Source organism: Myotis myotis, unplaced genomic scaffold (genome assembly GCF_014108235.1).
Source record: "Myotis myotis isolate mMyoMyo1 unplaced genomic scaffold, mMyoMyo1.p scaffold_m19_p_7, whole genome shotgun sequence".
NCBI classification, from domain to species: domain Eukaryota; kingdom Metazoa; phylum Chordata; class Mammalia; order Chiroptera; family Vespertilionidae; genus Myotis; species Myotis myotis.
Window position 1 is genome coordinate 28432249 of NW_023416379.1, and position 288358 is coordinate 28720606.

General features: G+C 38.0%; 1 protein-coding gene across 6 annotated transcripts; it reads left to right on the top strand.

The window, feature by feature from the left end:
• Window positions 1-35371: 35371 nt before the first annotated feature.
• Window positions 35372-169969, top strand: ADGRG6 (adhesion G protein-coupled receptor G6). Of its 6 annotated transcripts, none has more exons than XM_036317445.1 (26): window positions 35372-35714; window positions 43185-43285; window positions 101206-101547; window positions 103755-104378; window positions 112795-112863; window positions 115421-115507; window positions 121102-121187; window positions 123867-123919; window positions 125114-125176; window positions 128585-128727; window positions 131615-131726; window positions 132780-132844; window positions 133412-133622; window positions 134664-134835; window positions 136378-136518; window positions 138630-138749; window positions 140606-140651; window positions 142472-142578; window positions 146286-146413; window positions 147100-147368; window positions 148517-148613; window positions 151088-151371; window positions 161218-161319; window positions 161937-162089; window positions 164295-164340; window positions 167061-167161. In XM_036317445.1, coding segments are annotated over exons 1-25 (3591 nt in total). In that variant the 5' UTR covers window positions 35372-35712; the 3' UTR covers window positions 164309-164340; window positions 167061-167161. The 6 variants fall into 6 exon arrangements, with proteins under 6 accessions (XP_036173338.1, XP_036173339.1, XP_036173335.1 ...); XM_036317446.1 differs by having other exon boundaries at window positions 115424-115507; XM_036317442.1 differs by lacking the exon at window positions 164295-164340 and having other exon boundaries at window positions 35373-35714; window positions 167061-169969.
• Window positions 169970-288358: the final 118389 nt, after the last annotated feature.

A 288358-nucleotide genomic window follows, 5' to 3' on the forward strand; every position in this document is an offset into this window, starting at 1 on the left:
AGAGGAAACCCTGAGGATACAAAGATGGAAGAGAATGTAGTTAGGGATCACTGTGAAAACTCATTCCCTAGGAAGAGCTGGAGGAGATTCTACAGCAAAATGTGTCACTCTCTATGCCATATTCAAACAATGCTGAGAGGAATTTCTCAGGAAGTGACTGGCTATCAGGTATCCCGCCTCTCTTCTACAGACAGCACCCATGAGATTAGGAAAGCTCACAAAAGCCCTTGCATGTGTCTGTTACTAGGAAGGCAGCAAAGGGTAGTGGAAAGAATAAAGCCCCTGGAACTAGGTAACCTGGCTCTGCATCTCAGCTCTGCACTTACAAGCTAAAAAAGGCACCTGTCACCTGGGTCTCTGAGTTGTTGTTGTTGTTTGTGTGTGTGTTTTCATTTATATAGGATGAGTGATAATGCACAAGGACCTACTTGACATCATTTAATGTATCTGATATTATCAAATTAAATCAGCAACTGTAAATGAAGGTCTTTTGGACCTAAAAGAACCATTGGAATTTATTTCAGTGTGATGATCTAATCCCACTTAAATGCCAATCCTCCAAAGGTATTTCATAAAGAACTTCCAAAGACACAAAGGGCATGATGCTAATGACATCAAGACCAAAAGAAATATTCAAAGCATAAAGTTAGTGTCTACAGCAGGCCAGTCAACCATACCCCATAGATGGTTACTCTATTAACTCTTTTTTCCTGTCTTACTCTAATCAGTTTATTAAGACAAGTTTCATATACAAGTCCAGGGCAGGAGGGATGAGGCTTATAAATGGGAATCTAGAAGAGGGCACAGGGTAGAACCCAAAAAAGAGAGTGAAAGAAATAGAGGAAGGGACTGCAGGTTCAGGAGAGGAAACTGATGGGCTATCACTCAATGATCATGTCATTAGGAATAGGACTCCATTAAAATCCCATATATTTAAACAGATACACAAGGAGTTAGAGGGGACCTGGGGGCTTCACTCCACTCTCCATGCCCCAGAGAAGGGCAAGAGAAAGCCATCTCTCTCCATGGGTGAGCCCACTGGGGGCTGTAAAAGGGGCTGCCCTTAGAGGGGTGTTGGAGGAAGGTAGGGTTAAATGCCCCCCTTTTATTAATTCTTGAGAATTACTCTTTGCCTTCATTCCTGAACTGGGGAGTTGACCCCATATGTCACAAAACAATAATGTTTTTACAGTTGACAGTGTGCATTGAAAATGAGTTCATCTAGTTAGGTAATTTTGAGTTAAATAACTAGGTAGGGATATTTAGGTCTTATATCTATCCTCAAATCGATTTTATGTGTTTAATCATAGCATTAAAAAAATAGGCAAATAGAATATCTGTATGTTTTACTTGGATAATGGTCCCAGAGAACTTTGGCATACATTTTGATAGAATGAAAGAGGTTCAGGAAAAAAGAAAAAGAAAAACAGAGAGAAAGGTGAAGGTAGCAGTAAGACTTGAATAGAAGTGACAGTGTGACCATCTGCAACACCAGTGTATATCTGGCTGCCCTAGACAATACATCATAAAGCATTGTTAACACATCTTGGACTGTGGCTTGACTTCTAATGTATTCCTTCTGATCATGTCTGCATAGTAATCCTTCTCTGCTTAGTCTCACCAGCCTCGTCTTGCATGTGTAAGCTCTCGACCCAGGTGTATGAATTCCCCATAGAAATTTCTAGAGTCTTCCTTGTGGGCAGCACCTTTCCCAATTGTTCCTTCTGACTCCAGCCTTTTTGGCAGCCCAGAATTTTCATCTCTGCATCCTCAGCTCAGTGGGGCCAGACAGAGTATTCCTCTTGTTTACATTCTACCTCCTCATGCCTTGGTCAGGAAGTTTTCTCAGGCACAGAGCCAAGATGAAATAGGGCTTATTTTGTGATTCCCTTTTCTTAGTGATCACATGCTTGGACTACCCTTGCCTCATATATTTTTTCCAATTTTTTACTTTTTTTTTTTTGTGGGTGGAAGTAGAAGCCAACTCTGTTTTATGGGATTTTTAACAACATTTCAATGGGGAGCCGGCCTAAGCCGCCAGTCAGACATCCTCCGAGGGCTCCCAGACTGCAAGAGGGCACAGGCCAGGCTGAGGGACACCCCCACCCCCCACCCCAGTGCATTAATTTCATGCACCGGGCCTCTAGTTTAATTATAATTTCAAAATTATATTCAATAGCCTTAACAAAAATCCCTCCACACATGTTTTCAAGTGAGGTACTTCTAAATTTTAAAGCAATGACTTCAATTTAGAATTCACTTTGACCTTTCAAAAAGTCTGGAAACACAGGAAAAATCATGTGCCTATTCTGCTTTTTTCAGATTAACAATTGAGACTTAGAGATGATATATAAAAAGAATAATTTTGTAAAACATAGGGTAGAAAATTTTAATAATGAAAATTCAGTATTGTCTAACAATTTTAAAATTATAATTTTATAAAGCTATAAACTAGCAAAATATTACAAATAAAATCAGGAGATAATAACAAAGATGGGAAAATATTTGTAATGTAGATATTAAAGAATCAATATGTGTGCTAAAGAATCAATATGTGTGCTATACAAAGAGCTATTAAACATTCATGAGAAGATGACAGACAACCCAATAGAATATCCAATAGCATAGCTAGGAGTAAATAAATCACTGAGTTAATCCAAATGGGAAGGATATACTTGAAAGAAATGCTCATTTGACAAAAGAGTGCTTAAAAAAAAGAGGAAGATAACACTTTGTACCCATCAGGTTAGTAAGATTTAACAAGAGCTATAAAACCTATTGTTGGCAGAATGATGGGAAAGACTACTTTCATATATTTTCAGTGGAAATATGTTGTGTTAAACACATTTGGAAGGCAATCTGGCAAAATACACTAAAATTAAAAATAAATACATCCTTTGACCTAGCCATCCCTCTTCTGGGACTCTCTCCCAATGAAATAGAAGTATCAGGATGTAGGAACAGATGTGTAAAGCTATTTGTTGCAATCATGTTTAAGTGGCAATAGGAGAGTAAATGAATAAATTATGGAACACTTTTTTTGTTCATAAACACTTATTCATAATGTATTATTCAGCCATTAAAAATTATTGTTAACTGAGTTTACTGGAGATATTCCCATGAGATACTGCTGAACAGGAAAAAAACAAAAAACAAAATATAAACACATATAATATGGTCTCATTCATATAAAACAATGATTTTTTAAAACCCTCTGCATATGTGTGTTTATATTATACTAGAGGCCCGGTGCATGGAATTCCTGCACTAGTGTGGTCCCTCGGCCTGGCCTGCAGGGATCAGCCTGAAACCAGCTCTCTGACATCCCTGAGGGGTCCCAGATTGCGAGAGGACTCAGGCCAGGTTGAGGGACCCCACCAGTGCACAATCAGGGCTGGGGAGGGACTGTGGGAGGGCTCCAGGGCATGTCTGGCCCATCTCGCCCAGTCCCAATTGGCTGGACCCCAGCAGCAAGCTAACCTACCAGTCAAAGCATCTGCCCCCTGGTGGTCAGCGCATCATAGTGACTGGTCAAATGGTTGACCAGTCAGAGGGACAATTAGCATATTAAGCTTTTATATATATAGACTAGAGGCCTGGTGCACAAAATTGTACATGGGAGGGTCCCTCAGCCTGGCCTGCATCCTCTCACAATCTGGGACCCCTCAGGGGATGTCCCACTGCCAGTTTAGGTCTCATCCGGTAGTCGGACATCCACCCTGCAATCCGGGACCACTGGCTCCTAACCACTTACCTGCCTGCCTGCCTCATTGCCCCTAACCATTTTCCTGCCTGCGTCATCACCCCTAACCACTCTGCCTGCCTGCCTCATTGCCCCTAACCCCTCTGCCTATCTCCCTGATCACCCCTAACCGCTTGCCTGCCTGTCTGATCACCCCTAACTGCCTCTGCCTTGGCTCCCGCCACAGTGGCTTCGTCCAGAAGGACGTCTGGAATGATGTCTGGAAGGTCATTTGGCTGTCCAGGCTAATTAGCATGTTACGCTTTTATTATTATAAATAGAAAGAGGAAAGAAAAGTTCAGTTTCTCAGTTCAATAACATTCAGGGACCACAATCCAGGCTCTAGGAGTACTATTGCTACTGCTAACCATTTCTAGGCCTTTTCAGTGGACAGATCTACAAAATATAAATTAATTCCTATACTTCCAATACAAATTTAGAACATTATGGTTTTTACTTACATCTCCTCAACTATCTTAAATTTCTGTCTCTTTTCTTCAATGCCAAGAATTCTGTTTTTTTAAGAATACCAGGGATACTAAAATTTGAATATTGTATAATTTCTTATTTGATTTAATACATATAACTCACAGAACACTCCCAGAATCATAGCATTATTACCACTAACACTATAATTACTGAAAGAACTAAACATCTTAGAAGTTCTTCTATCCTTTGATACCCACTAAAACTACATGAATTCCTGTGATTTAAAGTAATTTGAAGTAACTGTACTTGGTGTAGTTGTGGTACAATGGGTACAAAGTAGATTCATTGATTTTTCTAATTATTTGGGATATTTAGAAATTCTTTTCTAAATTTAGTAACATCCTATACACACTTAACTTTGCTTTTTCTACTTAAATCTTAGAGATTATTCCATAAAAGTATGTATGAATATTCTTCATTCTTTTTTTACATATGGATAATATTCCATTGTGTTTGATGCTTTTCCAACCAATCTCTTTTGGTGGAAATTTGAAGTGTTTCTAGACTTTTGCTATAACAACAACCTGGAAAAAATTGTCTTGAACATAGAGTCTTTTTACATTTTTGACAGTGTAGCTGTTGTATAAGTGCTTAGAAGTAGAGTTACGGATATAAATGATCTCTGCATATATAAGCTTGTTAGACATTGCCAAATTCTCCTGCATTGCAATTGTGCTGTTTTGCACTCCTATCAGAAGTTAGGAGAATTCCTGTTTCCCCACAGCCCCTTTAATCTAGATTGCCAAACATTTGGAATTTCTTTTTAGCATAATAGATGATAATTTATAATTCAGTGATTTTAACTTGTCTCTTTTTAAAATTTATTTTTTATTGTTGATAGTATTACAGATATCTTCCATTGCTTTCTCTTAATATGAATAAGATCGTGTGTCTGTTTATATAGTTAAGAACCATCTCCATTTCTTTTTGTGTAAACAATTCATTTTATGATCCCATTTTTCTATAACACCAGTCTTTACTTCTCTATTTTTAGAAACTCTTTACATATTGGTAAACCTCTCTCTTTCATATAAGTAGAGCAAGAATGGGATTGAGAGATATGAAGAAATATGAACCCATTTATAATTTGACTGTGAATGATGAATAAAGCTCAGAACAATTTTCAATGTGGCTACGGCCTCCCATCAGAACACCTTCCAATCTAGTTATGTGTACAAAGTAGATTCATTGTTGTTTTTTATTATTTTGGGTATTTAGAAATTATTTTTTAAATGTAAAGTTTGTTTTCTAATTATGTTAAATACATATATGCTTCAAAATGCAAATCTACAAAGAAAATACATATTGTAAAAAATCTAGTTCCTATCCCTTCTATCCTATTCTCTCTCATTATTTATTGGGAACCAATAAATAAATACTGAATTCTTACCATGTGTCTTTTCTCAGTCCTAGTGAGGTCACTGATGCTTAAGCACATGAGCCAAGCTATAAAATACTTACCATTTTATTCTTGCACTTTTCTGTATTCCACGAGGCATTGCTTTCAAACCTTTTCTAACCATGGGTCAAATAGACAATTATAACATTTACATACCATATTGAGGTAAGCTACAGGTATTTTGGAAATGTTCATATGGAGCTTGCTAAAATTATCTTTGTATTACTTAATTACTATAAAAGCCACATTATTAGAGATGATATTAACTGTTGAGTTGAAATGATAAAAATATTTTGATCTCTTGCTCTACTCAGCAAAAAATGTACAGAAGTAGAATTTTTTAAAAATATATTTTTATTGATTTCAGAGAGGAAGGAAGAGGGACAGAGAGAGAAAAATATCAATGACGAGAATCACTAATCATTGATCGATTGCATCCTGCACGTCCCCTACTGAGGATTGAGCCCACAACCTGGGTATGTGCTCTGACCTGAAATTGAACCATGATCTCCTAGTTCAGAGGCTGATGCTCAACGACTGAGCCACATTGGCTGAGCCAGAAGTAGAATTTTATTAGAGAAACTAACTCCTCTTTTTCTTCTTTCATTGATAAATGTAATATAAATTTGTTATGTTTAGTGAACACAGAGGTTTGGAGCTGACAACTGGTGCTGTTCTTGCCCATGGACATAGCCAAGCTTCCTTGAACAAGCCAACCTTGGTCTACAGGCCTTTTCCTGGGGCATCTGGAGCATGAGCTCCTGTGACGGCTTTCTAGTGGAAGAACACAATGGGCAGTGACATTCTCTGAGTCCAGGTGCTAAAGAAGTTGCCCAGGTGGCAGATCACCTCCTTGATGATCTTGGCTCACCAGTCAAATCTGTGAGGAAAGGTGAATGCTACATGTGGCTCATGATGCTTGTCACCTGCAGGGTTAGCAAGAAGCACCATTGGACCCTGTGCCACTAGTTATGATCCCAAGCTCCAGACAAGCCTGCTTTTGAGGGCTGAAAGGATCAATATCCTCTGAGACACAGGTAATCCACACCATTGAGAAGAGCTACTATCATGCACTATGAGTAAAACACATCGCCCTGGCCGGTTTGGCTCAGTGGATAGAGCGTCGGCCTGCGGACTCAAGGGTCCCAGGTTCGATTCCGGTCAAGGGCATGTACCTTGGTTGTGGGCACATCCCCAGTGGGAAGTGTGCAGGAAGTGGCTGATCGATGTTTCTCTCTCATCGATGTTTCTGACTCTCTGTCCCTCTCCCTTCTTCTCTGTAAAAAATCAATAAAATATATTAAAAAAAACCAACACACATCTGAAATGCCCTTTCTAAAACCTTTCCTTATCTCTCCATGGTAGGTAGCATAAGTTAAACATAGGTTCAAATAGCTGTTTTTATGTGGAATGTTTGTGAAAATTTTTAAAAATTGAAAGGCAATCCCACTGCATATTTTATCTTATTCATTTTGGTGGAAAAGAGAGTTTTTAAGTGGAAAAAAACACACATGTAAGAATTGTATTTCTTGGATTACTTCTCACATCATCAACCAACTGCACCTACGGGGTAATGGCCATCCCAGTTGTCACCCTCAGATTGTGAAACTCATTTGTCCTTGCCTAACATTCCATTCACTATACCTAAATCAATGAAATATAAAAATGATAGAGGAAGAACATTACCTACAATGTTATAATCTTTGAGGAAGATATCCTATAAAATCATCAATTACATGTGCGTATAGTCATCCAAATTCTATCAATTGGTTAAGGATTGGATGACATTTATTTTTTGCTTCTCTAGGCAGATCTAAAGAATAATGTGGAATAATACAATAATAATTGTGTGTGTGTGTGCGTGTGTGTGTGTGTGTGTGTGTGTGTGTGCGTGTGTTATGTATGCATGCATGCACTAGATGGAAAGTAGGTAATAAAATGAGGTGGTGATGGGAGGAGAAGGGAAGGAAAGACAGAGAGGGAAGGGTGGAGGGGGTAACAATTAGATCATAATGATAGAGGAATTGAGAAAGCTATGTGATTAGAGCTAGAGATTGTTATTACAGGCACAGAAGTACCCATATTATGTCATTATTAGTTAATTCCACAAATATTTATTAAATGCCAATGGTACTGGGAACTGGGATACAACACTGGACAAAACCGGATAAAACCCCTGCCATTCACAGTTTACATTCTAGCAGGTTCTGTGCTACTGCCAAACTAAGTGAACAATCATTTTGTAGTACATTCAGGAAAAGTTCCTATTAATAGGGTTGCTTGAGGAAAAGACCTACATTCAATTTGATTTCTAATCTTGAGAAACATCATAGAAGATAATATATTATGCACCTGTCTTCATTTTGGGAAATATGGTGATTTATTTAGTGTTTAAAAAAACACACCAATGTTTGGTGGAAAGTTATAAAAGCAAAGTTGTACAATTCATTATTACTAAGTATTCCCTTTCTATATTTTAGCAAGAGTTTTGTGAAGACTGAGTTTTCATGGAATTCCTTTATAGATTGCTCATTGATTCCAGTATGTGAAATCCTTCATAAATTATAATGTTGTATGCAAAGGGGGCAGGACAAATTTTATTCCCCACTAGTCATAGTTCAAGGTGCTTCCTACTGTCCTCCTGGGGCCCTGACTCACACCAAGGTAAGTAAAGAGAGCTGTCTGTCTTATCACACAATAGGAAGTGGAGCATTAGAGCCAGAGGGCATGTAGGTTGAGTGAAATACCAGAGAAGCTGTGTGGGTCAAGGGAGAAGTTTGTGTGATGCTAAGTATTTCAGGAAGGATCCATTTTTTATCGCTCTTTTCAGATACACCCAAGACCTGAAAACATCTATGGCACACTCCTACAGCTCCATCAAAGGGAAAACCAGATGGAACGCCACAATGGTTAGCTCAAACGTAGAGGAAAAAGAAGTGTGCTGGGGAGGAGAAAGAAAAGAAAGTGCAGCAGCCCTGGCCAGGTAGCTCAGTTGGTTAGAGCACTGACCCCATAAGACAAGGTTGTGGGTTTGATACCCATTCAGAGCACATACAAGAAACAACCAATGGATGCATAAATAAGTGGAACAACAAGTCTCTCTCTCTTACTCTCTCTCTCTCTCTCTCTCTCTCTTTCTTTCTCTCTCTCTCTCTTTCTCTCTCTCTCTTTTAAATTATTTAAAAATTTTTTTTTAAAAGAGAGTGCAGCCAGAGAAAGATGAGGGCACTCTGATACCCACACAAATTTACCAATTTGCACCAAGCTCTGGATTCCAAAAATAAGATTTTCTTCCTGTCTTTCAGCCAAAAAGGACACAGTTAAGGAGTTTCACAAATAATAATAGTTGTTGTTGTTGCTATGGAGACAGACTGTAAACGTGCCTCCCTCTCAAATCTCTCATGCTATCAGTGCCTACCCCCCACATTCAGATAGTAGAGGTCAGACTGGACATTACACAGCAGCAGTCCATGCCCACGGCATCATGCCCAGCCATGGGACTGAGAGGGACACAGCGAAGCTGTGCATGTCCAAGGACCCAACCCTTGTCTTCCTCATTCCCTTTGGATTCTCAGCCTGTCCCTTTGCTTAGTCCCCCTTTCAGATTAGAATGAAACTGTAGAAAATAAGAACTACTGAAGGGAGAAACACAGGCATTGATAAAGTACTCTATGCCAGAAATTTTACTTTTTTTCATTGAATCCTAACAATAATCTTGTATATTATTTTTATTTACCATTATATTACAGGTGAACAAGTGAAGGCTCAGAAAAGTTAATAAGTGGTAAAAACAGAATCTAGCCCTAAATCTATCCAATGCCACAGACTATGCTTATATTTTGCACTGACTATCTTTGTCCTGTTACTTTAAGGGGCTCTGTGAATATCCTCTGTGTCCAGAGCTGCACTGAGTGCTGTGAGGGCCACAAATGAGTCACTGTTTTGTGTGCTTGGTGAACAGCTCTGACCTGTGGACTCACAGGCTAGCCATGTGAATTCCACTCAGAGCAGGCATTGAACCTGCTGAGCTGGGGCATTCTCAGGCTCACTTCCTTGGATGCTCTGAACATTGTTTCCCAGAAATGCATTTTTTTGATACCTTCTTTTCCGGAACCTGCTGTTGTTTCTTTGGGTATAGTAGTGAAGTGTATGGATCAAACTATGCCCTTTGGAGTCAGACAAGATCTGGTTCAAAAGCTGGTTTCACCACATTTCAATGTTGTGATTTTAGCCTTAATTTTCTCATCTGTACAATGGGGATGATAACAATATCTACACATGGAATCAATGGAATAATGTGCCTAAAATCATGGCACTGTGTGGTATATAGTAATCAAGGTATTTGGGTAAGTTTACTTGGAATTGCATATGTGTTGGTGAAAGATTCCTTTAAGTTTCATTGCCAAGGACAGTCATTCTGATTTGTTTAAAAAAACCCAAAACTTTTCTACTCATCCCTCTGTTTAAAGAGTCATAATTTCCTTGTTATACACACACATACACACATATGTACAGACACACACGTACAGACACATGTACACACACAGCCTATTTGCAGACAGTGATAATAAGTCTCCGTCTCAGTTTTCCATTGTAAAGTTTTGTTCTTTTTTTTCTTCAGCCAGGCCACCAAAACAAAAGCTCCCGGCTATATGTGTGGATCAAACATGTGTCAGACATCCCTATAATGTATACTTGTCTAAAAATCACAGCCCCCTCCTGAATGCCAAGGCAGGGGAAGAACTTAATTTTTAATCAGGAAAGTGTTTTTAACCAGCCACATTCTTCTCTAAACATGTTGGTAAGCATGAGTGGATTCGTATGCAATTCCACCTAATTAATAGATTTTTCACGTATAAATTGCAAAGTTCAGTTCTACATGGGCCCCTCTGGGGTGGGGACGGAGCCCCAGACACCGGCCGTTCATGTGGCATGCAGGCATCGGGGGAAGTAAGGAGGTGGCTGCCAGGTGTTTAGAAAGTCTGCCCAGTGTGGGAGGAAAATAGGTCACAGGGCCGCCTGCTCCCCTCTGGCTCTGAAGAGCCAGCGGAGCCCCTTTAAGAAGTTTGGGTCATATGTATTGAATTCTAATGAGCATATCCTTCTTCAGCTCTTTCAGTGGCAGAAAGAAGTCCATAATGTACACTGACATTGTATGGTTTGTCCTAGTGTTCCCAGCAGCCTGTAAGGTGATTGGGAGGCCACCCAGAGAGAGAAGAGGAAGGCATGGGCCTTTATTTCTTTTGGTGAGGAGCTTCCAAGGTAGGGCAAGTCAGAGCTCTGATAGGACTTTAAACCAGCAGTGAACACAAGATAACCACAGCAGAACCAAATGTCAGTGGAAGTCATGGGTTTCATGTCTTTGTATCCAGGTAGAACTATCTTTAGATGATGGTCTATCCCCAGATCATCATTCTTTTTTTAAATCCCCACCTGAGGATATTTTTTCCATTGATTTTTCTAGAGAGAGTGGAAGGGAAGAAGGGGTAGGTGAGAGAGACACATCTACAGGCTGCCTCCCACACGTGCCCCCATTGAGGCTGGGGACCTGCAACAGAGGTACATGCACTTGACTGGGAATCAAACCCATGACCCTTGGGTCCAAGGGCCAACCCTCTAACCACTAAGCAACCAGCCAGGACCATCATTCTTGTTTTAAAAGTAAGTACATTATTTTCTTTTTATCAGTAATTCATTCATTTTACTGACATACAAAATTTGCTCAATGACATTTTATGCTTTCTTCTATCACCTTTTGTTGTTATTGTTTATATTTTAAGCCAAACCACTAACATCTGTGTTCTAAGAATACATTAAATTAACTTTATTTTTGCTGTGGAAGCTCACTGCTTATCAGGGGACTTTACATATTTTTATCTCTAAACATATACATACATAGTGTTTACCACAAGGAGCTTTTCAGGTTGCTCTGGTTCCCATTGTGGCCACTGCATTGTACTCACCACCCACCACTTCCTTGTTTTTCATGCATAGTAAATTTTAAAACCCCGTTTCAGCCAACATTTCTGGTAGAAACTCCTACTTCGAGGGAGGAAAATTAGGTACTGTTTTGATTTATTAATTGGCCGTTAAGCATAGGCATTTAAATGCATGCAGAGAAACAAGGGCTGCGATGAAGTCCAGGTGGCTAAAGAATAAAGTTTTTTGTTAACAAAATAAAATGGAACAAAAAGATGCCCACTGTAACCATATTTAGGGTATCTCTTCATTAGCCTCAGGTACAGAGATGGTACACAAATTTCTCATGAACTTCTGGGAGCTTATCAAAATATTCCCCTCACTTGTCATAAGCTACTTATGCATCCACTGATATTCTGTGCCATTTGTTGGAGAATCTTACATGCATTGAAATTTTACAGACAATAAGAGTTGTAAAATACCAGCCAAATGAAAAGCTAGAGTATGTGATAGCATAGAGTGTTTACTAGTTTTAGCACAATGAAGAATTATATTACGTGGTAGCAGAAGTAGGCATTTTCATGTGTTACTTATATTTTACCTCAAATTAAAATATAGACATAAGACAATAAATAAAAATCCATCCATGCCTTTAAAAACACAAATATTCCCCTCACCTAAACAATGGAATATTGTAAGAGGAATTTAATAGTGACTTGGCAATGACAACTGTGTTGAACAGCTGCTATTTTAATATTCAGCTTTCTCAACAGTTCAAGTATCCAGTATCCATGACTTATATTTCTATACACTTGAGGGGTAGATAAATGATATTTTACTTTGACCAAGTGTTCCGTCCAGACACAACCCAAAGGAAACCACCTCGAGTAGTTTTTTCACAACTTCTTACAAAGTATTGGGATCTGTGTTGACATTGGCAACTTGCACAATAATAAGGTGCTGCTCTCTTTTGATCTTTTTAAAGATGACCTCCAAAAAGTAACATTCTAATGGCCATTCTGATTTTTTCTGAGTCACCCTGCTTAAATGTAGCTGCAGATTATGGCCTGTTAAAATTGGTGGCAGAGCTGATTTCCCGGTTGCTGGCAAAGGCCCTCTCCTATAAATTACCTTTGCTAATATTGTAAATTCCTGAAATTCTACCATCAGATAGTTATTAAAATTTTCTCTACATATAAAACTAGAAATACCCAGGGGAAAGGTAACTGTTGAGGAATAGAGAGAATATATCAAATGGAGTCAATTTAACTAAGCTACTAAAATGAATATTATGAAGGTTGAGGCATAAGGAACTTATTCTATTCTTGCTCTGACTAGCCTAGGAACTTAATCTTTTGAACTTTCCAGTCTTGCGTCAATGCCTAGATGTCTATCAGTTCGTTGTGTCTCACTACCTGGACATACACCAGGCCTCTAGATAAGCCTCTGATTATTCCCTGGATGGTTTACATATGCAGACCACCTGACATCCATTATCAGACTACTGGACGTCACCAGACCTACAGGTGTCCACCTTTCAAACCACCTGGCACCCATCACCCAGATACCTGACATGTGACTGATAGTCCCAACTCTAGGGCTAAGAATACAGGACCGGTCACTCTAAAATGCACTTTTTACTGTAAGAACTCTTAACTTTTGTTTCTTCTTTGGAACACATGGGTTTTTGCCTCGCTATGTTTCCAGGTTGTAAACTCTAAGACACTTGAATAAATCGTTATCATTTATTACTAGCCAAAGTCCCCAGGCTCTATTTGAGTTCATTAAACATTGTAATACTTCTCATTCTAACACTTATTTGCAGATTTCTCAACTTTTTAGTTGTTGACAGCAGATTTTTATGGGGTAGAGAACAAACGGAAAGACCATGAAGGAGCCTGTACCGGAGGGAGGCGGGAGATTAGCTGTAAGAGAAGGGAGAGAGAGATAAGAAAAAAAAAAGGAGGGTGCTTTATGGGGGAGTAAGGCCTGAAGGTTCACATTTTCAAAAACCAATATAATGTCACTTTGTTCCTAAAGTCTTCCCCATGTGTCCCAGTCAGAAGCAAAATGCTGCCTCTCTCCTATCAGATCTGAACGGATTCCACAGCATGTCATGACATTCCCACATATTCCCTTGCACTGCGGTAGTTTTTTTACAAATGTTTAATCTCCTGTTTTGTGTACAGATATATTTATAAATTTCTGATCCTTTTTTTAAAATTTATAATTCATAAGTGGGGTTGCCTAAGTCTGGAACAAGTCTTTTTAAATAGTATTAATTCTGGAGAGAGGAGATGAGGAAGAACAAAGACTGTCTTCTTTCATGAGAACAAATGATGGTCCCCTGAACTATATGAGCTCAGAGCACCCTGCAGACATATAGAGGTTGACTTTGACTCTAGGAAAAGCATGCTCTGAGTCAGATAAAGCCTAGCTTAAGCAAATACTTGATGTGATTAGATTACAGTCTGTGTGAATAACAACAATAAATTCGTTATTTGCATAGGTCTTTATTTCACTACTGGTAATCATATCAGGCATTTGCTAACTTCCCCTTTTCTGTTTCAAATAGAGATGAGTCATCTGCCACTAACAGAAGTTAAATGACTTACCCTAAGAGCAGAAAGTTCCAGTGGGTGCAGAGCACCCTACATCCAGAAGGGAGAGTTGGATCATTTTAACAACATAAATGCCTGCTGATCCTTATCTAGAGAAGAATGCCTACACTTTTTTTTATCTTATTTTGGAATTACCATCCTTCTGTTTATCTAGTTACAGGCCTCAGAACCTTTTCATCTTCTCCTTTATTCCCAGATTCCAAGATTCCTCCATTCTACTTTGGCAATCTTCAAAACATTCATTTTCTTTGAAAATACCTTAATGCCAGTTTCACTGCCTATACTGTTGCAACAAAGACATATTTTAAATAAATATCCAACCCATTTTCTACACTGCCCCAATACTCTTCTTAAAGTTTTGAATATTTTACTATCTGGTTCAACTATCAATTGATGGGTGTGCAAAGAAAGCTACCTTTTATTTAGCATGACCTTCACATGTGCATCTGGATAGTTGATTCCCTTATTTCACATTTAATTACTCAGGCAAAGAAAAATCTTGTTTTTCCCAAAACATGTCTGTGCTTTTTTAATCCTGTGTTTTTTCTTGTTCTTTTCTCAGCATGATATCTCTATCTAAAAATTTATTGATCTTGCCCTAACTGGTTTGGCTCAGTGGATAGAGCGACTGAAGGGTCCCAGGTTTGATTCTGGTCAAGGGCATGTACCTTGGTTGCGGGCACATCCTCAGTAGGGGTCTGCAGGAGGCAGCTGATCGATGTTTCTCTCTCATTGATGTTTCTAACTCTATCCTTCTCCCTTTCTTTCTGTAAAAAAAAATCAATAAAATATATTTTTGAAAAATAAAAATAAATAAATTTATTGATCTTTTCCCATGCTCAGGGTTCTGTTTTAAGCAATGTGAATACTTTATTTTACTTATTCCTCACAATAACCCCATAAGGTGAGTTTTCTTTTTCCCCATTTTTTAGTTGGCACTCAGATTTTAAAACCTTTCAGAGTTATAAAGCAAGTGAAAGCAGAATGTGAATCCACATCTGACTTTAAAGGGGTACTCTTCCCCTTTCCTCTTTAACAGACTTCCATCTCAAATGCAAATATTTTGTTCCTCTTCTTATGTTCTTTGTGTCATAGTATATTTAATTTACTAATAGCATCAAGAATTTTTGCAACTGAGCTTATGAGGAATATTTGTCTATAGTTTTTGGCCTTGTGCCCTGGTGGATTAGCTCAGTTGGTTAGAGCATTGCCCCATACTCTAAGCTTATGGGTTCATCCTGTCAGGGCACATACAAGAATCAACCAATGAATGCATAAATAAATGGAACAGCAAACCAGTGTTTCTCTCTTTCTCTCTTTCTCTAAAATAAATAACTTTTTAAAAAAGTAATAAAAATAATACAGTGTTTTTCTTTCAAATTTTTATATCAAAGGAATAATGGCCTCATAAAATGAATTGGAAAATGTTCCCTTTTCTTCTATTTTATGATAGAATTTGTATAGAATTGACATTTTTTCCCTAAAAGTTTGATAGGATTTACTGATCAAGCCACCTGGGCCTGGAATTTTCTTTGTAGAAAGCACTTTAATTATAAATTCAATTTACATTTTGTTTCTTCTTGAGTCATAATTTTATGGTTTCTTTTAAGGAACTTTTCAATTTAATATATGTATTAAATTTATTAGCATAAAGGTTTTCGTGATATCCTTTCAATATCTATAGAACTCTCTCATTTTGTTATTTCTGGTATGGATAATTTGTATGTTTTCTTTTATCAATGTTATTGAACTTTTTAAAAAGCCATCTTCTTGTTGTACTTATTTTCTCTGCTGCTTTACTCCTTGCTATTTCATTGATTTCCACTCTGTAAGCTTTTCTTTTTAGTTTATTAAGTTGAAAGCTTATAGCATTGATTTTAGATCTTTCTTCTTTTCTATGTAAGCACCAAATGCTATAAATTTCACTTTAAACACTCCTTAACATTCATTGAACAAATTTTGGTATATCATGTGCTCATTCTCATTCATCTCAAAATATTTTCTGATTCTCCTTTTGATTTCTTCTTGGTTAATGGGTTAATTTAGTTTCCAAATATTTGTTTAACCACTTTCAAATTTTTTAATTTTTTCTATATATTTGGGAAATTTTCCAGATACATTTTTGCTTGAATTCTAGTTTAATTTTGTTGTTAGAGGGAACACTTGGGATCATTTCAATTCTTTCAATATATTGAGAATTGCTATATGGCCTATGGTCTACATCCGTAAATACTACATGCATGCTTGAAAAGATTTTGTATCATGTTTTTGTTTGGTATCTTCTATACACACCTATTAGTTGATTGATAGTGTTGTTCAAGTTTACTATGTTATCCCTAATTTTCTATCTGCCTTTTCTATCAAATACTGACAGAGGAGCATTGAAATCTACTCTGGTTTTAAATTTACCTATTTCTCCTTTTAGTTCTGTCAATTTGGAAGCTTGTTATTAGGTGCATATGCATTTTTTATTGTTGTATTTTCTTGTATAGACTCTTTGAACTTCAAGAAATGTTTCACTTTTCCTGCAGTAATATTCCTTGGTTAGAAGTTTATTTTTGTCTTATATTAATTTAGCAATTCGTTGTCTCATGCTTATTGTTTACATGTACAGACAGTCTTTGCGTTATGACGGACTCCACGTATCTCATTTCGTGATTATGTCGCCATCTCCCATTTATTTATAAAAAGATAAAACAGTTGCGTCATTTCGATGTCTGTACATATGTGCTTTATGTTTTTATTATTTATTTACCACAAGTAAAGGTCAAGAATTGTCATCTTTCTTTTAAATTTTTTTATTGTTTCACTTCATTACTGCTGTGTATGTGCTCCATGTGAGTGACGTAGGTGCTTATGTAGGTGGGTTCCGACTTACGGCGAAAATCGTGTTACGTGGCGCCGAAGGAATGGATCTCCTATGTAACCCGAGGACCTACTGTACACTGTTTTCTATCCTTTTACTATCAAGCTATTTGTGATTTGTATTTAAATATGTCTGTTGCCCTGGCCACTGTGGAGTCTTCTGGGAACCAAAATGTTGCCAGTTCGATTCCTAGTCAGGACACATGCCTAGTTTGCGGGTTTGATCCCTGATGGGGGCAACTGATCTATGTTTCTCTCATACATCAATGTCTCAGTGAGGATTAAAAAAAAAAAAAGTAAAATAAAGTAAAGTATGTCTTTTTAGACAACACAGATTAGATTCTTGCTTTTTTTTTTTTAAATATATTTTATTGATTTTTCACAGAGAGGAAGGGAGAGAGAGATAGAAAGTTAGAAACATCAATGAGAGAGAAACATCGATCAGCTGCCTCCTGCACATCTCCCACTGGGGATGTGCCCGCAACCCAGGTACATGCCCTTGACCGGAATCGAACCTGGGACCTTTCAGTCCGCAGGCCGACACTCTAGCCACTGAGCCAAACCGGTCTCGGCAGATTCTTGCTTTTTTAATGCAGTTTCAGATTCTCTGCCTTTTATTTTGTGTTTAGTCAATTTACATTTAATAAAATTATTTATACTGTGGATTTAAAGTCTGCCATTTTGCTGTTATTTTTGTTTTATTTCTGTTTTTTTCCTTATACCCCCATTCCCTGTTTTCTTTTGTATTAAGCAAATATGTTGCAACCTATTATTGTAAATCCTATATTGACTTTTTAATAGATTTGTTTATAATTTATTAGGATCGCTCTAGGGATTATAGCATGAAACTTTAATTTATCAGAACTTACCTAATTGGTATTGAATGACTTCCCATTGAATATAGGTCACTCTCAAAAGCATGGCTCATTTATCCATCCCTTCTTTGTATTGCTTTCATTTATATATATATAATGACTATAATATAGTAGTATAAATTGGACTTTAATATTCATATATTTTTTCAAGAAACCAATAAAAACATACATTTTTATCTTAACTCACATATTATATATTAATTTTTAGGTGTTCTCTATTACTTCTGATATATCTGAGTTACCATCTGGTGCAATATTCCTTCAGTCTGAAGAAATTTCTATATCATTTTAAATAGCGCTATTCTGATAGCATTAATTTATCTCAATTATTTTAATATAACAATGTCTTTAATTTATACTATTATATTATAGAAATTATATATATGTAATTATGACATAATTATATACAATTCCTATAAACATATGAAAACAATATTATGAAGGGATGGATAAATGAACTATGCTGTTGAGAGTGAACTGTATTCAATTGGAAGTCATTCAATACCAACAAAGGAAAAATCAAAAAGTGGTACTACGTCAAACTAAAAAGCTTCTGTACAGCAAAAGAAACCACTAGCAAAATGAAAAAGGAACCCACTGTATGAGAAAACATATTCATCAATGAATTATCTGGTAAAGGATTAATTTCTGAAATACATAAAGAACTTATGCAACTCAACACCAGAAGAGAATAATTTAATTAAAAAATAAAATAAAATAAAAAATGGGCAAAGGACTTGAATAGACTCTTCTTCAATGTTACTAATCATCAGAGAAATGAAAATTAAAACCACAATGAGATATCACCTCACACCTGCCAGAATGGCTACCATCAATAACTCAATAAATAACAAGTACTGGCAAATATGTGGAGAAAAGGGAACTCTAGTGCACTATTGGTGGAAATGCAGATTGGTGCACCACTGTGGAAAACAGTATGGAGTTTCTTCAAAAAATTAAAAATAGAACTGCCTTATGACCCAGCTATTCCACTTCTGGGGATATATCCTAAGAATTCCAAATCAAAATAATATATGCACCCCCACATTCATTGGAGCACTATTTACAATAGCCAAGATCTGGAAATGGCCCATCAGTAGATAAAAAGCAGTGGTACATTTATACAATGGAATACTACTTGGCTATAACAAGAAGGCAATCTTACCTTTTGTGACATTATAGATAGACCTATATGCTAAGTCAAGTAAGCCAGTCAGAGAAAAACAAGTACCATATGATTTCACTTATATGTCAATCTAAAGAACAGAATAAAAACTAACAAACAAAATAGGAACAGACACATAGATACAAAGAACAGGCTGAAAGTTATTAGAGGAGAAGAGTTTGGGGGACTGGGTGAAAAAGGTGAAGGGAGTAAGCAAAGAAAAAGAAACAAAAAAAAATGAAAATAAATTTATGAAGGCCAATTCTTTATTTTAATGACAGACAGTAGAAACTGTTTTGATGACAAATGAATACTGCAAAAATAAAACAATGCTTTCATTAACAATAATAATTACTGTAATGTATTGAATACATACTCTGTAACAGGCTGCATAATTAGTAGATGTTTTATGTTTATTACCCCACTCAGAGTAAGAAAGAAACTTTACAACTGATCAAAATGTGATCAATTCATTTGAAAATTAGCTATAAATATGAGCACATACATAAAAACTAGTCTTATAGTCTGGAATAATTATTCTACTTTCTATAAAATATCAAATAATATCTCTTATTGAGTTCTGAATACATTAGGAACTTAGCAAATGTTGATTTGGTAATAATTAAATGTGAGAAATTCCCAAATATCTTCATTAGTCTTTCTCTGAGAGTTAAAAACAAAGACTTACAGCAAATAATTTATATTATATTATTTACATTTATAATGGTTCACTGAAATGGGTAAATTCTCCTTTAAGAAACAGTGCCACTTAAAGTATGTTTGAAGAGCAAATCTAGCCATCTTAGTACATGAGTCTGTAAATTTCATCTGTGTTAAAATGATGAAAAAGTCTGAAGAACAAACAATGTCCAACAGGAATAGATTAATAGTTCTCTTGAGCTCCATTGGAATCAGTTCCTACCCAAAGCAATGACCTATGCCTTAATTATAAGAGTAAAAGTTTGTTGAGTCTAGCTGAACTGGGAAAGCAAAATCCATGATTTAGGTTCATTTGGGGAAATCATAAAAATGAGCATGTGCTCACGGACATGACTCATTAATTTTGGCAAAGTTTCCACTTAAATCAATGCCCATGTATAAAAATAGAAATATATAAGCTAGTAGTGCAACTCCATAGATCATAGTGGTATTTGGCATTTAAAAAGTGGCTATATTAAATTTAACATACTCATATGGGGATGCTGATAAAGTAAAAGAAGAAAAAACTTATGATATGAATGATAATTTCTTTGATAGCAGCCATAATTTTTAAATGGGGTAAGGAGAAATTGATTATAAACTTATTAATATAGTAGATAAATGATTAAGAAAAAACATTATAGGTACGGCTGAATATAGTCATTAAAATATTTTTAATGAAATTCATTTTTAAAAATATTTCATTGGTTGAATCAGTTTGGATTCTAGACATAGTTGCCCATGCCCAAATGCACTAGCATTTTCCATGTCAAAATATTTTTTTTCCTGAAACTACCTAACTATTAGCAGCTGTCTATGTGAGAATAGAGGGAGAATTGTTTTCGCTTTACTCAAAGATTAATGATATTTTACAGCTTCAAAAGAAGCCTTAAATTCTGGCTTTATGACAGGCACCTCCTTCTTGTCTCCTTTAATTTTATTGACACTTTTTCAACATAATTATTCATTCTGTGGCATATCAAACTGGTCTACAAAGCAAAAGTTTTTATTGGAAACAAGATTTCGCTTACTGCTAAATCTGCAGAAGTATACTGCTCTCTTTCTCTCACTTACTAGGCAGCATTATAATAATTCCAATAATTTTTTTGTTTTTGCTTAAATATGTAATGCTGGTTAATGAAGACTTGGAAAGGGGGTGAAAGAGGGGAAATGAAGTTGTCCTATTTCTCCCCAGGTTGTACAATTTTTGGTTTTCAGAGAGAGAGAGAGAGAGAGAGAGAGAGAGAGAGAGAGAGAGAGAGAGAGAGAACAAAATTTCAATGATATAAAATAAGTTGTGGAATTATTATCCACATCCACCATTCTCTGACCTGTTACCAGAGCTGGAACTAGGATAGCATGAACACCTATATGGGAAATCAGCATGACTTAATCATGCCTGCCCTATTTCTGATCACCTACTTTCACTCCAGTTCAAAATCCTTGTGTTAACTGGTCACTTTTTAACCTTGTGTGCAGGAAACCCTCCAAACTTTGATAATTAAACATTAAATAAATATATGTAAGTCCCAATTAAAATCCCAGCAAGTTATTTTGTGAAGATTGACAAACCCATTCTAAAATTATATATGGAGAGGCAGAAGACCCAATCTAGTCAACATACCGTTGAAGGAGAAGATGTCAGAGGTCTGACACTATTCAACTTCAAGACTTACTTTAAAGCTCCAGTAATGAAGACAGTGTGGTATTAGTAAAAGAATAGACAAAAGATCACTGGGCTCTAGCTGGTTTGCCTTGGATAGAGCATCAGCCTGCGGAGTGAAGGGTCCGGGTTTAATTCTGGTCAAGGGCACATGCTAGGGTTGCAGGCTTGATCCCCAGTAGGGGGCATGCAGGAGGCAGCCGATCAATGATTCTCTCTCATCATTAATGTTTCTATCTCTTTATTCCTTTCCCTTCCTCTCTGAAATAAATATATATATGAAAAAATTACTGGAACAGTATAGAGGGCCCCAAAATAAACTTACATAAGTATAGTAACTGAACTTTAATAAAGTAGCAAAGGCAATACAAGGGAAAGGATACTCTTTTCAATGAATGGTGCTGAAACAACTGGACATCCATATGAAAAAAAAGAATCTAGACACAGATGTTACATCCTTCACAAAAATTAAGTCAAAATGGATTATAAATCTAAATGTAAAGTAAGACATTAAACTCCTAGAAGATAACAGAGGAGAACCTAAGTGACCTTGAGTATGGTGATGACATTTTAGATACAACACCAAAGGCATAATCCTTAGAATAACTAATTGATAAGATGGAGTTTCCTAAAATTAAAAATTTTACTCTACAAAAGATAATACCAAGATAATGAGAAGAAAAACCACAGACTGAAAGAAAATATTTTCCAAAGATAGATTGATAAAGGACTGTTATGAAAAATATGCAAAGAAATCTTAAAATTCAGCAATAAGAAAACAAAATTTAAAAATGGGCCAAAGTCACCTCACCAAAGATATATAGAAGGCAAATAAGTACATGAAGAGATGCTTCATATCATATATCATTAGGGAAATGGAAATCAAGATGATGATATACCACTACACAACTAACTAGAATGACCAAAACATGGAACACTGATAACACCAAAATGCTGGCAAGGATGTAGAACAACAGGAACTCGCATTCATTGCTGGTACAAGTACAAAATGGTACAGCCACTATGGAAGACAGTTGGCTGGTTTCTTACAAAGAAACTCTTACTATGCAATTCAGTAATTGTGTCCTTTTGTATTTTACAAAAGAAGTTGAAAATTTCTGTCTACCAAAACCCTGCACACAGATGTTTACAGTCATTTTATTTATAATTTGCCAAAACCTGGAAGCAACCGGGATGCCTTTCAGTAGGTGAATGAGTAAATAAAATGTGGTGCATCCAGACATTGAATATTATTCAGTGCTAGAAAGAAAGGACCTACCAAGTCATGAAAAAAATGGATGAACTTTTATGCATATTACTGTGTGAAAGAAGGCAAGATGAAAAAGTCATATACTTTATGATTCCAACTCTGGATACCAGCCTCCAAGGCCAGAGGAGGGCAGGGTGATGAAAACAATAGAATATCAGAAAGTCTGCATTATGGTTTAGGCCACTTCCTCTACCTCCTAGTTCCTTGAAGCCCAATCTAGAGTTACTAAAAACTTCAGGAGAAAAATAATTATTCAGATAGTTAGTGTATTTGATATTCATAGCAAAGTAAGTGAATACTTGGTGGAGTTCCTGTTTGGTCCTCAACATAAAAAGAACCTGAGAAAGTCTAACCTGAATGAAAGTTCTCCTAACGAGTCATCAGTGAAGAATTTTTGTGAAGACATTAATCATCCTGGGATGACTGATGTTGGTGATCCATCAATATAATCACTATCTTGCCAGTTCAATTCTTGAATAGTGTGGTAGGACCTATTAAAGGCCAAGTCCTCCATATGTATTCTGGATTTCTCCACCATTCCCTCCAGCTTCTCAAGGATATGACTCCTGCAATTACCCTCCATGCTTATGGCCATCAGTTTATTCTTTCTTGAATCATTTATATTAACATACAAAGATACTTTTGCATCTATATTTAGAGGGGAAAACATATCTGCTACACTCTTTTTCAAGAACATCATGTTCCATTGTTCTGCTCCACTTCAGAGCTAAATTTCTTGAAAAATTGAATAGTGTCAATGGCTCACCTTCTATTCTTCTCTCAGATTCTTCCATAATGGTTTCTGGTTTTACCACTCCTCTAATACTACTCCTGTGAGTGACTGGGGAGTTCTACATTGCCACATTCAAGCTTCTCATCTTAAATCAATGTTCATGTCCCTGAGCCCTTCTTCCTTCTTGGAACATGTTCTTCTTTTGGTTTCTTTGACAACACATTTTCCTGCCTTTGTTCTAACTTACTAGTCACTCCTTCTTTGCCTTCTTGGTTGACCCCTCTTTCTCTCTAAACTGTGGTGTGTCTCACATGGTCTCGGGTCCCTTTTCATCTCTGTATGTCTCCCTAGATAGTATTCTGACTCATTCTATGAGCATTAAATGGCACTGGTTTGTTGATGACTCTCAAATCTGCCCCTTAAACTATATCTATCTATCTATCTATCTATCTATCTATCTATCTATCTATCTATCTCTCTCTCTCTCTCTCTCTCTATATATATATATATATATATATATATATCTATATATATATCTATATATATAGATATATATATAGATATATATATATATATAGATATATATATATATATAAATTTGATATCTCTACTAGATGTCTACAGGCATCTCAAACTCTACCTGTCCCCTTTCCTCCAAAACTACTTCTACAGAGTTAACCTTCATCCACTACCATCTATGCAACTGTTCAAGCCTAAACCCCAGGTGTCCCTCTTCATCCTCAGCTTCTTGTATCCAAACCATGATAAATCATGGCACTTCAACCTCCAAAATTTGTTCTAAAGCTCCCTATTTCTCTACCTATCTTTATTACCAACACTTCAATCTAAGCTACCATTACCTCTCACTGCAGACTACAGCAATACTCATTTAAGTGGTTACCAAGCTTCTATTATTGTCCTCTTTAACCTCTTCTCAAACCAGCATCCAATTGTCAAACCCCTTAACAGCATGCCATAGTACTTAAAGAAAATTCCCACTCTGTACCCTGAGTTACACGACTGTATTATCTGGCTCATGATTATATCTCTGTCCTGTTTTCTCCACCTTACCACCAACTTCACCCTTATTCTTCTCCTTTAAACATGTTGAATATGTTCCTTCCTTAGATTTTTATAGTAGCTCTATCCCTCTGCTGTGAACACCCATCCCCCAATTTTAACATTGCTGGATCTATTTTGTCAAGTGGGTCTTATTCTAATGTCACCTTCTCTAAGGTGCTTTCTACAGGTACCCAGTTTAAATTGGAACATCTTGTTCCCAGAATTATTTTCACATTTTTTTTTTAAGTAGCAGCTGCTTAGATTATACCTCTATGAGTTTCCATTGCCTTTCCTTTTAAAGAAAATAATTGAAATATGTTCTGTCAAAAACAAAACAAAGCCGAAACCGGTTTGGCTCAGTGGATAGGGCGTCGGCCTGCGGACTGAAAGGTCCTAGGTTCGATTCCGGTCAAGAGCATGTACCTGAGTTGCGGGCACATCCCCAGTAGGAGGTGTGCAGGAGGCAGCTGATCGATGTTTCTAACTCTCTATCTCTCTCCCTTCCTCTCTGTAAAAAATCAATAAAATATATTTGAAAAAAAAACACACAAACAAACAAACAAAAACAAAACAAAACAAAACAAAAACAGAGCTGGGTGGTACTTAAAGTGGTAAAAGGAGATTTTAATTAGGATTAGTACAATAGTGGGAAAGAGACCTCAGTATAGATCCGGGCTCAATTCCTATTGCAGCAAGAAAATGTGGGGATTTATAAGCAAGAGTCAGGTTTGGTGGGGGAGAGGTACATGACAAATCACTAAGAGGTTAAAGAGGGATTTCTGATTAAACCAACTTGACAGGATTCTTGCTGAAGGTATGCCAGGATGGTGAGATATCACCTAGGGGGGTGGTGGGGATGAGAAATGTGTTCATCTATCAAGGGTAGGGATTCTGGCTAAACTGACTTAGCAGGATTCTTGCTAAAGCTGGGATCTTGATAATATGAGGATGGGGCTTAGCCTGGCTCAGAGGAGCCTGGTATAGAGTTTAGCCAAGGAGAGAGTCTTTGTCCATCATAATACAGTTGACCCTTGAACAATGTGGAGGTTATGAGCATTGACCATATCCCTCACCCAGCTCAGTTACAAATCTGCACCCAACTCCCCAAAAAGCTAAGTATAATCATTCCTCAGTACCCATGAGAGACTGGTTCCAGGATCTTTGCAAATACCAAAATCTGTAGATGTTCATGCCCCTTATATAAAATGGCATAGAACAATGCATACAGTCAGCCCTCTGCATGCACAGATTACCAAACACAGATTGAATAGACTACTTGATGTGAGACGCAGAGATATGGAAGGCTCATGGTATATTTATTGAAAAAAAAGCTGCCTATAAGTGGGCCTATATAGTTCAAGCCCATGTTGTCCAATGGTCAATTGTATATCTAGAATGGAAAGTTGTTTGTTGATCTCTATAATTTTTTTGGCTGCAGAGTTCTAAATAAAATTGCATGATGTCCTTTATGTTAAGGAACGTGTTCATTCTTTTTAATTAATTAGCTTTTAAAATTAATAAGTTTTTTCTTTAATTGTAGAACAACATTTTAGATATTAAATTCTGACCAATAAAGGATGTTAGTATTGGTTTCACAAAATGTTTGTCCTTCTCTCATGGGGAATGCAATATTTTTCCTTTTCATGCATACAACACACACACACACACACACACACACACACACACACACACACACACCTTCCACTTTGTACCAAAATCCTGGAAAACTATTTACAAAGCTTTTTAAAAAACAGATAACAGAAAACTTGTATAGAGTCAACTCAGAAAAGCAAGTACATAAGAAAAACTAATTACTTCCTGTTGATGCTTATTTCTTTTTTGGCCAGACTTGTGAATATCATTATACTTCCAGTGATGTATCCCTTGTTCAATACTTTGCAAGTGGAAAAATAAGATTTCCCACATAAAATTGGTCCCTTTTAATTATTTAAGTATCTCTGGCATTTGACTGTATATTGCTTTATCAATCCTTTAGATAACAGTGTTTGTATCAGCCAGAAATAGCTAAATTGTACCCTAGTAACAAATAACCCCAACTTTTAGTGACATGAAAGAGCAAAGCTTATTTGTCCTCCCACTCAATCCTGCAGGGTAGCTAGCATGGCTGCTCCACATCACCCTCACTCTGGAACCCAGGCTTGTGGAATTTCCATCATCTGATAATATTATCAGTTGCTTTGTCAGGAGGAAGAGGCAGGGACTAGTTGCACTCTACTCTTTAAAAACTTCTGTCTCAAAGGGACACATAGTTATACTCACATCCCATTTCCCAAAGCAAGTATTATTATGTTGCCTAACATCCGAAAGGACAGGAAAGAGCACATCTACCATGCGCTGAGGAGAACCACCACCGTGGTAAACAGCCATAAAGACCCTCACAGCAAAAGTATGCAAAATTAGCAAAGGATCATGTGAAGTTAATTGTATAAATTAATAAGAATCCAGCCAGCCATACTTTGCCTGCATGATGTCAAGCATCAAAGAGCATAGATATCTGTCATATAGGTTTGGACTAGATGAGAATCATGTCTCTTTGACTTATGTCTCTTTGAATCATGTCTCTTGAACCCGCTATTTCCTTTCCATTTTTATTGTTCCCACAGTACTTATTTTCTCACCCAGGGCTATTGTGGTCCTCTGTTTGCATAAATCTTCTCTACCATATTCCATCTTGATTAGTTCTCTACAAACATTGCTTTCAGCATGTGACTCCCTTGCCAACAAGCTGAACAAAAACAGAAGACAGTTAAAAATAAGTCAAATGCCTTACCCTGATCCTACAAGGTTTCCGCAATCTACCATCAATTAGCCTTTTACTCCTTGTCACCTCTAGATCTATAATTGCAGCCAGAACATTTGCTTACGTGCTCTCAAATATTTTCCTACATTGTTGCAATAGTTTCAAGGCTTCAAATTCTCACTCTTTTGCTGAGAATTTAATCTATTCTTCAAGATGTAACTAAACTTCCTTTGCAACTGTTTACAGAATACACTTTCATACAAGAATTAGAAGTTCAGTTACATCTTGAAGACTAGGTTAATGTTTGCTTGCTTAATTCATTTTATTGAGTCCCTAATGTATTTCAGGCAGTGTGGTAGTTGCATGTGTTAGATTTTCTAATAGACATCTCAGACTTACCATGTCTAAAACTGAACTCTTGATTTTCCCTTCCAAACCTGCTTATCCCTCACTCTTCTCCAATTCAGTTATTAGTAACTCCACTTACCCCATTCCATAGATGAAAATCCCAGAGTACTTCTTTTTTTTTAAATATATTTTATTGATTTTTTACAGAGAGGAAGGGAGAGAGATAGAGAGTTAGAAACATCGATGAGAGAGAAACATCGATCAGCTGCCTCCAGCACATCTTCTACTGGGGATGTGCCCGCAACCCAGGTACATGCCCTTGACCGGAATCGAACCCGGGACCTTTCAGTCCGCAGGCCGACGCTCTATCCACTGAGCCAAACCGGTTTTGGCCCAGAGTACTTCTTGTGGCTGCTTTTTCTCATATCCCATATCCAGTTATTAGAAAATCACCTTGAAAATATTCCAAGTCCAATAACTTCTCACCACTTCCATTTCTATTACCCTAGTTCAAACCATCATTGTCACTGGCTTTGTGCAGCCTGATAAATATTCTTTGTGCTCTCCCTTTTTATTCTATTTTTTTAAATATATTTTTATTGACTTCAGAGAGGAAGGGAGAGGGAGAGAGAGATAGAAACATCAATGAATAGAGAGACTCATTGGTTGGCAGCCTCCTGCACATCCCACACTGGGGATTGAGCCCCCAATCCAAGCATGAGCCCTGACCAGGAATCAAACCGTGACTTTCTGGTTCATAGGTAGATGCTCAACCACTGAGCCATGCCAGCTGGGCTGTGCTCCTACTTTTTAAATCCTTAGTCTATTCTTCAATATGTCAGACCATGCTCTTGTCTATACAAAATTACTCCAATAACTACTTATCTTACAGTAAAATCCAAAGCCTGTTCTATTATCCATAAGGCAAAAAAGTTGGTCTTTTGCTATCTCTCAGACTTCATTCCCCCTTTCTCCCTTAAGTCCAGCCTTTCTGTTCCACTAGCTCTGGTAAGTAGGCCACGCCCGCCCACACTGCCCCAGGGCATGCGTGCTTGCTTTTCCTTCTTGTTCGGAACACCCTTCCCATAACTGCCTGGGTCTATTCTCCCTTTAATTCACGTCTCTTCCGGTGACATCTTGTCAGAGAGGATTTCTCTGATCACTCTACAACACAGCAGCTGTCATCCCTATCTTCTTTAATCTCATCTTGCTTTACTTTTCATAGAACTTACCACCATTGGTAGTCTCCATATCCAATTATTTTATTTTTATTGATTTCAGAGAGGAAGGGAGAGGGAGAGAGAGATAGAAACATCAATGATGAGAGATAATCATTGATTGGCTGCCTCTTGCATGCCACGCACTGGGGATCAAGCCCGCAACTCGGGCATGTGCCCCTGACTAGAATCAAACCTGGACCCTTCATTCCACAGGCTGACTCTCTATCCACTGAGCCAAACCTGCTAGGGCCATATTTAATTTTTATTACTTTACTATCTACCTCTCCTTCCACCCCAAGGAATTCAAGCTTGATGCAAGTAGGGACTTTGTTTATTGTTATAATGACAGTGCTTAGGACAATAAGTGATAAATAGTTTTAATGAATGAATGAATAGGGAAATTAATAATTACTTAGATGAATGTAGCTCCCATTATTGCATTTTTGTCTATATTTGATTTTCTCACATAATTCAGGAGTGTTTTCCAGTTTTTGAAACTCAGAGGTTTACAAAAGCAACACACACACACACACACACACACACACACACACAGACATATATGTTCTCATAAACATTAACTGACATCCATCCAGCTAGCAAAAGCCAGTTTTGGAGTCCTTTTGAAAACAGCATAATACAATACCAGAAAAACCAGTATGCTGGTATTTCCTAGATACATGTCTTTTTTCCTTGCATTTCTTCTGACCAGACTGTACACTGGAACCTTTACATCAATATTTCAGGCAATTATAGCTGGATCTTCATTGGTTGGCCAGGAATACAGATGTTGCAATAAGAAAAAAATCCTCTATTCCTAACTTCTTGTAGGCCAAGTTTCTGTATCTGTAGGGTTGTTATGAAGATTAAAAGAGATATTACATGTAACTATCTTAAAAACTGCTTTATATATATTAATTTCCCTATTCATTCATTAAAAAATATTATTTTTTTATTATTTGTGGAAGAGCTTTTAGTATACAGAAATCAAAGCAGTGTATGTTTATCACCAAACTATAAGAATCAGGTTCACATGTATGTTATGTTAGCTTTAAAACAATACATAATTTTATTTATTTATTTATTTATTTATTTATTTATTTATTTATTTATTTATACAAAAGGAGGATTTGTGGGAAGCAAAAGCTAATGATCTTGATGTTTCTCCTAGATAATGTAATGAATGAGTTATGCAAAAGATGACTTTTGAGATAAGATCTGAAAACAGCCCAAGCGCTGTTTTTATCCACTCATCAAGAAGTGGTACATTTACACAAGGGAATACTAAGCAGCTGTAAAAAGAAGGATCTCTTACCCTTTGAGAAGGACCTGGAGAGTATTATGCTACATGAAATAAGCCAGTCAAAAAAAGACAGGTATCACATAATCTCACTCCTATGTAGAGTCTAATGAACAAAATAAACTGATGAACAAAATAGATCCAGAGACATTAATTCATGGAACAGACTGACCGATCTCAGAAGGAAGAGGGAAGGGGGCACTGGAAGAGATTAACAAAATAAGTTATATGCATAACCCATAGACACAGACATAATGCAGTAAGGGCCTGGGGCGGGAGGCAGAGTAGGTGGGAGTCAATGGGGAAAAAAGGGGACATCTGCAATACTTTCAACAATAAAACTAAATTAAAAACAAGAAGAAAAGAGTGAGATATTACTAAGAACCAGTAAGAGCTCACCAAGAAGAAGTCCTATCCTCAGATTCAGGATCAGGATTGATAACTAGGATGTCTGGATTAGTAGATCAGGAGAATATAAAAGCTATGTGAATTTCCTGATATATTTTCTTCTGTGATCATTTGGGGGCTCCAGTTGGAGAAAGTGTACCTGATGAAAGTAAGGCAACGTAGACTAACAACTGGTTAAAAAGGTGTGCTTCCAATGGTGATTATCGAAAGATCAGCATTGCTAGGAAACAGCCCCACATGAATTTCCACAGGGATTTTGTTTGGGTGAATATATAATAATAATAATAATAATAATAATAATAATAATATATATATATATATATATATATTCCAAATATAGGAAATGGAATTATTAAATGTGCATGTGACAAACTCTTGAAAAACATTGTTGACAAGATTAATGAAGATGCCAATTTTCAAATTTTACAAAGTTATATACTGTACTGAATGCATCAGAATAAAATGGGCTCCCTGACCATGAAGTCAGGATGGGCAGGACGGCTGTCTGACTTGGTGACAGCTCATGTGAAAAGACTTGGGGCCCCTGCAGGCAAAGCTTAATCTCAGAAGTCACTCAGACTTTAGTGTGGGCTCAGCTGCCTCTTACTACTCGTTGCAGGATGTTGAGCAAGTTGCTTAACCATTTTGAACTTCAATTTCCTCTCTTTAAATGTGAATACTAATCAATAGCAAACAAATTGAATTTAGGGAAGCATGATAGTTTTGTGACATTAACTTTTTGTTGAAAATATTACAGATGTCCCCCTTTTCCCACATTGACTCCCCACCCCCTGGCCCCTCCCCCACCTGGCCTTCACCACACTATTGTCTGTATCCATGGGTTATGAGTATATGCATACAATTTCTTTGGTTAATCTCTCCCCGTCCCCCGCCCCACCCCCACCTTCCCTCTGAGACTCGTTAGTCTGTTCCATGCTTCTATATCTCTGGATCTATTTTGTTTATCAGTTTATTTTGTTCTTTAGATATTCCTTTTCTCCTGGGGAGAGTATAGGAATTGGATTAAGACAGAATGAGAGGTTGAAACAGAGATTGGGTTGAATTATTTACAAATTAAGATGTATGTCTTGAGCAACTTGATTTGTAGAATAAAATTTATACACTCCTGGCACATAGTAGAAGATCAATATAACAAAAGCTACATCTATTCCTACTGTAAATATTTTATGTGGCTATTTGAAAGGTCAGTATTAACTTTTATTTACACAAGAGTAATATCCAGTTTAAGAAAGGTAAGGATCCCACTGTTACCAAGGTGTGGAATCCACTTTGAGGATGTTGTCAAGAGGGCTGGTATTGGGTCATGGGTGGATAGGGAAGGGTGAATCACATGTGTGGGGAGGAGCCAGGCACTGAACAGTTAAAATAACTAGGGCTGTGAAAACTGAAAGAGGAACGGCTGAGAAGAGAGATGATTGCTGTCTTCAGATATTTGAAAGGCTTTTTTGTGGAAGATAGAATGTCCTTGTTCTGAATGGAAGTTGAGGACATGAATGTCTGATTCAATCAACAGAAAGGAAGTTTCTCATAGTTGAGTGTTCATCAATGTTAAGGATTCAAACAGATGATGTTCAATATTCACTTTGTCCGGAATGCTGTCAGGGGATTCCTGTAGGCAGAGGAATGTGGTCCTGGCTCTTTCAGTTTTAGAATGATATGCGGGGCAGGAGAAGGCAAACAATATTGCCAAGTTCCAGGAAACATGCTGGGTGCTCTGTACCATTAGCTCATTGAATCTGCCTGTTGGCCTATGAGTTGAACTTTATAATATTTTTATAAATTAGATTACATAGTTGACATAGTAAAATGCCAGAGTTCACAGTGCTGGTTAATTTTTGAATACAGGATGTTGCATTAAAGGACCATGTAGTTTTCTTTACATGTTCCACTTCCCTAACATACTACGTCAAAGAAAAAAACAAAAGTATCAAAGTACATAGAGATTACTAATGTACTGACCAATGACAGCAATGACCCTTTGAACGATTTAGCTATGATTCATGGAATTGTATAGAAATATCAGTACATAAATTCATGAACATTTAACATATAATAGCACAGGTAAGTATACTATTCATCTTTTAGATAGACATATTACGGTGATGGCTAATTTTATGTGTCCACTTGGCTGGGCCAGTGTCCAAATATTTGGTCAAACATTATTTTGGATGTCGCCAAAGAAGTGTTTCTGAATGAGATTAACATTTAAATTGGTGGACTTTGAATGAAGCAGATTGCTTCCCATTATGTGGCTTAGCCTCATTCAATCAATTGAAGGCCAAAATAGAGCAAAGATTGACTGCCTGCAAGCAAGAAGGAATTCTGCCAGCAGACTGCCTTTGGACTTGGCCTTCAACTCTTCCCTGAGTCTCCAGACTGCTGGCCTCCTCTGCAGATTTTGGATTTGCATCTCCGCAATCATGTGAGCTGATTCCTCAAAGGTTTCTCTCTACATACATATACACATCCTGTTGGCTCTATTTCTTTGGTGAACCCTGAGTAATACAGTATTTATATTTCTTTGCTTGTCCTTATGTGTCCTGGTTTCTTCTAACCTTAAAATTCTGTGTGGATCAACTACATGAATGAACTTGGAAGCAGATGACTCCCCAGTCAAGCTTTCAGATAAGACCTCAGCATTAGCTAATACCTTCTTTGCAGTCTTGTGAGAGACAGTGCACTAAACTGTGCTCAGATCCCTAAACCTAAGAACTGTGAAATAATGTTTTTGCTTTAAAAAAAAAGTCTATGTGTGGAACTTAAAGCTCCTTGAGACAATCTGGTGTAATAGACACCGGTGTGAAGTGCAAGTGTGTAGGTGATTTGTGCAGATCTCACATCTCTGAGTCTCATTTCCCTATCTGTAATATGAGAGGACCTTCAGCTTCCCTTAAGTGCTACAATTCAATGTCTCTATTAATCATACTGTTTATTTGTCAAAATAAATACTGATAAAAGTCACAAGAAGAACACACCCTGGATCTTCAAGCCTCTGGATGTGGTGGCAGTGCTCCAGCTTCCTTTCTGCACAGAGCTGTGCTCAAGTGCCGCTCTACCTCTTTTGTTCCACCCAACAGTTCTCTATCACTAGCCTATCAACGTTAAGTATTTTTGGGCACTTTTGTGTGTGGCCTGTGCATGTATGTGTGTACCTGTGCGCATGTTCACCATTCAAGCTGGGCTGCTCTGGCTCTGAACATACATACATTTCTGGTTCATAGTTATGTCTCTAGCATTTTGTGGATTAACTCTGCCAGTACACAAGGGGAAGGGAACATCTTCCCGAGTGTGACAAGTGTGAATCCTTTTTCTCTCTTCTCATCTTCAGGAAGGTCCAGGTCCCTTTGCCAAGCAGATGGCTTTAGGGGAGCACTAGAGTCCAGACAGTGGACTTTTCCCAATGAGTAACTAGATTTGCATTTGCAAATCAATGGTCCTGGAAAAAATGTTATATAAACATCTTCCCAGCCCCTTGTTAATACCCCTTCTCCTTCTCCTTCCCCTTCCCCTTCCTGATTTTCAAAGAAAGCATGACTTATTCAGCCTTATCCCCAACCCCCAGTAAAACAGCTGTGTGTGCACTCAGGCAGCAGGGTTCCAGGCCAAATTGTGGACCAGGCAGTTTGTCACTAGTCCTGCCAAGTTTGGCTTTCCCACTCTCAGACCCTTGAGGCTGTTTCCACATGACAGCAATACGCCCCCCCCCCCCCCCAAGTTCTTTCTACAAGGGATTTGAATAATTCAAATCAAGGGCAATGGCAAAGGTTTAAAGCTTTACCATTCCCTAAGGGTATTCAGATGGATTTAAACAGAAGACAAAATTCTAAGCTAAAAGTATGAATCCTCTGTTTGAGCCACTACATAGAGGCGTCAACAAATCAGTGGGCCTATTTCTGTGGTGTGCAGTGGTGGCGGCGGGCACAGGTACACTGAAATGGCTGCCTGCTAAGCCACTTCTTAAAGCTGGTCTTCATTCTTGGTTGGAGAGGGGTGTGCTGGGGTACTCAACCCCTCTGTCCCCCTATCCCCTCAGAGACCAAGAGATGTGATGATGGTCTAGTGTGGCTGAGTGTGCTCTGAAGACAGATGGACTCTCCACTTCTGAAAGAGAGGGGAGAGAGAGGAAAGGCCAGTGGAGAGAGGAGAGGAGAGGAGGGGAAGGAGAGGAGAGAAAAAGGAAGGGGAAGAGCAGAAAAGGAAGGGTCAAAACAATAAAAGAGAAGCTGGGCAGTGGCCTGGGGCTAGGCGGAGAGGTCCCCAGGGCTGACTTGGGTGGGCTGGGCGCAGCACCCCCAGGCAGGGAGGAGATGCCCGCATCGCCGCCTGCACTCCGAGCTTCTCAGTTCTTGCAAGGAGGGTCTCCTGGATTCAGGGCTCCCGGCTTTCGGGTGACCACCGGTCCGTCCCCTCCCGCGCCAGGCGGCCGAGCCTGGCCTGGAGCCACTCTCTCCCCCCCATTCAGCCCCCGCAGCGCTCTCCTCGCCGCCCGCCTCGCTTTCTGGCGATCCTGGGTGGGGCAGCTGCCCTCGGGACGGCCCGCCGCCCAGCGCCCGGCCCGGGGCCGCCCCGGCCGCGGAGGCTCAGCCAGACGCCGCGCGCCGCCGGGGCAGCCGCACCTGAGACCCCGGCGCGGCCAAGCCCGGGCGCCGGAAGCGCGGGCGGAGGGACCGGCCCCTGAGCCCGCGGGGGGGAGGGGGGGACGCGAGCCGCAAAGGGCGACCACGTGCTGCTCCGGCCGCGGGGGCGAGGACTGCCCCGTCGGACCCTCCACCCACGCTCTCCCCCCGCCTACCCGGCCCGGCCCCGGACGCACAGCACCCGCTGCCTCCACCTCCTCGCGCGAACTTTCCTTCAACTTCTCTGCAAAGAGGAACCTGCCGCTCCGCCCGCCCCCTGGACGCCGCGAGCCGCACTTGGACGCCGCGAGCCGCACTTGAACTCGGCCGCGCTGCCTCCCACCTGGCGCCGCCCCGAGCGCGGCGAGGAGGCTGCGGGGGCCCCGGCTGGTCCCTCCTGAAAGAGCGTGAACCCGGGTCCGCCCGCCGCGCTGCGCCCCGGCGCCGGGGGTCTCCTTTGGGGAGCGGGGAGCAGAGCCGGCGGAAGACCCGGAGGATGACCGCGCGGCCCTCGGCGACACCAGCGCAGTAATGCCAACATGTAAGTCTCCCCCGTCGTCTCAGATTCCGTCACACCTTTACCTGTGCGCCCCCCTCCCCCGCCCCCTCCACGAAGTGATTTGGTGAGACTTCCACTGTATGGACCAAATAAACCGGTTTGTCTTCCGTGTGCCCCCAGGCCCTGAGGCATGAGCTGTGACATGTGTGAGTGTGTGAGTGTGTGTGTGGCTTGCTTTTTTTCCAGGGAGAGGTAAACCTCATATTTGGGCGGCGTAAAGCATAATAAAAAAAGGGCAGGGCTTCAAGAATGGGGAAAGCGTGTTTTCGATTCAAATTGAACAAGGAGTAACAGGCCGGGCGCCTGCGTCCAGGGGTCCTGCTCTGCCAAGAAAGCGCTCTCCTGGATCAACACCTGGGGCTTGGAAGGTACCGGTATGCTGAGAAAATGTTGACTTTACACATTGTCACCCTGGACTGGAGGAGTTATTCTTGGATCTTTGGGTTATTCAAATGGTTTTTAAAAAGCGGGCCGAAAAGGTTCTGGGTTGTACTTGGTAGATTTAAAAAGTCATTAAGGAATATGTCATTTATGTGATGGGCTTTGCGGGGGGACTTGTATAGAATTAGAAGTGTGGGGGAGGGTATAGGGCAAAGAGAAGGTTATAATAATAGGTTTTGTTTCTATGGAATTATCATCTAAGTGGTGAGGTGCCTCAGAGCAACCCTGCAGAAGGGCCACCGCGCACCGCCTGGCCTTCCAGAGAGGAAAAAAAAAGGAAGGTTGTTCTCAAAAGAGCCAGGCTTATTTTTGTGGCCAACTCAGAAGTTACTTTTTCTTGTAATATGTAATTTTACCCCTGGTGTTTTATTTAACCTTGGGCAGACACCCTGATAGACTTTTTCTCCCTCCTACTGACTAAGATACTGGAGTTTCTAGAAATTGATAGTCACCCTGCCTCCCCCAACTACTGGATCCTTGTTTATTTCCATTTAAATTCCCTCTTTCATTTACTACCTGCAAAAAGACATACCGCTCAGGCCCTGTCTTTCCCTTCCTTGCACCTTCACCTCCCAGTCTCCCTAGTACACATTTTTAAAATAGGAGCAAGAGCAGTGACCGCAAGCCTAGTAGTCTGTAGCTCTGTTCCTGGTAGTGGCCATTACAGTTAGAAGGGAACTACTTATTTTTATTAAAATTGCATGTGAAGTCATTCTTCACCTGTGAGCTTTAAAGTTTCATTTATGCCAGTGGAATCGTTAAGGTATAGACTGAATTTATTTTGGGATACAGCCAACAGTCTCATATAAGAGTTGTTCTCATACAAAGGTGACGCATTTTTAATGAATGTGAGTTTGTTCTAAACCTTAGTTTTTCCTGAAAGTATAGTAGGTTTTTTAACAGCAGATATTTGTCTAGCTTACTTTCAGCTTTCCTAGGTTATGTACATCTTGGGGGGAGGGGCGGGGGGGGGGAGCATGTTATACGTAAAAATAAAATATGAGTACCAATTTTTGAAATAAAAGATGTGAAAATGATCAACAGGTAATGGACAAATGTCCTGATTATGAAATGAAGTTATGTAGTCCATTTGAATTTGCACATGATTAAAAAATCTTATGTCATTATAGAGTGAAAGCATGAATATTTAATCACGTAAAATATAGAATTTAGTACGTTGATTGAGTTCTTTATTGAGCTGTTTTGGCTGGAAGTTTTCCTATTTCTTGACAGATAACTGTTTCTTTTTTCCATTTTGCTGTTTATAATTCACATGGAATGGTTTAAGATGCTCTGATTCTTTTTAGATATTAGTATGTTAGAACATATGGAAATAACACCAACCTTTCCAATGTAAATATTTCTACTGTCTTCTTGAAAAAAAGTTAAAATGAGAAACAAACTATGTTACCTTTTAAATTGTAATAGATTCAAGTATACAAACTAATTATATTTTCTGCCTACTACTTGTGGAGAAAGAATATTTATATATCATTACACTCAAGTTCTGAAATTGTGGACTTTTATAAATATATTTTGGAGTTGTAGGGACTGCATGTTTTTCATACCCTAGGGAATTTAGTAGGTTTAACAAGACTTGCATTAATGGGTCTCAAGCTGCATGAAGCTACTGTTCCATTTATGGCTTATATAAATTACATGACATTGTGCTTTTCCAAAGTGAATGGTGAATGAGGCTATTGTCTCTTGGCTTATGGGAAATATTAGAAGCTTGTAGTTTTACTGCCTAACTGGACACGTCACTCTGATTTCTGGAAATAATGATTTGAAAGAGAATCAGTTTATATATTAAAAATAAACTTACAGATGCTTCCTTAAATCTGACCATTTTTTTAACTGCCCATATCTTCCAGAGTTTATATTTATGATGGGTTGATTAGAAATTTCTAAATACAATTTAGATTTTAGACTAAATAGAAAAAGACTTTGTTCAATGTGTGTGGCATGCTTGGGCAAAAACTGTATCTTTCCATGTTCATTTCCAATTGGATGACTATTACATTATCTACATTGGATGCATACTGAGGAGATAGCATTTAAGGGACATTTCAGTTGTAACTGAAAATGCCAATAAACCAAGTGTGGCTACCTGAGTATTAGCCTACTTTACTTTATAGGCATTACTCAGGATGGAAGTATTCCGTTTTCTTCAAGTTTACTGTATTTAAAACATTAGTAGCAAACATGACAAAGGTTTAACATGGTTAGTATAGAATTGGTAAAAAAAATTTACAAATCAGTAAGAAAACCATTTATATGTAACAGAACACTATACAAATAACTTCAACATGCCAATCCAAATAAAGGAAATTCAGATGAGACACTTCTTCTATCAAACTAGCAATGATTTACTCAATAGCAATGAATGTGTCATAAGATAAACATTGATACACTTCAGTGTAAACGCATAGGTGTGTATTTAACTGTACTTAGAAATAATTTTAAACCTACAGAAAAGTTGCAAGAATAGTACAGAGAACACCTGTGTGCTTTTACACAGAATCACTTGTTATAAATATTTACATCATTTATTTTATCACTTTCCTTCCTTTCTTCTTCCCTCCACCCTGTACACACACACACACACACAATTTTCTTTGCAAAACATCTGAGAGTAAGTTACATACATCAGGGATTTAGGGTGACTTCTTAATTGAAAATTTTGTATTTGTAGATTCACATGCAGCTGTAAGAAATAATACTGATAGATCCTGGGTACCCTTTACCCAGTTTCTCCCAATGGTAACATTTTGCTCTAGTATAGTGTCACAACTGCATCTACTCTGTGTGTGTGTGTGTGTGTGTATGTATGTATGTGTGTGTGTGTGTGTATTTCTCAAGGGTGCCTTTTAATTTCACCTATGATACAAGCCAGTTATGCATGTTATAGCTCAAGTAAGAGTCAAGATTTGTACAGGATTTGCAGAATAAACCCTCCCTCCTTTTTGAAGCAGGATGATCCCAACTTAATAAACAATCTTGAGTAATATAATAGCATCTCCCTTTTCATTCATTGCTTAGACTCAGGAACATGCTCTTTAACCAGAAGAAAAAGTACAATTAGAAGCAGACTTGAATAAACCAAATTTCCATTGTTTTCACTCTGGAAGAATTAAGGCATGCTCTATGCTACTCCTCACACCCCTTTATGAAAGGGTTTGCCAGGGAAATTCATTTGGGACATGGAAAATGAAGTTAATTCTAATTATTGCTGATATTAATAGACCTAGTAGCATATCAAATTCTCTACTAATTTCAGTATTTATTCGCTAATTTCTCTTTAAACTGTGATGTTTAAAGGAGCTGGTAGGAGCAAATAGATGAAAGATGGTTGGTTTTGTAGATTATTTCAGCAATGAATTTGGATTAAATCATGCCCACAAAGGGTTGTACCCACCTTTAAAACAGTTCGTATGAAAGAGTTAAGTTTTCAAGCTTCCCGAGATAGGACTCGGGCATATTGTATTTTGTAGCCTTTACAGATAGAAAAGGAGAAGCGAGTTTGCAATCGAGGTAGTTTGGTTTTCAAAATGACAGGTGAGTTGGAAGCCAGGTGACATGGGGGCAGGGAGGTCTTTTGGCTCCGTAACCACTGATTTTTTTTTTTTTGGCAAGTGGTTTATCATTATATAGTGCTTTCACCTGTGAAATGATAGGTTTTATTGTGTGATTTTTAGATTCTTTTCAGATTATAAAGTCTGTGACTCTCTTCTACTGAAAAATCGCCTTGCTTTCTTCAATAGAACTTGGAGGTCACAACCCAAGTGACACAGATTGTACTATGTTTTTTGTAGTTTTTACTTAGAACCCTAGTAACCCTGTTTGGGATTTTCCATTCTTGTGAGAAAATGGTTTAAATCTCAGGGATGTGTCTTTGCTAAATGATCCCCTGAGAAGACACACAGTGTTTTCCTTCCTCTGTTCTATTCTTAATTTATTTGTTTCTGTTCTTTAGTAAACAGTAAAGTGGACGAAAGTTGGCGTGTCATATGGTTTATGTTTGGTTACAAGTACTTGCCCTGTCCTGCGTGCGTTTTCTGTGCAGAATGGTGGAGTCTTCAGAACTGGAATGCATCAAGCCCTGGGTTGTCTGACAGGGCTGCAGGCAGCTTTTGTAAAACAACTTCAGGTTTGGATATGGAATCCATAAATGTCACAACCTTTTATAGTTGAAGAAAGTTGTGTGAGCACGCGAAATAAACAGGATTGAGGGTTGCCAAGCTAATGAATGTAATTCACTGAATCCTGTTCAGAGAGCATTTGAACTGAAAAGGGACCATAAGTCACATGTCAATAGGAAATTGTCACATGGGACTGAGATTAAGAAGCTGGGCCTTCTCCTGGGTATTCTCTTGGGCATTCCCCCTTCTGTTAATATCTGTAAGGCTGACAAGCCAACTTTGATTGGTCTGCTCTGGGCTTCAGTTTCCTCCTCTGTGAAATGAGGAGGTTATACTTCATCTTTGGTCCTTTCAGATCAAAACTTCTTTGGATATAGAATTGTGCTTTTGTCTTAGAAGCACAGTCATTCATCTTCAGCATGAATGGGAAATACCTCATTCATCCAGCATCAATGGGAAATGGACACATTCATCCAAATGAGTAAATTTTCTATGTGACAGAAGTTTATCATTTACCCTTTTTAAAGTCCTTACTAAGTGCCAAGTCATGCTATCACTAGTTCTTTTTGGTGGATAATTGGAAGAAAAATAGGCTCAGAGTTTTGCCTCACAAACCACACAGTAAATAGAAGCTCCAAGATGTAACTCTGTGATAGTCCACAGTTCACATCCATTAATATGATGATGACTTACTCTACTAGATTGCTTCTCATAAGCAGTTGCACTGCTCTTAATTTCAAATATTTTGGGTGGATGTACTTGAAAACATACCTTTCATACAAAAAAAATCTTTAGACCTTAACCCTTCCCTAGTTTAGAATTTCCATTAGGGGCTGTATGATGCTGGTAATTCTAGTTTGGTGAATATAAAATCATGGCATGAATATGAGACACTACTTGAAATTTTTGTATTCAAGGCCCAATGAATCATTTATTTTATTTCTGATCCCAGAAGTAGCCATGAAGTCAGTTCATTGGTGTTGGCTTATGGCATTAATCCTGTTGTCCATTCTTATTTTAAGTCTTTTCTTTTTATTTCACTGTGCAGAATGGTGGAGTCTTGGTTGACGGAATAACCACACTTATATTAGTATGCCTGGTATGATGGTTATAATAATGACTAATACTTATAGACTGCTTACTGAGCATCAGTCACTGTCCTTAAAAGACATGGTCTGATTTAATCATCCAACAATTCTATGGATTAAATTCCATTGCTGTTCCTAACTTGCTGATGAAAAATAGTAGATACAAGGTGGTCAGGTAAATTCCCCCAGGGGGCTACATAGTTTATAAGTAATAAAGCCAGGTCCATCTGAGTCTAGGGTATGTTCCTTTTGCTACTTAGATGGTCTCTAACCAAAAAATACAGATTGAAAATGCATGCTTGAGACAAGTGCAAGAATCATTTGATGTCTGTTTTTGCTTGAGTATTTATTTCTCTTTCCACTTTTCTGGTATCCTGTTTAGTATTATATATTTTACTCCAGATGAGCTACCTTCAGGTAAAGAAAGTATCACAGTTGACCTTTAAACAGTATGGGTTGGAACTGCTTGGGTCCACTTATATGCCAATTTTTAAAAAATAAATATATATATACAATCGGCCCTTCATATCTCTGGTTTCCCATCTGAGGATTCAACCAACTTAGATAGAAAACAGTATTTTTGATCTGAGGTTGGGAATCTGAAGGTGCATAAGGCCGACTAGATGCATTGTCCCACACCAGTTTATATAAGGAACTTGAGCATCTGTGGATTTTGGTATCGTTCCAGGGTCCTGGAACGAATCCTCCGAGGATACTAAGAGACAACTGTGGTTAAGATTTTGGGGAGTCATAAGTTATGCACGTATTTTTGACTGCACAGTCAGCAGCACCCCTACCCTCCTGGGTTGTCTAAGGCTCAACTGTACTGTGACCCCTAGGTTTCTTATTAGTTGCCCCTCTTTTGGAAGTAAAATGACTCAATTACCACTTACAATCAAAGTAACTAACTCTTTTGGGGGAGTTAAGATCTTGAGATTTCTTATTACTACTCATGTATCCTCCTGCTTTGTGACTCTCTTGTCACTAGTTCATTTATGGTCCCCTTTGGTGACTGACTTTTATACTTGCTGCTCCTTCACTGACTTGCCTCTTTTGATGGGGTTGAGTCAATGAAAAATATCAAACCACTATTTTGAGCAAAGATAATATGGCTGTTCTTGTCTAAATCATTATTAAGTATAACTTTGAGTTTAAAGACAAGACCATTAGATATACAGAGAATTATTTGAGAGCTTTCAAAGCACCACCCCTCCATGTAATGTCATTTACTAGTTTCTGTAATACATTAATAACTAGATAAAGACATTAATTAATCTTGTTGGATGTTAATGATTCAATGCTTTGTTCTAGGGGCAATTTAATTTAATTTTAATTGTCTCCATTTGTGAAGGAGCAGATGTTATACAGTGAAAATATTTTCTTAAAGTCTGAATTTCTGGAAGATTATAGGGGATGTTGATATAATTGTCTTCTTGCCACCAACATGGTCATGTGATGCTAAACTCTGAATCTGAAATTGCTTTATTTTTTAATATTATTTTTAAATTATATGAATATTTCCCCGTGTTCATGCAGAGATCACCTATTATATATTCTCTGAAAAAGAAGGTGCCACCAGATGGCAAGTAAAATAAATGGATTTTTTTTTCTTTTGGTTAATTAGCATAAAGGAGGTGATTGGTTCATCACCATTATTTAGAAGCAAGACTGAAAAAGGTTTTTATTTGGTGGTTCCTGCTGGAAACCTATACATTTACTGTTATTGTCCTAATGTTTTATTGAATTCTAAGTGTCCTGATTGTTGCTTTCTTCCATCGCAGGATGTTTCGCTCAGGTCGAATGTGGAGCTGTCCCTGGAAGTGGAAGCCAAGTTCCCTTTTGTTGTTATTTGCTTTATCTATTGTCTGTGTTCCTCACTCAGGTGAGTAAGACTTTTTCTTTTTGAAGCCCCCACTTTAATACTTGTCTTCAGTTTCAGAGTACTATCTGTTTAAGTAACCTCAATTTTATTTGTTGTCTTTTTTTTTTCCATTTCTATCCTTAAGGCTTTTTTTTTTCCCATTGCCTCTCATTCCTCTGTGAATTTTATGTGGATAGTATCACTTTGATCATTGTTTTATTTTCTAATGAGTATATTTCTTTAATTATCGTTGCATTTCTTCTAGCTTTATTTATTTATCTAGCTTGTGTTGAGTGATGAGATAGCTACATATCTGACATTAAAAAATGTACTAGCTGTTCTTCTACTATTGAATAAATATACAGGACTTAGTTTTTCTCTTTTTAAGTTTTTATATACTTATTTATAGAAAGTATAGACTTTGCTATTTTTATTTGTCCTGATTTTATTGCCATGTATGAGACAGGGATTTGAAATTAAGTTTTTAGACCATGAAGTTTATTTAGTTGAGTTAAAATGATATTAAAAAGTTATTTGCAGTATTTTTGGAATTAAAATGTCTAATTTTTCCAATTACCATTTTTTTTTCTGAAATTTGAAGCAAGATTCTTTTAGCTGTTGTTGAAAGCTAAATTTTCCATAAACATCTAATTATATAAATGAGCCAGTCAGAACCCAAGGAATGTGAATGATGTTTTTAAAAGTAAACTGCTTCTTCATTATCTGGTTTTGTTACTGAGAAAACTACACTTCTGTTAATTCATTTTATTTTATTCATCTTTTACTGCTTTATTCAGTTTATATTTTTCTTTTGAATAAAATCATTATTCATGAAGTTTATGTACTTATTGCTTGGATTTAACCAAGATTGTATACATTCAATAATTACAATATATCTGTATGTTATTATAAATAATACATTTAATAAATCACATAAGTAGATTATTTGTTAAAATTGCTTACTTATAGATCAAGAAACTCAACTTGCGTTGAATATGTAAGTACTGTTTTATAGTCATCAGGTATCTAAGAGTCTCAGCTGCTTGCTTGGAAAACACCTGGCACTTGTTTAATGGCTTCAAAACAAAACTTATTGTTGAGTGAATTTTTTTGCTTTTTTGTTTCAATTTCATTACAAAGTCATTCTTTCTGTTATGTTTATTGCCAGAAAGAGGAAACAAACTTGTAAAGGCATCTGAAAATTACATGTATATTGGACTTTTCTGATGTACATAGTGTTAAACAATTTTTTAACTTTCAAAAGTGATACTCCAAGAACCAATTCCACGATGTACGATAAATTAAGAAATTAAAATTAGTTGTAGTCTGTTTAGTTTCATTTGCTTTTTTATTGTTTAAAGTATTATAAATAGTAGTGCATATGTCTCTTTTTCCCCCTATTGACCTCCCCACCCCCTGGCACATGCCCTCAACCTCCCCCCCCCCCCCACCCCAGTGTCTTTGTCCATTGGTTATGCTTATATGCATACATACAGATCCTTTGGTTGATCTCTTACCTCCTCTCCCAACCCTTCCCTGCCTTCCTGCTGAAGTTTGACAGTCTGTTCAATGCTTCTTTGTCTCTGTACCTATTTTTGTTCATTAGTTTATGATGTTCTTTATATTCCACAAATAAGTGAGGTCATGTGATATTTATCTCTCTCTGACTGGCTTATTTCACTTAGCATAATGCTCTCCAGGTCCATCCTGTTGTAAATGGTAAGAATTCCTTCTTTTTTACAGCAGCATAGTATTCCATTGTGTAGATGTACCACAGTTTTCTAATCCACTTATTTGCTGATGAGCACTTAGGCTGTTTCCAAATCTTAGCTATGGTAAATTGTGCTGCTATCAACATAGGGGTGCATATATCCTTTCTGACTGGTGTTTCTGTTTTTGGGGGGATATATTCCTGGAAGTGGTATTACTGGGTCAAATGGCAGTTCCATTTTTAATTTTTTGAGGAAACACCATACTGTCTTCTACAGTGGCTGCACCAGTCTGCACTTGCATCAGCAGTGCAAGAGGGTTCTTTTTTCTCTGCATCCTCACCAGCACTTGTCGTTTGTTGATTTGTTGATAGACATTCTGATAGGTGTGAGATGGCACTTCATTGTTGTTTTGATTTGCATCTTTCGGATGACTAGTGACTTTGAGGATGTTTTCATATGTCTCTTGGCCTTCTGTATGTCCTCTTTCGAAAAGTATCTATTTAGATCCTTTGCCCATTTTTTGGATTGTTTATCTTCCTTTTGTTAAGTTGTATGAGTTCCCTGTAAATTTTGGAAATTAAACCCTTATAGGAGATAACACTGGCAAATATGTTCTCCCATGCAGTGGGCTTTCTTGTTGTTTTGTTGATGGTTTCTTTTGCTGTGCAGAAGCTTTTTATTTTGATGTAGTCCTATTTATTTATTTTCTCCTTAGCTTCCATTGCTCTAGGAGCTGTATCGGTAAAGATATTGCTACGACAAATGCCTCCTATTTTGCTGCCTATGGATTCGTCTAAGGTTTTTTATGGTTTCCACTCTTAATATAGCTACGATCAAAATGCTATGGAAGGTTTCAACAGTAAACTAGAAGTGGAGGACTGAATTAGTTTCATTTTTGTTAGGTCATGGCATTTGTAAATTTCCAAGCCCTCTTTAAACTTTATATTGGGATTTTTATTTTAGATGTCAACTTTTTAATTGATATATGCACATTCATTATTTTAGTCACTTGAATAAATGAAATAAAACATATTTTAGACTAATTCAAAGGAATCAACTATGCTGAGAGAGGAGAGAGGGAAGGGAAAGCACCAAGGGTACAAAATTTAAAGAGGCATTCGTTCGCAATGTCATAGGAATCAAAGTACTTAAATATGTTTTTAATTTACTGTTTCACACAATAAACCCCCTTTAACAATTTCTTTAAGTAGCCAACACTTTACATGTACCAGGTAATAATACTTTGTGACAGATAGTTAATGTGTTTACTCATAAATCAGTATAGTTAAAAAATTGCATATTAAAGCTTTAGATAGATCTAATTTTCCAAGTCCTATCTTTAAATCAGAGTGTACCACCACTATATTTTCAAGAACATGTAGTGCTTCACTGTGATGGTATTTCTCTATATATCCACCCTTTGACTTTTTTCATTTTTCTGGATGACCCTTAGGCGATTTTATTGTGTCTAGTAGCTTTAAATAGCATCTTGACGTCAATGTCTGCTAAATTCATATCTTTAACCCTGGCCTCTTCCTGGACCCTGGAGTCACCTCTTGGGTTGCTTAACACTAGAAAGACTGAAACTTAGTATATACCTATATTGCCCAAAAGCAGTCAAAATGACTGCATTGTGAAAGAATAATATCGGAGCACTCTTCACTTATGTTCCTTAGCTTTTCCAATAACTCACTTCTATTCGACATTTCTTTCATGAATTTAGGGCGCAAAAGAAATACAATAAACAACTTATTAGAACAAGTATCACTGCATAAAGATTCGAATAACAAATACTAGTTTAGCTTATTGAGCAACTGCAACTTATCAAGTATCGACAATTTATCATGTACTTGTATGTTATCATGTGACGATAATCGGAAAAAAAAAAGAAAACTGTTATTTCAATACAGAGCCGACCTGGTCATATAAGAAATTTACTCAATTCAATAATAAGAGCCATAATTTCCCCCAAGCAGTCAAAATGACTGCTTTTGGGCAATATAGGTATAACACATATATATATACCGGAAATGAAGGAGGGGGAGGTAACTATAATTATTAATAAACGCATTCATATGTTGTAAAAAAAGTCACAAAATTCTAAGACATTGTGTCCTTATATACATAATTGTTTTTCTAATTGAAATTAAAAAACAGTCAAAATGACTCCCTTGGTCAATCTAGTGTTAACCTCATGTGCACTTGAATATATAATGGTCTTCAAACTTCACATGTGCAAACAAGATTCCTGATTCCTATCTCTTATTTGCTCCACTCTCAGTCATTACAGTCCAATCTACGATCCTGCCGTCACTATTTTCTAGACCCATTGGCCTTTCTGTTCCTTGACCATGCCTTCTGGGCCTTCTTCTTCCTTATCTACACACACTTGGTTCTTTTTTGATACCTAGGTCTTAATTATTATCACCTCAGATAAGCCTTCCTGTTCCTCAATTCAAAGGAGCCCCATTATCACTACCATACTAAGCTTTAGTGACAGTCTGCAGATTTTGTTTGCCTTCTTGGTTGTTAATGCTTCGTTAAATTGACTTTGACAGCCAGGTTGGAGAGTTGGCAAAACCTTTTTGATGGTTAAGATTGACATGTAGTTCAGATGATTAAAAATTAGAATCCTGTTGCGTAATTTGGATAATATCCATAGTTGAATTCATATAACAGAATTGCGGCATTAACTCTCCTGGTAGGTAAGTTAAGATTTTTATTTTCACAGGGCATTTACAAAGCAAATAGTATATAAGGTTTGTGTCCTTTGGGGTTTTAAAAGGAATGTAGAAAAAGAATGTGGTGTCTCTTGACAAATGATGAATATAGCTTTTAATACGAGCTACAATAAAATAACAGCTGAATATTTCAGCTGATCTTGTGAAAGTGCAAATTACAAAACCTGATTTTTTTTACCCCCAGCTTGACAATGTTTAAAAGGTTGATAACATATAGTAGTATCAAAGTTGCTGGAAAAGGGCACACACTAACACTGTTGGTTCTGTCTTTTGGGAAAGTAATTGGCAGAATTTTTTAAAAAGTAAGAATGTATACTCTCTTTGACATCACTCCCGCATATAGGCATCTATCCTATAGAAGTAAAAAACATAATAAATTTGTAGACAAACATGTGCCAGTATTTTAACTGTAACATTGTAATAGCAAGCTGTTGGTAAATACTCTAATTGTTCGTCAACAAGGAAATGCTTATATAATTTGTTTTACATTAATAGCGTGACATACTGTGCAGCCATTCAAAACAGTGTGGTCAAATTGTGTATATTGGCTTGGAAAAATGTTTATGATAATCTTAAAAAGCAAATTGCAGAACAACATGAGATTATCCCAGATTCGTAATAGGTTGTATTACAAAACTGGGGTATGTTATGCAAATGTATGTGTGAATAAGACTGTGTCAACATATTAATAAAACATGGAATGATACACAATAGGCTTTAAAGTGGGTTATCTCAGGGGTTAAAATAAAATCTCAGGGGCATAAGATGGGTTATCTCAATGTTGGAGTGAGAAAGAGGAAGGCAATGGAACTTTATACAACTGACTTATTTGCCTTGTTACAATGAGCATCTATTACTTTAATACTTTGGAAATCCCAAAAATTTTTATCTAATTCTTTTGTTTAAAAAAAGAAGCTACATTAAAAAGAATGGCCAGAGAGACTGTGAGAGTGTATGAATATTATACTTTTCTGTTAGTCACCGGACTGTTACTCTGGCTCTTTCTTCATTTGATAAGAATGTCTGAAAGGTGTTTCAAATAATAACTTCTTTTTATGTAGCATGACACTCCATGACTGTGAAGATGAATGATGATATCGCAAGCAGACAGAGGTTATGATTTCAAGTAGAGTGGGAAACAACCAGTCAAGAGCCAAGGAATTCCTAGGCAACCAGGGGCCTGTTTCCACACAGATAACCTTAGTCATGAGCACTGCGGGAGGACCCTCCCTCCTCTCCTGAAGAGTGATGACATCAGCAGATTATTTCAAAGCTCAGTGTTGTTCTGATGTTTATGATACATAACTAAAAGGGGAAACATTTCTGAAAGTACAATGTGACTTGAACTTTGAGCTTTCTAGCCCAGAGCACAGAACAGTTCTGAAAGGTGAGTGACTGGGCAAAAGGAACCTTGTGTCTCTTTTTGTTTGTGTCTTCATTTTTCTCTTGTAGAATGAGCAGTTATTCTGTAGTGTCGATTACATGACATTTGGTATTTAAGTGTTAGACCTAATTTTGTACATATGTTTATATTTGACTGAAAGGCTTTCAAATGCATACATAGAAAAATTATCCTTTTATAAATCTGCAAGTTTTTTAGCCATTTTAGCCTTAAAGTGTGCTCAAAATTACTAATCAAATGTATCTGAAAGGTTAAAATAAGATATAATTATACAAACTATTCTTATCAAGTGAAAAAAGAGCCAGAATAATGATTGGCTAACAGAAAATCATAATAGTTAATCATTTTTGGGGTCTAAGTGCTCCAAATTACCCTGTCTGAAGCTTTCAGCTGATGGCCGTTGTCCCATTCTGCATGTCAGATTAGATGAGCCAACGTGATTGAATAAGGAAGTACTAGAAAGCTGTGTACACAGGTTTCTTTGGGGAATCTTCCCTGATAATTTTATTCATATACCTTTGAGATGACCTGAATTTGATGTAGGTAAAAATGAGATCTTACACTAGGGTCATCAACTCCATGACATACAAGTGGATTAGGGACGACAACACCACAGTGACAATTTCAAATGACTAAGCAGTATGATGGGGGTTATAGGTGAAGCTGATACACAGGAGGGGTTGGGAAGAGAGGGTGTCAGCCAAGAGTCCTGCTTTTCACCGGTCAGGGCACACTTATCTCCAGCGTGATTGTCAAGCTGTAGAGAGTTCCTAACAGCTGATCTGGGCAGGTGGATCTGCATGGGGATACAGGCCTCGAGCAATCTGAGGAATGTTTCAGGGCTTCTCAGTTGACACTGTGTTACGTGAAGCCACTGGGGGTGGGTGGACTGCAGCTGTGGACACATGTCCTTTGTGTCAGCCACACCTTGTTGCTTTTGCGTAAAAATCTTGTTTTTTAAGAGTAAATACTGCCGAATAAAAAAATTAGAGAAACAGCATATTTACTTTGGAGTAGCAAAGTCAGTAGGAATAAGCTATAGATATTTGAACAGTGGTCATTTAGTAACAGACTTATTCTGAGTACCTCAGAGAGCAGAGAGAGGGCGATTGAGTCAGTGCTTCAAGTTCCAAATGACTCTCTTAGTAATTGGTTGCCCCAAAATAAAACCAGCTGTCCTTCAAATTCCTCCTCATCGCTGGATTCAGGACATGAAAAAGGAATCTTAATAATGAAGAGGAATTTGTACTAAAATCCTTGAAGGCTTTCTCAGCCTACAGTTAAATCAGAGAGTGAGTGTGTATGTTATATAGTCTGTTTTGTATATACACAGAATGCCATAGTGTGTATATTTTACCTCAGAAGTTTTACCTTAAAAGTTTCTTCTTTGTGAATTTCCTTTCACTTTAGCAGGTAACTTTTATACTGAATTAGTGATCGGGCAGGTAACTTTCTTAGAAAAGATAAAACTGAGGACTCTAGACTGTGAAAGGTACAAAATTTTCTGCCAATTCCAAATAATTCTTTAAGAAATTTTCCTTTTCTTTTCAGCAAGTAGAATATGTGCGCTTTGGCACCATTCTTACTAAGATTGCAAAAGCATAGTATTCAGTAAGTAAAGAATGTGGGAAAGAACCCCCCAAAGAAGGAAAAGCTAATTTATTTCAGTTTTGATGAATAAGTATATTTTACAGGGTGGGGCAGCAGGGAGGAACGTATGGAGGTTAGGTGAGAAAATATATTAATCCCACAATGAGCATGAAGCCACAACATTAAAACCTTCCTTTTTCCTCTACTAAACTAAGATGATTACACACCTGAAAAGAATATAAGGTCATTTGTCAACATATGGATGGTGGCTACCATCAGTTCAGATTAACCTTTTTATCCATTTTCTGAAAACAAAACAAATTTTTAGAAAAGAAAGAAAGTAGTCCAACAGGAACTATGTTGCCACGATATTTTTATGGTAAAAACTAATTATCTTGATTTTTAAAAAGTCATTAAATATTTAGAGCCAAGTAATACTTTTAGATAAGCTTCTTTTTCATAAAAATAGTGAATTATGATACATTGTATGTCAAAATATCTTGGGGTACAGACCTGGCTGGTGTGGCTCAGTTGGTTGGGCATCATCCCGTGCACTGAAGGGTTGCAGGCTCCATCCCCAGCAGCATGCAGGAGGCAGCTGATCGAATGTTCTGCTCGCACCGAGATAGTTCTCACTCTCTCTCCTTCTCCTTTCTTCTCTCTCTAAATACCAATTAAAAAACTTAAAAAAATATTGGGGTACAGCCATTTCTAAACCGCTTCATCCTAAACTTATGGTTTAGAAACGATACACTTTTTAAAAAATTACAAAATTTTCTTTAATAAATCAACTGTTATGAGTCAGAAAAGAGGCCTTCTACTAATATATTATGCTCTAAGCTTGGTGTTGCTAGTTTAGATAAAGAAAGTGTTTGCACTAGGGCCCAGGGAATGGATTGTGCCAACCCACTTAAAATTCAGATTTTTTGCTCTTTATTTTAAAAATCACACTAATTACTATTATTGATCTGGGCAAAGCTACAAGAATGAGCTAACGCTCACAATTTTTGCAAATCCCCAAACAGAAGGATCTTTTTAGAAGGTTCTTTACCTGGTCAAAGATTTCAAGAATATTGTTAAAGTAAAATGAAAAAAAAGAAAAAAAAGAACATACTCTGAATGAGAATATTAATCACTGCTTTTACACACATGCACAGTTCCTTCCTTTACTTATTTTTTCCTTAAATATATGCACAGAAATATGGCATTGCAGCAGTTGATACTGGCTCCTAATGAGTACATGTAACAGTTTTGATGGACTTTTGGCTTTATTGAACATAATTTTAAAGCAGAGGATGAGAGTTTCCCACTTATAGTGATTTCAGTGGCTTCAGTAGCAGTACTGTAGGGGCAAAAAGCTGGATTTTTGGATATATTTTGCCTCCATGTTGGCTTTTTTTTTTTTTTTTAAATATATTTTATTGATTTTTTACAGAGAGGAAGGGAGAGAGATAGAGAGTTAGAAACATCGATGAGAGAGAAACATCGATCAGCCGCCTCCTGCACATCTCCTACTGGGGATATGCCCGCAACCCAGGTACATGCCCTTGACCGGAATCGAACCTGGGACCTTTCAGTCCGCAGGCCGACGCTCTATCCACTGAGCCAAACCGGTTTCGGCCCATGTTGGCTTTTTAAAGAGAGAATGAGCTCCAAGTATACCCACTAAGGCGTGGTGGAATGTATTGGCCACCCCTTCCTGAACTCTCTTATGCAGACTGTGTATACCAATTGTGTCCTGGCTGGCTCATCAGAGGTCAATATTACCCTTGTACTTAGACTGTGAATCACATCTCTCTTTAGAATTGTAACCTGAAAATATGTTATTTGTAGGAAGTTCATGACCACAAATACTGTTGCAATACTGATGAGGTACAAATATTTCAATAAGCAATAGGTTTGTGGTTCTTCTCTCAGAGCCTTTGCTATCTTGACATAGGATTTATTCCTTCCTGTTCATCAAGCCCCAAGACTTTCCTTGGTGTTTGGTTAGTGCTCTCATTATTTCTCATTATCCAACTTGCTTGCGTGACACACACACACACACACACACACACACACACACACACACACTTTACAGAGGTCTGCCTCTTTTAGTAATTATCTATCTATCTATATAAAAGCCTAAGCGACCATTCGACCAGTAGCTATGGCATGCACTGACCACCAGAAGACAGATGCTCAATGCACAGGCATGGAAACATGGAACAGACTGATGAATGTCAGAGGGAAGGGGGGAGGGGGAAGGCAGGAAGAGATTAAACAAAGATCTTATATGCATACTAGAGGCCCGGTGCATGGATTCATGCACCAGTGGGTTCCCTTGGCCTGGCCTGCGGGGATTGGGCTGAAACTGGCTCTCCAACATCCCCTGAGGGGTCCCGGATTGCAAGAGGGCACAGGCCAGGCTGAGGGACCCCATCAGTGCACGAATGTGTGCACTGGGCCTCTAGTTTCAGAATAAAGCTATCTCTAAATGTGCATCCATTTATTTTTAAAAATTCAGATATAATTGACATATAACATTAAAGTATGTAACCATATTTTATATTCAAATTGCTGCCTGTTTACAAACACGATGCTATCGAGGATTGTGCTAACACAGAAGAGATTTTCAGTAAATGATCAGTGTCTGAATCAACTTGCTTTCCCAGCTTTCCTTCTGTGACTTTGGGCTTTCTTTAGCAGGATAAGTCCAGCAGATCTGAGGGTTAGGTATTCTTAATCAAAGCCCCCCCCCCCCCCCCCTGATTATTAAAGCAAGTTAAACATTTGTGAGAGCATTATAGTACCTAAAGGAGTTACATGGAGATCAACAGTTAGTATTGTTATTCTTACTCTTAGACACATTTAAAAGCTAAGGCTACATCATTAATATCATAATAATATTTGAGAATTATGTGTGTGTATCAGGTTTTTTTACATGTATATCAGCCTCTTTTAAAAGTCCTCCCTATGCAGAGCAAAGTCATGGATCTTAGTGTCTAGGAGACCAACATAAGACAAATAGGAAGCATTGTGATACATGGTCAGATAGAATTGCAAAGTTTATCAAGGGGTAATAAGAGCTCTCAGAAAAGTTTTCATGGAGGAGGTAATGTCTAAACTGGTTTTTAATGTTTTCAAAACCAATGAGTCAATCCTTCTATCTTTGTGAAAGACCAGCTATTTGAGAGGACACTTCATAAAATTTTACAATAACTATTTGTGCCAAAAGAAGAAAGTGGTCACTCTAAATGAGTAAATAACCAGAATAGTATATTTATTTTTACTCCATTCCAAGGGCTGAGCTTCTCATGGAAACACAGTTTTTCTAAGTGCCAAACTAATCTCATCACTATTAAAATGTACAGTTAAAAAAATAAGTATTTTGTTGGAAATATAAAACGTGATTACCTTGTGAATTTTTTTCAGCTATTTCCTACTTTTCCCTTGGGAGAGCTTCCCCACATTTATCCCCATTATCACCAGTCTCTTAAACTTTTTATCTTGGTTTATACCTTCTCCAGCTAAGTCTACAAACATATTCAGAACAAACAAATTTCTTTTCAAAACCAAAAATTCCCACCCCCCCATCAATTGCTTTTCATCTTCTAGAAAAAAGTTTACTTGTCTTTCCCTTCATTTCTGAATATCTTAAAAAATGGATTATTCTATTTGGGAGATGCATTAGGTATATCAACTTTGTGTGTGTGTGTTTGTTTGTGTGTGTGTGTGTGTGTGCAATGATATTATGGTTTTCTAAAGATCTCTTGAGTAGTTTGTGCTTCTCCAAAGGTTTTTATTTTAAAAAATTAATGGACAGAACATATTTGCTTTAATATTTGTTATTAAGGGGACAAGAAAACATGTTCTTCATAGACAGTTTTAGGATAAAATTGGGTCACAAAATAAGATGACTAATGATTTAGAATTCAGTCTGTTTACCTTTTTAAGCCCACTTTTAGACTACCCCTTTTTGCAGCAAGGTTTTCATATTCTTCAAAATGACTTTTTGGCTGTCTCTGACTTCTTAGCAGCTTCTATTACTTCTTTGCTTTTTATTTCTCATTTAAATCAGATTTGCATCCTGGTTTGCCTGGTGGGATCTGTTTCCCATTCTTATTTCTTTCCTGTGGAAGACTTTTCAATATTCCTATCATATCTTAAAAACTTCTATATGATAGTTGTTAGGATATTTAATTCAAAATGGTTGGCTGAAGCGAAACTGAAAGATTTATCTTTATTGTCTGTTCACTGTGTGTGCCTGACTTTACTGTACTTTATATTTGTTATAATTATGTTTGAAATCGCCTTGCACTGGGGATTTTTGGCAGATTCACATTTAAAACTCCCATTTGTGGGAAGCAGAGATACATAAGATAAAAATTTAGTGCTGTAAGCGCAAATTATCATTGTTTGGGTCAGAACATACAGTTTAACAGGCTTTGTTAAAATAGATGTCTTTTAGCTCTTAGGGCAGAATATATATACAAAAACAATTTTGTTATTCATATGGTTAGATTTGAAATCTAATAAAATTGATCATGTGGAATTTTGTTTCCCCTATTATGAAAGAACTTTCTATTTTTTTCAAAAGTAAGACCATAGTTACTTCAAAGTATTTTAAATTTTAGTAACCCTAGTTAAAAATGAAATCAGAAAATATGTTATGGCATACTTCAGATTAAAAATACAAATGAATCCCGTATTGTTTGAGAGGAAAATGTGGCTTTTGAAAAATATTTAAAATAATTAAAATCTGTGTTGGATTTTATTTAAACTTGAACTGCACATACCAGGGCATCAAGGAATTTTTTGATGCATCTGAACTAATGGTGAAAAAGTTGGTTCGATATCAATGCCGCTGCTAACTTGACTGTGAGTAACCTGATCCATCAGTAACGTAAGTTAAATGCTGACTCCGAAACAAAATTTCGCAAGATAGTCTTTTACAGTCAGAAATACCTACTCAGTGGGTCCTGGGGCTTTGTTCCTTGTGGGCTCCAGTAGGAGGGGACAGTTAATACACCTGGTTTGAACTATCTGCAGGATCTTTTAGGTTCTATTTCTGGCAAAGTCAGGCAGAGAGGATGGTTAGAAGTGGTCAGACTGGAGAGATGATTTCTGTTTTTCTGACTGCATATCCCCAATGTCATTTGATCAAACAATAACTTCAGTTCTCATTTATTCAGTAGATGAATGTGGCACGGCTCGAAATTCTTCATAAGTTGGGAAAGGATCCTATGAATTTGGTTTGTTATGCTGAATTCTCTTTCTGTAATTTTAACATACACTGAGTGGCCAGATTATTATGACCACCTGATGTTTGTAGACAAATTAGCTATAATTTCGCCCTGAAGTTGCTGGAGGGCCAGACCATTATAAATACGGAAGCAGGTTGTTTACCATGACAGTAGAAGTGATTTTTTTCTGAAGATATGGGTAAACAACGTGATTTAACAGCCTTTGAATGTGGGATATATATATATATATATATATATTATGAGTAGTAGGTTTTCAAAGCTAATAAATTTTATAATATCTATCAAGCTTTTTAAAGTTCTTTGGCCAGGAGGAGCCTGTGGGTAGCAGCACAAAGGAATTTCATTGCAGAAATGGTTATAATATGTAAATATTAAAGACAACCTAAATCTCTAACATCAGGGGATTTGATAAATTATGGTATATTTACATAGTGAAATGGTACATGTCTTCCTAACTTTATTTTTTTCAAATGTTTAGTGAAATGGGCTAAAGATTAAAATGTAATTGAAAAGAGCAGGACATCACACTATGAGCAGTATGGTTTTTTTAAACATTTGAGTTTAAAAAACAACAGAATAGAAAGAAATACAGTGAGATAGCAATCTCTGTGTTCATAAGATTCAGATATCCTGCTTTTTTAGCATATCTTTTTTCCCAATAATAAGTACTCATAGATTTCACAGTAATGTAAGATTAATGCATACTCATTTTTTGCAGTTTTATATAAGGATATGATTATAATACTCCTTGGTTACATACTATATATGTGTGTATATGTGCAAATATAATATAAACATACAATGCACATTGGTTATATATGTTTATAAAATCCCTAATCTTAATTCTAGTAGTTAAGGTTTTTGCATAAGAAAACAGGTTTCAATAGTGGTAATCTCACCCTGAAAACAGGAAATTACCACTTCATCTCTGTTAGGTTGCCTAGAATTAAAAAGGCTGAAAAATACTAGTTTTGGTGAAGATGTGAACAACTGGAACTTTCAGACATTGCTGGAGCAAGTGAAAAATGATACAACCACCTTGGAAAATAGTTCAGTAGTTTTTTAAAAGTAGATGTTTCTTAAAAGTTTATGATTTAATAATTATATCATTGGTTATTTATTAGAAGGAAATGAAAACAATTGTCCACAAAAAGACGTCTATAAAAATTCCATAATATTATTCACAATAGCCCCAAACTTGCAAAAATCCAAATGTTTGTCAGGAGACAACTGGATAAACAGACTTCAGTGTACTGATAAAATAGAACGCTACTCTGCAACAACAAAAGGAATGAACTTCTGATACATGCAGCAATGTGAATGGCGATCTCTCTAGCATGTATAGCAAAGAAAAGAGATAGAGCACATAGTCTATGATTTTATTCAGATTGAATTCTAGAATAGGCAAAACTAAGCTATATTGATAGGGATCAGAATAGTTGTCGCCTCCAGGGAGCAACTGAGTGGAAGGAGGCACAGTAAGATACACTGGGTTGATGGAAATGTTCCAAAATTTGGTTGGGATATAGTTACATGCGAGTATACATCCATCAAAACCCATTGAACAGCACACTTAAAATATGTACATTTTACTGTATGCCAATTATGCCTCCAAAAAAAATCCACTAATTGGAAAAGTACTGTTATTAGTTCTAGAATACAGTAAATAGAATTACAGCGTCCCCAGAGCAATCAGGACTTTACTAGCTATATCAAGTATTAAATAAGAGCTTCTAAAACACACCTTCTTTGTTGTATTTTCTAGGTTTTGCTTTTGTTTTGGCCAGCTTTATATGGTTTAGTTATGCTTATTGAAATATTTTCAGTACTTAAGCATATTCTTTTATGTGTGGGGGAGAGGGATGTGGAAGAGATTTCTGCAAATGATATGTTTCTCTGAGCTCAAGTGTAAGCTTCCATTTCACCCTTCTTTAGCCTCTACACACATTCAAAAGTTCAAGTTATTAAACCTTTGCCTGGCAGCTTTGTTTCCTTGAGAGCTCATTTCCTCCATTTAATAAAAATGCATGCAATGATCATTGTATCATTTTTTCCTATTAGTCATATTTTTCATATATGTATTGGATTTTGCTTTTTAATTATGATCTTACTGGAGACTTATTAATATTGTTGGCTTGTTACCATTAATAAAAATGAAAGATAAAAAGGGTGGCCCAGGAAAACTTACTCCATTTGCTGTAAGCATGTGCTGTGTGTTCATTGTGTTTTATCTTCACAGAGCTGTTTATCATTTACTGTAAAGCGATTTGTGCTCTTTTCACAAACATGTGATGCCTGTGAAAAACGCCACAAACCTTTTTGGTACATTTGATGCTCAGCAATATAGAGCATGAACCAAAAAGTACATTTCAATCAAACACTTGAAAATTCCGACCTCGAGCAGATTCAGCATCTGGTGAGTGGTTTCTGAGGGGTTGTTTGTTCTGCCCTGGTCATGGACTTGAGAGGTTTACTTGGATAAATGGTGGGTTGAAAGCATCCGTCAAGACAGTCTCATTTCTGAAGAAGCACCTGCTCTGACTGCATCCCTGGATAAAGGTCACTGTTTGCCTAACAAGGTTATAATGAGAATGTGGCCATTGATGGGAGCAGAGTAATGGGAGCCATAATCATCAACTGTTAATATTAAGGCCCCAGATGATGCACAAATTATACAAAAACATCTTGTGGAAGTGAGAAGGTATTCTTATTGGATAGATAGTTTGAGGAAGTACTATGTATAATTCAGTAAATTTAATAAAAAATAGCATAAGTTCAGAATTTAATAAATGTTACAAAAGGGTGGCATCCAACTTTTACCTTAAAGTCTGATCTCATTTCTGAGTTTTGGACAAGCTGATTTAAGCAGATGTTTTGCTGCAGGACCTATGCTACTAGTTATAATATTATTGGCTCTAGCCATTGAATAGGACAGCATTCTATTTTCCTAAAAATTTTCATATACTATAGAGATACTTTGAAACCAAAAGCCTATCTGATAATGGGATGGGGAACATTTTATGGATGTTCTACCTTGTGAAGCCAGTCACCTGCACAATGGCTTAGAAAGTTCCGTCAGACAGAAATGGGGTTACCTCATGTATTTCTTTTCTCTCAAGGAGTAGAAAATAGTTGCTTCATATATTTTGTCCACTTATATTTTTGTTTATGCTGGAAGTGGAATGATACAATAATTGTTATTTTCTCCAGGCTGGAGCCAGGAGACTACCATTTTATTTGAACTTTAAGTAGGCTTACATTTATATACCAATCTTTTGACATAGAGTTAAGATCTTTTCTTTGAGGATAGATCTGCTCATTGGAGCTCAGTGTTGTCTCTCTTGCATCAGTTATGCCCAGAATGTGTCATCAGTGATTTTTAATTTTGATTTTTTTTTTTACAGTGGAAGGAGATTGCTTATGAAGTGTTATGAACATAGATTCCTATTTTTAGGACTTTTACCATCAATCAGCTATTTTTTCCTTACCTTTATGAAAACTTTCCTAACTATTCAACCAAGGTTTCTTAAGCCCATATATTTTTTTTATGTTCATTATTTTATTGGTTTATGTAATATGCAATCACATTTGCAATGGAATATGAAGTACAACTAGCAAAATATGGTCTGGGAACAAACAATCTAATAAGAACAACTCAACTTGTGGGAGCGGCTGTTCACAGAACTGTTAGTTTAGAATATTTGGCTTGTTGTATCATTCAGTATGTTTTAAGGAGAGGGTCATGCGAGTAGGTCAACTGGGGAAAAAATTCAGTGCAGGTTGGTTAGGGGAGCTTCTCATGAACCTCTGTGCAGCAGCCAAAGCTCTTTCTCCTGGCTTCAGTGTGTCCCTGGTATTATTATTTTTCTTCTTTTCAGAATAAAAACTCCAGAGGCGTCTTTGACTCTTCCTTAGCAACACTTCCCTGAGATCTAACCCATTGCTAAATCTTGGAGCATCTCGTGCATCTTTCTGTTTTTTGTTTTGTTTTGTTTTTTGAATGCGCTTCATTTTAATGCAGACCCTTATTGCTTCTTGCCTCAACCTTTGTAACCTGGTGCTGTTGCCTCCTGTCTTTCTTTGTAATCTACTAATAAACCACTTTCATGTAAACATTTCTTAAAGTGTCATTTGCTCTGGAACCTTGAAGAGATTTCAGTTACTGATTTAAGTACTGCCTACATGGATTGACAGTCAAAGTCTTTCCCTATGTCTCCTCAACCAATGTTTTCTAAGCTACATCTAAGTTTTCTTACTTAGGATCTAAAAAATAAACAAATTGGAAACATTTTTTTCTGATATTTGATGTGCTTCCCTGCCTCTAAGTCTTTCTTTACACCATTTCCTCAACCGAAATATCCTTTCTCTTTTTTTTACTACCTACTAAAGTGCTCTCCATCTCAAGATCTAAAGTAGGAAGCATTTCAGATGAGGGTGGTAAGATGAGTAGTTTTTTTTTCCTTAACTTTTATGCATGTATGTACTCACATAACCACCTGTTGGATAGCATTTTATAGGTAGAAATAGGGACAAAGTATTTTCTAAGTCTTCAATCCTTCTCCATCTCTTCTTTAGGATTCTATAACAATTTGTACTTATTCAATATTTTGTTGCCATAATTGTATTTTATGATTATTAAAGTTTGTATTTTCTTCCTTATTATTTTTGTATTCTGTCCAAAACTGAGAGAGTGTAGGTACTGCAATACAAATGAATTAAAGCACATTATTTAAAAAGAAACATCTGAGATTAGGGTTACCCATCCATTCTCCAGTTTTGATGTGAAAGGCATAAAAGCTATGGTGTCACAGAATAGAGAAGGTAGATCCATGCTTTTTAGTTATCATAATGGAGCAGACTTACTTGAATTATTCAGCGTGCTGCAAACCCTGGTGGTTCATTCTGCATCTCACTCATTTGGACTCTGTTGATGTATGCACAAAATTGCATGCTACCTAAAAAGAAGTTGGGAACATAGGAACACTGGACTTAACAGAACAACAAGGCTTAAAGGCTAGTTTCATGAAGTTGATCTCTTCCTGTCTTTGCATGACTGAAGTATCCCTGTGGTGGGTGGATGCTCCCAGCACATCCTCCACTGTAAACTGCCTCCCTCCCCTCTTCCTTAAGGAGAGGAGGAGAGGGACTATGCTTCGTGAAGTTCTACCTTCTTACTCTTTACATCTCCCCCGAGGGTCAGAGTTTAGAAGAATCTTGGATTGAGGCTCTAGGGTATTAAGTGGATTTGGCACTCTGAACTGCTCTTAATTTTGTTTTAGCTCTGTTATGAATTGGCCTGGAATTTTAACTGAATTTTATAATGTTATTTCCATGGGAAAAATAATTCTAAAATCAAAATAACCAACTAGAAACTGAGTTTTTGCAATATAAGGAGTTAATACATTTTGGACTTGATATTTTTGACTTCTTAAGGCCAGATATTTCAAAACTCATTATATTTTTGGCATATTCTTGTAAATCAAATGGAAATATCCTTATTATGAATTATTTAGAAACATAATCATTGATTTAAATGTTTATCAATATATATAATATGCTTAATATGATTCTCATTTGATTTATAGATTTTAAAAAGGATTTAATCTCTCTTATAATTGGATTTATTATGCTGAAATTAAATGTAGATTTTTTTTCCCCTCCTAATCCTCACCTGAGGATATGTTTTTATTGATTTTAGAGAGAGTGGATGGGAGAGGGAGGGAGGAACATCGATGGGAGAGAGAAACATCCATTGTCCTGCTTCTGAACACATCCTAACTGGGGATTGAACCGGCTACCTGGGTATGTGCCTGACAGGGAATGGAGCCTGCAGCCTTTTGGTGTACAGGATGACGCTCCAACCAACTGAGCCATACAGGCCAGGGCTAGATGTTTGATTTTTAAAAATAATCCATACTAGATTGATGTCAGAGATAATATTTACCTTCTGAGTAATTACTAGGAGATTTACCAAACAGAATAATTTAATGGAAATAAAAGCTTCACACATGAAGATGCTCATTTATATTATCTGTAGGAAAAAATACCAAAAAAAACCCCAAAAACAAAAAGCAAAGAGCCACCTAAACTTCTATTAATACAAAGTGACTTTATGAATCACTTAAAAATGACTATAATTACAATGTAGAAATGCAAATAGGATTTAGAACAATAAAATATCAGTATTAAATATTAGCTGTGCCATAGTTGCAATATATGCATGCAAGTAGATGACTGAGAGGTGGCATGCAAGTATTAAAATAGGAGAAAGTTAAGAATAATATTTTTTTTTCAAAACGTGTCATAAAAGTAATTCTATTTGTTTTTAAAAAAGTTACTTCTGGGGACAGTAATGCAAGCTGATTTAAAGCAGTATGCATCAAGACAAATTTCTAGCTATGATTTTTGTTTCTCTGCACACTCCCTTCTAATAAGAAAGTTACAAGTGATTCTCACTTGTGATATCATTTCCCTGCATTGCTACAAAATTTGTGAATTTTCAGAACTCCCATACAAAAATAAATGGGAATGAAAAATTAACTAGACGTTTAGATAGATAATTGGCATATCTTATTAAGCCCAGTTATTTCTTATATGCAGTATAATGATTTTTCATACTCTCGGCTTCTTTTCTTTTGTTCTTTTTGTCTTGAATTGTGTTTCAAGAAGAGTGTCACTCTGAATGCTAACTCCTTATCCAGAACAGAGATGTTTTGTTCTTCTGTACCCCTTGACTCTCCTCTGTCCTTTTAAATTAATGATGCAGGGACAAACTCATTCTATGAGACTGAGGTCATCTGTTATCAAAATTCAGTTAGTAGGTGGAGACAGAGACCTCATGGCTGAAGTGATCGCAGAAGCATCTGTGGAAAGGCCCTTTCAATCAGGTTGTGTGAGGGTTAAGGGAGTGTGTGTGTGGTGGGGCGTCCACCGTTACTTGGCTGTGAATCTCTTTTGTAGCCTTATGGAATTTGTATTTGCATGCATTTTTTAAATGAAAAATCATTTTACTTCAAGAATCCTTTTTAGATAAGTTGACAGGTCATTCTTTCAGAAACTGATAGCATACAGAAAACTCTTAGTATGTTATTTAATGATTCAGTACCAAATCATGAGTATTGTGAAAGTATAATTTCTCATCTTGGTCTGGTTATGAAAGACTAGCATCCCATCTTGTTCTAATACTTTGTTCCAGTGTTTATCCTTAATTAATTAAGTTGTTTTCAGATGTAATGCAATCATCAATGGGATATTATTTTTTGAATATTTTAATTTTTAAAGCTCATAAAATAAAGGATGAGGCAAATGAAGTACAGCTTCACTTAAAATAGTAATAGTCAAGACAAAAAAAGGGGAATTTAGTGTGCTTTTTAAAAAAATAAATCTTTAAGGGACTAGGAGGAACTGGAAATTCCCTAACAGCAACTTTTGGTATTAACTGAAAAATTCCCTAATTCAAATTTAAAGCTCAAATCCACTTTTCATATCAGGAAGTGTTGTTTCTGAACACTGTATGAAAATCAATGATAATAAGAAACAGATATTATCAGTAGAGGCATAGAATAAACATCTGTGGCTGAACACTGTGACTCAATTGAGTTTAAAAGTAAACTATTAGATATTTGTAGGAAATATATATTATATTTTTTTGGTGATTGCATAATACCAGAACTCTGACATGAGCCTGGTGGTAAAAACTTCTTACCCATCACCTTTCCCTCTGTTTCTGTTCTTTCTCCTCAAGAGGAATGAGGAACTAATCTCTGTTCATTTTATTGTTCAAAAGTCAGTTATTTTTATAAAGGATAAACTCTCTCTATTTTCCCACTGGATTCTCTTTCATTGCCTAACTCTTTAGACAATTTTTTAGTTAAAATATGCTCTAATCATGACTCATTATAATGATCAACAGTCATAAACTGGTATAAAATTTAATTATCTCTAAAGAAAACAAAAGTCCTAGATTTTGAGATGAAATCAAATTTAATCAGAATTACAGTAATGCTACTTCATTATGTGTATTGTTCCTTGGTGTATAAAGTATTTTTATTCAATTACTTCATCAGAGTCTTACAGTGTTCCAAGAAAAAAGCAAGGGAATTATTATTTCTGTATAACAGAAGAGGAAACTGATTTTAAGAATAGTTCAGTGCAACTATGTAGAGTAAGAACCAGAAAGTAGTTGTTCTGGCTCTTAGTCCAAGTTCTTTTCATTTTGTTAGAGGAAAGTCGCCTAAGGGCTTACAAATAATGAGCAAGCAACCCTGAAGATTCACACATGTTCACATGCTTACTCTTCTCCAGTTAAACTTACTTCATCTCTATAACCAGGAGTCAGGGTATATATTTTATGCCTGATTTATTTTAGTACTCAACAAAATTTTCCCACTGTTTTAGTTATAATTATCACCAGAGTGATGGTTTGTACGAGTGATTTTCAAAGTTTGGTCTGATCCTGGGACCAATAGTTTCAGTGTTGCCTGGGAACTTGGTAGAAATGCAAATTCTTGGGCCCATTACAACCCTACTGACTCAAAAACTCTGGGGATGGGGACCAATAGTTTGTATTTTAATAAGACCTCAAGTGAATTTGGTGTAAGGTAAATTTTGAGAACCACTTGGAATTCAGGTTAAGTTTATTTTTAATCTCCTGAGATATCTAAGGATCCTATCCAACATTTATAATACTTTTTAAAATTTGTCTGCATCCCCTACATTAGCTCTTTGAGGTTAGAAAGTATAGTGGTTCAGCACATGGGCTCTGAAGACAAACTATGAGTTGAAATACAGGTACTATTGCTTACAGGTGAGGTGGCCCCAGGAGAAGGTACTTCTTTGTGAAATGAGATCATAATGCTTCCTATTTCCTAGGGTTGTTGTGACAATTAAGTAAGGGGATCCATGTAATGTATTTAGCACAATGTGACCCTTTGGGAAGCACCAGTGCAATAAATGTTAGCTATAATTGTTATTATTATCTAGCCCAGTAATTTGCATGGTGAAGAATTATTCACCAAGTAAACATTATTTTGAAAGTAATATTTTGTTTCAATCAAAGATCTTAAAAATGAGCTTTTGAAGAAAAGAACAATTTAGAAGACTTTCCAGGGGTAGCACAATTATTTGCATGTATCATTAGCTGTTCTTTTTCTTTCTAAAAGTTGTTTTGGTTTCTCCTTAAACAATTTATTAATAACTAAAAATAGGTATAAGGGAAATGTTTATGCCAAAAAATCACTTGAAGGTAATATTACTCACTTTTTTCCTCTAATATTTTTACTTTTGAAAGGGAAATAAAGAATTACGTAAGCATCCGGCTTCTGGGCATCAGCCCTCTGCTTCAACCTCTCATATTTACTTTTGTTAATCCATGAGATTTTCATGATCCTTACTAAAAGAAGCTTCTAACACAGTGAATGTAATCTGCAACTTCTAGCATTCCCTCCTTCTTTCAACCAAAGGGTGAATGGAAGGACCTGTGAGTGATGGAAAGGCGTTCTTACACCGAAGGTTTCTTTCCATTAAACACTGGGGCTTAAATACTTAGGTGGCTAAAGCATTCCACGTTTACTCCTTAAGATTTCTTGTTCTTCCCATAAGTTGGCCATAATCATGCATCTGCCAAGGATCTGCCACCTATAACAAGAAGAGGGTAGAGAAGATGGGAAGAAGAAAGGCTGCTGTGTAGAGGTTAGATATGTGAGTGCTACTTTTGAACTTCACTCTTCACTGCGGCCCATAGCCAGCATCTCTTTGCTCCTTTATTTTTGTCTTTAATAGCTTCTGGCCAGGAGGGAGAAAAAAAAAGCATGTTCTGTTGGAAGAAATTTTTTTATTTGCCACTGCAAGGTTTTTAAAAGCAGAAAAACAGGGCAAGGAAGAGGTTAGGAATTAAATGGTGAAACATTTTTTCTTCCTGGTATTCTCAAGCCAGAAGGGGCTTATGCAACCCGGAAAGATGTGGGAGTAAATATGGTAATGCCATTCATTAATCATGAAAACCATATTAAGAAAAGGGCTTCCCTAACCCCTAGTGTCACCAGATCCATTCAGGGACTTGGAGTTTTCTGTACTTTGTTCAGAATCAAGAAACAGATGATGTTTGACACCTTGCCTTCCCCTCAGGAAAAGAAAGAAAATATACCCAGTACAAGACAGATTTGATTTACTATAACCTTGTACTATTGAATGCGTTCAGTGGGCAGAAAGTTGGAAATAATTTATATGCCTTTTTCCCTAATGGTCATGAATTTGGGGTTTTGAAGAGGAGGAATTTACAACTTACCCTTTCCATTTTCATTACTAGAACATAAAAACATGCTCTTGCTATCTTGAGAAATCAATCTTCAGTTTATTATACATCAGAGGAACTGCAGCACAGTATTTTTAAAGCATAGAGTTCCTGCCCATGTAAAACAGTTCAGAATTGTTTTGAAAAGGGGTTTTTAAGCTTCATTTCTATAGCTGGGCTTTGTCAACAGTTTTGTTTGTGGGAGCTCAGAAACACAACCTGCATTTACCTGGAAGTCTGAGGCAGGGAAGGGGGTGGTCTGGGGAGGCACAGTTGCCTTTGGAGTTAAGGGCAGAAATGCCTCTGAATGACGTGGATATTCTAGAGAATCGAGCAGAAAGAGAATGAAAGAAATAACTATTAAACTAGTGTTTTCCAGTTGTCCTGGATTTTTTTTGTTTTGTTTCCCTGTGCCTCTAGTTCTGAGAAGAAACACTGCCTCTTGTTTTTCTTCCCTTGCCGGCCCCTCCCCGACCTTGAATCCTATGGTTCCTTCAAGTGTGTGTAGTTCAAAGCAAAGCCTCAGAGAAAAGGGCTGTGTCTTATTGGGACCACTGACACATGTCCTGCAGCCCATGGGCTTTGTGTGAGGTTTTCTGTGATCTCATCTTGCAGGGTCAGATATGAAAAGGGATTCTTCTGTTTGCTGGTAGAACCATCAAGCTGTATGACGAAAATGCAGTGGGAACCCAACAATGACATGACCCTCTGAAAAGGGTACTAAAAGAAAACTTGTTAGAAATGCCCTTAACGTGACCTCGTTTTAGTTTCTTGGATAAAAATAATCCTGAAATGCACTGGTATTCACAGACTACAGATCTAAATTGGTGTATTAAAAACATTTTTAAAAAGCAATATTTATTGATCACTATTGGTAAGGTTAATGGAACAGATTAAATAGTTGATGAAAACTATTGCCCTCTGCTCTATTTTTTTTGAAGTTGCTCTCTTTTTTAGTGTACTGTACTTATGACTAAGTAGGAAAATATGTGTCATTACTCCCCCCACAATCTCCCCATTAACTAATCAACTTAATTCATAGCTTGTGGAATTTGGCATGTTTTCAATGTTAGTTTTTTTTGTCTAGTATGTTAGGTCATCTTTTTATCTTTTAATATGTTTTTATTGTTTTGGAGAGGAAGGGAGAGAGGAGGAGAGTTAGAAACATCAGTGATGAGAGGGAATCATTGCTTGGCTGCCTCCTACATGCCCCACACTGGGCGTCCAGCCCGCAACACGGGCATGTGCCCCTGACTAGAATTGAACCATGTCTTCCTGGTTCACAGGTTGATGCTCAACCACTGAGCCATGCCAGCCGGACTTAGGTCATCTTTTAAAGAGATGTGAAGAAATATAGTTATCTCAAAAAAGGTAACTGCATTTTTACAGTTCAGGACTGTATCAACATCTTGTGTTAATAAGTGCTTTATGACGGGAAAATGAAAGATTTTTAGATTTTTAGAATCTAAAAAAACACATTTTTGGCATTTCAGAACAAAAGAAAGCATATAAAAATCCAGGTATGGTACAGAATTATTCTTAAAATAGATGTAACAGAGTTTAATATCAAAATGTGGGTGGGTTACCCCTTGTTGATTGCTTTAAAATGGCTAAATATCCATGATATCTAGCAGGTTCCCAACCTTTCTTGCAGAAGATTTGGATACAGAACTCTTGCAACAGAGAGGTTGTTCTTGCTAGCATAGTGATGAGTAGGTAGCATGTCCTAGAATATTAATGAAAATTTCTTCTAATTCGATTCACAAAGATATTTAAACATCTGTATTAAGTGACATACATAGAAATGGAAAGTTGTTTTTTCCTTTTTAATAAAAGTAAATTGTGTAAATATTGGCTTGGTGACCTTTCTCTGTTCTTTACTGAACTAGAATGTCTTTAACCAGGATGTTTTTTGCCTCATTTGTGAAGGAAGTCTGAGTTAAGCAGAGTTGACAGTCTGCTGGCTTAGATAATGAGCCACCTCATTCCAAGGCAGTTTCTCTAGGAAATGATTTCCTTTCCTTATAAATCTTGCAGGGAGGCGTAGATATTGTGTGGACAGAAAACATTATTATTTACCAAGCCAAGAAATGATAGCTTTTGCAAGAGAGATAAAGATAGACTATTTTATATACATCTGTTTTATTTATCTTTGGGGTTTTATCAAGATCTACCTCCTCGGTAAATTACTCTATGTAAATTAGTGAGAAAACCCTTGAGTCCCTTTCTCACCCACAACAGAGACATAAGTAAAGAACCATAATATGAGCTGAAGGATCATGAGCGAATAGGTCACTGGGAGATTTTGAACCTCTTAGAAAAGTGCTTCTGTCCAGATGCCTGGAAAGTTGAGCATATGGCAGCACCAGTGTGCTGTCTAGTTATCATCCTAGCCCAGCTAGCTGCATTAGGAAGTCTCCTGACATAAAAATAGCCTGGCACCTTACTGACTCAGAAGTGTTTGACCTGTTTCAAAAGCTAGAGTGGAGATGGTTACAGCTTCCATTATCCAAATGTTGATAATAGTGGAAAAGAATGATCCTGTCATTTACCTGGAATTTTACAGCAAAGATAATATGATACATGACTTGAGATTAAATTCAATTATTTTCCTGCTTGATTTTGTCAATTAATCAGTGTCTCAGTGATCAAATCCACCTAGGAAACAATTTTTGGACAGAATGGGAGGCTCAGATGGTTAGAAAAGGAGCTGTGTATGTTGACTCATTTAATTCATCATTAAACATATTGAATGTTTTTTCAGGGTTATATCCTATATGAACTATTTTTACTATTTCCCAATTGTTTGCGTATGTCATTAGAATCATACACTTGATCAGACCTTGACTCGCAGTGAATTCTTCATCATATTAGTGTGTGGTGTACTCAAGAGTGGGTGTTAGAGTCAAACCAACTGGAGTGATTAATTAACCTTCAAAACCTTTAAAACTCAGGTTCTGGAACTTAGAAATAGTACTTAATGTTCTGATTCTTTGAGAACGGGGTTAAAAATACCTATGTTATTCTGCAGTGAGGTTTTTCAATGAACAGGATGTAGGCAAGCTAGTGGTGTTTGCTGAAGGAGAGCTGATATCAGTTATCACCAATTAATGATATCAGGTTGTTGACTAGGGGAGAAAAGCAGGTTTTTCAGTAACTCCCAATGAATTGGGTATAGCAGTCTGTTCTGTGGTTGTTTCAGGCTGTTTCTAAGATGACCCCTAAAGAATGACACTCCAACTTAAAATTCTAGAAATAAAATATGGTCATTAGAGGAAATACAAGATTACTGGGCAAAAAATGGAAGAACTGATCCAATGAGGAAGCTAGAAAGAACATTTCATATAAGAAACAGGGAATCAAAGCAGTGAATTTGGCCAAAGGAGGAAAGTGATAAAAAAGGAAAGAAAACTAGTCAGTATTACCGGATATGGTAGATATTTAGTATACTGATTAGCAGCTAGGGGATCCACATTGTCCGTGCCATTCTGTTCCCCTTAAAATAATACGGTACATTTGCAAACATTAACAGATTGTGGGAGTCCTATTACCTAACTCTCCAGAAATAACAGAAACCCAAGTGTTTGTAGCACTAGACCTGGGAGTAATGAAGAAAAGTTACCAGGAAGTGTGTCTTGGCGCAGAGCAAGGAAGAACTTTCTATCAATAAGAACTGCCAACAATGGAATGTCCTATTCCCCACAGGAATGAGCTTCCTCTCACTGGAGATGAGGCAGCAGCCAGAACATTGTCAGGCAGGGGTGCCTCGGGGGTACCAGGATTGGGTTACAGTTTGCATTAGATGAACCCAAAGGTCCCTTGCCAAGATTCTGTGATTCTATGACTGTTTTGGTTACACCTTATTTCTCTTTCATACTCAAAGTTTTACTGTTTTTCACAAATATCCTGTAATATACACAGAGAGAGATTTGGGCTTATGCAATGAGATTAGCTGTGATGATCCTTTAAAAAGAAGTAATCAAATGAAGTGCAAAATAATGTATGTTAGAGGAACGTAACCAGAATACTAGTATGAGAACGTTTTGAAAGTCATATTGGATAAAGCCCATGGGAAATATGATAAACCTCAACAGAATGAATAAAGGTGATTTGCCATGGACAAGACACACAGGAAAGAGCCTACCAGTTGCATTGAGTATTATTCTGACAGAGGAAAGAACTTACACAGAATAAGCATAAAACATGTAAAAAGAGCTCCAGTCAAACACTTTCAGGCCACGAGTTTGACATGCTTGAGGGCAGTATTAAGTAAAAAACAGTCAGAAATAGTATCAGGTATTTCAGGCTCAGATGTTCGACCTTTCATGGGCACCTGATTTCTATTGGTTTGTTTTTTTTTTGTTTGTTTGTTTGTTTTTTAAAATAGAGGTGGACATGGTGAGTTTTGTTTCACAGATACTAATTTTGGTAGTGGTAGGGAAGAAGGTTTAGAAAGGAGAAGAATTGGAAGGGAAGGATAGACCATCTAGTTGAGACAAATTGCAGGCTAGAGCAGAAGTAGGCTAGGGTTCAGCTCCTGGGAGGACAGAGTGGCCTTTCATTGAAATGGGGAAGCCATGAGGAGAAAAGTTTTACAGGATATCAGTGTGAAGACAGGCTGTCTTGTCCAACTGATGGCCACAGTTGCACAATTGGTACATGGGACAGAGGTCAGGAATTGAGACACAGATTTAGGAGTTATTTACATAGAGAATGGAACCGAAATGATCAAATTTGATGAAACTCCAAAGGGAGAAACTATCAGGGGAAAAGATGAGTGACCACTGACCTGAACTTTGGGGAATAGCAAAATATAGAGAATAAGAAGGAAAATCATCTGATCTTAAAGAATAAAAAGCTAAAAGAATAGTTAATGAACAAAGAGAAAAACCTAAAGTAATTTTTTTGGAACCTGAGAAAGAAGAGAATTTCAAGAAAATGTGGTTGGGGGCCCTCTGAGAGACTGTAAAGGGGGGGAAGTAAGGAAGGATTCTAACCACCCTTCACGAGAGCTTGGGAACTGGGTTAACCATATAATTTTGTAAACGGTAAGGAACAAAAAGCAGCCAAATTATGAAATTAGTCAGTTTGGTTTGCTACTTCAAGCTGCTTTTCATGGTGTCTCCCCGCCACCACTCTCCTACCCCCTCCCCCCCACCTGGTGGGTTGTAGCAATGTCCCTCTATGCCCACGTGAGCAGTTTTCTCTTTTCCCAGACTTCAGCTCGGATTTCTCTCAAGTCAAACTTCATTTGTAATTTTGGGCCAAGCTCCATTGGAGGATGATGTTGCTCCTGCCTTTTTGTTTCTTCCCCTTGGGGGGAAGTGGACAGTTGGAGCATACTAGTGTGGAATTTCCAGTTATGTCTGAAATGTTGTCCTGCTTGTGATAGCCTCAGTGTAAGACTGACTTTGGTCTAAATCAGTGGTTCTCAGCCTGTGGGTTGTGACCCCTTTGGCGGTCTAACGACCCTTTCACAGGGGTCGCCTAAGACCATCCTGCATATCAGATATTTACATTATGATTCATAACAGTAGCAACATTACAGTTATGAAGTAGCAATTAAAATAATTTTATGGTTGGGTCAAAACATGAGGAACTGTATTTAGAGGGCCAGAAGGTTGAGAACCACTGGTCTAAATAGTACTTTGGAAAGGGCCAGTCTCTCCTCACAACTAATTTCAATATAAATACAGATAAGACTGTCAGTGGGGAGTACTTAAAGGTTTGCTTTTTTTTTTTTGGTTTTCCTATCTGATATGGTAAATATAAATAACTGCTTTAGTTGAAACTTTAGTCCCTTTTTTAAAAAAAGAATATAATTTTTATTGATTTCAGAGAAGAAGGGAGAGGGAGAGAGGGAGAGAGACATCAATGATGAGAGAGAATCCCCCTGCATGCCCCACACTAGGGACCAAGCCTATAAGCTGGGCATGTGTCCTGACGGATTCAAAGTGAACGGAGACCTCCTGGTTCCTAGGTTCACACTCAACCACTAAGCCGCACTGGCTGTTCAATCCTTGGTTCAAATAGCTACCTGTTACATTGTATCAACTATAGAATATGCTGCTGTAGCCAAATACACTAATTCTAATATAAATACACACATGCATCTACACTATCTTATTTTATGACAACCACCTTTGAGGGGTGATATTATTGTCATTATACAGATGAGTTTGTGAGAGATTTTGAACTGCCCCACCTCAGATGGAAGTAAGAATTGAGCTGAGAAATGGCTCTGGGTCAGTCTGTTTTCTAATCTCAGATTCTCAATCCCTGTGTCAGGCTGCACTTCCTAGAACTGGAGACCACCCCAAAATTTCACCTTCCAGGTGTGCGAGTGAGGGACCTGAAGTGCGGAGAGGCTCAGGACCAGCTGGATGGCAGTGTCTACCAGCCCAGTGTCCCTGTCACTACAGGGTACCTCTTAGGGGCATGTTTTTTCTCTTTTTGAGTAAATTTCAGAGAGCATTCTATCCAATTTTTAATCTTCAAAATTTCTTGCCACTTAGCATTCTTTAAGTTAATATGCCTTTATTTTATTGTAATATTATGTACCTTTGAGACTTTTACCTGATCTGGTATTCTTTGTGATTTTGGGACTACGTGTTACCAAAAAGAGCCCAGCACTCTTGGGGTGAACAAAATTTGTACCTACAAGAAGTATTCAAATGGCATCAGAATTTAAGAAGAATTTTGTACTTTGTCTTTTGACAGTTTAATTAAAATAGATTGTGCTACTGTTTTAATCTTACATAAACTGTTTTAGTGAATGCTGCAATATGACTCAAGCAATAAACCAAAACAAACCAGAAAAATGGCAACATTGCATTTTAGGGAGAAACATATCCATTCTTTTGATGGTTCCTCCCTATGAAGGGAGCTCCAGGTTGACCATTCCTGGAGGGACATAAATGATTGGGAATTTGTAGAAGGCATCACTGGGCGTGCTCAGCCTGAATCGACTCTCATATATGGAGGTAGCTTCCTACCTGAGGGAGGTGGCATTCTAGAGTATCTCCACAGGGGCCCCTATGGATATAGCTGAAATAAATATTACTAGTGAATAGTTAATATCTAACCATTTATTTACATGTATGACATAATTCAAATACAGGGTGGGGCAAAGTAGGTTTATAGTTCATATGGAAACTAATACAATCTATATATATATAAGAGTAATATGCAAATCGGCAGAACAGTGGAACAACCAGAGCAACCAGTCGACCAGTCGCTATGCGGTGCACTGACCACCTCTTGGTCCCCCCCCAGCCGGCAGGCTCCGATTCCTCAATGGCAAATGGGGAACTGGGGGTGGGTGGCAGCAGCTGCCGGAAGCCAGGGAAGATGGCCCTGATCACAGGCCAGGCCTAGGGACTGTACCCGTGCACGAGTTTCATGCGACGGGCCTCTAGTAATTTATAAATAGTAATACAAGAATAAACACTGTTTCCCATACTCACAGCTGTGAACTTACTTTTGTCCCACCATGTATATGTCTTATGTTGAAGATGAACAAATATTCTGACAATAAATTTTTAATGCCTTGTGTCTTTGACACTATATTGAAGTCATGGAAATAAATGTTTGATTTTAAAGTTATTGAGAATGTACAATTTTCTTTGGGTGTAGCTCAATAATTCTTTTTTTTAAAATATATTTTATTGATTTTTTACAGAGAGGAAGGGAGAGAGATAGTCAGAAACATCGATGAGAGAGAAACATTGACCAGCCGCCTCCTGCACATCCCCCACCGGGGATGTGCCCGCAACCCAGGTACATGCCCTTGACCGGAATCGAACCTGGGACCTTTCAGTCCGCAGGCTGACACTCTATCCACTGAGCCAAACCGGTTTCAGCTCAATAATTCTTAATGTAGGTTCTAAATAAGTTTATTATATTCCATAAATTTAAAAATTTAAAACAAATACTTGGTGTTTAAATAATGGCTAATAACTTGACATTGATATATCATCAAAGTCATCTTAGCCATAAAACTTTAAAATATCCAAATTAATTTTCTTTGATATTATTTAATACAGTGTCCTCAGCAAAATATTTCTAAGGTAATTACCATTTTATAAATAGTTATGATATAGTTAACATTATTAGATTTATATACATAATCCTATAAATAATCTAAAAGAAGTTAAGTAAAATTTATAATTTTATCTGATATATAATTAAATCATTTTAATTGTGTTTTTTCTACTTCAAATAGCAACACCTATCATCCATCCTTCCATCCAACCATCCACTTACACAACCACATGTACAGACTTACAAACTTGGAAGCAACCCAAATATAAAGCAACCCATTCTTTCGATGGCTAAGTAATTGTTCCAGAAATTTGTCAAATTTCCCCCCTGCAGACACAAACATATCCACATCCCCACTGGATGTGACTAACATTATATTATCTCATAAACTGATGTAAGAATTTTATCTCTATAATCCAAAATCTTCACATCCAGGACAGTTATTGATCTGTAACCTGTTTTAACCAGCTAGTGTATGAATCTCAGATATTAATTTAAATATTTATATTCGTTAATAGTGTTCTTCACACTTTTGAGACAGGAATCCTGTTGAGAATCTGATACTAGCTGTGCACAAGCTTTCATGATCACTTTCAGGAGGCTAATAGACTACTTAGAGCTTGTGCAAGGACCAGCCAGGTAGAGACTTTCTTTTATATTGTAAACTACCCACTGGCATTGAAGGTGTGACAACAGTGCGAATGCCTCCAGAGAAGCTGCAGACCAGCAGACAGTAAAAATTATTATGAGGCACTGAAACTGGGGGTTTGATTTAGGAACCATGGAGCACGATTATATCAGAGCTGATTCAGAGCTTTCTAGAAACCACACTAAAATGAGAACCACTCCTTTTCCTCTCCAGTGCCAAGAATGAGTTCTGATACAAACTTTGTCCCTTTCTTTTTCTCCATTTCTGCTTTGTTAGCCCAGATTTGTCATTCTTTGTTGTTACTGATGCTGTCTTATGTTTTAAAACCTAATCCTTTTGTGATATCAGGGGCTGAGCAGGCCTTTCTTAAGACTATCCATGTTCCTGGAATGTTTTGACTTTAAGGATAATTATGTACCTCACTAGAAGAATAAAAACCACTATGAAATGACCTATTTCATCTTTTCATTACAACTCTCTGTATTTAATGTCAAATAATTGTTTCTGGATTGGCTTACATCACTGAAACTTTAGAAACCAGGTGATTTCCGCCCCCCCCCCTTTTATTCCAGAGTAATACTCTTCAACCTAATGCAGTAAGCTAAGCATTCCCATCTTGTTGCATTATTATTTATGCATGTGTTTTGCAGGTGTGGTTGGCATAAAAAATTCTGACTTTTGATCTTCAGACAAATTTAGCTGCAACATTAGGTGGTGCTAAGCCACTCTTGTTTAATAACGTTAACCTCTTATTTTGTCTTGTTAATAATAAGTACTGCATTAAGGTAGTTTATATGCACAGTGTGGCCAGGCTGCCTTTCCTGTATGTAACTGCACAGCTGTGGAAAGAGGAACATTAGAAGTGGGCATCAGATTAACAAGTGCTGTTATGCTGAATGTACTAACTATTGCTGCATGTTATTTTTCAAGGAAGACAATGTGCAGTGCAGGTGTATTCCTAAGAATAAATGTCTGTCTGTGGCTATTTATACATACCAAGTATTTATTGATTATCTGCTATGTACAAGTTTCCCTGTTCATAAATAACCCTGTATTTATTCAACTCACCTCGTGTGTGTGTTCTGCTCACTATAGAAGGTTTTATGATAGGAAGGTCACTTGTAAGAATTTAGAAGTATATGGTTAAGAGTGTGTGTGTGTGTGTGTGTGTGTGTGTGTGTGTGTGTATAATGCTAAATGTCCCTCCAACATTCTGACCGGTTGCTGTGACATGCACTGACCACCAGGAGACAGATGCTCAATGCAGGAGCTGCCCTGATGCGCACAGGCCATTTACAAAGAAATGGCACCATGGACCTGGCACCAACATAGCAATACTTGGCTTCCCCCAGTTGGGACACAGGCCCTGCCACCACCCTGGAGCCACAGCCCACCAAATCGCAGCCTTCACTGCGGAGACCCCATGGCACAAAATGCAGCCCACAGCCCAGCCCAGCCCAGCCTGGAAACGGTCACTGTGGGCGCCAGGTAATGACGTCATGTAGCAATGCCCAACTTCCTTCCCTAGAGACGAGCCTCCTTTGAGTTTTTTCAGCAGAGGGACACGACTTGCTTTATACCCAGGTGCAAACATTTTATACTTTAACCAAATGTCTTTGAAGCATTTTCCCATGCCTCATCTCATTTGATCCTCACAGAAGGCCTGGAGTAGGTAGATAGGAGACTTGGTCAAATCCTATTTTCTTTTCATTAGCCGGAAAACAGAGATTTAGAAAGTTTGGAAACTTGACCCAACTGAAAAGAAGTAAGAAATGGTGGACCTTGAAAATGACTTCAGGTTTTCTCACTGCGCAGAATATAATCAAACACTGCTCCGTTAAATATTTTACCCTTTGTTCTCCCTGCGTGATCTACAATAATAATCTGCTTCATGTTGATATTTACTGCTGTGTTGCTGACAATTACCTGAAAGACAAGTTGGGGTGCTTCACTGGGCTGGAAAAAGTTTAGTTGCATCAGAAAGCAGGTCTAATTAAGCAAGTTTAGTCTTTATATATAAAAGACTAAGTTGACTCATGCATGTGTGATACATATAAAGCTCTCACTGGTGCCAACCACATGTGTGTATTTTGATCTGTCATTGTCGATTGTGAATTTGGTTGACATTTCTATTATAGAGAAAGGGCGAATAGTGATATTAAACTATTTCTTCTAATTAATTTCCTTTCAATGTGCACGAATCTGTGCACCAGGCCACTAGTATAGTCATAAGTGCTTTTATGTACATCATGTAGAACAATACTTGGATGTGCTAAGAAAAATATTCAGAAGAATATATCCGTACTCTTGAGGGTTTAGGAAGTCATTGTGAAAGATGTCTTAAATAAAAATGAAAAGGAATGTGATCAGAAAATCAGAGATATTTTAGAATGAAAGGTCTTTAAAAAAGAAAATGACAACATAGGACTGACTTCTCTATTTGAAGATAATTAATAGGACTGCTCCTAGGGTGACTGGAGCCAAATCCTTGAGTTTGAATCTTGATTCAAACTTCCAAGCTTTGTGATTCAGCAGGTACTTAGTTCTCTCTTTAAGCCTTAGTTTTATTAACTATTCAGTAGGGTTATCAGTAGTATTTGCCTCAGTGGGCTGCCTAACATATTGTAATATAAGAACTTAACATTTTTTAATGGAAAATCAAAATCTTGGTTTATTGTTTGCTTGGAAATATGAATGGAAAACTTATTTGAGAGGAAGATTCTAATCATAGTTACACCACTAAGTAACCTTGAATAGATTGCACTCTCCTCTTTCTCTCCTCCTCCTCAACCTGCTCTTGTTCCTCTCCCTCTCTTTTCTCCTTCTCCTTCTAAATTATAAAATGAAACAATAGACTATATGTGTTCTAATTCTACTCCAATTAGAAGTCTATAATTGTGTGAGTATTTTACAAATGAATACCAAATTTAAAAAAAAAAAGACTTGATCACTGGAACTTGACTAATTGAAATGCTTCTAAAACTGTTTTGTAAATGTGAAAAGTGGACTCCTTTGTTAGACCCAGTGCTTAGAAGGCTTGCCACTTAGGGTCAATCTAGAAAACACTTTTTGACTGAAGCTCATCTCTTAAGATGCTCCTAGTTCCAGCGTTTGGTGACTCAAGTAATTAAAAGAGCCTGCTGCTCTAAGAAACTGTGTGCAAAGAGAGGATCACATAGAGGGGAAGCCAAGCAGGGCAGTGGGAGTTTTGGAGAGATGTAGCAAGTGGTAATGTAAAACTGAGTGGAAAAAAATTCTCCAGAGGCCAGAGAAAATTGTTGAAAGGAAAAACATTAGGAAACTAAGTTTATCTCAGGGATTTATTCCAAAAATGAAATTCCAGAGGAGATCCATTCCACAATGCTTTCTCAGTCCATATTTATGTTGTAGTGTGGTGATCATTACTACTCAAAATGAGAAATTATAAATATCCTTTATAATCAGGGGAAAATAGCATGAATTTATTGTTCCATGACGCACATTATATTTTTTTTTAAAAAAAGAATTTTAGGAGAAATGATCCATCTCATTAACTTGAAAATATTCATTATGAAACTTCTAATTTCCTGAACATTCTTATTGAAGTTTATCATCTAAATAAAACATACAGAAATTTTCATAATTAACTAGCCATTTTGATTGGTTTTTTTTTAAGCAGGATCAAAATTAGTAAGCTATAAAACTGAGTGTTTTTTCCATCATCCTCTTGAGTTTTTTTAAAGTTTACTAATCTTATAAGTAATTTTTAAAAATTATTAAAATTCCTTAAAACTTATCAAACAGAAAAATGAATGAAATTAGGTTTATTCATACACATCTGACATAAATTATCATCTCCCCACAGGAAATGCACACTTAGCTATATAGAGGAAGAAAAATAATAGATAAGATCCAATTTTTTTATTTATTTAAAAATATATTTAAGTAAGTAAAATTTCTGCTGAGATAAAAGGTGAAATTGTAACTTCTGATTTACTCATGAACTGTTACTTTTATATGCATCCCAACATGACTTCTATATACACATGAGTGGATTTATTATATTAAACTAGGTAAAAATTTAAATATCTGTTTATGATATTTGTTTCTTATATTTTTTACAAAATGAAATGTTTTTGACAATTATATAAAATTTTATTTTCTATGTTGTTATCTAACAATTTTAGTAATACCTAAATAAATGCCATATTCATGAAGAGCTTAACTAAATCCTGGTTATTTGGAACAAAGAGTGCACTTGGAACTAAAAAATAACATACTTTTAAAAAATTTAATAACAGAGATAGTGAAATATCTTTAAGCAAATATAAATTCTACTTTTAATAACTTTTATAAAAACAAATTATATTTGTTACTTTTAATACAAATGAGGGGTATCAGCATCTTTGACTAATGATATTTATTTACTGTTTATTTTAAATTGCTGTTTCCCCCTCATAATCTCACTAGTGAAATTTTTCTATGAAAGAGACAAAGGTAAAGTTTTTAGAGGTACATATTTTTATTATATACAAGTTAAGGTTTTATCTGAGATTGTGAAAGAATAGATTTTAAATTATGAATTTTTATATTTGAACAATATAGTTTTAATATTTTAAGTACCATTGAAGAAGAGGGCAAGAGTCACCCAATTTGGGAAATACATTTAGTTTTCAAGCATGATAATTAATCATCTGTAACTTTTAGAAACCAAGTCCAAAGACATGAAAGTTTACAGTTCAGTTATGTTTTTATTTTAAATAAGTACAAAAATTCAAGACATTTTATGTAAGTTATCTGGCAAAGGAAACAAAATTCAAAAAAACCGGAAGTTCTCAATATGTGTTTGCCTGGAATGAAACCCCAGTCCTAAGCATAGTGTGGTATTTGATAAACCTCATTAGTACTTGAAATTTATGGCACCGAATTCCTGTTTCTAAAGTTTATCTAAATGCTAACTGAAATGTATGAAAGATACCTCTGTGAACAATAGCTACAGTTTCTACTGGATTTTTCTTTTCATTGGAAGACTGAAGTTCAGAGAAAAGTCAGAAAGATCTAGCTTACATTCTAACACATGATTTATTATTCTGGATTTATTACTCTGTGAAATATGTGTGTCGGAGGAGGAGACTTCTCTAGATGGTGTCACTGATTGTTTTGTTTCCAAAGTATTAGTGATAAGAAAAAGATTACATTAACTCAAATTTCTAAAAGAAAAACATATTTGAAAAGAAACTATCTAACAAGTTTTTCTTTATACTATAACTTTATAGTAAAAGGGTATTTGAAATGCTTTGTTAATACATTATGAATATTTCACATGAGCTTTAGCACAACACACAGAGCTATCCTAGGTCATGTCTATAGTACATTAAAAAATATAATCTTAAAAGGCATGACAGTTATCTTTTAGATGTGTTCAATATTAACTTGGCATCTACAAATACATTTTAAAGAAAATAGTGAAGAAGGATATTTTAAAAGTTCTCACAGGAAGGAAATTTCTGAGGCTAAATAGTCTAATAACTTTTACTATTAACTGGCTAAACTGATGTTTTCTTTGAACATTTGATACTCTGAGATATATTAGGAGATATTGCCTCCTCCAAAACCTTTTGTTAAAGTAGCTGAGTGCGTTAAAACTATATTTTAAAAGAAAGCTTTTGCTTTCATTCTATATTAGGCAATAATTGGTAGGTAAGATTTAATGGAAAAGATGCAAGAGGAGCTACACACACAGGCACACATGCTACTTTTAACAAATCTAATATATTCAATATGAGTCTAGAATTATAATTATCAAGTTGTCTTGTAATAAAATAGATTGATGACTACAGGATATTTGAAACTCCCTTTAGATGATGGGGATACTAGGAAACAAACCGATTCTATTCCCACTTTAGTAATTCCTGGTATATGAGTCCAGAGCATAGGAGAACTAAGAGTCAAACCAGCTCAAATAAATGTTAGAATTATGGGGCATTCAATAATTGGATTGTAAAATATTATCAATTATGAAGTCAGAAGAGATTTGAGAAATATTCATTTTAAAAGCTTTTCATGCATGAAAGATTTTCTACAGAATAGCAAAGGAGGAAAAAATATGTGCTACAGTTTTTGGTGGAAAAATGAAATTGTCCCTAGTTTTGCTTTAGTTTTCAGTTAAGAACTAGGCTAGGGGGAAATGTACATAACTTGAAAAAATACCTTAGTATTTGTTGGCAGCAACACTGAATGAATGAAGGCTGTTCTGCTTATACTTGTTGGCTGTTCACTATAAACATCATATACATAATGAAAATCTGAGCAAAAGTTTTGTTTGTAAATATAAAATTAAACACTGTATTAAACCTCTGCTCTTTTGGTGAGAAATCTTTTTCACATCATGATCAACTGTGTCTAAATTCAAAAATAGTCTTTCTGGTTTACATGTCAGTTGAATACATGGATTTTTAGTGGGTGTTTTTGACATGAAAAAGGGAAGGAAAGAGAATATCACAAATATTATCCCCCCAGTATGTTCTGAATATAACCCTCTAAGATGATGTATCTCATGTTTCATGTGAATTTATGATCAAATAATTCCATCAACTAGAAATGCATTTTTCCCAGAGGCAATATGGCTAATAGTTTGAGGCTAAAGCATAACGAATCGAAAAGGGAAGTTATGCTATTACATGATTCAAGTTACTGTTTTAAAAATCAAACTTGTAACTACTGGTCAGACTAAAAATTGTGGCATAATTGGCTTATCATCTTAATCCATTAAATTAGTTTGTTGTTTGTCTTAGATTTATGTTGAGATGACAAAGATTGTAAAGTTGTTTCCTTATATTGCTAATCTCCCTGTAGGTTCTGTGGGGAAAGTACCATGATGTCTCCAGGGCTGGGTCAGGCTAGTGGGCTGCCTGTAGGAAGGCTGCTAAAACTGTTTCCCATGAAACGCAATGGAGGCTACTCCTTGCCTTTGTGAATTGGTGTAACCCTCCACCTTGAAGGCTCAGAAGTTTGACTTGAACCCATTGTAAAAATGTATCCATCTTTTAAAGATAGATTTATACAAGCTAATATTGGTTAGTTTATTTATTCACTTGCTCATTCATTCATTCTCAGGGCCAAGGCCGGGAATTATATTAGGTTTTGGAGATACAGTGGTAAATAAGATAGTCCCCATGCTCATAGATGTCCCAGTATAAGAGGGATGAAAAAGTGTTAAATAAGGAATTGAAAGTTTACTTCCAGGTAAAGGGAAGTACAGAAACCTCACAGTTAGAACTCATATTCAGCTCTTTTTAATGGCCAGCATCTACTCTGATTGGTCAGGTCCAGGTCCTAGTTGTTATGGGTTATTAAATATTTTAAATATTACCCCTGTTTCCATCATGTTATGGCAATATTGCTCTACTTGAGAAACCCACTTTTAATGAGCCAATTTGTTGATATATAATGAGTAATATATGTCAGAGGAACTAGAAGAGTAGATGAGTAGATGGTCCATCTACTTAGGAAACTAAACAATGATCTGAGCATGAATTAGAAGATTGGAATGAATCCAGTTTTAACCCTATCAATCCAAATGAGCTTTGTGTACTGGTTTCATGAGATGCTTGATCTTATTGGTGGCAGGAGAACACTGGCTATTTTCTAGAATTTTTTTTTTTTTTTTGACCCAGTACAGCCCTTAGATAGGTACTACCATTGAGTTCTTAGATTTTTATTTTATCATATTCAGTGTATTTCTGAGTAATGGTCAAGTCTCACTCAGAAATAGTGTCTTTTTCTAAGATGACTATGTCTGTTGGTATCAAGGCAAAATAGTTAGAATTTAACACTTTAAGGAACAACTTGATTTCTAAATTCCCAGGAAACACTTCCTCATAAGTCCCAAGTACTGACAAGAGTTTGTATTTAAATAAAGTAGCTAAATATTCTCCCAGAATCTTATGTTAGTTTTTTTTTTTATTATTATTCTGGACCAAACTACCGTGTTTTTTCTGGCCAACAGGTTTAAAATCTAAACATAAAGGTTTATTTTTCATAAATATGTTTTGAATTTGACCTTCACAGGGAACATTTTAAGTGTCGTAATCAACAAGGTTTCAGGTACCTCTTTACAGAGAACTACTGTGATTATGTTTTTGTGGTTGGATTTTTCTGAGCCCATTAGCTACATGGTAATGGAGTGGTGGAATTAAGGTTTTGAGAACCATCACGCCACCCGCTTACCAGAAATTCAATAAAAAACAAAGATGACTGATAGGTTTATGTTCTAGTACAGTATATTTTTAAAATGGTGTTTGTTAAACCCTCTAGAGGATACATCAAAGGGAATATGAAACTTCAGCTTTCATCAGCCAAGCCTTCTTATAATTAGACTCTACATCAAATGTTATAAGATCAAATGGAAGAAGCAAATTTAGATATAGGCATGAGATAGGTTATTTTTCCAGCAAACAATGTGTATCTTTGACTTGGGAAAAATAGGATAGTATTTCTAATTCCTTATTTAAAAGTACCCCTCCTCTGTTTATTCCTAACATCATTTGATAGCATCTGCTACTTGAGTGTGAATACAAAAATACACTTTAGTAACTATCTTTCTTTCTATGCTTCAATAAATTCATAAGACATGAGCAAAAAAATACTTAATCATGAAGTTTTCTTGTGAGATATTCAGAGTTCATAGACACAAAATAACTGGTTACCTAAAATTTACTTTCAGTCTTATTGGTAATATAGGTAATTTTACTTATCAAAAATATGCTTTAATTAGTACTCTACAATGAATTATTTAATTAATTTTCACTTGGTTAGAATAGTCTGGAAAGTTCTGCATTCCACATTTGCTAAGAAAAACATAATCTTTAAATTAGTCATCTTGGGTCTGTGAATTGATTAGGAGTTGATGAAATAAAATTATTGATCTTTTTTAATACAGGTAATTTTTTTCTTGGTCTAAAGAGAGAACTAAAATAGGGAACTTAAAGCTGAGATATTAAATAGTGACCCAATATACCTAGCTTGTGACTTAAGTATTTTTCTACTCTATCACTTCAGTTTGAATGGAGTATTCTTTACTGAACATCTTCAGTGTATATTGTTTCATCAAGCATAAGACAATGAAATGACCAAATGTTGCAGGTAGAGTTCCTGTGACTCAAATTCTAAGACCGCGATTAGCATGTAGGAGGTTTCTCAGGGAGTTTTCCTTACTCAACACTTGTGGGAAAGTGAAGGAAGAATAGAGTAGAGAGAGAAGTTGGACTTCGACACAGTCACTATAATCACCTTAGCAGATACCACAGGCAGCTGTGGAGCTGGGATGCTTTTCAGAATTCTAGGTTAGGGAGAGGGAGTTGGGCACTATACCCCTATTTTGGTCAGCCACTAAATGGGGACTACCCCAGGAAGTGAGGATGACTTTGAGTGAGGTGTCTCCAAATCAGCTGATAGCCATCTCCTGAGGGAGACTCAACTGTGAGCTGTCAGTACCTAACCTCAGCTGAGAGAATGAGTACAGTGCTGAAGGGGCATCTAGCCAGTGAGGTCCACCATGTCCTGTCTCAGCAGCTCTGCTCAGCTCCTATAGACTCATGCTAATGGCTTCTTTTTTTTTATTTTATTGATTTTTTACAGAGAGGAAGGGAGAGAGATAGAGAGTTAGAAACATCGATGAGAGAGAAACATCGATCAGCTGCCTCCAGCACATCTCCTACTGGGGATATGCCCGCAACCCAGGTACATGCCCTTGACCGGAATCGAACCTGGGACCTTTCAGTCCGCAGGCCGACGCTCTATCCACTGAGCCAAACCGGTTTCGGCAATGGCTTCTTTTATGGAGTCAATCCATCTCATACTTGGTCTTTCTCTTTTACTGCAGCCTTCTATTTTTTTCCCCCAGCATTATAGTGTTTTACAAAGAACCCTTCCTTCTCATAATGTGCCCATAGTTAGGACAACATCAGTTTTGTTATTTTGGCCTCCAGTGATGTTTCAGGCTATATTTGTCTAGGGCCCACTTGACCATCTTTCTGGTGGTCCAGGCTATCCATACAGCTCTCCTCCAACACCATATTTCAAATGAATCCATTTTTTTCCTACCAGCCTTCTTCACTATATAACTTTCATATCCATATATAGTAATTTTGGAATACAAGAGTGTAGATGATCTTAGCCTTGGTCTGTAATAACATTTTTGCTCCTGGTGATCTTTCCTAGTTCTTCCATTACTCTCCTTTTGAGTCTCAGCCTTCTCTTGATTTCATGGCTGCAGTCTTTGTTTGAATTGATGACTGACCCAAATTAGACCACCAATAACCAAATGACTATACTCTTGTCAGCATTGTATAAGGCACTTCATATAGTGTTTTCTTACTCCATGTAGTACCCACACAAAAAAGGAGGTGATGTCTTTCCTTTTCTAAGAAGGAACAGAGGTTTAAAGAAATTGAATACTTGCCCAAGATCATACACAAATGGCAAGTATCCCTGCCTCTAAAGCTCATGATTTTTTCATGTTGCTTCTTCTTACAGTAAGAAAGATGGTGGAGTGGACTATATAAACTCTAAGATTCCTTAAAATACTTTGATTATAGAGAAAATGTGAAGATTAAATTAATTGTCATAATTAATGCTGTGACCATCTGTATTTACTCTTACCACCATTAGAAATAGATTTAGCTTGTAATTATTGAATAAACCAAGTTATATGTAATCCCTGACTATCAGAAGTATATAGACTAGATGACACAAGCAAAGTAATGCATTAAAATTATATATGGAAATCTTAGTTTTCTCATCAATAAAGTAGTGGTAGCACTATGTTTTTGTGACGTTGTTATAAGAATTTAATTTAATTATATATGACTTGAGACACCTTAGGCTCTCTAAAATTTATTTGCTATGCTTAAATTTAGTATAAACATGCACATTGAGAAAATTTGCATTTGTTGGAAAACAGAAACGATTCTCATTTTTATTTTAATTCATAGTGTTCTCTGGGGCACATCATTTGGTATCTCAGGCATATTAGTTGGTATCCCTGGGCTTTAGCTCCAACATCTGCAAAAGATGAGGGGCATGAAGTGGGTGAATTACAAAGTTTCTATAAGCAGTAATATCCTATTTAATGTTATTTATGACAGATATCCAGGTGCTTCAAGATGAAACAATGCATAAGTCAAAGACTGGCCTTAGGTATAAGGACCCTTCTATGTCAGGAAGTTTATGGCACCTCTGCTGTGGCTTCTTATTTCTCCCGAAGCTAAATCATTTTCTCTTTAGTACTTATTATGTGTGCCTTATACATAGTATGTTCTGAGTGAGTAGAGATTGACTAGAGTGATGCAAACATATTATATGAAATCAAACATAATCTCAGCTTAGAATGGAATTCAGTTCAACTTTTATCATGACTAGGAAGAAACAAACAACTTGATGTTCTTCTACCATGTAAAAATCCTGATTACTTAAAAAGATTATCATGAAATATATATATATATATATATATATATATATATATATTTATACACACATAAATATATGTAAGATTATATATGTCAATGTTATATACATTTTGAAGTTCATTCGTGTGTCCTTTTTCCTCAATTTCTTGGTATTTGAGTGATGAATCTTTGCCATGTGTAACACTGGACATTTAGGGACATTGTCTACATATATATGATATGCATCCAGAAAGTATACATGTTATGTATATACATATGGAACTCAACCCTTTTTTATTCTTTACTTTTTTTTTTTTAGCCTGGCCCATCTTATAAATTTTTGGTTTTAATTGAGAAAAAGTATCTGGCAAGGAAATAAAACTAGGTGAAGAGTGCCAAGGAAAATAGTCTTAAACTTCAGAGGGTGTACCCAAGATTTTCGGGTCTCCACCCCCAACACCACCAAAATAAAGAAAAAAAGGAACAAAACACCACCCAAACCTTTTTCTATGTGGGAAGAAGGAAGTCTGTAACTTTGTGTACTGACATTACACAATGTCAAAATATGAACTCAAGATAAATGGGTCATCTTAGAGATATCTATATTTTTTTCCCTCTCTACTTCCATTTTTATTGGATATAACCCAAAGAATCAAAGAGGAAGCAGACAGCAAAGGGCTCCCACCCAAGCTATGTCTAAAATGTATTTTATTTTACTCTTCTGAGTGTCTTATCATCAGTTATCAAAAGAGGCCAAGAGGAGAATGAGATAGTTTAATCTGCCATCATGCTATTGCAATTATATCTAACAGTAATTTAATCACATTCATATCAAAGATTCTTAGTGAAGAATGTTTTCTTCCAGCCTTCCCCTAAAATCCTGGGTCAAATCAACTGAACATTGGCATCATCTTTTCTTTAAAAAAATATTTAATTCACTAAAGACAGCAAAAGAATCAGCACATTAGTATTACTTGGATTTATACCAAGGTGGAGAATAATTTGATATATATATATTTTTTTTATCTAGATTTTTTTTAAACATGTTTTATTGATTTTTTTTACAGAGAGGTAGAGGGATAGAGAGTTAGAAACATCGATGAGAGAGACATCGATCAGCTGCCTCCTGCGTACCCCGCATTGGGGATGTGCCCGCAACCAAGGTACATGCCCTTGACCGAAATCGAACCCAGGACCCTTTAGATCACAGGCCGATGCTCTATCCACTGAGCCAAACCGGGCAGGGCTTGATATACTTTTTTCATTAAAATTTCACTAATATTAAAATTTGCCTTTATTAATGGTTTTGATATACTAACATGAGATTTTCTAACGAAAGCCTTTTTTTAATATTTATGAAAAGAGTGTACCCCAGGAGGTAGATACACATCATTATGCATGGCTTCTATATCACTTGAAGTCATGTAAAAAGAAAAAATCAAACTTTGAATTGAAAGGCCGTACCTAAAAATGATGTCATGAGGCAAGTTGATAGAACTAGCGAGTGTATAGTGCTGCCTTTGTCTCCTGCTTCAGCAGCCCCAATCTAATTGTTGAATAATGTGCTTGAGAGGACAGTAGTGTCTTTCACTGAAGTGCTGTGCAGAAAGTTCCAGCCAGGCAATGTGCTATTTCCAGTCAAGTGTATGGGGGGTTTACATGCTGAGAGCAGCTGTAAAGATGTTGGCGTTGGAGCAGCTCCGAAGCCAGTTCAATTGGAAACTTAGATTTGTGTCCAAAAGAGCTTCTGTGAACTATAGGTGTTTAATTTTCAGCTCTCCTGTGAACCAGTGTTTAAGTATAGTAAACAGAAGTAACAAGAGAGGGTCTCCTTTAAGGTTCTGCTTTTCGCGACTTTTGTGAAAGGGGGCCTTCGCTGTGTCCGAGTTGGTAATGACCAGACAAGGTCCTCACTTTGTCAGCTATACGTCAAGTCTCACAGCCACTTAGAACATTCTCTTTTATGTTTTGGCCAAGAGCTTTGGACTGTGTTTTAAGTTCAATGTTATACATATATTTCTGTTTGTTGTCTTTTTTGGTCATAAATATATTTCTTACTATGTTTGTTGTAAGACAGATAAGAGAGCAAGGAATTTCATCTGCATTGCCTGCTTTGGAATCATGACTTCGTTTCATAGAAATTTGTAAAACATCATAAACTAATATCCATAAAATGATGTATTAGAGAAAAAATATTTTGGTAACTTAAAAGAAACTATTCCTTTCAGGCAAAATTATACACATATATTAACTATTAACATCATTTTATAAGCAAATACTAACTTCTATTAAAATTTGATTAACATTTTTTGCCTATTTGGCATAGGGAGGCTAGCAGCAGTCCTTTCAGCCGGGACAGTGCCGCTTTGGCCGGGTCCTTCAGAACAATGCCTAAGGTCTTCCTCATCCTAAAAACTGAAAGGCAGCTGGTTATATTGGAGGGAGAAGAAAACCATTTTGATTTCCCTGAGTAGTGATGCAGTTCAAATTATCTTAGCAAATAGCTTTCAAAGAACCCAAAAGCCTAAAGTTTCTCATCTTTTCTTACTTGAGATTTGATGCCAAAATATTATGTAGTCTTATCATAAACCCTTCCCTGGAAAAATGACATATGTGTGTCTAAAGCTCTGTATTCATATTGGATCCCAAATTGCCATTGTTTGAAAATTCTCTTTCAGTTTCCCTGTAAGATGGATCTCCTTATGTGATTTCAGTATGCCTATTCATTAGTGTTATTTTGATGAAGATTAGGGTGACTAAACTATGTGTTCTGTAGCTTGTATTGGGCCAGAATGGATTGATACCTATTATTATTTCAAAATAACTTCTTAGGTAGCACCCTACAAAACTTCCCTACGTCATGTTCTCACCGGGATCATGAAAGGAATCTGTATGTTAAAATAACACTTCTCTTTCTCCCAGAGCATAGAAACTAATTTATAGAAATTTCTAATGATCATCCAGCTCCCCAACAGTGAGGAAGCAGATGCAGGCAGCCTCCAGCGACAGCGAGGTTTGACCCAGCTCAGACCTCTGGGACACTGACAAACTTCTGTTCCCAGGTCTGCGCTTTCAGCAGGAAACAAGCTGCATGGTTTGTTCTGTAGACCACCCAGCCCACCTCCTTTCGGTGGCTTGGCCTTCTTGCAGGCTTGCCTGCAGGTGTGACCTTAGGCACCCACCTATAACAAGTCACTCTCCCATTTTGTGAACTTTAAAAATAGAACTGGCTGAAAGAAGACAGTAAGCCAGGCGATTTTTATACTATCCTGGAAACTTGTAATTATAAAGTTTGGTGAACTTTATGAACTTTTTAAAGTGTGTTTTTGCTGCAGACTTGTGATTGATGTGGAGGATCCTGGGGCAGAGGTGAGGCAGGTTAAATGTGGAGATGCCGATTGAGCTGCCCGGATGTGCACAGCCTGCCAGCGGCTCTACCTACATCACCTCATTCCCCGACCCAGTGCGATTTGAAATTAGATAAACATTTTGGCCATGGTGTGCCAAGCCAGAATTCAGCTTTGCTTCTCAATAGGTGTGTTAACTTTATAGAAGCCAACTTTTTTTTTTGTAAAGTAAGCTGGTAGGCATCAAGAACACTAAAGCAGCTCCATTAGGTGGAAAGGAGGTGATTTTTTTTTTCTGATGTAACCACACACTAAATCTTCACAATCTGTCACAGCTTGCTCTATAATTCTAAGCCAGCAGTATTCAAAATAGCACAATCAGGACTGTTAGCAAGATGTGGAAATTTTCTTGAGGAGTCGGAATATATCCCAGAAGCCAGGATGTTTGCTGACCATTAGCTCTAATTTCATTCAATCTGTATTGGCTGACTGGTGGCCCCAAAGTGGACAAATGAACACAAACAGGCTGAGGTTCATGACTACTCAGAAAGACCCTCTTGTCTCATGATCTTGCGAGCTATACATCTGCACACTCTTTTCCTTAGGGAAGCATCAGATATCTTTATGACTCTCCTGGAAGCTTCTTCCTAGAAAAGGGAACAATTAAAGCTCCTGTGTGTAAGGACCTGAGTCTATCACCCACACTAGGGTTTTACAACCAAAACAGACTTTTCTTTCAGATGCGGAAACCAAGGCCTCAATGCCTTGGGACAAGCTCAGAGTCATATGATTGGTTGATGGAAGAGCCAAGACCGGAGCCCACTGGGATCCACCTGTAATGCAGCCAGATGGTCACAAAAACAGGGCTCTCCTAAGAGGAAGGCAATTGACTCTGCTCTCATCTGGTACAAAGGAATTACTACATGCTACTCAGAATTACTGTTGTTGTTATTTTTATTTCACTCCCTCTCTTCATATTGTGAACAATATATTTTATACGTTTATATGGCTTATATTCAAATTTTAAAGGAAATACCAGAAAGGCGTACTTTTAGATTTGGAAAAGATCTTGAGAGGGTGTCTGGTTCAGCATTATAAGCACACTGTCCTTGCCACAATGACTCTTTTTGCAATAATAACAAAAATATTCTTTACAAACTAGGTTATGTGACTTAGATAGAAAAGCGTTAATATAGAATAAATCTTTTTAAATTTCAGTTTTAGAGTTTGCTGAAAAAAACTCGACAATCTCTCTCGCTTACATACAGTAATATCAGTAATATATTATACTTGAGATCTATGTGCAAACATGTACATATTTTAACATTATATGATTTTTAACATTATGCAAATATTTTGAAAAGTAAAGTAATTCCAGCAATGAATAAACTTAAGGCAACTGGACAACATATTTTAACAAGCTGTTTATATTATGGAAAGTTTTACTGAGAAAATATATTTTTTTAAACCTATATTATGGAAATTTTACATCAGTCCTTTCTTATTACTGTGATGTTAACATAAAAAAAGCATTCCTTAAAGGGACAAAATTATGCCAGTTGCATCTATAATTTGCTGTACTCCAAACTTTGACTATTTAAACTGCTTCCATTTCTGTGTACAAACCTGAGTGGGTTTTTATTACCCTCAAATTAAAGGCTTATTTGGAAAATTTGAGCTAAGATGCACACTTATCCTGCTACTGCCATCTTCTTCCCAATATATTCTCCCAACCTATTGGGAGGGCAAGTTTTTAAAACCAAAACTTGTTCTAGCTATTAATTTCAGGTTCTTCACCTGTACCACATAACATGGAATAAATTGGAAGCAATAGCCTTGACTGACTTTTCAAATTTGTTTTACTCATACATCCCCTCCTCACCCTCTGGTAACCATAGGTGAAGACAACTAAAAGAAAACTGAAAATGAATGGAAGTAGGGGCCCAGAAAATTGAATGAATAAATGAATGGATGAGTGAATGAACAAACTGAAATATGACTAACATGCTCTGCTATTAAATAATCATAATCACAACACTAAGAACTAATGTTTTTAAATATATTTTTATTGTTGATAGTATTATAGATACCTCCGATTTTCCCCCTAAAAACTAGTATTTTTTAGCATCTTACCATAAGACAAGTACAGCCTAGTACTTTATATGAATAGCTCATGTGCTCAAAAAGTTAGTAATGCACTATTTAGTCAGTAATTACATCATTACCTTCATGGGTATTAGAACTATAATTAGCTTTTACTAGGCTAAGACAATCTTTTCTTATGTTGGTAATATTTAACAATATTTTCCTAGTTAATGCCAACAAAAACAAATTTTATTCTGCAATGTTGCCTAGATGATCCATATAGAAAGATTTTCTGTGAGATTCTCAAGTGGCATGAACACTAGGTGAGTGTTTTTTATAGTTCCCTCATTTTTTTCAGGGTAATAAAATATGTAAGATCAAAGTAAGATAGATCTTCGATCAACTCTAGGTTGGTCACTTTGCTGCTTTTATGTTTTACCATCAACAGTTAGGCTTTGCTTCAGTGAGTGCTTGTAGATTAATCTTCCCACCCCTGACAGCTGTTTGCTTTCCACAAACAAGCTGTCATGGTGGCTTGCTGTCTTTTGTCTTCTTTTGTCATCTTTAAAGTCCTTTGAGTTAGGCTGCAAGGGCCTCTGTTCACTGGTAGTTTTGTGTTTATGTGTAAAAGGGTGAGAGTTATAAAAATATCTGTGCTAAACACAAATTTGATTATTTTGCTTTCCCATAATTAAAACCTTTTACTTTCACTATTGCGCTTAATATGTTTTTGTTTTCTTTAGCATGGTTTGCAAAATTCTGCAAGGACCTAATTTTTATCTCTTATTTTTCCTCACTTTGCACACTATGCTTCAACTAAATTGAACTCTTAAGTTGTTTAAACAATCTGTGATCTCTCTCACCTGCATCTGCTGACGCTACTGCCCAGAACACTCTTATATTTTTCTCCTCTGCCTTCCCTTTTTATTGGCCCACTTTTATGCTGCATTTTCATGTTCCAGTTTTTTTCTCATCTGTTAGAAATGGTACCATTTCTATGGAATCTAAACCTATATTATCATACTCATCTATCTGTTCTATCTAGCAATTTTCACATTATATTATCACTACTTTTGTATCTGTATTTGCACTAACCTATACATTCCTTAAAGTCGGAGATTATATCTTGTCCATGACTATATTCCCAACACCCATTACAGTATCAGGCACATAGATGCTTAATAAGTATTTATTTAGTGAATGGATGTGGGGATGGTAAGAGATGAGTTAGAGAGTGTGAAGAGACAGATATGGAGTACTGTATGTGTTATTCAAGGAGCTTGTCTTTTTGGATCCCAGAGCAGATTTTGAGTTACAGAAAACATACCTGTAGATTTTCATTTTCATTTTCATAGATGTTTCTTATAGTGATGTGGAGGTTGGGTTGGAGGTAATAAGACTACTGACAGGGAGACTAGTTACTGAGCTTTTTGTCCAAGAGAGAAAAGATGAGAACCTTAAACTAAGTGGTCATGGGAATGAGATGAGGAAATAAATTACATAACCATGAAGAAAATAAGTATCATAACCCTTGAGAAACTGTTTGAAATGTTGTTGGAGAAGGAAGAGAGAAAGGCTATTCAGAGTTCTAGCTTGGATGATTCTCATACTACTAACAACTGTGAAGTGTATAAAAACAAATTACTTGAGGACTGATATTTGAATTGTGGATCTATGGGATATCCAAGTGGAGATGTCGAGTTGACATTCACAAGTGTGGGTGTGGTGCTCAGTAGAACATGTATGTCATCAGTATTTGGACATAATGAAGGCCTGGGTTTATATGAAATCACCCACAGAGAGTGAGTGTAGAGAGAGCACTAAAGAGTGAGTAGAGCCCCCAAAATTATGAGCTTGAAGCATACCTGGTTGTAAGGAACAGAAACTCACTAAAGCTGGATCAAGTCAAGAAGTGGCATGGCAGGTGTAGTAAGAGTTCTGGTCATAGATTCCCAAGACAAGCTACAAAGAACAGCTCCTCCTGTTGATTACTGGTCGTGAAATGTCTAGAATTGAAGTCTGCATTTCCCAAAGTTCTGTTTCTTCTCATCTCTCTGTCTTGTACATTTTTCTCTTGCTCTTTCCGCTTTTGTTGTCTGCCCATCCATGCCCTTTGCAAGTAGCCAAGGCATCTGTCCCCTCTGAATTTATGTAATTTCACCATCCCATTGTTCACCATTCTCTGAGTAAATTATCTGTGTTTCTGACTTCAAATTCTCAAAGAGAGCCTTAGCTAGTTTTGCTCAGTGGATAGAGCGTCAGCCTGCAGACCTGAGGGTCTCGGGTTTGATTCTGGTCAAGGGCATGTACCTCTGTTGCAGGCTCCTCCCCAGCCCAGGCCCTGGTCGGGGTGCGTGCAGGAGACAACCAATTGATGTGTTTCTCTCACATCAATATTTCTCTCTGTCTTTCCCTCTCTCTTCCACTCTCTCTAAAAATCAATGGAAAAATATCCTCGGGTGAAAATTACTGGTAAACACACACACAAAAGCAACAAATTCTCAAAGAGAGAATCTGACTGGGTAGCCAGAGGTCATGATATAAATATGACTGCAGGAGATGTGGGAAGAGCACATCTGCTTGGGAAAAGGTGTATGCATGGAGACTGTGAATAGCTTCTGTTGTATGTTGTTATTTAAAGGAGCATTTCTCAGATTTTAATGTGCTCATGAATCACCAGAGAATCTTGTTAAAATACGGATTTTGAATAGTAGGTCTGGGTGATTTTTGCATGCTGACCATGCTCCCAACAGGTGATGCTGCTGCTGCTGCTGTTGATCTAATGGCCAGACTTGGAATAGCAAGGATTTAAGGACAAGTGGAGTAGTGGGGATTCTCAAAGAGGGCAGAGTGAGGGCAGGAGGAGAAAAAGGAGGAGGTAGGAACTATGGGTAGAGAGTAAAGAATCACGGGAAGTTCAGAAGCATTGAATGCTGCCGAGGGTGAGTGAGATAAAATTGGAAGCCTTTTAAGTATAATAATACCCAATACTTTGTGAATTCTTTAGTATAAATAATGTCCAATATTTTTTTAATTCTTTTCAGTAGTGCTCAAAAGCCTATGCATGAGACAGCAAGAAGATCCGTGGCTGGGTTAACACAGAGTGTGTTTTTTTGGAGGGGGTGGGAGTGGTTACGGTATAGTAATGTGGAAGGGGATAAGAGACTTGAATATATTAACCAGAAGGTAGAGTAAGTGATAGACCAGGCAGATTAGGTTGTTTTAAATTATGCATTGCCTTTAGATTTTCTCTTCTATAAATACTGGAGAAAGACTCAACTGCTTACTGCTTAAGAAGGAAGTTTCCCATGAAAATGTGTGTGGGTGTGGGTGCATATGCCCACACATGTGCTTGTGTTTTTAATCCCCTTGCAATGGGTATATATCAATGTAATAAGCTGACTCTAGATGGATTTACAACAGTTAACTTGTTTGGATCTTCCAAAAGTATTACCTTTGCCCTTACGTATGGAGTGTTCTCATGCTAAGCTGATTATGGAAAGACAGGACTCAAAGTTTAAACATTAACAATCTTATGAAGATAGAAATGTGTTTGAGGGTGTGGTGCATGTGAATTTCTTTGGAGATTCAAAAAAGTGTCAAGCTTAAAGGTGCCTCATCAAGGAAACTTTAATTCAGCTTCTTGTTAATTTTCTAGCTATATCAAGCTTTATTGAAGTGATTAAAGTAAGTGGTAGCCTTATATTCATGGTGCTTCCAAAGAATATTTTGAGCTGGAAACATTACAGAGGGAAATCAAACAATTTTCTGGTTAACTCTGGGGAAACCAGTTTTGGGAATAAACTGATATCCTTGCTTGACTGCTGAAAGTCATAGCCGAAGATTGGAATGACCGATGAAGCCCTGGTCTAGGAGCAACCCTCCCAACATGGAGATGCTACTTTTGAGTGCAAAGCTTGAGGAAGAGAGGTAAGGGAGGGTGGGATACTTGCCAAGTCTGTCACATTAGCAGAATCACAGATTTGTTGTGAATTGCAAATTCACAGCCAGATTGCCTCCAGATTCCTTGCCATCTTGAAATAATCTGCATGTAGGCCAGAAATCACTTAAGTTTAAATTTACTTTGATGAAGTTGTTCAGTACTGTATATTATCAGTCATTTAATACATTCCAGTATCTAAAGTTTTATTTTTATTTTACATTTTAACGAAGTTATATCTGGCAGCATTTTACTTGATCTGGAGAGTTGGTGTGTGGTTGTCCTGATTTTGTAATGATTTAGGCATTAGAATTGGCCCTAGAATTATCAGCTGCTGGCCAGTAGGTTTAATCTTCAGAAACCATCAAAGCTGCTAAATATTTTAAACTGTTTTAAGCAACTAACAGACTTTTCATTCATTGGAATTAAATATAGTCATACTGATCATTCAAAAAAGGACTTCAAATAGATGCAAGCTGAGCCTGCAACTTAAGCTAAATTTTCTGAAAATGATTTTCACTGGCTAGTTTGTCCAACAAATTCATTAGTAAAAATTTCACAGAAATTCAACCAAAGAACAAAATTTAATTTGAATGCATTCATCTTGTTCAGCATTTAACACAGTATAGGAAAAACAATTATTCCATCTACAGATCTGTGTTGAAAGTAGCTAAAATTGATCTCTAGATTTAGCTCCTGGGTTCTGAAACTCCTGTTTTTGTAAAATTTTAAAGTGCTTCATATTTTATTTACCGAGAAGTACTTGGATCAAGAGTGGAGTAGAAATTCAAATCTCTGAGATTAAAAAAAAAAACCCATAAGATAATGGTTATAGAATCTATATTTAAATGTTTATAAGTTAAGATAGGCTTTGGCTTGACTGGGAGATTTTCCATTTTAGGTTTGAGTTCCTTTGAAAAATAAAATTTTGTAAAAGTATGTATGAGTAGATTATTGTCAAACATCCACAAGCATAGGCAAGCACTGAAGGTAGAATTTGTTTTGTTTAAATTACCTGAAAACTTTGCTTTTATAAATTATAAATATGTTACTATGTCTGTTGTTTAGAACATCTGGAACCAGATGTTTTGAGTTGGGTAGCTCTTTAAAAATATTTTTTATTGATTTTTAGACAGAGAAGAAGGGCAGGGGAGAGAGAGAGAGAGAGAGAGAGAGAGAGAGAGAGAGAGAGAGAGAGAGAGAGAGAGAGACAGAGAGAGACAGACAGACATGGATGTAACAGTGAAACATCAATTGGTTGCCTCCTGCACACCCCCAACCGGGGATCGAGCCTACAATTCAGTCATGTGCCCTGACCTGGAATTGAACCTGCAACCTTTTGGTGCACAGGACAACCCCAACCAACTGAACCAAATGAAGCAGGACTTGAGTTGGGTAGTTTTTAGAAAATATATTAACTCTGGTCACCCACAGCTTCATTCAATGCATACTTCAGTAGCCATCTTTTAGGAGATATAGTAGCCCTGCCTTTAAGAGAGAACAAATTAATTTCTTAGTTAGCTCATAGTATAGGAATCAATTAGTAGTGACAGTAGTGATTTCTCCAAATGGGAAAATCCTAAGCACTATGTTTTAGATTGTCTAACATTCTTTACTAAAAAATATTTCAAAATTAGGCTCTTAAAACATATTAATTTGGGTGTGATTGTACTATGTTTACGAAATTGTCCATTGAAAAATATTGTCTCTTGAAAGGGTACTTGGGCTTACCCCTTTACCCCTTTACTACGTCTTTTGTGTGTTTTTAAAGTGGCACCTTTTATTCCCTCCTAGAAAGACAATAGACTTAGTTTCAGAAGAGCTGGTTTGACTCTTGGTCCTGCTATGAATTTGATATGTAACTTTGGGCAAATTATGTAATCTATATTAGCTTTATTTGTTTCATTTGAAGATGGAGGAGGAACTATTTCTCAGGGTTATTATGATATCAAATGAGGTAATGTATGTGAGAGCCCCTTAATGTGAATTGATCTGTAAAGATAATGAACATGACTACTGTGTTTACTTTAATTGACATTTAACCCAATTAAGATAATCACTATTTAGTAGCACTATCTCTAAATTCTGTCTAGCTACTGGAGATGAGAATCACGGAAACGAATGCTTTAACTGTTGTTTTTTTAAATGGACATTATGGGTGTTTCTTCTTTCTCTTTTTTATCCCACTGAGTGCCTCAGAGAAAAAGATGTTAGCAAGGTGGAGTGCTATTTCCTCTCTTAAGTTATTGATGCACATATTGTGTGTTGTAGTAATGATGAATAATAGCCAACACTGATGTAGTGCTAACTATTCCTGTACAGCTCCCAGAACTTCACAAGATTAACCCTTCTAGTCCTCCCAATAACCCTAGGAGACAGGTGCTGTTACTACCACCTGTATAAAGTTGGTGAAACTGAGGCACAGAAAGGTGAACTTGTTCAAAATTATATAGTCAGTGTTTTTAGTCAAATTGAATTTTCTTGTATCTTTCATTCAATTCTGAGGGAAGAATTTGGCAAGAATCATATGTCATGATAAAGGATATCATGAATATTACTTGGGTCTTGGATGCATGGAATGGCATCTCTTTTTGGATAAATGATACTGCCTGCATACATGCTGGGATGACACAAAGAGAATAACTTATTTTCCTTTCTGGTTTTTTAAAAATACATTTTTATTGATTCCAGAAAGGAAGGGAGAGGGAGAGAGAGAGATAGAAACATCAATGATGAGAGGGAACCATTGATCTTCTGCCTCCTGAATGCTCCCCACTGGGCAGCCTGCAACCTAGGCCTGTGCCCTGACTGGGAATCGAACCGTGATCTCCTGGGTCATAGGTTGACACTCACCACTGAGCCATGCTGGCAGGGCTGCTTTTCTTTTTAATCTTCAGTGCATATTACTGGATATATTAGTGTTAAATTATTTCTTTCTCCTGAGCCTAAGGTACAGTAACAGGAAGCTAGCCTTATCAGAAAAGTCCAGTCATCTGGGTCCCGTGCTGGAGGTGAAATAATTGAACCCCAAGCCCCATCTAAAGCGATACTCTAGAGCTCACACACCCTTTATCATTTTTTTAGACTTAGACTTTGTTTGAATTAGGTTCACATATTAAGTCATTTTTAATTTAGGCATTTTCCCATTCATTTAAACTATTTTTCTCATAAGTTTTATCAGTTTCATCAAAGGTCTTCCATGTGTCAGGGATGCTATAAGGAGTAAGATGGTGAATCTGACAGTACATACTTTCTGCTTGTTGAATTTAGAGACTAGCAGGAGAAGACAGACAGTAGGCAAACAATCTCACGCTGCTCTGAATAGTGCTACAAGGGAGAGGAGCTCTGTGGTCCAGGGATGGATGAGAGAAGGCATTTGGAGATCACTTGATGATCATAAATTGCTTTCTCCTGGCTGTCTTTGGGCCTGTACAAGATGTTGGAGATTTAGGGAGGCAGAGCTAAGAGAGGGCAAGTTAGCAAGAATAGATGGGGAGCAGAGTTGGCAAGGCAGTGCATGGTACAAAAAACAGTGCATGACACAAGGTGGCTACCGGGAAAAGAAAAAAGCAAAGGTAATTCGAGCAGCATAACATATACATCCTTGAATATATCACTATATAGGGAATAATATTTGTATGACTATCATTTTCAAGAAAAGCTAATGCATCTTCATTCTACTCAATTCTGTGAAAAAGGGAGGGATGTCATTTAGAGTGATTTCCATTATCATAGTGGAAAGTACTTTATTGTTTGAAAATTTCTGTGTCAGTTTTATGGCAATTACTTTATCCAGAATGTTGGATAAATGGAATTATGGCCTACATTTATGCAAATATTTAAAATTAGTATGAATATTAATTGCAAAGGTATTGGGATAACAGTAGACCTTGGTTTCTGGTTCTACCTGGAAACCAGAGCCTGGATAAATCATAATTGAGAAATAATTGATTGCTTTACATTTACCTCTTACTACCATGTGTCATTATAGTATTTGTTTGCCTTTGGATCCAAAATGGATATGATATGTAATAATCCTTCAGAGACTTCCTCTTTCCTGTTCATTGGTATATACTATTTACAATAGTGCCTGGTATATAACAGGCACTCAATAAATATTTACTGAATGTATGCATAAATAAGATAATCACACAAGTATATAATTACAAACTATGGTAAATGAAACTATTTTTAAAACTATAAATATTTCACACAAGTGATGCTATTTATTTGAATTCTAGAAAAAAATACAGTCTGCCAGAAGATAACCTGTTTATTTTTTGTATTGGATGTTTTCTCTCTCTTTTTTCTTTTTTTTCAATTACAGTTGACATTCAGTATTATATTAGTTTTAGGTGTACAGCATAGTGGGTAGAGATACAATTTAGGAAGTGATACTCCCAGTAATTCTAGTGCTCACCTTTTACCATACATAGTTATTACAATATCATTAACTATATTCCCTATGCTGTATCTTACACCCCTGTAACTACCGATTTGTACTTCTTAATCCCTTCACACCTTTTACACTGAGCCCTATTATCCCCTCCCATCTGGCAACCCTTAGTTTATTCTCTATATCAGTGAGTTTGCTTCTGTATTGTTTATTTTTCTCTTTAGATTCCACATATAAGTGAAATCATGTGGTATTTATGTTTCTCTGTCTAACTTATTTCACTTAGCATAATACCCTCTAAGTCCATTCATGTTGTTGCAAATGGAAAGATTATGTTCTTTCTTATGGCTGAGTAATATTCCACTGCATGTGTGCACTGCATTTTCTTTATACAACCGTCTATTGATGGGAACCAGAGTGCCCTACCTGCCTTTTGGTTGAAATACAAATTGGTACAGCCACTATGGGAAATAGTATGGAGGATCCTCAAAAAATTAAAAATAGAACTACCTTATGACCTAGCAATTCCACCTCTGGTTGCTTTCTTTTTAAACATTTACTTCCTAAGTGTTTCTCTTCCTTTATATCCATGGTTTATAATATTGAGTTCTACCTTTCTGGTTCTGTAGCCCCTTCGAACCCAGTTCAATTACTCTCTAGAATAGAGATTCTTACCTACGCTCAGTGAAGCTTTGTGAAGTCTGTTGTTGCCTCCTGAGGCCTCATGCAGTCCTAAAAATGTAGGCCAAAGGTGCATTTTACTAGAAACATTTCCCATAGCTTTCATCAGATTCTCAGAGTACATGCCCCCACCCCCCCCCACACACACACATACCAGTTTAAGAATAATTGCTCTAGAATATGTATTTTTCTTTTCACTTTTTGATGTTTATTGGTTTATTTTTGTTGCTTCTTTTCCCCTGAGATGGTTTTATTTCCCTTTTAATATTCATGATTATGTTTTGGTATTTTAAAGTGTTTACTGTTTGTCCCCAGCATGTGGTATTCTTGGATTATTGTACGGCCTCTGATCCTAGCCCTTCTCTCTTGTCTCTTTTTTGTCTGGCCAACAGTGTGGGGATGTGCCAACTGCAGGCTTGTGCTATCCAACCCTTCTGGGACCTTTACTTCTCCATGCTACCCTAACGACTACCCTAACGCCCAGTATTGCATGTGGACCCTCCGAGCCCCCGCTGGCTATATCATTCAGATAACGTTTAATGACTTCGACATTGAAGAAGCGCCCAATTGCATTTATGACTCATTATCCCTTGATAATGGAGAGAGCCAGAAGAAATTTTGTGGAGCAACTGCCAAAGGCCTATCGTTCAACTCAAGTGCAAATGAGATGCTTGTGTCCTTTTCAAGTGACTTTAGCATCCAGAAGAAAGGTTTCAATGCCAGCTACATCAGAGGTATGTAAACCAAAGACAGTGCCAACCTTCTGCTTTCATTTAACATGTTCTACAATAAACACGGAACCAGAAGCCAGACTTACGCTCTTTTATGTGAATGTGAATGATTAGGATTAGAATGTAAGGCCAGGAAGTTGTTAATATTCTCTGAGAATTCTCATTAGCAATAGATAGCTAGCATATCCAAAAAGATCTGCTTGTAGTAGAGCTGAATTCCTTTATATTGTTTACATGTAGAACATATAAAGGCTGCTTGGAAGACAGTAGATTTTCCACAGCTAATAATTAAAATCTGTAATTTTAACATCTCTCTACTGAATGCTTAAAACATTCCTATTTATAAATAATTTTCTTTTAGGCTTTTAAGATGTTGCCTTTTAAGGAACTATGCTAGAGGATAAATATAAAAATTAGCATAGAATTTAAAATTTTTAAGAGAGCTATTTATTACTTACTGCTAATAAACAACATAAACTGAGGAAAGCCTCTTGAAAAATGGCAATTGAAGAAAAGAAAATACATTTTTATCGAATACATTTCCCAGATTCTGACATGTCTTAATATTTAAATAATTCTGTTCTTTCTAAAACCCATCATTGCTTAAGAAGAATGCAAGCTTCAAAACTGTGAGATGTAGTTATACTATTTTTTATCTTGAGCTTCTTAAGTAGATATCATGTATCGAGGAAAGAAACAAAAAAGAAAGGCACTACAATAAAAATCAGTCATCATTATAAATTGTGTTTTTGGTGACAAGGTTATTTGCTGTTTGTAATTGACAGATATGTAGTTAATTGAAACACATGCCTTAATTCTTCAAATAATGTTTTTAAAATGATAAAATATTATAGGAAATTTGAAAATAGAAAGGAGCAAATTAAAAATACCTATTGATATACCCCCTCAGCCATAACCACTAATAAAATATTGATGGACAATGCTTGCTTCTAGCCTTTTGATTTTAACAACATATGTAGAATACTGGGTTCATATTGCATAAGATCCCATTGGGTAAATAGACCTGTGAACTGTTTTATATTTAAAAAGTAGACTAAAATCTACAATTCTATTAAATTCCATCATGGATTTTTAACTAAAATATTTATATAAAATGATGTTTCTTACCATCAACCTATTCTTGGTGTATATTAAAGTATATTCAAAGTAGTGTTCATTTGAAACTAGTATTAAGCAGTATTTTTGAGGAGAGCTGCTTCTCTCTCAAATCAGTTGAAGATGTTTCACAGTGTCTATTATATTAGCATTGGGCTAAATACATTGTATTATTTCATCATTTCACATATGTCACAGGAAGACGAGGCTAATTTATGTTATTTTGAATTTATTATGCATATCATAAAAGTAATCTATATTAGTAATCAGTACTAGCTATAGATTGATATGGCACAGGCACTGCCCTAGTGCTTTGCAGGCATTAACTTAATTAATTCCTATTGACCACCTGTGTAATAGGCGCCATGGTCCTTCATTTTGCAGATAAAAAGACAAGGGTAGAACAATGTGAATAACTTGTCCAAGGGCACACAGCACAGTGGAAGGGTTGGGATAGGGAGCTCCATCGTCTGCCCTTTGAACCACTGCCCCTTATTTTTCCTCACAAACTAGCTCAAATGTAAAGGAAATAGTGCTTCAAATTACAGTTTTGCTTGTTGTGTTACTAGACTCCCTCTCCTCAATGGAAGTGTCTTTTCCTTCATTCTGAAATCCCCTTGTGATGGGGGACATGAGTAGGATATGGGGTGTCTGAAGAGGAGAAAGGCAATTGTAAATGAAAAAAAAAACTATTAGTTATCATATTTAGAAATTATTTGAAAACTAACATTTTTTAAAAAGTCTTACATATAAATAGAGCTTTCTTGAAACCAGTAGTTTTTTAATTATTATTTTTTTCTTTCAGTTCAGGGATGAAGAAATATACTTGTTATTAACTTGGCTGGTTGTACCTCAAAGATTTAAGTGTGATATCCAACCATGATTAGAGTCTAAGTGGGTGGGATTTTTTATTGCTATTACTAATATTGGTATAAGGTAATGGGTTGGTGATAGAGGGTAGATGAACAGCAAAAGAGGAGAGCCATAGGCAAAAAAGTCAATTAATGGTGTGGTTGGGTGTATCAGACATTTTATCTCTCATTAGTCCGTATCTGAAGTTAACATCTCTTATCTGTTATTATGTTTTGTCCTAGTCGCTGTGTCCTTAAGGAATCAAAAGGTCATTTTACCCCTGAAACCAGATGTGTACCAGGTGTCTGTTGCAAAAAGTGTCTCTATTCCGGAGCTCAGCGCTTTCACACTCTGTTTTGAAGCAACCAGAATTGGCAAGGAAGACAGTGAATGGATGGCTTTCTCCTACTCAAATGCATCCTTCACACAATTACTCAGTTTTGGAAAGGACAAGAGTGGCTACTTTCTAGCTATAGCTGGCTCAAAATGTTCACTAAACAGTGTGTTACCTATGAAGGATAAAGAAGACGTTTTCCCAGAAAGCTTTGAGCAGTTCTGCGTTGTTTGGAATAATTCTTTTGGTTATATTGGTATAAATTTCAAAAGATGGCACAATATAATTCCATGCAATGCTAGCATTAATAAAGTTATTTCTGGGAATGGGAAATTGTTGTTGGGCTCCAATCAAAATGGAATTGCCTCTCTAAAAGCGGACATTTATAACTTTCGACTTTGGAATTTTTCCATGAGTTCCAAAATCCTCTTCAACCTCAGCTGTAATGTGAAAGGGAATGTGGTCGACTGGCAAAATGACTTTTGGAATATCCCAACCCTTGCTCTGAAAGCTGAAAGTAACCTAAGCTGTGGTAAGTCTGTGGCCTATTAACTCTTTTTCTAAAGCATTGCTCTATGAATATGTTTGGCAACAAAAAATTGCATATACATATATGTATATAAAATTATATATGTACACATATATAATTACATTATGCATATATTTATGTGGAATAAGTACATGTATGTATATACATTTACATATATATCTATACTTAGCATTAATTAGCTCTTTTAATTTTTATAATGTTACCTGCTCAGTTATTCATTGTAAACGTTTTATTATAAGCCATATTTTTCAATCAAAGCCTTTGATTATACCATTTTTAAGTTTTCTTTATGTCATAAAATATTACACAGTTTATCACTAACAAACAATAGTTATAATTATCATGTATCAAATAGAAATATTAACACCAGACCTGAAACAAAAGAAACTAATAAGTTGTTGTTTTTAATTACATAGATGATACAGCAACATGCTGATTTTTATTATGTTATTTAAGTAAACCACCACCACCTAAAAGCATGGTATTTACTCAATCAGTATTAAACATCACAACTGTCCATTTAAGGAAAAACTTTGATAATCAGAAATTATCATTGTTTTATTTGAACTTTTATTCTATTTATTTGAAAAATGAGCTTTGTCGTTTGTTTCAAATACTCTTCTCTTTAATTGCTTTTTGAGAGACTTTAAATGTGATAATATTAGATGTAGCTAAATGCAAAATGCTCAGAGAAAATAATTCTGTGTAACATAATTATATTAAAACTAGAAGCCCGCTGCATGAAAATTCATGCACTCGGGTGGGTCCCTCAGCCCAGCCTGCAGCCTCTCACAGTCCAGGAGCCCTCAGGGGCTATCTGACTGACAGCTTAGGCCTGCTCTTGGGAGAGCCTAAGCTGCAGTCTGGCCTCCCTCAGTGGGAGGCGACCAGCGTGCCAATCAGGGGACATCACAGTGAGCAGCCGGCCCACCCCCATCGTCCCCCCCCCCCCCCCGATTGCCCCTCTGCTGCTGCTGGTCACTGCTTAGCCCTGCCTGCAGGCATGCACCTCGGCTGGCCTGGCGCCACCCCCCGCCAACTGGTCGTACTGCCATTCAGTTGATTTGCATATTATGCTTTTATTATATAGGATAGACCTCTATCAAATATTCTTTAGGGTACCTAAGTTAATTTTGGAAGTCCTTATTTTACTACAGGACTAATAAAATACAAAATGTGAAAGTTTCATTATCATATTGAATGTTATATGACTAAAGCTAAGGTATTGGTAAATATAATTTGTAGTTGCAGAAATAATTCTCATTAAAGGAGAGACGTGGCCTAATATTAAAAAGTAATTTGTATGTGACCTTGGAAGGGATTCTTTCAGAAATTTGTTACCAATATTTTTAAGAAAGCAGGCCCCATTGTGAAGACCTGAGGCCACCTCCCCAGTTTCCCTGACCTGTGTTTGCCCTGTTGGCCTGGGGAACTCCTGTCACCTTCCCATCTTTGTGGGTAACCCACCTCTCCGTGTGGTCATGGTGCTGCTGCAGATGTTGGGAGGCTATTAAGTGATGTCATTTGGCAGTTATTTCCTTGTGGGTTGTTGGAAAGAGGGTAAACCACGACCCTGTTCCAGAAGAAGACTGTGGGACTTTGTAAGAGCTAAAGGTGTTCCCCAGCTGCTCTCGGTCTGATTAGCAGCAGAGCACCTTCAGGGATCCCTAAGAAGTCTTCTACTCAGTGAGGAAATCGAGAAGGTCCAGAGTGTGTGTTTGGTGTGGGATGGTGGACCGGAGGGGAGGGCAGTGGGACTCTTCCTGCATCCTTAGTAGAGGGGCCTGTTTTCACCATGTCCTGGGTCATTACTAAAAGTCATAATGAAGACCGTTTAGCATTTGTCTTTTTGTGGGGCAGAATTTGAGGACTCCGGCAACCAAAACAAAAAAAGAAAGAAAGAAAGAAAGAATTAGCTAGGTATATTAGTAATTGCTAACAGTTAATTTATACTTAATTGAATACATATATTATTTTCTAGGTACTGTTTTAAGCACTTTACTAGTACACATATTAACTCATTTTTACAACATAGATCTCATGATGTGGGTTTTATTATTAACCTCATTTTGCAGAAGAGAAATCTGAGACCCAAAGAGGTTAAGGAATTTAACCAATGTCACTTCAAAAATGTGGCCAATTCAGAAACTGGTTTTAGAGCAATGCTTTCTTAACCAGATAAATAAGACTGTCCTTCACAATAAGCAGGACTAGAAAACGGGACGTAGTGCTAGAGCAGGTGAGCTAATCCTTACCCAGGTGAAAACTACAAGATCCAGGAGCTGTCTCTTCTGGCCAGAGTGCCTTCTGCGGGAAAATGCTAGCTTTCCAGGAGGTTAACATGTCTTTGTGTTTTTTTAAAAAATTAATAAGGTTTCTTTTCTGCAGTGCTTCTTGAGTGCCTTAATATAATAAAATGTGAGGGATATAGTGTACAAGAATTCCTAAATTTCTCTGAGAAATCATGTAGACCAGGGATTGACAAAATAAGAGGGCCTATGGCAGGTCATCTATTTCCTTCAAGTTTTATTGAAACACAGCCATGCCCATGAGTTGTTTTGTTTTGTTGTTTTGTTTTTAACAGCGTATTTAAAACTCCTTTCCCAAGTCTCAAGACTACAAGAATACATCAGATTCATGCTCAGGTATCACAGTCATCTATAAATTTTCAAAATGATTTTATTCAAAGGAGTGATACTAGTTTACCTAATCAGTGATGTGAGTTACTTTAATTTTTATAGTGGTCTTCTTGACATTCCAAGATGACACTAAACATCCACATTTCATAGATTCAGATATCTTGGACTGAGTTTCAGGAACCATAACAGGGAGAGGGAGTTTCCTGCCGTTTAATCATCAGCTTTGGGAGTTGAAGAACCAAGTCACTTATTAACTGACAGGAAATACCTGTAACACAGATTATATCGTAGTTTATTAGTTCAGCAAAACTTCAAGAATTGGAAAAAAGTATGCTCTATTAACATTTTAACCTTTCCTTTCCCCCAGAATGTAGTGGCCTGCTGTTTATGGTATTAATAATTTCCCCAAACTAATGATCAGTACAATAACCAATGGGAAAGTAGAACTTCATGCCTAACATTCCATTGGCCTGCTGATGTCTGTTAAATGTGAACTTTTATTTCAGAATCAACTTGTGATGGACAGTGGACAGATTTTTTTTCTAAAGGTGTATTGCTAAGTAAAGTTTTCATATGAAAATAAGATAGAATTATCTACATTTAAATATCCTGTCATTTTTTTCAAATATGAAATATTCTAGCCTTAATAAAATAAAAAAGTGTTTCAACAGTTTCAGAATTGGACTTTTTTTTGTTTGTTTGTTTTCCTAAACTATTCTAAGCATAGTTGGGAAATATACCTTAATTAAGAAATTTTCATCAGAGTTTCTTAAAAGCATGGCTAATCTTGTCAGTCTTTTTCAGAAAGAAATACTTTATTTAGCAGCACTTCTTGTTATTTTATAGCATCATTCTTTTTCTTAGAACAATTTTCATTAAACATATTCAGTTTTATGACCTCCATAGATAGTTTTCTTGGCTGGCTCTTTAATTATAGGTGCAAGTATTTGCCTGTGTTATGATTCAAGTTTAGATACTGGCTAGTGTCCACCACTTTTCACAAAGAACAGACAGTGCCTTCTCTACCAGTTTTATTTATTTTACCGCTGACTGCTCTTTCCTGAGGTGTCATACAGTATAACTCAATGAATAGCCTAAGTTCAAACAAATTACATTTATTTAACTAGCATTAACAAGCACTTCCATTTATTAGCCACTGTGGTTATAGAGATAAGATACAATTCATAAGTACCCAACTTTGTTGTTATTCTTTTCTAGAAATGTTTGGATTTGTACCAACTTTTGTTTTCATTGTAAAATTTAGCCCTTAATTACTAAGGCATCATCAACTCTTGGATCCCTATCCTTTCATTTTCAGTTATTATAGTTCTGTTCTTCATGCCCTAAAACTGATTCACTATAAACTTCTTTCTACCATCCCTAACAAATTTTTGACTAGCATTTTTATATATACACTGGAGGCCCAGTGCATAAAATTTGTACAGTGGGTGGGAGGTCCCTCAGCTCAGCCTGCACCCTCTCACAGTCCGGGACCCCTCAGTGGATGTCCACCTGCTGGCTTAGGCCTGTTTCCGGCAGACATCCCTCTCGCAGTCCAAGACCCCTCGCCCCTTACCACCCAACCTGCTGCGGAAGCAGGAGAGGCTCCTGCCACTGCTGCTGTGCTTGCCAGCTGGGTTCTCTGCTCCTTAGAGCTGCCCTCCCCCACCTACTGGTGGAGGGGGGGTGATCAGGGCCGGGACGGCCAGGGGAGGGGCTACGAGAGGTTGAGGTGCCGTGGTCATGCCCCGTCCTGCTTCTGCAGAAGGGGTGGCGCTGGGACCGCCATGGCTGTCCTGGCAGCACAGGATCGCTGGCCCCGCCCCCTGCCCACTGGTCATTCAGGAAGGTTGTTCTGTCTGGTCTAATTAGCATATTAACTCTTTATTATATAGGATAATGTATACGTACATTATATTCACATAATGAAGATAAAATCACTTTATCTTTACAAAGGACTTTATTGTTTGGAGATGTTTAAACTCTTTATGAGCATAAATGATTCTTGGAGATAATTCTATTTGAGATATATTTATTTATGGAAAAATTGTAAAATTTAGCGTAGTACAGCTGCAAAGAAAGAATTGAAAAGAAATTATTTTTCCCCATTGTTACTCATGCTAAGGGTTCATTGCTGTCTACTATTATTTGGATTGTAATTAAATAGGTTATGAGATGTGTTGACTACACATCCATCTTTTTTACCATAACCCCTGTAAATAGTGATTCCTTTCAGTAGTATAATTTTGCAAGAACAACAGATAGAAAAGAAAGATATTCAGCTTCTCATCAACTGCCCATTTTCAGTGATTAGATTTTTATCCAAAGAAATTTGACTCTAAATTTTGCATTTAATACTAACTAAATACTTTTAAACACCTTTGTGGTATCTAGAAAAATCAGTGAACATACATAGGTTACATTCTAAAAACAATTCCTTGATGAAAAAGATATTATCTTTACCCAAGAGGGAGAATTGTCTCGCTTGCCTAATGATATCCTGGTTTGTAAATCTGTTGGCCTAGGAAAACCGATAGCATTAGTGACTTTTTATGCAGATATGCTGAGCATGGAACTAGTTAGAAATTTAAAAAAAATTTTTTTTGCATCTACTTTTTATGTTTCATGTAATTATATAATTTGCTGTTTTTATAATGCAATATTTTATCAATATAATTTCTCTCTAATAATACTCATCACTTGTATTTATACTATCCCCCCAAAATTATCAAACTTAACATCTATTCCTATATTGAATCTCCATAAGGTAGTGTTTATTGAGTATTTATAAAGCAATGTTCATTTGCTAGGCTTTAAGGAACAACTGACAACTTAAATATTGAGACGTAAATGTTACAATTTCCCATGAAGAGGTTGTCACATATTGAAATGTATACTTGTTATGATACAATGACACTGATAAAATGTTAAATAAAATTGTCAAATGTCTTACTGTAAATCGTAACTCTTCGGGTTTTCTTTCCCATCCCCACCTCTAAGCTCTGTACTATACTGCAGTGGGAAAGCAGTTAGCCATAAAACTTCTTTCCCACAACAATGTCCCCTTATCTCCCTTTGTCGTCCAGAGATACTGTATCAGGGCCAGGAGTGGCCAGGGAGCCTTTGACTGCCAACATTGTGTGTAATTTGAGAAGCACAGGAACTCCATCCAAGGGTCTCCTCTGTCGCCTGTTACAGTGGCTGAGATTTCCTCACTCATTTTGAGTTTTTAGTTTTTAGAAGTTCCTTACTAACATGTAAGTACCTAAAGGAGAAATAAGGTCTGGCAAGAAAGGGGCATTAGTTAAGAATAATGGACAGAAAACTTTCAAGATAGTATTCTACCTCAGTCCTGCCTGCGGCTGACCTCAACTTCTGTCTCCTCAAATGTTCTTTTTCCATGGTATACTTGTCCAAGCTTTCAGTCTTTAAAACCTCTCCTTCCTATCTCTGCTTCCTTTCAAAGCCACGCTTCCTCTTTTTGCATTCACCCCTCAATCAAACGTTGGCATCTAGAGTCCTTCGTTCCCACGCTCCTGAAGCTAAGTTCTGTAGAACTGCTACCAAAATTCCAGTGCAGAGCTAAAGGTCTTCTCAGTCTTTATCATTCTTGACCTTTCTTGTGCACTTGGTATTGCCACACCCTCCATGAAACTTTCTTCACTTTAATTCTGAAAAACCACCTTCTACAGAAGCTCTTTTTACCTTCTCAAACCTGATCCTTAAGTAAGAGAATATCTATGGTTATATCCTTCTCAAATCTTCACTTTAGCTCCTGTGATCCCAGACCCGGCTATCGCTTCTGTTGAGTATTGCCTGGCTAGACCTCTTACAAACCCATGTGCACCTGCTGTGTGTCTAGGTGTCTCTCAGGCACCTCAGTTTTCATTACCGGATTTACTGGTGAGCCCCCGTCACCTAAGTTCGTTCTTCCAGTATTGCCTATCTCCTTTTATGAGATTATTATGTACCGATTTCTCAAGCTAGAAACCAAAAGAAAATGTCTTCATCTCTTTTGTCCCTCTTCCAAAAAGTCTCTGAATCCTAGACATTCTACTTGCAAATGCCTTGTAGCTATCTCTTTCTGTCCATTGTCATTTTAGTCGTGATGCCAACTTGAATCAATAGGGTTATTCATGCTTCTTGTACCTCCCCTCTTCTAATTGGTTATGGGCTTCAAAGGTGTTTTCAAACATAAATAGAAATTTCTCACCTAGTTCCCTTTCACTTTTTTCCCATTTCCTTTAAGAAAGAGTTCAAAATGTGAGCAGTTGTTCATCATGCATTTAGTAATTTGTTCAGTATCTAAGATGTGGATGGGGTAAACCATCCTTGGAAAAACGCTCGTGGTGCCTACATTCTACAAGGCCCTTAATCCATTACCTATATATCTGACCATTCCTACCAATTTTCTATAGATACCCAGTGATGCCATGTCACTTGGGTACCCATATCTTTTCACAGCCTTCTTGGTATATGTTTCAGTAATTCTGTCTGCTAGAAATACCCATCTCTAGTCTCTTATCCCGAGATCAGTATAGTGACTCCTCATCTTCTTCGCAGCTCTTCTTTGTAATGGAATGCACCCTTCTCCCTTCTCACCAAACTGCTGGTCACATCCTGCTTTGGGCTACTAAATACTTATATCATTCAGAGAACTATGAAGCCATTTCCCATGTATGCCTCTCTGAGAGTAGGGACATTATCTCATGTATTACTCTAGTCTCTGAGCCTCGTACACTATAAACAGTCAGTAAATTTTTACTGAATGAACACGTAAAGGCCTGTAATGAGAGCTTTGTACCAGTTAACATTACAGACTTGCCTGTAGGGTTGGGCCCTTCTGAGGTAACATGATTTCCTTCCTTGGACCAGGTGCCTGAAGCAATCAAGAATGAAGATGCTATTAAACTGGGGATGCTTTCTGTTCATGCACACCATTTACCTAGACATCTTTTGTTAGCTCGTCTTTTTGTGCCTGCTCTACCTGCAGGTACTATTCCCACAGGAAAGTTTGGAAAATGTTTAAACATTTGAATGGAATCACATGTCCTTTTAAAATTGAATATATGTATTTATGTGTGTGTGTTTGTATTTATCCTCTGTCTTTATTCATAGTGCAATATGCTTTGTGAGAAGTTTAACCCAGCTTCCCTCACCTCAGCCTGTTTATAAAAGTCTGTTAATTGTCAGAGAAAGATGTAATGCAACAGAAAACCCACTACTCCTACTAGACAATCAGCTAAAACTTGTTTCCTACTGAGGATGACTCAGTAAAATCTTGAAAAAGAAAGACACAGAGACCACCTTGAAATCATAGAAATGTATTTCTGGAATTGTCAATAGCATCTGTTAGTGGCTAGCAACAAAATGCATATTATGCGTATTAATAGCCAAGTTTAGTTTTGAAACTTATCTTGATGTGTATATTATTTCATCTGTACAGATTTCCACCAGAGCTGTATAATTTATTATGTGAAAAGGCCCTGGATTTTTTACACAAACTTTTCCGTTCATATGTGGATGGCCAATAAGTTGAGTTAAAGATTTTAAGGGATATTTCAATAACCTGGTTTTACATGTGCAGAAATTAAGACACACAGACTTTAAGAGACTCTCTTAATGTTGGAGTATTATTAGAGGATGCTTTTAGGGCTGCTCCTGTTATACCAAACATATGACTCATGTTTGTTTTTTTTCTGGATAATATTAAATCTTGTACACAAGTCAAACTTATATAACCTTCTGTGTTGATCAAGGTTCCTACCTGGTCCCGCTCCCAGCAGCAGAACTAGCCAACTGTGCCGATTTGGGGACCCTCTGCCAAGGTAGGGAGCCAGCGTTGTCCTCTGGAGTCTCTCTGTTTTCTTCTTGCTATTTAGGATAATGGCATTTTTATTGTTTTGATTTGTATCTTAATTTTCTCTTGGGAAGTCAGAAACCAGCAAAACAGAAGAATTTCTGGATGTGTTTTAGTTGCGTGGGTGCACAGTACGTACAGTGTGGAGAAAGAATGCATTCACAGACTGGATGGCCACATTCCCATAAAGCACTGAGTTTTTTAAATGTGAATGATTATATGCTATTAACCAAGGGTTTTCATTTTTCCCCTCTATGTCTCCTCAAGAATATTGCAAAGGTCCAGTATAAATACAGTCATACAATGTCTTGAAAAAGTATTCATGTTTAAAAAGCAAGAGGAAAAATTAAGTTGAATATTCAGTTACATTTAAGACAAGGCTATGGGGCAATTTATGAGGTGCAATGTAACTTAAATATTGAAATAAAATTAGTCATACTAAACTAATATTAATATAATTTTATTAGTTATTATAATGCATGGTGACTACATTATGCCAGCATTCTAATGATATATTATGGACTAAACAGTTGCATGCTAAATAATACATAATTAAAGTCCTGAATGTTTTAAACATATATTTGCTTTAATTTTATTATCGCTGTTCCTAATTTACATGACCCATTTTCATTCATTTAATCTATTAAATACTTCTTTGTTCGATATACCGCATTAAGAATCATGATCATGCCATTTGTAAAAGCTGGATCTCTTATTAGGAGGAACATAGCATGAAAGTGACTTGGGTTAGACTAAATGAATAGAAACTAAAGGTGTCTTCTGTGGTTCCAATGTGGAAGTGGGGTTTTAATTCATTATTATTTTGTTTCCTTTCTGAGGGATTATTCCTGATATTATTATCAATGAGTACCTTATGAAAATAAAAGTATTAAGTGGTTTCCATAAACTCAGTGTAGTTTAAAAGTAATTATCTGACACAGAAAAAAATAATTTTGCCTAGTTCAAGATCTAAAGGTTTTTAAATTTACTTATTTTTTCTTTTAATCTGAGATACCTATAGTACTGATTCCTTGGGTCACAGGGCCAGATGCCCAGCTATCCACCCCCCTGTGTCCTAAATGACAAGAAACAAAACAAAACATTTTCCTGTTTATTAATGCCATTTGCATTAAGATAAATATAACTGACTTCATCATTTTTTTAAAAAGAATTCAGAAAGAATCCCCATTCTTAAATATTACATATCACTTGGAAATGGAAAATTTTTTAGTTAAGAAAGAATATTTTGAAACAAGAAGTTTGGTATTTTCTACAGATCCCTTAGAAGGTAATTACTTAAATTTAGGTAATTTTAAAAAATGAAACACATAACAAATGTTTATTGTCCATATGAATGTACATTAATACAAATGTTTTAATTTATCCCTAAGATAAACTAAAGGAAAATTATATGTTTAGTGTTTCTACTACTTATACAGGGTAGGGCAAAAGTAGGTTTAGCATTGTTTGAATGGAAAAAGACATGAAGGTAATGATTATTACAGTAGCTTTATTAACTCTATGTTTCATGTATTCACAACTGTAAGCCTACTTTTGCCCAACCCTGTATATCTCCTTCAGAATTCCATAGAAAAATAGTTTCAAAGCATTACATAAGGATTTCATCTTTGAGTTTTAGTAATATCAGAAGCATATCTATGACATAATGCTTTGAAAATGTTTCCTCCTAGGCTTGTCCTTATGAAATCCATTTTGTCCATCACTGTTCAGTAAAGTTATTGGGATCTATAAATGATTGATTCAGTCTATACATTTTATTCTTTTTTTAAAAAATATCTTTTTTTTTAAATATATTTTATTGATTTTTTACAGAGAGGAAGGGAGTGAGAGATAGAGAGCCAGAAACATCGATGGGAGAGAAACATCGATCAGCTGCCTCCTGCACATCTCCCACCGGGGATGTGCCCGCAACCCAGGCACATGCCCTTGACCGGAATCGAACCCGGGACCCTTCAGTCCGCAGGCCGACGCTCCATCCACTGAGCCAAACCGGTTTCGGCTACATTTTATTCTTTCATTTTTTTTTTATTTCATCTTCTCAAGGAGAAATATGTTTTTCTCTGAGATTTCATTTCTCTGTTCTTAGTGAATCAGGAAGACTGACTTAGTTTAGATCATTTTCTAGCTGATTGGTGCGATAGAGACTGTCTCCTCTAACCTTTTACTTTTACAAACTTAGGAAACTGAGTTCTGTAAAGGTTTCCTTATTCACAGTGTGGTCATCCACCTGTTAATCGCAGACATAGGTCTAGAATCTAAATGCCCTTTCTCCATTTCCTCTGTGCCAGATCCAGACTATTGCAATGTGATGCCAAAGGCCATGTGAACTGATTCTTACTGTGCCATAGAAAGCATTGCTTTACAACCTCAGAGTCTGTTGTAGTTAATGGGAAGACATAGTTTCCATTCCTTCTCCAGTAGTGTCATGAATTAATTATAGGTTGCTCATCCATATTAACTGCCATGTGCTCCTTGCAAAATTACATTTTTCTCATCTTTGTTAGCAGCTACTGTAAGCTCTCCTAGTACTACACCACCTACTGTCACCACTAACATGCCTGTTACTAATAGAATCGATAAACAAAGGAATGGTAAGAAACTACCTTTTATATTTGTAATATGTCTGATGTATTAAAAATTGTATTCTCAGGGTGGAAATACCTAATGTTTCAACAAAGTTTCTATTATTGGAATCAACTGGTACATTTGCAAGACTAGTAAAATAAATATAATCCCTTGGTTCTCTTGAGTTCCTCATTCTAGTAACCAGTGGAATGAGTTCACTTCCAGTACCACTCATTTGTACTTTTAGCTAAAATTTCTTTCAAAGGAAATTTTATGAGAAATTCATTTGATGAAAAAGGAATGAATTTATATTATGCTAGAGACAGCAGAAAAAAACATTTTTTTCATGGTCTTTTGTTAGATTACTCTCTTCAGGAAACTACTTTCTAAAGGGTTTTATAATTTTAAAAATCTACTTTTAATAATTTAACTTTTCACTAAAGCCAACTTTATGTTTAAATATTTGTGACATTTAAATTACTTTACATGGTAATAATTGGCTCTATGTTTTTATTTGTTGACCAATAATGATGAGAATATGATCGTCTATCAACTAAATCATAAATCAAACAGTTTCCTATATGGACCATATACATAGCTTTTTGGTAATTCAGAGTAAATGATTTTAGTTTCTTCTGAAAAAGAGAAATTCCAATCAGGTGACTACACCATAGCCTCAAATACAGTAATATTTTCAATCATGAGGTATTAGAAACAAAGAGATTTTCTCACTCCAATAATTTAAGTTGTGAGGCCAAGACATCTGTTAATGTATCACCAGGGACCAAAACCCAGAGAAAAGAAACATACATAGTTAATTTTTTCTTTTGGCTTTGGGGTTACATCAACTTCCTCTGTAAGAACGTTTAAATTGGAAGTATGGAATATTTTACATGAAATGTAAAGGGTTATAAAGACATCGATTCAGGGAAGTGTTTATGGTTATTCTGGTAGTTACACCAAGGAGATTTATGATGGGGCAAAAATTCCAGCAACCCCCAAGAAAGCAACAGCAGCTGAAGTTTCCAGTGCATATTTCATATGGACGCCAGCCAGTAGATGGGAATATTATAATTCTAACGAAGTACTTCGTTCTTTGTATGAACATACAAAGAGCCTCTGTGGCATTCTCCCTCCAGGACTGGCACATCCTCTACTGCCCAAGAACATTTATATGATGTTTCAGAGTCCTTGACTTGGTGGAGTAGAGCTGTATTCACCCAGTCGTGTCATTTCTGACATTCTTGAAGAGAGCCTTGTTTACTCCATATCTCTCTGCGTCATAGCCTTTATTGGAGTTTCAACAAAGCAAGCAGATGTTAAAGTCAATTGAAATGGTTTGGTGACCACATTTAAGAAAAATATTCTAATTCAGATGATTCTTGATAAAAATGTAATCTTAGCATTTTAAAATATTTAAAAATATTCATAGGTTATCATGTAGTAGAAATATTTTCAAAATTGTGTACTCAAATTTGTATACCATCTTTTAATCGCATCCTTGAACCATCTCTATTATCCATTTCATAGGTTTTTTCTAAATTGGCTCACTTTTTTTTGCTTAAACATTTTTATTTGGATGGAAAAATTGATATCACTGTTGTAGAATTAAAGCATAACCACTGGTTTTAAAAAAGAAGTGAAAATAAATATAATGAAAACAATGTAATTGGATTCTTCCTATATCCTATTGCTTTCTCACATCTCAGCCCCCAAAGCCTTTCTTGTCTTTTTTTAAAAGGGAGAGTAACAGTTAGAGATAGATGATAATCTAAGTAAGATTTTTTCTTTGATGTAGTCAAATTTGCAATAATTGAAGAGAATTACTTGTTCACCTTGTGAATAAGTGGGATTTGATGTCATGTCCTGGACTATCTAAGATCATTCACATACTGCCAACAATTTCCGATGCACTTTTTTTATTCCTTGAGAATCTGACATAGTGAACATTCTCAGGCCTATGATCTGATATAAGAGTGGAGCAAAAGTAGTTTAAAGTTGTTCGTATGGAAAATAATAGAGTAATTAATAAATAATAATGATACATGAATAAACTCAGTGTTTCATGTACTCACAATTGTAAACCTACTTTTGCCCACCCTGTATTAGAGAATTTATTTTGTTCACTGTAAGAAAGATCAGCAAACTGTCAAATCTATTTTCTACCTTACCTGCTTTCTTAAACTCTGGACTACCAAAGAGTTTTACTATGTTCATCAACAGAGAGGGGAGAGGGGTTGAAATTGGTTAACAATCAGACATATTTCTTCAATATATCAATTAAATGTTCTTTTCCCACTTTTGTGAAATGTTCCTGTTTTTCTGTGTCAAGAATTTTTTTTGGTTTTTTCAATAGGACTTTGATATGATACCTCAGATTATATACTAAGAAAATCTTATCTTTTAAGCTACTTTTCACAGATATTTCAGGAACTACTGGATAACCTAGTTATTTTCACATATAACTTTTAGCCTTTTCTATTATATTCCCAAAAAAGCTCTTTGATTAATTTTTTTTTCCATTCAAAATTACATTTTCTATTCTTGCAGCATCACTCCAGTGCTACTATGTGTTAAACTTTTGTGAGGTCAGCAACCCAAGTAAGGAAATACCTTTGTTAGTCTTTACGGTTCTAAAAACCTAGCTTACAAGTGATATAGTAACACTGCTTCTAGTTTCTCACATGCATTTAAGTACTCAAATAAAAAATATCCTCTCATGATATTTGTATGGATCCAACAATCAATCTAGCTGTATTTAAAGAAATTGTGTGTGTAGGATGAGCAGGGCTCCAGTCATGTTACAAATACCACTGTCATATCGTAATTGTCTCATCACTAGTTCAAAGAAATAAACTTGAATCTAAAATAACATTTGCTTTATAAATGAACATCTATCTTTTCAAATATATATTTTAAAATCTACCTTTCAGCCCTGGTGGGTTTGATTCCTGGTCAGAACACATACCTAGGTTGTATGTATTTGATCCCTGGTTGGGGTGCCTGTGAGAGGTAACTGATGTTTATCTCTCGCCTCTCTCTCTCTCTCTCTCTCTCTCTCTCTCTCTCTCTCTCTCTCTCTCTCTCTCCCCTTTTCTTCTCTCTCTAAAATATTTTTTTTTAAAAATATCCTCGGTGAGGATTTTTTTAAAAAATCTACTTTTCAAATCTATTTCACAACCTTGACTATAGAGTAAAGTATGTCATTTCTGTATCTTCCAAGAAACTCCAAAAAGTGTGTTAAGAAAGACAAAAAGGAAAAATTAAATTGGAGAAAGATCTCCAGACAAGAATAAGATTTTTTAGTATCATGTGTAATGGCAAAAAATAATTTGTAGTTTGATATTCTTCATGGCTAGAAGTGTTATCTAATTGAAAAATGGATATATTCTTACACACTTTTTTCCCCAAAGAAATGTCTCTCATGAATTTTTCTGGCCTGGGTGCCATTACTAGGAAAAAGCATTCATCTTTTGATGTCTCTGGAACAAATGAAGATTTGTGAATAGCTTTTCTATTGAGTCACTGTGGGAGTTGTAACGTTTATAGGGAAGACTGCGAGGATGACATGGAAAAGCCTGCATCAGTGTCTTCATTGTGCATTTTCTGCACTGGCTGTGCTTAACCAGTTATTTTGCTGCAACTCAAAACCCCTTTCACCAACCCTTTGGTGGACATTTTATTTTGTTTTGACAATTCACTCTTGGACATTCCTCAGGACTAATTGTTAACTACATTATTCAGATTTTTTTAAATAAGTATAACACGTAGCCTCTGCTGAGTAGCTTTCAGCTAACTATAAAAATACCACATTCTGAGGCTTCCGAGAGAGAATACTTGATAATGATCCACAGCACAAGAGAATCTGTAACACAAGATGCTAGGTTTTTTGGCATATTCACTTATTTTATTTGCTTTCAGCAATGTAACTCTAAGGAGAGTACTATATTTATAAATTGATTTAGTCTGCCTCAGATGTCTTTCTCATTTATAAAAACAGTGAACTGAAAAAAAGTGAGGTAGAAAATATTTAAAATTTAAAGAAAAGTATCTTAACTATTTGGATGCTTCTATAAAATTTCAGAAATGTCAGTGATATAAAACACTGATGATTAGTATTTTGTAATATTTTCCTGAGAGGGAAAGATTGCTAACTACTGTGGAACAAACACATGCTTTAGATCTCCATCTAGTGGCAGCTTTTCAGTTGCTCTACTGGCATCAGGGAACATTCACAGAAGATCCCTAGGAATCTGAACTAAATATAGAATCCTGGACCTCTGCAATTTGAATTTCCTCTCAATCACTTGGAAAGTCCATGTTTTGATATGATAAGATCTAGAGTATAAAGGGCTTTTTGTCCGAATTATTATTTATTTTAAATATCTTTCTCAATATTTCCATTCAGAATATTTTTAAGAGAATACAAATTCAAGATCATTCAAATAACTGAAGACTTTTAGAAGCTAAAATAACATAATCTTTATAAATTAATCTCACTTGGACCTGTATCAATTTCATATATTTATATGACATCTGGAGTGGTGATTTTTTTTTTTTTTTTTGCATAAGATTCTGACCTATAGATTGGAAAAACATTCCTTTAGTAATTGGATAGCAATTTACATTTTGGTAGATTCGAGAGGAATACTTTTTGTAATTTTTTGGTACTGCTCCCCAAAATCTTTATTAAATCCATTTCTTACCATTGTTTTAATTACATATTTCTACATTTTCTATGTATATTTTACTCAAGACATACCAAAACATAAACATGAAGAAAGATGATTGACTATAGAGGAGATTCAAAATTTTTTCTCTCTCAGTAACCTATTATATTTTAGCATGGTGCCCTGTAACCAGCATCTAGAGAGATTTAGCAGGTCCTGGCTGGTGAGTTTGGTGTGTGTGTGTATGTGTGTAGTGTGTGTGTGTATTATACTGCTTTAAAGATTGCCCCCCCCCCAAAAAAAAAAGAAGAACTTTCTCTGACATTGTTTTATTTTTAAATCAAGGTAGTACAATTGAAATTCTTTCTGAAAATATTATTTTTTCCCCCTCTACTTTGGTACAAATGACTACATTCTTGAAATTTTGATGAAAAAAAAAATAAGTGAAATCCAAACCAATATCTTAGTAGAAGTAAAGCTTTGTTGGGGAGGAGAAAGAAAGGAAAGGGAGAATAAGGGGCCGAAGTAGTAAATATGTGTAAGCCTGTTCTTTTTCAAGTTACTGCCTGCCCATCATCCCACTCACGTTCACATGCCCAACTCTTTATAATGTACAAGAAAAGGATAAGTTCTTATTACAAGAAACCAAAGTGTACATGAAGGGTCACTACTTTACAGATCATAGATATCAGAAATTTATACAATTTAAAAATAGGAAGAAATGTGCAGGTGATGATTTAGGAGCAATGAATGAATTATCTATATGTATAATCAGTAACTCTAAGAAGTTGCAAAGGTCAATGAACATAAAGTAAAAAAATCTCAATTTTTCTGTACCTGTGTAGATGTTTCTTTTAAATTGTATGAAATTATATGATTGTAAATTTACCTTAATAATTATATGGCTCTGAAATATAATTAATGGGCTAAATCCTATTTCTAATGGACAGATGGAATTATCTATAGAATTTCCATAGTGATTCAAAACATCCTTCATCACCCTGAGGTCAAAGTACAGAACAAGGTGGCAGAATGGGTAAGTGAACTTGTAAAATTTCTTTTTTGTTTTTATACTGTTAACCTCTGGAAATCTGGAAAAGACCCTGCTATTTGGCTAACTCAATCCACAGATGATGCTGGTACATAGGTGTTGTTCATTATAAATGTATAAATTGATAAGTACGTGAGGTATTATGCTTATGCATAGAAAGAGAAGTGCATTTGAAAAAAAGGACAAGAAACTGAGCCTAATAGATTATTCATGTCCAAACGAGAAATGCCACACAAATGGAAATGTGTGTTGGTAGGTATCTTTATTTGCTATAATGTGCATGCATTTTCAGCACTATTTTTAAAAGTATATTTCAAATTTTATTATTTTTTGAGAATTTTTGTATCAAAAACAAGTTATAAAAAGATATATAGTAGGTCCTCGAATATGCCATTTCATTCATGTCATTTTGTTCTAACACTGATGAGATGCCATAGATACTTAATTCTTATTTACATCAATTAGCCTATGGTAAAATGAGTTTCATTATACATAATTTTGCTTAAAGTCACAGAAGCTATTGATGACTTTAAGCAAGGACTTACTGTATCATGAAAGTCTTCCACCTATCCTTGTAGCTTACATGGAGATGAACCTGGAAATCACTTTTTTTTTCCTTGGGTTTTTCCAGAATTTGTGCATATAAAAGAAAGTAGGATTGTTTTATCCCTTTTACACTAAAAGTAACATATTTTATACACCATTCTTATTTTTGTTATTACCAGATTTATAACATTAGTACACACCGACCTCCTTTTATCTTTTTTTTTTAAGCACTGCATAGGGTTCCATGATGTGGCTGTCATTTATTTGCATCAGTTGATGCATATTTACAGTATAATTTATTTAACCTGTATTATATTGATGAAAATTTTTGTAATTTTAAATTTAAAAACTTTAATATGTTTTTTTTTTCGTCCTTATACAGTATAAAAAATTTCTTTCACAGATTTTCGTTATTTTTTCATTATTTTTTTTAATTTTTCCTATCTATGGTAAACTATGGTACTTTGAACTACTTTTTATGTATAATCCTATTACAGTTAAACAGCTGTTGTGAATAAAGTCACTTGGATATACATTCTGAAGTAAGAAAAATAGTTTTTTATAGGTGCCTAATAAATGTGTCCTTGGTGGCAAAAGAGAGTTAAACCATTCTTTGAGACGTAGTGGTGACAATATATTATATGCATGTAACATATTTGAGTGATAGGAAAACATAGTCTTATTTTTAAAGGTTACACCCTTTAAAACAAGTTGATCACAGGAAATAATAGTATGTAATTAACAACTCTATTACAAAACTGGGGGTAAAAGTGAAATTCTTGAATAGAAGTTGAAGAAAATGCTACTGTTGACTTTTTGGAATGACACATTAACTTTAGTGATTAATTTAAACACTGGAAGATATTTCATTTCTAAACAGAGAGCGGTCTTGCCAGAAAGAGTATATTATTGCATCCCATTTTTTTTTTCTAGCATGGTTCTTTTTTTAAAGCCAGAGTGTTTTCAAAAGATAAAACTCTTTATTTTCATTCCCAAATAAACCACATCTAATGTTATGAATCTCAAAAATTAGTTTTCACGGAGAATCTGCTTTAGAGAGGTATCATTTTACATTTATACTTATTTCAGGAATGCTTTTCAACATAGGCTCATTCTCATCTGAAGCTAAGCTTTGCTGGACACTATCAGCTTAAGATGCATGATACCAAAGCAGATACTTGATAACAGAGGAAATATAAGTGGTGTCCCTGATTCATATTATTACTATTACAATATAAAAAGTTAGCTTTTATTGCCAGAGTTTCATAAAATTTACATTTAATTTTAGAATGTTTGCAAGTAATGCTAAATGTGTATGTGAGAAGTGACCTAAAAAAGAAACCCTTTGGGAGTGGTATATAAATAAGAGAATTTCACATCAGTGAGGAAATCCTGTTTTGAGATTGTATTGGACAATGCATAATGAAAATTGATTATTTATAATGAGAAGAATCATTGCTTCATTAAAAAGTCTGGTGCTGAGACCTAAAAAGACTGTTAAATAACCAAATAATAATTAACATAGCTCCCAAAATGTTGAATATACTTCTTGTTTATTTAAAGGTTTATACGGTTGACATAATTTTTCTTAGTACTAATATTTTTATGAGATTGTAATTACTAGGAAAGCATGTCATTGCCCCTTGGTGTCTGTTGAATGAAGACTATGGAAGTATTTATCATTTCCATCTTCCCTCTTACAGCTTAGTTCTCAGTGTTAGGACTAACTTGGCAGCCCATTATAATATGAGCTGGAGGGGAAAGCATAGTGTTTCCAGACAGACTTGAGTTCCAATCTGGAATCTACTCATTCTTAGTTGGGTAACTTTGGGCAAGCTATTCCATCTCTGTTAAGCTCAGTTTCTTCATTGAAAAGGCAGCAGGTGCAGATAATACCTATCTCATTCGTTGTTTTGGGTCAAAAGAGCATTTGTAAAGTTCTTAGCATACAGTGATGTAGTAACTGTTATCTTTACCTTTCTTTCACTCCTTTTGCTCTCTGGGATTTTCCCAGGGTCTTATTCCAATAACAACTTATCTTTTGGGAGGAAAGAAACTTGATTCAGATTTTTTTAAAAAGTTTTACCAAAACTCACCCTTTTCCGTTGTATTTTTCAGCTTAATTCAACCTTCCAGAATTGGAACTATACTGTTTACGTGGTTAATATCAGGTAAGTGACAGGATGAATTATTTGAGAAATAAAAAGTAGTATCTAATTTTATATTACTCTATCTTTCTCTGATTATACCCACACACACAAGCACACAATACACACATGTTCCATATTCATAATCTTTCTACAACAATTCTATATTATGTTGTTTCTTTACACAAAAGCTTCAGTGTTGCAGCAGTAATTTAAAAAAAATTATTGATTTTGGATCCTAATCATTTTATTTTTAAATTTGGCCTGTACTCCCAAAATATATTTGTGATTTTAAAAGAAATTATATATACATTAGAGGTCTGGTGCACGAAATTTTTGCATGGGTAGGGTCCCTAGGCCTGGCCGGCGATCAGGGCCAATCAGGGCCTTCTGGCTGCTGGCCGGGGCCTTCCTTCATTCTGTGCCACCTCTGGTGGTCAGTGCTTGTCATAGCGAACTCCTGAGGAGACACTTTGCATATTAGGCTTTGTGTGTGTGTGTGTGTGTGTGTGTGTGTGTGTGTGTGTGTATGTATTACTTGATGAATATATTATATGTTATAATGTACCACAATTGAAAAGACGATAATTAAATATTAGTTTCTTCTCAGAACCCAGGAAGCCATCTAGAGCATCCCCTGGGTTGCATGCACCCTAGTTTGGAGACCATTTTTTATAAGATAAGGCATCTACAGTCTGATTGTAACCTAACTTTTCAAAATTATCTCTCACTCTTCTATTTAAATACTTCACTAAAGCTCAAGCAAATAGTTGCACCCATATATGCTCCTCTGACCTTGTTTTCACAGTTTTATACTAAAATTAGCTTTTCTAAAATGTATTTTGTGAACCCTAAGCATATATTCTATGTACCCAAGAGACACAATAACACAGAGAAAGGGATCAATTGGTCAAATGAGTTCAGGAAGTACATTAGTAAATAATCTGAAGCCACTCTGTATATCTCAGATGCTTTAGTATTATACTAACATGCATGTGTACCTTGAAAAGAAAGCAAGGGAACATAGTTGCTTAGCTTATTTGGCTGTGCAGCTAGTTTTTGTCATGTGCATATGAAAAAAACTAGAACTACTCAGAACACACATTTGGAAATACTGCCTTAGAATGTACATTCTGCTTTTTTCTTTCATCTCCTCAAATTTTGTGGTGTAGTAATAGCATATAGGATGATAATGAATCTACGTATTTTTATTTATAGTTTACACCTGACCTCAGGAGAAGACAAGATTAAAGTCAAGCGAAGCATTGGGACTGATCAAAGGTAACACTGAGAAAGTCTTACAGAACGTATAACACCCTGCCTCTTGCCCTCTGTTTAACTCTCTGGTAGAGAAATTAAAACAGTAAGATAAGAGAGAAACATTTTAATCACATAGCACGTTTAGAATATTTCTTTATCATTAATGCACACTACTATCTTTCTTATAGCTGAAACTTTAATATAGCAGAATGGATACAAGTATACATCTGATGAAAAATAATTCAGAAGTAGGATATTTAAAATGGATGAATTATTAGTTTATTATTTCCAGTTTTATTTTTACAGTAACCATTTACATCTCATTTCAAAGATACCTTCAAAGAAAAATAAAATTGTTTTAGCTTTTTTAAAATAAGGCATTTATGTATGATAGCATCATATAATAATATGGGCAATAGGTGCCAAAATATGTCTTTCATTTGAAACCATCAGTTAATTTTCTGAAGTCTCCATTTTAAACTTATATAAAGATCATGACTTAAACAGGCAGATAATTTAATGGATAATTCACCGTATATAATCAGTTGGCATATAAAAAAGCCAGCAATTCAGAATGACATATACTGAAAAACAACCTAACCTCCTAAATGGAATAAATTTAATTATGTTTATGTACTATTTTGCATCTCCATAGAATTAAAAGTAATTACTAGAAGAGCAAAAGTTTATATAAGTCTTGCTCTGTTTCAATCGACTGAATTTAAATTATGGATTTACAACCATAATGATGGAATAAAATTTCTTTTCAGGTGACATATTATTATTATAAGAAGATAAAAATGAAATTTCATATGAGAGTTAACCAGCAAGTTTTCTTGTTCTTTTTCTGTTCAACACTAAAAAAAAAAAAATTTCTTTAACGTTATATTTGAAGCTTATCATTTCTGTATATATTCAACAGACTAGATTGAACCATCTGATTAGGGAAAGTTTTTATTTTGTCAAATTCATTTTCCTTTATGATCTGAGGGCTAGAGTAATGTATTTTAATACTATATTCTTAATGGATGTTTCTCCTCTATTTAGCCAATTAACTTCTCCTCTAATCCTTATTGCTAGATCATATTGAGCCTTCACTAGCGAATCCAGCAGTGATCAGGATCCCTTGCTGGTTACTCTCTAGCACTTAGGGTCACCCTAGTTTTGGGTATCACCAATAGTAGACTCTGTTAGGGGGTCAGCCTTGCCCTCTTTAGTTCATTTACTGTAATTCTTCCACTACCTGACAGTACTACAGTCAGCCAACAATAGTATATGTCAACACCTCAGAAACTCTTGCTTGAAAGAAATTTAAAATCACCGAGTCTCGGTTTCCTGCCTGTCAAACCACTGGGTAACTTCACAGGAAATTATAGGGAGAGTGAACTATGACAGTGTATCTAGGAAAATCCACACATTTAGTTTTTCTTTGGTATGAACTTTTGACGTTGTTTGAAAATTTATTCTCATACTTTTTCCCACCCCCTCTTTTTTCCTACTTTCTAATGCTCTTAATAAACCTTTATAGTCTCTCATAGTTTTCTTAAAACCATAGTCTACTAGTTTTACACATACCCTTTTTTCCCCCCAAACTTTCCTTTCAATTTGATTGTAACACTTAACACAGACAGAGCTTCAGATAACACCATCACACTCCCATTGCCTAGACAGACAGGAAGCCAAAGCCAAAGAGACTGGTTTATTCAAATAAAGAATGATTGATGCTAACAACAGATAGAACTTGACTTTGTAGAGCTACAAAATGGTTTTAGTTTTCAGGATAAGAGAGGAAAACAATCCAGATAAGACCTGTAACAATATGTGCTCATTCTTGAATTGCTGAATTGGGTATTCAACAATACATTGTGCTAATTATGTTCTCAATATTCAAGGGAAGTATAAGGTCACAATCCCAACTTGAAGTTCTCAGTAACTGGAGTGGCAAAACTTATTTTTCAATGATAATTTAATCAATGGTTACTTTTTTTTAATAAGCCATGTTAAAAACTATTATGCCAGTTCACTCAAATCTGTGTTTGAATCATCTTGAAATGTGTCTTATACAGGAACATTAAGCAGTACATCATTTTGGAGATAAATAGCCCTTCAAAGTGAATTATGAAAACAGTAGAGCATTTTGTCCTTGAGATTAGTACAGGTATTTAGGGGGAAAATAGAACTCTTCTTTAATTTCCCCTAACCTTCAATAGCAAAGATTTTACTTTTTCTTTTTAGCACCACAAATATATTAATACTCTGATTTTTTCATTTTTATTGGTACCCCCAGAATTTTATAAATAAAATCTACAGTGTTGCTCTATTGAGTGCTTCATAGTTATTTTGAAATCAGTGACTTTGGCATGTGGACAGTCACTGATATTGATAATATAGTGACTTATGTCATATTATTCATTTCTCCTCAGAATACAAAGATTAAAGTTCTGTTGTAAACCCAGAGTTTTCACATATAAGGGAAAATATTTCTCTTCTACCTGACAAAATAATGTCATTTAATTTTCCCTCAATGTTAAATTAATAGTTTTTATTTCTGCTGTTGACTATGGCTGTGACTATAGTTCAGCCAAAAATTATATTACTTCAAATTATAGAGCCAAAAGTTTGGATAGGACTTTTAGGATACATCTCTGTTTCCCATAGAAGTATATATATATTTTAAAACATTCAAAGTCTATAAACTTCTTAATATACTGGTCAATCACTGACTCTATTTTGTAACTTTTCACCATGCAAAGTATTTGCAAATATTCCATTGTGATGGAAAATCAGTTATCACAATTCTGGAGAAATTGTAACACACGAATAATTTCAAAAGTCAAATGATCAGTGTAGTCAGATTGTTGAAATTCAATTTTTCTGACAAACTTTATTTTTGGCTATAAAGAAACTAAAATTAACCATATGTTCCTTTCTTGCATGTTTCTATAAAGTATTACTAAGAGTGTTTTGCAAAAGAAACGGGTTATTAAAAATCATTTTTTAAAAAATCAGAGATTAACCAAAGAAATATGCATATATGCATGACCCATGGACATAGACAATAGTGAAGTGAAGGCATGGGATGGTGTGGCAGGTGCTGCGTGGAGGGGGGTCAGTGGGAATAAAAGGGGGGATATCTGTAAGACTTTCAACAATAAAGATACACTTTAAAAAGTCAGTTTAAATGATAAAAAAAGAAATGGAGTGATGTGATATATGAGCATTATAAAGTAATATCCTGTAAAATCCATTTACATTGAGATATTTTTGACATTATCATTTATACAGCAATAGAAGTCTCTGTGTGCCTTGGAATATCTTTTTAGTGTCAGCACTTTATGGTCATCCCTGTTACTGCCATATCCAAATGTTCTGTTTTTCTACATAAAAACAGCCAACCCAACAACAGTTCTATTTACAATGTTTCCCTAGGTTGGCGATTTGGGCCCTTCTGGTTTACAATGCTACCAACAATCTGAATTTAGAAGGAAAAGTCATTCAGCAGAAGCTCTTAAAAAATAATGAGTCCCTGGATGAGGGCTTGAGACTATATACAGTGAGCGTGAGGCAAGTGGGTAAGTGCCTTTAATTTTTTTATTATATGTATTTTACATGATTATATGTTCAGGTTTAATTGAAACAACAGAAATATTCTTCCTATGTGTGTTGTTTCCTTATTTAAAGCTATTTTTTTCTGATGATGAAACTTATCATAGTGGTGATATTGTAACAAATGGATGACATGGTTAGCGTAAAAGAAATCAACTCGATGCCTATGAATCTAAAGAAATGAAAGAGGCAGGGGAGAGTTTATACTCTCTTTTAGGGATGTATTATGAAAATACTAAGGGTATGAGCACAATGCCAGGAGAGTCTTGAGCAGAATTGGCTTCAACTTTAGGAATAAAGAGTGTGTCTATATATGCATGTGGGAGCACGAATGAGGTAAATCTTAAAAAAGGTAATTTCTTATCATAAAACACTTCCTTCTTTTATGTTTTCTGTCTTTATTAACGACACTACTTTGCAGGAATAGGCCAGAAATCTGGGAGTTATCCAGGGCTTAGATTCAATTCTTATCTAGACACCATACACAGCCTAAGCTTCAACCACACACGTGGTACTGCTTGAAATTCCCCAGCATGCTGTGCCTCCTTCCTTTGTCTTTACTCATGCTGCTCTTCTCTACTCTCACCATCCACCTGCTCATCACCTACCTAGTTTTAAGGAGAACCCAGAGTCACCTCTTCTATAAAGCCTTTTCTGTCATCATCCATGTATAAATAGATGTTACCGCCGTTGAGCCACCACTCTATGTATGGTCTTCTAATGTCTGCAGTACTCTAGGTATCTTGATAGTAATATTATGAAAAGCAAATGATCAAAAATGTGGACAGTAGAAAGTACTAGTAAACTTAGAAAGGGAGAGAGAGAGAGAGAGAGAGAGAAACAGCGATTTGTTATTCCATTTATTTATGCATTCATTGATTGCTTCTTATATGTACCCTGAGCAGAGATTGAACCCACAATGTTGGCCTATCAGAACAAGGCTCTAATAACTGAGCTACCCAGCTAAGGCTTATTCGAATGTTATTCTGTGATAACTATATTATGATTAGGTACATTAGTAGAGATCAAAAAAAAAAAAAAACTTTGACACTTGGCCTTATACACACACAGGAGGTTGAAGTGGGGGAAGCTAGTATTCCTCAGTCTCTGGGACCATGGTTATAACTGAGGCCAGACACAGTGTAATAAAGAAGCAAGCATCTTCCCTTCTACCAGGAACCTCCCATCTCTAATGCGTCAACTTACACAGTTATAGAGAACTCACAAAAATGGAAGAACACAAATCGTCATTGTCATCATCATCAACAGTTTCTGAGCCTCTTTGGGAAAATGCTTGCTTATTTACAAACGGGGCTTCTTGGGGGTGGGGTGGGTACAGATGCTGCCCTTTCACACAAAGATGTCTCCACAAAGAAGTAGCTTGACGAATGGTAGTTTATATATGATGAAGGATCCCTGTGAGGACAGGCCTTACTCTGTCTTCCAAGGCTGAGGAACCCCAGAACAACTCTCTCTGGAGACCTTGACATGTAATTTATACCACTTATTTTAAATCCTATACTTTATTGTTTTACTGCAAGTGGATCTGTTAAGAAAAGTTTCTACTAATTGAAAAAAAAATAGGCTAACCCTTGACAATTTTAAGGTTCCAAATATAGGTGGGAAAGTCATTTTAAATGTTCAATCGGTGACTGCAGTACTGGTTCCCAGCAGTATGGTATAACTTTCCACTTTTTTTCAGTAATGAAATACAAGATTTTGTTGTTGTCATTGTTATCAATATATTGGTTTTCTTTTGGTGTTTTAAAAATATATTGTTATTGATTTCAGAGAGGAAGGGAAAGGGAGAGTTAGAAACATCAATGATGACAGAGAATCATTGATCAGCTGCCTCCTGCATGCCCTCCACTGGGGATTAAGCCCGCAATGCAACCCGGGCATGTGCTCTGACTGGGAATCAAACCATGACCTCCTGGTTCACAGGTCGATGCTCAACCACTGAGCAACACCAGTGGGACTCTTTTGATATTTTTTAAGTTGTAGAATTTGAATCATTTATAGTGTGGCACTTATTGAGAGATTTTTCAAACAACAGGTGGGATGATTTGAGGATGGAGGCATGTGTGTAAGATGTGTGGCGGTGGACACAGGTGTCTTCTTTTTTAAAAATATATATATTTCTTTATTGATTTCAGAGAGGAAGGGAGAGGGAGAGAGAGATAGAGACACCAATGATGAGAGAGAATCATTGATCGGCTGCCTCCCGCACACCCCTCACTGGGGATCAAGCCCGCAACCCAGGCATGTGCCCTTGGCCAGAATCGAACCTGAGACCCTTCAGTCTGCAGGCTAACGTTCTATCCACTGAGCCAAGCCGGCTAGGGCACACAGGTTCTTCTTGCCATTCCACCAGCAAACTAATAGGCAGAAGATGCTTTCAAAGCAGCTAGAGACATATCCAGAAAATATCCCACAACTCAATGATGACATTATTTTATAGGCTTTCCCCTTTGAAAAAAGATCAGAGGAGAATTTACATTTCAAAGTTTTCAGGACTGTTTTCATTTTATATAGTGTTTTTTTAATAGACCTTTATTGTACTCATTTTACCTGCTAATGATTTCCTTTAGAGTGATATATTTTCTTAAGTGTATGGTTTTATTTGGTGGTTGTGTAATCTGTAATAATTTTTGCATCTGAAATGGAGTAAATGGTTATTTTTCCAAATTTCTAATTTCAGATTTTTACAAATTCAGAACACAAAAATCTAGTAATTTGGTGGTACATGAAATAAATACCTAATTAGCAGCATTGTTATCTTGCTGTCATCTTGCACCTCTAACTTCAAAGAATAGATTAATGTTTCTCATGTTGGTTCTTATTTTCACATAGGCACATGTCCTGCGGAGGAGAAACCCAAAGGCTTTTACTGGCCAGTCATCCTGCCTTCTGAATACAGGCACCGTTGTCCAGGGAAGCCAGGCTTTTATGCTTCACGGACCTGGTAATACCTTCATTGACTTTTGCCAGCAAAGTTCACATCATCATACCTTCCCAGGGTTCCACATGTTGCACCAAAGTTCCCAGGCATTGTTTATTGTTTAGAAAGAAGGGCAAGAATCTCTATGTGTGCCAAAATGATAACCTCCATGAGAGGTAAGGATGAGGCAGGTTACCGATAAAAGCGTTTTTACTCCAGGCAACGTTTGAATTTAGCCTTCTCCAAAGAAAGATGGAGGCATTTGGAAACCAGAGGGTATCTCTAGAGCAAAGCACCTTATATATGGATGAACCAAGCTAGCTGACAGCCTTTGGCCATGCATGTGAAATTCCAAGACTTTTTTAACGACCTGGGATAGCTATTGTTGGAGAGGGAAGAGGCAGCCAAAGAGGGAATGAAGATAGGATCTGGGTCAGGGCAGTTTGCTAATGGGGGCTGTCAGGGTAGAGATTTTCCCTGAATGTTTAACAGAAACCACAGGTCAACTACAAATCAAATCCAGTTCTTCACCCTCAACCGCACTCCAGATTAGGGTTTTGTTGGTGGGGGGCTTCGGAAACAGAAACTTTGCTCCTACTACTGTCTTTCACACATGGTAGGAGGACAAGGGGTCTGCAGACATTGACCTGAGTGTGAAGCATGGCTCTGCCTCTTCCTGGTTGAGACCTTGGAAATCCCTTGACTTATTTTAGTCTGTGTTCTCATCTATAAAATGTGGACTGCTTTACAGAGTTATGTGAAATCAATGTCAGATTTACCTGGAAAGTTCTTAAAGCAGTACTTGACCCATATTAGCAAATATGGCTTTAGCCTTAGTAACCTGATGTACCTAGATTAGCCTACAGGCTCTTGCTAGTGTTTTGTTTCCATGAGTCATGCACTTGATTTTTTTCCCAATAAGAATTTAATTTGAGGAGTTTAATTTCAGTATATTATACTTTTATTTTCAAATGAAACACATAGATATCAAGGCAAATTCTAAAACTTTTCATTACCTAATTTTGTCAGTTATGTCATTTATGCCAAATATTTGAAATACTTTTTTTTGGTTCATAGTTATCGTGACCTTTCCAACACATCTTTAATCTACTGGGGGGATCCTGATATTTCCAATTGTTCAAGTAAGTGAATGATTTTCTTCGGTTCTCAAAGACAAATGGAAATGACCTCATATTTCATGGTTTTCATCCTCTTCAGGCATGTCTTCTCCCAGTGATACTATTGTAATATTAAAAGCTAGCAAATGATAAATTTCACTTACTTAAGGTAAAAAATACTTTTTTTCTCATTTTGATTTCCTGTTGTAGTCATTCTAAAAACTGCTTAACATTTTTAGAGAAAACAAAAATAATATACACATTGATATTCATATCAATGTTTTATAGTTTTGTATTATTTTAAATAGCAAATAATCATTTATTCTGGGTCCATTTCTATTAGAACTATATGTGAATATTGGTCTCGCCAATATGTGCTTAAGGGCACAATTTGTGTATTACTAAAGAAAGAAGTTAGTTTGTGTGTGAAGAAATATTATTGCTCTGTAGAGAATGTTAGAAGGGGGTATACACATAAAACTTGATATGCTGCTTAAACTATGAAGTTAAATATCATACTTTTTTTTTATCCTGGAAATGATTTTAAAAAATAGGTAAAACTTGATATGTTGTTTTTTCTGTCTTTTTTAGGGGAAGCAAATGAAGTTGCCAATCAGATTTTAAATTTAACTGGTGATGGACAGACCTTAAACTCGGCCAATATTACCAACATTGTAGAACAGGTCAAAAAACTTGTGAATAAAGAAGAAAATATTGATATAACTCTTGGCTCAACTATAATGAATATATTTTCTAATATCTTAACCAATTCAGACAGTGACTTGATTGAGTCATCTTATGAGTAAGTTTTTTCTGGAGAGTAAATTTTTTTTGGGTGCATGTGTTGTTATATAATTTCTCACATATCTGAAAGCTTTTTGCCCAGATCTCATCATTTAAATCTCTAGAAGATCCATTGATATTTCCCAAGATCATTCACAAAGTGAACTTCGAAGTTTCTTATTTTTTTTTTTAGTTATATAATTTACAAAAATATTAGGATTATCATCTGGCAAAATATTAAATAATCCCAGAAAAGCATAATCAGTATGTCATTTGCATCTGAAAAATGTTAACTGGGTTTACTTCAATAGATTAATAAATTATCTCAAATATTCATTTATAGCACCCCCCCCTCTCTTTTTTTTGCTTGTAATGGAGACACTTAAGAAACACTCAACTCACAACTTTAAGGTATAACTTGGTTAGTGTGAGTCACTCTCCTATGAACTGTGGTACAGAATTACCACAGACATGTTATTGTACTTCTGAAATGAAAAAGTCTAAGGGAGAAAATGCACCTATTTTTATATAATTTATTTTTTTTCTAATTATTTTACTTAAGATATTGCTATTAAGATACTTAATTTCACCTATTTCCTTCCTTTCAATGAAATTTCTTTGATCAAAATTATATATTTGTTAAAATGAATTATTATGTAGATAACTTACCTTAGCTACATAATAATTACAAACTATTTTTTACAGTTTTTTGTAATTCAAAAAATACTTTTACACATTATTTTCTTTGATTCTTACTCAGTTGTGAATAGGACACATATTCTTTAAATGAGGAAAGAAAGACTAAAATAGGTAAAAATCAGACTTTGTTTAGTATGATTTAATTGTTGATTTTTCCTTAAAGCCTATATTTTTCTCTTGAGGATGTATTTATCACTATGATTCTGTGTATTAAGTGCTATTATTGTGGTTTGGGTAATTTTGTGAGATCAGACATAAATACACAATTATTTTTTGGCTTGTATCTTGTCTGGCAACAAATCATGTGTGCAGGTACCTAAAACATGTCACTTAATGGTGGTATTATTTGTCATTTCTTTAGAGCGTTAAAAACAATTGATGAATTGGCTTTCAAGATAGACCTAAACAGCACACCACATGTGAATATTACAACTCGGAATTTGGCTCTTGGAATATCATCCCTATCTCCAGAGACTAGTGAAGTTTTAAATTTTAGCATCAGTCTTCCAAAAAATAATGAGTCATATTTTCAGGTATGAGCTAGTAGTTTCTTTAACTAATTAGATAGATTAAAACTTTATGATCACCTACAAGTTGCTCTTCAAGGAGACGCTGGTCTGAGGGATGGCAGGCAAGTTGGAATGCCAACTACGGTATGTGGCCACATAGAGGGAATATACTTTCAGAACCTGGATGATAGAGGCAGGCAGTTTACCTTCAGGTGATAGCAGAACTAAGTATGAAAGCACTAGTGGGGTCCACCCTGTTGGGAAAGGGGATTGGGAATAAGTTCATCAAGAAGAAAGAACTTTATTACGGGCCCAAAAGTGGGAAGAAGCATGGTGTATTCTCTGCCAGTGGCGTTCCCAGGTGAGGGTTATAATTAGAAACCTGAAGAACTTGTCAAAACAGAGGGTGGGATCCCATTCCCAGGGATTCTAATTTAATTGTCCCAAGGTGGATCTCAAAAACTTGCAGTTTTAATGCGTCCCCAGGTATGGCCGATACCGTTGGTCTGAGGATCGTGCTTTGAGAACCAATGATGTGGAAGGTTGGGAAGGCAGGTGATAGTGAGGTTGGACAGGAAAGCTAGGGCCAGAATAATGAAACCTATCTGACCTGCTCAAGTGACACTTGGGCAAATAATGTTTAAGTGTCTACGGTGTGCTAGACAGTGTTAGACACGTGGGCAAATGCAAGAATTGAAACAGTGCCCTTAACATGGGAAGACACACGGTGGCATGGCATACTTCTTAACTGTGGAGAAAAGCCAAGATAAAATATTTACAAATCTGGATGTGAGGCAGAATTTATTCTGCTTTAGACTCGGGGCTCTTCAGGGTAACCCTATTTGACATTTTAAGAGTGAAAACTCGGTCAGCCTCAGTCTCATTCCAAGTCTATTTGCTCGCAAACACTCTTTGGCCTGATCTGTGGGCTCAGGAAAAATGGCATCCAAGTGTTCATAAAATTTCAACTGCTTCTCTATGCGGTGATACTCATTCTTAACAATCAAACAAATCAACTCTTTTTTTTTTTTGGTAATTGTTTTTCACTGCATGTTTTGAGAAAGCTCAAAATTTATTGTCACCCTGGCTGCAGTGCCTCAGTAGGTTGTGCCTCATCCTGTGCACCAAAAAGTGCACAGTTAGATTCCCATTAGGGCATATCCTTGGGTTGTGAGTTTGATACTGGTCAGGGCACGTGCATGAGGCAACTGATCTATGTTTCTGTCTCCCCCTCCCTCTCCCCCTTTCCCTCCTTTCCTCTCTCTCTTAAATCTATAAAATATATTTTAAAAATATATATTAATGTAAATCTAACTCTTATATTTGGAAATGTTAACTGATTTTTAAATTTCTCAGTTGCCTTAGTTAAAATCCATGCATTTCCTGTTTTGCTACATATGGGAAAACCAGTGAGATGCATGCCTTTGTCCATAGGGGATTCACCAGGAGGGCAGTGACAGGTGGAGGGCAAGGGCAGCCCTGATCCTAGCCAAGGTGATACTTGCAATAAATTATCATTGTGATTTCATGGTGATTACTCTACCAATTTATCCCTGTGTGTGACAGATGGATTTTGAGAGCAGACATATGGATCCATTGGCTTCTGTAATTTTGCCTCTAAACTTACTTGAGAACTTAAGTCAAGAAAATTCTGTATTAGTTAAAAGAGCACAGTTTACTTTCTTCAATAAAACTGGACTTTTTCAGGTAAGTATTCATTAAACTGTTATTTTTTCCGTTGCAAATTGAGTTCCTTTGCTCTAAAGGGAAATAAAAGTTTAGCTTCCATGGAACTGTATCATGACGTAGAAAAATTAACCTACTATATTTTGAAAAAGGAAACATGTTAAGTTTTTTATTTGATTACAGATAATTGCATGCTTATGAATAGATGTGTTCATTAAATATTTTTAATAAATCAGATATTAGATTAAGACTTGCATGATGCAAGTATAAATGGAATTTATGGAGAAGTTACTCTTTACCATTCCTTTTGTTAAATATTTTATTTAAAAACTCCCCAACAGTTTAGATCTTCAGAGTTAAAGAAATCATGTGCCAAAGGAAAGGTTTTGTTTTGTTTTGTTTTGTTTTAATTCAACAGGAAGCACTGTTTACATAATGAGCAGCATTCTTGGCTTTAATCAGTTTTCCCATTAGTATTTCCAATGAACTTTGGCCTTCACACATTCCCAGATTGGGGTGGCATTGTGCTAAGCACATATTATCATTTTTATTGGCATCATTTCTAGATACTAGGAAGTCCACTGCCAGCAAACACTGGTGACCTCTGATTGCCTTTGAAAGCACAACCCCATCTAGGGCAATTTTACTCAGCCCTTAAAAAAAAAACTTATCTATTATATTGAAGATACCAGTGTCTATCAAACAGAGAGACCTATGTAAGAGAAAGTGGCCAGTCTCAAGGAGACTTGACTGGTTTCTAACAGGTCTGCCCTGCATGTCATGTGTGGAGCAACGGCAAAGTAGACCACCAGTAAGTAAAAGGAATAACATGGAATAATGTACAGTAATTCATCACCAAACTTTAAAAATTTATCAGTAAATGTGTTAGGAGCAAGCTTTATAAAATTTTTGAGTAGATTAAAATGTAATTACCCGTCATTACTCGGAAGGATTTAATAGCTATGAATACAAAAAAAACCAAAAAAACCTGCATTTGTGAAAATTATTTGAGGCTTACAGTAATGTCACCTTTAAAACAAAACATAAAATGCAGTAGGTATCACAAAATGTGAATGGTGGTTCGGCCAGGGGGTTGTCGATTTAGAGGGCAGGTTGAGCCCAGCAGGAAAGATTTAGGACTTACCTTCTCCATACCATCTATTCCTTCTCCTTTGGCATTTCCCTGTCACTGTTTTTGTTAGGAAATATATGTTTGTTTTTTAAAGGGAATGCATAGCAGAGTAAAGCAAATTTAAGGGTTCTATGCTTCTCTCTTCACATAGTGAACAAAATTTGAGGTTTGTTTTTTTTAAAGGAAAGGTCGAGTATCCCCAAACAATAGCCGACCTATTGAGAGTGACCACACAAAAGTAATAAAAAGTTATATTCTAGATGCTGAGATTCATTTGGCATAGAGGAAATCCTATAATTATTCCAAAACAACCGTGTTTATAAACTGCAATAGGGAATTTCAGGAGGTTTGACAAGAAACACAAGGGGAAGAAGAAAGTTGAGGTATCTCGCTGGAGAGTCTGTGGTCCCAATCGTTTTGCTCAGATTCGCTAATTGGGTTCCTGGCAACCTTGTCTCTGAAGTGGAAGCCGCAGCAAGTATGGAGTCAGAGAAGGTGGACGGTCTGAATGGAGCTTTACCCCATTACATGTAGGGCACATCAGTAAACCCGTCCAGCTTTCAGCCCGGGTGTGAAAGATGAATTGGTTTTTATTTTCCACAACATCTTTTCTTCATGCTTCTCCAAAGGAAAACGACTTCATCTGTTTTCTAGGTTAGGGAAGTGACCTAATTGTTTCACAGCTTTTTATGAGTTTATATTATTTATGGCGGTGCATTGTTTCAGATGGTAACTGGCTGGCGTCTGTCACAGCCGTCAAGATGAAGTTTTATGGCCGTCGCCTGCTGCGCTGGCTGAGAATGTTCTCTCAAATGTATTTATTATAATAAGGGAAATAGCAAAGCCCTTTCAGGAAAGGCAGCGATTCGAACTTATAAACAGGATGTTCTATAATTCAAGATCTTAAGTGTAAAAAGTGCTGACAGCTTGCTTATTTTGGAACAGCGGAATGAAAGTGTGTACTTTTGACTAATACACATTTTTTTTTTTTCTTTACAAGGATGTAGAGACCAAGAAAGGCACCTTAGTGAGTTATGTGATGGCATGCAGTATTGGAAACATTACCGTCCAGAACCTGAAGGATCCAGTTCAAATTAAAATCAAACACACACAAAACCAGGTAAGAAAACACTGCAAATAGTGATGGAGTCGAAGCAGACTATTTCAGGGAAAGATGGGGATGTTTCTTTTACATGAAAACAAGTAACTGACACTTTTTTGGAAGGGAACAATTTTCCCGAAAGGGGGAATGGATAAACACGTAGAGCTCTAATATCACAGGAAATGGTGGCAATCAGGGGAAATCTGTCTTATCTAGGACTCAATAATCGGAAGGAGAATGGGAGTGAAGAAAAGGGCACCTGTTGCTAAGAAATGATGTATATCACTTGAGATAAATTAGATGTAGATGCAGTTGTACTCTCCTGCCATTAAAAGTTTTGTTTTTTAAATTTTAATATATTTTTCAATCACAGTTGATGTACAATATTATATTAGTTTCAGGTGTACAACCCAGTGATTAGATAACCCTGAAAAACTTAGAACCCCCATCCCCCCGGCACCATACATAGTTATTACAATATTCTTGACTGAGTTTCCTGTACTGTACTTTACGTCCCCGTGACTATTCTGTAACTACCAATTTGTACTTCTTAATCCCTCCCCCTTCCCCCCCCCCCACCTGGCATTTGGTTGTTTTTTAAGGTCAAGATCATTGCTACAGAGGGCACAGCGGGGTAACAGGGTTGACTTAAGTTTTGAGAGGTTAACCGTTGCCTAAAATCTTGGCAAATGCTTTCTTAATTGCTCTATTACCCTGGCAATCATCTGTTTATACGAAAAAATTACATGGGGGTTTATGTTGTCGCAGGTGGTCCAGGCACGGGTTAGTCCCCTTTTTATGGAGGGTCCCAGTCACGATTCCAGCATTTATTAGGCAGGCAGGAAGGTGGGCGGAAGTGAGCTGGCTGATAAGGACTGAGGCTTGGAAGTTAAGTCATCTACTCACTAGTTCTGCTTTGTCACGAAACCCTCAACCTCCTTGTTTTACCTTCTGGCCTCCTTTGTTTCAGCCCCCAGCTCCTTTATCCATAACAATTTATTTTTTATTGTGGTAAAATATACAAAACAAATTTTACTATTTTTAAGGACGCAGTTTGGTGACTTTGAGTATATTCACATTATTCTGAAACCATCACCACGTGCATCTTCAAAACTATTTCATATTCTCACTGAAACTGCACCCATAGAATAACTCCCCTTGCCCCTCCCCAGCCCCAGGTAACCACCATTCTTCTCTCTGTCTCTGAATGTAACTGCTCTAGATTTCTCATGTAAGTGGAATCATATAGTGTGTGTCCTTTTATTACTGGCTTATTTCACCTAACATAATATTTTCAAGATTCACCCATATTATAGCATGTGTCAGAATTTCCTCCCTCTTTAAGTCTGAATAATATTCCATTGGAGATATACATACATACATACATACATACATACATATCTCCCTCATTTTGTTTATGCATTTCTCCATCCATGGACACTTTGATTTCTTCTACCTGTGGCTATTGTGAATAATATTGCTGTGAACATAGGTGTGCAAATACCTGTTTGAGTCCCTAATTTCAATTCTTTGGGGTTATACTAGACATAAAGGAGAAGTTTAAAGAGGAAGTAAAATTACAGTGTAAAGAGTTTTGCTAAATGCACAGCATTTTATGATGGGGCATATATAGTAAACTTTAGGTAAATGAGTAACACGATTCCTCATGCGGTTATAGTTGATTTCCACCTGAAGTCTGTGTGAGAGGAGGTTACCCCTGGATCGCCTGTCATTCGTAGGTGCTGTTAGTACGACTAATGCTGACCCATTTCTTTGTGCAAGCCTTAGCATTTTACTCTTTCCATTTCCACACCATAGGATTTTTCCATTTATTTTAAACACAACTTCATATTTTTATTCTTATGTTAATATAGGCAGTGCCTAATCCCATCTGTGCCTTCTGGGATCTGAACAAAAATGGTAAGTTTTCAAATATATTGGCTATCTTAATAACAACTGACTTTTAAACTTGTTAGACACCCCCGTATCCTTTCATTCCACCCCAAACCAGAGTGAGTCACAATATAAGTGTGATAGCAACTGAGCTGAAAATTTTAGTTTGGGCAGCTTGGGAACTAAATTCTAATTTCTAAAACTTTTTATTCATTGCAAGAGGAAGTAGAAAGGCATGGTTCTTTAAAAATTCAAACCTCTTTATTTCAGTTATTTATAAAATAGAGTAACATTTATATTGCCGTTGTAGGTGAACATCGATGTACACTTGGTCTCACGCTTCTAGGACACTTCTGAGAAGGTTTTGTGATCTGCATAAGGCATATCACTGGAAATCCAGCTTGTGGCCCTCGGAGTATGGGAGAAAGCCCACTGCAGGGCTGAAAGATAGGGATGGTTATAATAGCTGTGTACCACTGGGAGCAAGTGAGCTGCCTCCTGAATGACGTTTGACAATCAGGAGACAAAGGCAAAAATTCAGAGTTCGAACATGAGGTGTAAGGTGTGGAGATCTCTTTGAAGGGAAGGACCAGAGATGAAACCTCCCACTTCTACCCCCTAAGGGTCATCTTCCCTTAGGGTCCCCATTGGGATTATCCTGCTTCTTGCAGAGATGTGGCCTGTAGATGTCCAGACCTCTTTCCTCGATACTCTATCACAGCTGGAAGGTTTTTTTTTGTTTGTTTTGTTTTTTTAAATATATTTTATTGATTTCCCACAGAGAGGAAGGGAGAGAGATAGTTAGAAACATCGATGAGAGAGAAACATCGATCAGCTGCCTCCTGCACATCTCCCACTGGGGATGTGCTCGCAACCCAGGTACATGCCCTTGACCGGAATCCAACCTGGGACCTTTCAGTCTGCAGGCCGATGCTCTATCCACTGAGCCAAACCGGTTTCGGCTGGAAGATTTTTTTTGTTTTTGTTTTTTTTTGTTTAATTTTTAGTTGCACAGTTTTGAAAAGTTCCTGATTTACTAGATACATAATTTAAAATGATATTATCTTCCATTCTTAAAACATTCTTCAAATGCATGAGTTGCTCATATTCCACAGCATAGTATAAAAGTCAGGACAGATGTATTAAAGGCACTCACCGGAAGTTGCCACTATGCACCACTGCCATGTCCATGCTAGCATGTTCCAAGAAAGGCCTTCCTGGTCTCATGTCTTCACGAAAACATAGACTGACTGACCCGAGGGGGAAAAAAGTTGATTTCTAGAGATTTCATCCATATATAACATGTTTGAAAAGAAATATTCCCTTTTAGGAAAGTCTGTCTTATCATATACTAGAAATTAAACTTGAATCAAAGTTTGGCAGAACCCTGAAGCACTTTAGTGGTACACACTTGAAAACCACTGGCGAGATCATCTCTAGCTGCCCACCCAGCACTAACACTCTGTGATTCCAGGAATCTGAAGGCTGGGGAGGTTGGAGGGTGTGGGGGGTAAGAGATCAACTGAAGGACTTGTATGCATGCATATAAGTATAACCAATGTACGCAAGACACTGGGGGCAGGGGTGGGGGGATGAGGTATGTGCCGGGGGAGTAGGGGAGGCTGGGGGAAGATCAATGGGGGGGAAAAGGAGACATATGTACTACTATTTATAATACTTTAAAAAATAATTTTTTAAAAAAAATATTCAGCTTTAAATAGTATGCATGTTACAGATAAACTGTAGGCAGGAGACATGGAGGCATTTTCTCTAAAGAAGATACCATCCATTATAGAGGAGGAACTGACCTGCCATTGTTTTTATTGTTTGCTGACTTCCCCCTGCAGAAGGGTCTGGATTTTGGAACACGTCGGGATGTGTTGCTCACACAGATTCAGACGCCAGTGAGACGGTCTGCCTGTGTAACCACCTCACACACTTTGGAGTTCTGATGGTAGGGGAGGATTTTGAAACTCATTTTGAAATAATGTAATTTTGGAAGGCATACTTTTTTGTGTGTCAGCCTTTTGAGCTTATGTGTTTGGGGAATTATTTCCTGATAATTTTCATCTGTACCATGAATCTTGATTCTTAATGAAGAATCTAAGTAACAGAGGTCATATATTAAAAATATACAAAAGTGCCCAGCCGGCATGGCTCAGTGGTTGAGCACCGACCTATGAACCAGGAGGTCAGGTTTTGATTCCTGGTCAGGGCACATTCCCAGGTTGTGGGGCTCAATCCCAGTGTGGGGTGCAGCCAATCAACAATTCTCTCTCATCATTGATATTAATATTTCTCTATCCCTATTCCTTTCTCTCTGAAATCAATAAAAATATTTTTTAAATAGAAAAGTAATTGCAGAAAAGGAACCTACTTTTTTCCCCATAGCATTAACAGTGTTGATAAATAATTCTAGAAACAAGAATATCACCATGAAACTTTTGAATTCATCCACAGACTTGTACCTTTACTTATATCTGATATACTTGAGTTTTTGCAGACACTTATATATGTGTGTGTGTGTGTGTGTGTTTTATTGATTTCAGAGAGGAAGGGAGAGGGAGAAAGAGAGAGAGAAACATCAATGATGAGAGAGAATCATTGATTGGCTGCCTCCTGCACATCCCCCACTGGGGACCGAGCCCGCAACCCAGGCATGTGCCCTTGGCTGGAATCTAACCCAGGACCCTTCAATCCACAGACCAATGCTCTGTCCACTGAGCCAAACCAGCTAGGGCAGCGGACACTTTTCTTGTAGTGTGCCCTTCAGATCCTAGCAGAGCCATTGTTTCTGTATAGTTTCCATAAAGGGATCAGAGCACATATGTTTTTTAATGGAAGATGGGGGAAATGTGTGCTGAGGCAATAAAGCTGTAGGCATTGGAATCACAGACATCAGATTACATTTATCCCCTCCCTTAAGTCTTACGCCCACTTCCTTTGGGACTGGGAGGAAGCTGTGAGGACCCTGTGATGTAGTATTTGGCTCATGTATCCACTTGGCCGATGTAAATGTCTATTGGCCTATGGTAATCCTGCGAGTTGTAATTTTTGTGACAACCCAGTACATAAAAGCTCTGAAGGATAAGAACAAGTCATTTAAGAGGGTGACCATCACAGAAAATAACTTCTTAACTTTCTTAAAATATATTTTTTTCCTTTACCGCCAGAGCATGAAAATGAACAATTAAACTGTAGTGTGTTTTCACTAAGTGATTTTAAAATAATACTGTTTTCTTCCATTTTCTCTTTTCTTCAAAAATGAGAACATTCTTTCAGAAAACAACTATGCATTATTACTCATTATACACAAAATGTGCTATTACTCATTCAGGTATATAAGCTTTAGCTTAATTGATTTAACTACTTCAGCTATATTTGTGTGCAGGTGTGTGTGTGTGTTTGAGCATGATTGTGTTGTAAGTCTAATATTAGATAATAGATAACAGTAACACAATTTGCTGTTCAGAAACGATTTATATGTAACAAAGTTTAGCGTCACATTACTTTGAATAATCAGTAGTTTCTTCAAAATTGTTTAAATTTATTATGAGTTTGTGATTAGGTATGACTTTTTCTATTGTAGACTGATTAAATAATTAGCTTTATATGCAGATGGCTCTATGCATATTTTTAGTGCTATACTTCCGCTTTCCACCTTGGCTAGTTTTGTGAGTTTAGAAACTGCTGGAAGAAAAATTTTCCAGAATTTATCCTTTCTGGCAATGTGCCCACATCCTTTCAGCTTTCCAGACCACCAAGACTTTCTTCAGAGTCTGTCTTGATTTACAAACTATTTACTCACTCATACAAGAAATCCCCAGTCTACATTGCTCCATGACACATTTGCCATATGAGAAGTTTAAAAAAATGTACCTCCGACCCCATAATTATATCTTCTAATACACAATGTATGAAGAATTTAATGGTTCTGCTATATTTCTTTGTAGTAAAACTAATTTTTATATTTTTAGCAATCAGAGGAATTGTTGGGTAGTTCAGAGGAATAAATGTTTGTGTACTTTTCATTCTCTAAAAATACAAAACAGTATGAGGATGGGGTGTAAATTGGTATCATCAGTAAATAGCATTATTTTACTTACTTCACACTCTAAATTGTGGCTTTAATTGTGGTTTGCAGGTCAACTGTCTGGCCTAGTTTTTTCAAGCAGTAATGGCATAGGTTTTTCAAGCAGTAATGGCAAGTCACTTGGAGATTCCTCAAGACCATTTCACTGACCTAACGAAACCTTGGAGTCACTGAAATATTGGTTGAAGTCACCTATCTGTGAGCCAAGTGGCACTGACTCGAGTACCATCCATGTGACACAGGATCCCCCTGCTTGCAGTGTTTTGAGGGATTCCTAGAGGATGAAGAACCCCCCCCCCCTCAACCCTGAGCCCATGCACCTGCTGAATTCTGTCACTTTGTGCCTTTCTTGGTGTCACAGAGGTGCTGTCCCTGCTACTTACTACATCAGCCAAACCTGGAACTAAGTCTGTGTCTTCATTTCACACACATGTACATACAACAAACACCCCTTACTGGAGGCCTTAGTGTGACTAGCAGGTTTTATTGACCTTTTGGTGAAAAGTAATAGAATGAAAAACTTATAAAACAAATATCTTTTCATAATTTAACACCTAAAAGTTTAAATCAGATATTCTTTTTGGAGGATGTCCCTTCTTCAAGAAAGCTCTGTTTTAGAACATCTGCATAATGGAGGTTTCTTTCTCCTCCAACCGGGATTGAGTGGTTGGTCTCAAGATTTATCCCTATCCCAATTCCCCAATTAAGGAAGAAAAGAACAGTTTTTCTACCAAGCCCAGACTTTGCAAGTCTGCCTCAACACAGTGAAGTGAATATTTCTTATTAATATGCTAGAAAGCGTTTACTTCTTTCTACTCAACATGCACCCCCTAACATTTTACATGGTACCTTTAACAAAGTTTGGCTTCCCATTACTTTGAATAATCAGTAGTTTCTTCAAAATTGTTTAAATCTTATTATGAGCTTATAATTATGTATTACTTTTCAGGTCTATAAAGATAAAAATTATGACCCCAAAAGTCTTAATGGATTCTCATTTATGAAAAAAAGATAAAGACCACCCCACCCCATACCTACCAAGCTTTGGGATAACACAGTTAGGAGCCTCAGCACCACTCTCAGAGCCTGACAACCACAGTGCAGCACCAGCCTCTGGTCGTCCGCTGGCTGAGTTCCTCCCTACTGGGCAAAGGACTCACCCAAGGGCTTGGCCATGAGGGCCACAAGGGCTTCCATTTGAACTTGTGCCCCCAATCCTGCAAATGTTAAGAATGGGCTTGATAACTATTGTGCAAAGCAAGGATCTCCTCTCCAGTTTCTATTGGGGAACCCAGTGGTTTTGCTCTTCAAGATATACTACTGTGAAAAGAGCTTGGGTAACAAGGTAATAAATAAAAACCATCTGTAACTCCCTCAATACTGCTATATTTTATTTCATGGACTGATCCACAAGAGTATAATAAATGGAAATTTCAATACTGATTTACACTGTTTTTTATTCCTAAGGTTGAGCTGAGATTCTAAGTCCTAGCAAGGGACTTCTTAATAAAACAAAAGCATCCTTAGAAAAGAAAGATTCTCACAGCTGCTTTCCATGTTTTGTATAGGACCTTCAAGGAACTGCCTCACAGATGGATGCAAGAAACACTAGAATTCTCACCTTCATCACCTATATTGGATGTGGAATATCTGCTATTTTTTCAGCAGCAACTCTCCTGACATATGTTGCTTTTGAGTAAGTATTTTCTATTGTCCAAACCCAGTGCTAACTATTCTAAAATGTGAATAAGAAATTGCCTCAGCTTTTAAAAACTTTCATGCACTTTGCAAATCTGTGTGGGGTAGTTCAGTTTTAATGTTCAGGTTTCTTTTGTCCAGCTGTAGAGTCTTAATTTATAATTAGTGTATGTCTATTGATAAAATGCATTTAAACCTGTTAGAGATGATTAACATATAAGTAAATAAACATTGCATTCATTGTTTTTTTGCATGGTACAAGATGAAAACATTTGCTTCACAAATATTATAACATTAGACCTAAAACAGAATTTTTTTTTTAAAAAAAATAATCACCTCATTAAAAATCAAGAAACTTAAAAAAAAATTAAGGAAATTATTTTTAACAAAAATACCATTTTTATGACTATAGTTTTTCTAGATTAAAAAATACCAAGCAGTTGAAACCAGTTGGCAATTATTTAAACAATTAGAGACCATTTTGAAATAAAATTAATATTTACAAAATCTTTCTAAGTTTCCAAATGCTTGCAAATATCATTAGCCCTTCCCTCGTGGAACCAGATCCTGGAGATGGTGCAAGCTAACCCATTGCATTGCTGTGTGAGATATGAATTTACTGCCTATACTTAAAAATTTTATTTACACTATTCGTTCTCCATATCTTCCTTTTTTCCGTTTTAGAAAATTGCGAAGAGATTATCCCTCCAAGATCTTGATGAACCTGAGCACAGCGCTGCTGCTGCTGAACCTCAGCTTCCTCCTGGACGGCTGGATCACCTCCTTCCACGTGGGGGGTCTCTGCACCGCCATCGCTGCACTGCTGCACTTCTTCCTGCTCGCAACCTTCACCTGGATGGGGCTGGAAGCAATCCACATGTACATTGCTCTGGTGAAAGTATTTAACACTTACATTCGCCGATACATCCTGAAATTCTGCATCATTGGCTGGGGTGAGCGTCCTCAAAACGTCTGGCTTTGTTTTCAATTTCCTGAGAATTGCCACATTCTCATAGGAAAATGCTGTCTTGAAAGAATAGCATCGCTCAAAGAAACTTCAAATTAGCAAAGGATGTGGATGCGATACCTTAAGGAAGTATAATATTTGTAAAAACTGTTCAACAGACCTCACTAAATGCAGGAGTAAAGGCAAAACCTCTGGCCCCTGAGTCACCACAAACTTATTTCCTGTGCCCTGAGCCAGCCCACCCAAGTCTGAAGAGGCAGCTGGCAGACAGTGGTGCATTTCCATTATGTTTCAAAATATAAAGGCCGGCTCAGACTCCTAGCTACACTCATCCCTAGACACATGCCCATGTCTTAGAAACCAGAGAGAGAATGTTGGTTTTGTGTGTGCGCAACCAGAATACTGACAGAATTCTTTCCTTGAATGTCTAGTGATTCCTCAGCCAGACATGGATGATTGTATTAGTCTCTTTGGGATCTTCTAAATGGGCTCCTTTCTTTATCTGGGTTTTATATCAAACCAGGCATTTTAGAGCTTTCTCACAAATCTCTTTTTCAGATTGCAATGTAGAAATACGAGCCATTTCCAAGATGTTCACAATTTTAGGAGGCATCTTTAAGGGAATTGGGACAGTGTAATTTTTCTCAATGAAATATACATGGAATTGCTTTACTTGTTGACTCTCTTGAGAGAAAAAGGAAGATTATAAAGACTTTATGGTCTCAGTATTTCTCCCCCATTTTTTCTCAAGACTTTTTTATATATAGAAAAGGGAAAAATGAGCTATAATTCCTGTGCTGCCTGAACTACGAGGTGGTCTAACAGGCATCATTAATGAAACCACATTTGCTGGTCCTAGATTCAATATAAATCAGCTTCTGGCTCTCCAGTGGGTACCAGAAAACAAACAGATATTTACATATCTGTCATTTAAGAGTAGGTTTTGATCGTTGACAATTGAGTTGGATGTTCCACACCAAAGAGAATTTATTTGTATTTTAGCCAAGCTGCCAGCTCTAAGAAATTTGATTCTGTGATATGAAGTGTTTTCTTTTTTCCTGGCCATTATCAGTCTTTAAAAGCAGTTCCAGATGCTTTAGAAAAGTTGCTCACGGCGTGATCTCTTTATAACAGGTTTACCTGCCTTCATTGTGTCAGTTGTTCTAGCAAGCAGAAGCCAAAGTGAAGTTTATGGGGAAAAAAGTTATGGAAAAGAACAAGGTGATGAATTGTAAGTAATAAAAACTTGTCGGAAATTTATCTGCAATGAGTGTATGTCCTTTGTTTCCTAAAGTTTAGTGTAAGTTTCCATGCCAACAGTGAGCCTCTTATTTTTGAAGGTTGAGTGCATCGACATGCCTTTACCAGGATCTTTACTACACCATGATGTACTCAGTTGAATGCCCTGAACTCTTAGAGCCCCTGGGGGAATGCAGAAGTCTCAGATACTATCTTTTAGGCTCAGAAGACCCTTTCTATTTGAGATTTCCTAATACTCCCACTTCCTTAAACCCACGTACATCTTAAAGTGAGTTAAATAATGGTGTCAGACAATAATGCTAATGAGTCAATGCTAATATGAGTGTTCCATGGAAATGGAGAGAATGGACACGTCAGTGGGTTCTTGGATAATTTGGAAAATTTTCCTCAGGCTGTAATATCATTGAGGCTAAGGTGGTTCTATTGCTCACTTTCAGTAGTTACTTCTCTCATACAGGATTTTCCAGAAAAAATGTATACACACACTTTGAATAATTATAAAGGCAGTGTTTATTGAAATACATTTTATTTTCATTTAACAGCTATTAGCTGTTAAAGTGTGTATACATTTTGGTGGGGGGGCACCCTGTATTTTATGCAGCACATAGTAGGTACTCATGCGATTGAATGAATAACTGTAAATAAAGGAGCTTACTCCTGACTCTGCTGCCACATTACTGTACGCATTTCATGAATGGTAAACACTTTTATATCCAATTAATATCCAGTCCTGTCCCATTTTCTTGTGGTCTTTCCTTAGTTTATATTTCCATAGTAGCACCCAAAAGACCCCCCACAATAACAAGAATAAAATAAAAGTTTTAGGTCAGGAATTTCAGGATTCTAAGGGAACTGCCATATATAAAGAAATATTAGCTTCAGGGATAAGCAGTATCATATTGGGGAATCTTTATAATAAGATATATTAAAAGTGCCCTGCTGGTGTGGCTCTGTGATTCAGCCTTGGCCCATGAACCAAGAGGTCCCTGGTTCCATTCCTGGTCAGAGTTGTGGGCTGGATCCCCAGTAGGGGGCATGCAGGAGGCAGCCGATAGATGTTTCTCCCTCATTGATGTTTCCATCTCTCTCCTTTCCTTCTCTCTAAAAAAATCAATAAAAACATTTTTTAAAAAGGTATGTTAAAAGTAAAAGTCAGTAGTACATAAGTTCTAAATAAGGTAATCTTAAAAGTATGTTAGTCACCTCTTACAGAACTTTAAAGTACATTTAATAAATTGCTATTCCATCAACAACTTCATTTACTGAGCATTTATGATGTGCCAGGAATCATGTTGGATTCTGGAATTCAGAGATGTTCAAGGTAGCTTTTGCCTTTGTGGAAGTCATGTTCCACTGTGGAAGACATAACCCGGAATGGTGACTATTTGTACTAGAATTTTAAGATAAATTTAAATGCCTTAAATAATATATCCAATTTTTGAGGTACCTAAGATCTTTCATAGTATTATTATTAGTACCTGGGACATCTGAAAATTATAGTACATGTTAAATTTACTCATAGAACATTTACACATAGTACAGTTTCTAAATTGCCTTTATCTGTTTTCACATCTATATATAATTTTTAATATCAAGTATATCTTTCCTCATTTCATAAGGATATTGTAACTAATGTAAGTTTTTTAATTGTACATGAGAAATGTCACTATAAGAATGTCACAGTTTTACAATAAGGTCTTGCCTCAGCTAGACCAACTATATTAATAGGAATTCTTTTGCAGTATGGGATCCACAATTACGTGTGTCTTAAGTAGGAATTTACTCTTCTTGCATGACAAAAAAAAAAAAAGACATCCATAGAAATAAGCAATAAACTGGCATTAATTTATGGGTAAAATGTCAGAGTCAGAACCTCTGCAGCTCTGTTGGCCTTTCTCTCATGGGTATAAGGTGATTGCTGCTGCTCCATAGCTTGCTCTCAGGTTTGAAGCAGAAAGAATGAATAAGGGGCTGGCCAGTTGAGTTTATCAAGATAGCTCTCTAGATTTTGCTTCCATATCATTTTGTAGAACAAGGTCCACAGGACCAACCCTTAAATACAAAAGAGATTGAAAATATGAGCACTTAAACTTCCCATTCTCTGGAGTGAAGACACATATGAGAAAAGGGGTTAGACATGGTGTTGGGTAAACCAACCAAGAGTGTCCTCACATCAAGTCAGAATTCAAGTAGCCACCTGGTTTTCTTCTCAACTCTTGACTTAAATAACTAGACATTAAAGTGATAGCTATCCAAAACAAACAAAGAAAACAATGAACACATCAAGAAGGAAATGGAGGTCCAAGAAATGAAGTGACTCTCCAAAGGTATGTGAGAAAGGCCTAGCTGTGAAACCCACAGAAGCCAGAACCAAGCCAGGGGAAGTCTTAGGTTAACAGGCATAGTAATTAATTCCTTTTTCTTTCTTGTTTCTTCTCCTTTCAGCTGTTGGATTCAGGATCCAGTAGTATTTTACGTGACCTGTGCTGGGTATTTTGGAATCATGTTTTTACTGAATGTCGCCATGTTCATCGTGGTAATGGTGCAGATCTGCGGAAGGAATGGCAAAAGGAGCAACCGGACCCTGCGGGAAGAGGTCTTACGGAACCTGCGCAGTGTGGTCAGCCTGACATTTCTGCTGGGCATGACATGGAGTTTTGCCTTCTTTGCTTGGGGACCCTTATATATCCCTTTCACGTACCTCTTCTCCATCTTCAATTCATTACAAGGTAAGATAAATGGTACCTGAACAATTTCCACTTTCTAATTTTGTCATATTTGCAAACAGCTTCATTGTTGGACAGACGCCACACTAAGTTTCTGCTATTCCAAGTGCATAGTTTTGGGCATGAGGTAGGTATTCATGAAAAATGTATTGAATGGAAAATTGAAGTAGAATGTCAGTTTGTTTGTTTGTTTGTTTTCAGAGATGTAGCCCAAGGACCCAGGACAGTACCTGGCAGATAGTAGGTGCTCAATAAACACATGTTGTCGCATGACTGAAAATGGGCAGGGAGGTGCCAGGTTTCAAGGAGTGCACAGATCACTTTCACCCCTTACAGTTTTGCTGAGTGCTGGTGCTGCTCCTCATGAACCTTTTCCCATGTGGTGTGCTATTCTTGACCTGTACAATTTTTAGACTCTGCAGGGACAGAGCAATTCACCTTGATTCCTTGGATGCTTGTTTTTCAAAATAAATACCAGTACTTCAGTTAAGAAATGCTCATTTTTTCATGATATATGACAATTAGTTCTGCTTTAACAAACACTTGCCAATGGCCTGCTTTGTACAAAAAGTCAAGGCTTCCTTCAAGGAGCTCCCTGTCATAAGCCTGATTCCATAATAAAAACGCTAGTGTACATATGATGGATTTAACTTTAAGGGAATACATTTTTTAATTAAATGTCATTCTTCAAGACATTGGATATACTCTATTTTTAAAAACTTCCTAATGTTCTGAAGTACCATGAGGTCCCAACGCCAAAAAGAATGAGGTGACAATGTTAGGTGTGTGGAGGAAGAAGAGCTGACTAAAGCAAGCTAGACAAATCTGTGCAGGGGTGGAAAGTGGTGGGAATCAAGTTTGTGCTGCTTACCAAATGAGATGCCTAGGCAGGTGCTCCCTACAGGTGTGTACTCCCTACAGAAGTTTGTATTTTCCTGCAGGAGAGTGTTTACTGCTTTGTACTGTACAGATCTGCTTTGCTTTTCCTCTTAGGTTTCCCATTAGCTCATGAGCTCCTGAGGAAAAAAAAAGTCCCATAGTTGGTGCTGAACTCTTGTTTATTAAAAGAATAAATGGATTGCTGGATAAAGAAAGGGAGGGTCTTTGGGTATGGCCTAAATCCAACTTGAGGCTCCTCTGGCATAAATCCACATTAATTGGTTCAACAAATTTTATTCAGGGTCACTCTCCCATAAAGGAGGAAATATGTGGGCTCATTATCTTCAGTAAATAGGATAATAAGCCTCAAGCCAAAAGGTGGAAACTGAAGAGGTAGCCTATGCACACATCTTCACTGGGATCTAGCTTTGTAAAGTGATTTTTCCTGTATTTAATCTGTTCTGTAATATACAACATAAATGTGCCTAGATAAATATTGACAAAAATGTCCATTAACATTAGAGATTCGATGGTTTTATATTTCAGGATTGTACATGAAAAGCACATTAATCTGCCAGCCCAACCTAGTTTTTGCTTGTAGAATTTCCTGGCAGTTTCTATAACCTCCAAGAGCCATAGTTGTCTGTTCAGCTCTGTTTCTATTCATGAGAAATGGGATGTTTTATTTTTCCCAGCATAGGTCTTCTGTCAGGAGGGAAAAATATTATTAACCATCATTAAGTTATATCCTTCATAAATCACTGACTTTTAAGATTAAATTTAAATTATATAAATTCAGAACAGATTTTGCACATCTAATGACATTAAAACACCTCCTAAAAAGGAAATGAAAATTAAAAGGCAAGGATACATAGCACAAGCCTACCAACAATTAATTGCTTACTGGCCAAGCCTGTACAAACACTACTCAAGACACCATGGGAAGGCACTTAATGGTTTTGATTTGAGTCATTTTCTGAATCTTTCAATAGAGGTTTGTTGTTAAAAGTATATGCTTTATTAAAAGAAACATGGAATTTAGACAATTTAAAGAACAATTCAGAGAGTGAAACATGAGCTCAGGTAGTACTAGGACTACATTATGTCTATTTCTTTTCTTTCTGATATTCTTTATTCCAGAAAATAAAAGCAACAACAACAACAAGAAACACTTTATGTGATCCCTTTGCCTCATGGAACTTATATGCTAGTAAGAGAGATTGACATTAACCAATTGTGTCACCATATAAAAGTACCTGGTGGTGTTAAGAGCAATTGACAGAAGACATGAATTCTAAGCTGAACTCTGAAGGATCAATAGGAATTAACTAGGTGAAAGTTGGGAGTGGAAGTGGGGAAGAGAATATTTTAGGTAGAGGGTACTTCATGTGCAAAAAAAAAAAAATTGTATAATAATGTCCTCACTTAATGTGATTAATAGGTTCTATGACTTTAAGCAAAACGAAGTATAAGGAAACCAATTTTACCATAAGCTAATTGATATAAACTAAAGTTAAGTTCCTATGGCATCTCATCAACATTATAATGAAATGACATTATTCAAGGATCTGCTGCAGTTGGTAATTATAACACCTGCTCAAGGAATTAATAGAAAGCTCATATAACCTGAGAACCGAGAAAGAGCAGGAGAGAGAGCAGTGTGGCACAAAAGGGAGTCTGGGTCTAGACCAGAAGGCCCTGTGTTTTGATCTTTATGACAGCAACGCAAAGTCTTTGAAACTTTAGGCCTGTGAAATGACATGATCAGATGTACATCTTGCAAAGGAATCTGGATATAATGTAAAGAATGGATTAGAGTAGCCCAGTAGCGTCTGTAGGGAGAGTAGATAGGAAGCTATTGCAATGACCCAGGTAAAATAACGTGGTACAGTATTTTAGATTGTGGTGGGAATGGGGGAGCTATAGAGATGTGAGAAAGAGTCAAGAGAAATTTAGGAATATGCTACTACAAAACACTCATCATTGGTTAGTTCATTAGAGTAAACTCTTATGTTTCTAATGATTTGGGTAAAAGGTCTTTTTTATTAATGGAATCTTATAGCTCATTGAAGCCTATCATTATGAAAATTGGCAATGGCCAAAGACTGAGAATGTAATACAATATTCTGAAAAATAAAACTATGCCAAACATACTTTAATTTTCTCAAGCTTAGCTCATAGTTGAGCATCTGAAAATCAGCAGGATTTTCATCATGAATGCCCCAAGTTATCAATTGATAATGAATGGCTGTAGTACTATAGACATGGCACCTGCAGGAGGGACAGGTGTTTGAGCTGAGTCTACAGTGATGTCATGGCATGTATATCACAGGAGTGACTTTTGCTAGCAGATTTCTTCTAACTTTTGTATATGTCTTCAAATATTTGATTAAAGCATTTAAATTATTAAAAATAAATGTTTATATTTTATTTGGTTAAATATGCTAAAATTTTTAGAAATGTATATATTTTTAATGTATGTATGTGTTTGTATACAAATACATATGTACATGTATAATTATATGGGTACTCACATAAATCAGTATAGCCTATAACAGTTTTATAAATGCTTTATTTTTCTTTTATATGTTTTATTTTTGCTTTTCATGTTTTCTATTTTTACTATTTTATATATTTTTAATTTTTATATATACTTATAACTGTACATTTAATGGCAAAATCATGTGAAATGGATATCAGAAAATTATTATAATCTGTGTGGCTATAACTAAAAATTTACCTACTTGATTAAGCAAATGAAATCATGAATTGAATCAAGGCTAGAACCAAATTTATTATTTTCTAATCTTCCACAGTGTATTGTTTTGTTCTTTTTATTTTGCCTAGTTCACTTGTTATATATTAATTGTTTCATCGCGTTTTTTCTCTATGATGAAAAGATAAATATATCTTCTCTAAACATGGTGTAATTCCATACCTATTTGCTTCTGCTATCCTTTCTGCTTTCCCAGGATAAAACTATCAGAAATTTTAATATTTTTCTAAAGAATACAACTTGAGAAAAATCATATGGCATACAAATTGCTATTCAAAAGAGAACAGATGTTTGATAAAAGTATATCATAATTCACATGCCTGAGAACCTTAGCTTTTATTTCAACAAATAAATAACTCATCCTAAAGAAATAAAAGGCAACTCCCTGGTTGCTGAGGAGCTGTTGGCCAGAATCCTGATGGCATCTCTGTCCTTTGGCAATGTCAGTGCGCTTGTAGGATTGAATTATTGCTCTAAGGTGCAGCACGTGCACATAGCTGCTCCTTATACAAGGGGTAAACATATCTCCGACTGTATATTTCCGTTAACTGTACAAAAGTATGTTACACTTTCAATTAGATCAGGCTTCTTCAATGTATAGGGAAGTTTACCTCTCCTAACAAGTTCATCTGGATCTAAAGTCTAGCCCAGGGGTGGGCAAACTTTTTGACTCGAGGGCCACAATGGATTCTTAAACTGGACCGGAGGGCCGGAACAAAAGCATGGATGGAGTGTTTGTGTGAACTAATATAAATTCAAAGTAAACATCATTACATGAAAGGATACGGTCTTTTTTTTTTTTTTAGTTTTATTCATTTCAAACGGGCCAGATCCAGCCTGCGGGCCGTAGTTTGCCCACGGCTGGTCTAGCCCCATACTAAGAGCTCAGTCTTCAACTTTCCTTTTCCAGGCATGAGAAACAACATTGATTAATAGTCTCAGGTGTCATCAGCCCATATTCTGTACACGTATGTGACAACATAATACAATGCAACATGTGGTTCTATCAGTGGAAACTCTGATGGCCAACACAGAAGGGCATTATCAGCCTGCTCAGATATAATGTTTGCTGTTAATTAATTTGGTAACATTAAGATATCAGAGCAACAGAAATAACATATTTGTTCAGTGCATTGTTGTTTACAAAGCACTTTCCCATAATATCTGTCACCTGATGTAATTCGAACAGTACTGGAAGGTAGGGGGTATATTCTCCATTTTACAGAGTGAGAAACAGGCTCATGGGAGTCAGTGACTTTCCCAATATCAGTTTGAGTCTGACAGTGTAATAATTGCGATGTACCATATGTGGAAATAAAAAGGTACATTATTAGGGAAAGTTTCTAGGAAGTGAATATTTGCCTCCACTAAAAACAAAAACAAAAAACCTGTTAGTAAATATATGTTTAATGAATAAATGTAAATTTAATCTCTTTCCCTTATTCAGCAAAAATCATTAAGGAAAATATATTTATTATTTTAATACTTTTGGTAAAGTAAGAATATTAAATCAAATTTTCCAACCCATGGCTAGAAGCCTCCTGAGAGTTAAGTTGCGTCATAATCACACATACAACACACATAGTGAATTGGCTCCAAGGCAATGAACCACCTTTATACCCAAACATCCGAAATGACATTGTGTTGGCTGAGACATTACACACATCAAGGAAATAAATTACTCATCTTCTGGCATGGAATTTTGTGCCACAGAGAAGTAATTTTCTAAGGGGCACCTTGGTAGTATGAAAGGAGGATCCAGGAGGTTCCTAAACCTGAATGATCCCCAGCCCAGCAGCCAGCTGGCTATGTCGGTGAGACAACAGAACAAATGAGCTGTTCGGAGATTTGAACTCAAGCTTGCTGGGAAGCTCAGAGGTCATCTAGACCTTTTCTGTCAAAAGTCAGTTATGAAGAGCATGGGACCTCTTTTGCCCAAATGCCTGATTTTATTAATTCTTGACTGATTTTCCCTTCAAATCTCCAGAACCACTTATCACTCATCATTATTACCCATTCTGATTCTATCCCACATCCCTGACATTACCTGTATCTGCAGTCTTCCCCTTCATTGTGTTTCTGGTTCTTTCTTATCCAGGGTAAAAAGAAGTCAGTTTAGGCCATTTGTCAGAATTTATTGATGGCAATCTTGCTGGAAGTGTCAATGGCCTTGAGTTGGTCAAGAACTCATTAGGAGATGAGGATTCTAGGTTTTGTTTTGTTATTCTTCACCAGATTTCTTGAAAGTGACCTTTTAGAGCAGCAAAAGAATGACAATCTGTGTGGCCCCAAATTTTGCTGTGTAGCATTCATTTTCATATCTAAGGGAAACAGTTTTTTAAAACTTTCGATAATTAGGCTAAAGATCTGAGAACATCCCGTTGGCCACTCATCTTACATCTGCCCCAGAAAGCCACATGTCTTTGCCAGAATCAACCAAAGGGAGTGAGTTCTGGGTGGGAGCCAGATTCCCAGCCGAAATATGGAGGCTAAGATGCTCTTTTTTCCCTAAATAAATACTAGTAGCTCTTATAAAGACAAAGGTGAAACAAGCCCATACAATCTACAGTGAATATAACGCCATTACTTACAGAAAAAGTAGGCTTTTTCTCTCTCCAAATATGATACTGGAAATGTGTCCTAAGGTAGGTGAAAGGAGGAAGTATAAAAAGCAAATCCACTACTTGAGGTTTTTCAGAATGTTTGTGACTCCAAGTTTAGAGCACTCTCGGGTGTCCTGTTGCCAGATTTGCGGACCCAGCCTTGGCCTGTGGCCTGCTTCTCTCAGAGGCTTTGTGGAAGTGGGTTCCTCATGTTCCCTCCCTAGGCAGGAATAACAGGCAGGCCCACCTTCTCACATACTTTGAACACCCTTCCTCCATCACAATTGAAAATATCATTTATTTTATGAGGAAATTATAAAATTTACTAACAATTAAGACATCTTGAATTCACATATTGCTCTAATTTTTTTTTTAAGTGAGCAGATACTTCTGACTGACTAATGGGAGATGGAGGTAAAGGAAGAGAAGGCAGGGGTGAGGGTGGGATAAGCAGGTAAGGACTGGTCAGGAATCTGTTCAATTAAAGTAGGTTTAAACCTGGCCAGTGTTGCTCAGTTGGTTGGGTGTCATCCCATTCACCCTCACCAAGAGATCGCTGGTTTGATTCAGATCAAGGCACACTGGATTGTGGGCTCTATCCCCAGTAGGGGGCGTGCAGGAGACAGCCCATCAAGGTTGTGCTTTCACATTGAAGTTTCTCTCTTCTCCCTTCCTCTCTCCAAAAAATCAATAACTATTCTTTTGAAAAAGGTATTTAAAGTAGGTGTAAGTTTTTGTTTTTCTTCTTGTTCTAGCAGGAAGTCTGGGTTCCTATAGGTAAAATAAAGAATCCAGGCAGTTACTAAGCTTAAGAAACTATTTCTAAGGAACTTTGACTTAGAGTCATCAGACTGGTGGTTTTTCAGGCTACCATTCACCAATAAAGGACCATTATGAACTCTGTTTTGTGAGATATAAAAGTTTTGTGAAACTAGTGCTAGCCTGTCAAGATGAAATAAGGACTTTAACTCTGAATTCAATCTTTGAGCCATTTTAACTTCCAAACTTTTATGGGCAATGTTCCCTCTGCCTGATCAGTTAGATAGCTGTAAGACACACGATGAAGAGCAAAGGCTGATTATTCTGGTCCCCAGTCACAGCTAAGAAGGCTAGACCAGCACATTTTTCCAGGTGTTACGAAGAGCCTCTGAGGTGCCATCTGGTTGATATGAAGATTCTCAAAGGGAAAATATTTGACAGAAAGGGAGCAGAGATGAGAGTGAGAAATCAGACATAGTCCCTTGGATGTCAACATACAACTCTTAATGATTTTAGTTCTGCTTCTGCACCCATATCTGTAAGTAGGGGAGAGGAAAAACCCTCAAAATTGAAGAGGGATAACCATTTGTTTTCTCACTTTGGCCTCCAGGGGCCTTGGCTCACTGACTATATTTTCTACTTTTCCTTCCTGAAGAGTTAGAATTTGCGTACATGTACTCTTCCGGATGGATACCTACCACATTTCCCACAGTGGAGCTCTACAAGGATGTTTTGTCCTGAAAGAATTTGGCTGTATTTATTGCCAGACTAACCTAAATTCAGGTGAAAGGGGCTGGTTATCACAAATGGTCAAACAACATATTATGAGAATTCTATTCTGATTTAAAATGGAAATGTGTCTCATGACAAAAGAATTTTCATACTACCTTGGAATTTAAGAATATATTCATTCCTAAGAATTCTAATTTCTTATGCCTGTTATCTAATTGTGTCGCTCTGCATCACAATTCAGAGTGGGAGATGGAGATGAATTTAAGTGACTTTTCTTCTATCACATAATTTTAGAGGTGATGTATCAGATTTAAATCTAATTTATGTACCAGTGTCTCTTTAAGTTCTTGGATGCCAATGTATTTCCAGGCAAATGTGGTTGCTTAAAAATAGGAATGTCATCTAATGCTATATAATTCATTATGATTTAAGACAGCAGTACACAATCTAAAGGGTGGTTTCATGAAGTTCATTTTATCTTACATTTAACCTCCTCCGCTGTGAATATAGTCCACATGAGATCCTCAAGTAAGTCACTTTTTAGTATCCCCGTAAGGCCAAAAGAACAAGTCTGAGAACAGGTTTCCTCCAGAATGTACAACATTTATAAAAACTACTGAGTATTAAAGGAAGCAACTTCTAGCAAATTTCACCTTCTTCCCTCAACTGAAAGAAATCATTTGCTCAAAGCAGGGCCCTACATTGAGCAATTCCTGGATTAATGCCCAGGAAAGAATGCCCTCAACTGGAGTTTATAATCTTTTTTCAGCTCTAATACGTGATTTTGTTAAACAGTGTTTAAGAACACATGCTTACCTGTATTTTCAGCTGTGTGACAAAAATACTTTCAGGAACAAATTCTGCCCCAGCCAACAAACACAGGGTGCACCTGAGATGGAGAGGGCCCCCTCTTCCCCGCCACACAGCCTCCTTCATCTGTGACCTGTTGCGACCCTACCACAGGCCCCATGCTGCTGCTCTCTTTACTCTGAAACTGCCACCACCTCTTAAAAACTTAAAAGGATCTGTTAACCAATTCAAATTATTTATTTTGGTGATTCACACTACAAAGCATGTTTAGTTATTAAAGGGATTTTCTGTGTTAGCAAACCCCCGAGGGAATTGGGGGCTGTAGGTGTGGGAGGCTTGGAGAAAGCAGTCATTTAGTTAGGGTGTGACCTCCCCAAGAGCAGTTGGAGTGGCATAGTGGATGTGAGTTAAGAAGAGAAGAAATGAGAAACAGCAGAAGTTAACCATTTCAAGATATTGTATTGGGAAAGGGAATGGAGAAGTTGAAGCTGGGGGTTAAAGGAGAAATTACTGTTTGTTTTTAAAAGAGGGTTACTAGAATATGCTTGTAAGTAATGGGAATAACAAAGCATAGAGGAAGAAATTGGTGAAACAGTAAAGAGAGTTTAAAATGCAGAAGCAAATTCCTTGAAAAGTTAAAAGGTATTCGCTTCCAAAGCACAAATGATGCAGTTAGCTTTTGATAGGTACAAGGAGTGACCATAAATAAGAGGACTGTTTCACAATACAGAAATATTTCTGCATTAAAATGTTGAGAAACTAAAGCAGGTGAAGCCACATGAATTTGCCGATTTGTGGCCATTTTGACCTGCAAAATTACCATTTTTCTATGGCCCAAACTTACAATAAAATGCATACATAAAATAGCTTAGAATACACAAATGAAAATAGGTGGTGAGAGGATGTTTTCTGTTTTTCACATTCTTTTCTAAATTTTGTGAAATATTTTCATATAATCTTAAAACAAGTGTAAGGGACTTATTAAATATCTCATAAATTGAATATTGCTTTAAACTTTAGGTTATAAGGAATGCTGAACAGAACAGGCAAAGACAAAATCAGATACAAGTAACAATTCTGGTTTTATCTGAGCCTCTGTGTTCTTTACTAAAGGTTTACAACATCTACCACATACTTCAAGATTCCTCGGTATCTTTTCCTCTTTGCAACTCAGATGTATAAAAAGTTTATGTATAAAAAGTTTAAATTAGAATGAATCTATGTGTTTCATAAGCTTTATCTTTAAAATGTGTCCATTGGCTTAAATGTTAATATTGTCTTTCGTTGCAGGCTTATTTATATTTATTTTCCACTGTGCTATGAAGGAGAACGTTCAGAAACAGTGGAGGCGGCATCTCTGCTGTGGTAGATTTCGGTTAGCAGACAACTCAGGTAAGGGGCAAGCTGATAACTGGTTTTTACGTCTAAGGGCAATAGTGGGAAATGTTTGTTATTGGGTCTTCCATTGCCAGAGAAACCCAGTCCCAGTGGTAGCAAGTTGTAAAGGTGGGGTATGTGACGGTGCTTGGTTGGAGTCTTAGTATATTAGGAATTCAAGAGATCTGAGGCCTCTGGGCATGACCCTTCTATTTGGCAAAGGAGAATCATGAAATCCACACTGGTTAAGTGGGCTGCTCAAGGCTTCATGTCTAATTTAATAAGTCAGATGTCCAGAAGTTCCACTATGCCATTGTCACCTGTCCACATTTTTGAGGTTCTAATTTTACATGATTAGGCCAAGAGAATTTTTTCAATACTGTAAAATGAAATACCTAATACAAAGTATTACCTTTTTTTATTACCATCAGTGGTTACTTCTCACCCTTAGGATATTAAAGTAGGATTTCAAACAATATTTTACACAGGGTCAAAGTAAGAAACTTATCTACTTCTTTAGTTTAATGTTGTTTGCATCTAATGTTCTAAGTGTTACTTAAATAGTGTAGTGATGAGTCTTCAGGCCATATTCCTTCTACAGCAGATTCATGGAGAGATGTCATTTCTTTCAGACTGGAGTAAGACAGCTACCAATACCATCAAGAAAAGTTCTGATAATCTAGGGAAATCGTTGTCCTCAAGCTCCATTGGTTCCAACTCAACCTATCTTACATCCAAATCGAAATGCAGCTCTACCACCTACTTCACAAGGAATAGTCACACAGGTGAGTCCTGGCCATGCAAAGGTGCTCTCTGATTCAGTGCTCGTCACGTTTTTACTGACAACATTGGCAACGTAGACAAAAATTTACTTGAAGACCTTATCCAGCACCTTTGTAGATGTTTGTCTTTTTATTTTTTTTTAGATTTTATAACCTAAATTGAATCTATATAGCTATAATGTTATTGGCCAGCAGTTCTCAACCTGTGGGTCATGACCCCTTTGGGTCGAAGGACCCTTTCACAGGGGTTGCCTAAGACCATCCAAAAACACATATATAATTACATATTGTTTTTGTGATTAATCACTATGCTTTAATTATGTTCAATTTGTAACAATGAAATTGGGGATCACCACAACATGAGGAACTGTATTAAAGGGTCGCAGCATTAGGAAGGTTGAGAACCACTGTTATTGGCTCTGAATATTATTGTGTTTGCCTCCAATGCAAACTTAGCTTTCTTTTAAAAAATTATAGTTATCTTGTTTAACAGTTACTTGTTTTATTTTAAAATAGTATATAAAAATTGAGTTGAGATTATTTCAACATAGTATTAAAGTTACTTGGCAAGCTTGCATGGGAACAGAAAGAAACACCATCCAGGATATATGTTACCTTTAGGATTTAAAACTTTAAACATTGAAAATGTGATTGGCAATTACTGTTTGAATCACTGATTAAACAAAAAAAATTGTGAAAGAATAGAGAACATCATATTTGGGAATGAATACAAGATGGTGAGAAATATTGTATCTTTGTTAATCTGTATATTCATAATATTTGCAATGATCACACATTCTAACACTAAGCATGAAATGAACAATCCTGAAGACAACATGGAAATAAAGATGATTTTGCAATATTGATAGACAGTGACCAGTGGGATAAGGTGTAATCTTTTAATAATTTCAAAGGAAAATAGCAGAATTGCTACTTTTACATACTAATTAAACCTCAATCAATATTTAGCACCCAGCACTTTCCTAATTAAAGATGTGTCCAAAAGGATAATGCAAATAACCTTAATTTTGAATTTGTTTAGCTATTGAACAGAGGTGAATGGCACAGAGAAGATTCATCTTCGGCTGTTTGCAAATAGGGAGTGTGTTGTGTGATGTATAAATGTTCACATTGCAAACCCTTGAATTTCAAATGATCCTTATGTACATTTGAATCCTTCCACCTGCCCCTGCTTGCGCCTCTGTCAGTGCCTCACCAGTGGAATAGCCACTGCCTGGGATTCAAGATAGCACCCTAGAAACATGTTTGAGTGTATAGAGAGTTTGTTAATTCCAAAATTAATTAAAGACCTGAGAACTTGGAACAGTTTAGGTGATTCTTGAAGTAAGGGTGTTTAATAAAAACTATAAACTCCCTTCCAGAATAAGGTGCAGGCTTTGAGTTCTGTACACAAATAGCTTTGCCTAAAAATAAGAGGTCTGTGCTCCCCTGCTGTGTAATAAATAGGGATTATCTGAGATAGTCTAAAATAGATTATTCTACCTAATTGGTAGTTTTCTGGTACAAATTATCTTTTATTTATAATGAATGAATGTTTCACTTAAGATATTCAACCTCAAAATTAGATACTCATTTTGCATCCCCCTCAAAAATGCAAATAATTTATACGTGATAAGCCAGTTATGAATGACTAGGAATTAGAAATGATTATCTTATCCCTAACACAGCTGAGAATTGCTAGCCTCAAGAAATGCCACTATAAAAATGAGAGAGAAGATAACAAGGTAGATAATTTGGAACAGAGAGCATTTTGGAAGCATTAACGGAATACTTGAAAATATTAAGGATCATGGGAAAACTCACTAAAAGATGAAAGGAAATGCAGAAATGAAGATAGATACCTAAGAAAAACTTTACTGTTTCAAAACATTGTGTATGTGTTTTTTTTTTTAAAGACTGTATTAATATTTTTCTGCTTGCCATAATAAAACTCTTGGCATTAAATGGGTTCTTGTCAACTGGCATAAGGATATAGTCAGCTATATAACATACTTCTATGATATAACACATTCTGGTCTCCCATCAACTGATGTACAAATGGCCTTCTGCTACCTAGCCAGTTCTCAGTGGGACTGCTGGTGTACTTGGGTCACTTGGAGTATGCAAGGAGTCACTGCATATCATCATGGATATCTAGTTGGTTTATTTCTTGGAATTGATCTAGAAATTCATATGTTTATGGTGTAGATAATGTCTTCTAAGAGCATTCCTTCAACAAAAGTGGATCATTCAGGTAAACCTTTATTATTTTTTTGAATGCATGATTTTTTTGCAAGGTAATAAGAGAATATTTGCATGAATTAAACTAAGACTCTTGCTGCACCAGCAAAATTGCTTGTTCTTTACAATACTTCTCAGCTAGCACAATGACATTCCTGCCCTGAGCTGGAATTTCTGAAATTTCAAGTGGTTGTTTGCTGTGCTGGCTCTTGTCTGCATGGGGGTGTCTGCAAGCCGCTCCTTCTAGGAAATGTACCATGCTCTGGAGTTAGTAAATTTCATATCAAGTACAATAACAACAAAATAAAAGCAGTGCTTGAGAGGTTTGTGTTAGAAAGGTGTAAAGTGAAATTCTTTACTTTTTCATTGATCTGATGAATTACTGGAGTTGTCATGGTACATTCATAGAAGACATAAAATAGAAGTTGTCAATTCTTAACCTGCTTTTTGAGGATCTTATCTGCTTAAAACTTCAGCACAGGTCAAACAGTAGTTCATTTCCCTAACCCCTGGTTTTCAAACTTACAACTATAATCACAATACATACTGCCCATATGTAATAATCTAACCAGAGGACTGATAACTGCATCTACAGGGTGGGACAGAAGAAGGTTTATAGGTGTTCAAATGGTAAATAACACAATGATTAATAAATAATACCAAAAATAAATTCTGTTTGGTGTATTCACAACTGTAAACTTACTTTTGCCCAACTCTGTTTTGATATACAGACCTTGTTCAGAATTTCTTTTATTAGAATATGAAAATCCAGAAAATTGGGTCACATATTGGGAATGGAGCTGGTTAAAATCTCTAAAAGCTACATGACCCTAGAAGTTACCAAAAAAGCAGACTGAATATACCCTTGAAGTTTTTTTTAAAACATCAGGCAAAAAATTATTCATTATTGAAATTTAATTCAATAGAAAAATCCCCAACAGAAAACCAATGGCTAGTGAATGTATGAACTGAAGAAAAGCACAGAACCAATCAGCTTGCCCAGAGCTAAAAGTGGGAGGGCCTTTATACAATGAATGCCCTCAGCCTTTTTCTCACCAATTCTGGGGCATAATCATTCTGCCGTGCTTCCATCTGCCCGTTCTTCCCATAAACCATCCATTTTGCTCCCTTGAGTGTGGGATGAACACACCATTTCCAATTTTAGCCTTCTTTTTTTTAATATACATAGCTTTTGTTCCAACACTAAGCAGTTGAACAATTTGAATTATTTCCAAAGACAATAGATATAACTCTGATGGATTTTACCAATTACTGAAGGATTTGTAATATTTTCTCACATACTGGGTCTAACTTACTCAAAACAAACAAAACAAAAAAATGGCAGGACATTAGCATTCCAATTTTGAATCCATGATTTCTAGAAGTGATTTTTCATGATAGAGCTTTTGCCTCTTCCACAGTGACTAGAAAACTACAACTGTAGGGAACTAGTATATTATAATATAGACGGTCATATTTGCTCCTTCCTCAGTGTGAAATCTCTGGTTAATTTTAGGGTAGAATTTTTCTCCAAAGTGTGTTGGGAAAAGGAGCAAGGAAGATATATACAAGATATTCATAAGTTACGCACATGAAGACAGCCATATGTATTTGTAGATAATAGGGCTTAATTGAGTTTCAGAACACTGAGCCAATTTTAGAAGCTTTTGTGTCTAGGACTTAATATTTAAATATATGGTATTGGGAGATTTAGAACAAAAATGTATTTAGCAGTCCTTTATTTCTATCCATTGTTCTCATATTGTTGTCAGCAATAACATAATTCTGAGATTAGCACAATTAATAAAAACATATACTTTAAATGTTTCTGATAAACAATTTTAATTTCTTTAATTTAAAAATAATTAATAAAACATTTTTTCTATATTCTAATCACTTTACAAGGCAACCATTGGAAAATGTGTTCAAAATATCCTTTTTATGTTTATTTTCATTGACTTTTATTCTCAAAGTTCCTTTAAATTATACTTTATAAAAAATTTTGCCCTGGCTGATGTGGCTCAGTTGGTTGGAGTGTCACCATGTATACTGAAAGGTTATTGGTTTGACTCTGGTCAGGGACGATACCCAGGTTATGGGTTCAATCCTTGTGTGGCATGTATGGAAAGCAACCAATTGGTGTTCTCTCTCACATCAATGTCTTTCTCCCTCTCTTTCTCTCTCTTTACCTTCCTCTCTCTCTAAAAATCAATATACACATCTGCGTGTGAGAATTAATTTTTTTATGAGAAATTTCATATATATAAAGTAGGATAGTATAATGAGTCCCCTTCACCTACCCGCCTTCCCTCTCAGTATTTTTTTGAAACATATCTTAGACATCATGTCATTTCTTCCATAAATATTTCAGCATCTTTTTATCCATTTGTTATATAATCTGTCACTTTTTCTTTTGAGCCTTGCCACATTTTTTTCTTTGCAGCAATTTTCTGATTAGTCACCAGATCTTTGAAAAATACCACTACAGGAACATTTCTTAAAACAAACTCTAACACATATTACTAGAAGGCAAATTGACATTGACCTATCCATAGGAATGCACTTTGAAGGGGAAAAATGTGAATTTTCAGTGCCGCCTATTACCTAACCTGAGAACCAGAGTTTTATTTCCTTTCTATATTTTTTTAATGTGTAAAATACAGTGTTCAGTGTGGTGGCCCTTAGGCATTTCACCAGCTCCTCTTGCCTAATTTCTTGTATCATTTCTTACAGACAATGCTTCCATGGACAAGTCCTCATCAAAACTGACCCATGCTGATGGAGAACAAACATCAATCATCCCTGTCCATCAGGTCATTGATAAGGTCAAGGGTTATTGCAATCCTCATTCAGATAACTTCTATAAAAACATTATCATTTCAGACACCTTCAGCCACAGCACAAAGTTTTAATGTCTTTAATATAAGAAAGAAATGTGATCGTCAAGCAGTGAACACTGTGACTAGCAGATGTAAATGTGCCATTACCTAGGTAACTCCATATCTATGAGGAATGTATTTTGTTAAAAAGGCTTTTATGAAATTCAAAATTTGTCTTTTCAGTGTATTTCTTCCATGGGGAAGTTTCCATCATCACTAAAACTTCAGTACTGAGAGCAACAGTATTCAGTAGCCACAGGAAAAATGAATTTTTAAAATATAAAATTGAATTCCACTAATCAGAACTCAGGGGGAGACATTAAAATTAGAGGAGAAGGGAGAGGCTGAGCTAGGGACAAACCCTAGTTTAGAGCTCATTCACGCCCCACCCAGTAGTTAGGTTTGGGTTTAGCCATTTGCTTCATTGAAATCTTTCTCAACAATCAAAGCATAATGATATTTCTAACTTTTGTGGATGCCTGCAACTCCTGAAATGTGCTAGTTTCTGTGAATGAAGTAGCATATATCCTCTTTTTTCATGAAAGTTCGACCATAGATACGAAAGAATGTCTGACCTGAAGAACAGATAGGAATTTTTTCTTATCATACCAATTGTTTAACCTTCAGGAACATAACATGCTTAAGAAAGAAAGAATTCACCAAATTTTGACCTAGTTAATACGAGGCCATGCAAATTTATACTATTTTACTTATCCTATTCAAGACACAAAGCTTAAGGATCATCATTAATTATTACTTAACTCCATACATTTGAATCAAGTTTAGCATTGGTGGTTCATTAATGTGAACCTCCCAGTAGTTATTGAAGAATGAGTCTCTTATACCTCTGCTTTGCTCCTCTACTGAATATTGAGCCCACAGGCTGTGGAAGGAATGAGAATTTCCATTAGGCACGCTGTGTGCCATAGTTTCTCCCTTTTAGGAAATATAATCATTGAGACTCTCGGGTCCTACCCTTTGCTCTGCAGACTTTAAGACATTTGCAGTTGCACAAATGAAAAGCCTCTTACTTTCCCCTTTAAGAGTTTTGTTCCAAGGAATATAAACTGAGACAAATGGGTGACTTATCATAATCAAAATAATTTATAAACATGTGGGTCTACAATTGCTAGTCGAAAAACTATTTGTACATAAGTCCTCTGATTATAGGAGCCAGAGGAGGTCTGGTAAGATAGATGGTGTTATTTATGGATTAGGTTTCTTCCTACAAGCCATGCATAATATTAAGCAATTTACTTAACTTTCAAACTATTCGGAGTAATATGCTTGCTAGTGAATGTTTAGGAGACCACATTTTATTTGTTCTTAAATGATGGATTTGTATCCAGTTTCTTACAGATTGGTCTCAGTACGTGCTGTACCCTTACATCTGCTCTGGGTTATCTGGGAAGTATCAGATTCTGGGAGGTGGCTATGTGTTGGGAAGTTGAGCCATTCTGGAGCCAATCTGTTTAAAGGCAGCAGGCAGAACTGAGCACCTGGGGGCCTTTCCCTCTATGCAGAAAGCAGATAGCTCTCAGCCTGAGACTTAGCATCCAGACTGTGCAGCCACCAAGGGGCCTCTCACCTTTTGCTGATCCTCAGTCATGAAGCTATTTGCCAGATTGAATGGATTATAAGACAACGTGAGGGTGGATTTTATTACTGTTCCATTTCACAGCAGGGTGGAACACTGTCCGGGGGGCATGAGCATTGCCCAGCTTTGCTTTCACAGGGGAGGGGTGTACATAGTAGGGAAGGATAGTAAATCTTCAAATCACAAAGATCCATTACAGTAGAGCCAGATCTTTCCCTGTAGGCATATATTAACAGGCTGCTTATTCTGGCAGAAATTATATATAGATAAAAATTAATCTTAAATAGTCACTGAATCTTCATATACTGTCCCCAAGCCTTAGAGATTCATGATTTAATTAGCTCCCTACTGTGAGATTTCTACCCAAAGTGCGTATTGAGTTAACAGTGATTAAGAGTTAGCTACAAAAATGACTTTGATTTCTATTCATATTTATCCAGATATGGGAAACCTTTTTATTCATATTTGACAACAATGTCAGCTCCATTTTAGAAATGTCCAGTAACCAGGTAAGGAAAAATGGAAGAAACAGCTGAATAGAAACATTTGCAAGTGGATTTAAAGACTGAGCCAAATTCTACCCTCAGTTCTAAGGATACAATTCTCCCCTTCACTTAACCCCCTCAGAACAGAATTACAGAAATTCAATTACAGGAATGTAATTCTGTGGAGCCAAAATTTAGTTTCAGCTCAGCTTTCAGACTAATATCAATTCAGACTCTCTGGGATTTTTTCTTCTTTGTCCTTTAAAAAAAAAAACCTCCATTGTATTGAATCATAGTCTAGCATCCTGAGATATTTTGCCTTCTTGTCGCCATTACTTGCACTGTAATGCTTTTCTTTTTCACTGTTGTCATAGACTCTTGTACATGTTTATTTATTTATGTTTATAAATGTCAGCTTGTTTTGTATCTTAGCTTTATATTGCCTGGCTTTGTTATTTTAATTAACTTTCTATTGGAGAGATTGTGTATATATTTTTTCTAAGTACCTTGTGAAATAGATTTCTGTAGCAGTATCTTTACTTATGATGCATTAAAAGTGACTGTGAGCGCAAATTGGAATTAGTAGTGAGAAGCTACTGTAGCTTCTGCCATTGTACTTATATGGAAATTTTTTTCAAATAAATACTTACGTTGTTTGTGTCCCAAATTATTCAATTCCTTTATGAGGGAATGTTTTTATTTCTAACTCTTAAATAGGAAAAGATTATTTGACAACTGGAAAACAACCAGCCTCTAATTAAGCTAGTCACATGGACTACTTGGCCAAGTCACTGAGAATGAATATGTTACCAAAATCCAGTTTACTCAGGATTAATGCATTTTGAAGTTCTTAGATTTTAAGATGACTGATGCAATGCCAAGCTCTGTGGAAGATTAAAAGTGATCGTAGGTCTCTTTTTTGAGGAAGTCTTCAGCACCCCCAAAAGGGAACTGAGTCAGTAATATTATGTTAGGTCCTAGGCTGTTTTCTCACCATTTATAGTTGCTATTTTCATTGTGGGAGGCTTAGAAAATGACAGGATTTTGCCAGCTCTAGCTTCATGTGCATGATTAGAACAGAACACCTGCACTTTCTTTTGCGGTGGTTATTTAGGATTACTCTTTCCTGCAGAGAGCCAAGGCCCAATTTGGCTTAAGCCAGTGGTTCTCAACCTTGGCTGCACATTAGAATCACCTGGGAATCTTTTAAAAATCCTGATTTCTGGGCCTCATCCTCCGGAAATTGTTTCTTTGTTATGGGGAGGGGCCACAACATTAGTAACAAAGAAACAGAATTTCCGGAGGATGAGGCCCAGAAATCAGGATTTTTAAAAGATTCCCAGGTGATTCTAATGTGCAGCCAAGGTTGAGAACCACTGGCTTAAGCTGTGAGGTGCGTTCACTAGTCACTGTTAAACTAGGTCTTCTGAGCCAAAGTTCACAACTCCTGGCCAAGCCGTGTTAAGAAAACAGGCAAGTAGTTGCTTAAGATTCATCTGTGAGCAGGTTACTTCAGAAAGCTTGGAGCAGATGGGAACTACTTATTTGACTTGCAGGCTGACCCGTGTTTAGAGTATTTTAACATTTGAAAAAAATTGGGCTTTTTTTGAGTTTTGGAAGCACATCTGTATTTTCAGTTGAGTAACATTCTACTTTTCTCATATAAAAGAGTTGAATATCTCTCTCTCCTCCCCTACAACTTTCCTCTTTCTCTCACTTTTTTCCTGTTTCTCCCTTCACCCATCCCCGCCCCCCTCTTCATTTCAAGGAAAAATACTTAAAGTAAATTTCCCTTTTCTGCTTCCCTAGAGAAAAATAGGAATAACTGAAATATTGAAATGTTTGCATTTATATTCTATGGCCTGTCAAAAAATAGGGTGGGGGAAAATGACATGTTTTATTACCACTGGCAATAATTTAAAATAAGTAATTTGAACCTGATAGAACAAAAATCTGTAAACACGTTTAGGTGCCCTATACTTCTTTTCTATCTCTTACAATTTTCACCACAATTTTATTGTGAGCGGTTGTTATGCCAATCTTCCATTTGTTAAAAGTGGTGATTAAAGGCAGTAAGTAAATTACCTGTGGCCACAGAGAATGTTTGAGGAGGATTCAAACCTAAGTCCATCGGACTTTGTGTTCACTCTTCTGTGTCAGAACCGAGTGGCCCCCTTCAGAGAACATGCAGCCTGTGAAGGAAGGTAATTCAAGGACAGGATCAGTGTCATAAGATTTTGATAAAAGCTTCTAGAACTTCAGAGAAAAGCTCAGAACTAGCAAAACATTAGTGAGGATTTGGTCTCTGAAGTCTTGATTGATGCTGTTAGGCCTCTGCTGGGAGTAAGGAACGTCATTCCAGGCACGGAGGTTGGAACATCCAGGGCAGTGAATGGAACAGCGTTGAGGTTTGTTTGATTGTGGGGTGTGCGGGAGAAGGTTGTGGAACTGTGAAGAAGCCAAAACCAGGCCACAGTGTGAGCTGAGTGTCTAGCTGGGTGAGGTTACGTGTCAGCGGCACAGGGAGGTATACAGGCTCCAGGCAGGGAGTCCTAGCTGGAAGGTGTCTGTGGCTGGGTTAGTAGAAGGCAGAGGAACTGAACTCAGGGAGAAGAGTGAGGAAGCCTTTGGAAAAGTTGATGTAACAGCAAGGCAACTTGAGGAACGGTGTCCGGGGATCACAGGTCTCAGAGGAGTGATGATAATGCCTATCATAAGGCTCTCAAAGCAGTGGCAAGCACCCCACCTTTGGTAGGGGCTAACTCTCCATACTGAGCAGTGAGGGCCTGTTGCTTCCAGACGCCCAGGGGTTTGAGAAACAAAGCAAGCCTTTAGGAAGGAAGGAAGGGAGGGAGGGAGGAAGGAAGGAAGGAAGGAAGGGAGGGAGGGAGGGAGGGAGGGAGGGAGGGAGGGAGGGAGGGAGGGAGAGAGGAAGGGAGGGAGGAGAAGGATAGGGAAGAAAGGAGGGGAGGGGGATGGGAGAAAGAGGGAAGAAGCTGCTTATGTCAAGATATATAAGAAAAATGGTGCCAGGGGAAGAAGTGGTGGGCTAGTTGTTCAAAGGAGTATAAACATAAAGGAAAGGTGTCTTATGGAGTTTCCTTTTTTGTTTATTCTCTAAACAAAATACAATATTTGAAGGTGACTACAAAAGGAAGGCAGCAGGAGAGAGTAGATGGTGTATGGAGCAGGGCCATGAAGGTAAGAAGGTGAGGATGAAGAGAGCACACACAGAGTTAGTCCCAGCAGAGAGGGGACATAGCTCCCTTCTGAGGCTGAAAAGCAGATTATTAGATGAGACAAGGAGGGACAAGGTACAGATAGTGAGGAAAACTTGTTTCCTGATCTTTAAGTTAAAATAATTAGAGGCTCACTTCACCTGCCGGGTGTTATAAGGGAAGTGGTATCAGGATGGAGAAATGAGCAAAATTAAAAAGATTTGAAACAATCTTACAGGGGATGCAAATACTTAGCTAAACTAAACAAATTAATAAGTGGTTTTGCCCTTTGTGTAGCTTTTACAGGTGTATTCCCCAAATCATCTCATTAAAATATTTTTATTTGGTGTGTTTTTAGAAACTACTTTATTTCAAGGTCATAATCAAAAGCTTAATATTCTGAAGTCTCAAAACCACCTATGGATCAGGGACTTATTTTAAAAACTTGTGAATAATTGGATGATGAGTAATTTCAGACATATTTTGACATCTTTTGAATTCTTAAAATTACATATTCTGGTTGTCTTGACTTATTTTTATGCTGAATTAACTGAAATAATTTATATAAATTCAAGATGTCAATGAGAATAAAGTATTTGATATTCACATTAAATATATTGCAGTATTGATCCTTATAGTGTCTAGTTATACTGTGTTAGAAAATAACAAAATGAAGAGTTTGCATACTCCAGGAGCCAAAGAATGACCTCTAGAGCGCTACAGTACTTTGCTGTTTCATTGTCCTAACACTCAATCATTCACGTGTATTGAGTGATTAAAACCCTGTGCTAGGTTATGGAGGGTTGCAAAACAAACGCAGAACCTTCCTACAAGGGTTTCACTGGCCAGAAGAACTGACTTATCTGATACATTTGAATTACCTTAACTCAAGGAATAATTGGCTTATCTGTAGGGATCTGAAATGTGATCATTACTGCCAAATTAGAGCTAATGCATTGTCTTCCATAACACTTAACAGCACTATATTAAGTACCTACAGTGTCTAGAGCACTTAAACTTGACACTTTGTATTGTTACTGGTTTTTTAAAATTTCATATGTGTGTGGCTTTTCTATTGAATGATGTTAATATTAAGGTCCCAGGCACTGGATTATGTTTATGCTTATCATTTGCACGGGCAATAGCATACTGCCAGGCACATAAGAGGTGTTTGGTAATGCTTATGGAATTAAATTGAAATTTGTATGTAGTTTTCCCCGTTAATTTGCATTTTACATTTTGGAAAAGTAGATCTCAAAGTACCTTGGATTTGGTAGGTTTGCAAGAGCATGCACAAGAAATACAATGCAGAAGGTGGGGAAAACATATTAACACTAGAGGCCGGTGCATGAAATTTGTGCACTCAGGGGGTCCCTCAGCCCAGCCTGCGCCCTCACCGCTGCACTTGCCAGCCATGAGCCCGACTCATGGCTTCTGCCTGAGCAGTGCTCTACCTGTGGGAGTGCACTGACCACCAAGGGGCAGCTCCTACATTGAGTGTCTGCCCCTTGGTGGTCAGTGCACATCATAGTGACCGGTCATTCCTGCCGTTCAGTTGATTTGCATATTAGCCTTTTATTATATAGGATTATGCTATTTAAGGCCCTTTAAGCCAAGTGCTATTTGTCACTTTATGTGATTCAGGCAAATGGGATAAAAACAAAAAGACATCAGTTTGATATTAACTCTGATTCTTTTTATTGGTATTGGAAAAGGAACTAAATTCAACTCAAGCCTGAGATGAGTAAGTACATAAACCTGTTCCTGAGCAATTGTCTTGGGAACTGTTTCATGGCTCAGACTGGCTGCAGTATTAGGGAATTTAAGATAAGAGCACAGAGTGTCCTCAAGGAGCCTGGCAGCCACATGTGCAGCCAGACTTTGGGGAATCTGGGACCAAGGAATGGTGGTCCTAGACATCAAGCACTTATTTTGTCTGCAATGCTATAGTTGTGTGTTTTTCTAAGACTTTATTTTTTAGAGCAGTTTAATGTTCACAGCAAAATTGAGAAGAAGAGATTTTCCATATACCCCATTCCCTGCTCCCACACATTCACAGCCTCCCCGTTATCAGCATCCCCCACCGCAGCGGTACATTGATTCCTTCGATGAACCTCCACTGATGCATCATCATCTCCAAAGTCCATAGTTTAGGTTTAACGTTCATTGTGGTAAATTCTATAGTTTGGACAAAAGTGTAATCATAGTCTCATACAGAGGTTTCACTGCCCTAAAATGCCTCTGTGCTCGCCTACTTATCCCTCTCTCTACCCAGCCCCAGGCAACCATTGATCACGTACTATCTCCATAGTTTAACCTTTTCCAGACTGTCATATAGTTGGAATCATGTAGTATATAGCCTTTTCAGGTTGGCTTCTTTCACTTTACTATAGGCACTTGTTTCTTCCATGTCTTTTCATGGCTTGATAGCTCATTTCTTTTTAATGTTGAATATTATCCCATTGTCTGGATGCACCACAGTTTACTTCCCCATTCACCTACTGAAGGACTTCTCAGTTGTTTTCAAGTTTGGGACATTATGAATAATGCTACTATTTACATCCATGTGTAGGTTTTTTGGTGGATGGAAATTTTCAACTCCTTGGGTAAATACCAGAGAACCTAAAGGCTGGATTGTATTGTAAGAGTAGGTTTAGTTTTGTAAGAAACCATCAGACTGTATTCCAAAGTGGTGATGCTGTGGTGTTTCCTCTTCGTTGTTTCTTCACATCTGCAGCCGACTGGCTTCCTCTCCAATGCCTTTATTTTCCGTTTCCTTGTGGCTTCGTTTTACATGAAGTTACCATGGTGCCAGTTCACATGACCTTGCAGCTCCAGTTCTCAATGCCTTGTAACTCCGGTTTCAACATCTTTAGTTAAATTCTCCAGAAAAAACCCCCGATTGACTCAGCTTTACTCACGTGTCTACACCTTGTCCAAGAACACCGGGCATGATGTGGCTGCACAGACTCACCCAGCAAGAGAAGCTGTGGGAGGTGGGGAGGGGCAAAATTGCTCCTTCAAACAAGATCTTAAAGTATCTTCAGTTAGAACAATTGGATTATTTTTTAAAGTGTGATTTATTAAAAGGTGTTAGCTCATTGTGTCAGGCTGGGTCACCCAGGAAGCAGAATGAATTTAGAGATTCACACAATTTTTGGGGAATAACACTTATGAAAGATAAAGGAGAAAGGGAGGAGGAGTAGGCAAGGTGAACATGTAGGTGTCACACTTGTGAAAGGAGAGTCAGAAGGAGGAGGATTGGGTAGGAAGGAGGAGGACCTGGTAGGAAGAGCCTCCGAGTACAAGTCTGAGAAAGTCTTGCCAGTGCCATTGGGAGCTCTGGCACAAAGGCCTCTCATTGAGAAGGGCTGGGTTGTGTAGACACGGGCAGGCCCTGCTCATCCCACTGTGCTCAGCTATTGGCTGGGATGCCTGAGGGAGAGGCTCCTCAGCTCTGAGCCAGCAACAGATCTCTCAGGTCCTTAGCTGATACCACTAGCCAGGGCAAGTTCTCTTTAGAAAGATCCAAGAGGCATATTCCGTGGCCATCCCTCCATAGTCACAAAACTCCAGGATGGCTAAGCTGCCTTACAGGCTGTGTAAACAGGGAGATACTGAGTCACCCAGCTGGGTTGCTCCCAGGCACTGTCTGCTTCTGAGCAGAGGCCTGCAAACACCGAGCCCAGGACACCAGTGAGCAGTACCTACAGCCAGAGATTTATAGAGGAGAGATTTTAATAATAAAAAGTGGGGTTTAGAGATTAGCTGTGACTCTTAATGACCCATATTTTCCTCTCTCTACTTTTACTGTGTCAAATCAAGACATGTTATAGAAACCAGGCTGAATGAGCAGTTGAAAATTATTTATTTTCATCCCTCTTCGACAAATGTCTCTGTTTCCTTGAAGGCCTGTTAGGTTGCAAGAGAACAGTGGTAATTTGGCCAACAATAACCCAGTACTTGTTAGACTTGCTTTGTATGAATTCTGGTAAATATGTTTTTGTTCAGCTTAAGTTGTAAAATCCCAGCCAGTTCATTAGCCTGGTTCTATAACTATCTGTCTTGCAGTTTCTATAAGTGAGAAAACTATGCTCTCCCTTCAGTTAGGCTGGCAAACTGATACTCTTAACTAGGAAGGGTCAGAAGAACCAGAGAAAGAAGTTACATAGGATTACTATTGTTTAATCTTTAAAAAGGTGAACTGATCCTATTTTGCTAAAAACCAACTATTTCTTCATTCTGAAATGCCAGGGCCGACGGGCAGACCCTGAGCAATGGATGAACAGATTGCTTTGACACGTTTCTGTGAAAGAGAGGCTAAGGGACTTTTTTTCTTTAGAAGTAAAAAGCAGTCCTGTTTGCCTGCCTTCTTAAGGCCTTTATTGTCCCAACAGCTTGAACTAAAATTAACTATTAGATACAATCAGCAGGGTAAGTATCCTTGAGAAAGCACATGCTTCTACAAGGTCGGGTCTAAAAGACTAAACAGAGACTTTAGCAACCTCTCCCCCTCACCTCCCCACCCCCCGGGGTTCGGACTTGTTTAGAAAAGTCAAGGTAGGGACTACCGCCTTCGACAAGATCCCCCCAGAGGTCCCTGTCCTTTCAGAGATTCCTCCTATTACAGACCTTCCAACCAAGTCCCAGGCTTCCCCACACTGAAGGAATTGTTTCATGTAGAAGGAAGGTCACTGGTTTAATTACTGGGAAATATTTCCTCTGCTACTGGTGGCCTCTGCTGGGGGCTTCAGTGTGTCACCTGCCTGCTGTGGGCCTCAGTTCATTTATCTGGCAAATAAAGGAGGCTGATGAAGTGCTAAAATATTTTCAGCCCTAGAATTTTATAGTTCCCCTTCCTTCCTTACATATAAAAATGCTAGTAGTTCTCATTTAAACCCAGAATCCAAAGACCTAAAAACTAAATGTGCTGCAAGACATTCGATCTTGTTCAACCTGAAATTTTCAAGAAAATAAGTGTGTTTTATGTAATTTTATTTGCAAAATTAATGCCTTTCTACACACATACTTTGATATTCTCAGGGCAGTTATTAACTCCTTTACAAATAAAATTAGTAGGAAAATTGTCTCACAAGTACAAAAGGGAAGATGGTCCAGCCATAAGGCAACTCTCATTGTGAATATCAGAGATGAAATTCCAGTTTTCTGTTAGTAAATCTGTGAAATTAGTACCAACATGGGTACTACAACCTCACTTCTCCTCCCCAGCTGTGTTACACCACTGTGCACAGGCCATTGGGGGAAAGGAGGACAGATTAGCAGAAAATCCGAAGACAGCAAGCAAAACAGATTTGACAGTTGCCAAGAATTGTCCTCAGATGCGCAATATAGAATCTCTTGGTGGGTGAGTGAGGAAGGCAAAACCGATAGGTTCTGTTAACAAACACACATGGGCATGCCTTTGAGCACAGAGGAGCAGCTCTACCTCTGCCCGTGGATGCTTAAGCCAGGTTTACATTCCCATTAGAGAAAGCCATGTCCATATACTAAGTGATGGAGGATAGTTCTTAGCTTGGAACTCATTGCCAAAGTTCCAAGAAGCACTTTAAAGAGATACTATTTCATGTGATTCACTTTCAAGGGCCCCTAGGGTCTCCCATGTTTTATTAAACATGAGTTGACAGACATGCCAGTGGGAAACCATCTGTGGCCATGCAAATAATGTGGGGCAGAACAGGGGGATGCTCGAAGGACTTGCAAGTCAATACAATTACTAGATTAGTACTTTCATATTTTAAAAAGGTAATATAATAGGAATTATTACTACTATGCCCTGGCTGGGTAGCTCAACTGGTTAGAGCATTGTCCCAATACTCCAAGGATGTGGGTTCAATCCCTGGTCAGAGCACATACAAGAATCAACCAATGGATGCATAAATGAGTGGAACAAAAAATCACTATATATATAAATTTTTAAAAAGAAAGTATCACTGCCTTGATCAGTGCACTTCCAGTTAACATTTTAGCTTGAAGCTAATAAAAACTTATTTCTTCAAAATTTTTGGTAGATCACTATGTATGTCAATGTGTATACACATAAACATGGACTGTTCTCTGAATAAAGTAATCAGAATTGTCAAAAGAACATTTACTTTTCAGGAACAATTCCAAGCAAGTACTTCAGACATAAGCATTAGAAAATGTTTTGCTAGACTTTTGCCACCGTTATAGAAAAATCAGTTTGTAGTTACAAAGTGTTGGCTTACCCCCCTACCTTTATCCACAAAAGCTGTAAGGGATTGCTAACATAGTTGTGGCTTTCCTTCTTCCAAATAATTCCCAATTCACTGGAAACATTTTCCTTTAAAGGATCATTTTCTAAACATTCGTTCTGTTACTTAGATTCGTCAGTGTTTACTCAGTAAAAGCCCTTGAAGTTTAAGCATTCTCTCCCTAATCCTTCAGTTAATTTTCCCCCATATCTCACTTAGCATGCATGTGAGATGAAAGTGGCCGTGAGAAGTCCAGAGTCACAGTGAGGAAGCAGATATTTCATACCCTGTCCTTGTTTTCCGTCCCCTCTTTTATGTCCACCAATCTGGCCAGTGTGAGTGACCCCAGGTCCCTGGGAACTTTCTAACGAATTATGATGTGCAAAGCATTGCTTTCTTCATAGTCACAACAAGGCAGCAGTCAAGTCACTGCCCTCTAATCCCTCCCTCCTAGATCCCTGTTAGCGCAAACTTCTGTTACGTCCAGCATGGGGTGGGCAGGAATCCAGAATCTAATGTTTCCTGCATAATAATAGTGTTATTTCATAAAATTCATGAAAACGAGCTGTTAAGTTTTATCAAACATTCCTTCTCTTAAGAAATTGCTCCATATTGTTCAAGCCAATGAAAACAGTCTCCTAGAGGAACAGGGAGGCGAGCTGAGTGAGTTCCTATGTTTCCTTCACAAAGAGGAAAGCAACTCTAGGGTTCAACAAAGACCTGAACCTCAAACCAGGAGACAATCAGGGTGTGGCTGGCATCTTATTAAAAGGATGATCTGGTCAGTTATTTGGCAGCCTACTTTTAATTTTATAGGGGGCCAATAAAGCTCATTCATTTCAATGGCTAGATTGAGTATACATAGATGTGTGTGTGTGTGTGTGTGTGTGTGTGTGTGTGTGTGTGTGTGTGTACACACATATGTTATATACTATATACTTTATCTAACATTATTGATTATTCAGGATTCTCTAGAGAAACAAAGCCAACAGGATTTGTGTATATATTTCAAAGAATTGGCCATTGCAGGTGTGAGAGATTGGCAAGTCCAAAGTCTGATGGGATCGGCCAGAAGGCTCGAGCCCAGGGAAGCAAAAGCAGTCTGCAGGCAGAATTCCTTCTGCTGGGGTGGGGGCTGAGAGGTGGGATCAGTCTGTTCTATTAAGGCCTCTGACTGATTGGACGAAACCCAATCCCCATTATGGAAGGTAATCTACTTTACTCAAAGTCTATCGATTTCAATATTAATCTCCTCCAGAAAGCACATTCACAGATATACAGAAACACCCAGAACAGCCTTTGACCAGTTATCTGTGACCCAGCCACATTGACACATAAGCATAACCATCATTCTTCTGTTAATACAGAGGGACTATGTGGGACATGCTTTTTGCAGGATGAAGTTATGTTAACCACTCATATACCAGTTCCTATTCTTGGCCCCATGTAAGATCAGGATATTTTCAGAAGGCAAAAGTTTTAGCACTTCCTGGAGTTTCAAGGGGGTAACGCTAGCTCACGTCCTTAGAAAATGGCTCTAGAAAGGCTAACATAATGGGGATGGCAGGAGGTCATATGGCCCTGTCACCAACTCCGAGAACTTCTCTGGACCCTATTTCTTCTTTTACCATCTTCTCCTTCATTTGAGCTACATACATGGTACTCACCAGGAAACGTCCAAGAAAATGATATAAAAATGCTATTAATTTCAAATAAAAATGTTAATAATATTGATGATCTTTCTGTTTCCTAAGAGTGATTTCCTTTCATCAGAAGAGGAGACCATGATGTTTTAGAAACAACAAAGGATTTGCTATTAAAAAATTTCGCAGTCCCAACTGTCACTTCCTGGGAAACAGCTTAATGTTGCCAGGCCTCCGTTTTCTCATTTCTGAAGTGGGGATGGTTCTAGTGATGTTGTCACTCGCTTGCTTGTGAGGATCAGCGGAGCTAAAATATGTGACAGTGTTTTGTAAATGATAAAGCATTATGGTCTTGATTAGTATACCTGGCTATTCATTAGGTCAAATTCTCTGAGTTATAGAATCCTGGGCCCCATTCATGGCCCCAGCTTGCGACCCTGACTGTGGTAACTGTGATTACTGAGGAAGGCATCTCTGGTGTCTGCATGAGGTTACTAACGTATCACACAGGAATTTGACTTTAAACTCGGTGGGGGAGACTTCTACCTAGTGAGTCTGTGGCCCTAGCAAACCCACTGTCTCCTTTTTTGGAGAGGCTGATGTACTTCGGAATAGGCTGAATTTCATACTGGTGACTCCTTCAGCTTTGGAATGCTTTCCTCTTCCGGTCCAGCCAGTGGTCTCTTACATTGCAACACTCAGAAAACTATTAGATGTACTTACTGTCTTGCCTGGATGACACTGAGAGCAGAAAGGGGAGTATCCTTAGGGCTTGTCACTCCTGGTGAAAACTAGTGTCCGTGATGCCAGTGACAATACTGTGCCTTCAAAGCCCAGGCTATCGAGACCAGTGTAAGTATAATCTTGGCGACATTCTGCACAGGTTGTCAGCTTGTCAGTGGGAAAATCTCTAAGTGAGCAGCGTCTCCAAAGTTTATGATGTGTTTCTGTCAGAATACTGGTTTCTAGCTGGGCTAACGTTCTCCAACTCTTTGAGGGTTTCATTTCCACCATTGCTAGTCTATAAAACACGTTCCAATCTTACCATAATCTATCAGTGGCATTTTCACACCTCAATGAGATATGTTACCCTAGGCCAGTGGTCGGCAAACTGTGGCCCCTTGAGTGTGGTTCTTCCACAAAATACCACGTGTGCGCGCACACGTACAATGTGATTGAAACTTCATGGCCACACTCAAGGGGCCAAAGAGCCGCATGTGGCTCGTGAGCCGCAGTTTGCCAACCACTGCCCTAGGCCAGTGGTTCTTAACCTTGGCTGCACATTAGAATCACCTGGGAATCTTTTTAAAATCCTGATTTCTGGGCCTCATCCTCTGGAAATTCTGTTTCTTTGTTACTAATGTTGTGGCCCAACCCCATAACAAAGAAATTGCTCCAGAGCAATAAGTATAAATCAGGGCTGTCCCAAGCACATCAAGATGTGTCAGATTACTTAATCTAAACCTTGGTGTCCTCAACTCTAAAGTCAAAATAATTTTACTGCACAGTTATATGAGGATCTATAATAATAAAAATGTAATATGCTAATTAGACCAGACGTCCTTCCGGGTGCCTGCTGGTGGCTGGAGGGAAGCCCGTGCCGGCAGCTGGGGGAAGGAAGGCCTACTCTTGCACAAATTTCGTGCATGGGGCCTCTAATTAATTGATAAACAGGCATAAAGTACTGTTTCCATGAGTATTATTGTTATCATTATTGATACAACTGCGTACTGACTACCATATTAGTGAAGCAGATAAAAATATGAGCCCTGCACTCAAGAAGCCTATCGTCCAGGAAGGAGACAGATGTGAAAACAAATAGGTACAATGAAGTATAGAGGTAGGCACGTGTCCAGAGGTGTCACAGCCCAAATGCCAGCAGGTAGGACCAGAATGCCAATGGCAAGCAAGTCAAACTATTTGCCTCCTTAGATTTAAATAGGGAAATAGGTAGAAAAAAAATTTAAGATGTTTTTGATGTCCTTGTACTTTAGGATTGACCCAATTTTATTTTAGTAAAAAACTTCTCTAATTGTAATATGTATGAGGAGATTTTTTTTAGAAAGGATAAAACGAAATGATGCAGGGTCAACAGCAGGGCTATGTAATATTGAAATATTAAAAGTGTTCCCTGCATTTGGGAACAAGAAAAGAAGGCATAAAAACAACACCTCTATTAGCGGGACAATAACCAAGAAAAAAATAGAATTGTAAAAAGGAAAAAAAAATGTATAACGTGTAGAGAATATAATTCTGGACATAAAAAAATCAGAGTCATAAGTTAGTTATTAGAATTAGTAAATATAGTTGGTAAGATTACTAAATAAAATGTCCAATATAATCAAATGTATTTCTATGTATTTTATGTATTTCTATCTATGTAAGTGTTTCTATATATAAGCAATAAGTTATATTAAAATAAAACTACAAAAAAGTGTAATTTGCATTAACATGAAAATTATAAATGGAGAGGAAAAAATGTGCAAGATGTTTATACTAAAAATATAAATCAATATTAAGAAAACGAGTGCTGGGAGCCGGTCCATCCTTGCTGTTTCAAAGGACCTGGCATATATGGCACACTGTTCTTAAAATGTTTGCTCACCTTCTTGGCACTATGTGTTTTAACCAAGGTCTCCTCTCTGAGAAAGGTTGTTTCCCCAGGTAGGGATTTTCCCCTGAAGTTAGGGAGGGAATAAAACCCCTCAACTAAGTGCCAGGCAGGTAATTAATCACTTTAACTATGAACAATCATGCTTAAGCTACATAATCTTTACTCCCTGGAATGGAGATAAGAAACGCCCTAACCTTTGTAATAGAGATTGATAGGATTGAATCAACTGGTATAAATACAGATGTAACAAGACAACAGGACACAGAACCTAGACACAGAAACTGGAGGTCAGAACCTACACACAAAACTTAGAGACAGAACTTAGACACAGAACCTACACACAGAACCTACACAGAACCTAGAGACAGAAGAACTTCGCTGGAGAGAACATGGCAAAAGATCCTGGACAGAAACTGGCCACAGAACCTAGAGACAGAACCTAGCGAGAGAACCTGGATGAACCTAGAGACAGAACCTGGCTACAGAACCTGGATAGAACATGGCAAGAGAACCTGACTAGAACCTGGTGACTGAACCTGGCTGGAGAACCTGGACAGAACCTGGCTGGAAAACCTAGCGAGGGAACATAGCTACAGAACCTGGCTGGAGAACCTGCCTGGAGAACCTAGCAAGAGAATATGGACACAGAACCTGGCTGGAGATCCTAACCAGAACCTCTCTGGAGATCCAGACCAGAACTTGGCTGGAGATCCTGGCTAGGCTGCTGATCAACTGAACGCTGTCTCTGTGTCATTCCTTCTTCGCCGACTCCATCCACACTTTTGGGGACCCCTGGACCCGCTGGGGTGGGACCCCAGCACTTGAGGATGACTTAAATAAAATGAAGACACATATCATGTTCATAGATTTTAAAAGTCAGTAATATAAAAATATCAGTTCTTCTTAAATTGATATATGTATATTCAATTCAATCCTATTTAAAATCCCAGAGGACTTTCATTTATGTATAGAAATTGACAAGCTAATACTAAAGTTTTATGGAAAAATAAAGGACCGATATAATTAAGGCAACCTTAAAGATCTATGTTGGAAGACTTACATTGCCATGTGTCAAGATTTACTATAAAGCTACAGTAATTAATATAATGTGATATTGACATGGATATTTGACAAATACAGATATAAAATAGAGTCCATAAATAGACCCACACATTTATAATGGTGTCATATTTATGACAAAACTGAAATAGTCAAATGAAAACTCATATGGAAAAAATAGAATTTGACTCCTACTGAACACACAAAATAATTCAGATTTAGGTTGACAAGTAAATATGAATATAAAATGTGCGACATTAGAGCTTCTATACAGTAATATGCAAAACAATCCTTATGACCTTGAGGTAGGTGCATATTTCTTCAACAGACCACACAAAAATATTGTTAATTTTTTTTGTCATTTTGTTTTAAATTGAAAACTTCTTTCATCAAAAATACCATTTAAGGGATTGGAAATGTACACAATAAAAAATTGAAATACATATATCCTGCAAAAACTCACATCTAGAATATGTTTTAAATGCCTACATTAAAAAAAAAAATCAGTTATCTAACAGAGAAGTGGCCAAAAGACTTCAATAGGAGCATCACAAAATGAAAATTAAAATCCCACTGAGATACATACCACATACTTCATAATAGCTACAATGAACAAATTGTCAATATGAAAAGAACCCAGATCTCATACATTCTTGGTGGGACTATAAATGGACATACCCATTTAGAAATCTGTTTGGTAGTAATCCCAAAACTGAACAAACACATACCCTATGCCCACTAACCCATCGTTACATATATAAATAACAGAAATGCAAATATGGGTGTGCCAAAAATATGCACAAGAACGTTTATAAAAGCACTGTGGATAATAACCCCAAACTAGAAACAATGTCCCTAAACAACGCACTAGATAAATAAACTGTGAAATAAACTCATAATGAAGAAACTATAGCTACAACGCTCAAAAACGCAGTGTCGAATGAAAGAAACTGGAAAGCATAGAATACATCCTGTCGGTTTCATTTACATAAGGTTTAGAAACAGGGAAAGTCAAGATACAGGTACCTTTAGGGAGAAGGTGATGACATGAAGAGCACAGTGGGGCTTTCTGGGAGTGGGGAGGCTCTATTTCTTGATGGACGATGATAACATGGAACATTCACCTTTTCAAGACTCATCAAGCTGCAGCTTTGACTTGTGAGCTTCTTTCTATGTATTTAAAAAGATGAAACAATGTGATAGTTGTGAGAGAAGCAGCCGAGACAGCTCTCCTTGGGGTTCTGTAAAGCAGCAACTGCAATTTCACACTGAAAATCAATGGGAAATTACGGTGTGCCAATATAGGTTCATCCCAAGTAACCGTATATCACATTTGGTGAGCGATGTTGATAATAGGAGCCTGTGTATGTTTTGGCACAGGAAGTATATGAGAAATCTCTTTACCATCCTCTCAACTTGGTTGTACTTAAAACTGCTCTCAAATAATAAAGACTTTTTTAAGTAAAAAACAAAAAAAAAGAAGAAAAGAAAAAAGAAAATCAATGGAAAAACTGACTTGAGGTGCATCTATACCGAGTGGAGCAAAAGTAGGCTTACCGCTGTTCATAGGGAAAATAATACGCAAATTAACCAGCACCAGTACAGGAACAAGCTCTGTTGGGCATACTCACAGCTGGAAACTACAGGGTGCATGCAATTAGAGCTCACCTCACTCTGTGAGGGCGCTTTTCCTCGGGCTGCTGGACCAAATGACCACGGTCCTGGTGGCTTAAAGCAATACAAACTTATTCCCCTCAGACTCTGGAGGCCAGAAGTCCCCAGTGAGCCTCACTGGGCGAAAGCCAAGGTGTGGGCGGGCTGTGCCCTCCTGAGGCTCCAAAGGAGAGGCTGTTTTCTTGCCTTTTCCAGCATCTGGAGCTGTGCTCCTTGCATTTCTTGCCTCGTGAGCCCTTCCTTCATCTCTAAAGCCAAGTCTCTGCTTCGGTCACACTGTGTTCCTCTCTGTGTGCAAAACTCCCTCTGCCTCCCTCTTATAAGGACACGTGATTGTGTTTGGGGCCACAAAATTAATCCAGAATAATCTCCCCATCTGAATATTCTTAGTTGAATCACCGCTGCAAAGTCCATTTTGCCACATGAGATAGCATTCACAGGATCCAGGAATAGGGGCCTGGAGATCTTTAGGAGATCTTTAGATCTTTCTCTTCCCCCAATAAGTCCAATAGTGAAAGATCCAGTCCCATCCAGGAACCATATCACACCATGAAGGGTTTCATTGTTCTTTCCCTGCAGCTGATATTTTTTGTGTGGGATGACATTCATTCTACTCAATCTCAGGAATTAGATGACATTTTACATTAACTATTAATCATCACTTTCTAATTCACCTGACTTCGGATACTCTCTGGGTTAGGCTGTTACTCCCGCCACCTACAGCTCTGCCACCTGAGTTATAACAAGTGGGGTTTTGCCTAAGCAGTCGTTTCTCCCCACCCTGTTGGTTGCTGCACATGTCAGCTCTCTGAGCAGCTGCTGTTCATGTGCAATGAAAGGGGTTCACGGTAGCCATTTCTAGGGTTTGACTCTTCTCTCTGCTCATCACCTGTTGGATGGTATTCATCATGTTACTGACCTCCAAATTTCAGCTGGCCAACTATATGATAATACTACCTACTTCACAAAGCTGTTATAACAATTACCTTTTAAACTATGTCATACAGTGACTTTGCCATTATGATGTGATGTCTTTCTGACTTGGTATATATAATCATAACGGTGACATTGCATTTTCATAAATTTTACATCAAAGCTATTTTGATGTGATTCATTTCAATTTAACCTGATTTTATCAAGCATCTACTCTATGCTAGAACCTGCGTGCTCTAGGGAACACATTGCAGAATAGAATCAATCCCTCCCCTTAACAAGCCTGTCTAGTGGGGAAAGCAGGTGTGTTAAACAGATGACAATAGGTGGTGATCAGAGCTACAAAATCATGAAAATTTGAATATGAAATTTGATCTTATTAGGGAACTACTCATTTTGTGAAGTCTTAAAAGAATATGATCATTATGCAAAAAATTCTTATTGATTAAAGATGTACAGTGTTTTTTATTGTTGCTGTAACAAATTGCCACAAATTTAGTAACTTGAAACAACACAAATTTGTTTTCTTAAAGTTATAGATGTCATTAGTTTGAAATGAGTCCTACAGGGCTAAAATCAAGGTATCGGCAAGACTGGTTCCTTCTGCAGTCTCCAGGGGCGAATCCATTCTTGGTCTCCCGGTTTCTCAAGCGCACAGACATCCTTGGCTGGTGGCTGTATCACTCCAATCTGTTTCTGTTGTCCCACTGCCTTCTCTGACTTTGGTCTTCCTTCTCCCTCTTATGAGGATCCTTGTGATTAGGTAGGGACAACCTAAATAATCCACCATAATCCCCCCCATCTGACGATCCTTCATTTAATTATATTTGCAAAGTTCCATTTGTCACGTAAGTTCTCATATTCACTGGCACTGCATCCTAGAGAGGGGAGGGATGGGGGAACTGTTTGTGATCAGGAAAGCTGAAATGGTAATCAGATTTAATGGTTTTCAAGGCTGTAATGACCTTAGAGTTCCTCTAAAACAGGCCATATTTCATAGGACAAATTTGGGGACCAGAGAAATCACATAGTTGAAAAGTGAGATATCCAGGAATTTTATCAGATCATAAGCTTTGATAGCAACCTACCCTGTCTATTTGTTTCTAGTAAGGAACAAATTTCGAATCTTGTCTCTGCTTGATGGAAGGACTCAGACATGCTGATGAAGATTTTATTTCCAAAGGACCAGGCCTGATAGCAAATGACACTTGGGATTTTTCTAGGGATTCAGAAAACTCACAATTAATTTTAAATTCTCTAAGAGTCTTCACTTCATCTTCAGAGCCCAACCTTCATCCCTTCATCCCAGTTAAGGCCCTAAAGGTCCACAGGGGGGCATCCCTCACCATAGTTCTTTTTGGTTTCTTTTTTTTCCCTCCAGGTGAGTTTCTTTTCGAAGGCTTGTTTATGTTTCTCAGTACAGATAAGGGTACATGTTTTATTTTGTACAGAAAATGAAAAGGCTTCTGGTCTATAGAGATTATATTTTTTTCTATTTTTTATAGAGAGTATATTTTTAATTTTACTATAAAACACATAACGTCTTCCCACAATATTTTCTCTATACACTGTTAAAGCTATATAAAAACAAAAAAAGTCCAAGATTTCGTTTTCATAGATGCAATTGTAATTATTCATATTGCCAGCAGATGGCAGAATATCATTAATAATAGTTGAACATACCATTGCAACAAGGTAGGTTATTCAATACTAGAGGTTGGTAAATTTATATTCAAAACAAGTGGTTATGAATCTCCTACTGTGTGAAAGGTTCTTATTCAGACTCTGGATTGTGCTGTTTAACAAAACAGACACAAACTCTGATGGAGAGTATGCGTAGTGACGTAATGTGCAACAAGACAAGATTGTCCCAAGTTTGTCTTTTAAAATTTCCTCCCACCCTCTTCACCTCATTGAAATTCACATTTCTGAATGAAAAGAAGAAAAGCAAATGACAGTGTGAAAATTCTTTTATAGGTTAAGAGACTTAAGAAAGATAAAATGGTTTGCCTGAATAATAGCTAGAAAGTAATAGTTAGATACAAGTCATTGACTCAACATTTTATCTAACATTTTCCACATTGATTCTCAAGGTACATTTGCAGTGGTTCTCAACCTTCTGGCCCTTTAAATACAATTCTTCATGTTGTGACCCCAACCGTAAAATTATTTTCATTGCTATTTCATAATTGTAATTTTGCTACTGTTATGAATCGTAATGTAAATATCTGATATGCAGGATGGTCTTAAGCGACCCATGTGAAATGGTCGTTCGACCGCCAAGGGGGTTGTGACCCCCAGGTTGAGAACCGCTGCTTTATGGGTTCTTAGCAAACCATTTCATCTCTCTGGGTCTTAACTTACTTTTCTGTTAAAATCCAGGCATTGGACTTAGTTACCTTACTTTAAAAGGTTATGTTTTTACCAGTTGAATCTCCTTGTTTATCTTCTCCAAAAGTTCGACACAGCAAAGAAGGAAAGTGCTTGAGTTGAAGGAGACGCATTCCTCCTGAGTCTCCATCGTCCTTCCCTTGACTCTTCAGACTCCTCAGAGCACAATGTGGAAACTACCAGTATTTTGCAGCTGCCATCCATCTCTAAATACTTATATTCCTTAAATGCAATGAATTAAGTGTGAAATACTAATAATCTCAAAAAAACTTCTTGCTGATTGGTAAAAATCAAAGCAAAACAACAACAAGAAAGAACACTAAATCTTAACGAATTTGCCAAACTGGTGCAATCAGTCATTAAGAACAAAAAGAAACTGACACGCAAAGCATTTTCGAAGTTTTCAACACAGTTTCTTCTGAGTAATGACATTGTCTTCACGCCGCACACTGCGCTCAACCGCACGCAGCCAGGTGTCAGCTGTGAACGTGCCCTGGCACACGCTCTCCGAGGCGACAAGGTGGCTCCCCTGCATCCAGGCATCAGACACACAGGCTTTGGCTGTGAGGAATGCCAATAGCCTGATGGGGTATGGCCTACTGCTGACTCATGCTGACCTGGGCCAAAGAGTTCTGGAAGCCACTCAACCACAACGCCGTAGGCAGTGGTGGGAAGGGCAACTTAAGGTCAAGGAGCTATGGGGCAGTGGTTAAGACGGACTTGAACTTTAGTCTTCCTGAGTTTACATCCCAGCTCCATAACCTTGGCCAAGTTCATTTGGTTCCTATATTTTAATTGTGGAGAATAAAAGTTACTCCTTCATGGGAATAAGACCCCAGAAGGCAAATGACAGTGCTGTGTAAGTACCAAGTATAAGTTTAATGGTCTCTGGCAGGATTCACACAAGTGCCTGCAGGCTGGGATCCTCGCTGCCCCTCTTGTCGCCTTCCAAGCTGTTCTTCACACAAGAGACTGTGTGACCTTTAAATTATATGTCCGATCACATCGTGTCCATTTTTAAAATCCTCCAGTGATCCTCCCTGGCACTTGAAATAAAATCTAAATTCCTCAGGCTGACCTACGGGCCCTGCATGACCTTCCTGTCTGCTCTCCAACCTTAATTTGCCCCTTGCTGACCACACTGCAGCCACACTGGCCTTCGACAGTTCTGGGAACAGCCCGAGCCTTTCCCATTCCTTAGAACTCCTATGTTTACTACGTCTCTTCCCAGAAAACACTGGCATTTCCTAAAGTCTCAGCTAAAATCTTTCTCCTCACAGAGGCCTTCTCTGACCACTTTTTTTTATCTGAATTATTCAGAATAAAGTGTGCTTTATTTCCTAGCACCTGGATTGGAAAATTTTGACCCATGAGCTGCTTTTTTACATAAAGTTTTATTGCAACACAGTCATGCTTGTTCATTTATGTAGTATCTATATCTGTATTGGGCTCCCATGGCCAAGTTGAGTAGTTGCAAAGCCTAAAATATTTACTGACTGAATCTTTACATAAAGTTTACCCATCCCTGGTCTAGTTTATTATCATAGTCCCCCCTTCATTACACCAATCACGTGGGTAATGTTTTCCCTCTCTGTTTACTTGTTCATTGTCTGTGCCTCTATTTCTCTCCTTGAGGCTGAAGACCTCTTCTGTATTTTTCTCTGTTCTATCTCCAGGGCACTGCCTAGTACAATTTATAAATCTGTTGATATTGTGAATTATATTGTTTGCAGAAACAATACTTATTGGAGAAAAATAATAGAATCCAGAATCTCCATAACTCACCAAGTCCAGGATATAATCCAAAAGGACCAAGAAAATGGAACACCCTCTCAAGAGAAAAGAAAGAGAAGAGGTTGCATACTAGCTTTTTTGATTACCTCTGTGGCATGAGGGTAAAAAAGAAATTTTATGACACACATGTGTTTAAAGTCATGGATCCAATGGCCAATGAATCCATGAGTGAAATGTAACTTGAAGGAAAGTGAAAACTGAGAGAGCAGTGTAATTCTTAGTGATGTTGCAATGCCCTGCCTCAGTGTATAAGACATCGTGAGAACTGAAATCTTCTGGAAAAGGTAGAATTCATAGATGGTTTTGAAATGCCAACTCGTTTGATGGGCAGCAGCCCTGGTTTCAATCCAGATCCTTTGCTTTTGCTGCACTGTGTGGAGTCTCTCTCTGCATGTGTTCTTCAGGGGTCAGAGATGTGGGTAGACAGGGTTTGGGGATGGCTTCTCTGTCTCTTTGCCTTCTATAATTTCCTCGCTCTTTTCAGCATTCCTGTTTTCCCAGTTTCTCATTTCTGGTATTCCATGGGTTTTCTACATGATCCCCAGTCACCACAGCGATTAGCTTGAATTTCACTGAGTCCAGGCTAAAAGCTTGGGGACAGGAATGCACTTGTAGAATTCGTCACACCCTTCCTTCAAGCAAGTGTGCACTCCCCACCTTTCTCTCTGTTTCTGCTCATTGCCCAGCACCTTCAGGATGTTGCTTTTTTGTATTATGCCTAAGTTTTCTAGTTGTTTTCTTCTGGGTGGGTCATCTTATGGATTCTTTTCTGTTATACCCAGAAGCCAAATTTAGTTGAAAGAAGGAATGGAAAATAGGAGAGAGAGAGAGAGAGAAAGCTCGCAATTATCATCCCCAATTCCTGGGAGCTATTGAATGTACCCGGATGGGAAAGTTCCTAAGATTGTGTAGTATCAGCTAATGCTTACAGACTGTTACCTGCAACCCTATCATAACCTGGCTGCCTGGCAGGGAATGCAGCTGTTGAATTCTCCAGCCGTGAGACCTTGGGGTTCATTGAGGTCTAGTCTTGTGGCTAACCTCTAGTTCCATTCCTCTTATCCTCATACCACCCTAAAAAAACAACCTCTACTCCAAAGGCATGACGCAGTGAGATCAGCACACAAAGAGAGGGATGCCACTGCCAATTAGAGCATGGTACCATGAAGGACGTGTGAACAATTAGTACTGCCATGATTCTGGACACGTGACAAATGAATTTGTGCAAGCTCTTGGCATGACTCACATACTTGCTTCGTGGATATCTGTTCAGTATTAAAACTCTGGAAGAGCACCAAGTACCATAAAGTTCACAATTTCCTTTTCTAGGGACAGTTTCTTTATTAACTAGCACCAATGACAAGCTGAAAAGAAGCCCTTTATCTGGTAGCTATTTGACTTCTCTCTCCCTTAAAGAGTTCCTCCAGGCTTGTCTCCTACTCCTGTACATTTACACTCCACACCTGGGACTCCTAAACACAGGACAGTGCCGCAAGTTCCTATTAACAAAGCCACATTTGAGGGTGGGAGTAAGTGCGGGATAAGGGGTGTCACACAGTTTGATGACTTGGGGGGAGAATAACTCAAAATACTCGGGTCTAAAGGGATCTTCATAATGTATGGTTGGGAAATGCCTGGATCCATTCAGGGCTGAGCTGTTTAAGTCTCACCTTCTATGAGACAACTGTCCTGAGATGTTTTTATAGAATGTGGGGGATCCGGAGACATGACATCCTTCCCGCGAGGCTACGCTGCTTTCTGTTTCCACTTTCCTTCAAGCTACACATCACTCAGTCATTCATTGGCTCTTTGGAGCTATAGCTTTAGGAGCACACATCTCATAAAAAATATTTTTCCCATCATGGCCCACAGAGAGACAAAGAGTCCAGCATGTTACAGCTCCGTAGATTCAATTAAGCCAAATGCTTCAGGAAAATAACTACTTGGTCTTGAGTTAAATAGTCCTATTTATAATCACTCCATTTTAAACCATTTTAAACACAGAATGCACCCTAAACCTCACTGTCTTCCGAGTTTCCAGGGCAGCTACATGGAGAAAGAACATGGATTTTGCCTCCTTGTGCACTTCGCTTCCAAGCCCAGCTCTAAACCAAGGTCGCTGTATGACCCTGAGCAAGTCCCTTACATCGAAGAGTCTCAGTCACCTAGTCTATAAACAGGATTAACAACAATATTTTATTAGGATTAACAGTGCATATAAAGAGTCTTGCACACACAAGGTGCTTAACAAGGTCAGCACCTATTGTAATTATTACTACGTGGGACTGTGGCTTACTCTTTGACAATTTCTAAGAAAAAAAGTGTTGCTGTCTTTTTAACATTCTTTAATTCAATTGACAAAAAAAGAGTTGGAAGGAAACTATGGAGAGAGAGAGAGAGCGAGAGAGAGAGCGAGAGAGAGAGAGAGAGAGAGAGAGAGAGAGAGAGAGAGAGAGAGAGAGAAAGGGAGAGAGAAAGGAAGAAAGGAAAGAAGGAAGAAAGGAAAGGAGGAAGGAAGGAAAGGAGGAAGGAAGGAAGAGGCAGCCAGGAAGGAAGGAAGGAAGGAAGGAAGGAAAGAGGAAGGAGAAAAGGGGAAGGAAGAAGGAGGGAAGGAAGGAAGGAAGAAGGAAAAGGAGAGGAAGAGCTTTAAGAGAAAGAAGAGAAAGAGAACGAGAAGAGCAAGATAAAGGAAAGCCCAATCTACAAGAGAGAGAGAGAGAGAGAGAGAGAGAGAGAAAGAAAGACAAGTATTAAAGGAATAGCCCATTAGGATATATGGAGACCTGGGGCCTACTCCCACTGGAAATTTAGACATAGCCCCTCAAGCTGTCAATTTCCCTATCTGCAAAATAGGGCATCTTTTGTCTAGAAATGAGGTTTGAGAGGCAGCAGTTTCTGAGTGTGTGCTTGAGGGATAGTATGCTGCCCCTATGGGCTGAATGGTCAGCAGAGGATCCATGACAGAATATGGGCTAAAAGGACTAAAGTGATTGTGTAAGAATGGTATGGTAATGAAATTTTCCATTTTCCCTGAATTTCCCTTAATAACACTGTTACCTTTAGATAAAACCCTATGTTTATATTTTAAAACAATTGGTAGAATTATATTTATGTTCTCAATTTAGACTAAAATTGAGTAAACTGATTTTTTTTTAAAGGAAGAGATTCAAAGACTTCGACCTCCCTGCCCCCAAACATGAGCACTCAAGAGTCTGGTCTATGGCTAGAGGTGGTAAGACCTACCTTAAGGGGTGTCCTCTTTTTCCAAATCAAAACCCTACACTACCTTCTCCCAGTTAGGCCTGGGGAGAATTGTCAAAACCATCAAGATCAGGGAAACTGCTTGAATTCCTAAACAGGTCAACCACCAGCTTTTTCCATAAGCATCCCATGAGCCCACAGAGATAGCTGAGGGACTGCCATGGGGACAGGCCAGATGCCTTCCGGTGCAAATGACCAGTAAGGGACCTCAGGCACTAGATGACTCAGCTAGTTTAACCATCGACCTACCTTGTAAGCATGGACCATACTAACACAGGTACCTTTGGTTCAGACAATACACTTGACATCAAGCCTATCCTTTTATAGGACACAAAGCCTTCTAGCCAGTCAGCATCTCCTTATCTTTTCTGTATGTGGAGATCTTCTACCCTAGGTCATGATGGGTGGAACAGACTCCCACTTAGGACGTGGAAAGGTATGACTGCTCTACTGCACCCTTTTCCTGATCAGACCCACCTATCCAAAACTCTGAATTTGGAGACTGTGATGCAAAGAAGTGGGCAGAGTGAGAATTCATGCCTTCTTGGAGCAGCAGCAACACCAGGCACTTTGAAGGATGGGTAACGACAGAGGACCCCCCAGCTGTGTCTGTTGACATCACCAGGTGGGTTCTTTGGAGTGATTTTGGACCTTCTGCCCAGGCTGCCCACGTGCCTGCTTGTTCCCAAGCCTCTGTTTCCATCATCTCTGTGACCTACACGAACCAGAGTCATTTTCTGGCACTAGTTCCTAATAACCCACCCGGTTCACACATCCAACTCTTAGTTTGACCAGTTTATTCCCAAATCCCTTCCAGTGGTTATCTTGACCTCACCTGTGCCTCCATCCAATCAGTAACAGTTATGTCAGTCAACACATGTGATGACCTTTTACAGTTAGATGATTCCTTCCATCTTTGGAGAACTGGCTTAGAAACCTTAACCATTCTTCCAACATGAATGAGTAATGGTAATAATAACAGCTAAAATTTATAGTGAGTATAACATTGGCTAGATACTTTCAGTTATTCTACCAGATGACGTTAAGGAAAAATAAATTTGGGCAACTTCCTATCATAATACCAGTTGTAGTGATTAGGAAATGAGACCTGAGTGATTACATAACTGTCCAGTGGGCACAAGCCAGTGTGTGGCAGACATGAGGGTTGCATCCAAGTCTGTCTGACTCTAACTCCTGAATTCAAACCATTTCACTCTAGGGAATCCAACTAACTCTGTTCTACTTTAGCCCAAGAAGCTGGGTCAGGTTACAAATAAATCACTATAGAAAAAGTTCATCTAAATTTCAAAATGCAAATAAGTCAGTTATCTCAATCTGAGAGATTTGTTGAACCATAATTCTACAATGATTAAATATTTTCTCTTTTCTTAGAGAGGGAGGAAAAGACTGGAATAATTCCCTTGTAATTTCAAAATTCCAGAAATGAGGAATTTAGAGAAAAAAAGTCTCTTGCTATAGGTGTCAGGTCTTCTTTCAGTATTTCCACTGGGCAATGTGACTTTGCCAGAACATACCAATTTCTATATATTAAAAATTCAAACTAATTTTAATTAGTATACTTTTTGAGTGTCTAGAATAGGCATTATGGGTCAGGCAGGTTAATCTAAAAGACTATTTCTGATCTGAATGACTCGAACAGTGTATATATATTTTCCTTTCTCCAGTGGGACCTTGACAAAGACATGGAACTTACAGTGTAAAAATTATTTACTAGTAAGGAAGACATTGGTGAACTCTAGTTCCTCCTTCATAGTCCTTTAATTTGTAAATATTCAGAGAACCCTGTAGTTGGCAAGAAAAATTAATGTCAGAATCAGAAGTGGTACTGCTTGAGTCTCATTCATGGATATTTTTCTCTATAAAGATAATTTTTCTATTTTCTTATTTTTTCTTTTTGGTATATCAGCATTATTTTTAGGGTCTACTTATTTTTTGGTAATGGTGATCATTCAAAACATTGATGATATTTTTTTCCAGGGCAGCCAAGCACCAGAAACCACAGTAAAGGGCATGGTCTTTTCTGGCAGGAGGGAAATATACTAAGTCCAACTAGTAACTGACAGCACATGGGGTTGGGAGATCTGTGCTTCTGCCATAAACACATATAAAGTGTTGGCTAAATGACTTGGTTATATTGGCTAAAATTTCCCAACCAAAAACTGGGAATGATAACCTTGTGTCCTACAACTCAAATGTATTTTTGAAATTAGGTGAACATATAATGTGTTGAAGTACATTTTATAAAGGAGCAGATTTATAAACTTATCTAATATCTTCCCTTGTGTTGTTCTATCAATTTCATTCCATAAGCCTCTTCCTTGAAAAAATTTACTGTGTCACTTATGGTTGCCTTACTAGAAAATGATGATGAATCAGCTATGGCAGGAGAAAGAGTTTTATAATGTATTCTGCATGAACATTACCACCAACTTACGCTGTAACCATCCTTCACAGGACAAACTAATCTATATTCCATTAGAAGCCCAGAGGAGCTAATGAAACATACCACTGACACTCAACCCTTATGCTCTCTGCTTGTTGCTTTTTTTTTAAATCAGTGTACCCAGTTCTGTTTTCAATAAGTAGAACAGATGGATTTAAAATAAGGTGTTAATGTTGTTGGCGGAAATCAGGCTCTTCCACAGGGTGGGGGCGAGGGGGGGGGGCATTTACCAGACACACAAAGGAAGGATTATGATGTGGCAAGATGATTTATTTGTGATGAAAAATCAAAAGAGTTCCACTCCTAGGTTCCCAATGTCCTATCTCATATCTTTCCACCATAGCAGAAGTCCAACTGTGACTTCTGCAAGGCCAAAACAAAGGCCAAGTTCAGTTTCTATTTCACAGTAAAGCTTAGTCCTTTGGAGCCCACACAGTCTGCTGCAACCCACATGGTTGAACGCTACTGGGCGAGAGACAATGTGTGAATGAACAGGCAAGTGCATTACTGGGGAAGAAAGAGAGAGAGAGAGAGAGAGAGAGAGAGAGAGAGAGAGAGAGAGAGAGAGAGAGAGAGAGAATCCCCATCCCCTGGGATCATGACCAGGAACTCTTCCAAAACAACCAACCAGCTTCCCAAGCTTTCTCAGGCTTTTGACAGGTCCACTCCTTCTCCCAGGTTAGGCTCACAGGCATCTATGCTCAAGCACCTGCCCCTGTGCCATTTTGACTTCTATTGAGCATGTGCTTACCTCCCCCTTCATTGTTCTATCCCTTCCCCAATGATCTGTGGGGAATGGAGAGTGAGGTGAAGGCTCATGCTTCCGAGCTGACCATGCTTAACCATGTCTGAGTCCCCTTGTTCTCTTCCTATTAATATCTAGCTAACTATGGTAGCATTTCCCCCCTGCAGACCTTGGGCCTTGTAATCTTACAAGAGTAAGGGGATGAAGATCTCATCTTCTGTATCTGCATCCCTTGAAGACCTTGGGCCTTGCCATCTTACAAGGGTAAGTGGATGAAGTATCATCTTCTGTCACTGCTTCTGATACTGTAGTTAGCTGGCCTTTGGGCCTTGCTGAAGACACAGTGGACGTTTTCCATGGTGGGAAAGATGGAGATCAGACTTGGGAACCCAGGAGGGAAACTGCTCAGTTTGCAAAATTAAATCATCTACCACACCACAATCTCCTTGGGTCTGGGAAATGCTTTTCCTGGGATCCTGTGGAAGAACCTAATATCCACCAACACCATTAAGACCACTAGAAATCAGCAACTTTCTCACAATAGCAATTAATTTTAACCTACCTGGTATAGCAAGGAACATTAACGGAAGGATAGCTAGGATCAAATAATCCAGATTGTGCTCATATTATTCAAAACGCTAAGGCAGACAGGAGGCACTTGTGGCATGTTGGGTCTTTCCCAAAAATACTTTTCAACAATTATGTCTAAAAATTAATATACCTGTTTAACCCTGGCTGGTGTGACTCAATGATTAGACTGTCAGCCTGTGCACCGAAGGGTCACAAGTTCAATTCCCAGCCAAGGGTACATACCTGGGTTGCAGGTTCACTCTAGGGCCCCAGTTGGGGCATTTATAGGAGGCAACTTGTCAATGTGTATCTTCACATTGATGCATTCTCTCTCTGTCTCTATTTAACTCTCTCCCTCCACCCCCCACTCTCTCTTTCCTTCCCTCCCACTCTCTCTAAAATAAAAATCAATGGAAAAAATATCCTTGGGTGAGGATTAACAAAAAAGTAAAATAAAAATTAATATACCTGTTTCAATTAATAAATATTTTTATAGCAAGCACAAACTGTACACACATAAGCATATATTTACCACTCACAAAGCTATTGTTATATATATAAGAAAAAAATTTTTTTTAATATATTTTATTGATTTTTTACAGAGAGGAAGGGAGAGAGAGAGTTAGAAACATCGATGAGAGAGAAACATTGATCAGCTGCTTCCTGCACATCTCCTACTGGGGATGTGCCCACAACTCAGGTACATGCCCTTGACTGGAATCAAACCTGGGAACTTTCAGTCCGCAGGCCGATGCTCTATCCACTGAGCCAAACCAGTTTTGGCTAAGAAAAAATTTTATGGTTTCTATGGGGTGGGGGTGGGATGTAAAATGCAATTCAAATGAGAAGAAACAAAAATATTTACTTCTAATGTTTTCAAAGGGCACAGGCTGATGTTTCATAGAATAAGATCTTCAGGCTAAAATATATAATCAACCACTGCTCTCTGCCCTCAATAGAATTAGTATTGCTTGGATATGAAGGAATAAATATTTGAGTCCCAACCGACCAATTAAGAGCATGCACAATGAAACTACAGAACAAATATAGATCAAAGAAAGAGCATCTGGCTTTTTGGCAGTCTGTGGATGCATAGTAAATGCAGTGGGAAATTATTCAGGGAACTGCAGAGAAACTAAGCTGCATTGCTCTTCGTTAAGCAAACCACGTGCAAGGTCATGTTAACATGCAAAAAAGTATTGGAATACAATCATCCCCTATTCATAATACACACTTCAATTCTATTCAATTGCACCTACCATGAGAAGCTGGCACCAGAATGATCACAGACTTAGGAATCAGGCAGAGAGTCTGCAATCCAGCTCCATCACTAACTAGTTTTATTTGTTTTGTTGTTGTTTTACCTTTGATAGTTCTCTCGAAACAGACAGCTAGTAGGGTGATGTTTATAGATAGGCAGACAGATGGGCATTCAATGGGACATAATGGTAAAGATATAACAATGATAAAAAAACTGTTGGCTGCATGATGATTGGCAATTTGCTAAATACATTTTATATGACATTTTTCATTTTGATAAGCTACAGAGATTTAACTTCCCTTCTTTCTACATGATAAATGATTAAAGGTGATCCATCCATTTAAAAAGCTATAGTTAAATAGTTTTAACTATAAATAGCTTTTAAATCACTTTTAACCAATAGCAATGAAGTGAGGAGTTTTACTGAAATGGTGGCTGACGCCTAACATGACTTCATGTCACTTGGCTGTACTTGGTTCTGATCAGAGTTTTAGGAAGCAATAAAATTTTAGCAAGAATCAGAAATGAAGAAGCAATAAAGCTTTTAGCAATAGGTGGGAGTATCTGATAAATTAGCCTCAACACAATTTATTGTGAAGAAACTGGAGGTATATGACTACACCCAGCTCTCTTAGAAGATAAAACACCTGCCCAGGAGCAAGTGGGAAGCCCAGCTCTTTTGGGAATTTTCTTCTGAGAAAATAGCTCTTTTCATTTTGCCTAGTAATTTTTAAGAAAAGTAAAAGAAATGCAATTACAAAATAAGCTTTTAATAGTCGTTTTTGCTTTTTAAAACACAGTCTTTAATTTACTCTTACAGGCACACACATAATTTGAGATATAACTGACATACAATCAACTGTGCATATTTAAATGTAGAATTTTAAATTTTTGTACAATTCTGTACAAAAAATAAGTACAGTTTTAAACTTTTGACATGTGTGAAGCTGTGAAATCGTCTCCACAAAGAAGACCTTGAACATATTCCTGATCCCCAAACCTGCTGTCATCCAAGCTTGGTATGGTACCTTTTTAATTTTATCCATTCTAATAGGAATATAACTATGTTTGTAATTTGCATTGCCCTAATGATTCATGGTGTTGTCTTTTCATATGCTTATTTGGCAGCCCTATGTCTTCTCTGGTGAAATGTCTGATCAAATATTTTTATCATTTTTTAAAAATTGGGTTTTTTTCTTATTATTGAGCTTTGAGGATTTTTTATAGACTGAACACAATTTCTATAACATATATATCTTCTAAAGAGTTTATCTAGTCTCTCTTTTTAGCCTCTGAATGGCATTTTGAAGAACTAAAGGCTTTAATTTTGATAGAGTCCAGCTATCTTATTTTTAATGTTTAGTGCTCCTAGAATGAATGGAAGAAATTTTTGCCTAACCCAAGGTCACAATACTTTTCACCTGTTTTATTCCAAAAGTTTTATAATCTTAGGATTTTCATCTACTTCTATGATTCACTTTGACCTGATTTTTGTATATTTCTGGGGAGAGGGGCATGTGGACGTCCAATTATTTCACAACCATTTATTGAAAAGATGATTCTCATTGAATTTCCTCTACACCTTTGTCAGGTATCAAATGCCCATATATGTGCCATCTATTTCTGGGTTCTCTATTTTGTCCTTTTTATCTATATCTGTTTTTATGTTAATACTAACCTGTGTAGATTTCTACTACTTTATAGTAGATATTAAAAGAGGTAGTGCAAGTTGTCCAAAATTGTTCTTCTTTTTCAATTTTTTTTTCTATTCTTGGTTCTTCACATTTGCATATGAATTTTAGATTCAGATTGTCAATCTTTATAAAATAGTCTTCTGGAATTATTAGTGGGTTTGTTTGGAATCTGTAGGCCAATTTTGAGAGAACTAGCATCTTAACAATATCAGGTCTTCTAGCCCATTAACATGGTATATCTCTATGTTAAAACTAATCAGTTTCCTAATAATGCTCTTTAAAGCAACCATATCCTCTTCAATCCAGTATCCAATCTCAGGATTGAATGTTACATTTGAGTGTGTGTGGTTTTTGTTTGTTTGTTTTTGTGGTTTTTGTTTTGTTTTGGGGTGGTTTTTTGTTGTTGTTTTTGGAGGGGTTGTTTTGTTTGGTTTGGTTTGTTTTGGTCTCTTCACTCTGGAACTATTCCTCAGCCTTTCATTGTTTTTTATGACATTGACACTTTTAAAGATTGCACATCAATTGTTTTGCAGACTTTGGGTTTATGTGTTCTTTCCTCATGATTAGATTCAGGTTATATATTATTGGCAGTAAGATGGCATTACACTTCATGACCCCACATTAGCTGGCCTATTCTCCCTATGCACCTGACCTCTTGCTCACTCTGCCATTGCAAGTGGACACTTGGCCTTGGAAATGAGATAGCAACTTCTTAGTCAATGCCAATTCCACAACAAACAAATAGTTTTGAATAGCAGGTACTTTTTACAGCCCCATTATTTACCTCAATCACTGGATTTGCTGTAAATTAATAATAAATCAATTCAAAAAAATATTTTTTTTCCCAATGGTAAGTGTAAACATTCATTTACTTTAAAGAGAGGAACATTTTGTCCCTCTTTCAGGATAAAAATCAGGCCTGCTGCCCTGCTCAGTTAGTTGAGCATCACCCCATGCACCCAGAGAGTTCTCTGGTTCCATTCCCAGTCAGGGAACATGCCCAGGTTGTGGGCTCAATCCCCAGTAGGGGCTATGCAGAAGCATACAATGGATGTTTTTCTCTCTCTCCCTCAAAAAATAAGTAAATTAAATAAAATAAATAAGCATTTTTAAAAAAAGACCTGCTAATCACTTCATGGACCCAAAGCACCCTTGATAATTTCTTTAGTGTTTTTGGTAACAAAACTGGAATAGCAACCAGAGAACATTTCAAAACTCAGTTGGAATCATTCTGGTAATGTACCCTTAATGTGATAGAGTCATTCTCAGCTGCCATGAAATGAAGGTTAAACAATATATTGGAATAACATAACTATATAAAATTTCCAGCCCTGGTTGGATAGCTCAGTTGGTTATAGTGTCATCCTGGTATGCCAAGGCTGTGGGTTCGATCCCTGGTAAGAGTAAATACAAAGAATCAACCAATGAATGCATCAATAAATAAGACAACAAATCAATGTTTCCCTTCCTCTCTAAAATCAATAGATAAGCAAAAGGAAAGAAAATTTCCAAACACTATGTCAAATGTTCATTTAAATAAATAATGAAAACCTAGAGAGAAATTCATTTAAAATATCCTTTCCAAAAAGATGCATTGTGATTAATATCATTTTGTATTCTTTCATTTACTGTTGCCTGGATCCATTTATTTCCTAAAACCACTGTATAAACTCATCTGTACTCTGAGGTGCTTGTGCACTCTCCAGTCATTTCTCATTTGTAATTGTTTATAAGTTGCTACCTTTGAAAGAAAACTGAACTAAAACATTGCCCACATTTATTTAGCTCTAGCACAGCAATTCTTTATTCACATTGAAGTGAAAGATGTGAAAAATCTCTTCAAGGTGATTAGATGCTGCTATTTACTCTTAAACTTGTAAACATATTTCTATGATTTTTTTTGCCTCCATAGACAAAGGATAAAGGCAGCTTTTAAATTTTTATTTTTTTTTCATTATTCAACCAATCATTCAAGAAGATGCAATGAGTGTCTCTTATGTTATGGATATAAGACATAAATCTTTCCCTTTAAACTCAGAATCCAGGAGAGTTCAGGCTTGCACACAGCCTATCAATCATTGTAACAGAGCTATGCATGAGTTACTCGCGGAAGTCAGGAAAGCTAGTGGAACTCACTGAGGCTGGGGAAGTCGGGAAGTTTCATAGAAGACATAGCATTGGAGCTGATCCATAGAGAAGATACATATGTTCATCAGAAAGGAATGTAAGTGAAAAGTATTTCTGGATAACAGGACATGTGAAAGCAATACAGTGAGAAATGCCATCAGCGGTACTGTCAGTCATGTTGAAATTAGAGAATTAATAGACTGAAAGGCATAAGATAAGTCAGTTAATTCCCAAATAGTTATTTAATGCCCACTAATTGGAAACACTGAGCTAAGTGCTGGATGTGGGGAGAATAATCAGTTCCTGCCCTTCAGTTTACATTATAACTCAGAAAAGATATAAGTATATTAAATCTGAGTACAATGATATAAGGCAATAATAGACTCTGAAAGATTTAGGAAAATGGGAACTTTATCAATTAAAGTACTTGGTTCCCAGTCTCTTCCTTACTCATTCCTACCGCAAAAGGTGTTTGAGTGTGCATGCCTCCACATTTCATGTATTTAGAAGCAGTGCACTATACTGTTGTCCAATCCTTTACAATTGGCAACATTTAACTTTTTGAGATAAAAGCAAATACAAATAGAAATTACAATTTTTTCCCACACCTCAATGGATTACCTTGTACAACTCTAGTGGTGCACACACCTGGTTGGAAGACCACAGCTTTGAGCATTTAGAAAGAATTTCACAGACAGAATATTTTTCTCTTTCATAGCATGGCCTAGATTTGGCCTACAAATGAATGGCATTTTTAAGAAAGAGGAAAAATGGGAACAGGATGTGTTCTATAAACTGCAGGAAGAAAATACTTAACTAGACCTTTGATTAAAGGAGCCAAACATCAAAGTTCATAAATCTATATTGTACCAGGGTTTCTCAAGTGCAGCCTATGAACCACCTGCATCCAAATGACTTGGAGATGCTTTTGCTAAAGGCTGACCCCTGGGTACCACTCCAGACTCACTAAATCAGGATATCTGGAAACGGGGAAAGGGAATCTGTAAAAAAGATGATTCTTTTCATCACTGAAGTTTAAGAACAGATAATCTAAACAATAGAGACTTCAAATAGTCTAATTTTAGTTATGAAATCTCAAAGAGTCACAGAGATTACAGATATGTAAAAATCTGTTAGAGAATCCATAAGTCACAAACAATACAGAATATGTGAAAATGACTTCCTTCATTGTTTAACTTTGTCAAGTAGAGGAAAATCTGTTATTCTGATCCCCATTCAAAATAAAAACATGCTTTCTGTGAGAGTGGTAAGCCCATTTACAATTAAAGTTACACTTCTTTTCCCCAGTAGACTACATGCCATGTTACTCAGAAAAGTGGTTTGGAGTCCTTGGGGCAATTTGCATTACACACAGATGAGTATAGACAAATAGTGATGCCTGATGAACAATTCTTTGGCATGATGGTTAGTAAGGCTTAATCTTTAGTTTATAGCTTTCATCATATTTTGGAGGTTCTTGTACAACTAGCTCATTCATCTCTAAGGCTAATCATATGAGATAACTAAATTAGAACCAAAATTTGATTGGCTTATTTCATCAGTACATTTAGTTACATATTGTAACTTCCACTCAACAGTACAAACTGATCTTTTACCTTAAACTGAAAAGAAACAAAATGCTGGTTTACGGTGCTATTCATGACACAGTTCCAATTTTTCATGACACAGTTCCAATTTGTACCCAAGTATCCTCTGATTGAATTGGAACATAGAACTTGTTTGTGCCTAAATGACCCCTTAGTTAGATATAGCTTTTGTTGGGTTTAGAACAACTGAGGGGAGTTTTTTGTTTGTTTGTTTGTTTTTGTTTTTGTTTTTTATCAAATATCCATTCCTTCCAACTGGAAGTAATAATCTTCTAAATTCCCATAACATTTTTACCTATCTTTCACTTATGACACATTACTTTCCTACTTGTACCAATATACATATTTCCCTGCATATATCCCAATGATGATCTATGTTTTACAGAGGCAGTGTTTGGGTTTATTCATCTTTGTCGATCCTACCACACATAATAAATTACTTAAAAAGTAAATCTCACAAATATTTATTTAATATGAAATGAGCTCTCAGCACCTAATCGAAAGTCAGAGAAAATCAATTTTATACCTGCAGACATAGCACCAGTTTTTAGGTCCTGTTTTGGACCCTCCAAGTTCTTACCTTAAGCCTGTAACCAGGTGTTTTAACACCGGAGCCTAAGACCATGACAATATACCCCATTATTGACTATTGTCTATTTTCCCATTCTAGTCCCTGTCTAGTTCCTAAATTTCTACAACAAAAGCAAAACATATTTACAATATGTAGTACCAAATCATTATCCTTGGTGAGAATACATTATTTGTCAATGAACCTAAACATAAAATTAAGTGAAGACCATTGGCTACACTAAAAAAATATAGTCACATCACAAGTCTGAGTAACCAAGCATTTTCTGGAAAGCTATATTTAAAGGATCCAATATTCTCTGAAATAACTATAGATACTATTTGTTGAGCATCAATCATTTATCAGGCATTGTACTATCTACTTTCAGATATTGTAAAAATTATAAGGAGATCATGGCTAAATTGCTCTATATAAAAGCCTAATATGCTAATTGTCCCTCCAACCATTCGACTGTTCAACCAGTTGCTATCACATGCACTGTCCACCAGGAGGCAAACGCTCCAACTGGTAGGTTAGCTTGCTGTTGGGGTCTGGCTGATGTGGACTGGGTGAGATGGGTCAGACATGCCCTGGAGCCTCCAGTGGTCCCTTCCTGGCCCCAATTGTGTACCGGTGGGGTCCCACGGTCTGGCCTCACCCTCTCACAATCCGGGACCCCTCAGGGGATGTTAGAGAGCCAGTTTCACCCCATTCCCCACAGGCCAGGCCGAGGGACCCCATGGGTGCATGAATTCTTGCACAGGGCCTCTAGTTTTAAATAAGATATAGAAGAGACTGGAGAAGGAGGAATAGCATTTCTGGCTTCACAAGACACAGGAAGCAACACTCAAATCTTTCACCTCCAAAGCCTTGTTTCCTCTCATAAACTACATTTTCCTTGTCTGTGTTTACTGCTATCTTCAACCCAAAGTTCTCCCTTTGGATAGAGGGAAAAAGTGCCATATCTGAACATCTATTATACTTGATGTCTCATAACACGCCTGTGCTCTGTTCTTAAAGCTCTACATTGAAAAAGTTCTGTAAGTAAATTTTTTAGTTTATACCTCTTTCCCTTTGTCTAGGATTGATATTTTCTCAATTAGCTGGACATCTGATTAATTTAGTAATTTTGTTCTATTCTATTTTTTTTCTTTCTGACACATATTCCCATATATTTGTAATTCGGTGCTTCTCCCATAAATGTACACATTATTCCCATCTTCTTGTCCTATTTCTAGAAATAATTTTCCTGCTGAGTTTTTTCTGTTTGCTTTTCTTTATTCCATACACATCAGCATTCTCCTTGGCATCAGTACCAGTGAAAACATACAGAATGAGACAAACTGACAGCCTGCTTCCCGTCACCTGGTCTGTAGAAAAGTCCACAGTTGCTTAATCAAAGTCCATTCTAGGGCTGAAGGTACCCTGGCCATAGAAAACATTAGCAGTTCCAATCCCTGCCAGCTACACATCTAGAATGAGTTGTTATTTTCCAAAAAGGATTAAAATTATGCTTAACATGCTTCTCACAGGGAAGAATTTTACTGAATTCTCTCTTTTGATTGCGACCAAAAAGAAATAGAAAGAAAAAAAAGAGCTTGCTATTTTAGTGCTGGTGGAGGCTATATTTAGGGAAGAAGCTTGTGTTCTGTTGGAAGCTAATTTTGGAGAAGATTACAGTGGAAATTAGGGATAACTAAGATGGAGGGTATTAAGTACACAAAGTTGAAAATGTTACTTTTACCTACAACCAGCCAAACTGGGAAACACTAACACCTGTTATGTAATTCTTCTTCCATGCCCTTTTAGAGATGCTATAGATTCTGCTTCCTTCCCCCAACTGAAAAAACCAAAGCCTGCTGTCAAACATCATGCTCCCATAGGAGAAAATGAAATATTCTGAGATGATAAATAAATAATAATTTACCACCTGAAGAAACAGCCACACTGCCATCAAGCATTTTTTAGCACAGGCAGGGCACCCATTGATCACGAATATTTACTCCTGACATACCCAGACCACCTGTAAATTTCTTGGTCTGGAAGGGAAAATAAAAAATGTTTTTCACACCATTGCACTGCTCCAGGATGAATGCTAACACTGTATGAACAGCATTTTACTTCAGAAGAGACTGAACACTGGAGTTAACTGCTTTTTGCCTGTGAGAGGTGAAGGAAAATGTTCTCTGTTAAGGATGTTAATGATGGAGAACCATGGGCCATGTAGGTATAATGTTGACAGTAGAAGTTGATGAAATACACAGAAAATCTTTTTCCTCAATTAAAAATAACATTTAAAAGATCAAGATTAATATTTTTCATTGCCATAAACTAGGAAATTTAGGTAAGACAACCACACATACTCTCACCCACACCTATGATTCCAACTTGTAGAAAAGTATGTGAGAGATACTTTTACTTTGTTAAACATCCTTCCAGGGATTTTTTAATGCACAAATATATTTTTTTCTAATAAAAATATTAAACATATGATTTATAAAATTTTTATTTCACTGAAATACATATATAAATAGAATTTTGTGTCATTAAACATGCCTGTTCTTTATTTATTAATGTCAATGGATATATCAAATTTAGTAAATATTTTAATCTATTTTCCTCTTGTAGATTACTTTGTTTTCAGTTTTTAATTATTTTTATTAAGAGTACTGGGATGTACAAGTACATAATTCAATCTTTCTGATTTGAGAAATATTTTTCTTAGTGGAAATGTTCATAGCAAATATTCAAAATATCAAAATTTGAGGACTTCTTTATAGCATGAAGTTGACAGTTCCATAACTAGGAAGGTAAAGGTGGGCATGAAAGGAAGGAGTTGAAGACTCTAGTTTCTAGGAGAAGCCATGAAGTGAAGTGTGATGCCATAGACGGAGACCTGCAACATCAGAGGAGGAGTGGGTGTAGCGGTATTGAGGACGGTGGGCCCCGTTTTGAATTTTAAGTCCTGTGTAATGCTTGAATGGAGATGTCTGGTGGGCAGCTGAAAATACACATGTGAAGCTCAGAAGAGAGATCTGCATACACACATGCATTTAACCGAACATATTGGCAGGAATCAATAGCGATGAAAAATGAACATGTGTAGATATAACTTCATAGGCAAAAGGTGCAATCAGAGAAGACTGCCAAGGATCAAATCTGAAATACACCAACATGTTAGGGATGGGCAGAGGGCACTAAACCTGCAAAAGGCGCTGGTAAAGGGTAAAGAAACCTCAGCAAACAACAGTGCCAAGAAGCCTGAAGAGAGAGTCACAGCAATGAATAGAATACTGAGTAGATATACATATTAACGTTTTGCTAAATTTTCTGAAGAACTTATAATGGTAAAAAAAAAAAGTTACCAACAGAATTAAAGTGCTCTCTGCCAACAGTTTGATTTCCTTTTCTCCCTCTCTCCTTCCCTACCTCTTTCCATTCCTTGCCAAACTTGCCTGTTGATCATCTATAATAATAAAAGCTAATATGCTAATTAACTGGACAACCTTCCAGATGACCTTCCGGATGACCTTCCGGATGAAGTGAAGCCGTGGCGACTGCAAGGGCTTCTAGGGCCGAGCCCCTTGCATGAATTTTGTGCATCGGGCCTCTAACGTATTCATAAATGTATGATCTAGATTTCTAAAACCATATCAAAATGGTATAATACCTTATATGCCCTCTTGCCCATTATAACTTCAATTCAAAATAGTTTTTGGCACATGTGGAACTAGTTCAGTGTATTCTTCCAGTTAAATAGTATTCTGCTATATGAGTCTACCATAATTTATCTTTTCTATTTTTGATGAATATTTACACATTCAAATGTTATGCAATGAACATTCTTGTATATGCCTTCTTGCTCATGTGTTTGAAAATTTCTCTAGGGCAGTGTTTTTCAGTCTTGTTTTGACAAGGACCCACAGTTGAACTATATTTTATTTCATATTCACAAGTTCAAGTAGGAAGACATATAAACATACACACATGCATTTAACTGAAACAAAATTTAGGTGCATTCTGATATTTCTATTCTATTCTATTCTATTCTATTCTATTCTATTCTATTCTATTCTATTCTATTCTATTCTATTTCATCCCATCCCATCCCCATTTTTTAAATACACTTTTATTGATTTCAGAGAGGAAGGGGGATGGAGAGAGAGAAAGAAACATCAATGATGATAGAGAATCATTGATTGGCTGCTTCCTGCATGCCCCCTACTGGGGATTGAGCCTGCAACCCCGGACATGTGCCCTTGACTGGAATCGAACCCGGGACCCTTTGGTCTGCAGGTCAAGGCTCTATCCACTGAGCCAAACCAGGTAGGGCCCATCCCCATTTTTAAATTCTGAGATTGATATAGTAAATGGATTCTATGGCCCAACAATGAGTTAGGATCTAAGGTTGGAAAAACACTGACTTGAGCTATATTTCTGGAAATAGAATTGCTGGGTCAGAGGGTGTGAACATCCTCAACTTTATTAGATATTGCCATATTGCTCTCTCAATAGTAAGATGTATTCAAATTTAGAGATATTAAAATGTGAAAAAAATATGTTTTATAATCTAGATTATACAATATTCTGGTTACTAATTCTTTGTTCATTATATGAGTTTCCAATATTTTGTTTATTTGTTCTTTCACTTTCTTTATGTATATTTAGTGTATAGGGTTTTTTAATTTTAGCATAGTCAAATGCATGCAATTTTTTCCAAATGGCTTATTTATTTGTTAAGGCTTTAAGGTTTTCCTAATTGTTGCCATAAAGATCGTATCCTTAATTTTTCTCTGAAATATCTGCAACTTGATTTTTAAATTTTAGAGTTTTGATCCATTATGGGATGATATTTTGTCTTGGTGTGATATAGAGATTAATGCTAATAACCAATTATCAAAAAATAAATAAAACATTCTTGAGTAACCCATCCTTTCTCCATTGGTTCTAAATGCCATATTTATTGCATATCAAGGAACCCAAGTATGTGGGTTTGTTTCTGGGAATTCCATTTTTTTCAGTTGATCTATTTATTTATTTCTGCATCAATAACACATTATTATTTACTAAAGCTTTATTTAAAATTTTTCTACTAAATTGTGTTGGCTCATCTTGACAGTTTATTGTCTTATAATTTTTTAAAATCAGCTTATCTAATTTCTTGAAAAATCATGCTGAGAATTTGATTGTGATTACATTAAAATTATAGATTAATTTAGGCAGAATTGTCATATTTTAATTATTTACTTCTCCAGTACATAAATGTAGTGTATCTTCTTATGCATTTAGTTATTCTTTTATGTCTCACAATAAAGTTTTTATAAATATCTTCATTTGGTCTTTCTTCTCGTTGGTAGATTTTTCTTCTAGGTACCTTGGATATTTTTATGTTATAAGTGACATTTTACTTTATTATTATTATATTTTCAAATTGATTGATGCAGGTGAATAAAAGTATTATGGATGTTTATATTTTGATCTTTTTATCCAGCAAACTTGCTAAATTATATAATTGGTTTTAATAGTAGGGGTGTATATTGATTCATTATCTGTGAAAAAGAAAACACAATTTACCTTATGCATCCCAATTCTTGAAACTCATTTTCTGCTTTATAGTTACCTTATTGCTCTCACTAGGCCTCCATTACTAATATTAAAAATATGTCTTATACATGTAGACATATTGACCCCCATCGCATGATGCATTGAGAAGAACACAACCTTATTTCTGTGTTATTCTTACCAAAAATTGCATAACTTCAGTCCAGTTATAAAAAACAACAACAAGCAAATCCAAACTGAGGGACATTCAACAAAATAACTGATCATTACTTGCACATGTGTCAAGGTCATGAAAGTCAAGGAAACAGTGGGGAACTATTAGAAATCACTTGAGACAGTTACATCTAAACAAGGAAATGCAAACAGGAACCCTCTATAGGAAACTAGAACAGGAAAAAGATATCAGGAAACTGATGACATTTGAATAAGGTCTTTAGTTGGTATATTGCATGAACAATTTTCTGGTTTGATAATTGTGCTATGGTCATATGAAATGTTACCATTAGTGGGAGCCTGGTCAGAGGTATAAAGAAAGTCTCCATATAATTTGTTCAACTTTTCTGTAAGTTTAAAATTAGTTCAAAATAAAAAGTTAAAAACGTAAGTTTGTAAATATGCATTCATATGTTACTCAAGACTTTGTAGAAATACCATTATCATTTAACTCAGAGTGTATTGTTTGCTATAAAGTAGTTATTCTTCACCCATTTAAGAGTTTCCTTTCTTATTCATAGTTATTTGTGTGTGTGTGTGTACATTTGGATGTTGAATTTTACCTAATACTTTTTCTACAAGTACTTTGTTTTCCCCCTCGTTCCCTTTTAAAATGTGCTTACTATATATATTTTTATTACATTTTCTAATATTAATCCATCCTAGTATTTTTGAGATAACCACTCCTTTGTCACCTGTATTTTTTAAGACTTAAAAGTTTTAGAGGAATTTTATATTCACAGTGAAGTATGGTAGCAATCATCTCAGGTAGAAACTATAGTTTAACTTTAACCCTGCTGTTTGGCTTCTGTACTTATTTGCTTTGTTTAACAATAGAAAAGTTACTTTTATTTTCTGAATTGTATAAATCATCCCATTCGATTGAATGCATTATTGATTGTAACGTGACTATCCCATTGATTGTGATCTTACTGGTTTTAGAAAGCAAATTCCTCTGTACCTGGGAACCAGTACAGCACAATTATCCCAAGACCTGAGGGTTCCAGATAATGTTTCCCTGTCAACTCAGTGGTCCCAAGACCCAAGGGCTCTAGATAATGTGTTTCTGTCAACTCAGTGGTCCAAAGACCCAAAACTATAATTAATCTTTGTAGGTAACTAATCAGCTCAATCTTGCTTCTCTAACTGCTTTGTGCAAACCAGGGTTCTCATTCCAAACCCTGGGATGTAATCAATACCTTTGTGATTTTTGCCTATATAAGTCTGGTGTCTCAGCCATCTTATCACTATGAGATTTGGGAAATGGCCCCTCATAGTCCCGGATTTGCAATAAATGTGACTCTTTAATTCGACTTCTTGAGGCGTCCTTGTGTGATTCGCGGGGTACATTACAACAACAGCAAAATTAAGAGTAAGGTACAGAGAGTCCCCATATACACTCTGCTCCCACACATGCATGGTCTCCTCCATTATTAACATCCCCTCATTGTGGTTCATTTGTTACAATTGATGAACCTATATTGACACTGTTATCATCCAGAGTCCAGAGTTTTCATTAGGGTTCACACTTGGTGTTATTCTATGGGTTTGGACAAATATGACATATACCCATCAATGTAGAATCATACACAGTAGTTTCACTACCTTAAAAAGTCTCTGGCTCAGCCTATTCACCCCATCGCTATTTTTAACCTAGGCTGCTATATTTGGTATGCTAATGTATTATTCATTGTTTTTATACCTATGTTGATGAGATGAGATTGCTAATACCAGGTAGTTTTGTTTTATATCATTTCTATTGTTTTGTGTTCCTCCTCTTTTCCAGGGTTTCATTTTACATCATAAATTATGGCTATCATATTCCCAGTGACTAATTCTCTTACCTTTTTTGCAGTTTAGCTTTTTCTCACCCTCCTTGTTGAATGATAGGACACCTGGTACAAAATTCTATCTCATTGTTATTTTCCCTAGTACTTGAAAGGTATCATTCGATTGTCTTCTGGCCTTCACTTTTACTGTTGCCAGTATAATTGCTATTCCTTTACAGGTAAAACCTGTTCTTTTTGTAAAGTTGGGTGTGTTTTTTTTTGTCCTTGTTATTTTTGGGGGGGAGAGGGGATTAAGATTTTTTCTTTGTCTTTATAGTCTGCAGTCTATTGATCATCTGGGATGCTCAGGGATCAATCTGAGGATTATGACTCTTCTTAAGTCTAGAAAATTATCCTCCACTATCTTTTAAAACACTGCCTCGTCTACTTTCTCTTCTCTGGAATTATTTTGGAGATATAGATATATAGATTATAGATACAGACATAGACATAGACATAGACATAGACATAGACATAGACATAGACATAGACATAGACATAGACATAGACATAGACATAGATATAGATATAGATATAGATATAGATATAGATATAGATATAGATATAGATATTTGTGCTTCTTTCTGAGCACTTACACCAGATCCATCTTCCACTGTACTGATTTTTTTTCTTTGCCTATGTTTAATCAATTACCCAACCAATTTATTAAGTTTGCTCACTTTAATAACTATATATATATATGTATATATATATATATATATATTCTTCTTTTTAGAGTATTTAAATTCTATTTTCCAAGTCCACATTATTTGTCCTCCCATCTTTCCTTTTATTTTCTGTTTCTTCTTTTATGCCTTAAATATTCCATTGACTAATTTATAATAGACTATTTTCATAATTTCACATCCTTGGGATATTTTTTATTAGTAGGTTGAATTCTGTTCCCCAAAATGATGTGTTCAAGTCATAACCCATGATAATTGTGAATGTGACCTTATTTGGAAGCAGTCTTTACAGATGTAATCAAATTAAGATGAAGTCCTATTGGATTAGAGTGGGCCCTAAACCCAATGACTAGTGTCTCTACAAGAGAGAGGGGACGGAGATTTTGATAGAGAGAAGCACAGGAAAGAAGTCAGTATGACAATGCAGACAGGCATTGGAGTGATGCAGCTACAGGCACAGGAACAAAGGTGGTTGGCCACCATCAGAAGCCAGGGCAGAGCATGGGATAGATTGTCCCTCAGAGCCTCCAGAAAGAACAATGCTGCCAACACTTTAATTTTGGACATCTGGCCTTCAGAACTGTGACAGAATACTTTCTGTTGTCTTTAGCAGCACAGTTTGTGGTGCTTTGTTAAGACACTCTAGGAAGCTAGTACAGTGCCGGCTTGGGATTTCTATAAGAACATCAACATTTTCATTTTTAGTCTTTAGAGCTTTCATCTGGGTTAGATACCCCCTGGCATCAGCTTAGACTCTCACTACTTTGATTTTAAAACCTTACTTTCCTGCTAGTCTTGAGGACTTCCTTTTTCCATATGAGTGGGTTTTATCCTATATAATAAAAGGCTAATATGCAAATAGATCAAATGGCAGAACAACTGGAACAATTGAACAACCAGTCACTATGACATGCGCTGACCACCAGAGGGCAAGTGCGGAACATGGCAGGCATTGGCTGCAGTGGGATGGTGGACCAGGTGAGCAGGGGCTCCAGACCAAGGTGGAGTGCTGGTTGCTGTCATCAGGGCAAGCCTCTGGTGGTTACTGAAAATTCTTTGCTCCTGCACACTGCGGTCCCGCCTGGCGCTCGCACCGGCTGCCGGCACTGGTCCTGCTCGCACCTGCAGCCAGTGCCTGGCACTGATCCCGATTACTCTGCACTATCAATGAGTGCAAGCGGCGGCTGCAGGCCCTGATTGCCCCTCAACGCTTTTCCACTACCCCCTGCTCCTGAGGGCCAATCGGAGCAGCAGCCATGGCTGCAACCACCGGCCCTGCTCACACCTGTTGCTGGCGCCAGCCCCAATCACTCCGCACCATCAGTGGGTGCAAGCGGCAACAGCGGGAGCGGGGCTGTGGATGGACAGGGAACCAGGGACTGTGGTGGGAGGGGCTGGGTGGGGCCACAGAGGATGGGCCGACCACACCCTGGTGCCTACCACAGCCTTGCGGCCCACAGTTCCTTTCAAGGTGCACGAATTCATGCACTGGGCCCCCAGTAGTATTATAATTTGGCTTTAAATATTTTATCCAGCACAGATAAGTAGTATCTAAAACAGGGGTGGGCAAACTTTTTGACTCGAGGGCCACAATGGGTTCTTAAACTGGACCGGAGGGCCGGGACAAAAGCATGGATGGAGTGTTTGTGTGAATTAATATAAATTCAAAGTAAACATCATTACATAAAAGGGTATGGTCTTTTTTTTTTAGTTTTATTCATTTCAAACGGGCCGGATCCAGCCCGCGGGCCGTAGTTTGCCCACAGCTGATCTAAAAGGAAAGATATATATCTGAATTAACTCCATCTGCCACATACCTGGACTCTGAAATCTGATTCTCACAGACATGGAAAGGAAATCATAACAGAGTGCTATTAAGGGAGAGCAAAATGTTTTGTGGGCACAAAAAGGTGGAAAGTAGGAAGTGTGAAAGGATCCCTGCACCTCTCCAAACTAGTCCTTACCTTCAATTATTCTCATATTCAGGAAAGCACATGCTTCTTCACATAACCTGTGAGACCTCTGCCTCTGCTATCTTGCCTCTCACCACCTCCTCCTTTTCATAAATTAACACCTAGGCACAGGGATGTGTCTTTTCCTCAGTGTACCAGCTAGCCTTTCACTGGCATACGTCACATATGAATTTCTTCTGAGAGCATTCTTAGTTCTCTTCTGGTGTCTAAGTCCTATACATCCTTCTGGTCTTCTCCAGATGAGAAAAGCCCACTGGGTGTTGAAATATCAACTTAAGTCAGGAGATCAGCAAGGATAGAATGTAGTACAAACTAAGGTGTGGGGAGGGAGAGACATGGATGGTACTTGGATAGGAAGAATCACTGAATTTCTATTATTAACTGTGTGGTATTGTCTGGTCAACAACTTTCTTGTGCATGTTTTGTCTTCATATTTCTTATCAGGTCAAAAATTTCTTTAGGTCAGAAATATTATAGAAACATATTTTTATCCTACGCAGAACCTATTCCAAAATTTTGCAATAATACAATAAATAGTTTTTGAATGAGGGGATGAAGGAATAAATGAATAAACATACACTCATTGAAAAAATATTTTTTACATATTCTAGTATAGATGGTCTCAATTATAAGCCTCATTGTATGTTACATTTTATTTTTTATTTGGGGAGTGGTGGTATTTTGTATTGTTTGAGAACAGCTTGTGGAATTCATTTTATAATTCTATAGTTAGGTCTCCTGTTTTAATATTTTATTTTTCTACCCCCTTTTTGCCTTTATGTGATACCCAGAGGAAGACCTTTGCTCATTCTATGTACCATAGAGGGCTTGGCATATCTTTAGCCCTCAATAAATGATAACGTCAGTAAGAGCTTCATGAAAAAGCTCATACTAGAGGGGAATGAACAGAAAGGCAAGAGTTGGCAACTGTCAAAGGAGTACCCCCACCTCTTCCCCAAACTCATGTGTTGGGAAGGTATCTATTTTCTCAACATCTTTAACTCTATCGTTTCTGGATACAAGTGCAAAGGTGAACAGATTGTGAAAATTATATTTTCATTGGAGGAGCTATTCCAAAAGTCATAAAACAACATCTCTTCTTTTGAAACCTGCCAGGTCAGCAGCATCCATGTTGGTAGGAATAGGACACATAGCCCTAGTTTTCCTTTTCCCCCCTTAGTGAAAGGACTCCCATGTGAGGGGAGCTCTCTGGCACCAAAGGACTGCACCTCTTATAGCAAAGGCAGGGAAATACATTTTTTAAAAAGCAGGATCCAGCTACCAAACACCTTATCTCCATCAACAGTTCTGGCAGGATCTGCTGCTTTCTGATTCTAATTCAGTCTTCCAATTTTTTTTTTTTTTGCATGTCAGCAGAAGTGAGAGAAATAGAGAAAGCATTTTTACTTGACAATAGTAGAAAATACGTGAATGAAGTAAGCTTTTAAGAGTTTATGGTTCTTTGTCAATATGAGCCTAATAAGTTAAAATTGGAAATAGTTTCTGCAATGCTCACAAAAATCTCATCAATCACCAATTGGCTTTATCTCCCACCTGAATCCAATGAGGGAGATAGCTGGCAAGGCAGGGGCTTAGTTAAAGCCAGCCACATTATTAGTGAAGAAATGGAGCTCTTGCTAAAGGAAGTTTAAAGTGCTAGCTTCAGGTTTACTTTCTAAATGTGGAAAAGGAAGAGGGATGTTTTTGAAGAGAGAGAGATAAAGAACAAAGAAAACCTTTGGAATCTTCAAAGTTGGTGTTTGTTGGCAGCACAGCTAAGTGTTAGCACAAAAGCCCCAAAGACATGGAAATACGAGAAATGAATTAAATATTATCCTCACTCCTACATCCTTCAGTTTGAATGGCACCACCTGGCCAAGAAGTAGGTGTTCTCTGAGGGTAATTATCAAACACCTTTGAAAGCTTTAAAATTTGCATTCTAGTTAAATCACAAAACTATTTTATTTTTCTCCCAGATGCCTCCTTAGGCTACAATATCATTAACCTATTTGAGTATAATATAAATATAATACAGACTAAAGCCTTGATTTCTTGTTTATTTGTTTTTAACGGGACAGACAATGATAAGGCTTTTGCATTTGGAACATTTGGCTATCAAATCATGAAAGCACTAGAAGCACTAGAGCTATCAAATCATGAAACTCAGAATATCATAAGAAAATCATAAACTGAGTCGTTTTCAGATCTTAAGTGAGTGCTACAGGGATGTGGTGAAGGCGATAGCAATTTCTATCTCAAGAGAAGGAGATTTAAAAGTTGTCATATAAATAGATAATATTTTAGAAAGCACATTGAAAACCAAGAAGATTTATCTGCAAAGTCTCTAGCTTTCAATTTGCAAACTCTTGTCTAGATTATAGGATGGTAGAATTTCTGACCATTTTCAGATTTCCTACCAGAAAGGCCATTCTCCTAGAAGATTGGGTGAAATATTTTGATGCCAACCTGGCTTTTGCAGCCACATGTGCTTGTCTTTATAGCTCATATGTATCCTGATGCTGACACATTAATCAAAAGAAGAGATTTTCTTTACTCCTCTGGCTAGGATGAAATCTTGTGTTACAAACCCTCCCCCACTCCCTTCAAAAGAAACTCTGAATTGCTTTCTGTACTAAGGAGAACCAATTATAGCCTAATAACACTGCAGCTGCTCCAATGGAAACCAAAACCTAGAGCCCAGACTTCCATTTGAGCTCGACAGACAATGTTGCATGAAGCAATGACTTCCCTGTGGTGTGCGTATGTTAACCCAATGGCACAACATTGACAAGTTAATGATGTGTGGTTGGTGGAAAGAATAGGACAGATGTGAGTTCAAATCCTGACTGCTTATATCTGATGAGCATGCGACTTAGTCTACCTACACTTTCTTGGGTTTGGGAGCTTTTCTTAATCCTCAAACCTAGTAAATGTGGATCCTGGGCTGTTTCATGTCTTACATGTGGATTGGTCCTTGTCTGGAGAAATTCTGAGTCTCCAGAAGAGAAGTGCCCTGGCAGAACATTTGGGATATAACCTGGCAAAGGCCTGGAAATGGGGTGAAGGCAGCTCCCTTGCAGGAATGCAACAGGAACTTCCTATTTCCAATCTGGTTAACAGTTCTTTGATATTTCTTTTTCTTATAAATGCAGATGCATAAAATCTTATATAAAAGTGGTCCGTGTTTACATTGTCTCTTGAAACATCAAGATACAAGGAGACATCATGATGCTGGAGGAACTGATGTGACAGTTGAGTTCCCAAGGCAACGTGCACACAACAACCAAGAAAAAAGGTAAATGAGATGTGGCAGATAAGCAACCACAGTGTGAGTGAAACTCACATGGACTGGGATCAAGGTGTCATCAAATCATTTCTAGATCCAGGGCTCACTGAGGCCTAAAGGATGGTCATACATTTTGGGGCTTCCACCCAAGTGAGTGTTCATGCCACATGTATGTACACACTGCTAAAAAAGAAAAACAAAACACTGGGAACTTTCGCATTGTGAACACATCTACCTGCAACTGAGACAATGGAGCAGTCACTTCTGCAGCTACTTTTGAATTCAGCCAACTACCAGGAGAGGTGTGTGTGTGAGGGACGGGGGGCGAGGGGGTGAGGGTGGTCTCACTTTATTCCTTTCCTTATATTCATAGCTGGTCTGTAGAATATTTTTCTCATACACACGCAATAGCTAGTGCTGAATATTTACAGTTCAAGGCATACTGTTCAACCCCATATTTTTTGTTTTAAAAGATAATGTTTATTCAACTGTTATTTATTAGAGATACTTGGTTGAAATCTTTTCTATGCTTTATGGGGCTCTGTACATATTCCCTCAGAGCGTAGTTAGAGTGAGTCTGTCTCTCCAACTTCCTTTAGAAATGATCTCTGTGGGGGACTGTGGAGGACTCTGTGGCAACTGTCACCCGTTACACTCTTCCCGTTGAGGGTCATCCATGAGGCAGGGAGCTGAGAAAACACTCCTGCACATGGGCACGGGTGCACAGTGCGCACACACACACACACACACATACACACCACACATGTGCACACACCACACACCTACACCCACCCACATACATGTGCATGCGTGCACGTGCCCATAAGCACACATGCACATACACACCTATGCACGCACACCTGCAATGCACACACACAGGGTGTTTTAAGGATAACACAGCCTTTTCGTATGTAATCCCACTTCTCTATTCAAAGCATATGGTTAAGTTCTGATTTTTAAAAAATAGCCAATTTGTATGCTTGCTGTGCACAAAACTGGTTTGACTTAACTTGACTTTCCAGCTAAACACTTCTCTCCATGGCTGCCATCAATGGAAAACAGGTTAAGAGACAAATTTCAAGTGAACACTTGAAGCCCCTTCTGGAGAGTAGGAAAACAGAAGGGAGAGGCTTTGCCGGGCTGGGTTTTGCAAGGCCTGCTGTCATCAATACTGGTCTCATTCCTCCGCGCTCACAGCTGACAGTGTGCTGGGCTGTGAAAACGAGTCCACCCCACACATTTCAAGGTCACATCATTTACTGGAACATAATCATATTTTTTGCACATAAATTACCTATGTGCCTTTAGAATAAATCCACCCCCCCAATTCCACATCATTATTGAATTGCCATTTCATACACTTAACCTGAAATTTCCATCCCGTCAGTATCACTCATGTTACCCACAGCTTCAAAAGGCTAAAATCATTTTTATTGTAACATTTTTTTCTCAATACTAGGCCAAGGATAAATGTGGTTACATTGATTTTTCGCAAATGAACCTCAAACCCCTGATTTAAAATGAGAAAAACACTGTTCACAATCATTTTCAATCTGAGGTACATTTAATTGGTTTTAAGGAAATGTTGCCAACTCATTTGCAAAAAAAACTTTTGAGCTCTCTCTTGTTTCCAATACCCTAATGAAGTTCACTGACCATGAACTGACCTCCCCTTCTTTGCTGATTTCATCTGCCCTGCCCTCATGGTAGTTTCTCTAAGAAAGTGAACACCACTGCCCTCCTGTTGCTTCCCCTCTGGGTACCTAACAGCCTTGGCCCAGGGCCCTTAACGAATAAGCCAGGATTGAAATGGTCACAGCCCAGACTCTGGATTTGGACAGTGAAGTTCACTCTTCCGACTCACAGGGTGGTATTAACAGAAGAGGCTTTAATTTTAATTTAGAGAATAATTATCAAATATTTGTCCATCAGCAAAACCAGCATTGGTCCACAAAAAGATGACTTCACCTTAACCTCACTCACAGTCATCATCTGCACTGGGCACTTTCTGTTTGCCTCTCAGATCCAATCACACTCAATGGCTGACCCCTACCCCTGGGGAAACATAGGGAGAGGGAACAGCATTGGGAAGAAGGACGGTTTAATGGAAGCATGCCTCACCTTATTGCGTGTCACAGATACACGTTTTTGTCAAGGCCGAGACAAGACTCTCCATGAGCAAAATGATTGGGACTTGCTGCAAGCTCAGATGATGGCTAGCAGTTTTAGCAATGAAGCATTTTTTCAATTAAGGTAAATATATTGTTTTTCAGACATAATGCTATTGCACATGTAATAGACTGCAGTATAGTGAAAATATAACTTTTATATGCACTGGGAAACCAAAAAATTTGTGTGACTCGCTTTATTGTGGTAGCCTGGCACTGAACCTGCAATAAATAACTCCAAGATATGCCTTTAATCATTGGTTTGTGGTACAAGGAAGCTAAATGGGAACTCAAGCCTGCCTTACCCTAACTCCTTCTGCCTATAATACTTTAAAAATGGCAGAGGATAAAGTTAAATACCGTTCATTTGTACCTACATAAACTGCCCACTTATGACTGACCCTCTTTCTTTTAACTTATTCTAATCACATGTATACTCTGTGTTTAATAATAATAAACAAGAGTTATAGGATAAGAAAATTCCCTAATTCCTTATAAAGAAAAAAATCATTGGACAAGTACCTTGTTATCTTGTATTTCTGCAATGAAATAACCTCCTACCTAAGCTTGAGAGTCTTTAAACTCAGGTTCATGAACATTTTCACCATCCGGTCCCTGTGCCCGGCATGTCAAGTTCAAATCCTGATGCCTGGGTGTTAAGATCCATAATAATTGAGACTCACCCTACTTAACCTTATTTTCCATCACTTCTGCCATGTGTTTGTCAGCCAGTCTCCTAAATGCCCTCTCCTCCCCCCCAAAAAATTATATCTCTGCATTTTTTATGCCACTATTTGATTGTTTCTCTTCCCTACATGCTCTCCATTCTTTTCTTCTCCCAAATTCTTCTAGTCCTCAAAGACCACTGGTTCATGACACTTACTGCCTTTGTTTTTCTCATACTTCTCTGTACTTCTTGGTTTCTTATTGACAGTATCATGTGATTTAACACCTAGCTTAGCACCCTCATATTGTCCCAGAATTAATGTATATGTGCTAGTCCTGTTTCCTCAAGTTGCCTGCAGTCAGGCACTGTGAGAAAAGTTATTTGTTTATATATATCTAAGTGCGAGATTAAATGTTTTAACATATGCTGTGCATAAAAATAACTCTGGTCTTTTCAAAGGAGGCTAAGCGTTTAACTCATTCACTCAGTATCAAACCTGAAGATTTGAAGACTGAAGTCATCAAAAGCTGGTCAGCACAGGCTTGGAGTACATAAAGCTATCTAAGAATTGGGGGGGGGGGGGGTGGTCACATGCAAGAGCAAGAAACTCAGAGCAAGAGAGGCTGCTCCAAGAAGAGACATCATCACTTCAGAGTAGCAGTTTTGATCTCAGAGGAGGGTTTTTTAGGTCCTTCCAGGAAGAGGCAACTGGCTGCTTTGAAACGAGAAGTAAGCAAAACGGGGGGGGGGGGGGGGGTAGAAGGTATTTGAACTCTAAACAATATATATATATATATATATATATATATATATATATATATAAAATAATAAGAGTATAATATGCTAATTAGACCAGATGTCATTCCAGACGAAGCTGGGGAAGAGGGAAGCTCGGGTCCCGGGTGCCTGCTAGCAGCTGGGGGAAGGAAGGCCTACTCTTGCACAAATTTCGTGCAATTGGGCCTCTAATGTATGTATGGATGTGTGTATATACTGTGTGTGTATACATATATGCCTAAGCGACTGTTACAACTGAATGACCAGAACAACCGGTCGATCAGTCGCTATGTTGTGCACTGACCACCAGGGGGCAGACACTCAGTGCAAGAGCTGCCCCCTGGTGGTCAGTGCACTCCCACAGCCAACCTCCCACGGCCAGCCAACCTCCTGCAGCCCCTCCCCCTGGCCAGCCAGCCCCCCTGATAGGGTTTGATCACCGGCCAGGCTGAGGGACCCCACCCATGCATGAACTTGTGCACCAGGACTCTAGTTAATTTATAATTTTTCACAAGGACTTTAATCATTTAGATTAGTGGCAGGACTGGAATTAGGTCCAAATTAAGCAATCACATATCTTACAAAGAGACAATATCTGACAAATCTACTTTGCATTGACTGTGTAAGCATTGGGGTGAGGGGTCTGGGGGTGAAAACCCAGCAGTGGGAATCAGAGCAGTTGAGTGCAGGGGGGCAGAGAGGGTGCTAAGACAGTACAATGATGGGTGGGAGGTGGCAGACAGGTAAGCTGGGAGGCAGTCTGAGGAAAGTTTGGCAGCAAGTCCCAGGTACCTATTTATGGGAGTGAAGCTAAGAGGCAAGATATAGTCCCTGAAGCAGCAGCTGTTTCCAGGAAAATTCAGGTATAGCAATCAAGGCAAGAATCCACTTAGTCTGTTTGGAGCACAAGGTCAGATTTAATGCTTAAGGACTGATGGCCAATCACTGGATAAGGGCCCTTCTAATGCTCATACAAGGAGGGGAAACCCGCAGGTGACAAGAAAGCAAATTGGTGTAGAAGCTGGAAGGCTGCAAAGACAATTATTACGACCACTGATTTTAAAAAATATATTTTTATTGATTTCAGAGAGGAAGGGAGAGAGAGAGAGCGATAGAAACATCAATGATGAGAGAGAATCATTAATTGGCTGCCTCCTACACACTCCCTACCGGGGATGGAGCCAGCAACCCAGGCATGTGTCCTGACCAGGAATCGAACTATGACCTCTGGTTCATAGGTCGATGATCAACCACTGAGCCACATCGGCTGGGCATGACCACTGGTTTTGATTTGCCTTTAGTTATTGTTATTGCTTGTTGCATTTAAGGTTGACTAAATAAATTATTTTATGTTTAAGACCTTTTTTTCTTGCTGTGTTACCTTGACTTGGCATTTCCCTAGGGGCTCCTCGTTCGACATCTGTCTTCCCTTCTGGGCTGTTCTCCTTGTTAGAAGACAACACCCTTTACCCTGGAGGCCACCGATGGGGAAAGGACAGTGTCCAGAAGAACAATTACGGTGCCCTGACAAGACTGGGCTCAGCCCCTCGGTGTTCTGGCAAAGTCTCAGGGGCCCTTCTGTGTGTTGTTTCTGAAAGGAGCCCTTCTCCAGGACCAGGCTGAGCACCTGGAGGGGTCGGATCGCGCCACATCCATGTTAAAAGATGATCTCATTTGCCAAGTCTACTTGCAGCAGCTCTGTTCACTGAATAAAAGATTTGCCCTGGTTGCAAGAATTTAAATGTTACCATTTTCTTCCAGAGGTACACTTTTTACTTTAAATCAGCATGCATTATTCATTTTGCTTCAATTCGGTGGTGCTGACCCCAGAATTTTACAGCGCTGCAATCCGCTGTATCCCAGGGGTCTTCTAGATAAGGGCCAATCTGAAGCTTCTAATAATGTAAGCTTCGGAGAGCTCCATTTGCTGCTAGCTCCCGGGGACACTTCCCACACTCCCATGCACTCATCTCCCACTGGCAGAGGAGGTAACTGCTGGCATAGCTCTGAGCAGAGAATACTAGTATGTTCCATCCCTGAAAATACACGTTTAAATATTTAATAAAAGCATAAATTTGAAGAACCTCTAGCAGCTGAGGAGAGAGCAGCTGAATAGAGGCAAAACCGACCTTCATTTGCGGAGATGAAGAGAGTTAAAGAAATGGCTACGGTGTTATACAACTTCACGGTAAACAAACACTGCGGGCAAAAATGAAAGAACGAAAAAATGCACGGAATGCTTGCCCCTGAAAGAAAAGGAACACAGCACAGAATATTCTGGAGGTTCAAATCTAAAGTGGAATCCAAGCTAAGACAGCTCCGAACAGGGTCTGAAGCCTCGCTTGTAAAGCAGCCGGCCCCTGGGGAAGACAGATGGCTCAGTATGCAACACTTACGTAACCACAACCTGAGCCGAGCTGGGCCTGCCAGAGCAAAGGAACAAGGATGCCTCTGAGGAGAGATAAATCGTGCTCTCTCCAAAACCCACTGGGCTGCTCCCCCTGGCAACCGTGGACGGCAGGGGGCATCCGAATCTTCCAACACACAGGCACCCAGCTGCACAACCTTGGCAAAGCTGCTGGGTAACCACAGCCAGCCGGTGGTGTGTCATTAACTCCAGCCTCCCCACCCCAGGGTGGCTCCCAGCTCCCCCAGGCTATTGGCAGGCCTGGCAGGAGAGGCCTTCTGAAGGTTTGGAGCCGTGGGCATTCCAGTGCCCAGGAGCCAGAATATTAGCCAGCCTTCCTGAGCACAGACAGTACCAGACTTGCACATTCCCCAGTTTATAAATAAATGATCCGGGAGCGACACCGAGGGTCACTCCTGCCCGGGCTGAAGGCAGCACTGATGTTTCTGTTTCCAAGAAAGTCAGAATGAAATACCGGAGCATTGAGAAAAAATGTGGATCCTCAGCGCTAGGCGAAATCTGGGAAAGTCAACAACCATGTAGAGGATTGACCTCAATCGCCATTGCACAGAGCAAGCATCTCACAGATAAGGCATCCATTTAGATCAGCTTGTTTTGTGCTGAATACAAACTTCAGATTTTGCATGGTAAGAAAGTTTGTGTTATAATTGGAGTAAAAAGGAGTATTTTTAAAAGTGGAGCGCTTTAGGAAATAGGATAGACCTAAGATGAGGCAAAATAATGTTCTAAGATAAATGGGAGAGTCTCAAGTATTTCTTTTTCCAAAATAATGCCAAAGGCCACCCCCACAGAGATGGGAAAAGACAGACCCTTTCCTTTCAATTCTGCACTGTGAGACCCCTGCCCCCTGGGTCCAGGTTTTAAGCTTGTTACATAAGTCTTACGATGTGGTTACATTCTCCCTTACACAGAACTTTATAGTTTGGGTGGAAACCTACCTACCACATATAAAAAAATCTTCTTCCCAGGAACCCTTTCTAAGCTCTCCGCTGCTGAATTAATAAAATCAACCTTTGGAAAGCGAAGTTTGTAAATTGGGCACAGCCTGTCTAGTCAATAATACACCATCTTATTGTTTGTAGTGGATAAATAAAGAACATACAAAAAAATCTCAGAAATATTCTTCAAATTTTGTACTCCACATCATCTGTCCCTTGAGAATTGATTGGGTACTTGCAAGATGCTCTATACTCAGAAGTGCCCAAGACATGGTCCCAGATCTTAAGGAGTTTGTACTTTTAAGAAGCTGTCACCATATGATGCGGGAAGAATGTGATGGAAAAGAGAATGGGATGTTTCCTTGAGAAGGGGTATCCTGGATAAGCAAAACAGAAAACTTTTCCGAGAAAATGGCTCCAGAGTTTCAGCTTGAAGGACAAGTACATTAGCTTTTTCCTGAGAAACATCCTATTATGCTCTATACAGGGTACGGCTTGAGTCCATTGTTTTATGGCCATTTAAAGCACTTAGTAATTGCTGCTATAATCTGAAGACACCCAGACAACACCATCTAGCTGCCTTCCCCCAAGTATCCCTCCAAGGCCACCATGTCCAGTGGGCCATTTGATTTGCTTTTGACTGGGATTTATATCATTGGCAATAACTAAATAGAAATATTCTTACCAAATTCCTGGATGCTCTGAAGACAGTAGGCCCATGGTTTAGAGCAGGGGTCCTCAAACTACGGCCTGTGGGCCACATGCAAATACAAATATTGTATTTGTTCCCGTTTTGTTTTTTTACTTCAAAATAAGATATGTGCAGTGTGCATAGGAATTTGTTCACAGTTTTTTTTAAACTATAGTCCGGCCCTCCAACGGTCTGAGGGACAGTGAACTGGCCCCCTGTTTAAAAAGTTTGAGGACCCCTGGTTTAGAGACATTTGGTAGTGATGAAACCTTGACACCTTGGCATCTTTTGTGACAGATTCCTCTTATCCCTCCAGTCTCTTTGTGCTTTTATGGCAAACTTAACTGCCGGGAACAATCACTGAAGTTAGCTTTCTGTTGAATATTTAAATGCATTCCTTAATTGAGGGGATATTTCAAATATTATATAGGCATAGAATTTTGTCAGTAGGTATACATGTGGTTCATCGGTATAAGTCATTTGGATGAGCACTTCTCAACCTGCAGGTAGTAGTGCAAGGCTGTGCCATGCCTGTGCCATACGCATGCTGAGTACTGCTTTCCTTGGCCTTGTGGCAGCCATGTGGGATGTAGAGCTGTCAGAGTTCCTGGACCAGTGGCCTCAAGCCAAGAGCATCTTTATCCATTTATCCAAATGCCTTAAAATATTACCATTTTCTAATTTTTGCATGATGGGGGAAAGATTGGGAAGCCCCAGTTTGTACTCTAAGCTTGTTCTTGGGCCTTGGCCTCATCTTGTGCTGGACTTAGGGTAAGATCCAGGCAGATCTCATGCCCCACAACAGCTCTCCGGAGCTCTGAGCTGAGCGTGTGGTCCTTCAGTCCTACCATGTGCAAACAGTGCTTATACACAGTGTTTGGTGCTTGTGATGGTGAAGTCTAGACTTCACACTCCTCACTCACACTCATCTGAGGCAAAGAAGTTGAATCAGCGGCAACCACTTTGTACTTTTCTATTTGCCTCAACCCCCACCCACAGCTCACTCTTATTTCACAAAAGCAATTTTTAAAAATTCCTGCCATAAGTAGACAACTCTTATTTGTTCTGACTTGTAAGAAATCAAGTAAAAATTAGAAAATTTCACAATGACAAATAAAAGGATATACATCTGGGCCCAAAGGAATGTCAAAGCTCAGGTTTAATGAACTAATGGGAAAATCAATCATCAAAACCCTCTCAGTAAAGGGAAAGAAACGTGGTGGTACTGCTCAGTGTTGATGCCTGTTTCTGGTGGTGATGATGGCTCTGCAACAGCCTCTGGGGGCCCCATCGTGGCAGGGAATATAAGTCTCACTGAGCATTTGAACCCAAAAGACCTCACTGCTGGCATGTCTCCATTGTCACCTCCCTCCCTCCACTGGGACTTTGGACAACTGGCATCCTCTTACTTCCGAGTGGAGAGGTGCGAGGGACAGTGGGAGAGTGGGCATATAGAAGCCACCTCATCTCACCATTTTTGCCCACCTGTGTCTTTCATTGCAGACTGAAGAGTTGCTCCAGCCAAACAGCTCAGAACAGTTCTCTTCAACGTGTTTGACAGGTCAGATGTGCCTTTGAACGAGAGAGCACTGACTCAGGACACAAGGGGTCACCACCCAGCACCACAACCAGGGAGGCTGTTGGCAGCCTGGCGGCATTGTTGCCTGAAGACAGAAGTTGTAATGGCAAGAGGATGAACCTATACTTTTGAAAAGATAGAGATCTGTACATTATATATCCCTAGTCTGAGGGGGAGGATAGTTTACTAGTCTGATGAGGAGGATATTTTCCTAGTCTGATGGGGAGGATATTTTCCTGGGTCTTTCTTGGGGTTGAGCCTAGAGGATCTGGGTTGTGAGATGACAGTTGACACTTAAAAGCAATTTCTCAAGGAGTGCTCATGAATATTTGTTATGAGTGACACTGGTGAACATTTTGAAACAGGGTGGGAAGGAAAATACTAAGTAGGAGGCCCACAGAGCTGTAGAAGACATAAGACAAATCATAGGCCTGAAAACAGTGATTTGCTTCACACTGATCCTGTTGGAAATGTATATAGAATGTCTGTACATATGTCAAATAAATATACTTTACTTATATATCATATAGGTACATGTGACATATGTGCATATGTAATCTATATATACTATATATGCACATATACATGTATGTGTATGTATATATCATTCACATATATGTGGGGTCATGGGGTCATTTCATCTACAAGAGGAATAATCATAGGAAAAAGCAACATTACTCCTTTACATATATAGATGTGCATGAGTGTGTGTATGTGTGTGTGTATCTGTGTGCATTATAGTATATTTATCCATAGGTGTTTCATTCATCCGTAAAATATGAGAAGGAATTTTTATTTATTCTGGAATAAGAGAAATCTGTAAACTTACTCATGCAAAACAAAGAAAAAAAATGCAATTGAATTGCATCAATATTTCAAAGATATGCTAAAGTAAAAATTTACTAAAACTGGAGAAAAATAATATTAGTGAATTATAAATATTAGTTGTTCCTTGACTTCTTAAAGACAAGGATTGACTTTAAATTCATTTGCATAAGCTATTAGACATTAGATTAGGTACAGGTTTGTCCAGACCATTTTTACATGTGATATTCTTGAAAACAAGCAGAGATTTAAGTTAAATCAACTGAATGCCAATAGTAGAAAAACTCAGCAGTTCTAAATTCTTCTCACCCAATTTACACAACCCGTAGGGAGGCAGCATCACAGAGAGGACAGGGCGTAGGTTGGGGAGTCAGACAGATTGGACTGAAATTATGGCTTCATCATTGACTAGTTAGATGTTTTTTAAGTATCTTGAGCCTTAACTGATAGATGTCACTCACAGACTAATATCTCACAGAAGTACTGTAAAAAATCAATGCGGTAACATAAATTTCATATATATACATATATAAAGTAGTCATTAAATGTTCATCTTTTTCCTGAAATCCTTCACCCCAAAATGATATAGATACATTGATCTTTACCCAAGTGCCCAAAACAGTGTATGGAAAATTCTCAGGACAGCATGAAGCAGTAAGCTAGATGCTTTCCTAACTCTAATGACCTTGCTTCAGCTGAAACTCTGAAAGTCCATAGGCAAAAGTGAGGTCATTGTAATCACAAAGTTTTCCTCCCACAAATCAAGCTACCCTGACTCTCTGTTGAAGAGAAGGTTCATGGCAGCAATTTTTGCAACAGCTATAGGAAGTGTACGCTGTCTTAGGCTGGAGTATTATAGCCCTGGATGTAAAAAGCCCATCCCAGGCTCTGCCCAGGCTAAGCATTCCTTTGGCATCCATTCAACAGATATTTATAGGCACATTTTATACGCCAGACACTGTCATGAACACTGAAAAACTGAGGGATTCCCCTGAAGATGCCTAGATATACCAGTAGCTTGGGATCGAAATCTTTAATTTTCTCTTATTTACTGTTGTCCTCCAAGAGCAAATGGTGGCTGTTCTGATAACAATGAGACGTTTCCATGATCAAACACAGTCATACACCAAGGGACTCTAATGCTCCCTTGAGCCTCTGTGCATGCCATGTAATAGCAAACTTGCTTATTTTAGGTACCATTTTGAAAACTACAACTCAAACTTCTAAAAAAAGATTACCCTTTTCCATAGTCAAGTAAGTTCCAAGTGACAATTACATGGATAATGAGGTTAGCTTAAAGTGGTTAGCTTAGCATGTGTTTCTCCTTCCTACAAGGGAAGCATCAGGTACATAGAGAACATAAACAAACAAGCCCTGACCAGTGTTTTTCAGTGGTTAGAGCACCAGCCCATGTATTGAAGGGTTGTGGGTTTGATTCCCAATAAAGGGTATGTATCTGGATTGCAGGTTCAATCCTTGACCCTGGTTGGGGCATGTGTGGGAAGCAACCAATCAATGTGTCTCTCTCACATCAATGTTTCTCTCTCTCTCTTTCTCTCTCTCTCTCTCTCTCTCTCTCTCTCTCTCTCTCTTTCTCTCTCTTTCTCTCTCTCTCTTCCTCCCTCCCTCCCTCCCTTCCACTCTCTGTAAAAATCAATGGAAAGAATACCCTCCAGTGAGGCTTAACAAAAGAAAAAAAGAAACAAACAAATAGACATCAAATAGCAATGCAACATTGCAGAGCACCTGATTTTTTATCATGAAACTAAAACCCAAACACGTGGCAGAGAATTCAGTGAGCAACTACCAGAAGTGCTCCTCGTGGCAGGAAATGTTGCCAAAAGTACAACTCAAGGTATCTTCCTTCAGAATAAGACTCAAGGGGCACTTCTGATACTCCCCTGAAATTCCACGCTGCTCTTAGCATAATGTGGGAGTTAGCTTGCTAGGGTTAGAATCATTACAGAATTTATAGTGACTCAAGGCTACCTTGGGAAGTACTTTCTAGGCTGAAGGTCTTTTGGCCAAATGGAGCAGCCCCAGCCCTCCTTTTCTCTCTCCATGGAAATAGTACAGTATCCCAAAGTTCCTGGATTTCTTATGGTCCCTTCAAATCACACTACCTCAAAGAAGCCCTCTTCTCTCCTACTGATGGAAATGAGTTCTCCTGCTGTTTATTGATTCTTGGTCTCCTGGGCTTTGTGGGATAAACTTCTATCTAGTAGCCCAGCATGCCCACTAGCCCAGGGGTGTGTGTTGGAAGTATGAACATCATGGGTGATAAAGAACCGCCATAAACATTTGGTGCAGGATTCTTTAATCTTAGGCTAAGAAGCATTCTTCATCAGTTATCTCATCACCCATTTTACTTTATGGATTCTTCAAGTACTGGCCCTTTTGTTCCAAATTCTATTCCTGAAAGCTCTCTGACATGGTACATAATTTCTTCCATTTGTTGGATTAGTGTGTATCACATAAACCCACATATGCAACTGTGGGAAATGAACAGGAAAATGATGTCACAAAGCAAAGGAAGTAAGGCTGCAAACCACAAGTCAATACAGAAGCATCAACCATCCATTTAGGACCACTCATTCATTTTCGTCTCTTGGTGGAACAGATAAGATATGGAAAAGACAGAGCAGTCTCTTCCTGTCAGTGAGTCAAATTACCTTGATTGGCATTTCTTTTGGGAGAGAAAATAACATTTTTTAAAAATGAGCAACAGCTTCTTTTTCTGTTTAACTTTCTCCAGGTAGTCTCTCTGTGAATCCTTACAGAACCAGAAATAGTGGTTACCTTGAGGCCATGATGCAGATGACAACAGAAGCTCTCTCAAATGTCTGAGGACAACTTAGAAAGGTCTCCAATACAGGGAATGTGTGCTGGGGTGATTCTGCATTCAGTTCTCTGGGGCTGATGAAGGAGAGTGGATGTGGAATGAGAGGGTCCTATACACATGCACACACACGGACACACATGCACACACATGCACACACACATCAGTCATCAGAGGTGTAGTCAGGAACCTTTCAAGGTCTTCTGAATAGCTGCACACCTAGAACACCAACTATAAAGCATCTTTTGGGTTGAATAGAAAGTCAATAAAGCAGCACTTCCCCATGTACAAACATATGTCATTCTCACAATGGGACTATAGTGGCCCTGAAATTTATTGTAAGTGCTACTTTTGCATATGCTATATAATAAAGAGGTAATATGCAAATTGACCATCACTCCAACACAAAAGATGGCCGCCTCCATGTGGTCAAAGATGGCCGCCCCCATGTGGACACAAGACGGCCACCACAAAATGGCCAGCAGGGGAGGGCAGTTGAGAGGGACCAGGCCAGAAAGGGAAGGCAGTTGGGGGCAACCAGGCCTGCAGGGTAGGGCAGTTGGGGGCAACCACACCAGCAGGGGAGAGCAGTTAGGTGTGACCGGGCTAGCAGGAGAGGGCAGTTGGGGGGAACCAGGCCTGAAGGGGAGGGAAGTTGGGGGGAACCAGGCCTGCAGGGGAGGGCAGTTGAGGGGAACCAGGCCTGCAGGGGAGGGCAGTTGAGGGGAACCAGGCCTGCAGGCGAGGGCAGTTGGGGTGACTGGGCCAGCAGGGGAGCAGTTAGGCATCAATCAGGCTGGCAGGGGAGTGGTTAGGGGGTGATCAGGCAGGCAGACAGAAGCAGTTAGGGGCAATCAGGCAGGCAGGCAGGCGAACGGTTGGGATCCAGCAGTCCTGGATTGGGAGAGGGATGTCCCAGATTGGAGAGGGTGCAGGCTGGACTGAGGGACACCCATCCCCCCCTCCATGCATGAATTTAATGCACCGGGCCTTTAGTATTTTAATAATAATAATAATTTTAAAAAGCTGTTGCATTTGGTGGCAGCAAGTATAACATGTTGACAGAGAAATAGCTGATTGGTCTTAAATCAACAATTTGAATCACAGAGTAATCACACAGATAATCCTCAGGAGATCTGGAGACCAACCTGAAGGACAAACCCAATGCTGAAGCATAGAATGGAGCAACCCATGGCAGCCACAAAAGCACTGGAGGACTCCCTAGGGTTTGGGGAATAGCAGCTTCCTTGTTGGTGGTTGGTGTTCAATCACTTTATTTCTATCAAAAAGCTTGTCTCACCTGTAAGTCCTTCTTGCTATGTTGCCTAATATTTCCCATCAATTCTCTCCACTGCCTTCCTTTTGGTAGTGTTCCCTGCTCTGATCTGAGAGTAAAGTCTGCATGAAAATCTACCAAAGTTCATAGCTTTATTTCCAGTCCCTCCATCCCCAAACTGGCCAAGGTTCCCAAGGCTTCCTAGAGACTTAGGGACACTCCTCAAAAGTCAGAACGACAAATAAAAAAAGTTTTAAAGGCCTAAAATTGTGTCCTATACAGGAAGCCCAATACTTGATTCTTGAAAGGGAGGGCATTAAGGGAAAGATGGGGCTTGATTAAGAATGCATGCCTTAGGGGCTGGCTCACTGCTGAATTGTGCGGTGTGGCTTTATGGCACAATAGATGGAGCAGTCATGAGAAGGGGGTGGATCCTTGTTCTTTTATCTTTCAGCTATGCAACCTTCGGCAATTTATAACAACTCTGAGCTTTGATTTCTTTACTGACAAATTGGGAATAAGAAAATCTATTCTCTTGGATTGCTGTGCAGTTTTAATTAAATAATAACTGGAAAGTACTTTCATAATGCCTGCCATGTAATGGGTACTCAACAGATGATAATAACCACTTGAAAAATAGTATTTTTGGTGTTTCTTCACAGGCTGGTTGAAAAACCCTAATGATGACATTTTGTCATTTTAACTCCTATAGGTGTAGAATTATAACAATAGTTAACATTTACATAGTGTGCACTTTGCGTATCTTTACTACTTGTAGCTATTCTTACGCTCATCTCCATTTAAATGTAAATAAATAAGGTCAAAGAGAGTTTAGTAACTTGCCCAAGGTCAAAGGGAGTTTAGTAACTTGCACTAGTCATTGTGCAGACCAGGTACAAACTCCATAGTTTGACTCCAGAGTCCAGACTTTTAGCAACTTCACTGCCTCTCAGCATACCCAATGCTTTTAAATTAAAAGGCTATTTATTACTTTCATATCTGCCTACTATAGCTACCCATAGTTGTGCCTGACTCTAATTCTGATCCTTGGATTTATAAACTTATTCTGGCTCCAGCCTTTTTATTTCATCTTATACACAAATATATACAAATAGTTCACTTTCGGTGTAACTGAGAGTCAACCATCCTTACTGACTTCAAAGGCACTTTGCTTCACCATGTAGAACCAAACTAAGAGGAGTCACTTAAGTCATGACAAAATGGAGATCCTCAGTGCAGGTGCATAAAAAAATTTAAGAAGTATAAAAATATGCCTGTTTTTATGCTTTCTTTTAGCCTCATTTTTGATGTGAGCATAATATTGTGGTTCTCCTGTGTGCACGTTTCAAGTTGGTTTTTATTTTCCTGTTAATCTAGTCTTGTATCAATTTATTATTTTATAACTAGTTCCACCATAAGAGCTAAAGAAGGGTAGAGTGGGGGAATTACACTGAGTGGCCAGATTATTATGACCACCCCATCAGTACAATGAAGTGAATTAGTTATGCAAATAATAATAAAACCTTGAGAGTATTTGCTTAGGAAGTTTTCAATATTCAGTATTTTTGGAAGTATGATGGGGTGGTCATAATAATCTGGCCACTCAGTGTATACTCAAGCCTAAAGCATCCAGATGAGCTTTTGCCTGGATCTTCCTGGAAATGGGCCCTGCTACTCTCCCTGCCAGGAGACAGCGTGCCCTAAGATGGGTCCTGAAGATCTGCCCAGTGTCCATGGAGGATTCTTGTAGATTAAAACCCTCAATTTGGCTAAGAGTCTGCTTGGTTAGATGTTACTTTTCTCTCTACTTGCATGAATTCCTGTGGTAGGGTTGTATTAGGTCAGTTTAGCTAACCTGGATTAGCTTGAGCCCATGAGACAGTTTGCATGAGATCTGACAGGCACAAATGAAGCAACGACAATAACTCTTTTATGCTCAGGAAGTAGGTGCATACAATGAAGCATTGCTGATGCTCAGACATTTGTCACTTACCAGCTGGGTCACCTGCTTAGCGTGGAGCCCAGCCAGACCCACAGCCCCTTTAGCTTGGCCATATCTCCTCCTTCAGATTCTCTGACTCCTGAGACAGGTGTGTTGTTAGCTCCATGACAAAGGGTGCCAGCTCCCCCTTGATCACTCCATTATCAAAGGTGGTGTCCTGGCTGTGGTGAGAGACCAGCAGAGGAACAGGGGAGAACCAAGAGCACAGAAATGGAACTATAGCTTTAGTGACACCAATGGACCACTGCATCCTGAAACACGATTTGGCTTTGACTTTAGGCAGGCTGTTCCTTTTATTATGAAATGAGAAAAAGGTTAGATGCTTAGTATTAGGGATATTAGGGATGATTACTGACACATTCATTCCTTGCGGGAGTCAGAGAGATTTGACCAAAGGATAAAGATGTTTTTGTTTTTATAGAATCCAGCTATATTTGCTATGTAGGCCTGCATGTCTGCTTTTGCAACTTTGTGGTGAGAACTTATAGGAAATCAAGCCAACAAATTTTAACATAGAACTGAGAGATAAAAAAAAAAAGAGAGAGAGAGAACATTCCTGTTGGCATCATCTGAGCAACCGCAAATGTATTCTATTTCAGATTATACCCTTGCATTTTGAAGATTCATAAGCAAATGATTCTTATTTTTTGCTTTTACTAGTTTGTTTCATTTTTGTTAATTGCAACCTAAAGAGTTCTGATGTATGTATATTATTTTTCAAGATGGCTCTGCTGAAATGAAAATACAGGGTTGGGCAAAAGTAGGTTTACAGTTGTAAGTACATGAAACAGAGTTTATTCCTGTATTATTATTTGTAATATTACAGGAATTTGTAATTCCTGTAATAATATTGTATTATTCTCCATACAAACAACTGTAAACCTACTGTTGTGTCACTCTGCATATCCCTTAAGATGACTACTAAGAATCCATTGGTTCAGTCAGTTTATCACAATAATTGCCTAATTGTGCTCCATAATGCTGCCTCCAGTTGGAGGCCAAGTGGATATGGCTGCAGGTCTTACCCCCTTCAAGCCAAACAGCTCTGCTTCTACTGTTTTATGTACCAGGCTTCTGCATGAAATGCTATTTGAGTAAATGATTCCACTATTGGAAGTATTTGAAAATCACTAGCTTGTCAGATTTAACAGAAGACAGTGACATAAAAAGGCAATGGGATATAGAACAATCTGTTTTCCAAGGGAAATTCAGGGGACTTTCTGCCTGGAAGAGACAGAGCAGTACTGGCTTAGACCATCAGAGGGCAGTCTAGAGACACAGGAGACCTGGGGTGATTACAAAAGGTAGGCTAGAGGGCATTGAGCAAAGGGTTGGCTCAGATGGTCTGCATTTTTCCCCCTTAATTTTATATTTTTTTATTAGCCCTCCCTCCCTATGGTGATTGTCTGAATTCTACTGCAATGAAAACAGATACCAGAGTATTTTCCACTGCCTTTGCTGTTAGTCATGCCTAAGTCCATTTCCTGCCATGACCCATGTTGAATAATTAACCACCCTGGGTTCTTCTAATAATGGGGACCACAGAATCGATCTCTCAGCTGTTCTAACCTAAGCTCCAAATACTCATGCTGAAGCCAAGGTTTTAAGACTTCCTATAAATCCAGGCAACTTTTCCCCTGGATATTCTTCACAGTCTTGGAAATGTGAATTCAGCTGGAATGGCTTCTATATAAGTGAATAAAAGTCTGTGATGAGAACACTAATCTCCCAGTCACCTGGCTCTCCCTGTGTCACAAGGTCTTCTAGCTGAACAAACATTCTTGGTCTAACTACTGACAGGAGTATGATGCTTCCCCTTGGCCCCCCAAATCTCCATTAGTCATTTCCTCATTGAGACCTTTTGCTAAAATGCTCCATAGCTTCAAAGTTCAATCTATTCTTGCTGCTTATAAGCCATCTTAGGATCTGGTTTTCTTTTCAAAAGCTTTTTATGTTCTCTCTTCTCAAAATCATTTCCACTTTGCCAAATGATACTATTTTGAATAATAGTAAGAGCATTCTAGACGTAAATTAAGATTCTAAAATTGGCTCCACTGCAATAGGAGCAGACGAAAAAAATGTATGGGCATAATTCAAAGGACCTGAGCCAAGAAGGACAGCAGAAAGCAACTGAACTTCTAGAACTCTGTTGTTCAGAGAGGACCACCTGCTTCTGAATTACTTTACTACTGGTTAGAAATGCAAAGTTCTGGGTCCAACATCCAACTTTTAAAATCAGAAGTGCTGGGAGCAGGGCCTAGATATCTGCATTGTAACTCCCTCTCCAGGGGCAGTGTTGCATGCCGACAACATTTGAGAACCTCTGCCCTAATGCTGGGCCCATACCTGCTGAACCAGATTTTTCTTAAAATACAAAATAATAATAATGTAAAAAAGGGGTTTTGAGATTTTTAGATGATACCGGTTTCAGGGTAGACTGCAACAATTGATAAGGTTGAATATCAGGTAGACAAGAAGGCTGTAGCAATTGCCACTGTTTAGCCAGGAGGCAATTGAGGAGGGCTGATATCAGGTCAAGGAGGATAATGGAAGCTGAAGTACTTAAAAATATGAGAAAATGAACTTTTGAGCCAATGGAGAGAATCTGTCACACGTAAAGATATCTAGGTTTTTAAGAATAAATAGCATGTTATATTATTCTATTTCTTAGGGCATTGTATTAAATACTTTATTCAGTAGTCTCTCTCTGTCATTAAGAAGCTAGATAGAATCTTGAAACAATGAATGATGATTTTTAAAAATAGATTATGCCGCCCCAGCCAGTTTGGGATAGAGTGTCAGCCTGCGGACTGAAGGGTTCCAGGCTCAATTCTGGCCAAGGGGCGCATACCTGGGTTGCCGGTTCGATCCCCAGTGTGGGACATGCAGGAGGCAACAGATCAATGGTTTTCTCTCATTATTGATGTTTCTATCTCTTTCTCCCTCTCTCTTCCTCTCTGAAATCAATAAAAATATATTTCAAAAAATAGATTATGCCATTCAGAAACTATGGTAAATCCATAGGGGAAGTTGGTCACTCTAAGATGTAATATAATAATTTGTAAATGAGTGACTAAACCAAAGGGTTTCTTGTAATCAAATGACCAAAGAAGCTTTAGAGCAGTTTTGCTTTTGGCAGTGTATGGAGACATTTTCATTGTCACGACCGAGATGGGCGCAGAGGAGTTGTTACTGCCTTCTAGTATGTGGAGGCCAGGGATGCTGGTAAACAGCCTGCAATGGACATGACAGTCCCCATAAGAAAGATTAATCCAGCCCAAGATGTCAATAGTGCAGGGTAAGAAACCCTGCTCTAGAGTTTAACCTAAGTACTGTGGCACCTGGATATTAAATCTGTCAAATATGTGTGTTTATAAAGAAAATATAAGTTGTCACTAGCAGAAAACCTGCATGGAGCATAGAAAAAGGAGTGGTACCAGAACTTTGTTAAGAGTAGTATTCAGCTGTCAAACTACAGCAGGAGGGCCGGGGAGTGTGGGAGGGCAGGAGGGGGGTGGGTAAGAGATCAACCAAAGGACTTATATGCATGCATATAAGCATAACCAATGGACATAAGACACTGGGGGGGTAGGGGAGGCCAGGGGATTGTCAAGGGCGGGGGGGAAAAAAGGAGACATATGTAATACTCTTTGTAATACTTTAAGCAATAAAAAAAAAAAAAAGAGTAGTATCAGGCCCAGCTGGCGTTGCTCAGTGGTTAAGCATCGATCTATAAACCAGGCAGGGCACATGCCCAGATTGTGGGCTTGATCCCCAGTGTGGGGTGTGCAGGAGGTAGCTGATCGATGATTCTCTCTCATCATTAATGTTTCTAGCTCTCTCTCCCTCTCCCTTCCTCTCTGAAATCAATAAAACTTTTTTTTTTTTTAAAAAGAGTGTATTCAGAGCTTCCTAAGAGAAAATGTTCTTGTCCATTGGAGTATAAGTGTCTTATCTCATGAGCAAGGTTGGCCCTCTCTCAGTGGAAGCCCTCTTTATGAGATCATCTGAATTCCTTTTTCAACTGATCTCTGTGTTCACTAAAGAAACATTCTGATTATAATCTTGCTTTTTACATAACTTAGCATCAGTGAGAAAATGCTCAGAGTCTGACTTCTGCATTCTGGAGGAGTCTTTAGTCTTCATTTTTAGCTAACGATATTTTAATCTCCTTTTGATCATAATATGCTCCATGCTTTTTTAATAAGAGTACTACATAGCATTAAATTCTAATTTTGGGGCTGCCACTTTCTTTTATTTCCCCCCTGAGAACCTGCTTCTGACTCATCAATGGGTGTGAAATAGACCTGTGGAGGAAAAGATAACAGACTGATCAAACAACAAGCATCACATTTTCCTGCAATTCACAGGAAACACATAATGAGGTGTCACCTTACATATTCTTCACAACCTGCATCTACCCAGCAGTACCAAATGCAAATCAGCCCCCATAGAACTCCTTTCTTAAAGACTGCACAGCCTCTGAGACCACATAAATTGTGATCCTTTGAGCTACAACTGAATCCTCTTGTATGAATTTTTTATTTATCTAAAATAAGATTTGCCATCCAGTATCTATTTAATGTTCAAAACCTCATGATGAATATCTACATTGCTGAGGAGATATGTTTCTGATCCCAATCATTCTTGAGCAAATGCCATGATGTTAAATGCTGGAATAGCAGGATTTCTTTTCCAGAGGCCTGCACTCAAGGAACAGGAGAGGGAGGCAGGAAGGAAAGGGGTGGGAGAATCTGAGCAGTTGAAAGATCAGCAAAGAACCCTTTTTTCTTTTCCTCATGGCTGGCTGCACTGGGGAATCAAAGGCATTTCAGGTTACTTCCCACACCTGAGATGTTGTCACTAAGCCATTTCCTTCTCTCATTCTCTCTGAAGTGGTTTTAGAGAGGCATTTTGCTGTCCTGAAATTCACATCCTAATCTTTTCCCAAACCACATTCACTCATGCTTTCCTCAGCTCATTCTCCCCAGAAACACCTACTCCCATGCAGGGTTTGCATATGCAAGTTTAGAGCCTTACACAACAGATAGGAAACAAATTAAACTGGGAGGAAAAGTCCCTTTCCAAGGAAATTACAAGAGCTTTGAAATGGAGCCTATTTGGCCAGTTTTCTCATCTTCGCCAGCATGAAGGCCAACCAAAGTAAATGACGTTGTGATAAATGTCATTCCTGCTGAGTTTTCTTTAAACTAAGTATGTTGATAGAAGCTGACAACTTAACTTGCTTCACTGGGATGCTTACCTGAAACTCACCTCACACATTCCAATTTCTGAAGCACATGACAAGTTTTGACTGGTTTATAGTGTTCTCCTGAGTTTTGAAGAGTAAAAAAAAAACTGGTATTTAACTTCACGATTTGTTAGGATTTAAATTTCTGTTGCTATTGCAGCTGTCTTAGTATTGCTAATCCCAAAGCAAAGAATGATGAAAAAAATTGTGCTCATTTTGGAAGTGTTAAGAGAAATTATTTTCTTGAATGCTGACTTCTTGAATTCTATAGGAAATGATGTCATTCAGTTTAAACAAACGCTACCTTCCACAGAGCTGCTAGTCAAAAGCACATGCTGTTCTGTGTTCTTGGAACTCACCGGGTTGGTGTTTTGAGAGGTGGACAAGGCCACTTGCTGGGGTCCAACCCCAGCAGGTCCAGGGGTCCCCAAAGGTGTAGACGGAGTCGGCGAAGAAGGAATGACATGGAGACAGCATTCAGTTGATCAGCAGCCTAGCCAGGATCTCTAGCCAAGTTCTGGTCAGGATCTCCAGCGAAGCTCTGGTTAGGATCTCCAGCCAGGTTCTGTGTCCATGTTCTCTTGCTAGGTTCTCCAGCCAGGTTCTCCAGCCAGGTTCTGTAGCCATGTTCCCTTGCTAGGTTCTCCAGCCAGGTTCAGTCACCAGGTTCTAGTCAGGTTCTCTTGCCATGTTCTATCCAGGTTCTGTAGCCAGGTTCTGTCTCTAGGTTCTTCAGCCAGGTTCTCTCACTAGGTTCTGTCTCTAGGTTCTGTGGCCAGTTTCTGTCCAGGATCTTTTGCTATGTTCTCTCCAGCGAAGTTCTTCTGTCTCTAGGTTCTGTGTAGGTTCTGTGTCTAGGTTCTGTGTAGGTTCTGTCTTCTAAGTTCTGTCTCCTGTTGTCTTGTTACATCTGTATTTATACCAGTTGATTCCAATCCTATCAATCTCTATTCCAAAGGTTAGGGCGTTTCTTATCTCCATTCCAGGGAGTAAAGATTATGTAGCTTAAGCATGATTGTTCGTAGTTAAAGTGATTAACTACCCGCCTGGCCCTTAATTAAGGGGTTTTATTCCCTCCCTAACTTCGGGGGAAAATCCTTACTTGGGGAAACAACCTTTCTCGGAGAGGTGACCTTGGTTAAAACACATAGCACCAAGAAGGTGAGCAAACATATTAAGAACAGTATGCCATATATGCCAGGTCCCTTGAAACAGCAAGGATGGACCAGCTCCCGGCAGCCACTCATAAATAATAGCAAGGAGGAAGTATAAAAGAATTTTCGAGATGGGTGAGTTCCGGAGTAATCACCTAATTCATTCCCTTAACTTCTAAGAGTTCTATGGATAAACCATCCCTGATCAATGCCTTTCTATTGTGTTTTTAAAGACTTTTAAAGATGGTCTGCCTTTCAGGTTGGACAAAATTGGTAAATAGTCAAACTGCATTTGCGTACTAACTGAGACTAAATATATACACTTTCATAACTGAGAGCAAATCCTAGATTTGACTACATCTCTTAACATTCAAGAATATATAAGCAAACAAACCTTTAGGAAAATGATACTAAATTATAAGAAAATATAAACATAGTTCCAGAGAATCAGAGAAAAATCTTGTCCTTGAAAAATAATTTTAAGAAAGAAAAATTATAAGAAAGGAATATTATAAATATTTTCTTAATGTCAGTGAAAGAAGCAAGACTAATGGCAACTATGAAGAAGAATAAGAAATTACAGAGGAAATTAATTAAGATAAAGACAGAGATAAAAGGAAAGCATTCTGAAATTTTAAAAAATGAAAAAATCTAATGCAGAACCAAATTTAATTCTTGTTATTAATGACTCTGAATTGGAGTCATTAATTAATAGAATTGACAATGCACAAAATAAAGTAATCTTGTGTAATAGCAACTAAAAAGTTTCCCAGAGTGTCAAAAAAGGTTTAGAATATTGAGAGTGAAGATGACTGATGATAAACATGGAGCCCAGAGAACAAATAATGGAATGATAGATGTTCCGGAAAAAGATATATGAATCATAGAATAAACAGAAACCAAAGATGTAATAAAACACAATAAAAACCACGAAAGGTCAAAAAGGGGAAGCATAAAACAAAATAGCAGAAGAAAAAGCAAGAAAATGGAGTTAAGACAAAAATAAAAGTAAACAGAAAAAGTTCCTTTCTAAAGGACAAACACCAGGGTAAACATAAAACTATCTAGAATACTAAGCTCCTAATAAAGAGTAAATCAAAATGACAAAAAATATTAAACATACAAGAATAGAGTATTAGGCAAATATTAAACATAAAAGTGACCATGGTTATGATATTTCTATACACATGCCCTGTTAGAAATACTGCATGGAAGTGATAGTATTTGGAGGTGAGAACTTAGGGCGGTGATTAGATCCTGACAGCAGAGCCGTCATAAATGGAATTCATGCCTTTATAAAATAGGTTCCAGAGGGATTCCCTTGCCCCTTCCACCATGCGACGATACAACTAAAAGTCTGCAACCCAGAAGAGGGCCTTCACTCAACCCTGCTGGCACTGTGATCTTGGCCTTTCAGCCTCTAGAGCTCTGAGCAATACATTTTGTTGTTTGTAAGCCACCTAATCTGTGTTATTTTGTTATAGCAGCCTGAATAGACTAAGACAGTAATATAACGTAGAGGATCAGTTTAAAACATTTCCAAATAGTCAACTATGAGGATTAGGATTCAATTTATAAACTATGAGGGGATACACTCAGACCATAGCAATTACTAATTCCTTCTCTTATATTCCCAATTTTTCTCTCCTCTGTTTCAAATGCAAAAACTTGGCTTTGCCAGTGCATTTGGAGTTTCTTTGCATTCCTAATTTTATCAGAGTTCCCTTCATTTTCTTCATGTTTGCCTAATCTCTCCTTTATCTTAACTCATTTTCTTTTCATTACTCATTGTTTTCCTGTGCTAGTTGCCATGTATTATTTTCTTTTTGAAGACAGCAAACATATATCACTTCCATGCCGTCTTTCTCACAGGGCATGTGGATTAAGGTCATGGGATTTAAAATTAGATCTTAATTTTATCTTGTGTCTTGTCTCTGTATCAAAAATTCTATGCAAATAACTCAATTAATTCAACGCTTTGTTAAAATTTTGGTAATAGATTAGAGGCTTATGTCAGACCAACCTTTCCACAGAAAGTATATGCTCTAGATAAAACATTTAAAAAAATAAAACCATTGAAGATATTGTAGAACAAACAAAACAAGACATAAACTGGAGGGAGCTGAACCATGAAAGGAGCTGTACTGGTGGAGAGTTGCGTTTATATGGCCATTCACCCGAGGGAACTCTTCAGTCTACACCAGGGGTCCTCAAACTTTTTAAACAGGGGGCCAGTTCACTGTCCCTCAGACCGTTGGAGGGCCGGACTATAGTTTAAAAAAAAAAAAAAAAAATGAAAAAATTCCTATGCACACTGCACATATCTTATTTTGAAGTAAAAAAAAAAAAAAGGGAACAAATACAACATTTGTATTTGCATGAGGACCCCTGGTCTACACAGTGCAAAGATGTCGGGCACTGGAGCATAAATTCTTAGTTTTTCTAGCTTGAAGGGTCAAAGTGCAGGGTTCAGGGATGCCATGTAGCTGGAAAATATGAGAATAATTCCAGAAATAAGACTACTAAAAAAGAGGGGACTGCAATATCTGAGCGTGAACACCCTTCAAGTCTATGGCTGAACCCTTATCTACATATGTGTCCAAACAAAGATTTCAGCTGCTGCTCACCTCAGAAGAGGGAGTTTGAATTTGTTTGCAGCCAAGATTACTACTTTTTAAAACAACAACAACAAATAATCAAGAGTTTTCAACAAAGATAACAGAATCAGGAGTTCTAAAAATTAGATTAATGAAACTGAAACAGGAGGTGTTTGGAAATGATAAATAGAAGAAAGGACTGAAAGGCTGGAAGGCCAGATGAAGTGGACTTCAAGGATTTGAGGCTGTAAGACAATGAGGTGTCTATAAAGAAAGGTAGAATTCTGTTAGTAGTATAGGAAGAAAATAGATCACATGCCAAGTAAAGTAACATATTCCTAACAGGGAATACCTTTAAGACTAGCCTTCGACACTTTAAAATCAGTATAACGTTGGGACATTAAACCTCTAATGTGTGCCCACTCCCGTGCCAGACTCTGGAGATACAGTGGGGAGTTAAAGCAGGTACTGATCATGAAGGGGAAAGATATTCATCAAAAGATCCAACAGGTGAAGGGTGAAATGGCAACTGTGAAAAATGCTTCAAAATTGAAATATGTTACACTCAGTAAGAACATTTAATAAGCAATTGATCTAATTAGGATGTTTTTTGTAGGTATGTGACCAATTGAGATAAAATGAGTGGGAGTTAACTATTTAGAAAACAGAGGGAAAGACCTTCCAGGCAGGGGAACTGGCATGTGCAGAGTTCATGTGCTAGCTTGGTGAATGTATGCATTTTCTATTTACTGTCATAATAAATGACCTCAGATATAGTGACTTAAAACAACACAGATTTATTATCTTACAGTTCTTGAGGTCAGACACCTACAATGGGTCTCAGTGAGATAAAAATCAAGGTGTGGCCCAGCCTGTGTGGCTCAGCAGTTGAATGTTGACCCAGGAACCAAGAGGTCGCTTGTTTGATTATGATGCCCAGGTTGCAGGCTCAATCCCCCGGGGGGATGGGGGGAGGAGGGGGAGGTTTGCAGGAGGTAGCTGATCGATGACTTCTCTCATCGATGTTTCTATCTCTATCCCTCTCCCTTCCTCTCTTTCTGAATATCAATTTTAAAATTTTTTTTTTAAAAAAAATAAGTGTGAACATCATTGTTTTTCTTCTTGGAGCTCTAGGGGAGAATCCATTTTCTTGCTTTTTCCAGTTCTAGAGGCTGCCTGCTTTCTTTGGCTCATAGTCCCCTTCCTCCATCTTGGAAGTCAGAAATGGCAGTCAAACCCTTATCGTAGGACATCTCACCTGGTCTTCTGCCTCCTTCCTTCACTTTTAAAGACCTTTATGATTATACTGAGCCCACCTGGATAATCCAATATAATCTCTGTATGTTAAAGTCAATTGATAAGAAACCTTAATTCCATCTGCAATTTCGATTCCTTTTGGCATGTAACCTAACTTGTTATAAGTTCCAGTGATTAAGAGGCTGGCACCTTTTGGGTACCATTATTCTTCCTACTGTAGTAAATTTAATGGATATCAAGAAAGCCAGTATGGCTAGAGTCCAGAGAGTATGAAGAAAGTTGACAAAAAACACAATGGAGAGGCAAACACTGGGACTACTACACTAACCCAACATCATCAGTTATTAGGCTACAAGAAGACATATAGATCCCCCACACTCTCAAAACTACTTCTCATATTGTTTTCCATAACGTACCTGGAAAGAGGATAATATGTTATCTAAAAACTAGTTGGGAATTTCATGTTTAGCTGAATAGTTAGATATGCAAAAGCAATAAAGTCTGGAAACACCTAAACTTGGAAGATTGATTTTTCTCCTTAGAAGGGAGCAGAAGCATCAAAGGAGAAGGGAGGGTGGCAAGAAGGGAGACAGATGATCAAGAAACACAGATTAGCTGTAGGATCTTTAAGAATAAAGATGTTGAACAGATTTTTTGCTACTGAAATGTAAATCTCTGACTTTTGGCAAAGTTTTCCTGGGTAAGAAATTCCCTCCCAGAAATTCACAGAAATCTTGGGAGGGCATGCAAGGCAAACTTACTCAAATCCTAAGAGACCTGAAAAATCCCAAGTTAACGTATAATGTATAAACTACATATCTGCCTTCTTTCCCTAATGCAGTCCTGACCCTATTTAAAACCACATTTTTAAAAAGATACAGGTTTTCAGTAGCATTTCAAATTCTCTCATTCCTTTGCAGTCTCTTTGTCTTGCCAAGACCACCTTCTTATCATTTCAATACAAAATAGCTTTTTGAGTAAATATGTATAGAGAAAACAGAGGAAGAAGAGATAACATGTGTGTAAGTACAAAGCAGAACTGGGTCTCCTGAAGGAAGCTCACAGGCAGCAAGTACAGAACAACGTGAAGGGTCATAGCCATTGAGTTTGTCCATATTAACGACATTCCACTTACTTTTGAAGCCATTGTTTAAATTTTCTTTTCTGAAATGAGTAGTTGAGTAGTGTTCAATTGCTCTGTTCAGGGAAGAAACTTTTACAAAGCAATAGGTAGTTTAGTTTCTTAAACTGTTAGCCAAATTGAAATCACTTCATTGTCTGACACCTCATTCTTCCTGAAGTTTGGAAATGAGATGTAGTGAGAGGAGACTAGCCTCCAAGTTAGAGAGTCTTCACAGCTCTAGAGGGAGCGAATAGAAGCCAACCACCCGCACCCCAAAGAGGAAATGCTTCCCAACACCTACATGTTAAAAAAAAGGTTGCACTTTGCATGCTGTTCTATTTTAAATATAAACAGCTTGAGAAACTGCAGTGTCCTGTACTAGAGCTCATTTCTTTGCATTTTTTTCTGATTTCTCAGGATCAAATTTCTCCCTCTCGCCTTCAATTCTATTATCTTGAGTTACAGTAATTACTCCCCTTAAAAGTATCAGCACTCCAAGAATTTCAGAGCCTCCAACCAAATGGTCAGAAGAATAGTCTAGGCTTTGTACTCTACTTCGATTTCAGTCGAGACCTCTATAATGAACACCCATGTTCCCATTCCATAGCCCAGGAGTTGAAAAGTTACCTATCCTGCTGTTGAAGACACTTTTTTCAGTTCTATGGAAACATGAGTTAACAACAGAAAAGAAGGATTAGGACTGAGGTGAGATGCCATGGTTGAACTAACATAAAATAAAAATATCAACTACTAGACTGGCCTATAAATGTTGTTATTGTCAAAACATTTACAGAAAAATGAAACATCTTAACAAAAGTTATAGTTTTAACTTTGACCTCAGAAAATCAGAATGGAGAAATAATAACCATAAAAATGAAAATTGTAAATGGAAGAACTTATAGCACATAAAACTTAGTGTTGATTTCAAAAGGGGTCACATCGAAGCCATAGTAAAATTAATTGATTCTACTGAAAATAATTTTGGTAAGATAGAAAAAAAAAGTCTAAAATGGTTTGACTGCTCTTTAGAGGGAAATGAAAAATGAACTAAGTTAGCATAATAGATTTTATCTAAAAAATAATGTTTGGCAAAAGTTTATCATTAAATATGTATCTGTACATCATTAAATATATATACACATAAATATCTATCATTAACTATATATGTATGTATTTATATATATAAAAAGCCAGCGACCAGAATGCTGTAATGACTGGAATGACTGGGTGCTATGACACCCACTGCGGCCAGCAAACCGGCCAATCTGAGGGTGGGCCTGGCCAGCCAAACTCCCAGGGCCCCTCCCCCCAGCTTTCCCCACCCCTGATTGGCCACCCACTCTGATCAGGGGCAGGGCCAGCCAGCCAACCTCCCAGGGCCCCTCCCCCCAGCTTTCCCCACCCCTGATTGGCCACCCACTCTGATCAGGGGCAGGGCCAGCCAGCCAACCTCCCAGGGCCCCTCCCCCCAGCTTTCCCCACCCCTGATTGGCCACCCACTCTGATCAGGGGCAGGGCCAGCCAGCCAACCACCCATGGCCCCTCCCCCAGGCTGCTGGTCCCCAATTGGCACTCCCACCCCATTCTGAGATGGGCTGGCTGGCCCACTGCCCACAGCTCCTCCCCAAGGCTGGCCCCATCCCCTGATCAGCCCCCACAACTCCGATCAGCCCACAGCCCTTCCCTCCAGCCAACTCCACCCCTGATTACCACCCCCCCCCCCCCGCCCCAACACCAATCAGGGTTAGGGTTGGCTGGCCAACCTCCCATGGCCCCTCCCCCGGCCACTGACTCCCAATCGGCCCCCACACCCCATTTGGAGGTGGGGCAAGCTGGCCCACTGCCCATAGCACTCCCCATGGCTGGCCCTGCCCCCAATCAGCCCCCCCCCACCCCAATTGGGAGAGAGGCCCACTGGCCAATCAGCCACAGCCCCTCCACCCAGCCATCCAAGCCCTGATCAGACCCTGATCAGGGCGGGCCAGCCAGCCAACCTCCCACCATTTCCTCCTCCCAACAGGCCCAGCCCCAATTCACCCTTACTGGGGCCGGGCCAGCCAGACCCCACTCATGCACAAATTCATGCACTGGACCTCTAGTATATGTATAATTAACTATATATATGTATGTACACAGTTGATGTATGTATAAAGTTGATAATGTACACATACATATACTAGAGGCCCAGTGCACAAAAATTTGTGCACTTGGTGGGGGTCCCTCAGCCCGGCCTGTGCCCTCTCACAGTCTGGGACCCCTCAGGGGATGACCACCTGCTGGCTTAGGCCCACTCCCCGGTGGATTGGGCCTAAGCTGGCAGTCAGACATCCCTCTGGCAGCCCGGGAGCCCTCAGGGGATGTCCACTTGCCAGCGGGGAGCAGGCCTAAACTGCAGTCGGACATCCTTAGCACTGCTGAGGAGGCGAGAGAGGCTCCCACCACCACCGCTGTACTGGCAGCCATCAGCCTGGCTTGTGGCTGAGCAGAACTCCTCCTGTGGGAGTGCACTGACCACCAGGGGGCAGCTCCTGGTGGTCAGTGTGTGTCATTGTGACCAGTGATTCCCAGTCCTTCTGCTGTTAGGGTCAATTTGCATATTACCCTTTTATTATATAGGATAGAGGCCTGATGCACGGGTGGGGGCCGGCTGGTTTTCCCTGAAGGATATCCCCGATCAGGGTGGGGGTCCCGCTGCGGTGCCTGGCCAGCCTGGGTGAGGGGCTGATGGCCATTTTCAGGCTGGCCACACTCCCTTCAGGGTGGGGTGTCCTTCTGTGGTGCCTGGCCTGTCTGGGAGAGTGGCTGATGGCTGTTTGCAGTCTGGCCAAGCCCCCCAATAGGGAACCTCACCCCATGAGGGTGTGGCCATCCTGGGTGAGGTGCTGATGGCTGTTTGCAGGCTGGCCATGGCCTCCCGCCACCCAAGCTCCCAGTGGAGACTGGCTGGAAGCAGGTATCTGGGATTTATTTATATTCCATAATTGAAACTTTGTTGCCTTGAGTGGAGCTCAGGGCCAGCAGGACATGTGGGAAGCTTGGCTTCCTCCATCGCCAGGGCAACCAAGACTCCTGCTTGCTCCAGCTCTGTGGCTGCCGGTCGCCACTTGGTTGGTTTAATTTGCATATAGCCACTCTGATTGGCTGGTGGGCATGGCTTGGGGCATAGCAGAGGTACGGTCAATTTGCATGATTCTCTTTTATTAGATTAGATATGATTAAGAGAAAATATTATATATATAAAATAGCATACATATCTTTGGAGTAAAGAACTAAGTCAGATGGGTCAAAACAGTTGGGTCAAAAATATCTATGACCCAGGTATTATCTCCTATTGTCAATCTCATAAGCTCACAGTTATGTCAATTGAGAATCAGAGGATTGCTTGGTAAATAGAGAATTAAAGCAGAAAGAATTAATTCAAATTAAAGTATTAGATAGGAATGGCCTAAGATAGCCTGAAGTGTCCATCTTCACAGCCAGGACTGAATGGCACAAATTATTTGGCTTTATTATTAAAGTTTTCAAAAGGTGTGTGTGTGTGTGTGTGTGTGTGTGTGTGTGTGTGTGTGTGTGTGTGTTTTGTGCAGACTTGGATTGCAAAATTTGCCCCCTTCCTTCTCAACCAACATAAACCCTTAACTCCAAGACTGGTTTTCTCATTTACACACAAATAATGTCTTATGCCATGCCAGCTTTGCAATATTTCTTCCTACCTGGAATGCTCCTCTCCTGTCCTCTTATCCATGTCTAAGCTATGTTTTCTGCAGTATAAGTTGTACATTTATCAGCACAGCCTTATATTTATCTTCAACATCTCTTTTGAATTCCTAGAAATTTTTACAGTTTATAGAAATATTTCCTTGGCATTTACAATTTTCCTATTTTGGAGAAATTGCACTTTTCTGGGAAGGGCAATATACTCTCTGTTTCTCCTAACTACATAACTACCTCCTTGAGGAAAGGAAAAGATGATGCCTTAAACAGCTTTGTATCTCCCACACTGTCTTGCACATATTGGCAATTGATGCAAATTTTATTGCCTTTTAGATTCTATCATAGCATCCTATCATAGCATCATTCTGATAGATACATTCTCCATGAACACTTAAGAGAGATGGTAGTATCCTATTTGATAATTTGATTTTAAAAAAGCTAGAATTGTGGAATGTACAGAGAGATTGTAAATGAATAGCCTTTGGCCACCAACGTATTTTGTTTAGTACTTAAATATTTTTGTTGTTTTCAACTTAATTTGTTTTCAGTATTTGAAAATCAGAAAAATTCATATTAAAATCTGAACTTAGATTTTTCTCTTGAAAAGTTGCAAGTATTGGCAGTAGTGGGTCAACCTGGCCATAATTGTCCAAAGCCAAGCATGGCTGCCCCTTTTCGGGTGCATGCACCTGCATTCCACCATCCTCCACTCGGCCCTCTTCACTAGTTTTACACGTGCAGCTAGTCTTACACAGGCATTTGGGGTTGCAGTCCTGACCCTAGTGTGACAATGTTTGCAGTTAGTTTTAAAATAATTTATTTCCCTAAAAGCACACCCCCTTCTCATCAGAAATGTGCCTCTGCTTCTCTGTCCTCAAACAGGCCAAATAAATTATGACTCAGATCACATTCTACTGATGTCTGCAGTAATCCAAATAAAAGGTAGCATTCCAAGTATTCAGGGAAAGAAACCAAGCTACTATTTATGTGATGAAATCATAGGATGGCTCAAGAAAAAAGGGACCAGATCATTAGTCAGCCAGACAGAATGTAGGATCTGCAGGAACCAGCAGAACGTTCACTAAAATTATAGCAGAGAGGAGCACATGCGTGCACAGAGACACGTGCTGAGATTTAAGACCCAACAAAGAGAATTCCAGCCCAGCTCTGCAGACAACTGTTTTTCTTCTTGCACTCGGGATACCTAATTTAGAATGCAGTAATGAGCCTCGATTGTCACATAATTTCTCAGAAACACTGCACAGCACAATCCACCCCAAATGACACCAAGATTTCAGCGGTTTGTAAAATGTTGACTTATCATAAGAATACAGTATGGGTGAGATCAGAAAGGCAGAAAGAAGTACTGAGTGAAAACAAGAGGAAATGGGGGAAAAATATGTATTTTTATATAGAAAAGACTAAGAGGATATTTGGGGGCTTTTGTACATGTCACATCCAAGAGACACAGTGTGTGTTTCTGACTGCAGATATTGTGAAGATTTTAAGTAGAGGAGCCGAGTCTGTATACTCTGGCCTCTGCCCCCAGACTATTAGACCATGGGGTTTCTAACAAATTGTTTTGTGAAAGGGCAAAGCCTGGAAAGATTTTGGCGATTTTAATTTTCTTGTCTTCCAAGTGAGGAAGCTACAATCCAGACAATGCGCTAAGGTCATGTGTTCAGCAATTATTTACTGAATACCTTTCTGATGTGCAAAGATTAAATGTCCAAGTCACTGCCTCCAGACAACTTACAATCTAATTGGACAAAATGGCAGGAACCCCTAAACAGTATATGCTCATGAAATAATTAATGGTAATGAAAATACTTATCAGTTACTGTGCTGCATGATGTCTTTCTGTTGCTTCATTTATTCTCCTAAACTTCTTACTGGTACATATAGTTGTTCAAACATTAAAGATGCAGCAATTGAGACTCAGGAATTATACACTATCATTCAACAAATAATTCTAATGGAAGGTATTTGAAATATAGTAATGATCACAAAGAAAGAGATATGTATATATACCAGCCATATGCAAGGTGGTCCCCCCAAATGTATACACACTTTAACAGCTGATAGCTCAATTTTAAAAATGAAATGTATTTTAATAAAAGTGCCTCTATAATTATTCAAAGTGTTATAGGACATGCTATATATGTACATATATATGTCTGGCAGGAATAAGTGATATGAAGAAAAATAAAGTAAGGAAAAAGGATAGAAAGAGAGGACAGTCTCTTTGCAAGGTAATACTTAAGAAAAGACTTAAAACAGGTGAGGAGAAGAGCCATGGAGATACAGGGGAAAGAATATTTGAGGCACATGGAACAGAAAGTGCAAACCCCTGAACCAAGAGTGGACATGAGAAATATTAGTTCCCCCTTTCCTATTTATTAGGGGTTAAAACATAAATCAGACATGAATCTTTCCCTCAAGAAACTAATAATTTACTAGAAGGTTAAAACATATGCACTAGTAAAACATGATACAGAAGTAAAAGATACAGAAAAAAATTAAATGTTAAAAGAGGTAGATATTTTATGTAACTTAGCAAGAGGAAAATTACTGCTGATCAGAGACTACTGAAAACCTCCTGGAGACGGCTCTTGATCTGTACCTTTAAAATGGGTAATTTGACCACTGAGATGATGGATATGGGTAAGGTGTTGAGAGTACAGGACACGTTCTAACCAGTGGGAAGAAGTTGATTAAAATAGAGCATTGCAGAAAAAGTAGACAGCAATGGGAATGAGAGCAAAGAGAGAGGGGAAAAAAACCCACATCTGGAAACACTGAGTGAGGGCATATTCAGTCCAAGCTCAGGCACTTGCAAGACCATATTGGTAGGAATTGAAGACTTACTGAATGTGGGCCTTGAGAAGAAAGGATAAATATGATACTGATGCTGTATGCCTTGGTTTCAAGGAGAAAGGTTAATAGAACCAAGGAACTGGAGAAGAGGAGCAGTTTGTTGACCTTGAAGACAGCCAACATGCTAAACATGAGTTCCTGGAGCAGTAGTTCTCAAACATAGGCCTGCAAAAGAATAATAGACAGTGGTTGTTAAAATGGGGATTGCTGGGTTCCACCTGCTGAGTGTTGGAATCACTAGCGCATCATAAGTGCATTTCTAATAAATTTCTCAGGCAATTCTGATGCTGCTAAAGCATGAGAACCACTCTCCTGGATGGATATTTAAGTTGGAACAGACAGAGGAAAGTTCAGGACTATAAAAAGGTCATCTGCCAAGAGTAGCAAAAAAGCCAATCAGAGCCTAGGGAAAGTGGCAAGGTTTTGCCAAAGTCATGTTGGTCTTCTTCCTAGAGAACTTAGATCACACTCAAGTCATTTATTTAGGTTTCTCTCCATTTTCATTGTCACACCATTTCTTATCTTTAAATGCCATTAGTAACATTAGTGACTATTCTACGATTAAGACCAGATGTTTACAAATTAATCACAAAGTGTTCTAGAAAGCACTGTTCAATAGAAATATAATGCAATTACCTATGTGATTTTTTATTTTACTATACTCATTTAAAACTCATTTTAAAGTAATAGGAAACAAATGAAGTCATACACAAAACATGTCCATTTCAAAATATAATAAATATAAGAAAGTATTAAGGAGATATTGTACTTCTTTTGTAATAAATCTTTGAAAACTCAGTGTGTATTTTATACTTATAGGCCATCTCACTTTGGATTCCTTATACTGAAAACACTCAATAGCCATGTAAGAAGTGCCTATCTTATTGGACAGTGCAGTGCTAGACCATATGATTGGAATGTCTACTAATAGTAATGATAGAGTTTACAATGTCTGGGTTTTAAGAGCAGCAGTCAAGGAAGTGGAACCAAATTTAACTTAAATATTACTGATCTTAACTTGTTTATGCCAAGGCAAAAGCCAGAAAATGGTACACGAAGGTAGGACCAAAAGTAAGATTAAGTAAAACTAAATTGACTTCTCTTCCAGCCAATATGGAGTAACAGAAACCAGATTTACCTTCATGACTGCAAAATATTAAAAAAAAAAAATGCACATGTCGGCTGTCTTCAAGGTCAACAAACCGCTCCTCCAGTTCCTTATTCTATTAACCTTTCTCCTTGAAACCAAGGTGTACAGCATCAGTATCATCTTTATCCTTTCTTCTCAAGGCCCACATTCAGTAAGTCTTCAATTCCTACCAATATGATCTTGTAAGTGCCTGAGCTTGGACTGAATATGCCCTCACTCTGTGCTTCCAAATGTGTTTTTTTCCCCTCTCTTTTTGCTCTCATATGAAACAATGTTTTTTATGTATTAGGTGTCAGTACAGAATCTAATTCCTGAGAAGAAAGAAATAAACAAGGTGAGCTATAAAATAGAGATGCAAGTTAATTGTTGTTGTAACAAAGGTTAATGATAATATATATGTAGCATGTAAAATGTACACATTAATATTTGAATTGCCTAAATATAAATTTGTTATTTATTTCCTATATCAAAATTAAATTTTTTGCTAAAGCTCTGAATAACCACAGAGTGGAAAATTATTATTCTATCCAATTTTAATAATTCTAGAGTAATTCAGTGATCTTTTAAATCAAATTCTTATCTCAGTCACTTTCTAATACTTGGATACTTCAGGAGTACATATCAGTCTTTAGAGATTTCTTCCCTTTCCCTTTGTCTATTATTAAGCCCAATGTTGAGCTAAGTTTCCTGGGAGGTTCATGTGTTGCACTGTCCTGGCACCAGGGAAGAGTTAACCAATGTCCCTGTGTCTTGGTTAGAGATACCTCATCCTCATAATCTCTGGCCATGGGCCTACCATATTATTGGACATCCCTGGCGGATACCCACTGAAGTTGGTTTACTCTTGCTAGCTTTTGGGGCATTGTACCGACACCCATCACAAAAGGCAATGAACTTGTTCCTGGCACTCACTTGTACAATGGGAGGGTAACCTTTGTGTGGGCTCCAAACTAGAAGATGTTGCATTTGTCTAGCATGTGGGCCAGAGAGTTGAGTTTCATCTTTGAAAACTAGTCATCAGTAGATGTGTCTGTTTGAAGAAACACTGGTGTGAAGTTTGGCCAAATATCCATAAATCTGAAGCATTTTTTTTCCCAGGGCATAGGAAAAGTTGGAGACTCAAGGACTTTTACTCAGGAATAAAAACAATTTTAAATCAGTGTCTAACAACAAGTGAAAAAAAAAAAGGCTTTGAAAAACGACAAAATCTTCAAAGCAAACACACAATGAGAGAATAAAAAATTAATTCCTGTGAAAGTAAAAGCAACTAATTCAAAATATGCAAAGTAACTTCACAGATTCCCAAACCTCCATGCCCTGAAGTTTTTTGCTTAGAGAACAAAATGCTTCTCACTTCACTTAACCAGCTGTCTCTTAAGACATAGGGAATAGCCGAAACCGGTTTGGCTCAGTGGATAGAGCATCGGCCTGCGGACTGGGAGGTCCCAGGTTCGATTCCGGTCAAGGGCATGTACCTGGGTTGCGGGCATATCCCCAGTGGGAGATGTGCAGGAGGCAGCTGATCGATGATTCTCTCTCATCGATGTTTCTAACTCTCTATCTCTCTCCCTTCCTCTCTGTAAAAAATCAATAAAATATATTTAAAAAAAAAAAAAAAGACAAAGGGAAGAGCTTCTAACTCTGGGATCCTGAGTGCCTGCTGGGTCTCAGGCTTTGTTCCAAAGTCTCTCTCTCTCTCTCTCTCGCTCTCTCTCTCTCTCTCTCTCTCTCTGACAGCACAGTCCCCTTGCTTCCCATTTTGATAGACATCAATGTCCTATTAGGAGGGGAGATCACACATTAAAATGACTACAGGAGATTTCCTATCACTGGACATATTTTATCCAAATGTTCCAAGAAAGGTCAACAAAATTAAGCAGCAATTTTCAAGGAAGAGAAGTCATCCATGATCTTCATTATTAGACATTTTGAGCTGCTATATTGAATAAGGACTATTACCTGCCAGACTAATTCTTTGTCTAGGCTAGTCTCATCTTGCTCTGAAATAGCTAATGAAGAGGCATAAATGACTTACATCTTAACCCATTAAGTTCCAGCTATTATGATTTGAGAATGCAAGGAAAGATCTTCTGCTCTAAAATGTTTACCCCACTTGTTTAAGTGGTTTTGTTGTTGCCATGATTTTAGGAAAAATATTTCAAGCCTGCCTGAGATAAATAATAAACGAGATAAAATACTCTAAGTGTGGATTAATTTATTAGGTCTTTCCAACTAAAAGTGAAAACAGCAGATACTTTTGGAAATAGACCCAAGAGATGTTAAATAAGGTCTTGAAAAACAAATAAATGGAATACACTCACAGAAAAGATGGCTGAACATCTAGTTAAATCAAAAGAGTTCTAAGGACATTAAATTTCTTTAAGGGCAGGGAACCTCAGCTATGAAGTCATCAAGCATATGGGAAGGAGCAAAAATACCCAAAGTTCAGGGAGAAGAGTTAAGGCCAAAATATGAATGAGGAAAGTAGATGAGCAGTTTCTAAATAAAGATTAGGTTCAACATCTCAGTTAGGAGGACTGGAGCTGCCCCAGATTCCAAGTGCACAAGCCAGTTGGCATCTTCTGAGACCAGCACAATCCAGAGTGAATAGACCAGGATTGATAGGATGTGCTAGCTGAGAGCAGTCTGTTCAGAGCCCATCACAATCTAGCAGATGCCTAGAAGATGTTCCCTGAGAGTGTGAGGACTGAGCCTACTATAGCCTCTCCACCCTATTGTTTTCAGGCATCCTGCCTAGTATGATATGAGATGGACAGGAGTCAGAGAGAAGCCTGTCTCCACAGGCTACTTGAACCTTTTCACTATGGTGCAGAAAGGAACTTCAAGGAGAGGTCAAATAAACCTTAGAACTGACTTTGATAATTCTACTTTATCAAACAACTAGAGGCCCAGTGCATGAAATTTGTGCACCCTCTCCAATCTGGGACCCCCTGAGGGATGTCAGACTGCCCGTTTAGGCCCGACTTGGTGGGATCGGGACTAAACGGGCAGTTGGACATTTCTCTCACAATCCAGGACTGCTAGATACCAACTGCTAGCCTGTCTACCTGCCTGATTGCCCCTAACTGCTTCTGCCTACCAGCCTGATCACCCCCTAACCACTCCCCTGCCAGCCTGATCGATGCCTAACTGCTCCCCTGCAGGCCTAATCCCCCCAACTGCCCTCCCCTGCTGGTCTGATTGCCCACAACTTCCCTCCCCTGCTGGCCTGGTTCCCCCTAACTGCCCTCCCCTGCTGGCCATCTTGTGGTGGCCATCTTGTGTCCACATGGGGGTGGCCATCTTGTGTGTTGGAGTGATGGTCAATTTGCATATTACCTCTTTATTACATAGGATACCTAGCATATTTGTCCTTTGGTAATTGAATACCTCAAAATATTTGATGTTGAGACTAGGACTTTCTAACTGCAGTCCGCAACCTATTAATCATTCTTATCAAATCTCTTTGATTCTGTCACACTTTAGTTCCCTGATCCTTCCATATTGGCTCTTCCTGTTTGCTTAACTCCTTATCCAGCATGGTCCAACCTTTCCCTCTGTGTTCTCATCATAAACCTCATGTGTCTCACCCCACTAAACCTAGCAAATTCCCTCTCTAGGGTCAATTAAGCCATCTGTTTCTTATCTCTGCACCCTGGGTGCTGAGAAAACCAAATTACTTTACTCAGCTGGTTGGTTATAATAATGGATTCTGGTTTTAGTTGGTCTCTCAGAAATACACATTTTTAAAAATATTTAGTCAACAAACTATCGTTGCTCACTACTTTCCTAATTTGTGCAAAATGTGTCAAGTGCTGAGATAACATCAAAAGTAAAAAATATTTATGCAAATTTGAAAATTGAAGCACTCTTGAGATACTCAAAATGATTAAGATGCATTAATTCTTTTTACCTTTCACTTTACCATAAGGATGATGGCATCTTAGAATCTAAAAGATCAACCTCCAAAAAATAAATCTGAACAAAAACAGCAGTGAGCTGTCAGCCTCCATAGAGGGCAATACTATAGATTCTAACACCTGCAAGAGACTGAACTTAAAGGAGGAAACACTGATTTCCAGTTCCTGTCTAGTTCTTCGTCCCCTTCAGAGGACTGGGGTCTCCAACATTCCTTGGGCGGCCTAGAATTTCTGGTTGTGTTGCCCAGTTTTCCTTTTTGGGAATGCTCTGAGCTAGAAATCCTCCCTGTGTCTTATTTCAATTTGTTTTAGAACATATTCATTGTGTATTTACTGTATGACAGACCCTGTGCTGAAGATATAAACAAGAAATATCATACCTTCAATAAAGTCACTGAATCTCCCTTGAACTGACATTTTATGATGGTTTTTATTGTTTTAATTTAAAAAAGATATCATAGACTGCTGGGAGCCGGTCCATCCTTGCTGTTTAAAGGGACCTGGCATATATGGCATACTTTTCTTAATATGTTTGCTCACTTTCTTGGCACTATGTGTTTTCCCCTGAAGTTAGGGAGGGAATAAAACCCCTTAACTAAGTGCCAGGCGGGTAATTAATCACTTTAACTACGAACAATCATGCTTAAGCTACATAATCTTTACTCCCTGGAATGGAGATAAGAAACACCCTAACCTTTGGAATAGAGATTGATAGGATTGGAATCAACTGGTATAAATACAGATGTAACAAGACAACAGGACACAGAACCTAGACACAGAACCTAGACACAGAACCTAGACACAGAACCTACACAGAACCTAGAGGCAGAAGAACTTTGCTGGAGAGAACATGGCAAAAGATCCTGGACAGAAACTGGAGACAGAACCTAGAGACAGAACATGGCAAAAGATCCTGGACAGAAACTGGCAACAGAACCTAGAGACAGAACCTAGTGAGAGAACCTGGCTGAAGAACCTAGAGACAGAACCTGGCTATAGAACCTGGATAGAACATGGCAAGAGAACCTGACTAGAACCTGGTGACTGAACCTGGCTGGAGAACCTGGACAGAACCTAGCAAGAGAACATGGACACATAACCTGGCTGGAGATCCTGACCAGAACTTGGCTAGAGATCCTGGCTAGGCTGCTGATCAACTGAATGCTGCCTCTGTGTCGTTGGGGACCCCTGGACCCGCTGGGGCTGGACCCCAGCAATAGACTTACATGCCAATTGTATTGTGAAAAATGGATAAGTACATTTCTTTCTTTGAAAAAAAGCTGAATGATGAGTCCTAAGGAGGGTATGAAGAAAGCTGAAAACTTTAGATACCGTCATCTTTCATTTGCCATATAAGAGGATCTGTGGGTGAAGGGTGATGGAGACATGGATGGAGTAGGAACTTTAATAAGAAAAAGGTCTGGGATAGCTTGCTATTGATATGAAAAGTAAAAATAATATGAGCACACTTTAAAAAGCTTAACCTACTAAATTAACAGGTTATTTAACCTGTCTTTTCTAAAGAACCAGACGTTAGTTCACCTCAAGGCTCGTTCTTGTTTGATTAGCCTCTTCTTTATAGTAAAAATTTTTTACTAGGATCCTTTCTTTAAAATATGAGACTTTATATAATAGCTCTTAAATGATGTGCTTATCATTTAAACCAATTTTGTAATTTCTGTATTGTCTGAGATAGGAGATTAGAAAAGCAAATGAGATTAAGCTTCACCCTCCAGAAGGACACACTCATGGGAGGCAGTTTGCTGCTCTGATGCGATTAAGAGCACAGGTTCTCACACCACATGTCCAAGGTGTCAAGCCCTATTCTGCCATTATTTAGTTCAAAGCTGTTAGACAAATTACCTGACCTCACCATCCCTCCATTTCCTTGTATTTAAAATGGACATAGTTATGGCATTCACTTCATAGTATTATATTAAGGATGAAATCAGATAATACAAGTAAATATTCAATATAATGCCTCATATACAGAAAGTGCTACATAAATTCTGTTATTTTTAGCCTTGGTACTTAGATAATATATACAACCATAACTTCTATAGAGCAATCACATAACTAATGTCACAGTTATCAACTAACCTAAATTCTAAGGAAAGATAGGCACCCTAAGTAGAGGCAACTGCAAGCATTTTCTCCCTTGGAGAAAGAGATGCCAGAAACCACACAAACTAGTAAAAGAAGCCAGGTATAATTTTTTAAGTATTGCTAAAGGCCAATTCTATTCAATCTCTTCCACAAAACAAAAGAATAGTAGAGTTCCCCAATTATTTTATGATGCTAGCATTACTCACAAACTACAACTAGACCAAAACATTGCAAAAGAAGTAAACTACAGGCCAATATCCTAGTAAATAGAGATTCAAAAACCCTCCACAAAATAGTAGCTAATTGAATTCAAAAATATGTTTTAAAAATATGTCACAATTAAGTGGGAATGCTAGGCTGGTTTAACATTCAAAAATCAATGTAGTTCACCATGTCAATACACTGAAAAATATACACTATTTGCTTGTTTCAATAGAAGCAGAAAATACATTGGTCAAGACTGAACATTTACTCAACAAACTAAGAATATAATGGAATTTTCTCAATTTGAAAAAGCACCTATGAAAAAACTACAGCTACCATCATATTTAATGATGAAAGCTTGATTGCTTTAAACTCCCAAAATAAGAAACAAGACATAACAATCCATTGCTACTTCTTCTTACATATTATCATTCTGAGGATTATAGTCAGTGCAATAAGTCAAAAACTAGAAATGAAAGGTATAGAGATTGAAAATAAAATGTCTCCATTCACCAAAAAAATGGGAAAAAAGAGAAATTATCTACACAAAAAATTCCAAAGAATCTATAAAGATTATGTAGGCCTAATAAGTGATTTTTAACAAGACCACAGATTATAAGACCAATAACCACAAATCAAATATATTTCTAGAAGCTAGTATTGAATAATTAGAAATTAAAATAAAAAGCACTATATATATGACCACACCAAAAAACATGAAATGCATAAATATAAAGCTTAAAATTTCATGCCTGCCAAGAGCCATATGCTGGTCATTGCAAATACTGATTATAGAGATGGACCTAATAAATAGATATTTCATGCTCATGCAGCAAATGACTCATTATTTTTAAGATGTCAATTCTCCCTAAACTTTTCTATAGATTCAACATAACTTCAATAAAATCCCAATTTTTGGAGACTATAAATTGTCAAGGTAATTTGAAAATTATTATATGGAATTGCAAAGGGCCTTGAATATACAAAAAAATTTTAAAGTAGTATCTAGATTAGAGTCTACATTACTAAATTTTAAGACTTACTAAAAATACTACATGAATCAAGATATCATATTGCCATAAGAATAGATTTATAGTTCAGAGGAATTCCAAAATAGATGTACACATATGTCAACTGATTTTTTACAAAGGTAATTCAATGTAGGAAAAGATTATACTTCCAACAAAGAGTGCTGAAATTTAGAAAACAAAATCAACCTTTATTCTTACTTTATACCATAGACAAATATTATTGCTCATTGTGTCAAAGACCTAAGTAGCAATTGTAAAATGATAAAACTTCCTATACAAAAATATAGATGAAAAATCTTTTCAATATTAGTTAGGCAAACATTTCTTAGAGAAGACACAAGTGAAATAAGCCAGTCAGAGAAAGACAAGTACCATATGACTTCACTCATATGTGGAACCTAATCAAAATAACAAAATAGAAACACTCATAGATCGAGAACAGGCTGACATCTATCAGAGAGGAAGGGGATTATGAGGCTGGGTGAAAAAGGTGAAGGGATTAAGCAACACAAAACACACAAAAAACACCTCATAGACAGAAAACAGTATGGTGATTACCAGAGGTAAAGGGGAATGGGGGGAGGTAGAAAAGGATATAGGGAGGATAAATGGTGATGACTTAGGATGGTGAACACACAATAGAATATATGCAGATGATGCATTATAGAATTGTACACCTGAAACCTATATAATTTTATTAACCAACTAGAGGCCTGATGCATGAAATTCATGGAAGAGTAGGCCTTCCTTCCTCCCGCTGCCGGCACCGGCTTCCCTCTGGCACCAGGGACTCCTGCTTCCCTAGTAGCCCCGGCTTCGTCCAGAAGGACGTTTGGTCTAATTAGCATATTATGTTTTTATTATTATAGATGCCAATCCAATAAATAAAAAAGAAAAAAATTGAATTCATCAAACTGAAAATTTATGATCTTTGAAAGATATTACTAAGCAAATGTATGAGTAAATTATAAACTGGGATACAATGTTTACAATACACATACAAATACAAAAGACCCAAATCCCAAATATATAAAGAACTCTTAAATGCAATAATCAGAAGAAACAGAACCCAATTCAAAAAATTTAGCAGCATAGTTGAACAGATACCTCACTAAAAAAAGATAAATGAATGGCCATTAAGCAGGTGAAAAAATATTCTACATAATTAATCATTGGATAACTAAGTTAAAACCACAACAAAATACCACTTTATAGACACTAGAATGTTAAAAATTTTAAAGCATAAACACCAAATATAAATGAGAATGTAGAACAACTGAAATTCTAATATATTCCTTGTGGGAGTAAAAAATTGTATATCACTTAGGAAAACTGTTTGGTGGTGTCTTTCAGTTAAATGTGTGCTTAAGAAAAATCTACAAAAAGACTTGAACAAGAACGTTCATAGAAGCTATATTTTTAAAAGCCAAAATTGAAAACATCTCAAAATACATCAGTAAGAGAATGGTTAAAATATTGTGAACTATTCACACAACGGAAAATTAAGTAAAATAAATAATCAACTAATACTACACATAAGAGTGTGCATGAATATCAAAAACAAGATGCTAAATAAAAGAAGACAGACACTAAAGCATATATCCCATATGGTTTCATTCATATGCAGTTCTAGGACAGATAACTCATCTATTTTTGCAGGGAGGAGGTAGGTGGTTTCCAGAAGCCAGGGGGGAGGCATGCCCTGCAGAGCAGCAAGAGTGTTGGCAATGATGTCCAAGAGTAAGCAGTGGGTGTGATCTACCTGGTTACAAGCATAAACAGATAATACACCCTATATAGGCCTGTAACCAGGGTACATTGTCTATAGATATTTTCAAACAAAATTAACTGAACAAAAAATAAGATTATTTTTTTCACCACGTACTGGTGATTCTAAGCCATGTCAATGACTAATTTCTCCTCACCTTGGGAAGCCAGTGAGTGATGGGAGTGTTGACTGGGGGATACATGTATACATTTGTCAGAACTTATCACACTGTACACTTAAAATTTATGTATTTTGTTTTATGTGAGTTATACCCAAATGCAGTTGATTTTAAAAGTTAAAAAAATAAAATTAGTGAACATGCAATGTACAGTTTTAGGAATCATGAGTATATGGAGATGAAAATATATTCCTAGTCTCAGGGAAGTACTCTTTATTGAAGGATGGATAGTGTAATCAGGGGCTTATTAGAATGTACTAAATAGTATAGCAGAGGTATTAATAAAATACTTGGCAAGCAACAGTAGGTATTATCATCTGGGAATATCTAAAGAATATTCACAGAGAAGGCAAGAAGGCTATGCCCCTGCTATAAAGAAAAGCTAACTGGCTTTCGCAGTGGCCACATCTGTCTACAGGAGCTCAGTGAGGGAGGGTTTCCTGTGTAGAGAAGTCTATGGCACATTTTTTTTCTCTCAGTGTGAGAGCAGAGGCAGTGAACAACCACAGACAGAAAGAGTGCAATACCAGCACGCCAAGACAGATGTTCAACTGTGGCTAAGGTTGTAATGTAGATCTACGTAAAATCTGCTAACATGGAAACAAAATAAGTATAAAAATTACTGTGCAATACTATGATCTGTAAACATAGAACTGTAAAAATTCTGAGGAGAGAGAGATTGCCGCCAGATAGGGTACTCAGGAAAGGTGTCCAGAGGGAGTGCTGTTCAAACAAAACTATAAGAAATGGGTAGAATTTCTAGAAATTGCAGCAGCCCAGAGTGGGTGAAGGTGGGATAGAAAGAGGCATCAGGAAGCAGGGTCACCAGACCAACTGGCATAGCTCAGAGGTTCACTGTCAACCTATGAACCAGGAGGTCATGGTTTGACTCCTGGTCAGGGCACATGCCCAGGTTGCTGGCTGATCTTGTGATTTTCTTTCTTTCTCGTCATTGATGTTTCTATCTCTCTCTCCCTCTCCCTTCCTCTCTGAAATCAATACAAATATTTTTTTTTAAAGGAAGCAGGATAGCATTGCTAAAGATGCAAAGGAAGAAAGGACTGGATGAATTTCAGGAATTTATGGAGGTATCTTGATTTTCGCATGATTATCTGAATTACTTGAGCATTCTATTTGCTGTGATCAAACAAAGAAATGGTAAAGAAAAAGCAAAGTTTTGCTGGAACATAAGGAATGCAACATATAACAAAGACGAGAAAGATGGAGTAGAAAAAGCAATTTGTAGCCAGATTATTAAGAACTGTGAAGGTCAGGTTTTCACGCTTACACAACCCCTTGTATTATGTTCTTGCAAGGAAGATAGCATAGCAGCGTGCATAGGCACAGAAGCCCTGAGGCTGGACTGCACTGGCTACCATGCTCTCACTCTACCAGATACTTCTGTGTCACCCTGACAAGTCATGTAATCCCACTGTGCATTGCTTTCTTATCTGAAAAATAGTTATAATATTACCTAGTCAGAGGTTATGTTGGTGACTAATGGAATTAATACAACCAAAGTGTTATAGAAATGTTAGTTATTATTTGTGTATGTGTGTGTGTATATACACACTGACTTATAGGTCACACTATTCCATGGTATTTTTGTATTATACTCTCTGTGGGAAGTCATTGGGCAGAAGGAAATCAACAAGTATCTAGCATACATCATGTGAATGACTTCCTTCCATCTGAGTTCAGGAAGTCAGTCCGATAAACATCACAGCTTTCCTCCATGCATCCAACTCTAACTGGAACCATATGGGTGTTATGAAATTTCAACCTTGAACTGCCGTCTAACACAGCCAGAGGCTCACGTTTATTTAAGCTTTTGAACTTCTGTTTTCCCTGTGTTTGAGAGGAGAGTATTTCTCTATTAATATTTAAAAGCTACTACCAAATGACTTTGAGTATAGTTAAATAGTTTTCTGTATCAGCTCATTTCTTTTGGTTTGGCTCCAGTGAAGTTTAAGGAAGTTATTTGATTCTAGAAGGACCTGGAATTCTACTAACAGCACATTTCTGATCTGAGTAGAGGCTTTTACTCCTTTCATTGAATGTTCACCTGGTGTTTAACCCTCTTGAAAGAGTTTTATCCTGAGTACCTGCCAGGGTTCAACCAGAGAAGCAGAACCACTGGAAGATTTATGCATGCATGTAAGTATGTTTCAAGGGATTTCACAATAGTGGGAACTGGTTGAGCAGTTTTTGCAAGGCAATTGTCTTCATGTCTGATGCTTGAAGTCCCGAGGAGAGGCAGTCAGGAAAGAAAAATGGTTATATAGTGAGTCAAATATACAGTGACAGAAAGAGATTTGACTTTGGGTAGTAAACACACAATGCAATATACAGATAATGTCATAGAATTGTACACTTAACTTTCAGTACCATGCACCGATCACATCATTGGCATTACTGAAGTTAATACTGAAGTCTTTACGTGGATCCTACATGAAGCAGGGATCAAATACTTTGCTGTCCTGTTATCTCTACACTATTTAGAACTTCTGTGAAATAATGAAATGGGCACTTCTTAGTCTGGTTGGGTTTCTATAACAAAAGACCACAGACTGGGTGGTTGAAACAACGGAAATTTATTTCTCACATTTTTGGAGACTGGGAAGTCCAAGATCAAGGTGCCAGCTGATTTGGTTTCTTGTGAGAACTCTTTCTAGCTTATAGATGGTGCTTTCTCATTGTGTCTGAGAGAGAGAGAGAGAGAGAGAGAGAGAGAGAGAGAGAGAGAGAGAGAGAGAGAGAGGACTCTGGGGTCTCTTCTCTTATTTTAGGGGCACCATCCCATGACTGCCGGGGTCCAACCCCAGCAGGTCCAGGGGTCCCCAAAGGCGTAGACGGAGTCGGCGAAGAATGACCACCATGTAGGCAGCCCCACTTCTGCAAGTCTCAGTTTCTCAGGATCCTGCCCAATGCACTACCAGGCAGAAAACCCCAATGCAGACACTCCCCCAGAGAAGAGCCTCATAGGATTCCAGATGCATAAATAAAGTCTAGAGGCTCAGCTCAAAAAAAAAAAAAAAAAAATGCCGGGGTCCAACCCCAGCAGGTCCAGGGGTCCCCAAAGGCGTAGACGGAGTCGGCGAAGAAGGAATGACGCGGAGACAGTGTTCAGTTGATCAGCAGCCTAGCCAGGATCTCCAGCCAGGATCTCCAGCCAAGTTCTGGTCTGGATCTCCAGAGAGGTTCTGCTTAGGATCTCCTGCCAGGGTCTGTGTCCATGTTCTCTTGATAGGTTCTCCAGGTTCTCCAGCCAGGTTCTGTAGCCATGTTCCCTCGCTAGGTTCTCCAGGCAGGTTCAGTCACCAGGTTCTAGTCAGGTTCTCTTGCCAATTTCTGTAGTCAGGTTCAGTCCAGGATCTTTTGCCATGTTCTCTCCAGCGAAGTTCTTTTGTCTGTAGGTTCTGTGTAGGTTCTGTCTTCTTAGTTCTGTGTTCTAAGCTCTGTATTCTGAGTTCTGAGTCTTGCTGTCTTGTTACATCTGTATTTATACCAGTTGATTCAATCCTATCAATCTCTATTACAAAGGTTAGGGCGTTTCTTATCTCCATTCCAGGGAGTAAAGATTATGTAGCTTAAGCATGATTGTTCGTAGTTAAAGTGATTAATTACCCACCTGGCACCTAGTTGAGGGGTTTTATTCCCTCCCTAACTTCAGGGGAAAATCCCTACCTGGGGAAACAACCTTTCTCAGAGACCTTGGTTAAAACACATAGTGCCAAGAAGGTGAGCAAACATATTAAGAACAGTATGCCATATATGCCAGGTCCCTTGAAACAGCAAGCATGGACCGGCTCCCGGCACATGACCTCATTTAACTTTTACCACCTCCTCACAGGCCTATCTCCAATTACATTTACATTGGGAATTAGGACTTCAATATATACATTGGGGTGGGGGGAGGAATATAAATATTCAGTCCATGACATTCTTTCCTCAGCTCCCAAATTTGATATCCTGCTCACAGGCAAATACATTCGTTTCATATCAACAGTCCCAACCTCCCAAATCCTTAACTTATTCCAAAATAATCTCTAAAGTCTAAGGAAAAAGTCTCACCTAAATATCACATAAATCATATATGGGTGAGACTCAAGATATGATTCATTTTGTGAGACCAAACAAGTTACGGGCTTTCAAAGTATGATGGTGGGACACACATAAACATTCCCATTCCAGAAGGGAGGAATGGGAAGGAAGAAAGGGGTGATAGGTGGCAAACAAGGCCAAAATATAGCAAGGTAAATTCCATTAGACCTTAAGTCTCAAGAATAATCCTGTTGGGCTCAATGCCCCACCTTCCAGGTCCACTGGGTGGCAAGTGTCACTTTATTGTTCATCGAAGTGTTCTCACCCTCTTCACTCCCTTGGATGGCAGGGGCCCTGCCCTCTGAAATTGAGGAGGACATCATTGCCCAGCTTGGGTTCTGTTTTGCTTAATAATTCCTTCTTCAATTTATCTTTCTTCTCTTGCATTTTACTATAAGTGGTCAAAAGGTACCAACCTGTTCCTTCAATGCTTAAAAAATCTCCTCAGTTAAATACCCAATTTCAATGGTCACAAGTTCTACCTCCCACTAACCACTAGGACACAGTCTAGCGTAGTTCTTGGCCACTTCACAAGGAGCATCTTTTCTCCAGTTTTGAATAACATGTTCCTCATTTCCATCTAAGAACTCATCAGAATGGCCTTTAACATCTACATTTCTGCCAGCATTTTGTTTTGATTATTCACGCATTTGCTCAAAAGATGGAAGCTTTCTCTTTAGCTCTCCTCTTTCCTTTCTGAGTCCTTACCAGAATCACATTTAACATTCATATTTCTACTAACATTCTCTTCACAGTAATCTGAACTTGTTCTAACATGCACTCCCCAAATTGTCCAGCCTCTATCTATTCTTGACCTTGTTCCAAAGTCAGTTCTCCATTTTTAGGCATTTGTTACAGTACCATCCCATTTCATGGCACCAAAATCTTTATTTGCTGGGGTTCTCCAGAGAAACAGAACAAACAGGATGCATGTTTATTTATGCATTTACTTACTTGCTATAAGGAAGTGGCTCATGCAAGTCTCAATATTTGCAGTAGGCAAGCTGGAGACCTAGGAGAGCAAATGGTGTTGTTTAGGCCAAATGCTGGCAGGTTCAAGACAGTCAATGTTTCAGTTCAAGCACAAAAGCAGTAATGAACCAATGTCCCAGCTCAAGGCAATCAGGCAGGAGGAGTTTCCTCTACCTTCAGGTGTGTAAGCATTTGTGTTCTATTCAGTCCCTCAACTGACTTCATGAGACCCACCCCCATTTGGGAAGGACTATCTCATCCAGAAACACCATCAAAGATTAATAAAGTTTCACCAAATATCCAGACATTTGAGCCCAGGCACTCCATGGCCCAGTTAAGTTGATACATAAAATTAACCATCACAGGTAACTCCCATTTTATTTCCATAATTTGTCCAGATTAATTGAGAGAATAAATTTATTTTATGTTTCATTGATTCCTCCAACAGACATTCATGAGTTAGTATTATGTGCAGAGGTGTATGTTTTTCTATAGTCTGCATACAATTCTGCCTCTCAGAGAAAGCCTTTACTTCTTTCATTTATCATTTTAGCAGAGGAAAAGATAATTACTTTATCTTTTCCTTTGAAAGAAATGCTGAAAAAATATGATTAGTGGACGACTATGTGTTCTGCTCAGTAGAGTGTCCCAACCTTTGGGGCTTACAAATAAGTGATTTATTCTTTCACAAATATTGAGGCTGGCATTCTTGGGACCCAGACCTAGATAAAAAGCCTACAGTGCAAGATATTTTTGTTTAAAAAGCCATTTAATCACCTACAAACATAGACATATGCTGAAGGGAAGGGAATGAGAGCTGAAATCACCAATCACAACAAATCATCTGAGGACCCTGCCTCAGCCCTGACCCTGTCTAGAGAAGGACATGTTTCCAGGCTGTTTAATCTGGGGCCGCTGACTCTGGGGAGGTCAACACTTTTCTCATTAAAGGAAATGAGTTGATGCTAGCCTTGCTCAAAGGGTCACTGGATAACTATAATTCTTGACCTCTGCCTGTTTCTGTTAGATTGATGTAGAAACGAACCAACAAATAAAATGTTGACCAAACTAGCTTCCTTCCAGAAAAAGTAAAAGATAGTAGTTGTACTAACTTAGTAGCTTCTTGAAGCTATTTAGATGTGGATAGAAGAGAACCACAATAAAGAGCCCTGTTTTCCAAAGACCTTGAGATTGTCATGGTAATATACTCTGGGCTTTCAGGGAATGTGCTTTAGTCTAAGCTACTTCATTGATGTATATTTTGGAGCCCATTCCACAGTATAAGGAACTTAGAACAAATGACAGAATCATTGAATATTTACTAAAACATAGTTTTCTAACACATCAGAGAGTACTGTGACAGTAAAACACTTTATAGCTAAAAGGGAATTTAGTAAATACAATCTGAACATCCACAGCCTTCAAAAACGTTCACTCAAAAACCTATCATGAAAATTGAGTCACAGTATGACTAATCCTACAGTCACCTGGTGACTGGAAAAGAATTTGATTTATCAAGAACAGAAAAATGCCTTGGGTAGGAATAAATGGGCACGTAAATGGATGATAGATTTTAAACCAGGAAAAAGATCAGTACACAATCGTCTCATGTGATAAATATTTGTCAGGGAAGAATGTCAAAGGTTGATGATAACATTACACTCTCTGGTGTAGTGAAAACAACCAAATTAGTGAAGAGTATGTGGAGATTTGACTTGATCCAATGAATGGGGATAAAATTGCAGGTAAGTTTATTGTGAATAAGTGCAAAAGTACTACAACTATAGATATAACGGAATAGGCACTGAACTATCATTTACAGCACAAGGAAAGGTTTTGGAAAGCTGTGAAGGGCATTATCAAAGCATGATATTTAAAGCTCTTTCAGCAGTAGGCAGTAAATACATGGAAAGGAAAAAATATATAAAAAATGATAATTTGAGGTGCTGTTTTTAAAACCCAGAAAAATATTGACTATCATCAAAACTGTCAATCCCAAGCATACCTATTAACATTTATTGTGTTTATAAAAGTTCAACTTAATACAATATGGAGTCCTACATTATATTGCAATGTGGCAAGCTTAGTAATCAGACTGAAAATATTTCAAAAAGCCTACAAAACACTGAAGAGTTAGCAAGATAGTGAATGGGAGCAAAAACCCAGAATTAAATAAAATAAAACACTAAAACTACCTTTGCCCTAAGGATGTTTGCCAATCTTTGGGAAGTTGTGCTCTGATGTTGATGATTCTGTAGGGATAGAGGTCAGAAATCAAAGCCCAAGGCCAATCCAAGGTGGAGAGTCAAAAAGCAGCCCCTCTCTTCAAGGGAACCAGAGTAGATGAGGCCCATCACCTCCACATTCAGTTGTTATACCCACAGCCCTTTGCTGCCCATCACCTCCACATTCAGTTAGTATACCCACAGCCCTTTGCTGCACAAAATCACATCACCTGACTGATCCTAAACCCCAAGCCAAGAATCTAAAGTCCTAAGACACTGCCCTAACCGGTTTGGCTCAGTGGATAGAGCATCGGCCTGCGGAATCAAGGGTCCCGGGTTCGATTCTAGTCAAGGGCATGTACCTTGGTTGCGGGCACATCCCCAGTGGGGAGTGTGCAGGAGGCAGCTGATTGATGATTCTCTCTCATCGATGTTTCTAACTCTCTAGCCCTCTCTCTTCCTCTCTGTAAAAAATAAATAAAATATATTTAAAAAATAAATAAATAAATAAAATCTTAAGACACAGTATAATGGTTAAAAGTTATCCTTTGCTAGATGCTAGAGCCAGATTGTCTGCCTTTAAATGCTGATTCATCACTTGACCTTGGCCCAGTCACTTAAACTCTCTGTGCCATTATCCTCTCAATAATTTATTGTAATGATGATCATGCCTCATAAGGATTAGATAAATTAAAGCACTTAAGGCAGGGTCTGGCACATAGTAAGCTATATAGAAATATACATAAAATTTATTTAAGAATAAATCAATTAAAGATGGCAGAGTAGTTAGGTGATTGGTAAGGGCAGGTTAAGGCTTTTGAGGTGCTTGCAAGGTTGTTCTTGATCACAGTGAGATTATATGGAAGAAGTTCATTTAGTAGAATTTGTTAAATTACATATCTATATGTCATGCACTTTTCTTTATGTGGTTGTATCTTAATTTTAAAATGGAGTAAATCCTGTAGAAGTTTTTCTCAAATAGTTTGTTCTAAGCTTTCCTTTACACTCTTTAAAATTATTAATTATTGCAAGTAGCTTTTATTCATGGGGTATTTTTATCAATAAGTACAGTCTTAAAAGTGAAACTGAGAATTTAAAAATATTTATTAATTTACAAATAACAATAAGCCCATAAATAACACAGTTTGATAAAAATTTATCATATGTTACAAAACAAAAAATAAACAGCGGCATTTAAAAATATTTTTAGCAAATCACTTTAATATCTGGATTAATAAAAGTCAGCAGGATTCTCAAATCTTTGCAATATATTGTTTTGGTTAAAGTATAAAAAAATATTCATCCTGTACAAGTATACATTTGGAAAGAAAAAGAATATTTACAAGGGTGGGGGGAAAAAGAACACATATGTAATACCTTTGTAATACTTTAAGCAATAAAAAAATAAAATAAAATAAGAATATTTAATGGTCTTTTCAGATAATTATGAATATTTTTTTAAATATATTTTATTAATTTTACAGAGAGAAAGGGAGAGAGATAGAGAGTTAGAAACATCGATGAGAGAGAAACATCAATCAGCTGCCTCCTGCACATCTCCCACTGGGGGTGTGCCCGCAACCCAGGCACATGCCCTTGACCGGAATCGAACCTGGGACCTTTCAGTCCGCAGGCCGACGCTCTATCCACTGAGCCAATTATGAATATTCATAATTTCGGCAATTATGAATATTTTTAATACAATATCAAAAGTTGACAAGTGGTACTTTCTAAAAGTTTGGTGACATTGTAGAATAAAAAATGCTATCTATAAAATTTCATAGTTCATTACATTAATATCTATCAGTCTAACTTAGGCTTTGAATGGATCTTCTAGCCATGAAAACTCATTGTTTCACTGAGTCAGGCAGATTTCCCACATGTTGATAAATCTTATCAAACAATATTTTTAAAATCACATTTATTAATATACCCATTGATCTCATCAGGAACTTTTTTTTAAAAATATATATTTTATTGATTTTTTACAGAGAGGAAGGGAGAGGAATAGAGAGTTAGAAACATCAATGAGAGAGAAACATCGATCAGCTGCCTCCTGCACACCCCCCACTGGGGATGTGCCCGCAACCAAGGTACATGCCCTTGACTGGAATTGAACTAGGGACCCTTCAGTCCGCAGGCCAAAGCTCTATCCACTGAGCCAAACCAGTGCTGGCAGGAACTTTTTAATATTTGAAAACTGTCAGACTAAAAGTGGCAGATATAAGTTTTTAAAATTTTAATTTTTGTTTGAAAGACATTTTATAATTGCCAACCAAGAATTATAATTATTTTATTTGAACTGACAATCTGATTTCATTAATTTTCAAGATAAATGTGCAGAATACTCAAATCTGAGTAACAACAGCTAGTGTGTCAGTTGTTCCTTCAAGAAAAAAAAAAAGCAGCTAGTTCAGCTTGCAACCAAAACAATCTTGAAAGTATCTATATATATAAAAGCTTAAGTGACTGTTTGACTGGTAGCTATGATACACACTGACCACCAGGGTGCAGATGCTACCGCACAGGCATGGAAACATGGAGCAGACTGATGAATCTCAGAGGGAAGGGAGCATGGGGGAGGGTGGGAAGAGATTAACCAAAGATCTTGTATGCATACTAGAGGCCTGGTGCACAGATTCGTGCACTGGTGGGGTCCTTCAGCCTGGCCTGCAGGGATCAAGCTGAATCCATGCACTGGGCCTCCGACATCCCCTGAGGGGGCCCGGATTGTGAGAGGGCACAGGCCAGGCCAAGGGACCCCACCAGTGCACCAATCCATGCACTGGGCCTCTACTTTTTTATATTTTGGTACACTTTCCATATTTTCATATCAAATATTAAAAAACATGTACTCAAGTATCAAGATTAGTAAATGATATTTTAGCCATTTTATCTAAGACCTCCTAAGAGAAACTGACTTTTTCTTTTTTCTTTTCTTACTGCAAATGAGTGGTTTGGGGAATAAAGAAGAGCATTGGCCTTTCACCCAGTGGTCTATGGTTTCAGTCAGAGATGAGAGGCAGACCAGAAATTCCCTAGCCAGTTGGAAAGTCTTATGTCCTTCGGGTTGTAAGACATTCAAACTCCTGGAAAGACAAAGTCCTATCACAACACTGTGAAACTAGATGAGTCAGTATTGTGAGTCTTTCTTGTTAAAAACAGCAGCAAATATCCACCTTGAAAGATACATTTCGTGTATATTTCAAAAAGAAAACATTCGGCCCAATTTAAATAGAAATTATACCTCTACTACAATATTGCAAGCATTGATCTGGGCAGTCCTGCCTACATATTTGAACTGTCCTTGAACCAAAACATCCATTAATTTATATATTTTAATTTTCTGAATACTTGACAACAGGATCACTAAAAATGGGCTACAAAGTTCAAAGAAAAAAATACATTTAACATATTTTTAATTTGTTAAATACATTTAACATATTTTGAAATTTAAATCATCTATAAACTGCTGTTGAAACCTTTACTGGCCACACACACACACACACACACACACACACACACCTTTCAATGCAATTTTGTAAAAATAAAACTACCTTCAGTCAGATCAGATAATCTATGAAAGAATGTGTGATAAATACTGGAGTATTTATGCTGGTTTGGCATTGATGGGGATATGAGGATCTGCATGACTGGAGCCAGAATGGAGAGGAGGAGCAAGGATTGGTTTATTTGGTGAGGTCACTGTCATTCATAAGATTTGAATAGAAAGCATTTCATGTGTATTTACTGTGGGAAAAAGGAAGTCTAGGAAAAATATTTCTAACCAGTCACCACAGTTTTATGCATTGTAAAAAAAATAAATAAAAAATAAAAAGAAAAAAGAAAGAATAAAATGGAATCTTAAATAAGAGCATGAACTTTGGGATCTGTATAGGTTCCCTAATGCTGTGCAACGAATTATCACAGCCTTAGAGGCTCAACACAACACCCATGTATTAGTTAACAGTTGTGTACATCACAAGTCCTGGCATAGTGTGACTGTTAACACCAAAATCTGTTTTAGTTAGCGAAGGCAGCCATAACAAAATACCACAGACTAGGTATCTGCTGACACTCATTTAGGTTGTGGGGCAAATGCAGTTCTTTGCAGTGGTAGGATTGACGTCCCTATTTCTAATTTTGTTTTTTACTGGCTATCAGCGGGGGGCCACTCTGAGCTCTTAGAGGCCACCCACGTTCTTTGCCACATCCCCAGCAATGGAGAAACTTCCTGACATCCAGTGCCTCCCACATTGCAAATCTCTTTCACCAGGAAGAAGCCGTATCTTTCAGGTGCTTACCTGCGAGGGGACTCAGTTTTCTTGTCTGGGGCTTACATGGTTGCCAGGTGTTGGTCCTTAGTCTTTGCTTATTTGCTAGCAAGGAGAGAACTGTAGCTCTCAGTTACTCAGGAAAGTATGCCCCAGGTTTCACCTCCAGCCCCACTTCCTTGACTGAATTAGAATTCATGTCACGGCCATGGGTGGACATTTTTCAATGCTTGTGGTGCAAAATATGACTGACTTCTTACTTAGGGAGAGAGTTTGAATAAAGCCCTTGTTTGTAAAAAGACACATGCAGTATATCTGTAACACAGTTAATACTTCCTCTGGCAACCGATGCTTGTTACATTAATGTTTAATCACTTTACACACAATATAGTGTAGGCTGCGTTCCCTTTTCTTGACATCTAAAATTACAATAGGATGAATAGACAGTATAGGGGCAGGAGCCTAACTGTGCGGAGGGTCTAGCATCTTTTCCTTAAAGATTTATGGGGGTGGGGGGTCGTCTCAGTGGTTCTGACTCTCTTTCATCACATGATTTATTCCTAGGCTTTAATCCTGCCTGCTCCTTTCGCAGGCAACAACAAATCCGAAGTGTCTGCTGTGCACCTACATGTGGAGCAAAGGAATTAATCTTAGAAGTGGCAACCGTTCTGAGGAAGAAGAGAGAGAGAGCAAGGCTAGCGGTGGGTGGGGATAATAGGCACTGGAGGGCACCAGCTTTGACACACACACATGCACGCACACACACACGGGCGCACGTGCACAAGCACACACACACATATGCACGCACATGCACACACATGCACACACACAGTGTTGTGACAGCATCCTTCTGAGAAGCCTCTTTTTATTTGAATTTTTTTAAATTTCTTGTTTTTTATTTTCTGCCTGTCACTCAAACAGCCTGCCTGGGATTTAACAGAATACCTGTCACTCAAACAGCCTGCCTGGGATTTAACAGAATACGTGCATTTTGTTCCCAACTGAACCTCAATGCCTATGCCCAGCAGACTGAAGGAAGCAGCCAGAGCCTGGGATGCCAGAGTTTGGGCCTGGAAAGAGTGCCACCCTGAGCCGTGCCGAGAGGGTGATGATGGACGTGAACTGGTAGAATGGAAGACCTGCGCAGGAACATCCGGCTCTTTACCTGAACTGCAAGGCTCTTGAATGGAAAGACTATTCTCCTTCCATTTAAATACTCAAAAGCTAAAAATATTACTTCAAAATGAACTCATTAGGTGATGTGTGATAGTGAGATTTTTTGCCAGTTTTGTGGTAGATGTCTTAGTGATAATGATGTTGAGAGAGATGGCAGTGATTATGCTAGGAAGCCTGAGTTGGAGGAAGAAAAAGAGATCTTGCCCCACATGAGGGTCTGCTTAGCTATGACCCTGAGTCAAGAGAGCATTTTAGGTAAAATATTTTGTTTTGTGGACAAAAGGTGGAAGACACAGGAATTATACATATTCCTCCATAAATGGGTGAGCAGCATTCAGTTAAAACAGTGGTTCTCAACCCTCCTAATGCTGCGACCCTTTAATACAGTTCCTCATGTAGTGGTGACCCCCAACCATAAAATTATTTTCGTTGCTACTTCATAACTGTAATTTTGCTACTGTTATGAATCGTAATGTAAATATCTGATATGCAGGATGTATTTTCATTGTTACAAATTGAACATAATTAAAGCATAGTGTTTAATCACAAAATCCATAAGTAATTATATATGTGTTTTCCGATGGTCTTAGGCGACCCCTGTGAAAGGGTCATTCGACCTCCAAAGGGGTCCCGACCCAGAGGTTGAGAACCGCTGAGTTAAAACAAGGAGCATCTAATGAATGCCTGCTATGTGTCGAAAGATCCCCAAACACTGACACATTTAATCCACCAGGTTACTCAGGTCCTAGGTATTTTGTGTCAATTTTTCACTTGAAACTGAATTCTAGGGATGTTGGGCTTTCCTGGGGACACGCTATAAAAATAGAGGCTGGAGTTTGCAGCCTGATCTTCTTCTCAGAGGAGCTCACCCCACTGTTTCACCGTGGCTGACACTCGCCCTAATGGAACATGATTCACAGCTCACACTGATGATGGTGAGTCCAAGCAGTGCTTCTTTAAGACAGAAATCCAGATTCCTTCCAAACAGCAATATCATCTTCTGCCAGCTGTGTGCATCTGTGCACATACTTTCTCAGTGCTTTCCTGCCCTTAGCTACAGCTGTCCTTCCTTGGCACGGACAGGCAGGGCAGCCCGCAGCAAAGACATGGCTCTTGGTTTCTCTGTTCCCAGAGCTGGAAGGACTTCTGGCCTCTGGGAAATGCTGCTCTTCAACCAAAGCAGAAAGATTGTTGTCTGCCTTTTCTTTGGCACTCGGGTAAGGAAATGCCACTGATCCCCTTGGAGATTCATCCTGGTCAATCGGAAAGTTTCCCCCCAAATGGCACCAGCAGTAAAAATAGAAAGAATAATTATTATCCTTAACATAGGGATTCCAGATGGCAATCTGGCCTTTCATCTCAACTAAAGGGAAATAACAGAGACAAAATTCAAGAGATGGGAAATGGAAGAGGCACTGCCTGTGGGTGCTTCAGCTTATTTTTTTTAAGAGGTTGGTTGTTTTGTGTGTGTGTGTGTGTGTGTGTGTGTGTGTGTGTGTGTGTGTGTGTCCTTTTTAATTGATTTCAGAGAAGAAGGGAGAGGGAGAGAGAAATAGAAACATCAATGATGAGAGAGAATCATTGATTGGTTTCTCCTGCAAGCCCCCTACTGGTGATTGAGCCTGCAATCCAGGCATGTATCCTGACAAGGAATCAAACCATGGCCTCCTGGTTCATAGGTCGACATTCAACCACTGAGCATCCTGGCCGGGCCAGCTTAGCATTTGATGGCTTTCAAGATGACTAACAAGCAAAACTGAGCTCTCCTCTTTGACAGTGGACTGTGGTTTTACTTACAGGATGTTGATAGCTGCTCCCTGATCCCTTCAGCACATGGATGGCAAATGCATCTCATTACATAAAGCAAATAAAATTGCTTCCAATTATTTTTGGATGAACACTATGGGAGGCCATTGAGAAACAGAAGCCAGATTTCACACATGTTTAATTTTCAAAAAAATAACAACATTTAAATAGTATTAAACTTTTCCACACATTCATATTGGCTTAAAATTCATAATGCTATGATTCAAAGTACTGTTTTAAAACTTAATTCTAAATACATAATTATTAGAGGAAATGTATTTTTCAGACTTTCTTGGGTTTTAATAGCAGATAATTAGTTAATGGACAGAACTTTTGACCAGTAGTCAGGAGACCTGTGACATCACTATTGGCCATGGAATTAACCAAATAGAATTTGTCCCAATGCTTTTACTGCAAAGCTGGAGCTGTCTATCTTAAGATAAACATATTTTAGGTCACCAAAAGACATGGCCCTTGACCAGGGGTGGGCAAACTTTTTGACTGGAGGGCCACAATGGGTTCTTAAACTGGACCAGAGGGCCAGAACAAAAGCATGGATGGAGTGTTTGTGTGAACTAATATAAATTCAAAGTAAACATCATTACATAAAAGGGTATGGTCTTTTTTTTTTTTTTAGTTTTATTCATTTCAAACGGGCAGGATCCGGCCCGCGGGCCGTAGTTTGCCCACGGCTGCCCTTGACTCACCAGTGCTAACACCTGGCTAGAGTCATTCTGACTCCTGAGAACTATTGAATACTAATTATGTGTTCCCTATTTTGTTAGAAATTATATGAGACTAGAGGCCCAGTGCACAAAAATTTGTGCACTTGGGAGGGAAGGGGGGGGTCCCTCATGCTGGCCTGTGCCCTCTCGCAGTCTGGGACCCCTCAGGGGATGACCACCTGCTGGCTTAGGCCGGCTTCCTGGGGGATTGGGTCTAAGATGGCAATCAGACATCCCTCTGGCAGCCTGGCAGCCCTCGGGGGGTGTCCACTTGCCAGCGGGGAGCAGGCCTAAACTGCAGTCAGACATCCTTAGCGCTGCTGAGGAGGCAGGAGAGGCTCCCACCACCACCGCTGTACTGGCAGCCATCAGCCTGGCTTGTGGCTGAGCAGAGCTCCTCCCATGTGAGAGCGGCCTGACCACCAGAGGGCAGCTCCTGCATTAAGCGTCTGCCCTCTGGTGGTCAGTGTGTGTCATAGTGACCAGTCATTCCCAGTCATTCTGCTGTTAGGGTCAGTTTGCATATTACCCTTTTACTATATAGGATAGAGGCCTGGTGAATGGGTGGGCGCCGGCTGGTTTGCCCTGAAGGGTGTCCTGGATCAGGGTGGGGGTCCCGCTTGGGTGCCTGGCCAGCCTGGATGAAGGGATGATGGCTGTTTGCAGCTGGCCACACCCCCTTCAGGGTGGCGGTCCCCACTGGGGTGCCTGGCCAGTCTGGGTGAGGGGCTGAGGGCCATTTTCAGGCTGGCGGGTGACTGAAGCTCCCAACCTCTCCTTTTTTTCTTTTTTTTTTTTTATTCTGGGATTTATTAACCTTCTATGGCTGTCACTGGAACTGAGAGCCGGCTTTAGCTCTGAGGCTTGGCTCCAGCTCTGATATCTCGGCTGCTGAAAGCAGGTATCTGGGTTTGTTTGGCTTCTATAATTGAAACACTGTTGCAACTCCAGCTCCGAGGCCGGCTGGCTGAAAGCATGTTTCTGGGATTTGTTTAGCTTCTATAATTGCAACATTTTTTCTTAGAGTGCAGCTCAGAGGCCGGCAGCAGCAGGCGGGGAACCTTGGCTTCCTCCATCACTGGAGCAAGCAAGCCTCCTGTTAGCTTCAGCTGCCTGGCTGCCGGCCGCCATCTTGGTTGGCAGTTAATCTGCATATCACCCTGATTAGCCAATGGGAAGTGTGTCAGAGGTACAGTTAATTACCATGTTTGTCTATTATTAGATAGGATAATAGCTGAGGCTGTGAAATCAAATAAGGCCAAAGTAAAACTACTTCTTCACTGCTTCTACTTGAGCAAGTGATTTTACCTCCCTGGCCTTCAGTTTCCTACTCTATTGAATTGGGATAATTAATAAAAAACACTTCTTAAAATTGTCATGAGGAATTTATTAACCAATACATGCAGTATAGTAGGTGTCCAAGAAATGGTAATTTATTTTTATTTCTATTGTTATTGTTATTTTTCTCTTGATTAATTCCTTCCACCAGAAAATTAACCCTCATACTTGTTATAATTTCATCCACTTAATTTCACCCATTAGCCAAGGTCCTTTCTCACATTTGTTTTCTCTGTGGTGACTACTCTAATCCCTATAGTTATAAGTGAATGTTCCATAATATCCAATCCTAGGCTACTTCTTTTGTATGCCTAGTGTAGTGTTTTCACTTACTGCCTTGTACTATAGTTTTCGTTGTTTTTTAACCCAATCTGATCATCCTAATTGGAATGATAGCCTCTAGAGAGCAGGAAGCAACATGTTTCTTCCTTAAAATTCCTCTTGAATGAATATTCATAGATTCTAGAATAGTCCCATTTGGTTTATGCTTTAATTTGTTGAATTCAAGCAGAAAGGATTTTTTTAAATTTTAGTACTTCTTTCACTTTCAGCATTTATATATTTCAATTTAGTAATTTTTTTGTCCTAAAGTTACAACATAATAGTTGAAGTCAGAATGAAAAAATATGTTGTTGAGAAGTCTGATTCTTTTACTTTGACAGGGCACTGCAACTGTCGATCTGGGCATGCCTGTAAATAGACATAGTTCCTTCCAGAGCTGGGTGGTGATGCTTCTAAAATGACTGGCAATATAGTCATGGAACCTTCAAGCAGCCATTTCAGCATGACCTGCATGGCTCAGTGATTGGGCATTTGACCTATGGATCAGGAGGAGAAGGTTCAATTCCCAGTCAGGGCACAAGCCTGGGTTGCAGGCTCTATCCCCAGTGGGGGGCATGCAAGAGACAGCCAATCAATGATTCTCTCTCATTGATGTTTCTATATCTCTCTCCCCCACCCCCTTCCTCTCTGAAATCATTAATAATATATTAAAAAATAAGCCATTTTACTGTTTCTCTGTTTCAGTGTTCTCACTTGTAAAATGGGTGGGAAGATATGATCAGATGTTCTTTTCAGAGACTTTCCTTCTTGAAAAAAATCCTTTGCCCTTTTTAACATGAGAGCATTGAACTTGGTGACCTTGAAGTTTCCTTCCTCTGGTGTGGTGCTTTGCTACCTTCTCTTTCCTAGACTACAGAGGGTCCCAGTAAAAATAACCCAAATACATTTCTCTGGCAAGACATTTACCATTCAAGTTTCCCTGGTACTTCTGAGAGCTGCCCTGGGGTTTCTGATATGTATTCATAAACAAGAGCCTCTCTGCTCCCTAAAGATTTCATCACTGTTTGTCTTTATCTCAGTCACGTCTTCAGTTGCTCCTACTTCTCATGAAACTACCTGTGCTGTTGAGGCCTGTGTTTGGAACAGGATTTTTGCTTTGGCTTTCTCATCTTTTAAATTAACTACACTTCATCATCTTTAGAACAAATGACATCTTCTCCAATGCTCTTACTGCAAAGCTGGAGCCGCCTCTATCTTAAGATAAACATATTTTAGGTCACCAAAAGACACTCCTATTCCATAATAATAAGATAATATACAATACTGTGAGATGTAGGTAAAAATAATCCTATATAATAAAAGTATAATATGCTAATTAGACCAGATGTCCTTCCGGATGACCTTCCAGATGAAGCCGGGGCTGCGAGGAAAGCCCGGGTCCTGGGTGCCTGTGAGTAACTGGCAGGAAGTCCAGGTCCTGGGTGACAGAGGGAAGCCAATGCCGGCAGCCAGGGGAAGGAAGGCCTACTCTTGTACGAATTTCATGCATTGGGCCTCTAGTGTTAATATAAGAGTTTATCTAAAGTAATTCTTATTAGGCACCCCCAATCCAACCAGGATTGAAGTGAATTGGTCAGTCACCACAGTTTGAATGATCCCAGTCATTTTGTGAATTACCAGCACTTAGTATAATTATTGGAAGGATGACATCAATGTGGCTAGGCAACCATGAATACCATACTAACAGTACCTGGGAGATGCTCTCCCAGTACCGAGATGAACTTGAGATCTGCAGAGAGATGTGTAGAGGCAGAGTTTTCTGCTTTTCTTAACTGATTCATTCAAATCATGTGTGAGATTTATATTCTAATTTCCACAAAGAGTTTGAGGTGCTCAAACCCTTTGTCCAGCTACTTACACCACAGTGACAAAAATTCAGAAAAAGATCTAAAAATTAAGCCTAGTTTCTACCAGAGATTGGAGCATTTGCAGAAAGGGACAGAGAAGTTACTGAAAATGCTTTGGCTTTGTTGGAGTTCCACTTTGGGGGATTCTCCTTTGGGTTGTCTCTTTCTTTTGCAATAGGAAAATGGTGTCAGTTGCTTGGGGAAAAGTGGCCTCTCACCTGCTGAGTGATGAGACCTTGTGAATGAAGCTTCAAGGCTGGGAAGACTGTCAAAGCTCCCCCTCTCTAGCTTCTAGTCGGGGTAACAAATTCCTTGTGAAAGGGCGAGGGCTACGCCCTCCATCTTACTCCAGATCACACCGACTTGGGCCCAGCCAATCGGCAGGGCCCACAGTCCTCTCTCCTCCCCTTACTCCAACCCCCCTATTAAACCCCTCTTCCCACAGAGCTCTCTAGCTCTCTGGGCCACTTGCCGCTGTGTCGGGAGTGTGGCTGACGGGATGGGGGGAGGCAGGGAGGCAAACTAGTTTGAATAAAGACTCTCTGCTTTTGCATCGGACTTGGCTGGCTCCCTGGTGGTGTATTGGGGATCTTGAAATCTGGGCATAACACTTGGAGATAATGCACAGGGTGAACCACGTTCTCACTAGGAAGCTAAATAAAAGTTTAGGGCCAAACCTCTGCTAGTTATAGGGTGTTAACTTTCCTGGAAGGTCCCATCTGCCTGCTTCCCTGAGGACCTACAATAATGGCAGGCAGGGTCTCAGAATCCTAGCCATCTGTCTCTTTCATGAAATACCCCATTAGCACCTACTGTGTGCCTGGCATTGGGCTCAGCACTAGAAAGATGGGGAAATATCCAGGCAGAATCATTGCTGGAAGCCATCACTTGGCCACAGTTCCCAAAGGCTGGTCTGCACTTAGGACCCTCACATCCAAGCTGCTCAGGGGCTGAAATGTGACTCCCACCCCAGGAGCTGCTGCAAGAACCCTACTGCTACCCAGAAAACCACAGCAACTTGCTCTCTGTGATACCAAATTTTTGGACTGGAACCTGGATTCTTTGTCCGCTGGAATCGAAGAATGAATCCACAGACAGAAAGTGGTATAGCAAAGATGGAGATTTATTGAAGAACAAGTACAGACTCTCATGTAGGGAGGGGGAAGAGTCCCACAGAACAGACTCCCAAGTAAGGAGGGGGAAAAGGGCCCCAGTGAGTCCCAGTCTAAGGCTTATAAAGGCTACAGTTCCTTGTCCTGATATCCCCTCTGATTGGTCAATATTCCCCGTCTAATTGGTTACTATAGTGATTCCTAAACCCTCCTCCTTCATAGTCCTTCTGTTCCTCTGGGCTTTCTTCTTTTCCATCTGAATGAAGGTCTTCCTTCTCTTTAGATTGTAAATATAGATCTTTCTTGGCTACTTCCAGTTCCCTTGTCTTATGTAAATACAACTGTTGCTGCTCCATTGTTTTCTGGAGATGTAACTGCACCTGGCTTCCTTGTGTTATGGAAATGCACCTTCTCCCAGTCTGCAGCCCTGCACTTTTCCATGGACCCCGATTGTAAAGAACCTTAAGCCTGCCTATGCTACCTCAAAATTCCTGCTTCATCTGTGTGGCATGCTGGCTGCTTTGCTGGGAGAGAAAGAGATTTCAGCCAACTGAAGAATATCCTTAGGATACAAAAGAGGACTTTTTTAAAGGAAACTTTTGTTTTGAAGTGTTTTCCTTTAAAAAAAACCAATGTCTGTCTTCTCTCTACCCACTATTCCTTGAGAAATTTGTCAGATTCTTTTTGTGGGGATGGGGTGGGGGGTGATTCTGGTTGCCAGAGCACTGTATATTTATATTCTTACATGAAGACAATCTGTGCAACTAGCAAGACATGAGGTTAAGCTATGAGACACAGAGGGTTTATTATAAGTAAGGAGAAGCATTGAGTGATGGTCAACATTTTTTGAGCAATTCCAAGGAGGAAAACACTTGACACAATGGTGGGAAAAATAGCCCATTGATAGAGAGTATTTCTATCCCTCGTCTACACTCGCACTCCAGCCCTCTTCCCATGAGCCAGTCTGCTGTGTTCATCTTCCCACTGGAGGAGGAAGCATTGAATTAGGTAAAACAGCCATTCCTTGAGCATCCAGGGCTGTGGAAATGTTAATACATGCTGCCCTTGTTACTTTGAACCATTGCCCTTGGCATTTGCCATTTGTACACTTAGACATTGTGACAGCCACTTGGCACTTGAATTTCGACACGTTGTAGTGGAGTGCATTTCCATTGCATTCAATATTTTTTCACTCCAATTACATGCGGTGAATCAGACCCTTGCTATAGCAAAGATTGTGGGGAGCCCTCCCCAGAGACAAGAGCTGCTGGAAAACCCAGCCTGTAAGTGCCAGGGGGTCTGTGCCGTGCCTTCCTCTCCATTTGCAGAGCAGCTAATTTGATTTGCTCTCTTATTTGAGAGTGAACCAGATCATTTGCATTGTAAATAAAACCATTTCTTGTCTTTATTTCCATAGTTGTTGGTTTTTTTTTATTGCTTTTGGCTGCTTAACTTGGATAATTGAATCATGGGCCATATGAAAGAGAGCAGAGAAAGATTTTAATTGAGTTTAGGAGTGAGCTCAAAGCAACCCTATGGCAGTAACAGAGGAGTAAGGCCTCTCTGATCCCAGACTTGGTGAGCGTTATATGGCTGTGGGTTAGCATCTTAGCTGCTACAGGTCATGGGGAAACTGGATGAGTGGCCTCTCAGTGTATATCCACTATGTTAAATCCAGGCTTGATGCAGACCCTCACCTTTCAGGCAGGCCCTGGTGCTGAGTCAGGAGTGGAAGAAAAAGCAGGTGTCCTGCCATTGGACCCTGACACGAGGGCCACCTCCACTCCACTCAGCCTAGACCCCAAGTGACAACAGGCAGCACTGAGTGGGTTTGTCTCCTGAGATGATTATTTTAGGATACAGAGTGGGAAAAAACAGCTTTCCTAAGTATTTGCCTTTTGGCTACAATCTAACAATTTTGAGAAGTCAGTGGTTTCCTAGGATAACAAAAAGGAAATGAACTTAAAATAGCCACAATGGTCATTTTTAAGCCTATATTATTTCTGTTGCACTGGGTCATTATTGATTCCCAAGAACCACAGTTATTTTTCCAGATGATGGTATTTGAAGATCCCCAGAAAGGTCTCAGAAGTGTCTCTTGCAAAGTTTCCAGCTAAGATTTTCATTCCCTTCTTACTTCATGCTTGCTCTTGGCCATGGCTGTGAGCAGCGGGCGCTGGATCGTAAGTCCTGCTCAGAACAGTGTGAAGAGCCTTACCCCATCTATTTGCAACGTGAAAAATCTTAAGGAGAGCTAGTCGTCCTTGGAAGATGCAGTCTAACCCAGCCTCAGCTGACTTTCCCCAAAAAGATAGGACTGCACCCAACCCCTGGAGACTCTCTCTTTCTGGGAAGGGCATGTCTGTGAATCCACTAGGGGACTCCTGAGTCTAACCTGGGCAACTTGTGGCCAGCTACACCCATCCTGCTCACCTCCCTTGCCCCTTTGATGCCCAATAATCTCTCCTCTTTCAACATTTTCTCCTCAGATGGCTCTAAGCTACCTCTTTGCCTACCCAGACTTCTACAACTTGCTTCTCTTCCTAACGTTTCTTTAGTGACCCCTGGAACTCCATATCCATAGTGAGTCAATTCTCTTAACTCCATGAGCACTCCTTTCACTTCCTTGCCTTTTCTGAAAACTGGTACTTCCCTGAGGATTTCCCACCCCAGAGAGCTCCTCCAAGTGGGAGCCTTCACAAGCCCGCATGCTGAGTGCCACATGTTCTGGAGGCTGGATCAGCAGGCTCCTCACTTGCCACTGTGTTCAGATTGCTCCTTCTTTTTCTCCATGCAGAGACCCCTGCTAGTTTGAGGCTCACACCAAGCATTCAGATAGTCCTGAACACTGTGTCTGCACCTGCTGGGAGCACTGTTACATGTACTATCTCACTGTGACTATACTGGTTGTTGCATAGAATTGAGGTTCTATCTTCTGTTTAGAAATAAAATTCTTAACTCTCATCAGCCACAATATTTCTCTGGTTCCTGCCAACTCGTGCACTCCTTGCTTCTGCCATCTTTACATGTTTACCTACCACTTTTTCATCCCCCTACTTCCCACAAGCCATCTAGTCTATTTCTTTCCAATTCGTTAATTGTCTGTTCACAAGTTCCTTTTTTTAAAAAAAAAATGAAATGTCTTCGGGAAGACCAGCCCAAAGAGATTTCTCATCCTGAATATCCATAGCATTTATTATCTCTGCCAGGTGATCAAAAATAAAACGTGGAATAACTGTGACACCCTCTGATTCATGAACTTTGCCATTGAATTTCTGGCCCTTTCAAATATCCTGCTATTAGTGTTGGGTGCCACACAGCTACTCTCCTGCTAGTCTATCCTCTGCACTGACACCGTGAGGTACAAGGCAAACCCTGCAAGGCAAACACTCTGAACCCAAACGACAGATTTATAATCACCATCACACATTTGATTATTAGAAATAATAAAAACAATATCAGATCTTATTCCAAATAGTGATCACTTCATTTATACACTTACAATTATTTTCATAATTGCAGAATAAACTGCTAATTAGTTTTAAAATACATTTATAGTAACAACAACTGCTTAGAGTCATAAAATTTAGAGATGAAAAACCTTCATTTCATCCCCATTTAAAAAAATTAATTTAATGGATGGTTTTGAATCAGTCAGTATAATTTTAAACCAGTAAAAGTTTATTTTTCACACACATGATGTATTCAGTGGGGAGTGTTGTTCATCATAATTTCCCAGGAACCTAGGTTGATTGAGTCTACATCTCAAGATACATTTCCATTATGGCTGGAGCAGAGAAATTGGTGCTCTGAAGGATCTTTCCCTAGTGACTCAAAGTTCTGGCCTGGAAATGTCACTTATTGCTTTCCCGACACAGGCCAGAACCATTGGTCAGAACCAATTCATGACTTACCAAACTGCAAGGAGCCAGAAAGTGCAATCTTCTCTGTGCTGGAGAGTGCTGACATTGATGAGCAGCACTAATAACTACTGCAACTCTAATGTTAAGCCACTTGTGTTATACTTATGCCTTCTCATTATCGTATGATGAGAGTAACTGGAAGGCAGTAAAATGAGTATGCATTTTGGAGCCAGAACAGTCTAAGTTTGAAATGTTATTTTGCCACTTGCCAACTGAGACTGTGTGTCCTGGAGCAACATACTTCACCTCTCTGAGTCTCAATTTATTAATGGCTAAATGAATATTTAATGAGGCTGCTGTGAGGATTCAATGAGAAAGGCTGGTTTTTTTGTGTTGTTTTTTTTTTAAAGTCTAGTCCAGCCGGTGTGCCTCAGTGATTGAGCATTAACCTATGAACCAGAAGGTCACAGTTCAATTCCCAGTCAGGGCACCTGACCTGGGATGCAGGTTCCACCTCCAGTAGGGGGCATGCAGGAGGCAGCCTATCAATGATTCACTCTCGTCATTGATGTTTCTATCTCTCCACCTCTGCCTTCCTGTCTGAAATCAATAAAAATGTATATATTTTTTAAAAATCTAAAATATTTAAAAGCAAATAATAGGTAATCAATATATATGTTTCCCTTTTCTCTCTCTATAATGCTTTGTTTGCATTCTTTTGTACTTCATCACTTCCCTTAGGGCTATGAAATTGTTCTTGTCTTGGGTTTAAAAGATTCGACCCCATTTCCCTCACCTGTGAACATGTTCACATCAATGCTGTAACAACTCTGTGCTCTCATCAATACTTCCGCCAGATTTATCCCTTCCAAGGCTGCTGTTAGGTAAATGTATTAAGTAATTTTCTCTTTTCAATCTGACAGCCATTAGATCGATCTCTTTAAATAATTTGTAAATCACTCCTCACCCAGTTCACTCTTAAATTCTGTTAGTGTTTCAACATTGTATTGTATCTCACCATATAGATTATGTCATTTTCATTTAGGGATAAGAACTACATTTTAAGCTCTATATCACAGAGTCAAACATTTTCCTTTCTGTTACCCCCACACTATCAGGTTTAAAGTACAATAATTCATTGGTGACATCTATGGTATGTAGTTTTCTATGGCTGCCTAAACAATATACCAACAACTAGGTGGCTGAAACAACTGGAATTTATTGTCTCACAGTTCTGCAAGCTAGAATCCCAAGATGAAGGTGTCAGCAGGGTTAGTTCCTTCTAGGATTGAGAGAGAGAATCTCTCCTGGCTGCTAGTGGTTTGTTGGCAATCTTTTGGATTCTTGGGCTTGTAGAAGCA

Coding starts and splice junctions, on each gene's coding strand:
- ADGRG6 (XM_036317442.1), top strand. Junction 121,188..123,866: donor AGAACAAGGTGGCAGAATGG/GTAAGTGAACTT, acceptor TGTATTTTTCAG/CTTAATTCAACCTTCCAGAA. Junction 128,728..131,614: donor AGTGAGCGTGAGGCAAGTGG/GTAAGTGCCTTT, acceptor ATTTTCACATAG/GCACATGTCCTGCGGAGGAG.